Source organism: Zootoca vivipara, chromosome 17 (genome assembly GCF_963506605.1).
Source record: "Zootoca vivipara chromosome 17, rZooViv1.1, whole genome shotgun sequence".
NCBI lineage: Eukaryota > Metazoa > Chordata > Lepidosauria > Squamata > Lacertidae > Zootoca > Zootoca vivipara.
Window position 1 is genome coordinate 4,236,898 of NC_083292.1, and position 258,402 is coordinate 4,495,299.

Below are 258,402 nucleotides of genomic sequence, written 5' to 3' on the forward strand. Positions count from 1 at the left end.
ATGTAATTGTCTGAGCAGAGGATCGTGTGATGTGCTCCTTACCAGAGCTATGATGTCGATGACTGCTGGACAGATAACCGATTAATACGTTCCACAATGGCTATCAAGATTATACCTAGGAAGGAAACTAAGGCACAAAATGAACACTCAAGCCCTTCAAGATCCCATTAAGCGGGACTGCTTCCAAACGACTCTTAAGGACCATCTGCTTTCGGAGTTCCCTGCATTGAGGAACACTGGACCAACGTAAAAACTTCCATCATTGCAGCCTGTGAACAAACTATTGGATACCAAACCAAGAAACACCAGGAGTGGTTTGATGAGAATGACAGTGAGACTGAACACATTATTGACAAGAAAAAGGAAGGCCGTTCAGATCTGGAGGTTTTTAAGCAGATGTTGGATGGCCATCTGTCATGGATGCTTTAGCTGAGATTCCTGCATTGCAGGGGGTTGGACGGGATGGCCCTTGGGGTCCCTTCCAACTTTACAATTCTAAGATTCTATGAGATGGAGGCGACTGAAAACAGCTTCAGCATGGACTTGATGATCCTGGGGGATCCCTTCTATGAATTGACAAGATTACCAGCTGCAAAGGTGGGAGGAGGCGTGGCCTGATGATGCAGTCCCAGGAACGCCCCGCCCACTTCCGACCTTGTCCTGGAGAGTCTCGAAGCCGCCGCCGGCCGGTCCCGCTGCTTTCGCTCTCCTCCTTCGCAGCGAGGATCCTGCGCGCTGCTTTGGTCTGCAGGTAAGAGCCGCGCCTTCCTCTCGCTCCCTAGCTCGGCGTTGCAGGCAGGCGTGCAGCGGGTGGCCGGGTCCTTCCTCGCCTCCCTGGGGAGCTTCGGGAGGGGATGTGGCTCCTTTTCCTCCCGGTCCTGATCTCTCTCCCGCACCCAAAGCCCTGGGGTGGTCCCATCCCTGGAAACCTGCTTTCCATTTCATTCCACCCTCCTCTCCCCCTGACGCAAGTGCAAGGCAGCGCTTAATGCTACGCTGCCTTCGCAACCAGATACCAGAAACCGGCCTTTTCCTCCTCCGGGATTCGACTCCGAGCGTAGTCTGAGTAAGCAGAGCCGCAGCTGAGCCCTTCGAGCCCGGGGGCGAAGAGGACAGTTGGCCCAGGAGGACCAGGCAGGCTGGTCCGAGTTCAAGACATGCTGAAAGGTCTGGTGCTGCCTTGTTCCCCTTGTCGGACCATTGCTCCCAGTGATAGAGTTGAGAAATCTCACAGGGCAAGCAAGACCAGCCATGTCTACTCCGAGGAAAGCCCTATCTGAGTGTGTATTGCTTACCTTCCCAAAATGTGGCAAGTCAGCAGCCCGGCTGTGTTCCACGGAGCGGGACCCCAGACACTTGCCCTGAAGTCAGCAACACAGAATATTCCATAGCCTCTTACTCTCGCTGGCAGCAACTGACCCAGGCAGAAAGGGGCTTCTCCCAATGCTTGTTACCTGGGACCCTTAAACAAAATTAACACAGACGTTAGGGATTGAACCTGCCACGTATAGCAGACTCCTATTGTGCCATGGTTCCTTCCCTTAAATTGGATTTATATCTGCTTAAATTGAAGCTCTGTGGACATAATTGTTGTCTCTTGACCTCCCCTGACTTGCATGTTTATTGCGAGGATGAAGACGGGGATACTTTCATGCAGACTACAGTAAGCCCACAATTTAGGAGCATTTAACTCATGCACACCCAGCTTTATATGCATGACTTTTTTTTAAAAAAAGGGGGGAGCGGGGATATGGGGGAAATGACTTTGGCATTCCCACCTGCCATTGAACCCGGTGGGTTTTGACTATACCGGTATGTGATTTTGGCTTCAGGTGCAATCCCTGGAACATAAGTTGCAGGCTGTATGTTAGAGGTGAACATTTTGCTGTATTGCAAAGGTGGGAAAGAAACACCATTGATTTAGAGTCCAAAACTGGAACTTCCAGACGTGTGCAGAGTGATTTCACCTTTGCTGCTGGTACGTCACAGCTGCCCCCAGACATTTGGGAATAGGAATGCCAAAGTGCCTTTCATTTGCAAAATGACTGAGCGTTTGCAAAAAGACACAAGCAATATGAACTTTGGGGTCCCAGGTTTTAATAATCCTCCAGGGCAACCTACTTCACTGTTGGTCAGCTTCTGCCATCAGGAAGCTCTTTCTAATACTGAGTCTAAATCCCTTTTCTATATTTTGAATCCATTGGGTGCTGGTCTTGCCCTCTGCAGCACCAGAAACCAAAGTTGCTCCATCATCTATTCTATGGGACATCTGTGTGATTGAAGATGACCTCAAGTACCCAACCCCTTTCAGCCTTTTATCTGCAAGTCATTCACCACCTTTCTCCTCTAGAAAAGTATTTTTATTTTTCCATGGAGATGCTTACTCTGGCTGAGTTTCTCCCATCCTCTGTTATGTTTTGAATCCTTTTGCAAAGTGTTTGGCCCCTTAGCTGCCAGGGTGCTGCATAAAGGCCACAGGAAACTGCCTTATTAGCAACTCAGGGCAGGTTAATTTCCCATCTCCGCCATTTGACTGTCAGCTCCAATGACTCCCTCCTGGCACAGAGAGGGGTCTTCCACAATACCTGCTATTGGATCCTTTTATCTGGAGAAGCCAGGGATCGATTCTGGGAGTTTCTGCGTGAAAGGCAATGTGTTTTACTGAGCTAAGGACTGTCCCTAGCAGACTGTGGATAATCTTCTATATACGTACAGTATATAAAAATGTAAAGGGTCCATGTTTGGGACTTTCCACTTTTCTCGGAAACCGCTTGACCAATTGCATTCAAATTCGGACACAGTGTCCAGTACCAATACGCAAGTGCCAACATAACCTTAGATTCCACACGTGGCAAACTTTTGGCAGGTAAAAATGGAATTTTCTCAAAAAAACCAAACATAACGCCCTCCAGTGGACGTCAAAGGAACATACACCTCACCTGCTGCCATTGGCTGCATACTATCACAACAGAACATTCCAACCAACTGAATATGGGCGTTTAACAGAAAACAACACCAATGCGGGGGAACTGGCCAGGCCACAGGGGTTTGCGAGGGGGACAGGGTGGGGCCAATCACAGGGATGAGCCAGGGGGTGAGGGCAGGATAGGTCATGGGTTGGGACAGGGTGTGGCCAGTCACAGGGATGACCTGGGGGTGGGGGGGAGGGGGCAGAATAGGGCATAGGTCGGGACAGAGTTGAGGGAGTCACAGGGATGAGCCGGGGGGGAAGGGAACAGAATAGGTCATGGGTCGGGACAGGGTGGGGGGAGTCACAGGGATGAGCCACAGCAATGTGTGGCCGGGACAGCTAGTGCACATATATTTTCCAAACTGAGCAATGCCACAATAAAAATCAGACAACATTTAATTGCCTGTAAGGAGTATATTAAAAGGAGAGCAGCTCTAGCAGATGAGTGTTACCGGCAAATGGAGCTGGTAGAATCATTGGGCTTCATTAGGATTTTCTGCAGGAAGATCGTATTTGACTCTTTTCCCCCTGTAGATTTATCTTCAGTGGGATGACTTGGCAGATTCCTCTGGGTATTTAGCTGAGTTGATCAATGTTTATTATGCTGTTAACAAGCTTAATTGGTTGGACCAGAAGTTTGGTGAAAACATATTCTAGATCTAGTGAGCCTTTCCACCATAATTTGATGACAAACACATACACCCCAAATTTGTGTTTGTGTGTGTATAATCAAAGATTTTAAAACAGCTAAACCGTTTCCTGGTTTTGAAGCTGCAGTGATGGTAAAACATTGAGCAGATTAATAGTTGTCTGTTATGTAGATGTTAACAGCAAAGCAGCTCTGCTTTGGGGTGGGGGTGGCGCCATACTCATTCTTTTGTGTTTGAATAATTAGGATTTTATTCTTTTCAAGAAATTGGTGTAATTTTGATTATTTCATACGGTATGTTCCAAGATATGAGAGTCCAGATTCAGTCCTGGATTATATGATGGCAATAAGGTATTTCTGAGCATGTGTAGGGTTCTGCCCTTTACCACTAAGTAACTCATCCGGCCTTCAGACATTGAGGATAAGATGCTATCAAAGTGGTTATGGTAGGCTTCAAATTCTGAATAAGAGAATTTGCAAAACTGTAAACGTTTTGTGGATTGCACTATTTTTGTAAAATGATGGGTTTCAATAAGCCTTGTTTTTCTCTGTAAAAAGACTAAGGCCAGCAATAATAATAATAATAATAATAATAATAATAATAATAATAATAATATGCCTGAAATATGTGCCGTGTCATAAATAGCAGTCCTCAAGAGTTTACACTGCTGTGTGCATATGTGAGTGTGTTTTAGAATTCATTTTGTACCCCTTGAAGCATTACCCCCACCCTTCCTCATTTCTCCAGTCCTTGTATTTGACTAAAGAAGTTAAAATATATTGATGAGGGTTCTTGATTCTACAACCTGAGCAAAAAAATGGCAACATGACACCTCAAATATGCTGCCTAAAGGGCAACTGATCTGTTACGCTGAGAGAGACAAAGCTCAAGGGTGTGATGTTGGTAGGTTTTCTTCACTGCAGCTAAAATAAAAACGGATGTTTTTTGCAGGGGTGGAAGAGAGAAAGAAGCCCAGACATTCAGGAAACTTAATGGAGAGTCAAGAGATGGGTAATGGTCAGAGCAGCCTCCCCCAGCCTGGTACTCTCTCCAGGTGTTTTGCACTACAACCCTTATCAGCCTGAGCCAGCGCAGCTAATCAGGGATGGTGGGAGACATGGGCCAAAACATCTGGAGGGCACCAGCCAGGCAGGGGAAGGCTGGGATATAGTGCCAGGCAAATTCAGTCTAATCTCACAGGGGGGTTGTGAGGATAAAATTGGAAGGAGAGGATCATGTGTACCTTTGAATTCTGTGAAGGTAGGGTCAGATGCATATGTAATAAAAATATAACCCCTAGGTGATGCGGCCAACATCACACAGGGTGGGATCCTTCTGCTTACTAGCTGATAAGCAAGAAGAGTCCAATGTAGAAAAGCTGCCTGCAAAGCAGTCTCACACCCCACAGGACTGATCTCTCTGCTCGAAAGCTGTTCCGTGAAGACATTAGTCCTGGGGGGTATCAGGCGGGTGTCAGGAGTATGGGCAGGAGTCAGGCTCTGGGGCCTGTAGTGCTTTGCAGGACTGGGGCCTGCCTCAGCTTGTGCTGGAGAAGCAAGGAGTGGTCACTCAGGTGAGGCCACTTGATACCTCACTGCACCTGGTGGCAGGAGCTGGGAGGGATAAAAGCTCAGCATTTCCCTTCAGCTCTTTGCCACAGCAACGCTAACCCTGCCTGGTTGCCCCTGACCTCTTGCTCCTTGAACCCTTGCTGACGCCTTGCTCCTTGACTCCCAGACCTTCGCCTCTGCCTTGCTCCTTGACCCTGCGACTGCCTGCTGCTGGACCCTCAGCCCTGCACCTGTTCCTGCTTCTACATCACCATCTTGCCTCTGGTCCTGACATCCCCAGTCAGGGCTTCAACCGCCCGCCGACCGGACCGTGACAGTGGGAAGGTGAACCACGGCGCTGATCCTACCTTCACCTTGGAAGAGGCAGTGACCCCGCCTTTCTGCTTAGTTTTTCCACACTGCCTCTCTGTCCTGCCTGATGCCCTGATTGCCACAAGTTGCTCTGGCTCATTCAACCTGACTTGCAGTGACCTGTATCTGTGCATGCGCAAATCGCCTGAGACCTATTCGACTCAGGCCTTGGTCAAATCTGGTCCACAGCCCTAGTGTGTGCTAGTTAATTGATTGCTTAAATTTGCATATGGGTGAAAACAACCAGTCTGAAGTGAGAATCTTGCTCCTCCCCACTCCATTTTTGGATGATCTGTGCAGGTGGCATCTTAGAAGAGGCATTTGTTCCTAAGTGTGAGAGAAAAGAGGAAAGATCTGCTCTTTATTATTTATACCCCGCCCATCTGGCCGAGTTCCCCCAGCCACTCTGGGCTGCTTCCAACAAAATATCAAAATCCAGAAATCCATCAGACATTAAAAGCTTCCCTGAACAGGGCTGCCTTGAGATGCCTTCTAAAGGTCTGGTAGTTGTTGTTCTCTTTGACCTCTGGTGGGAGGGCATTCCACAGGGTGGGTGCCACTACCGAGAAGGCCCTCTGCGTCGTTCCCTGTAACTTGGCTTCTCGTAGCGAGGGAACCACCAGAAGACCCTCGGCGCTGGACCTCAGTGTCCGGGCAGAACGATGGGGGAGGAGATGCTCCTTCAGGTATACTGGACCGAGGCCATCCTTATTGATAAGGAGTTTGTCAACTAGAAAACTGGACAGTTTCATCTGTAATGTGAAGCTGCAAGGAGAGTGATTTGTGCATTTGGGTCATTCTCTTTTCATTGGAACAGCAACAGGCAGCAACATCTCTGTGGCCTGACTCACCCTAGAACATTTTTTAATTTATTGAATTCATTTGTAATTCACCTTTTCTCCAAGAAGTCTGGGTTGTGTGTGTCTAGAGCAGGCATCCCCAAACTTCGGCCTTCCAGATGTTTTGGACTACAATTCCCATCTCCCCTGACTACTGGTCTTGTTAGCTAGGGATCATGGAAGTTGTAGGCCAAAACATCTGGAGGGCCGCAGTTTGGGGGTGCCTGGTCTAGAGCAGTGGTTCTCAAAGAGTGTGGTGCGCCACACTGGTGTGGCAGGAGAGGGTGGCAAGTGTGGTGGGAATATTCAAGCACAATCAAAGAAACATTGAAACATTGCAATACAGTATAGTATAGCATAGCATAGCATTTTTTTTAAAAAAAAAGCAGAATATGGATAGATATCTTTTTCAAAATGAGAGCAAAAGCATCAAGTGGTGCTGAGGACACTCCTAGTTGTGATCCATAATTGCTCTCTGCATATGTGCCCAGAAACAGAGACCTGGAGAATAACTGGCTATTCTTCTAGAGTTCTCCATGACATATTGTTGTGAACAGGGATTTTCAACTCTGACAAATATGAAAGAACAGAAAAGAAAGAGGCTTCTTGGTGTTGATGAGGGGATGAGAGTTTCTTTATATCAAATTAGACCGTGTGTGTGTGTGTGTGTGTGTGTGTGTGTGTGTGTGTGCATGTATGAGAGAGAGATTACCCGGCAAAAACAAGTTCATACCTTTCATTATGTTTGTATACATAAAGTACATAGGTAAGAGGCTTGTTTATAATTGTATTTGGGGAATGATTCATGTTCTAATATAGCTACATTTTTCTATACTTTCTAGATGCCCCATGATCATATTATAAAGTTGATGTGTTCCACGTTATAAATCAAGTGCTTTTTGTTTTCCAGAGTATTTCTTATCAATAAAAAAATCGGTGCGGTGTGAGCTAATAGATTGGGCTGTGAAATGGTGCCTGGGCTAAGTCACCCAGAGATCCTGGATCTCCCCAGTCCTAGTCCAGCCCCCTAACCCAGAGATGGGGAGCCTATAGCCTTCCAGATGTTGTTGAACAACAACTTCCATCATACCTGATCATTGGCCACACTGGCTGGGACTGATGGGAGTTGGAGTCTAACAACATTCAGAGGGGCATCCTTGTTATGACCACTACAGCAGCATATCCCAGAATCCGGTGTGATGACACATATGGAGAGATTCTTCAGCACACTGGTCTTAAGTAGGAAGGAGTCCTTGAAGGTAGGATACTTGAGCGGGAAAGAATACTGCATCCATGTGTGCATTTTACCAGCAGGGGACACTGTTACATGCAGAAAATCCTCTGCCCACCCCCCTTTAGCACAACTGTGCTAAAATGTTGTGATTTAGGTGGGAGGAGGGTGTGTAGTGGCTGTTGTTTTGGAGACAAAAATGTCTAATTCAAAAGAGCTTAAGGAGGTTTTTTTGTGGGGTGAGTAGCATATTTTTTTGCAGGCCTTTAAAAAGGATGTTTAAAAAGGATGCAGCAAACACCAGGTGTATTATTGTTAGTATTATTGTTAGCCTCTTGGGCTTGCCAATCAGAAGGTCAGCGGTTCGAATCCATGCAACGGGGTGAGCTCCTGTTACTCTGTCTCGGCTTCTGATAATCTAGCAGTTTGAAACCACACTAGTGCAAGTAGATAAATAGGTACCACTGTGGCAGGAAGGTAAACGGCATTTCCATGCGCTCTGGCTTCTGTCATGGTGTCCCATTGCGCCAGAAGTGGTTTAGTCCTGCTGGCCACATGACCCGGAAAGCTGTCTATGGACAAACACTGGCTCCCTCAGCCTGAAAGTGAAATGAGTGCCGCAACCCCATAGTCAGGTTTGACTGGACTTAACCATCTAGGGGTCCTTTACCTTTACCTTACCTTAGCATGTATGTGGGTTTAGAGGAGGAGGGAGTGTAAAAGAGGGAGCCCCAATAAGCATGAATGAAAGAGAGAGGTGCAGTCTGACATTTCTGCTCTTATGATGCAGACTATACTTCTTTGTAGTCTTTTGGCCCCCTCCATACATAAAATCACATAATCCTTAAAAACACATAACCAATGACTAAAGAACAGCTGCCAATAGCTGCTGAAGAATATGTTGTTGTTTAGTCATTTAGTCGTGTCCGACTCTTCGTGACCCCATGGACCAGAGCACGCCAAGCACTCCTGTCTTCCACTGCCTCCCACAGTTTGGTCAAACTCATGTTGGTGGCTTCGAGAACACTGTCCAACCATCTCGTCCTCTGTCGTCCCCTTCTCCTTGTGCCCTCCATCTTTCCCAACATCAGGGTCTTTTCCAGGGAGTCTTAAGAATATACCGTACGTCTTAACCAGCTACCTAAAACTACAAAGAGATGGGGCCAGAGGCATGCCAGAGAAAAGGACCTTTCCTGCCCTCACCCCCTACTGTATATACTTTGTATACTTCTAAATACTTTGTTAAAACCACTTAGAAGCCTATTTGGGCATTCAGCAGCATGCAAATAAATATATACAGTAACTTAAATGCCTCTACCAGCTGAGGAGAACCTTTCATTAATCTGACAGAAGCATCCTGCTGTTTGTCCGCAAAAGCCCCTGCTGCCTTTTCAAAAATTGCCTTTTTCTGCAGCAGATTAGCACAGCTGCTCCCCCAAGAGTTATTCCAGCTGCCCACCGCCTCTCTCTTCTGTGCTCCTTCCTTCCATGCTGGAGTGTGGTTTCTAGTCTCTCTTATGCTAGTGATGAGGAGCCTGTGGCGGCCTTCCAGCAGGGCCAATGGGAGTTGTGAGTCCCAACAAGATCTGGAGGACCACTGGTTCCCTGTCGCTGTTGTATCGAAGGGGGACCCGTTTCAGGACAGGTGTTGCCACATTTTCCAGCAAAACGGCTCTCCATCTTGTTTAGTTTTTTAAATCTGCTCAGGAAGGAACCAACCCACTTTCCCGGTTCTATCTCCATGGCAACAGTCAGGAGGCCTGGAAGGGGAAAAGGTCTGTTATCCTGAGTTCTCCTCTCTTCAGTGTTCAAAAGTTTTAGGGTTTCTTGTAAGTAGATGGAAATGGCAGGACTTGGTCGCCAGGCAGGCATTTCAGCACATTTTGGCATTAAAAGTCTACCCAACTAGCACCCCCTGAAAGATAAGGGGAGCATCAGGTAACCTGGGTGAAGTGTTTGTTTCCGTTTAAAAAATTGAAAATGTTGACACCTAGCATTGATAAGAGAAGTTATTCACACCTGGTCTTTTACTGGCAGGTCCGGAGCAATGGCAGGGCCAGTGAGGGGTGGTCCCCTCCCCTGTTGATTTTCGCAATAGGTGGGAGCCTTGTCAAATCTCACCTGGCCAGAGTTGCTGCTTGCTTCTCTTCCACCGCTGGGGAAACGGCACCTGTGCCAGCCAAACTTAACAGAGCAGGATATTTTAGTGGGGTGGTGATGATTGGGATATTGAGTTATGCGGATATCTGCAATCCTTTTGAAAAAATGCTTATACAGTATGACTTTAAAAACCATAACTACCCCAGAGAGGAACTGTACCATTCCACATGTACTACTACTACTGATGATGATGATAATAATAATAATAATAAATAATAATAATAATAATAATAAAATTTTATTTATACCCTGCCCTTCCCAGTCAAAACCGGGCTCAGTGCGGCTGCCACAATAAAATTACAATAAGACATAAAAGAAAAAAAACTAATTAATTAAATACAGGTTAAGATACAATTTAAGATTTTCATTTTTTAAAATGCAGCCTCATTTTAAAATAGCCCAAATCAAAACCACAGGGAGGAAAACATAGGGGTCAGACTGGGTCCAGCCCAAAGGCCAGGCAGAACAGCTCCGTCTTGCAGGCCCTGCGGAAAGATGTCAAATCCCTCAGGGCCCTGGTTATTTTTATTGTGGACTGGAATGCTTTATCTGCTACAGAATTAATTGTTATTGGCAATAAAGGGGATGTTTATGATCTTTAATCCTTTTTTAAAATCTGTGCCCCTTCACTTATTACCGTAACATAGCCTGCTAACCATGAATTTATGCATCCCTGAAGAATTGTGAGGCAGCTGTACTAGGACAGGATAGTGAATCATGGGGAATGGGACGCAGGGGGTATTATTTTTGTGATTTGAAAACATTTACCTTGGTGTTTAAAAAACAACAACAACATTTAGCTTGGTAAGTCTCTGTTAGATGAAGAAGCACATAAACTACTTTCGGAAAAGCAACAAATTTTTATTTTACCTTTGAAAATGTCAGATAATGCTAAATAATAATAATAATAATAATAATAATAATAATAATAATAATAATAAGTAATATTAATAAATAATATAACTGCAAGTACTTGGCAATCATTTTTATGTAATTTTACACACACTTCACTTACCAAGCAAAACTAAATTATATTAATTTAACCAAAATATATTTCAAATTCCCAAGTCATGTAAAAACTTTTTAGAACCCCTCATTTTTGGAATTTGAAAGTTGAAAAATTCAGCATATCTTACTGTAACAGAACCTCTGCACACAGCCTGATCCCAAAGCATAACCTCTACTTCAGAGGATTGCAGAGATTGGTTTTCTGAGCCTCCCTTTTCTGGGAAGCCACTTTACTCTACCAGCAACTTGTGGAAAATGTGGACCTCCATCTGCTGTGTGTGTTGTGAGAAGAAACACAAAGCTCTTTTTCTTTTCTTTTTTCTTTTTAAATTCATCTTTATTCATTTTATACACATGAAAAAACAATACATTAACAAAATACAAAAAAGGGAAAAAAGAAAAAAACACAGGAAAAGAAAAAGACAAAAAAGAGGAATATATATATATATCTAATAATCTTGTAAAATCTTCATAACATTATAGACTTCCCCGGTTCCCCCCTCATTGACTCCCTATTTCAATTAATCATAAAGCAGTTTTCACATTAATTAAAATTTATTCTCTAATTATCACCATTCAATTTTATCTATAACCTCAATTTTTAAAAAAATATCCTTATATTCTATAAAACACGAAGCTCTTTTTCAGCCATGGAGTGGAATCCAAAGCATGTTTACTCAGATACAACTCATGTTGAGTCGATAAACTCACAGCGCAGTCCTAACCATGTCTCCTTAGAAATAAGGCCTATTGAACTCAAATAGGTTGTAGACATTTCCTAATCCACCACATTGCCATAAAGCAGTATCTTCTTCCCACAGTGGCTGGAGAGGGTGATACAGCCCGAAATCCCCCTGTGCCACCTTCCATTGTGCCTGCATGTTGTTTTCTCTCTTTCAGAAAGGGCTGGTCAAACATGTTTGCTTTGACCCTCGACTAGGAGGCTTTCTGTTCTTCCTTCCCCTTCCCAGCGGTCTCCAGCTGTTTCTCTGCCTCTACCTCACGCCAGGACCATCCGAATGATGCACGCCTGGAAAGCAGTGGTCGGCACTCTGGCCTTCACAGGCCTGGATGTGACGGTGACCACCTTGCTGTACAAACACAGCCGCAGTGGTGGCAGCCTCCTTCAGGATCTGAAGCACTTCAACATATTCAACTCCATGCTGGACATCTGGGGGGCCTGCCTGTACCGGAGTTGTGTGCTTTTGGGTGCTGCCATTGGGGTCGCGAGAAACACCAACTATGGTCCCAAGCGCTTGAAAGGATCCCGGATCTTTATCACACTTGTCTGCCTTGCGGTGGGGATTTACACCCTGGTCAAGCTGCTGCTCTACTCGGAGGTGAGGAAGACCATCAAAGACCCCTGGTTTTGGGGTTTGTTTGCCTGGACATACTTATCCCTTGCAGCCACCTTCTCCTTGTGGCAGATGCTTTCTTTGGTGAGACCTGCCAGGGAGACTCTGGGAGTAAATTCTGAATCTAGGACTGAAGCAGAAGAAATTGGGGATCCAAGTTTGCCTGGTGCCCAGGAAAAGAAAGAGGAGGCATCAGCAGCCACCATTTGTAAGCTGTTGTCTTACACCAAACCAGATGTTCACTTCCTTATAGTGGCCTTTTTCTTCCTCTTAGTGGCTGCTTTAGGTGAGTACATCCCTTGGTGAGACTATAGAAAGCTGTCTTATACGGAGTTGGATCATTGGCCCATCTACTTCATTGTTCAGGACACAGGTGGCGCTGTGGTTAAACCACATAGCCTAGGGCTCGCCAATCAGCAGGTCGGCGGTTCGAATCCCTGCGACAGGGTGAGCTCCCGTTGTTCAGTCCCAGCTCCTGCCAACCTAGCAGTTCAAAAGCACGTAGTGCCAGTAGAAAAATAGGTACCGCTTCGGCGGGAAGGTAAACGGTGTTTCCGTGCGCTGCTCTGGTTCGCCAGAAGCAGCTTAGTCATGCTGGGCACATGACCCGGAAGCTGTATGCCGGCTCCCTTGGCCAGTAAAGCGAGATGAGCGCCACGACCCCAGAGTCGTCCGCGACTGGACCTAATGGTCAAGGGTCCCTTTACCTTTACTTCATTGTTGTCTACACCATTGTTGTCTACATTGTTGTCTACATTCAGACTTCCACTTGTCCTGCCATTTTCCCCTCAGGAAACCCAATTTTACCGCTGAATTGTAGCAAATGCCAATTGGGTTTTCCATGGATTGAGGTTTACTCCGATTCAACCCGTTTGCTAAAGGGTGGGTTTTCCCAGGGAAAGTGGCGAAGCAAACAGAAGACTGCTTGTGCCCTTGCTTAGCAAGCGCAGGACAAGCGGAAAACCTCTCAGCCCCTTGCTTTCTAGGCATGGGACGAGCAGAAGTATGGATGAGCTCCAGGGGTGGGGAGCCTGAGGGCCGCATTCCCTCAGGGACAGACTTACAGAGGCAATGGACAGACTGCTAACTTTGTACAGTTGGCTATAGTTCAGCCACGTAAAAGTGAGAGATTCTGGTCCATACATTTTTCCAGTCCAGCAAGCAAGAGGCACTTTTGCAGTTCAAGAATAAATCCCAGCCAGGGAAAACAACCAGAGGAGGGAGTGTGGCCTGGGAGGAGTCCAAGGGCCAAATAGGGAGGTCTGGACTGGCAAAGGTTCTCCAGTGTTACTGACAGGGGACATGGCCATCTCTGCCTAGAGGTGCCAGGGATGCCAAGTGGTTTCTCTATCACTGAGTTATGGCCCTTCCCCTAATAATACTTTCCAGTTGTATATCCACTGCAGGCAGGTGGCTTCTTACTGTGTTTATATCCTCCTCCTCCAACGAGCTCAAGATACCGTGTGAAGCTGTTCCTGTTTTATCCTCCTAAGCCACACTGTGAGGATGAGGTTGGGCTGAGAGATTGTGACAGGCAGGCCCATGGGCACCCAGTGAGCTTCATGTCTTAGTTGAGGTCTGAACGCTTCTCTACCAGGTCCCCTGTCCAATGCTCTTGGCCAGGCATCCCCAAACTGCGGCCCTCCAGATGTTTTTGCCTACAGCTCCCATGATCCCTAGCAAACAGGACCAGTGGTCAGGGATGATGGGAACTGTAGTCCAAAACATCTGGAGGGCCGAAGTTTGGGGGTGCCTGCTCTTGGCCACAACATCACCCTGGCAGGTGCAAGTAAATGTCAGGGTTGTGGCAGCTCAGACCCAAAGCCCTTAGGGCTTTGCCCATCCTGTGTCCCTCTTGCAGGCCACATCCCTCACTGGCCTCATGATTGCATCCTCAAGTGTCGCTCTGTGTGGCTAGAAGGTGCCCTTGAACCACAATAATGCAATTTGCTTGCCTGGACAGTGGTTTGTGTGAACGTAAATCTCTGCTTTTTGTACAGTTGGAATTTTATATTTATAGTCTAAGGGTTTAATCATTATGTGTATACTGTTTAATTGCGAGCAAGACCCCTAAGCTGTTTACAAAGTAAACTTACAAAATAATCAGTACAAATAAAAGGGTGGGCTTCAACTGAATCCTGTTAGCGGAAGCACTGCTTCCACCTCTCCTCCCCCAGCACACCCTCTGTGCCCCCAAATTTGACTTTGGGGGGTTGGGAGAACCCCAACAAAAGCATGCAGGAGGAGGAGAGGGGGGGGGTTGCTCCGTCTTGCAAAGCGAAATGCTTGCCCTGATGGAATCACCTTAGCAAAACACTGAATTCCTCCCCAAGTTAAAACATTTTTTAAAAATATTAGCCTGCTATACAGAGGTAAGATTCAAATGTGCCACCCTTCCCACTTTTACCTTTGGTCGGACGCATCACAAGAATGCAGCCCCTCAAACGTTGCCTCTGTTTTAATGTGGCCCTTGGGCCCCTGCTGCTCTTCCTTTTCAGGGCTTGGGAAAGACAGCAAGGGGCCAAATGTGTTTGAAGATAACAACAGGGATTCTTGTCTTTAAATCCTTCTTGGGTTTTTGCCTTTAATCTGCCTTGTCATCCCCTCCAACAGGAGAGACATTCCTTCCATACTACACTGGCCGGGCCATTGATGGAATAGTTATCCAGAAGAGTATGGAGCAGTTCTCCACAGCGGTGGTCATCATGGCCCTTCTGGCCATAGGAAGGTAGCCTTACTTGAGTAGTTGGACCAAACTGGCATAACTGATCCACAGGCGGGCTGGGAAATCTTGCCATGTTTCAATGCTGCATAATGTGACGTAGTGGGGTTATCTTCCATATAGTTGGGGCCTGAGTATAGGAATCCATTCCCTGCTTCTTCTTCATCTTTTTAACTTGCAGAGAGGATCCTATTCCATTTAGTCCCATAATTCTTCTTCTTAAAAAGGAAATTCCTTTCTTAGCTGTGGTAACCATTTTGGTGCCCTGCAGATATTGTTGGGCTGCAACTTCCACCAACCCCAGTGGCAATGGCCAGTGGCCAAGGATGATGGAGGAAGTGACCCAATGGCACGTTGAGAGCATTGACTACGTTTGGTGTAGAGACTGAGGCACCCTGGGAAAGATGTTCACATAAGCCAGCAGCTCAGAAGACACTGATTTGCGTACCTTTAAAAATAAGGGTCCATATTCCACTTCCCTTTTCATTTTAACTCCTCTCACACACTCTGGATAGGAATCGCATGTTGCATGCATGTCTCTCAATGACTTTTTTTGCTGCCCATGGCTGCCATTTTGTGATCACACCCACAAAACATTTATCAATATATGAGTACCGGCACTTCATTTTTTAAAAAACCAAAATAATTCTACTGCACTGACCAGACTGGCTGGGGCTGAAGTCCAACAACATCTGTGAGCAAAATAAAAAAATTCCTTCAGTAGCACCTTAAAGCAGCGTTTCTCAACTGCTGTTCCGCGGCACACTAGTGTGCCGCGAGACGCTGGCTGACGTGCGGCGACGAGAAGGGCGATTTGCATTGTCACGTGCCTGGCGGCCGCCAATAACCAGCACTAACCCACCGGAAAGGAAGCCGGCCGGGTCACGACGCGGGGCGAGCGCAGCTCTCAACAGCCACCACCACGGGAGGGTGGTTAGACAAACTTAAAGAAGCTGGCTGGATGAGCTCAACCTGAAACTTGCTGAGCAAAGGATTGTGCTGGCAGAGAAATCAGCGGCTTGTGAAGCCTTATTACAGGAGATTGCAACCAACACAGCAATTGGCAAGTGTTTCTTACAGTCATAATTATATAGTCAATATAGGGCGGCACAGAGTTAAATTTTTTAACTTTTTTAATGGTGGTGTGCCTCGTGATTTTTTTCATGGAACAAGTGTGCCTTGGCCCAAAAAAGGTTGAGAAACACTGCCTTAAAGACCAACTAAGTTTTTATTTTGGTATGAGCTCATACCAAAATAAAAACTTAGTTGGTCTTTAAGGTGCTACTGAATGAATTTTTTTATTTTGCTTTGACTCAGACCAACATGGCTACCTACCGGTAACATCTGTAAGGACACAGCTGCCCTTCTCCTTCACAACTTGAAAGCTTTTATAACGAAACATCCACCATCTCTTGACCAAAATTTCATAGGGATTCCAGAAGGCAGAGGAAGCGGCTTCTAGGCCAGATCTAGACTGCTGGCTCACTCTAGATATTGAGCAAGTACAATGAAATGTTACTCTCGGGGTGGCCGTCAGAGTCTCTGAAGCACTTGGTGCTCCTGTGTCCCATGACAAGAGTGGCCAACGTGCCGCCCTCCAGATGTCGCTGGACCATGGCTGCCATCAGTCCCAGGTCAGGGTTGATGGGAATTGGAGCCAGCAACATCTGGAGGGCACCCACATTGGCTGGGCCTGTCCTCAGGTTCTGCCTTGGCTCCTTCCTCTTGCATGGTAGGACTGGGCTGAGGGTTCGTGTGTCGGTGTCTGTCTGTCCTATAACGTCTCTTATCTGCAATCAGTTCATTTGCCGCAGGTATCCGGGGCGGAGTCTTCACCCTCGTGTTTGCTAGGCTGAACATTCGGCTACGCAACAGTCTGTTCCGGTCGCTGGTCTCTCAGGAAATGAGTTTCTTTGATGAAAACCTTACCGGTGGGTTTCTTTTATCTGTGCTGTGAGATCTTTTCATGTCAGGAAATGGAGACATGTAGAATTACACAGCAGGGAATATCTCCAGTATAACTATTGGGGTGGGGGAGGCTTTAAACTGGGGGTCTGAAGGACGACCTCCCCCTGTGTCAGCTGTGAGGGAGATGGATGGAGGATTAAATCTGTAAATTTAAATTTAAACCTCCTGCCCCATGTATGTGGGAGAAATATGAGAGTAAACAGGCTATGGGAACCACTTGTGCACTTTTGCAGCTTATTGGAACTAGGAATTAGGCAATTACACATTTTATCCCTGTTTATTTGTAGTCTGCTGACCTCTCCTCTCCTTGTCCCCATTGCTGAGAATGAAAACACATATTTTAGTAAAAACAAAAAGGTTTACTTACATTTCAGTGCAGGCAGGAAATACACCACAGTAGTATGCAGGTTAAAACACTTCTTAGTTACAAAATACAAAATTACTTTTCTAAATGGAGTCTGGGTTCTGAGCAGAGCCAAGGCATGTATGTCTGCTCATATTGCTGGCTTGAAAGAAAGAGAGAGAGAGAGAGCGCACTCAGGCAAAAAAGACGTACGAAATATCTCCTTTGTTAGAAATTCCCACAAAAACATTAAGGAAGTGATCTCATACAGTCTTTTCTATATTGATTTAAGAACTCTATGACTGTCAGCCCCTCATGTGCCTGTCTGGTGGTAACAACAACAACAACAACAACAACAATTTATTATTTATACGCCGCCCGTCTGGCTGAGTTTCCCCAGCCACTCTGGGCGGCTTCCAACAGAACATTAAAATGCAATAATCTATTAAACATTGAAAGCTTCCCTAAACAGGGCTGCCTTCAGATGTCTTCTAAAAGTCTGGTAGTTGATTTTCTCTTTGACATCTGGTGGGAGGGTGTTCCACAGGGCATGTGCCACTACCGAGAAGGCCCTCTGTCTGGTTCCCTGTAGCTTGGCTTCTCGTAGTGAGATAATCATGCATTTGTGTTTTTTACTGGTAATCCCACAAGTTTGTGGGCATTATGCTCAGATGATCAAGCCTCCACTCCATATGGCCTCACTGGAGAGATTTTGACTGTGATAGCTGTGACTTAAAGGGAAGCAAGGCCTTTGTTTTGGAGTGACCAGAAACAAACACCTTCTCACTTCACTCTGAAACTATTTTAAGGCAGCAGCGCAAAACAGCATGGCCAGTGGTTAGGGATTATGGGAAATGTAGTTCAGCAACACCTGGAGGGCCACAAGCTCCACACCTTTCCCCTTTTACTTCAGCAGGCACTGGTTGAATTTAATAGGCTTTGGCATCTTTTAAAAATCATTCTTTTCTCTTTTGTACTGCAATTGTTTTTAAGTATTTTCCCCCCACACACACTTTGAACACCGGAAAAAAACAAATTATAAGTGTTTTATATAATCCACAAGGAAACAGCAATATTGATTGCTTATCAGTGCCACTTAATTGTGTCCAGAACAGACATTTAGTACTTGCAGCAACTCATTATTCCCATTTTACAGCCATCATTTTATCTGTACACCTCCTTTCCGTAGTTCAAACCATGCTCAGATTTACAACATGAAGGAAATGACATATTTGCAAACATCAAAAGTACCGGTAGTCATAATAAATGAATTAAAAAGCACACAAGCAAACTGAACAATTTTCACAGGAATCATTATAATAAGATCTAAAATAAAGATACAAAAATTAGAATCATAGAGTTGGAAGAGACCACAAGGGCCATCTAGTCCAACCCCCTGCCAAGCAGGAAACACCATCAAAGCATTCTTGGCATATGCCTGTCAAGCCTCTGCTTAAAGACCTCCAAAGAAGGAGACTCCAACACACTCCTTGGTAGCAATTAATTAATATTATTAATAACAACAACAACAAGACCTCCTATAAAATACCCCCAGCCCAAGAGTCTGTTTGGTGGCTCTGAGAATAGCAGCTACTTCCTGTTGATGTGAGGTTCCACAAATCTATACAATACCAGTGCAAAATTTTTGTTTCCCTCTCATCCTTGCAGAACTGTGGCTTAAGGAAGCTTCTCAGGCTGTTGAATAGAATTATAGAGTTGGAAGAGACCCTGAGGGTCATCTAGGCCAACAACCTGCAGTGCAGGAATCCTGCCCACAGCAGTCCCTAGGTGGCCTCAAACCACCAACCTTCTGGTTAACAGCCAGGCACACTGACTCATTGCATCACTGTTTCTCAATCAACCCCCTAGAGGAGGACCAGGGAACCTCAGCCCCTCTTGGAATCCACCCCCCCCCCAAGGCTACTCCCCTCCCAGACCCCCGCTTTGTAATCTGAGTGTTTTTGCCTGGCTGGGATCTAACATTGAACTCTGAAAATGCTCCTTGCTTGCCTGCATGAAATTAATGTGTGCATGCATAAAAACTAGCCTGCCATAAAGGTAAAGTTTACATTCAGGGGGGGGGGGGGACTTCCTTTTTTAGAGCTCCAGGAACAAGAAAAAAGGGAGGGTATCTATTTTTATGTACACATGTGTTCCTAGCTCTCCTACTCTATGGTAGTCCACAGCGTAAATAGAGCAGCTGGCCTCACTCTAAAAGTTAAGAAGATGCAAGGGAACTGAGGCTGATAGGAATGTGCTCAAAGACCCGTTGCTCAAGTGCTCAAGAATTTGAAATGCGTATTAATTTGAATGTTTTTCCAAAGAACCATAAGCCCCGCCCCCTCGCTGCGTTGAGAAGCTCATGATCTAAATCGAGGTGGTCCAACACGAGGCCTGACCCTGAGGCCTTTTCAGAAATCCTTGGCAACATTTGATGTCCACACACACCCTTGCACTGCCTTTCCAAAACCAGATAAGGCACTACTAGGCTTCTGGAAGGAGGCGCGAGGGCTCTGACAGGTCCTAGAGTTCTCTTTCCTCCTTCCCAAAGCCTATTTAGTGTTTTCCCAGCTTTGGGAAGGAGAGCTCCCAGACCCTGCCAGAGCTCGGTGCCTCCTTTCCCAAGCCTGCACCTTGCTTAGCCAGCTTAGGAAGGCAATGTGAGGGCTGGTGGGGATGTCAAATTTTGGGCTCGCTCACCCCTCCCAGTGCATAGGCAAGGCAGTGTGTGGCCCACGGATTCCGAGTCGAAGTATTCTTGCGGCCTACTTGGTATCAGAAGTTGAACCGCCCTGAACTAGGCGATGACGGTGTGAGAGAACAATGAAGAGAAGGAAGGAGCGGGATACGCATTGCTAATGGCACTGGCATGTGGAAATGCAGGTACACATGGCTAGGTTCCACTCTGGCTGAGGGTGGGGCCCAAGGGCTTCACGGCAGAACTGAGCTTCAAGTAGGATTTGATGGATGAAAGAAACATGACGCAACATGTAGGGATTGGGGAGAGGGCAGGTGGTAACAAGCGGGGTGAGCAGAGCCACTTAAGGAAGCCTGGAGAGCCCACTATGTATTTTTCCTGCTGCAGGCATCATGCTCTGCCGTATCTGGTGCTTTTTTCTGGGGGTACGCAGGGGTATGCATACCCCTAAACATTTTGTGAATCTTTGCAGTTTTGTCCATTTACTGTGTTTATTTTTCCTGATTTGAACTATAAAATGGTGATTTTCTTGAGTCACCCCTAAACAATTTTTTATGCATCACTTTTTTATGGATCAATTCCTTCATGGATCACTGCCTTGTTGTGGCGAAGGGGCTTGAATAACTAAGAGAAGCTATGAGCTATGCCGTGCAGGGCCACCCAAGACGGACAAGATCATAGCTGAGAGTTTAGACTAAATGTGATCCACCTGGAGAAGGAACTGGCAAGCCACTCCAGTATTTGGCCAAGAAAACTCCATGGACAAAGACAATAGGCATATAAAAGTTATGACGCTGGAAGATGAGCCCCTCAGGTCGGAAGGCGTCCAACATGCTACTGAGGAAGAGTGGAGGACGAGTACAAGTAGATTCAGAGCTGATGAAGCATCAGGGCCAAAGCCGAAAGGTCGCTCAGTTGTGGATATGCCTGGAAGCGAAAGGAAAGTCCAACGCTGTAAAGAAAAATATTGCATAGGAATCTGGAATGTAAGATCCATGTATAATGGTAAGCTGGATGTGGTCAAAAATGAGATGGCAAGAATAAATATTGACATCCTGGGCATCAGTGAACTAAAATGGACGGGAATAGGCGAATTCAGTTCGGATGACCATCATATCTACTACTGTGGGCAAGAATCCCATAGAAGAAATGGAGTGGCCCTCATAGTCAACAAAAGAGTGGCGAAAGCTGTACTGGGATGCAATCTCAAAAATGATAGAATGATCTTGATAACATCACAGTAATCCAAGTTTATGCACAAACTACCGGTGCTGAAGAAAGTGAAATTGATCAATTCTATGAAGACTTACAACACCTTCTGGAAATGACACCAAAGAACAGTGTTTCCCAACCAGTGTGCCTCCAGATGTTTTGGGACTACAACTCCCATCATCCCTAGCTAGCAAGACCAGTGGTCAGGAATGATGGGAGTTGTAGTCCCAAAACATCTGGAGGCACACTGGTTGGGAAACACTGCCAAAGAAGGATGTTCTTCTCATTATAGGGGATTGGAATGCTAAAGTAGGGAATCAAGAGATAGAAGGAAAGAACAACTGGCAAGTTTGGCCTTGGAGTTCAAAACGAAGCAGGGCAAAGGCTAATAGAGTTCTGTCAAGAGAACAAGCTGGTCATCACAAACACTCTTTTCCAACAACACAAGAGACGACTCTACACATGGACATCACCAGATGGGCAGCATCGAAATCAGATTGATTATATTCTCTGCAGCCAAAGATGGAGAAGCTCTATACAGTCAGCAAAAACAAGACCTGGAGCTGACTGTGGCTCAGATCACCAGCTTCTTATAGCAAAATTCCAGCTTAAACTGAAGAAAGTAGGAAAATCCACTGGGCTAGTAAGACACAATCTAAATCAAATCCCTTATGAATACACAGTGGAAGTGAGGAACAGGTTTAAGGATTTAGATTTGGTGGACAGAGTGCCTGAAGAACTATGGATGGAGGCTCGTAACATTATACAGGAGGCAACAACAAAAACCATCCAATGAAAAGGAAATCCGAGAAAGCAAAGTGGATGTCCAATGAGGCCTTACAAATAGCAGGGGAGAGAAGGCAAGCAAAATGTGAGGGAGATAGTGAAAGATACAGGAAATTGAATGCAGATTTCCAAAAAATAGCAAGGAGAGACAAGAGGGCCTTCTTAAACGAGCAATGCAAAGAAATAGAGGAAAACAACAGAATGGGAAAAACTAGAGATCTGTTCAAGAAAATTGGAGGTATGAAAGGAACATTTCGTACAAAGATTACCATAATAAAGGACAAAAGTGGAAAAGACCTAACAGAAGCAGGAGACAAAGAAGAGGTGGCAAGAATACACAGAGAAATTATACCAGAAAGATTTGGAGGTCTCGTACAACCCAGGTAGTGTGGTTGCTGACATTGAGCCAGACATCCTGGAGAGTGAAGTCAAATGGGCCTTAGAAAGCACTGCAAATAATAACGCCAGTGGAAGTGATGATATTCCAGCTGAACTATTTAAAATTTTAAAAGATGGTGCTGTTAAGGTGCTACACTCAATATGCCAGCAAGTTTGGAAAGCTCAGCTGTGGCCAGAGGATTGGAGAAGATCAGTCTACATCCCAATCCCAAAGAAGGGCAGTGTCAAAGAATGCTCCAACTACCACACAATTGTGCTCATTTCACACGCTAGCAAGGTTATGCTTAAAATTCTACAATGCAGACTTAAGCAGTATGTGGACCAAGAACTCCCAGAAGTGCAAGCTGGATTTCGAAGGGGCAGAGGAACCAGAGTCCAAATTGCAAACATGTGCTGGATTATGGAGAAAGCTAGAGAGTTCCAGAAAAACATCTACTTCTGCTTCATTGACTACGCAAAAGCATTTGACTGTGTCGACCACAGCAAACTATGGCAAGTTCTTAAAGAAATGGGAGTGCCTGATCATCTCATCTGTCTCCTGAGAAATCTCTATGTGGGACAAGAAGCTACAGTTAGAACTGGATATGAAATACCTGATTGGTTCAAAATTGGGAAAGGAGTATGAAAAGGCTGTATATTGTCTCCCTGCTTATTTAACTTATATGCAGAATTCATCATGCGAAAGGCTGGACTGGATGAATCCTAAGCCGGAATCAAGATTGCTGGAAGAAATATCAACAACTTTAGATATGCTGATGACACAACCTTGATAGCAGAAAGTGAGGAGGAATTAAATAACCTTTTAATGAGGGTGAAAGAAGAGAGAGCAAAATATGGTCTGAAGCTCAACATCAAAAAAAACCAAGATCATGGCCACTGGTCCCGTCACCTCCTGGCAAATATGAGAAGAAATGGAGGCAGTGAGAGATTTTACTTTCTTGGGTTCCATGATCACTGCAGATGGTGACAGCAGTCACGAAATTAAAAGATGCCTGCTTGTTGGGAGAAAAGCAATGACAAACCTAGACAGCATCTTAAAAAGCAGAGACATCACCTTGCCAACAAAGGTCCGTATAGTTAAAGCTATGGTTTTCCTAGTAGTGATGTATGGAAGTGAGATCATAAAGAAGGCCGATTGCTGAAGAATTGATGCTTTTGAATTATGGTGCTGGAGGAGACTCTTGAGAGTCCCATGGACTGCAAGAAGATCAAGCCTATCCATTCTGAAGGAAATCTGCCCTGAGTGCTCACTGGAAGGACAGATCCTGAAGCTGAGGCTCCAATACTTTGGCCACCTCATGAGAAGAGAAGACTCCCTGGAAAAGACCCTGATGCTGGGAAAGATTGAGGGCACAAGGAGAAGGGGACGACAGATGACGAGATGGTTGGACAATGTTCTCGAAGCTACAAACATGAGTTTGACCAAACTGTGGGAGGCAGTGCAAGACAGGAGTGCCTGGCGTGCTCTGGTCCATGTTGTCACGAAGAGTAAGACACGACTAAACAATAACAAACAATTTTTTAGAAGAAAAAAACACTGGCCGTATCAATGGATCAATGTATTGATCCAGCCAAATGCATCTTACAGCATTATAGCAGTCTGTAGAGGTACTCCAGTTGTGGTGGAGCACTTCCTTTGCATGCAAAAGGCTGCAGGTGGAATCCCCAGCAACTCCAGGTTAGGGCTGGAAGTCCCTGTCTGAAAACCTGGAGAGCCACTGCCAGTCTGTATTGACAATATATGCTGCATTGACAATAAACGAACTGATGTTCCTGCTTGAAGAGCTTCATATGTTCCTTGAAGCAATCTGAACATTGGCCTCTGGATGTAAATGCTCAAGGTGCAAATATGGGTTTGGAACAAACTCTTCTTTGCGATTTTGTCTAGGATCTAGCCACTCCCTCCTGCACACTATGCTGTATCAAAAACTACTTTTGGATCTCCTCTTGGTTTAAAAGGGATTTGCCTCATGACATAGAGGGGAGGTCACTGTTAAAGAAACACACACACTCACACACCACTTGCATAGATGCAACTAGCTGCACAGTTTTTTTGGATCCTGGCCTAAAGGGTTTTTGAGTTAAGGGTGTGTTTCAGCCTCTCTGTGGTCTGCCCTCTGTGTTGAGGGTTCTGGCAGCAAGCTTTTCTCTGACCAGACAGCACCACAATATTCTTGGCTCCTTGCCTTCCGGAGAAAGAGAGAGAGAGCGCTTGCTGAATTTCTCAGATCTGCAGCAGGAAGCAAATGATGAACTGGGGCTCAGTTAAAGGGCACAGAGGCCCTGTGTGTAACCATATTCATAGCACCTCTGCAAGTCAAAGAACCATTTAGGGAAGGGTTTATTGTAATCTTTGGTTGTACTTCTGTGTTGCAGATGCAGAAAAATGATTAGCACTTCCCAGTGAATCAGGGTATATTGAGAAACTGCACAATCACACACCTAGAATTATGCACTATGTCCCTTCCTCTTTGGTAGACACTCATCTCTCAACGGCGTAGGTTTCCTTCTTGGGAGTGGAGGTGGCCAGAACCTGACTTTAGCCCAATTAGTCAAGCACATCCCACTTTGGATGATCCATTTTTTTCCAAGTAAAGTAGGAATGCCCAGCCATTTTGGGGTCCAAGAGCCACATTCATCATTGGCCCGACTTCTGGGGGCCACATGCTAGAACCATACTCTTACACACACACACTCTTATATACTCACATGTACAGGACACACATGCGGGGTGTGAATGGGACAATTTGCATTCATACTGAATTCCCCCCCCCCACCTTTTTTGCTGCTGCCAAAATCAGTGTGAGAGCCAGAAATATTTCCTTGAGGGGCCAGATCAGTCAGCCTTTGTGAAAACAGTTTGGAGTGGGAGAAACCATTGGGTTTATTTTGTGAGAAACCCCCAGCTTGTAACTCTTGGTAGATTGCCTGAGAAGTGGTCCTATCCTAGCTAGACCACTGGCCCACTAGCTCAGTAATCTCCACTCTGACTGGCAGCAGCTCTCCAGAGTTTCAGACAAGGAAGTCTGTGCCTGGAGATGTCAGGGACTGAACTTGGGTCCTTCTGCATGCAAAGCAGATCCTCTAACACTGAACTACGGCCCCTTCCTCTGTGACCTTCATATGTGGCAATTTGTGGTCGTTGGCCCTGTACAAGGATGGCAGACCAGCTGGAACAGGCTCTGGTTTGGATTTCAGTCCAGACTGTAAGTGGGGTCAAGTTCTGTTTTCTGTTTCTTCTTTTAAAGAAAATGTAATTGATTGGCTGGGTTTTTATTGTTGTTGTTACAGCTATTGCTATTTGCTAATTTTATTGCTGTATTTCATAATTATTTATTGCATTTTGATTTGATCTTTTTTAAAAAAAAGAAAAGAAAATTGCTTTGCATGCTTGATACCCATAGAACATTTTTCAAATATTTCCCAGAATTGCACATTAGGACCTTAAACTGTAGCACTTTATTTTTTTTAATAATAATAATTAATAGAGAATGTGCATATTTCAACAAATAGGCAGAGTTCTCTCTGTGAGCAGAGAAACCCTATTTTGCCCCCTGCCCAGCACCCTCCAGCTCTACACACATTGCTTCTGTTCTCATTCTCTTTCTTTCTCTCTCAGGTGACATTATTTCCCGGCTGACGTCGGACACGACGATTGTGAGTGACCTGGTCTCGCAGAACATCAACATCTTCCTGCGCAATATGGTCAAGGCCACGGGGGTGATAGTTTTCATGTTCAGCCTCTCATGGCAGCTCTCCCTGGTAACCTTCATGGGATTCCCCATAATCATGCTCATGTCAGATCTTTACGGGAAGTACTACAAGGTTAGTGTTATCTGTAGCTTTTAAGCCTGACCCCAGAGCTCATTCTCAAAGCTTGTCTGTCTGTTTGCCTGTGGGAGTTCTGCTTTGGGGACACAGGCACATACTGTAGGAAGCTGCCCTTCTACCAAGTCAGGTCATTGCTCCGTCTACCTCAGGACACTGACTGGCATTGGCTCTCCAGGATTTCAGACAGGGGACATTGCCAGCCCCACCTAGAGATGCTAGGGATTGAACCTCAGACCTTTGGCATGCAAAGCAGATACTTTAACCACTGAGCTAACATCCTTTCCCACAGCAAATCTGGTGGGTCCTTAGCAATCTCCTGGCAGAGACTGTTCTGAGCAGTTTCTGAGAACTCTCCTACAGTGGTACCTCTACTTACGAATTTAATGCGTTCTGAATGCACATTCCTAAGTTGAAAAAACTTGTAAGTCGAATCCCATAGGAATGCATTGGGAGAAAAAATTCGTAAGTAGAAGCAACCCTATCTAAAAATTCGTAAGTAGGAAAAATCCTATCTAAACCACATCCAAGATGGCGGACGGAGCTCCATTCGTAAGTAGAAACATTCGTAAGTAGAGGTACCACTGTATTTTCACACACCATCTCTTGAGTGTCTCTCTCTCTCATATACTTTTTCTTCCATTTTTAACCACAAAAACTAATCATCAAAAGAAAAGAAAACATTAAAAAAAATAAATCTTCATGCTCATGCATTTTATCTTCTGAATTCAAAAAGGCTGATAGTGCACGGATTTCTGATTTTCTTCTCCAATATTGCACGTACAATTTCGGTCCTATATAGTCCAAGCCATGCACCTTGTTTTCATGGCTTCTGTAATACCAATGTAAAAAGGAGCTGCAGAGAAGCAACAGAGATGTACAGTGCTGCTGTTCATAAAATTCTGAAGGAGGAAGGCCTTGCAGAGGTCCCGTGGGGGTTTTTATTTTATTTCTTGGCCTTGGCAGTGCTGTTGTCCAGCTGCCTGCCTTGTCCTCGCTGTGGAACGGAATTGCAATCTCTCTTGCCAAAGCAAGTGGGGAAGAGGCATAAGGCAGCTGCAGGTCGTCTTACCTTCTCAGATGACTTGAAAAGAAATTAGAGCTGTCTCTAGAGAGGAAGTCCTAGGGCTGTGTCTTTGGGGCAGGGAGACTCACTTCCAAAGACTATACTGTACATACGTTATCTCTGTAGTAATGCTGTTGCATTTTCATGGCAGGCTCTCTCCCCCAGCCATCTCCTTTTAAAAGGAGGGCATAACAGCTAATACTTTGGCCACCTCATGAGAAGAGAAGAATCCTTGGAAAAGACCCTGATGTTGGGAAAGATTGAGGGCACTAGGAGAAGGGGATGACAGAGGACAAGATGGTTGGACAGTGTTCTTGAAGCTACGAACATGAGTTTGACCAAACTGCGGGAGGCAGTGCAAGACAGGAGTGCCTGGCGTGCTATGGTCCATGGGGTCACGAAGAGTCGGACACGACTAAACGACTAAACAACAACAACAACAGCTAAGTGTGTGTTGTAAGGTGATGATAACAATACTGGCCAACCCTCTCTAGGGTCCTCCATCCCCAATTCTCTGAGCTTCTCCCAGGACAGTAAGGATTCAAGAGACTGTGTATTGTTGTTGTTGTTGTTGTTGTTGTTGTTGTTGTTGTTGTTGTTGTTGTTGTTGTTGTTGTTATATCCCAGCCACTCAGGGCAGCCTCCAGCACACATGCATGTGAAGTACTGTACACTGAACTTTAAATAAACAAACATTGCGTGAATCCTAAAGGTTGCTGTTTAAAGATAGATTGTAAGCTCTCTAGAAAGCCACCCAACTTTTGATGCTGCCATCATCACTATTACTATTTCCCGCAAAAGCACATTCCCTATTTGTGGAAAACCTTTTGTATGCTTTCTTTTAAATCCGGGGCCATCTGTTTCATGGCAAGTTTCCACCCCTCCCCTCCTGCCTTGCCTGCAGGAGCTAGGATTGAGGGGGATTGTTCCCTTTCTCTTTTTTGCCAATTTGTTTTTATTGATTTTTGAAATTTTACCAAATCAGCCACAACTTAGTTAAAACAATTTTATACATTTCCCCCCAAAACTTGGTTTATTGCCACTCCATTTTGATGTGTCCTCTTGTTGCTGCTTTATTTTCCTAGTTGTTTCTGGTATAGGGGGATTGTTCTCTTCTTGCGTGTGATTTGTTCATTCTGCCTCTCCTCTCGCTGCCATAACTTGTAATACCAGTTGGGACATCTGTGCACCTGGCTAATCTTTTGTCCTTTGTGAGCTGGCTGACCTTGCCTGCTTACCTCTGTGTGAAGCCTTTGCTGCCTGAGGTCATCGGCTGCTGGATGGAGTGCTTAAGTCTGCAAATGTGCGTTTCCTGTTCTGCCTTGTCCTTCATGCTTCCCCAGCTTGGCTCCCACTGCAAATGGCCTGTCCCATGGAGCGCTACACAATCTCAGTGAGGCTCTGCAACACTGGAATCACTGAATGCCTGGCTCCCAGCCAACAGAAGCTTCTTGGCTCTCGTGCTGCAATATTAATACTACTCAGCGCTGAGGGGAAGAGGGGAGGGAGGGTGTGTTTTTGCTATATCCTGGTCTGTGGGATATGCATAGTTTATTGGCCTTTTGTTTTGGGGGGGGCTGTTAGGGATGGGGGAGAAATTTGCTTGCGGTTCAAGGACCTGCCCCCCGCGAGAAATAAAGACACAGTGACACATGGTATTAGAGTTAATGGGTAGAATAAGGCCACAACTTTATTGGTTAGAGCAGGGGTTCCCAACAAAATTTTCTCGAGGACCCCTCATTGAGCCGCTATTGTGACAAGGACTCCCATTAATTCCTAATCCTAAAATTAAAAAGTGAGAGCCAAATTAAGAGTCTTTTTATATTTTATATTTATACGTTTTTTACAGTTCTTCCTCTTCATCTGTAGGCCTTTGTCGTTTTAACGAACCACTTTTTAACCAACGGTCCATTTTTAACTACGCGAACTGTAGCTTCCGCGAAAAACAACGCTTTGTTTACAAACACTACTGTTTTGCAAAGAGGCAGCGCGCGCCAGGGAGGAGGGAGGGGAATGGAGAAGACAGGGTACCTGCGCAGTAGCGCACAAATGAAGCCGACGCGCGCAAAGCATCTTGGGCAGGTGAGCGTTAGTGGAATGCGCGCGCTGCCTCTTTGCAAAACAGTAGTGTTTGTAAAGCGCCACCTAACGGCATACAGCAGAACTACTGCCTCTATCTAATTCTAGTTTTGCGCTAGACTCTGCTCATGCAGGAAGCGGCCAAAACAAAAAATCTGTTATCATACGAAATATATTTAATATATTTTTTATTCTAATAGCATCTTGCGGACCCCTCTGGCATAGCTCGCAGACCCCTGGGGGTCCCCGGACCACCTGTTGGGAACCACTGGGTTGGAGCAAGTGAGAGGTATTGGCTTAGGCATTGGACTCGCTAGCAAGTGTGACTCCACCCCGCTCAGCGGGGGGGTCATATCAGGTTAACACCCCGAGGAAGGAGCCTGTTGATGCAAATACAACTGAAAGCTCCCCCTGGTGTCACCGGGGGTCGTGCCATGGCCCTAGCTACCAGCCGGGCGTCGGACGGGATCCACGACCGCCGGATCCCTTAAGGGGATACCCCTATAAGAGGAGGGTTGGATGATGGCCACAGCCAGTCCTCGAACACACCAGACAACTCCATATTCCAATGCGCCTACCGCCAAATACCGAAGAAGTTGTGACGAATTGCTATGCTTCGATGAGGAGCAGCAGCGAAAAGGGGCGATCTGGAGGCTGCCGCGCTCATTTGAAGCAGGTAACCCCGCCCACAGGCTGGCCCTATTGGCCAGCCAGGGCTCTGAGTGCGGCAGCAGGTATAGGTAGAGCAGGTATAGGTAGAGCCCCCCTGCTTGGTGCGTAGAGCGGGTCCCGCCTGCAAATTCCCCCCTCCCTGAAGAGGAGGGATCTTGTCTTTGTATCTTAATGAGAAACTACCTAATCTGCACTTCTCAAACCAATTCTAGTACCAGAACACAGCTAGCCTTTGGAATTTGCAGTTTCCACAATTTGGAGGTGCCTTAGTCCAACCAAACAATGTGCACAGAGATGCCTATGCATGGGGAAAGGGTGCATAAAAGTAAAAATAACCTAGAAAAAAATTCATTATCTTTGGGGAAATTGCTTGCCAAAATGTGTTTATTAGTCAAAACTGTATACAAAAATGTGTTTGTTAGGAGAAATTAGCACTAATCTGTCAATTTTCATGAGATTTCCCCCCCCCCCAATATCTGCTCCAAAAACAATTGCCAAAGAAATGGGGAGAACTCAATTTAAGCCTAGAAAAAATATAATCAAAAATAGAATTCATCCATCCATTCTGTGTGTGTGAATACAGATATATCAACATGTATTCATTCTCTCTCTCTCTCTCTCTCTCTCTCTCTCTCTCTCTCTCTCTCTATATATATATATATATATATATATATACTTTTTGTTCCATTTTTAACCACAAAACTAATCATTAAAAATAAAATATTAAAAAATCTAAACACTTTATAGTGTCTTCATGCTCATGAATTTTATCATCTGAATTCAAAAAGGCAGGTGGTGTGTGGATTCCTGATTTTGTTCTCTAGCATTGCATGTGCAATACCAACCCAAAAAGGAGCTGCAGAGAAGCGACAGAGATGTACAGTGCTGCTGCTCATACAATTCTGAAGGAGGAAGGCCTTGCAGAGGTCCCGTGGGGATTTTTATTTTATTTCTCGGCCTTGGTTGATTTACCTGCTGAGCAGATAACAACAGGGATGGGAAACCTGTGGCCTTCCAGATGTTTCTGGACTATACAACCTCTCATCCCTAACCATTGGCTACACTTGCTGATGGGTGTTTAAAATCTGGAGAGTACAAGGTTAGGAAAGATTGTCTTAAGATATGCTCTGCAGGCCCTGCTCTGGGTGCCTCTTTGTGACCCCGTGGACCAGAGCACGCCAGATGCTCCTGTCTTCCACTGCCTCCCGCAGTTTCGTCAGACTCATGTTGGTGGCTTCGAGACCACTGTCCAACCATCTCATCCTCTGTTGTCCCCTTCTCCTTGTGCCCTCCATCTTTCCCAGCATCAGGGTCTTTTCCAGGGAGTCTTCTCTTCTCATGAGGTGGCCAAAATACTGTAGCCTCAGCTTCAGGATCTGTCCTTCCAGTGAGCACTCAGGGCTGATTTCCTTCAGAATGGATAGGTTTGATCTTCTTGCAGTCCATGGGACTCTCAAGAGTCTCCTGCAGCAGCATAATTCAAAAGCATCAATTCTTTGGTGATCAGCCTTCTTTATGGTCCAGCTCTCACTTCCATACATCACTACTGGGAAAACCATAGCTTTAACTATACGGACCTTTGCCGGCAAGGTGAATCCTAAACCAGGATATTAACCTGTATAATTTGGTGTGTTCTTGTTGTTATGCCTGAATTCACTAGCCATGACTATGGTTGGTGCCAAACCTCAATATGGATTTATTGGTTTTCATTCTGATATTGTATTACCGTAGTTTTTTACGGTTTATATTAATAGGGTTGTAAGCGTCCTTGGAGGTTTTTTTTAGTAACCTGATGATGATGATGATGAGAAGAAGAAGAAAAAGAAAAAGAAGTAGTTTAGTTGCTGGGACTTGTTGGGGTCTCCCAAATTCTGAAAGTCTGGGAAACCCTGAAGTATGATCGTTCCATTTCTTGGTTATGGGACAGCCTGCCTCTCTTCCCTCCTTCTCTGTGCCCACCATTTAGAAACTCTCCAAAGAGGTCCAGAATGCTTTGGCAAAAGCAAACAACACTGCTGAGGAAACCATATCAGCCATGAAGACCGTCCGCAGCTTTGCCAATGAGGAAGTGGAGGCGAACGTCTATTCAGACAAACTGCAGCAAGTCTACAAACTCAACAAGAAAGAAGCCATGGCTTACACCTACTATGTGTGGTCCAGTGGGGTAGGTGGAAACTCTTTCCCACTGCTGCTTTGTAGCTCACTGTCTTCACCTTCATTGTCGTCATGTTTACCTGTCCCCTTATCATGGGTAGGTTCTGAGCAAACACCAAGAGCCTTATGGCATCTTAAAGACTGACAAATGTATCATGGCAGAAACTTTCAGCCACATCAGCAGATGCATGGTGATGATAATTGTTTCTGTTAAAAGTGTGTGTGTGAAGTTGCATGAGTCCCTGTCAGGGACAAAGGTGGGGTGCATATATCTATATGTATATCTATATCTATATCTATATCTATAATGATTATACAGTAATTCAGGCACGTCCAACAGGTAGATCGTGATCTACCAGTAGATCACTGGATGTCTGTGGTAGATCACTGGTAGATCACTGGCTCCCTCCAAAGAAGCTCAACAACTTTGTTTCCCCTAAAAATACTCAACATTTTAGCCCTTCACCCCCCCCCCCCAACAGGGCGTTCTTCCCACCTCAGAAAAGCTCAACAACTCTGACTTGAACCCCTAAAAAATGGGCCTTCCTCCTTCCTAAAAAATCTCAACAACTTTGACCTGAACCCCTAAAAACAGGGCTTTCCTCCTCCCTAAACAACTTTGACCTGAACACCCCAAAAGGGGGTAGATCACTGCCAGTGTTTAACTCTGTGAGTAGATCGCAGTCTCTTTGGAGTTGGCCACCCCTGCAGTAATTGTTTCATACAGAGAGAGTAGGGCTGGGCGATGTTAGATTTTCAACAGCGTGATGTATCACCAGCCAGACATTGCAGATTGGCAATATACCGTGATGTTGAAACAAGCTGCGTTGGCCCCAGCTGGCTAGACACAGGGTGAAGCTGTCGCAGCTCTCACCACCAGAACTGGAGCCCTTGAAGGCTAGGGCCAATGCAGCTGGCCCAGGCCACTGCTCAGCTGGGGGGGGGGGGCGGGAGGGCTCCCCCCACACCAGCTGAGCGATCCGATGCTGCTGAGGTGTCAGGGGTGCTCAGATGGGTGGGGCAGAGCCCCTACCTCACTGTTAGCTTGAGAAGCCAGCACTGGACTGGGGGCTCTGTTAAATGCTTGGCTGAAGGGAGTGGCAACCGGCCCCCCCCCCAGCCGAGCAGTTTAAAGATGCGGAGGGAGGAACAAGTCGTATCAGCACCTCGATGATGCAGGCTTGTTTCTCCTTCTGTGCCATATGGGGGCAGACCACGAAGTCGGTTTCACTCAGCGGTATATCGCTGGTGAAACTGCCGTGCTTGCAACTCCCTCTGCTAGCAGCACCCCCTGGATGAAGTTGCGCTGCTAGCAGAGGGACTCAGGCATGTGGCGGTTTCATCAGCGATGTACCACTGAGTGAAACCAACATTGTGGTCTTCTCCTCATACCAGTCCTGGGAAATATATCAATATATTGCCCAGGCCTAATATATATATAGAGAGAGAGTGTGTGTTACACGCCACCCCAATCCCCTTTCAGCAGTGCCAGAGGCTTCAGGGGTTCCAGGCCTGTGTTTCCTTTGGAAATAAGGCACAGCACAGTGTGTGGTATCTTCATGTTATTTGGTTTATTTACACACATATACAACCTGAAGCTAGATGAAGGGATTGTAGAGCATCCACACATTGTGTCCAGCCCGCCCTTCTCTGCTTGTCAAACCTCCCCAGAAATCCTAACTACTTTGGTCTCTGCCCACCAACACACAGCTGAGAAAGGGGCCCCTCTCCTTTTTGTCTGGCAGTCTTTGCTTTCTCTTTATGGTTTCCTTGATGGGCTGTCATGGGCACTGGTGGACAAAGGTGTGGGCGGGGGGCGGTTCGCCCCAGGTGCCATCCCGCGGGGTGACATTGCGGCTGCTCCTGCTCCCCGGGATGCTTGCCGCACACACGCGGGATGCTCAGCACTCACTGCGCACGCTGCTTGCCGCACCCCCTGACATGCGCCATGCCCCCGTGGACAGCGCACTACACCGCGCTCCCTGGGACATACGCCACTTGCTGCGTACTTCCCCCAACGCATGACATGCCCCCTGGGTCGCACGCCAGCCATGCCCCCGGATGTGGACAGCACCACTGGTCACGGCTGTTTGTATCTTAATGGCTTATTACACTCGGCTAGACCTGACAGGCTGGTTCATTAGCATAAACTACATCCAGCAGTGTTTGGCAGTTTAATCAAACTTAATTTTAACTTTTACTAAACCCAAGAATTATTGGTGCCTTACACCCACAAAACTCTGGCACAACACATAACAATATATATTTGTTGCATGATTATGACAATTAAGTGTTTATAAATATTTATATTTATGTTAGCAGATAATCTTGTGTGTGTGCATAAACGCCCCCTTGCTAACATAGGATAACATTTCATGCATCTGATAAGGTGGATTCTGGTCCATGAAATTTATTATTTTTATACTACTTCATTTATGAATCTCTTCTGATGAGGTGACTTACAATACAGTAAAATCATATACAGAACAGCTGCATATATAAAAGTGTGTGTGTGCGTGTGTATGAAAATTAGAACAATACCATACATAAAATCAATTCAAGTCCAGTGCAACTGAGAGTTAGGTATCAGTCTTGCTATATTTAAAAGGAAGACCAAACTCTGCTCTAGGGAGGAGGGAAATGCTGTTTTGTGATTTTGCAAGCACCAGGCTACAACTGCTGTGCGCAGCTGGTTCCTGCTACAAACTAGCCTGTCCCTGAGTTTGATCCTGGCCTGGATATTTATATATAGCACAGTGGATGTCTTCCTGCGATACTGTTGTACTCCCTGCATGTTTTGTTGCCAAAAGACCACTCATCCAGTCCCTATTCCTGCATTTAGCTGTTAATGAATCTGAATGTTTTACACGCTATCAGTTGTATACCAAACACATCACTAACTTCTCCTCTTCCTGGTACAGTGCATTTCTGCTCAGACCAATGCTGTGCCCACCGCCCTCTATCCCCTCACTGATTCAGTTTGTTCCTTGCCTTCATCTTCCCTACACCAGCCCAAACATGGTTGCCATTTAAGGTGAACCTCAGGAGATACTCTCTGTCTCCTGTTTTTGAATCTGGATTCTGTGCTCGGTTTCAGCTAACACTCCTCATTGTTCAAGTCAGCATTTTGTACTACGGAGGCCACCTGGTGATCACTGACCAGATGACCAGTGGGAACCTGATATCCTTCATTATTTATGAATTTGTCCTTGGAGACTGCATGGAGGTAAGTTTCACCCGTCTGAAAGCATCTGTGTCCCAGTCTTAAGAGAGCTAAAGTAACTGATCTCTGTGGAGTTTCTTTCTTATCAGGGTCTTCAGCAATCTCCCACAAACTGTGCTTGTTTTCCAGTCTTATGTGGGGCTCCAGCCTAGCCTGAGCTTCGGGTATATAGTTATATCTTCATAAATGTACTAGCAGATTTTCTATTCTACCACTGCTGTCAGAGGCAGTATGCCTCTCTGAATGCCAGTTGCTGCCAATTGAAAGTGGGGACAGTGCTGTTGAGATCAGGTCCTGCTTTCGAGCTTGCCGTAGGCATCTGGCTGGCTACTGTGAGAACAGGATGCTGAATTAGATGGGCCATATGTGCATTTGATGAAGAAGGATGCAACCAAATTTATTTATTTAATTTAAATTACAATTTAAAATGGATACTCTTGACCCACAACTCTTAGCATCCTCGACCATTGGCCATGGTGACTGGGGCTGATAAGATCTGAAGCCCAGCAACTACTTAGCTAGCTTCAAACATACACAAAATAATCATTTTTTAAAAGCACTATTGATTAAACATGACGGCTTAAGTACGTAAAAATAGCCCTGCTGAAGATCCTTAATAGTCCTGCTTCTCACAGTGGCTTCCATTGTGGAGGAGAGGGCGAGTGCCTCTCCATTGGTCTGCTAAAAGACCATCTCGTAAAACTTCCAAGTTAGATAAAAGGCGAAAGAAGGGAAGAAGGGTCCAGCACGAAAGTCCCAATGTTCAGGTGCCCTGAGCCACACATATCCTGGGCTGTCTTCACCCCCTAACAATGCCCATTAGTGAAGGCATGTCCAAAACTGAGTGAGGCAACTTGAGTAAATGCCAGCATTGGCCATGCCTTCCTGGCTTAACCACTTGGCACAGCTTTCTTTTAATTCTGAACGAACCTTCTTACAGCATGACGACTTATTTGCAAAACATATTTTCAAAAGCAGGAAATGTTCCCGATTTGTTCCTTCCTTGTTGTAAATTGAGAGGTTCTTAGAATTGTAATGTCCTCTACTTCTTTTATTTTTTATTTTAGTCTATTGGTTCAGTCTACAGTGGGCTGATGCAGGGTGTTGGAGCTGCCGAGAAAGTATTCGAGTTTATAGACCGCACGCCGACCATGGTACACGATGGCACTCTGGCCCCCGACCAGCTAGAAGGCAAAGTGGAGTTCAGGAATGTCACCTTTGCTTACCGCACTCGACCTGCAACCCAGGTCTTGCAGGTAAGCGTCTTGCGCCTGCCTTGTTGCTGCACATTTGGCTTTGGTGGCCATGGATAGCCAGTTTCTAATAGTTACTGTAAAGACTTTGGCAGTGGGAAGGGAAGATAAAATACACATATTATAAACAAATCAAAGAACTGCCATGGTCAGGGATGATGGGAGTTGTAGTCCAAAACATATGGCGAGCGGCAGGTTGGGGAAAGGCTGAAATAGCCCCTATTGGTCATGCAGAGACATCCTTTTGCTTTACAGAATGTCTCGTTCACGCTTCATCCTGGGAAAGTGACTGCGCTGGTGGGGCCCTCAGGCAGCGGGAAGAGTTCCTGTGTCAGCATCATGGAAAACTTCTACCCACTTGAAGATGGGGAGGTCCTGCTGGATGGACAGCCTATTAACATGTACGAGCACAAGTACCTGCACTCAGTGGTACGACTCGCTGGTAACCATATTCTAGCCCTTAAATGGCCCTGGGCAAGGCTGAGCCAATTCTGTTGAAGTGCAGGCTTGAGCTTCCTGAAAATATTACTTTGCTTTCAATAAGAGCAAGAAGGAGAGTTTCTAGTCCTTATGACTGTGAAAATAGGTTTGAAACCGCAGAAACCGAACAAGCTTTTGGAGGTAGTGTCCTTGCCTCTTCCCTACATTTTGCAAAACCGGAAGACATTATGAAAAATAAGATAATTTATATAGGTTGCAGAACTGATTAAATTGAATGAACCTGCTCAGAATCTCTCCCTCTTACCTTTCAAACATGAAAGGAATGTGTAGCTATTAGCCATTGAGCATCCCACTCTACAGTACCGTAGTGTTTGGTGAGAAAGTGCAGTGCAGGGGCTAATGACAGATATTTGCAAAAGGAAGTTATAAGAGGCTGTATTACTCACACAGGACAATGAAGCCATGTAATTAATGCTTGGAATTCACTCTGCTTAACAACGGATGCCTTCACAAGCAAGGATAGTCATTTAAGCTGACTCTCCTTCCTCCCTTCCCTCCCTCCTCCCTTTCTCTATGCAGATATCTCTGGTGAGCCAAGAGCCGGTCCTTTTCGCTCGATCTATTGCAGAAAATATCTCCTACGGCTTGGCCTCTGTCCCTTATGAGTCAGTCATTCATGCTGCCCAAAAGGCCAACGCCCACACGTTTATCACGGAATTACAGGATGGCTACCATACAGGTATTGAAATTCTGCTTATCTGTGTCTTCAAGAAATCAGCAGCTGAGCCCAGATTCATACTTACTTGGAAGTGGTGGTGATCTTGTGGGATGGAGGAGGAGATAAGTTCTCCTCTGCTTCTTGTGTGCACAGCTCCTAGACACCCTAAAACAAGTGTGTGCTCATGTATTTCCCCCCTCTCAAACTGTGTCATACACACATATACATATATTGGTCTTATATTTAAGCACTTGTTTAAAAACACTTACCTTTATTTAATCAAAAGCATAATTACATAGCATATTAATATAAAGAAACAATATAGTACAGTATAGAGGAAACAAGACATTCACACGAAAACTGAAATTACACACACAAAACAAATGAAAAAGGTTCAGGTTATATTTAAGCAGATTATATTTAAGCAAGGATATGCTGGAGAATCCTTGTGATTACTGACAAAGGGAATCAGTACTGATACAAGGCCTTCCCACTACCACAGTCATAAGAGTAGTGGGTAAGGGTTTGGTGTGTGTTTTTTTAATCCATCCCCTCACAGCAGATTAATATGTCCTGGTAAGGACAGAGATAGGGAAAGTCCAGCCCAATCTTGGCCCACCAGGGGTTCACGTTGACCTGTGAGGCCATTTCCCCTTAACCACACCACTTGTGACATCATGTGATAGGTGGGAGGACGAGGTTAAATCCTGCACTGGCTGTGCACCCTTGGTTTCAGCTGGAAACCGGCACACAGCCACAACAGTAGTATTTAGTGCACACGCATTGACGGATTAGTGGGGGTTAAACCCCACTCAAATTGGCAGGATTCCATGCAGACCCTTTTCTGAATGACTTGCCCTCACAATGATGTCAGATGCAAGGTGTTTTGAAATCCGAAAGTTGGAACTTTGAAGCACCTTGCAACAAAGAGTTTCCCCCTTCATTTAACAGGGGATTTGCAATGGAATCCCCTGTTAAATTAAGGGAAAAAACTTTATTTTAGCAATGCCTTGCAAGGTGCTTTGAAGTTCCAATTTTGGGACTTCAAACCTCTTGCACCTGATGTCACTGAGAGGGCAGCTGTACCCACCTGTCAAATTTGACCCACAAGGCTGATCCTGATAAGCATGTGGCTCATGAAGCAAAAAAAGTTCCCCACTCCTGCCTCACAGGAAGCCTATGAGGTCTGTCAGTTTTATTTTCACATTGCAGATGATGGAGGGGTGGGCTGAGAGTGAGAAAATGTGGCTTGCATAAGACCTCCCTGCTGACTTCTCAGCACATTTTAACCTAGGACTTCCTTGTCTGTCTTAGCCCTCCCTGCTACTTTAGATTTAATGCTGATTCCTCCCTTTCCTTTGAATCAACAGAAGCTGGTGAAAAGGGAACCCAGCTTTCTGGTGGTCAGAAGCAGAGAGTGGCTATTGCGAGAGCTTTAATCAGAAACCCACCAATCCTGATATTGGATGAAGCCACAAGTGCCCTGGATGCAGAGAGTGAACATGCGGTGAGCCTGATTGTTTGGAGGGAGTGTTCTTGTTCAGGCATAGCATTAGGGTGCCAATTATACAGTTGTAAGGGCTTGCCATACTGTGCTACCATGATGGACCCATGTTGCCCACTGTGGACTGGCAGCAGCTGTCCAGTAATTCAAGCTGAGGTCTTTCTCAGCCCTGCCTGATAATGCCAAGGACTGACCCTCAGGCCTTCTGTGCAACATCTGGTGGTTTGCTATTGAGCTATGGCCCCCCTCCTTAGAGGGAGGGAGGAATCAGGCTGCAAACATTGAGCCAGGGCAAATTCAAAGCAAAAAATACAGAGATATGGGAACCCGAGTATTGATGTGGTCTTCAGAGGCTTCAGTTTAAACTGGTTTTTTTAGATCGGCTTCCCTGCCTTGTCAACTGCAGGCTGCTGTTACTTGCCCCTGGCTGGCTATTTTCAAACCTGGTTTGTGTGTGTGTTGAGAGGGAGGAGTTTGGCGGTATTTTTGCTCTTTGTTTTAATTTACCTGTCATAAACCTCTGGGGCAGGTCTGTCTGGACATGTGCACAAGGAAATTGACACTTAAGAACCTCTTTCTATTGGCAGATCCAGCAAGCCATTTATGGGGATGTCCAGGGCCACACAGTGCTTGTCATAGCCCACAGACTGAGCACTGTGGAGAAGGCGCACAATATAATTGTTCTCGACAAGGGCTGTGTGGTACAGCAAGGGACACACAAGCAGCTCATGGAAGAAGGCGGCCTTTATTACAAGCTAGTGCAAAGACAGATTCTCGGCCATGAATCCGGCACGGGGGACAGCTGTCAGGATGGCAGCAGCTTGCCTGGCATCCGGAGAGAGTCTTCAAAGATGGGACTGGCTGAAGAGTTCAGAGTTTGATGTCATGTGTGCCGGGCTTGAAAATTTTGAACTGCACAGATGGGCTGTCACAGCTGAGCTCAGAGGTTGAAGCACTAAGGAATCCAATTGGCACCCCACTGGAAGATTCCACCTCTCCTCTTTAGCACAGCTTCACCAATGTTTTCTGTCCATTTACAGTGTTATGCACTAAATGTCCGGTGCACATGACTCCCAGCAGCCTGCTGATCTGAGAGGAGAACCAGTGGGCCAACAATTCCCACCACAGCCCCTGTATTTTCTTTCCCCACTGATACGCGTGCAAAATGTGCTGTTATTTATAAGCGGGTGTTTCTCTTAGGTGCATGTAATTGTATGGGAAGAAGGATGACCAGCGGAGGATCTCTGAGGGTGATTGTGTGGACTGGGAAGGGAAATGCTGCCTTGGGGCTAAGTCAGCAGTTGCTCTTTGGGATCACCCCAGTGCCTGTAGACACCCTTGCTAATGCCATGCCTCAAGTATGGCACCCTCATTAAAACAGACATTTTCTAGGGCCCTTGGCTCAGGTTTTGACCAGCTTACACCCAAAATTTGCAAACATGACTAGTGGTTCTAGATACCTCTGAGCTGAAGTGTGCAACTTAATATGGTGCCATATTCACATAGTGAATAATATGCATGGTGGCTTTTTAGAAGGAAGCATCCAGAATCATTCCTTTGAAAAGCCATGCTTTCAGTCCCCTAAGTGGCACTGCAGCAGGTGGGGATAAATGGTGAATTGTGTCCCTGGCCTATAAACAATTGCATATATGATAATAAACCCTGAGAGAGATTCTTCTTCCCTTGGTTAGCTTTTGATATTTGGAGGTGCACACTTTTAAAACACAAACAACTTAAATGGTTTAAATTTATGTTGGCACTTATCAGTTGTTGCATACTGTCAGTCTGTGCACCAACATTTGCAGCGAATAAGACAATCCTGTTTTCAAAACTTTGTTTTTGTGAGGGCAGTCAAGGCTTTTTCATTTGGTTTCAATGCATAAAGTCAGGCAGGAAACACACACAAAAAATTCCACTGGGAAAATTTCATATGTGAGTAAGAGCAGTGTACAATTCTTCTCCATTTGTTTCAGTGAGGTTTGCAGAAGAGACTTTCCCAATGGCTTGTCACCAGTTTTGTTTGGGGAATCCCAACAAGATCTTGTTCAAGGTGTGGGTTCTGCCAGCAATTCCAAATAACTGCTGGGGGCTGGGAACCATTTTTTACATTATTTAATTGTCAGTCATTGGCTGCCTGAATTATTCTGTTCACTTTGTTGTTTGGTGTTGTGTTTTGTTGTTGTTGTAGCAAAGCAAGGGGGCAAGGAGGAAATATGTTCTAGCTCCACTTTGCACTGCCTAATTTGACCAGGTCATTTTAAAGTTTCATAAATGATTTGGAAGAGCGCACAGGCATCCAAAAGTGTGCTTAAAGGGTCAGGTGGCAGGGTGGGAAATTACCAAAATAACTAGACTATGAATTGAGGATTGAGCAATTTTAAAAATCTTTCTCTTTCTCTCTCAAGTCTCTCCAGTTGCACTCAGTTGCAAAATAAGCTCAAGCACTTTAGCTCATTTAAATTCCTTTCTGATATTTTGATGCTGCTGTGTTTTTGGCAGGTTTTTTTGCTGTTGGCAAATTATATATAGTGATGTTTTACAAACACTTTACAAAATAAATAAAGACTACCTCTGACACTCAGCTTATTGAGAATCTTGAAGGATTGCTGTTTGCTGTGTTTTATTGGCATGGTTACCTCCACATGGGCAAGAGACTGGGCATTTGCCAAGCACACAAGACCAGCTATTCTCATTTTGCATGGAGCACTCACAAAGCTCAGTGAAACAGTGGGATAGAATTCCTGCATATTCTGCCTCAGGGAAAGGGAATCCCAGGGAGGGCCAGATGCTTGAGAGAACCCCTCTTCTCAATATATTAGAACCAGTATTCAGTGGCACACTTAGGTTATGCTAGTCTTTGGAATTAATCGTCTTATGGCAGACCTCCTTTTTCAATAGCAATTTGTATTTTACTTCAGAATGTGGTAAGCCTGCTATGATGCATTTGAGAGCCCTCCTCACTTTGCTTGGTGAGACCCTGGACCTCTGCCTCCAAAGTCCTGCAGTCTACCACTACCACTGATGGCAATTCTCACTCATGCTTTTCCAGTCACTCAAATAACAAAAGGGGACATTGTTCTTGATGGTGAAAAGTTCACCATATGTTTGGCTGCTTGGTGTGCATTTGGTCCATAGCTGCCAAGTCTCCCGTTTTTCGCGGGAAACCCCTGTATTTTAAACCGTTTCCCGCTGGCAGCCCGGATTGGAAAAAAATCCCATAAATCCCCCAGATTTCCTACCTGCCAGGGAGGCTCCATTTTGGGCGCTAGCGCCACCCAATTTCCGGTGCCCAGACCTGGGTAGCGCGGCACCGGAAGTCGCTTATATGCATGTCCGGACATGCGTAGAAGTTACTTCTGGTGCCACGCTACCCATGTCTGGGCACCAGAAATCGGGCGGCGCCGGCACCGGAAGTTGCTTCTATGCATGTCCTGGTTTAGGTTTTGCACATCTTGAGTTATGAGGGATGTTCTGTTTTTGTTTTTTGTACAGTAGCTTTCTTTTGCAAAGCAGAAAGCAAATGTACTCTAGGGCAACTTGAGCAGACTGTGTGGATTTAGCAACCCGCCTCAGGAGAGGGTTAAAAAGTTCCAAAGATTAGACTTGCAAATTAAATTCCCTCTGAATTTTCCAGTACAAACAGACTGTTGTGAAAGTGACTCATAGATCACAGATATACCCAACAAGTATGCTGAAGTCAACCTTGAAAGGATACCAGGTCAAGGGTGTGGGTGAGCATGCAGAGAGCACATTTACAAATAAATCAGGTCACATCACAGTTAAATACAAGTTGGCTGGATGCCAATTCTCCCTAATGAACAAATATCCTGTAATTATAATGGGTGGGGTATGTACTGCAAGGATGCTGTGTTTGCATACACGCAATGCACTTCTTGTAAGCGAAGATACGTATCAGCTTACGGATTCAACAGATAATGCCATAGGAATCCAAACTGCAAAAGGGAGAAAGATACAACTCAATTTTACTAAACAACAAATCAATCACAAGTTCCAGCTATATTTATCACCTTCAGTAAAGGAGGATGGTCAGTCCTTCTGATCTTCAGGTGGAAGAGAGACCTTCAGGTGGAAGGCTCCACTGATGAAACAGAAAGTCTGTCCTGAAATTGACCAATCAGGCAATATTTGTTGTAGGCCTTTGAGCCACATTGTCTTAATGAACACAAACAGAACTAACTGTGATAGTTCTTGCTTAGAAGTGTCCTTCTGCTAGCTGTGCCTCTTGTGCCATTTTCAGCAAACCCAGCAATCATTGTCCATGTGGTCCTGTAGTACTGAAGCCACATTGACCTAGTTTGCGTGCCACAGTATGTCACAGTAAATAGTTTGCCATGTTGAATGCACCCATTAGGGTTTTTCCACTTCTCCTCACTGATGCAGGAAAAAACCATAATGTCTGGCTTTAAATTACTTCTAAAACCAGAAGTCATGGTTTGTTTCATTTCCAACAAACCACAAGCTGTTCTTGGCTTACTGATTGTGTTTTACTGGGATGAAACAAACTATGATCCCTGGTTTTGGATGTAATGTGAAATCGGGATGTGATTTTGTTTCCTCAAGAAACGCAGGGAGAATGAAAGAGGTGAGATTGCATTAAACAATACACTTTGATTTACTGCGATGTGCAAATGGGGCTGCTCTGCACTTTAAGAGCTTTTGCTAAGCATTATGTGCAGTCAGACCCCATTTTCATGTTGTGTACATGCAGAGAGTGATGCCCAAACTAGACATGCAAAGTTTTACAAAGCAAGGGTTTGGAGATGACTGCTAAAGCAACAGAGGTGTGGGGAGCTAAACATTTATTCTCCCCATGCTCCTTTTCCACCCAAACCAATTTAAACTATTTCCCTCTCAATAGGACTCAATAACCAGAAAAAAGCACCCCATTAAAAATCAGCTACAAGAAAGCGGCATCAGAGGAAGAGTTGGTTAAAGAAGGGCTCAATTTTGGAGAAGGGCTGTAGCTCAGTGGGAGAGCATCTGATGCAGGAGGTCTCTGGTTTAATCCCAAGCATCTCCAGGTACAGCTAGGATATACTCCCTGTTTGAAACTCTGGAGAGCTGCTGCCAGACAGTAAAGAAAATACTGAGCTAGATGGACTGATGGGTCTCATTCTGTATAAGACAACTTCCTATGTTCCTTTCTTGTAGCTCTGCTGTGCTTTAAAGTTTATCCTCTCACCTATGCCCCAAATTATAACCAGTTTTCTGTGTCCCATAAACCTTAACTGGGGGAACTACTTGGAATCAAATCATATTTGCATGGATGCATCCTGGATTCTGTTTCTTGTTCACACTAAAGTGTTATATAGCATTTGGAAGTAGTTTCTATATTGGTATGAAGAACTTAGCATTTTTTTTGTCTGCTATGCATAGAATTTTTTTTAATTGAATAGCAATTCTCTTGTTTACCTTGTGTTGGTTTTTCCTCCGTCTCTAAATGCAACCCTCTTCCATGGTTTTTTTGTGTGTGTGTGTGAGCCAAGCATATTTAGTTATACAACTTATTTAGTTATACAACCAGGAAACCCTGGCTAAAATTGATCAGCTGTTCAATTGTTGACATATCTACAAGTGAATGCTCTCATAATCCTGTCCACACACAAATGATTCCCAGACAAACAAGAAACCACACCTTGCTTAAATAACACACAACATTTTCCACTCAAAGCCTGGTTCTTTAAGTTGTTCTGCAAACTGCTACTGGTAATATGAGATGAGAAATGTGTATGATACAGTTACGTTTCCTAAAGTAATAAATTTGAAGGCAAATATGCTCTTAGAAAGTCCATGTGTTTGCTGCAGCATGTACAATTTTACAAGCGCTATTCCCTCCTGTGTGAAGAGGGAATGCCTCTTCCAAGATGGCATCTGCTATATGCAGATTTCATTAGTTGCCTCCCCCTTACTGATGAATTTAAATTAACAAAATTAATGTGATGCCTTTTTAGTTCATTAAAAATGTTTAAAACCAATTCATCTGATAGATGGAAGTTTGCAGCCCTAAATTAGAATATAGCTGATCTAATAATCACTGGCCCCAATCCAACTAACGCTAGCTGTGACTACATCCTGTTGATTTTACCATGAAATTTACCGCTCCTGCTTTGCTCCTTTCTGCTAATGAGCAGGAGCAAAAATCTGCAACCTTTGGCTTAGGGTAGCATCCAAAACAGAGACTGTGATTTATTTTGTTCAAACAAGCCACAATTGGCAGGCTGAGAACAAACCTTGGCTTTGGATCCTAAAAGAAAAACAAATATTGCCTTCAGACTTGAATACATTGCATTGAATAATGTACAGAGGTCAAGGTGCAAGGCTGGCTTTACCACTAGGCAGGCAGTGTGAGCAAGCTGCTGGGCAAGGGGCAGGAAGGAGTGTTGGAGTATTGGAGAAAAGGTCCCGGTGTTCTCGTCCCTAAACTAGCCTGCTGCCTGCTCAGGTGCGCTGGAGGAAGCTGTTCCACCACCAGTACTGAAGTAAAATTAGATTGTGTACACACTATACATGTAAAGCACATTTGAAGCACATTCCCCCCCCCAAAGAACTCTTATCACAATAAAAGAAAGTCCACTATTATATTTTATTATAGAGGCACTTTAATTCTTCACATTGAGTTCCTTTGGTGTGATTAAAAGTAATTTTAATTTGGCTGCATTTCCATTCCTTTTTTTAACTAGAACTGGCACATGCAAGGGTGCTAAGTGATGCTCATGTTGTCATAGCAACAATGTGCTTTAAAAAAACCCATAATAAAGTCTGTGTGGTAGCAGCAGCAGCAGCGAAGATTTAATGCCAATCACTCATCAGCCCACACAAAGAAGGCGGGGGGGGGGGAGAAAAGCTTTTGATGGAGTTTGCCACAGGAAGTTCAGTTTATGTCATTGAACAGGTGGTTTCCCAGAGTTATGTAACTAAAATTAATGGCATATATCCAGATTTTACCCCACCCCACACTGATCATATGTAACAAAAGGTAAAAGAAGGGAGGCAAATTCTTATTGGTTGCAAACAGCTCTTATAAAAATGGGAGACGCAACAGGTCCTCTTTTTAGAGCTAGTCCCTTCTGAGTCATGTCTGATGCCCCCAACCCCTAGTTTAAAACAGCAATGAAAGATCAGCACAAGGTGGGAATTTAAGCAGCTGATCAGCAAGAAGTTGAGAGAAATAGCTGAAACAGCTGATCAGTAAGGTGTTGAAAAGCCACTGAAAGAGAAACCTTCAAGTTGTATGAAAAACAGATATATTATAAAGCTAATGAGAAAAACAAGTTTTATTTCAGATGGCATTCTATATTTTTACACTTTTCCTGCACGTTTGATTTCATTGAGAGTATTCATATAATTCCCAACTTTTCCTCAGCCACAAATGCAGATTGACCCCATTTTGTACAGCATAATACAGTATAGGCCTACATACAGTAATATTCCCTACTATGATAAACTAACAAAAACGATTCTTTCCGGAAACTTTCATTTTTAAATTTCAATAACGTTGCGTTTATAATTTGTTTATTTTTCAATCTGTTTCTCACTTTCGTTAGTCACCTGAAGCATCTTCAGATGGAAAAGAGGTAACTAAGATATATATAAAGAGCGAGGGGTTATATTTATATGCATAAATATAACATAATAATAAAAAACAGAAACACTCATAAATTTAAATATTGAATTGCAAACAAGGTTAAAAGAAAAGCGGTGCTACGGTAAAAGTTCTCTTCAGAGTGAGCGCCCGCGCACTTTTCCCGCCTCTTTTCCCTTTCCCCTCCCCCCCGCCACTCACGTGCCGCAACTCTGGCGACCGAGGCGGTGGGGGAGAGGAAAGGAGAAGGGAGTGACAGGTGACGTCACACTCCTCCCCCTCCCTCTGGCGTTGAGAGAAACCCGGAGGGAGGAGAGGAGACGAGGGAAGAGCGGCTGCAGCACTTCCGGTGGAGCGCCAGGCGGCGGCGGGAGGGGCAGGAACAGCCTCCGCCGCAGGAGTCGGGCGGGCGGGCAAGCGGAGTGGAGCGGAGATTTGGACTGAGGGAGGCGAGCGGCGAGGAGCGGAGTCCGGGCGAGTGCTGGCTTCGTCGCCTTCCTCTGCCCTCTCCTTCTCTCCCGCCATGGCGGTGGACGTGAGGCGGCTGGAGGGCCTGAGCCTTCACCAGCTGAACGAGCTGCTGGACGATGAGGAGCAGCTCCAGAGCATGGCCAGAGAGATGGAAGAGGTAGGGTGGTTTGCGGGGGGGGAGAGGGGGTGCCAGCCTTGTCACGTTGCCTTGGAAACCGGGTTAGGGGTGTCTGTCTCCCTTCCCTCGCCAGTAGATTAATTTAATTTAATTTAAAATTTACTCCCCCCCCTTCAACACCGGCGTTAAAATCTTAGGTGTTTACTTTAAGGGTGCGGTTGGTTTTCATTTCTGCTGGATCCCTGTAACTTCAGGCTTTAAGGTTTTACTCTGAATAAGTTTTTTTTTAGTTCTTTTTTAATAATATAAAAAACACACAACTTAGTGCAAAGTCGTCCAGAAAACTTTGTGATAGCGGGGCGGTGTGTAAATTCTGTAAGCAAATAATATAAGTTTGCAATATTGACGCGGAATGCTTACTATATTAGCCACGAGTTTGTTGGCACTTTAATATTTAGTGCTGGCGGTTGCTGCTGTTTACTATCCTTGTGATGTAAAGGTCCTAGTTGCTTCTCTGCTCAGAAGCCACTTAGGAAGTTCATTAAACAAAACCATACCAAGCAATCCTTGATGTTCTTCTGGGCTGTAGGCGTTTTTCGTTTGCTTTTGTTAACAGGAGGGGGAAGAAGGTATGTTTAATGTCGATAAAGCATAAACCTGTTTACAAAGCGAACAACGGAGTCCAAATGCTATTTAATATGCTTGCAGTTTGATCATGTATGTGTTTACTTGGAAACATACATGTTGGCTATGGGATTGACTCCCAAGGAAGGATCCATAGGCTTGCTGCTATGCTAGGCTAAGGTCCCCCCAACAACATAATCCAACAATAAATATATTGAGTTGCTCAGTGTTCTGTTTGTATTGACTCTGGTTGAGTCGCATCAAATTAAGTGGGGCTTACTCCCCTGTGTGTATTGTTCATACTAGTTTAGCCCAATGAAAAATTGATGGGGAGAGAAGGAAGATTATGCATATATGGCATCTGCAGTCACCTGCTCTTCATGTAGGTGGTGAAGGGACCTTAGTCTTAATTGTCCCCATTTCATAGAATCATAGAATTGTATGAAATCCCTTGCAATCTTTTGCTCAACGTGGGGCTTGAACCCATGACTGAGATTAAGAGTTTTATGTTCTACAACTGAACTTTTTTGTCTTTGTTGAAATCAGTGCTTAGGTGTTCTTTTTCCTGTCCAGCCCCATTGTGTTGTATGGTTTTAAGGATTGAGGTTAGGGGCAGATTGGGTAGAGACAAAGACAGATTAGGGCACCCTTCTCCATTTTAGATCTGCCTTTTCCCCTCTCAAACTATTTGCTGTTTTGCCATTGGGATGTGGGGGTGGTCATGAAACGTACAGGTAGCTAGCCTTCCTCATTGTCTTTCTCCAACCTTTAATGCTGAATTAATACTCCTCCTTTCCTGTTATTGAAATGTTTGGGACTGTGTGTTAAGATCTGGGCAATTTTTCTTTTAGGGGTTTCTTCAACTGTGTTGAGCTTTTCTCCCACCCCATTGCAAGATACAGTACTGTACTGCAAACTGTAAGGGACAGGTGTGTCCCTGTTTAGTGAATTCCATTTTCAGAATGACCCTTCCGCTTTAAGTATGACTAATCTCCTCACATGAGTTGGATCAGGCCTTGGAGCTGTCTTGCTAGTGCAAGATTAGAATCTATGGTATGTTTGATGGGTGAGAGGTGTCTGTCTATGAGTGACTGGTAGTGTCTATGAGTGACCGTGTTGGTCTGACGTAGTCGAAACATAATAAAAAAATTCCTTCCAGTAGCACCTTAGAGACCAACTAAGTTTCAAACTTAGTTGGTCTCTAAGGTGCTACTGGAAGGATTTTTTAAAATTTTTGTCTTTGAGTGATTAGGGAGCAGAGGAGAGAGTGGTTTAGAATTATGTGGTGTTGTGGAGGTAGGTGAGAGAGAAGCTGAGACTTTGCAGCTGCCTAGGCAACTGACTTCTGATACACGGAAATAAAATGGGAATTAAAACATACATGGAAGCTTGCCCTCCTCCACTGCCTGACACTGCCTTTAAACTCCTCATTTAGCTAATGAATTGACAAAGAAGTGTTCTCTCCTTCCTTCCCCTTTGTGGGTCTAATAAAAACTTTATAATGAGAGCTACCCCCCCCCCCGTCTGTGTTTTCCCCGTCTGTGTTTTCTTGTCTTGTAGAACCTGATTGGTTCTGAAAAAATAAAAGCACCCATTATGGCCTTCTGGAGTTGTAATGTATTTGAGATAAAGGGCACTATCTGAAAAGGAAGTACATATGGTAATTTTACCCTATGGGGTAGGCTTGAATTCATTGTTAATGTCAGCTAGCTTCAGTGACAGATAATAGTTCTCTCTTCTCTGCCCCCTCTTCTCCAGGAAGATTGAGAGAAAGGTAGAGAGAAGGTAAGATTCACAAGCCTCTTCCTTTTGACTCTTTCAATTCTGGCTAAATCATACCACCACACTCCAGTAATAATTGTAACTAAGGGGAACATCATGAGCCCTCTTTGATTCTCTATGAATTGAGTGCTAGACCCTCCCCATTTTGTCTAGGAACAAAAGCAGTTGTTCTTCATTGCTTTTTGAGTTGACTACATAACCAGCGTCCTGGACTTCCAAATTCAAGGAAATGCATTGAAGACATTTCTTCAGTTTAAGTTAATCTAGCTATTTGTCCTTTGTAAAAGCAAACTCCCTCGGAGATTAGAAAAACAGTTTATCTCTTTTCTCTTCCTATTAAATTTAGCAAATATAAGCTTTGCTAATTAACCAGATTCCACACCTTTCAGACACAAGTCTTCTCACTTTCTTTCCATTTGTTTTGCAGTTTTGAGGCTCATAAATGTAGTGTCAACTTTTTCCTCCCTCCCACCCACCCATTCCTCACTTAATTTGGTTTCTGGGATCTGGGTAATGTAGTCATTTGTCAAATAAAGGGCTTTTGAATCCTCAGAAATCTTTGCTGCTTCTCTCTGTGCTCTTTTGTTGTCTGGAATTTATAAATGGAGGGAGGATCTCTAGTTTCCAGTCACTCCTTGGTAACCACTAGTACAGAACCCAAAAGCCAGCCTATTGGGGGGGGGGGTGAGTGGGGAGGCCACAGGTCTGAAAAGTCATTGTGCTAAGCTATAGAAGTGCTCACTGTAACTAAGATTGTATCCAGCTTTTTGATAATACTCCTCTTGTTTTCAAGGCTATAAGGGAACTTGCAGTGGAATGAAACTAAGATCTGTTCGTAGTTCTCAGTTAAGGCAAACATGAAAAAAGCAAAGTGCCCAAGTGTTAAGAAGGTCTGCATAAGTTATGTATAAATTTATTTATCTGCTACCTCTTTAGGAGTAGCCACTACAAGGAGGCTTACATTTCATAAAGTCAGTAAAATATAAATAAAACAGCCATGTAGATTTCAGGAACAAAGAACCCCCTATACATTGTAAAGTTTAGATCTCTGCAGAGACTGAACTGGGTGAAGCAAACCTAGTTTTCAGAGGGCTGTGCCTTTGTACTGTAGCTTGATTACTCTACAATATTTTTGCATGACTGTTTTTGCATTGGTGGCGGAAGAAAATGATGCTTACAAAGTGTGGCAGAGGTGTAAGGTCCACCTGCAAATCAAGGCATCACTTCCTGCTCTGCAGATGCAGAGACTCCTGGGGTTAATATCATTTATCAAAATGAGAACCAAAGAGCCCCAGAATAAATGAAGGGTTGTGAAGAAAGTTGACTGTCAAATCAGACCCAGATATGAATTTTGCATTAACTCTTTATTGCCTATTGCTTTTATTTTATAAAAGTCTGAAATAAAAGTGTCGTAATTGCAAACTTGCTCTTCCTTTTGCACGTTGTGTCTATTCCTCATAGAATAGATGTAAATTATCCTCCGTTGCATGAGCTGTCTTCTTTAGTGAATCTGCTTGGGCTAATCCTCTTCCGTGTGTAACTTGTAACTTGTATGTTACATGTAACTTGATGTTTCTATGTGTTCTGGTCAAAAGAACCTTCCAAAATAGGTCCAGCACCAGTGTGATGTTCCCTAACCATGCTTAAGTGATCAGGCATGTTCTGCAAGTTCCCACCTCCCTTCCCTGCTGATTTATCCACTGTCCTTTTCTGCTTTCTGCAGTGTGAAGGCATATATCTGCCACAATGGTTTATTGATGCTTGTTTTTAATTTATTTTTGTTTGTCACTTGCTTGTAACTTTTTATGATTTTAGTGGTTTTGTTTTTATATTATTGTAAATGCTGATATATTTTAATGATAGAGAGGTATATAAGTGGTTTTTAAATAAATAAATAAAAGCAAATCGTAATAGAAATGGGAGTGAAATGCCTTAAGAAGCAAGTAGTGAAAAATCATAAGGAAATGCAAGCACTCAGGTGCTTCTTGTCTTGTATTGTCTGACATCTTAAAAAGATAATTTATTTTTTGGGGGAAGCAGGTAGTAGCTTTAGACAGAGTGGGCTAAAGTTTATTCAATAACTTGTTTATTTTCAAAGGCTAGCTTAATATAAGCTTGACTGTGTTCGCTTAGAAGTGAGCCCTACTGAGTTCAAGTAGGACTCACTCTCAAGTAAGTGTGCCTTAGCTAAGTGAGAAGTCATATGTGTTGCCTGATGCTCTTGCTTTGTATTGTAAGCTGGTAATGGTATTCTTCGATATACTAATGGTAAGCTGGTATTCCTCTATATACAGCAAAAGCATTCATTCTCTGAGTGTGGATCTTTGTACAGCCAAAACAGCACCATCCATGCACAGACGGAAGGGATTGGCAGGCTTTGGGCTATCTCAAGGTTTTCAGAACCACAAAATTTATTTAAGGGGGGAACTTAAAAAGAATATAGTGAGCACGTTCAGTGGTTATAGAATGCAGATGCCTGTCAGAGGGAGGAGGGAAACTAGAGGGCATTGTTGAAACAATAAACCCCGCAAAAGGGCATGGCTAACGAGTCCTGAGTAGAGGTGCCCTGTTTCCCCTATTTTAAGACATAGTCATAAAATAAGCCATAGCAGTATTTTTAAGCATTCAAGGAATATAATAAGCCATACCCCGAAAATAAGATATAGTGATAGGAGCAGCAGCAATGCTGGCCGCGGCAGGAGGAAAAGGAAAAAAATAAGACATCCCCTGAAAATAAGCCATAGTGTGTGTTTTTTGAGGAAAAATAAATATAAGACGGTGTCTTATTTTTGGAGAAACATGGTACTCTACAGTGCAACCTTTTCTTGCAAATCTCATTGGTTGTAACTTTCTTAACAGTCATTTTATGAATACCATTCACTCAGTGTTTAAGACTGGGCATGGAAAATATTTGATTAGTTTGCCTAGGAACCAACTTGAAATATTATGAATGTCAACCTTGCCTAGGTAGAGTAAATATAGATATTCTGAATTCCTAGATGCTAGCATTAGATTTTTAGGGGCATGAAAAGTGAAGCATCTGAGAAATGTCCAGCCTTGGGCAATACATCAGATGAAGCACAACTTTAATTTCCAGACCTTCTAACTTCTGAGGGAAAGCATTTCTGCAACCAAAGATGATAGTCAATTGTCCTTTGCACCATTGTAGTGGGAAATGTCCAGAACTAGTTACCATGGTTATCGTGGAACGTCTTCAGTACATTCATACCTCGGTTTAAGTACGCCTCGGTTTGAGTGTTTTCAGTTTAAGTACTCCGGGGACCTGTCTGGAATGGATTAATCCACTTTCCATTACTTTCAATGGGAAAGTTCACTTCAGGTTAAGTAGGCTTCAGGTTAAGTACAGACTTCTGGAACCAATTACACTCATACCTCGGGTTAAGTACGCTTCAGGTTGAGTACTCCATGGACCCGTCTGGAACAGATTAATCCACTTTCCATTACTTTCAATGGGAAAGTTTGCTTCAGGTTAAGTACGCTTCAGGTGAAGTACAGAGTTCCGGAACCAATTGTGTTTGTAAACCAAGGTATCACTGTAATAATTTTGTGTTAAAACAGCTTGTACCTCTTTTGATTTGCTGTTCTAAAGTGTGTGTCCAAAATGTCTCCTATTATGTCTTTTGCATAATAGGGCTGTAATGTTGCATCCTCAGGGAGGGCTGTGAAAGACTCTTGTCTGGAAGGTCGTTGCCTGTCTGCGTAGAAACTTTGGAGCTAGATGGACCAATTATTTGGCTCTGTATAAGGCAGGTTCCTTGTGGGGCACAGCTGAATATCTTTTTTAATTCTGTGAGCTGAATAAACTTGATGGGTTTTTTTGCTTTGTTGCTTAGCAAGCATCAGAGGTGCCATTTGGAGTGTTTGTGGGGTTGTGTGAGTTCTCAGCAAATGAATATGTGCATGTGAAATGAAATCAGTAGGTGTACTTCATGTGCAGCCTCTTTCTCAAGCTATACTAGTGGTAATGGAATTCAGAGTTTTGTGTGGAGGCGTTTGGATGATGTGGCTTTCTGTTGCTGAATTTTCCCTGTTCTCAGCAGCATCCAAGCTTTCCTCCGTTCCTTTGGTACAGTACTTCCACACTGATCTTGAGCTGTCATTCTTACTACTATCTTAAGATATTTAGACCTATGCTTAGCCGTTGAATCTGGAATGACTAGTCGTCCCCCCCACACGAGTACTCTGTGCTTACTAGTAGCTGTATTGTCACTATATTATTTTAGGTGACTAGTGAAAAAATGGATGCTTAAGAAGGTTTTTATCTGATGGGTGTTTTTTTTACTGGTATATCCTTGACTTAGTTTCATTGGATTTTGTTCTGGATTTTGTTAAGGGAGTTTGACTGTGGTCAATATTTGTTCATCATTCTTCCAATATTTTAATTATAATTGCTATATATTATTGTGTTCTTGACTGAATCCCTGAAAGATTTAGGGATGGTAAATTTGGTAGGGCACAAGGACAGTCCCTTGTATACTTGCAGACAGATGTCAAAAGAAGAAGAAACAAGTTAATGCCTGAAGTTCTTGACTCCATAGTACTGTTCCTCATCTCAACTATGAATGTGGTCATGTTCTCTTTTGCCAACATTAAATTAGGTTTTAAGGCTACTAATTAAACATGCCTATAACTACAGGCTTTCTCTTCTCTCTTGTGGTCACCAATTAGGAAAAGCCTATGTCTACAAGATATAAACTTATGTCACCCTGGCATAATAATACAGTCTCATTGCACAGTTTTAGTGAGATTATCCAGAATAGGACATTAGGGGCAGTTTGGGGTGATACTGCAAAGGCTTAGTTTTGTACCAGCACAAGGCAGTAATTGGGGGGGGGGAGCAATAAAACTGGGCATATGAAAGCATGCCCTTTGGCATCTTATTGTGGCGCAAGCTTTTGTGGTCTTGAACTAAATTTGCCAACTGATTTTTAAAATGTGTGCAGACGGGGTAATCTTTTGTGTATGTGTGTAATATCTCTTCAGGCATCAGAAGGAGTTGGCATTAGTCTATGAAAATTTAGGAAACAATCTGATGATCTTTGAGGGCACCACAAGGGTGGTAATAATAATAATTTTATTTATATCCCGCCCATCTGGCCGGGCCTCCCCAGCCAATCTGGGCGGCTTCCAACAGAAATATTAAAATATAATAATTATGTGTGTACCTGCAAACTTACGCAACAAACTCTCTGAAACGGGAGAGAATTCAGAGGAGGACCTGGGTAAAAAGTTTGCTAGGTGGCCCAAATGGAAGCTGCTGGATCTGTATTAAGCTTGAATGCTGGGAAAACCATATCCTGTTGTGGAGGGACGGGGGGGGGGGGATGTTAATCTGCTGCATCTGATGAAGTGGACTGTACTCTGTGAAAGCTTATAACTTTCTAGGCTTAAAGGTTTCCAGAGGATTCTTTGCTGTATATCTAATGATCAGTTGCATAAGTGTGAAACATTAGTGTACTCAGTGAAAAAATCCACTTCTCTTCTGTTAGATATACAGTGCAATCCTATGCTTAACCTACTCAGAATCAAGACCCACATGAGTGTTGGATTGCAATGATGCAGATATATATTTTGCTTTCTACTTTATCCTGGATTTTTCCAGCCAAGTGTTCTGAATATTGCTTTGAATTTCAGTTTTTTGCTGGGTTTGCCACTAATTTGAAGCTGTGTAATACATGTAAAATTGATTCCACATTTAAGTTTATGATGCGCTATTTATTCCTCAAGGTGAATATTTGTGTCTCAGAATCTTGCAAATGGGTTGGACTTTTGACAAACAATAGTCATGGTATTGATTGGATTCCTGCAGTTACATGAACCTACTCCAAATGATTCAAGTTAGGGGACAGGTGGAATTCCTGTGGAAGAATTCCTACTCCATATTTCTAGGAAGCTTTCTGGACTGACAGAGTGCTGTTTCAAACGGGCTTTTAGATAAAAACATACACCACCTTAAAATAACTTGGTACAATAGAATCTGAGCCGCCTGTCTTACGTAATAGGGCTTCTCCCTCTGCACTTTGTAAACAGAGGTCCCTTCCGTGTTATATAGAGAACAAAAAAATGACTGGGTTAGGGAGGGAAGAGGGATACCAGGATGTGCTCTGTTTGCAGTCAAGGCAAGGACACTATGGGTCATTAAATAGCAGCATTGCAGAAAATTGTCTTTTGATTCTTATGCAGTCCTGTTAGATCTCCAACCTTTACTGACTAGAAAACCTTTCAATGCTTTACCCACTAATTTTTAATTATATTTGTCCTGTTGAGGGCTGCATTCCCCCTAGGTTGATCTGGATCACATGTAGGCAGTGGGAGGGACCACCCCTTTATCTCTCTAAGGTTGCACTGTGGGGACAGTAGATTCTTCTTTGACTTAATTTCATGCAGGTAGAAGAAACCAGGGGGGGGGAACTCCCCTTGCAAGTAATAATTTCAGAGATCTGAAATTATTACTTGCAAGGGGAGTCCCCCCCTGGTTTCTTCTACCTGCATGAAATTAGGTCAAAGACTGCAGGTTCCGCACTCCTCTTGTGTGACCAGATGAAAAGGAAATGTACTCATAAGTAGTTCTTATGCAGTCAAGGAACTGTACCTACTGAAATTCCATCTTCTACCCAACTCCTGGATGTACAAAAACAGAACATGAAATGTTATTGACCCACCTTAGGTCAGGCATACCAGCAGAAGGTAAATGCACATACTGCGCACATACAAGCCCATCTGCTGCTCTCTATATACGTACACACCCAAATATGAGAATGGAAATGGGATTAGTGTCAGTACCTCAGCTGGACTTTACACTCTGGCTCTCTAAGTGCTTTGCTCCCATCCACAGTGATACAGGCAGGGCATCAGCAACCATTGCAAAACAGTAAGAGCCAACTGGGGTTTTCATGGCCCATATGCACCTGCAGTTTGAGTCTCTGTTGTGCCTGTGTTAACCTGTCTTGTCCACTTCAGCCTTCTTTCTGAACCAGTAGTTCAGTTTAAAAATTGAGCTTGTTGGATTTTGCACACTGCACCTTCCTATCTTTGATCCAAAGTAGTGTTTATATAATTAGAATCCAGTCTGCTTTGAAATCTGGTCTTGTTCTTATCTCAGGAGTTTGTTCTGTTTTCCTGCCTTGTTGGCAGGTTACAAGGAACTATTATTAGTACAAGGCTAGTTTGTTTCTGTTGGGCTGGCTTGCTTCCTTGACAGAAAGGTGTGCTTTTGAAGAATTTTACCTTTCCACCAAATACAGTCAAACCTCGGTTCTCGAACGGCTCCGTTTTCGAACGTTTCGGCTCCTGAACGCCAAAAATCCGAAAGTAAATGCTCGGGTTTTCAAACGTTTTTTGGAACCCAAATGTCCGACACGGCTTCCGCTTGAGTACAAGAAGCTCTTCCAACCAATTGGAAGACGTTCCTCGGTTGTCGAACATTTCAGAAGTTGAATGGTTTTCCAGAACAGATTACATTTGATAACCGAGGTTTGACTGTATTCCCTTTCTTATTGAATTACCCCTTTTCTTGTGCATGTGATGTTGCCTGTAGTTAGTTTCCAATTTGGCTTGAATCCAGATTGTTGCTTCTGGTGTGCTTAATCTTTCCCTCAGCTGTGATGTTATATGAATACAGTTATCAGAGTTCCAGCATAAAATTAATGGGACCATAAATGAGGAGAGTGTTCCCTCTTCTGTCTGGAAAGGTCCAGAGGGAATTTGCTTATGATACCATTTGGAAGTTTGATTTTGAATCCGTTGCATTGCTAATATTCCAAGGAGTCTTATCGATTCCCTTAACTTTCACTTCCATTTGCAAAGCAGGTGGTAAGTATTCTTAGCTAATCTGTGTAAATTGAACAATGTCAGCCTCTTTTTAAAAAACTGAATTTGAAATAGTTCCATTTCATTCCTTTTTTTTTGTCTTCACATTTTTAGTTGAATGTAAAGAAGTCCCCAGCCAACATTTTGTTGTAATTCCTTGAATCTCATCTATATATATATATAAATGTAAAAATCGTGAAAGTGCGTGTTCCACTTTTCTCCGTAACCGCTTGACCGATCGTCCTGAAATTTTGACACAACGATCCAGGCCACTCCCCGAGCGTTGTTGGAAAAGAAAATCCCTTAAATCTCACACCTAGGCAGATATAAACCTGGTTTTCCACCAAGTCAAACAGTGCCCTCAAGTGGCGTTATTCCCTCAGCTCCTCCTCCTAATCCCCTCCCTCACCATGGAGTCTACGCCACACCCACAAAATAATGATGTCATCAACCAAGCAACTGGAACCACCAAGGCGGCCATTACCAGACAACCCACAGAGTCAGGCCAGGGCCAAGGAATGGAGAGACAGGGCAGAGGCCTCGGGTCACATTTAAATACTAGCCCAAGCCAAGGCCTCGCCTCTACTATCCCAAATGGAGCCCTGGGTGGGAGGTGGGGGGAGGAGGAGCCCAAATAGGTCATGGGCTGACATAGGGTGGGGGGAGCAACTTCCAACAACCACCAAAACGGCAGCTGCATTAATAAATGCCTGGCAGCATTAGGCAGTCGTTCATCATTTCTCCTAACATGCACTTGGGGGCACAGCGAGGGGTTTTCGCTTTATAATTTAGTGGATGTTGTGTCACATGCGAGGCTCCAGCTGCCATTTTAAGTAAGGGCTTTATATACTACAACTGATTGCAAGCCTCTGCGTCTTTTTTTAAAAAAACAACCATGCACTTTCTCTCCCCAGTTTAAGTCCTCAGATATTTGCAGTGCCCAACTCCCCCCCCCCAATTTACAACCCCCTACCTTCCCCATGCCACTTCCTGGGTTTTTTTATGGAACTGAACAACTCGGGTTCTTCAGGCCTTTTTGCAGGGCCAGACAGAGGCCCGGGCCAGGTAGATAATGTGGCCCTGTTTTTAACCTTTTTTTTACTTTTTTCATTTTACTGATTGTGAATATGCTGACCGAGGCCCCCTTTGGATTTGGAGGCCCACGCCAAGTGACCCATATGACTCCCTCTCCTTCTGTCTGGGCCTGTCTGTTGCTACGGGGCTGTGGGGCTTCGCTATTTGGACCCCCCCGGTCGGGATTTTTAAAGTAGTTCTCTGGGTCCCAGGGCACATCATCACCCCCGATCCTTAATCTAAATATATAGAAATGTTCACGATGCGTGCGTAGGGGCCAATGTATGGAGATACAGGGGGGAGGGGACAACAGAGGGCTCAGACAAAAGTAAATACTGGGAAATGGAACCCAGAAACTGACAGTTCCTTCTCCAAGGGTGGGGGCCAATGTAGGAAGATACCGGGGTAGGGGCCGACACTCCCCAGGGGACAACCAAAACACAGGGATGAGCCAGGGAGGAGGGGCAGGATACGTCATGGATCGGGACAGGGGGGGTGATCACAGGAAAGAACCACAGCAACGCGTGGCCGGGTCAGCTAGTTCTTTATAAAAATGGATTTTGCTTCCTTTTATATACCATGTTAGACAATGAAATAGTCAGGTTTCCTTCTGTTAACATCTGAGGATGTGGACAGGCTGCTTGGATGAGTGAAACTGACCACCTGTCTCTTTGATCCTTGCCCATCCTGGCTCATAAAAGTGAGCTGGGAATGGCTGGGCAATGGGCTCCGTGGGGTAGTGAATGCCTCCCTCTGTGTGGGAGTCTTCCCACACCTGCTGAAAGAGGCAGTTATTAAACCACTTCTTAAAAAACCATCTTTGGACCCAGTCAATATGGCCAACTATCGCCCAGTCTCAAATCTTAAATTCTTGGACACTGTGATTGAGCAGGTGGTCACTGAACAACTCCAGGCATACCAATTGTGATTCAGGCCTCATCATGGGACTGAAACTGCCTTGGTCGCACTGGTTGATGATTTCTGGCGGGCCACACACCGAGGTGAAAGCTGTTTCCTGGTCCTGCTGGATCTCTCAGTGGCCTTGACACAATTAATCATGGCATCCTTATGGACCGTCTAGAGCAGGGGTCCCCAAACCTACCTGGCTTTGGGCCGGATGCCCACTGTGCCGATTGTGTGGTGGGCCGGAGGGTGGGGAAGCGCGCGGCTCTGCCTGCGCATGTGCAAATGCTATTTCTGGCACACTCCCGACCTGGAAAGCATCAGAAGTAGCGTGTGCGCATGTGCAGAAGCCACCTCCGACCCAGAAGTACACCGGAAATGACGTGTCTGCACAAGCTATTTCTGTTGCTTTTCCGGGTCGGAAGTCTGCAGCCGTGCCGCGCTGGTAAGAGCGGGCAGCGGGCGACAGGGGTCCCCGGGGGCTGCATAAAAGAGCCTCAGAGGCCGTATGTGGCACCTGGGCCGTAGTCTGGGGACCCCTGGGAGGAATTGGGGGCACTGTTATTTAGTGGTTCCACTCCTTCCTCCTAGACAGCATCTTAAAAAGCAGAGACATCACGTTGCCCACAAAGGTCCGTATAGTTAAAGCTATGGTTTTCCCAGTAGTGATGTATGGAAGTGAGAGCTGGACCATCAAGAAGGCTGATCACCGAAGAATTGATGCTTTTGAATTATGGTGCTGGAGACTATTGAGTCCCATGGACTGCAAGAAGATCAAACCTATCCATTCTTAAGGAAATCAGCCCTGAGTGCTCACTGGAAGGACAAATCATGAAGCTGAGGCTCCAGTCCTTTGGCCACCTCATGAGAAGAGAAGACTCCCTGGAAAAGACCCTGATGTTGGGAAAGATTGAGGGTACAAGGAGAAGGGGACAGCAGAGGACGAGATGGTTGGACAGTGTTCTCGAAGCTACCAACATGAGTCTGACCAAACTGCGGGAGGCAGTGCAAGACAGGAGTGCCTGGCGTGCTCTGGTCCATGGGGTCACGAAGAGTCGGACATGACTAAACAATAACAGAACTGGAGGCCCCGCGATTGTCTTTGAGTCCAGTATTGAACCACTTTGATCGGATACTTCCTGCCGATGTAGACAGATTCCTTCGAGCTGGAAGGCCCACCACTTACTCCCTTGACCCGTGCCTGTCCTGGTTGATTAGAGCATGTCCAGATGAGGTACGGGCCCCCCTGGGTGAGATCATCAACTTGTCCCTTGGCACAGGGACTTTCCCAGAGGAGTTGACGGAAGCAGTGGTGCGCCCGCTCTTGAAGAAAGCATCTCTAGATCCTTTAGATCTATCCAATTTTTGCCCGGGTTCGAATCTTCCGTACCTGGGTAAGATAATTGAGAGAGTGGTTGCCGAACAGCTTGGTAGGTTTCTGGATGAAACATCAGCTCTAGATCCATTTCAGTCTGGCTTTCGCCCTGGTCATGGGACCGAGTCGGCTCTGGTCGCCTTAACAGATGATCTCCGTAGACAGCTAGATCAAGGTGGGTCGGGACTGCTAATTCTTTTAGATTTGTCAGCAGCCTTCGATATGGTCAATCACGAACTTTTAGACCACCGCCTTGCCGACATGGGGATTCAGGGCACAGTCCAACGATGGCTGCACTCCTTTATCTCAGGTCGGGGACAGAGGGTGGCGCTAGGGAGGGAGTTGTCGCTGCGGCACTCCTTGGTGTGTGGAGTCCCGCAAGGTGCAATCCTTTCCCCGATGCTTTTTAATATCTTTATGCGCCCCCTGCCGGCGTTTTGGGCTGGGTTGTCATCAATATGCTGATGACACCCAGATCTATCTGTTGATGGGCCTTAGGTTGCCTACCCCTGGTCTTGAGTTTTCCAGACAGCTTAAGGCAAACACTTTGTACTTACAGGTTGTTTAAAATAAAATAAGACACAGGCACATTCTGCTAAAACTGGCTACTTGCTAGCTAGCTGCCTCCTAAAATGGAGCTGAGGCACTGTAAAATGGCAGGTAATGTCTCATTAATCAGATTCATCACATAACTTACTTTGTGTCCTTAAGTTGTTAAGCTGAGCATTTTTTCCTGCAAGCAGCAGCTAGTGATGTTGACAGGAGCTGGAAACTGCATAAATATAACGAGATTGGCTGGGACATGCAGGGATTGGGGCTATAAATTGCTGGGTTGGAGAGGAGCAGAGCTGGCATGGGGCAGATCTGCTTTTTTGACATGCTGTTCCACCACACTGTGTCTGAACTTGTAGGACGTGCTTGAAGTTGAGGATACAAAAAGTCTTTTAACTAGTATGAATTGCTTCCCCTGTTGCAGGTAGGAAAGGCTCATGAACTAAGCAACCCAATTGCTTTTTCATAATTGACTCTTATTTAGAATCTAGTAATGTAATAAAAAGGACAATTACATAATTCCCCTCTCCTTGCCTAACATCAGTCATTAGCTTGGTGGAGCTTATGGTAGTCATTAATGCATCACCTCTTTTTGGGGAGTGTATTCCTTGCTCATCAGTTTGAGGTCCCATCTGCACCATACATTCAAAGCAATATTTCACCACTTTCAAACAGTCATGGCATCCCTTAAAGAATCCTGGGAACTGTAGTTTGTTAAGAGTGCTGAGAGTTACTAGGAGACCCCTGTTCCCCTCACAATACTACAGTTTACCGAATTCCCTGGAAAGAGGGATTGATTGCTAAACCACTCTGGAACTACCAGTATCTTATGAGGGGAACAGGGAATCTCATAGCAACTCTTCTTTGCAGGAAGTCATGAACTGCCCCGAGGGTGGTATATAAACCCAGTGCTTTTTTTCCCCTTAAAAAATGTTTAGGGGTATTCTTATTTTGACTCAAGAAAATCACTATTTTATAGTTCAAATCGGAAGAAATAAATACAGTAAATGGATAAAAGTACAAAGATTCACAAAATGTTTATGGGTATCCGTCCCCCTGTGTCCCCCCCCCCAGAAAAAAGCACTGTATAAATCTAATAAATGTGTGGCTGCCTCTCATGTGAGGCCCTCTGGTGTCCTTGATAATTTTTTTACTTTGGCTGTGAGCCACTGTTGGTGTATTTGACACTCAGTGCACACTAACTGTTTTATTGTCTTAATTATTTTAAAATAATTTTTTTATATTTAATTTAATTATTAATTTAATTATTCTTAAAAAATAATTTTGGGAAATGTTATTTTTACTGTCTTGGAAAGCATTTTCTACCCTTCTTGATGTAACTGTGTTGGAGAAACCTAGTAAGCTTTAGTTACTGCTCCCATGTGACAGGAACACTCAGCTTTGTTAATTTATGGGGTGGAAAAGTAGTCCTATATTTGCTACATTTGCAAACCCATGTGTGCTACCAGTTGGGAGCACAGAGTTATTTATTGCTTCTAACAGAAATATTTAAGGTGATAATGCTAAGTTATACACGGGCTTCTGAAAGCTAAATGTCCAGAGTCAGCAGACATTAGCTTGGGTTTTTTGTATAATATAAAAGTTTTAGTTGGGAGTGAGTGAGTTAGTGTGTATAATGTCCTCTAGATATAAAAATAGATGGGAGAGATAGTAGGCAGATGAATTGGAAAGAATTATTAAGAGCAAGCCACATAAGAAGACTTAGTGAAGGGAATTGTGCAGTGAGCCATGTGAGAATAAACAATTTATATAAAGAAGAAATCCACTCTCTAAATCATGCACTTTCCATTTTTTTCTTAGCTTAAGTCAGAGGTTGGCAACCTAAGGTCCATGGGCCAAAAGCGGCCCATGAGGGTCACTTAACCGGCCCATGAGCTGCCCCTGAACTGAGCCGCCCGCTCGGCGAGTCCCTGCGCGCTGCGCTAAACTGGCACAGCGTGGTGTGGGGGCTCTCTTCTGCACCTCCAGAAATCGCTTCTTCGCAGGCGCCATTTTCGGCATCTGGGCATGTGCAGAAGCGATTTCAGGTGCCACGGACATGCAGAGACGCGATTTCCGGCCCATGGAGGATCTCTGCGGGAGCGATCCGGCCCCTGGCTTAAGTGGATCTTAAACTTCGGGTTTAAGGGATGTTGGTGGACTAGGCTTAATTAAACTCGGAATATCCCCCCCAAAAAACCCATTCAGGAGTGTCATCCGAAGAGTCTGGCTTGATGAGACCAATGGCCCACCTGACTAAGCATCTATTTCCCACAGTGCCTAAATAGCTGCTGTCCAGGACTTCCCAAGTCACCATCATGTGTCTTTCAGCAGCTATTAGCCCTTTCCTCTAGGAGGCCTATTAACAGGATAGGATTAGAAGGGTGTTTGGTATGATTCATTATGTGATTTAACATCTTGGGTGGTGTTGCAATTTGGTGTGTGATTAAAGGAGGCATGATTCAGCAGAGCACTGAGTGTACTGTTGCCACACACCCACCCCAGTCCTGTTCATATTAGTGACACAATTTTTAAATATGCATCATTTTGTGACACAGTAATTCAGTTTTACTAGCAAACCTGAGGTTAAACTAACCGCTTTCCAGCCCAGGGAGGAGCGCGGGAGCTTTTGTGAGACACATTTACACACTGCAGCTGACACGCTTACATGTTGCGACACCATTTGAAAAGATCTGAGGTACAGTAGATCACCAGGACAAGAAAGTAAAATCTGTGTGTAACACTGGGTTGTATCCAATGCTGGTGATTGGAATTGATGGATGTGACTAGCAGGCCCCATTAATTCCAGTGAGTTTACTATGAGTAAACTTAATTGGATGCAGTCCATTTTGTGCAAGGCTTGGTGGTACCTGACTTACTTAATGTTCTCCTTCCCTTCCCATATTTGTGTTACCTATCAGATTGTAATTCGTTGTTGTTGTTGTTTAGTCGTTTAGTCGTGTTCGACTCTTCGTGACCCCATGGTCCAGAGCACGCCAGGCACTCCTGTCTTGCACTGCCTCCCGCAGTTTGGTCAAACTCATGTTCGTAGCTTCGAGAACACTGTCCAACCATCTCGTCATCAGTTGTCCCCTTCTTCTTGTGCCCTCAATCTTTCCCAGCATCAGGGTCTTTTCCAGGGAGTCTTCTCTTCTCATGAGGTGGCCAAAGTATTGGAGCCTCAGCTTCACGATCTGTCCTTCCAGTGAGCACCCAGGGTTGATTTCCTTCAGAATGGAGAGGTTTGATCTTCTTCCAGTTCATGGGACTCTCAAGAGTCTCCTCCAGCACCATAATTCAGATTGTAATACAGTTTTTTTTAATTTTATGCTGCCTTGAATGACTGACAGAAATTGTGTGGGTGTGAGTGTACATTAAAATGTAGGAAGCATATATAGGCATTAGGCAACAAATGAAGATATCCAGTCTTTTTTGAGAGTAGCTTATGTGCATGCTAACTCCTGAATGCAATAAAGAGCTCTTTATCAGATTTGTATAATCAAGGAAACAGGACTTTGTCCTCCCTATCCCATTAGAAGAAACAGTATCCTGCTGTTCACTTCTGCTGAATGACCAAGTTCAGATCTTACAATTTCCCCTTTGATCTACAAATCTTATTAGAGATCTCATGGGAGATTCTGCCAAGCCAACTTTCCATGTAATGTTTGGTTTTCCAAGCCCCTCTCTTGTAAACCTATCTTCTCTCTCTGCCCTCCCTCATCCACTAGATTGAAATGGCAGGTTTATTTTTAGAGAGTTAGCATTTCTTGCTAGTCTGATTTGAGGCTGTACATGCAGGCTTTTTCAAGTGAGGCAGAAAATCCGATAGCAACACATCCTTTCCTCCTGCTAATTAACACCAGTTCTGTGTGCTTGCACTGGGCCCCCTCATTTTAATGCCTAATGCTGCCTAGGTCATAACCGCCTTTTGTAGCATCCAAATCCTGCCATCTCTTCTCCCTCCTTCCCTCACCGGAAGGGGAGGAACCAATGTTAGCTGGTCCCATATTTTCCTTTGCTGCAACTAGATAGTATACCTGCTAGTAGACAACTAGCATGTGGTGTTGACTACTATGTTTAGTCAGTAATAGAATCCTTAGAAATGTTGCCCATTTAACACTTTCTCTCTTTTGCAGGCGCAAAATGTCCAGCTTAGCAAGGACATGACTCTCGCCAGCAACCGCAGCCTGGCAGAAGGCAATCTCTTATATCAGCCCAAGCTGGATGCCCTGAAGGCTGCATTGACACAAAAATATCAAGAACTGCAGGTTATCTTTGAAGCATATCAAATAAAGAAAACAAAGTTAGGTAATGAACCCTTCTTTCTGCATATTCCTGTTTGAAGTGTCTGGCAGAATGGGCATGCAGTAGAACTCTCTGTGGCAAATCATATTTATCATTTCTAAGTTGGTTGGTGTAAATGCATACAGGGTGTTGCTGTCTAAGGGCCAGTAGAAATGTAAGTAGCTAAAGCTGCCACATTTATTCAGTTAGATCCAGGATGGCTGACTGGTGATTTCCCAGATGTTTTTGAACTGCAACTCCCATTAGGCTCAGCCAGCATGGCCAACATCTGGAGAACGGCACAATAGCCACCCCTGAGTTAGAGCACCCATTATTAGGGATATTTTTTATTTTTAGAATTGCTTTACTAAAATGTCTGAAGTTCAATATTTCATTTAGCAATTTTGCTTTGATTAATATCTCTTATCTCTTTTGTTCTGTTTAGACCGACAATCCAGCAATGCTTCCTTGGAGACCCTTCTAGCACTGCTTCAAACAGAAGGGGCTAAAATTGAAGAAGACACTGAGGTAAGTGAAAAGAGCCTAGGAGATCAAGTTGCCAACATGCCTCTGGCATTGGAGGACCTCTTGTCCCCTCTGGGTTCTCAATGCAATCTTGCAAGTTTACCACTTCTCCTAAAAGAGCTTGCAGAAAAATACAGATTACTTTAACAGCCCACCGATTTAAAGATTTCCCTGAGTATGACTGTTTTCACAGGACCGCTTGAGCAGTGGCTCAACTGGGAAGCAGGATTGGTGTCTCCATGATAGAGAGTTTTGCTGGAGCCCTTCTGAACCCAGCATTCAGTGCTGCAGCTTGACCTTGTAGAACTGGGCATGTGACATTATTCCTTCTCAGATTAAACCAGGGAAATGGGCATGAAAATCTAGCTGGGAGGACAGAGCAGCTTGTCAGGGCACTCACAGAAATTGTGTTACTGGCTCTGTTGGTGAGTTGAATTTTGGGCCCTGCTGGACAGTTCCTTCCACCTTCTTGGTCCACCACCAGCCTGTGTCTCAACAGCCTGTGATCTTAATGTAGTTCAGGAGGCCACATGCACTGCAGATCAGTGGTGTGGGGCACAACATTTGCCCCCCAAAAAAATTCACAGAAGATTTTCTGTTCCATAAATTCATTACTTACTATAAGTGGGTACTAATTGAAAATACTGTATTAAGTGAGCTTGATAGTTTCAAAGTTTTTAGCTTTGTTTTATTAAATGATAGTTAAATCATTCTGTAGGGTAGCAAAATTTTACTGGAAAAAAATGAATTGGAAAAATTTCCAGAGCCTACAGAACTACCACAGATGGCAGCCTCCTTGCTTTAAACTCCATCCTTGCTTTAAGCTGCTTAGGGTTGAAAACAAGCAAATTCCTTGGTCACTGCACTACAGAGTTAGTGCAGAGAGCCTGGCTGTATCAGTCACATTGTGCAAAGAAATAGCTGCATGTTTTCAAGGCTCTGTGTGTGGTGCACGTAACACAATTATGTAAGTTGGTCTAAATGCCAGGTTCTTGGCAGAAAAACAGTGCGGAATTTCTTCAGCAAATCATCTTGAGAATCTTATATTAAAAACAAAAAAGTACCGTGCTCTGGTAGTCATGGTTGCAAACATATGGACAGTGTCTAGAGGTTCAGATCAGAGAGGGAGTGGAGGAGGTGAGGGGCAGAAGCTAATTACCTTGTTCAATCCCAGGCTGTTTCCAATGCCTCCAAGTGCATCAGAAACCTTAAGAAAAGCTAGTACAGTGGTACCTCGCAAGACTTAATTTAATTCGTTCCACAGGTCAGTTCGTTTTACGAAAAATTCGTCTTGCGAATCGCGGTTTCCCATAGGAATGCATTGAAAATTAATGCGTTCCTATGGTCAAAAAAGCACAAAAATGCTGCCGACTCACCTGCCACGGCCGCTCCGGAAGTTTTTAAGGCTCTGGCGCCGCCGCTTTTGCCACCAAGGGCCGCCTGGCAAGCCCCGCTGCTGCTCCTGCCGGATCGCCAATGACTCCGAACTGGTGAGATACGGCGGGCAGCAGGTACGGCGGGAGGCAGGGAGGGAGGGCGCTTTCCCGGGAGGCTTGGTGGCGGCGCTCGCCCTCGGGCCGACCCGGGATCGGCCCCCCTCAATGCCGCAGCCGCCGCACACTTTCTCCTGCTCGCCCCCATGCGCTGCACTCGTCCTCGGGCCGACCCGGGATTGGCTGTTTCAGCGCCGCCGCCGAGGCGAGTAGGAGAAAGCGGGGCTGCCGCCTGTCTTCCCCGAGCCAAGGAGAAGGCAGGTGGCGAAAAGCTCCAGCAAGCAGCGCCCGCCACGCTTCGGCACCGGGGGACAGAGCCAAAGCGTGGCGGTGCGGGGGCTGTTGCCTCCTGCCTTCCCCTTGGCTCGGGGAAGGCAGGCTGTGAAAAGCCCTGGCAAGCAGCGCCCGCCGCACTTCGGCTCCGGGGGACGCTGCTTGCCGGGGCTTGTCGCCGCCTGCTTGGCAAGCCCCGGGGAACCAGCTGTAGTGCGGAAAGAAGGCAAAGGAAGATCAGCTGTCAGCTTCCCGCGCTGAAAGCTGATCTTCCTTTGCCCCCTTCCCACACTACATTCTATGGCCGCGCTTCACAAGACGAAGCGGCGGTCATAGAAAAGCTTGTCGTCTTGCGAGTCCCTTGTGCAACGCAAAACGCTTTCATCTTGTGAGTTTTGTGTTGTGCGAGGCATTTGTCTTGCGAGGTACCACTGTAGTAACTTCTGCAGGAAAGAAAATCACCTGAACATGAAAGAGGAGTGGGAGGAAAATAGTCGGCTTCAGACTATGCACTGATAGTCCACTGTCACTCATGGCTGTTCTCCTTTCTTCTAGCTCTTCACTGGGGAAAACATTCTCCTTTATTACTTTTATCGTTATTTATTAAATTTATATAATAAATTTCCACCTGAGAATCACAGGGAGATTTACAGTATCAACAGTAAGCATATACTCTCACAATATTCACACCGTCTGTGTAACTTGTTTCATGTGTCCAGTTTGGAGTAGGGAAAAGACACACAGAGTATTCTCTGGCATAATTCAGTGGGAGAACACCTGCCTTGCATGAAGAAGGTCCTAGGTTCAATCTCCCTGGTACCTCCAGGTGAGGCTGGGAGTCAATGTAGGGAGTATTGAGCTAGGTGAACTATTTGGCCGGCTATAAAGCAGCTTCATATGTGCCTGTATGCTTAAAATATCCATATTCCTATTAATATGTTCCCAGTTAGCATACCCCATGGCCTTTGCACAACTTGGCTGGCCATTTGGAAAATTATGTCACGGTACATTCCTGTCTCTAACAGACAGGGAAACACCAACTTAACCCCCCTAGCAAAAGGAACAGGGAGGTGATTATTGGATTTATAATGCTGCTTGGATGCAGACCTGTACTTTACTGCCTCTTAGCCTAACCTACCTCACAGGGTGGTTGTGGAGATAAATGAGGAAGAGGAGAACCATGCACACCACCTTAAGCTCCATGGAGGAAAAATGCTGGGATATAAGTGCAGTAAATGTTTTTAAAAGAACTGCTCAATGTTTCAGAGGCCTTGCTGATCTGTGGCAGAGCATCATGTTTTGCAGGTAATTGGTAGCAAGTTCAGTCCTGGTATCTGCAGTTAAGAATCTGGTATAGTGGGGCTGAGAGCAATTTCTGTCTTGAGACCTTGGGAAGTTCCTGCCAGTTACTGTGTAACAGTAGACCCTATCGAGCCACTGTCTGGCTTCCCAGGTAAAGGATCGAGCCTTGGCAGCACAGCTCATTGGTTGTGCTGCTGCAAGCTGAGAAAATTATATTCTCTCTCACTTTACATAGGGATGGGTCACCCGTGGACCTCCATATGACTATGGACTACAATTTCCATCATCCTTGACATTGGCCATACTAGCTGCAGCTGATAGGAGTTGGAGTCCAACCACATCTGGAGGCCCACAGGTTCTCCTTTCCTGTTTAGCACAAAGAGATGCAGTGATGAATGGAGCCTGATGTTTTTTGATTAGGGAAAATATTTCCACAGTATGTGCCTCCCCTAATGGTTTGTTTGTTTGTTTGTTTGTTTGTTGTTTGCAACAGAACATGGCTGAGAAATTTCTGGATGGTGAAGTTCCATTGGACACCTTCATTGATGAATATCAGAGCCAAAGGAAACTGGCTCATTTGCGACGTGTAAAGATAGAAAAACTCCAAGAGATGGTGCTGAAGGGACCAAGACTTCCCCTGGTGCCACCACAGCCAAGAGCCACTGAAACACCACCAGCAATTCAGACTTCAGAGGCAAATGCTACTCCCTCTGTTGTGCCTCGCCGCAATCCTCCACCGCCACCCCTGGCGCCCGGAGTCCTGGCAGGACGCTTCCCGACTCCGTTTACAGCAGCAATGAATGCGGGACCAACCCTCCCCTATTCAGGTGTCCCATACCCTCCACTCCCCCCTCGAACAGGAATTCCATCTACTACTCAAATGCTCCCTCCAGGCTATTCAGCTCCGTTTACCGCACAGTACCCACCAGCGTTGCCCCAAAGACCACCGCCTCGCCTCCCACCAAACCCTGGCTTTATCCTACAGTGAAGATGCCATCGTGCCCTGACTCTTGTGTTTGGTGCTGGACTTTTTACTCTTTATCTCCCAACAACTAAACCTAAGTAGTGGAAATCTCCAGACTTTGCACACAAGAAATCATAGCTGACAACCTGTGCATCAGTGCATCCTGCAAAACATCACCATGTTTTGTTTTGTTTTGTTTTAAATCAACAACTGCATAAAACACTTGCTTAGAAGGGTGGTGGGGCAGCCAAGCTGTAAATTTGATTGTTTGCATATTAAGTGGGAACTTGCATAGCTCTTAAAAGAGATTTCAAGTCAGTGTGGAATGACTGTGACTTCCCAAGGGATCATGTTTCTTTCTCTACTTGATTTGCGCATGAAGAACTTCAATCTATTTCTGCAAAACAAGCAAAACAAAAAACTCTGTTCTGATAATTTGAATGGTAGCTGTTGCATATACATTCTGACTATGAAAACACAGTAAAATGGACCAGCCAGCACCCCTGGTGACTCGGTGCTTGTGCTACACAAACTCTTTCTGAAAATAATTTTGTAGTTTGATGTTTGCTAACTGGGGCTTTAGCACCTAATGCAGGACAAGGTGCTTCTCGTGCTGAACTAATCCCATTCATTTCAGTGAGCTGATGCCAGTGTAAGTAGGTCCCTAAATTGCCTTTTTAAAATGTGTGGTAGGGATCAACTTTTTTTAAACATGATGACCTCCAGAAAGTCTCAGGATTAAAAAATTAAAAATAAGTAGTGAATGGACACGTTTTTCCTCTTGTTGGATCTTTGGACCAGATCCAAAATTTTATTTTTTGTTCCATTGGATACCTTCTGCAACCTCCCCATTCTGCTTGCTGTAACCCTTCTCTCTTCATCAGTCTGTCTCCCAAATTCCTTCATTGTGGCATGTAGGGTAGGGGGTCATCTTTAAAAGGCTTTTGGGCCTGTATTGTCTTTTTGCATTGTGGAGAGCAAATTCTGTCAAACACACTTTTGTGTGTCATGACTTCTGACTAATCTGATGGGCAGTTAGTTCTATCAGTTTATATTTTCATCACATCTTGGTCTTAAGCTAAAACTCCCACCTCAGTGGAGAACCTTAAATCTGTTTCGTATTGAGCCAGGAGAGAATTTTCTCTTCCCTCCACGCCCCTCTACTCTTCCAAACCTTTTGTTTCTGAAAATTGAAGACCTGCTTCCATTTACAAACTTTTCTAGACTGACTGCTGCTCTTGAATGAATCTTGGCTGTTAGTTTTTTGTATTTAATTAACTTTTGCAGTCATGTGACAGCTTCAGTGTATTGGAATTTCAGTCTTGCTTTAGTCCTTCTGGGGGGCTCACTCTTGCTATTAGATGGGTCTGACAGAACTCTGAATAACAGCTAAATATGCTAAATGCAGAGGGTGAAAGATCATAGAGGGATTAGCACACCAATTTCACATCATTGCTCATTGGTGTGTTTGATTGATCTCTCATTTTAATAAGTGTGGGTAGCTCTAAAATGAATAATGTTTCAAGAGGGATTGGAGAGGGACAATTGTTGTTGAGTTCAGTAGGAAATGGTTCTGAGCCTTAATTTTTGCAGGGGAATCATCCACATTCCAGGTCAAGATAACCTTGTTGATGACTGTCTTTGTATGCTCTTGCATTCTTCAGCATAAAACTAGCAGAAGCTTAGTAAGAAGCTGATGGAGAGGAAAAAAGAAAAATCTTTTGAGGTGTGATAGAGGTATAGGGTTGAATACACAGACAGTAGTAGTTAAGGCACAATGTAGTTAGAGCAGAGTAGCTACTTCCACTCTCAAATGTTTCTGTTACCAGTTTCTTGCAGGAGTAGTTTGTTCTATACGAGGCTGTGAAATTAGTTGAAGCAAAATGCAGATTAAATTGCTGCTGCTCTTTCTTTGTAGTCAGCAGGATTGCCTTGTATGCTATTGAATGGTCTATCTCAAGGTAGTTGGAATAAGTGTGATTTTCATAAAGGAAGCTCCTCCTCCAGTCTTGCTGCAGGTGTCCTGCCATAAGCATGAGCCATGGTTGAGTTTGTGTTGCATTCAGACCTGGGCTTAGAGCTTGCCAGGAGCAAGATTTGTAGCCAAGGCTTGTTCTCTGGTTTACTGCTTGTGGTTTGTCTGGGCAAAATAAACCACGAGCCCAGATTCAGATGCAGTGCAAAGTCATAGCATTATACCATCTTCCTCCATTTCCTCCCTCTTAACCGAGCTAGGAAAATAGACCGTGAGAATACTAGCTATGAACGCTGTTGAAGTGGATGAGCAAGACCCCCAAACTTGTGTGTGCAGTGTCCATGCACTAAAGAAAATTATATAGGCTGTAGAAGTAAGAAGAAACTTGACATTTACAGCTACAGCTACTTTAATTCCAAATTAAGTAAAGTGTGTGTGTGTGTGTGTGTGTGAGAGAGAGAGAGAGAGAGAGAGAGAGAGAAAATCTGCATTGGACTTCAATAATTTGTGGCAGGAAAACATGCTTCAAACTAATTTGGGGCATTGTGCATCTTGACTGTGAAGAACATGGAAGCGAAACAGTTGCCTTCCTTAAAGCTACTGCAGCGACACTGTTCATTTCTATCAGCTTTTCACAAAGCATGTATTTCTCACAGCTCAAGAGTGCAAGGAGGAAAGTGTGCACATCAATTAGCAACCTGCCTTAACTGTTTTACTGTGGAAGTCTCAAGCAGGCCTGCTGCTATTGCGTAATGCCCTTTAAAACATACTTTAAAAAACCCAAACCAAGCTGCAGTTGCCAATCTAGACCTCCTTATGCACCCTCCAGCTTTCTTTCTGCCACTCCCCCCCCCCGGTATGTCATCCTAGTCTGCAACTGGTGCCCTTTTTGTTAGGACAGGAGCTAATTTTTTGTCAGCTTTGCAAAACATAAAATGGCCATAAGAAACTTTATATTGTATCATATTTACATTCTTCTGATCTCTGCCCCTTTTGGGTAAGCTGGCTAAAAGAGCAAAATGCAAAAACTTTTCAGCCTGGAAGCCTCTTTCTTCAAGCCATAATCTTCTGTTGGAAGATAAAAGATGAAACATGGGAAATCCGTGTGCATTTGTGCCCGTCCTTGAACTGCCATTTTTTCTGTTAGAGGCCATTCACACTTGCCTTGGAACAGGATATCCTCTTCCCATCTGGCTGTGGGACTCTGAGGCTAATTCTGCCAGGACCAAGATTTTGGTAAATCTTGGGGAATTGTGAAATTCTAGCTTGATGTAGTAAAAATGGTTTCTAGGGTCTAATCAGATATGGGCTTTTAGTATTCCATGGATGACACAAGATCTCTTTTTTAAAAAAATGGTGACAAAAGTATACCTGTATTTGCTGAATTCTGTATCTATTATAATTTTATTTGGGCATGGTAACTTGAGTTTTGCCTTTTTCATTTTCATTTTCTGTGCTGCTTATTGTGTGTGGAATATGAACCTTCAGAGGTTGGTGAATTTGAAAAGTTGGTTCCTTTAATCATCTGTTCATAATTTTTCTTGTAAAGGATGCTTCTTGTGCACTCAGAATGCGCATGGGGGACTCCTGTGAGTCACTTCTGTGTCCTAAAAAATTAAGGGGACTGAATGAGTAAGACGCATGACTTAATCCTAGACAGAGCCATGAACTGAAACTTCTGAAACAGCCTTTGAATAATTGGTCTGTGTTTCAAATAAGTTGTCTGTTACTTGTTCAGATGAGTAATTTGAATGCCTTTTGGGGTGCCAGAGTGGCTTGTGAAGGCCATTCCATGGTTGTAACGCTACTTAAATTTGAAGATCTGATTAAAAATTCTCCCAGAAGTTCAGTCTTGGGTGAGTCTTTGAGCCAATCGTGTTACTCATTCAGCATGATGATAAGTCGTCCTTTTTCCAGCAACCAGAATACAAACACTGGAGCTAATATAGCCATCTTTTTCCTGCTGCTTCTGAGCTCATATTCGAGTGCCTAAGTGACAGGCAGACCTCTGTTTGCTGCTATAACTCTGTCAGTTGCCCCTCGAATTAGACACAATGTAAGTACCAATTATGTCTGCCCACCCCTTCAAAAATAGGTTTTGTTTAACAATAGAAATTGGTTGTTGGTATACTGTTGGCTATCTTTATTCCACCACCATCCTCAGCATTACATACTCAAAAGAAAAAACTTGAGGCAAATGTCTAAATTGAGGTAGAGATGTTGATCAATTGAGGCAGAGGCATCTTACGTTTAGATAGCGTGTGCTGGGCTGGTGGTAGAATTACTGGCATTCTCACAGATTCTCCAGGGTTAAACTGGTTGGTGTGACCTTAGCTGATAGCTTCAAATGTGAGCCATCAGTTAATAGTCTGGATGCTGCAAGAGCATCCTTTGTGCGCAACAGAGGAGGCCACAAGCCCACGTACAAATTTCACAAAACATATTTATATACTTTTTGACGTGTTTTTAGACAATGATTGTCCCTATCAAGAAAGAACCCCAAAGCCTGTTACTAGTTTTTAAAGAAATTTTGCCTTTTAAAGCAGCAACAATGTATTTTGCAATTGCTGGGCCGTTCAGGGTTTCCTCATGGAGAAGACAACCACACTACCAGCAACAAAAGTGGACTCTCTCCGTCTCCAGCAGCAGTGCATCATGGCTGATGTGTGCCTTAGGATCACGGTTTGTGACTTGCTGATAGAAGATACCTGCATCTCTTTCAGTTCAGTGGCCATTCAATTGTCTTTTTCTAAGGGCTCCTTTTTATGATGCAGGACTTTGAAAGTAAACACAAGGCAGTATCTGCAGTTTGCTTGTGGCGAGAAGTGTAGATTTGTGGTTGGCAACCGTTGTTACTAAACTGCTGCAATCGAGGAAAAGGTGGGAAGGGCTGATCCAGTATGATGATTCAAGCCTGCCAGAAGAACTTCTGTTTGTCTTAGATGTGGCAGTTAAAGGAGGATGCTGCAGGCAGCAGCCACCTGGGGCTGTGCAGGGGGAGGAGGGTGTTGCAGTTGTGGCTTAGGGGTTATTGGTTGGCTGGTGCTACAGTGGAACACTTGTCATTGTGTTCAAAATGGTGGTAGCAGGAAATGCAGTTGTTTATTGTGCAAGACATACTTTCAAATGTTTGTATCTGCATGAATTCTGGAGCGCAATATCTCTCGTTCCCTCTTGCTTGGTGGAAGTCCAAATGTTGTTCAGCAAAATGTTGGGGGATGAGCACAGAAAGGAAGCTGTCCTGTGAGGTCCTGTGAATGCAGTGCCTCGTACCAGACAACACTGTTGGACATTTCTTCTGATTAAGTGGGACCTGAGTGGAGATGAAACCAAAGGAGTCGGGTGCAAATGGATGAATGGTTTCTTCCCCAATACTTCATGAACCTCCTGCTTGCACCCTGAACCTGCACCCCACTTCCTTCTACTCTGTATTCATACAGAAGGAAGTATTGCATGTGGGGCTTGGCCACCAGCAACCAGTTGTGGGGCGACAAAGGTGAGAATGGCATTTGAATGGGAGGCACCCCACTGTGGGTGGGGCTTGTTGATCTGCAGGCCACCTTGTGAACAAGTGTTAAGAAAGCATTCCCCCTTTATAGACTTGATTCCAGTACAGTAGTGGCAAAAGATTTAGGAGCAGTCTGGTTATAACCTTGTTCAAAACACTTCGACATATGACTTCAAAATGCCTGCAAGTGGCAAATGTTCCCTGAAAACTTTACAAGCTTTTTTTTTTATAAACAAAAGCATTTGAAGCTCAGAAGTTTAAATAGTGTTAGAATATAAACTGTTTTAGTGTTCCATTTCAGATATTATTTTGCTGACCTTTGTGTAAAAAATTGCAAATGTGTTTTTGTTCATTATACCTGTATTGTGCAGCTAGTGATGTTTTTAAAACAAAAACAAAAAACCACCCATTGAACATACACTTTTGTGAGCTGAAGAAAGCCATACTCCCTTGGCAGGGTTGTGTGTGTGTGTTTTGGAGAGGGGATAGCCACTTTTTTATACACAACTGTCTTAATTGCCCTTTCTATAAGAGTATACACATGGAGGGATGTCTGCTGTAAAGGGGAATTTCACAGTGTACTTGCTTGACATTAGCCCATCCCTATTTCGAAATTTGTATATATTGTGGGGAAAGTATAAGTGGATTTTGCTGGATTAGCTTCATACATACAGTGGTAGCAGAATGCAGAAGGGTTGGGGGGGGTTAGTACGTAAGAAGAGTCAAACTTAGGATAGGTAACTAGTTTTACTAAGGGAGGCTGGCAGTGTATTTAAGTCAAATAAAGAAGCAGATGTGTCAGATGCTGCCAATTTGGTAATCCTCTGTAGTAGGCTATATTCTTGTTGCTTGTGCTTCAGAGGGAGGCTACTTGACACTTCTCCCAGAGTAAGCTAGTGTTAGGAAGAAGTGCAGCGTGTTACCTCTAACCCCTAAAGAAGCTACTGGATACTTTTAACTAAGCCCCTAGCAGAATCTCACTTCTGGAAGTAGGACTGTTCCTAATGTAACAAGTCTGTAAAAGTTTCCTTTGTGCTATACAACTGATGAGGATGTGGTCTCAAAACGAGTTTCAGTGTTGAAAACCGTTTGTTTTTCTTGTAGAATTTGCTGTTAACAATTTCAGGATTGCAGTGATTACCGAATAAAAAAAATGCTAGATTTCGTACAAATGTGTGTCACTGGCTTATGGGTATGTGTGTTCTCAAAATTACCTTTTTCAACTCTTACAGTCACGGGGGGGGGGGAGTACACCCTTTTTGAATTCTGTTGGTTTATATATGAGGACATAATAATTTTCCTTAGCAAGTTTTAATGGTAAAGGGACCCCTGACCATTAGGTCCAGTCGTGACCGACTCTGGGGTTGCGCGCTCATCTCGCGTTATTGGCTGAGGGAGCCGGCGTACAGCTTCCAGGTCATGTGGCCAGCATGACAAAGCTGCTTCTGGCAAACCAGACAGGCACAAGGAAACGCCGTTTACCTTCCCGCTGTAGCGGTACCTATTTATCTACTTGCACTTTGACGTGCTTTCAAACTGCTAGGTTGGCAGGAGCTGGGACCAAGCAACAGGAGCTCACCCCGTCGCAGGGATTAGAACCGCCAACCTTCTGATCGGCAAGCTCTAGGCTCTGCGGTTTAACCCACAGCGCCACCAGCATCCCTTAGCAAGTTTTAAGATTAAGTAAATACAATCTCAGATGAACAACAACACATGACACATTACACTGTTCCAATGATTTATTTAACAGAAATAAAGCCAAGTACACCTTAGGATTCAGTAGCTTGTAGAACCACCTTTAGCAGCAATAACCTGAACTAATCTTTTTCTGTATGACTTTTCAATCTCCCACATCATTGTGGAGTAATTTTGGCCCACTCTTCTTTACAATGTTGTTTCAGTTCTTTGAGGTTTGTTGGCATTTGTTTATGCACAGCTCTCTTAAGGTCCTGCCACAGCATTTCATTTGATTTGAGGTCTGGACTTCAACTGGGCCAATGCAACACCTTGATATGTAAAACCAGAGGATTCAAAGAGGGTGTACTTTCTTTTCCCCCATGAGTGTACATTGTGCAATTGCTGCTCAGTAAAGTACCACTTTGCTGCTTTGTTTTCCTCTCCCATTGACAAAGATTGAAAGAAGTGACTGAGCCACCTAGTTGACTGTCAAAAGGGAAATATATTACCTTGAAATATGTTAACTATGCAGATAACTGCTTCTGTGCTGAGGCTGGTTTGACTTTGTAAAAGAATACTGCACCACTTAATTTTGACAGCTACTACTGTTGGAACGTCAAGGCAAGAAATAACCCATTTGTTTTCTCAGACATTCACACAGCAATTTCAGTATCCTAACACACCACTTGTCTTATTTTATTGCTTATGTACAAGAATACCAGAAACCACTTGCTATTCAAAGTGTAAACAAATCAAGGCAGACTTCCAGCTATTTGCTTAAAATGTCGTTGTTTTTGCTAGTAGAAACAATTATTTTGTGGTACTAAAGTCATTTGCAGTTTGCATGTACAACGAGCACCCAAAATAATGGCCATGGTTCAGTTCCAATAGCAGAACTCTTGCTCTGGCTACAATTCTACTAGACATACTTGGCAAGAGCAATGTCCCAGTGAAGATACCTTTATATAGGGTCAGCCTGCAAGAACTGAACTTGGCAATTGTAAAGTACCTGCTCAGCAATATCATTATTGGTTTAAATGGAGAAGCCAAGCTGGACAACTTGGTAGAGAAGAGGCCGTATGTTGAAGCCACCCAGCTTCAAGGAGGTGGTACTGATTAATAGTTGTAAAAAAAAAAAAAGATCTAGAACAGGGGTCAGCAACCTTTTTCAGCCGTGGGCCGGTCCGCCGTCCCTCAGACCATGTGGTGGGCCGGAGTATATGGGGGAGGGGGGGGATGAACGAATTCCTATGCCCCACAAATAACCCAGAGATGCATTTTAAATAAAAGGACATATTCTGCTCATGTAAAAACACGCTGATTCACGGACTGTCTGCGGGCCGGATTGAGAAGGTGATTGGGCCACATCCGGCCCACGGCCTTAGGTTGCCTACCCCTGATCTAGAAAAATGTCAGGAAAAAGAACACTGAACAACGTTTCAGGCAATTAATCCATTTTAATAAGCTAAAGAGTCCTATTAAAATTTAGCATTTGGTTCAGTTCCCACCCCCTTAGCTTTCCTATAAGTTGCAAATCTTCCTGCTCCCCAACCCTATTAAATGTCAAACTCTACAACTGTTTCCATCAATAATTGTGAAAGGAGTTGGGTGGTTGTCATTTTTTACATTTTATTCCCTTAAACCAGTGTAGACTTTTTCTCTGCTTGTAGTGCCTATAGAAGTTGTACAGTAAATAAATCCTATTCCTTTTTAATACGTATACAAAAACTGACAGTCTAAAAAGATTATCCTTTTCAGAGTTTTCAACCTGGGGAGAACATTTTTCAGCCTGTAGCATAAACACTACAAAGAAATCCAAACAGCCGACTTAAAAGGGGGGGGGGATCACATTTCTTTAAAAAGGCTCCTGTAGTGCAGTTATAGGTACACCAACGTTTACTCAAAACAGCACAATATTCCTATTGCTTATAAATAACTGATGTCCACAAAGTAAACTTTCTCCCCTCGCCCTCCTCTTTCTTCCCATTTAGGATCTGTGTTCCACATAGGTAACTGGCAGCTTACCGTTGCTTTAAGAAAGCAGTCGTTCTAATACTACAGATCAGGTCAATCTATACAATTCAAAGGTACCTTTGCTTCTTTCTTAGTCAAGGAAGTAAGTTTTCAGTGTAAAGGCAATGCCAGACACAAGGCAACTGAGGATTTATCCAATCTGTATCTGTTTAAAACACAGACATTTTTAAATGGTGTTGGAATGTCTATAGTTCAGGGCCTTCCTGAGCAGCCCCCTCTCTGTTGAAAGGCAAACAGTCTTTGAGTCTTCCGCCCAGAAATCTGTTGCTTGGAGCCTGCAGGGAAACAGCAGGCAAGGCACAGTGCCTGAACCCCTCCAGGCAGCAGGAAGAAGAATCAAGCTGACTAGAAGCTGAATCCCACATGCCCTTTGCTCTGTTCCTGCTGTTGTTTTCTTCCTTCCCACGTTGAGTCGTTTGCCATTTACACCTTAGAAGTTGACAGCATGTGCATGGAACACACCATCCTCCTGAACCAGGTACAGAAAATGATAAAGATACGGATCATTACTACCTAACTAAAAGAAATTTTAATGCAATGAGATCTAATCAATACATTTGTGGCAACTGTTTTAAGACACACTCTGTTTTTAGATGATGCATGTCAGTTCTATGCTTGGGACTAGAGGGGATGCTTTTAAGATGGCATCTGCAAGATTATAAATGCTTTTAAGGCAAAATCTTGTGTCCAATTAAGTTAGGGATGTCTCAGTTAATAGAAAACAGTTCTGTTACCAGCCCTTAAGCTGATGCCCTCCAACAATCCAAAGGGCAGGAGTGATAGAGGTTGGAAAGGGTGTCCTATAAATGAAAACGAAGAAGCTCCCTCTAGCTTGTGACCCTTTCAGTAAGAGTAGCCCAGAGGATCATTCCAAAAGTCCAGCCTCTTGCCTCTTCCACCCCAGGAGGTTCACAGCCTTCTAATGCTTCTCTGTTGCCTCTAAACATGGAGGCACTATAGCCCAGGGGCATGAGGAATCTCTGGTGGTCTCCCAGCCTAAATGACTAGTGGAATGGCCAGGGATGGTGAGACCTGCAGTGCCACAAGTTGCCCACCCTTGCTGCAGCTTGTGAACGGCTGTGTTTTCTCATTCAGCAAATGGCAGTTATCTTGGGGCAGCAGATCGCAGAGATTAGGTGTGTGAAGAAATACTTTCCTGTATTGCTGATTTCGGTTTCACCGGAGTGACTCCAAATTTCTAGTATTACGGGAGAGGCAAGGCAGTTTTGTTTTAATCTACTACTGCAGCTTTGGTTGCCATTCTACAGACACTATTACGTGCTCCAGCATGTTCCTCAATGGGAAGATGCTCCAGTCTCCCATTAGCCACTGCAGTCCTCTTCTGCACCCTCCACAGTATTATGCCCACTGCCTGGGAATCACCATTTTTGTGGCAGGCAGAGTCTCCAAAGGATTCCTCAGAGGGGGAAGTCTCAATTTGGCTTCCCCATGTGAATCCCGTACAGCTGTGACAAACATGCACTTATCCTGGTAATGAATGATTCGCATAAGCTTGCTAGCCTCATAATGTTTTCTGGGCCTGACTGCTGTGAAAAGGCCATTGCTTTCTCCAACCATGCACACCCCTTGTTCTGCTGTTTAAAGTATACCGTACCTCACAGGCTGGCTTCAGGGACTGGAAAGGCTTCTGAGCAACTGGAGGCTTCTTTAAGGTACCTGGCTTGCGGGCAACTGTTGGTTTTCCCCCCTCTGCGGTCTCATAGTCAATACCAGCCAAGGCATAATGCTGCCTTCTCAGCTCGCCGAGACGAAGCCTCTCATTCTCCAGGGTCTTTTCCAATTCTAGCACTTTCACCTGCAACAAGCAACATTCTCTGTTGAGAAATATCAGAGACAACCCACTTCTTATGCAGCTGTTGAACATAGTCACTGTTGCTTAGTTCACATGTTATCCATGGATCACAGCTACTCCCATGGAACAGAGTGCGAGAATATTTCTAACTTGGCATCTCTACTCCCAGGTGGCCAAAGGGTCTCCCACTGCTGCCTTTTCTCCTCCTTATGCCTGGAAATGCATCCATGCAGCCCCACACCTCATTTTCTCAACTGCCTTGTCTTCCGTGGCATAACTGCTTAGGTTTGGAGAATAGGGCCTGGGGACCAAGTACCGTATTTTTCAGTCTATAAGATGCCCCCATGTATATTTTTGGGGTACTCAGATTTAAGAAAATGGGGGTATGCCCATGTATAAGACACCCCCTAATTTTTGACATTTTAAAGGAAAATTTTTAGTCTTATACACGGAAAAATATGGTATGTGTAGCCGATTGAAGACACACTGTTCTCATTTACCTCTACTGCTCCGTTGTCTGCCCTGTGATATTCACAGAGTCCACCCCTTGCTCAGCTTGTTCAACTGGTTTGGACCATGCGAAACTCTCATCACCCTCAGCCATGCTGGTTGCGGCTGATGGGAGTTGTAGTGCAAAACAGCTGGAGGACACCAGCTTTTGAAAGGCTAGTTGTGTCTCCAAGCTGTGCCAGCTGTAACTGACATGCTGAAGTCAAGCCACTGTGTTGTGGGGAAAGGTAAGGATTAGAGTAGACAGACAGACCCAAATAAGGGCTACTGGGCAAGGAGAGTCAGGTTCATTCTTAAAGGCTTGCTTTCAACTCACTCTCAGCCAACAAATCATGGCTTACATAACACCAGTATGAAACCTCAGTCTGCATGGCCTATTTAAAGACATCCCAATGACGACATCTCATCCCTCAGATGCTCAAGGGGCAGTTGGCTCTTGTGTGAGAGTCACTTTGGGAACTATTAACCCAGCTTCTATTTTATACTTCCCCAGGAATCTTCTCAACACTTCCCCTGTTTTTCCAAAGAACCCAAACAGCACCTGTGTCTCCATTTCCTCCATCTTAAGTTTGATTAAGGACATTCCAGAGAAGTCCATGGTCTCTGAAAGGAAGAGAAAAGCAAGTTTGTTGTAGAAACTACGTATGTTTTCAGCAGGGTGCATTTTTTAAAATTGAAAAGTTGCCACTTTCTGCTACCCTAAACCCAGCCCCTCACCAGTGTGTTTTTGCTGCAGTAGGAGTGTTGAGCAACTTAGTAAGTAGCAGGAAAGACTGGAAACATTCACCATTTTGAGCAATAAGAGCATTTGGGGGAAAGCCTTCTGCACTATTGCACCTTTTAGAAAAGCCTCTTTGCTGTTCAATAGAACATATTTGCCACCGACACTTCTAGTCCGATACATGAGGCAGTTCAATTAAGTTCTGCCTCCGGTCTTTTTACTAAGTATAACCTTTCAAAAAGATATTCCCATACAGGCAAAAGAACTCCTTCTATATTCATTAGCAGCGGCTCGTATTGTTATTGCCAAAGGATGGAAAGAAAAAGAAGCTCCAAAAATTATAGATTGGCAAAATAAACTTCAAGAGTTTGCCGAAATGGCACAGTTAACAAACAGTTTGAGAGGAAAGGTTAAAGAAGAATTTCTTTAAAAATGGGACAGGTACAAGAAATATGTTAGAAAATATACTGAGAACAAAATTTCTATGATAGCGTTTGAGTAAAAAAGGGAAAAAATCTGTCTGGATTTGCAGAAATTTGTTTCCTTAAGAAATAGGAGTGTCAAACGATATGTAAAAACAGAGATAGCATGGATTGAATATACACTCTGCGACAAAAAGAGGAGAGTATGCTGATGGAGATAACAGGAAGTCCAAAGATAAAATTTCTTTTCTTTTCTTTTCTTTTTCTCCTTTCCCTTTTTTTCTCTGGGAAAGGAGGATTAGAAATACGATACGAAAAATTGTAACAAACAAACATAAATGTATATGTATATGTATGTATATGTATACAAGCATGAAGAACAATGTTCAGGTTTGGTGGTGGGAAAAAATGAATAAATATCATTCAAAAAAACAACAACAATTAAGTTCTGCCTCCATCTCCCTGGAAGTTGCACATGGCACCGAGCATAAAACTTCACAGCTAGGCTAGGCAGGGGGGAACCCTCTCCTGATTAGCTTAGTACCGGTAGTTTCTTTTTGAGAACCACAGAAGACAAGATGGGCCACAGCAGAGGCCAACCAGATGCCTCTAGAGGAGAAGCCCACAAGCAGGTCAGGAGCACAGTCACCCTCTCCCACCTGTGTTCCCCAGGAACTCAAGAGGCACAAGGCCAGCCCCATATAGCCAGCATGACTAGTCTCTATGTACAGCCGCCTCCTCCTCCTTGGAATTGCCTAATCCCCTTTCGAAGCTACCTAGGTTGGTGGCCATCACCACATTTTGTAGAAGCAAATTCCACAGTTTGTTACACAAGTGTGCTGTGTAACATAACGCAACAAAAAACAAAGCCCCTATTAACTGCCCATGGAGTCAGTGTAGTTGAGCGATTAAAGCACTGGTCTCACTCCAGGGACACCCTCTTCTTACAGAGGTCATCCAGATACCTTTGGGAAGCCTGCAGGCAGGACCTGAAAGCTACAGCACCCTCCCCACTTGTGCTTCCCTGCTCCTATTTCTGAGAAGAGAGTCTCACTGTTCAATGGTGCCTTACTTCCTGGTAACTGCATTTTAAGACTGCAGCCTGAACGGGCCCAGGATAGTCAGTTGCTCAGCTTAACCTTAACAACTTAACAGAGTTGTTGTGTAGATAAATGAAGAGCAGCATGTACACCACCCTGAGTATGGGGTAATAATAATAGTAATAAATAATACAGTAATGGTGCTACTCTGTTAGCCTTTCATATTAGCCCTGTTCTCCTCATGTCACACTTTCCTTCTCATAATTTTGCAAGCACCAGAAAGGCTTTAAAAAAGCATTTTCAAGAACGCAAGCCTGCCGTTTTGCGCTTCGTTTCCCACCTCCATGCCCAGCTCCACTGCCATGCCCAGACCCCAGCAGCTCACCTTTGTCTTCAACCTGCTCTTGGCCCGACTTTGTGGAAGCCACGACGTTGGCGGCCATTTCATTGACTGTGCGCGAGCATTCCTGGAGCTTTCCCAGGTTTCTGCTGTGCTTCTCGGCTTTCACCTGCCATCATCAAGAATATTGCTTCTTTCAAATCTTTCGTCAAGTGTAGGGAAAACACGAGCAAAAAAAGTTCTGCTACTCCAACCTAAAGCTTTGAGCAGCAGCAGCTTGAAGCCAGTTCATTTCAAAACCAGGGCTGTGTACAGACTTGTTACAGTAAACCACTTGGAGGCAGAGCTCAGGATGCTGAAAAATCTCTGCTGTTTTATTTCCTAGTCTGCAGGTGAAGGACATAAGCCTTGTCCTGCTGCATCAGAGCAAAGGGCCATCTAGTCCCGCATCCTGGATGGAAATCCTTCAAGAGAAGTGAGCAAAGGCACTCCCTCAAAGTAGAGGTATTTAGCTGAGCACCGCCAGAGAGACAGGAAAGGAGCATGCCATTCCACAGTTGCTTTGAAATGGGGACGTCTCATAAGAAGAGTCTTGCTCAGGCGTTGGCAACGTTTTCCGGCCATGGGGCGGAGCATTCCCATGGACTATTGTCTGTGGGCCGGACATGCACAGAAGCAATTTCCGGCGCCATGCTTCCCATGTTCGGGGTGCCGGAAATGGCTTCTGTGCATGTCCGCAGCGTCGGAAATCACTTCTGTGGCTGCACAGACGCAATTTCCAGCATCCGCGCAGGCGCAGGCATTTCCGACGCCGCTCGGTGAGTCCCCACACCGTGCTGTGCCAGTTTAGCACAGCACACGGGGGACTTGCCGAGTGGGTGGCTCGGTGACCAGGCGGCTCGTGGGCCGCAGGTTGCCGATGTATGGTCTTGCTGGATCAGACCAAAGGCCCATTTTGTCCAGCATCTTATTCTCACAGCAGACAAGCAGGTGTCCATGGGAAGCCCACAGGACCTGAGTACAACAACTTTCCCCAGTTGCAATTCCTAGCACCTCAGATAGCCTTGTCCTCCTCTGTGAATCTGTTGAAACCAGTGAGGAGTGAAGGTGGGGGAGAGAACTCCCAGGGCCAACCTCTGATAACTGCAACCACTTTACAAAAGTAAAGAGGTGAAATAAGAGGATTGGCAGTGTGCTTTTCTCTGGGTTCAGGTTTGGGGCCTTGAGAATGAACCTAGGAAATGCAAAAAGCTTCAAATGAAGATGGTAGCAGAGGAAAATGGTCCCCTGAGGGAACCACGGTTGGGGAAGCTTGCAGCTTCCCACAGGCATCTGGCTGGCTGCTGTGAGAACAGGATGCGACATCAGATGGGCCATTGGCCTGATCCAGCAGGGGTCTTACGGTGTTCTTATGAGTTATAGCCGTTCAGCATATTTGTACCTGCAGCATGTAGTTGCTTCTGCAAGGGGCTCTGGAGCACACTAGAGCCTACTTTGGCAACAGAACCCTCACTCTACTCTCCTTTTCTCACTTGAGATTTCATTTGATGTTTTTGGTACAGTCCTAAGAGCAAAAAAGGTCTCCAGAATTCCCAGCCCAAGGCAAAGCATGTTGGTTCTGAGATGGGGCTGTAAGCATGTGAAATGCACCCAGTTCTGCAGAGTTAAGAGAGGAGTGCAGACTATTTTCCCTTCTGGGATGATTACCTTGGAGGCAGCTACAAGCTGAGCTGTGCTGGCTGCGATTTCGTGCGAACAGACAATCAGTTCCTCGTATTTGCCTGTGTGTAGGACAACTTTGTCCGCAGACTCTCTGAAGTGGGGAGCAAAAAGACACAGGATTAGCGAAGCTCTGCATTCCCTTGTGTTTCAATCAACAAAGCAAGTGGCTTGGAAAAGGAAACCCAAGCAGTTGAGATACGTACACAAGCTGTGTTGCTCCCCATCCCACGGCTTTAGAAGCAGAGATGAGTCCCTCGGTCCAACGGGAGTTCTTGGCATAAAACTCCTGCGTTGTTGCTGCCCCCTAGTGTTCAATGAGAGATAGGACACTGAGCTTTCACAACAAAGGCTGAGCTTCATTTGGTAAGCAAAACATGCTTCAAAATGGAAAAGGTGATGCAACTCTGCCTGGAAAACACACCCTCTGGTAGCTTCTGGGGTGGCAGGTGTGCTTACTGAAAGGACACAAATGGGTAAACAAAGCCACCTTATACTGGGGGCAAATGCAAGTGGTGGCAGGATGAAGTCCATCTAGCTCAGGGATTAGGAGGAACATGGTCTAGAACTCCCATCAGTCCCAGCCAGCACAGCCAATGGCCAGGGATGGTGGGAGTTGTAGTCCAGCAATGTCTGGAGAGCCACAGGCTCACAATTCCTGATGGAAATGGTTCCCCAAGCAGAGGCCCTGGTGGGATGCTTAATACAGGTCTGCAGCAAGAGTTGTTTTACTAACTCAAGAGAAGAGAAGGAAGACGTGGGGTCAGGGGAGTTTCTTCTCAGCATTCTTTATTCCAGAGCAGCCTTTTTCCAACCTTGGGTTCCCAAATGTTGTTGGACTACAATTCCCATCATCCCTGACCACTGGTGCTCCTAGTTAGGTATGATGGGAGTTGTAGTCCAACAACACCTGGGGACCCAAAGTTTGGGAAACCCTGCTCTACAGCAGGCATCCCCAAACTGCGGCCCTCCAGATGTTTTGGCCTGCAACTCCCATGATCCCTAGCTAACAGGACCAGTGGTTGGGGAAGATGGGAATTGTAGTCCAAAACATCTAGAGGGCCGAAGTTTGGGGATGCCTGCTCTAGAGCACGGATGGGGAACCTCTGGACCTCCAGGGATTGCTAGATTCCAACTTTTATCAGCCCCAGCCAACATAGCCAATGGTCAGGGATGCAATAAAAACAGGTTCTCTTTTAGAGAAGGAAGAGGCATTATCTGAATAGCATTTGATATAACTTTAAATGCTTCATAGAGGCCCCCCTTTACTTGGGAGTCTTCAATCTTAAGTAATGATGTGACACAAGGAGCTGGTACAGCCTACATTTCCAGGCTCCTCCCTGACAGATGTTCAGTGCTCCCCCCATACTTTTCATGCAAAGGAAGAATGTAAGGTTCGATTTGAACAGCCTCACCCTTCCACTTTCTACTATCTCCTTCTGTAAATGTGTAGATGTCATCACAAGAAGCCGGATTGCCTGAAAGAGACAAAAACAACAAACCACTCTGTTTAATAGAAGGATTTCCCTACGGCTTTAGGAATTCCAGTATAACAATAAAGACCCTCCCCTCCAGACACAGTACAATACTTCTGAAACGTCTCTTAGTGGCAATGCTAACCTGAAATAAAAGGTCATGCCGAATATCTAGAGATCTCGTTAACCATGCAGTGTTGAATACCCTCCCATGTATTCAGCTGGTAACAGCTGGGTTTTTCAACTACTTAACTGGGGCTTTAATTAATTACAAAGGCACTCACCTTCATCAAGTCTGTGCAAGAGTTCAAGATTCTGTGGGGATAAAAAGAAGATGCTTAACTCTCCCAAAGGATTAAGCCCGAAAATTTGAAAATAACATTTAAAATAATATTAAAAAATCTTTCAGTAGCACCTTAAAGACCAACTAAGTTTTTATTTTGGTATGAGCTTTCGTGTGCATGCACACTTCATCAGATGCAGTGTGCCTGCACACGAAAGCTCATGCCAAAATAAAAACTTAGTTGGTCTTTAAGGTGCTACTGAAGGAATTTTTTTATTTTGTTTCGACTCAGACCAACATGGCTACCTACCTGTAATTTTAAATAATGATAATTGCATTGTTGTTTGCATCTACACTACCAAGGGAAAACAGTTTTCCTTGTGTGGTTTCTCCCAAGAAACCTTGAAATTGATTCTCCGAGGGTGCACAATAAAAAGCATGGGGGTGGTTATTTCACTCTTCTCTTTGTTGGTGAATTGCTTCAATTCTTTCACCAGGCATCTTTACAATGCTGTTTGTGTTATTATATAAAAAGAGGTAAACAGCCAGTACTGCAGCACCATCTACTAGCAGAAGCTGGAACAGAGCAATGGCAGTTCACCCCATTACGCGGATTAGAACTGCTGACCTTACGATTGGCAAGCCCATGAGGCTCAGTGGTTTAGACCGCAGCACCACCTGCGTCCCTTTACCATCTAGTGACAAGAACACAACATTAGGACCCAAGAACACATTGAAGGGGAAAATAATCATGCACACCAACAGCGTCTCCTTCCTTAGTTATCTATGGCAAAGCCTCTTCAGTTCTCTGGAACTACACTATACTTATTACACACAAACAAAACAAAAGACAGGTGAGCTGAAGCATGGGAGAAGAGACCCTTCAGAAAAGTGGAATCGCCTCTACAGCACAGCAAGAGGATATTCAGTAGCAAAACAATCAGGAAAACTCATGCTTCAATTCAAACGCTGAGTGCTGGGGGTTCAGTCTGTGCCAACAATATTATGCAAATCCACATGCTCAAGGCAACAAACAGTGGATTATTGCTTTTTATCCTCACAACAACCCTGCAAGATTAGCAGCTTAGATCAGGAGAGATAACTACTTTCCCAAATATACCTTCCATATATACCTTCAGGGTGAGCTTCATGGCTGAAAAGTGATTTGAAATGTGATTGTATTGAAAACTCTTCGAAGAAATAAATACAGGTAGCAGATAAGAATGTAAGAACAGTCCTGCAGGATCAGGCCAAATGCCCATCATAGTCTTCCAGGCTTACAATATTGTTTTTGAGGCGAGATGACCATAACTGTATGTATGTATGTATGTATGTATGTATGTATGTATGTATGTATGATGATTATTATTACACTTAATATTTTCAAAATCTCCAAGTGGTATTCCAAGTGTGCTCTCTCCAGGTCCCTAGCAAAAGTCCCTTGTGGTCTCTTCCAACTCTATGATTCTATGAAAAGTCTTTCCTGTCTGCGTTACCAGAAATTATTTTTTACCTTGAAGTGTTTCAAATGAATAAGAAACGTAGCCCAAGTATAAACTACATCCTTGTGGATCTTTGATCCTGCCGACTCACCTTTCATTTACTTCTAATTTCACACCAGAACTCTCTATTCTGGCCTGATTCATCATTTCCTGCAGAAAAATCAAACAGAGCTTCATTCAGTCGGGCATCACCACAGGTCCGTAGTGAGTGTCTAATTGACAGAGGTCCTCCTGGTCCTTATAGCAGCCAGCAAGATGCTTCAAAGAAGCCGTTAAGCAGGACAATGATTCCGCCCTCCCCACCCCCACCCCTGCTGCCCTCCATTTAGCTATTGGGACTAATAGCCACTGGCAAGCTTCTTTCTTCACAAACATGCCCAATCACCTTTTAAAGCCACCGACCAACCACTACATGTTGTGGCAGCGAAGTCCACCTATTAATCCTTTATCTGGGTAGTTTACATTTATTTGTTTCATTTAGGTAGATTATATACTGCTTGACATGTCAAAGAAAATTGCTAAGCAGTTTACAGCATCCTAAAAATATCACAAATAACAAGTCAAACAGTTGTGTATTGAGTGGAGTTGGACTCTCCTTTTGCCACTCAAGTACTTCTTCACCCATATGATACCTGCCCATTTGATTAAGTTCAACCAGTGCTATTTTTCTAGAAAAAGAGGTTCTGAACTGAGTTCCGTCTGAAAAAAAGCCCTGAGTTCAACTTAACAGAGAGAGGCTCTAACTTGACTGCCCACAAGTGTTGTCAATTAGGGTGGTGGGGAGAAAGGACAGGGTCTTCTTGGTGCAGCGGAACTCCCTTCGGATCTACAAAAGGCCTTGAAGACATATTTGTTCAGTCTGCCTTCCTTTAATGTTTTTGTGCCACTGATTCTTGAATCTTGGTAGCTGCTTACTACAGTGGAACCTCGGGTTGCGGGCGTAATCTGTGACGGAGGCATGTCCGCAACCCACAGCATTCGTAACCGGCAGCGCTGCGTCTGCGCACACACGTGACACGATTTGATACTTCTGCGCATAGTGTGATTTAGCGTGTCTGCGCATGCGTGAGTGGTGAAACCCGGAAGTAACCCGTTCCGGTACTTCCGGGTTTCCTGTGATCCGCAAGCTGAAAACACGTAACCCGAAGCGTTTGTAACCCAAGGTACCACTGTTTTCTCTCTTTTTTTTACTACTCAAATGTATTTCAAGTGGATCTGCTTTAGTTGCACACTGCCTTCCCTAAAAGGTTGACTATTAATAAAACAACCAACCAAACCGGTTCATCTCACCTCTATTCTCCTGACCGCGTCTTCGATTGCAGCAGAGGTGGAGGCCATCTCTTTGTCAACCATGTCGCCAAGTTCTTCTTGCCGGATGTCTATGCTTTGGGGCCTCAATTCCTGGTCAAAAGAGAAAGAGAGTCCAGGAAGAAGTGTCTGGGCTGAACGATGGGGGTGGAGACGTTCCTTCAGGCTTATAGGGCTGAAGCTGTGTAGGGCTTGAAAGGTCAACACCAACACTTTGAATTGTGAAGAACCTGCAGCCCTCCAAGTTTTTTTGGATTCCAACTCCCCTTAGCCCCAGCCAGTATGGCCTATGGCCAAGGACAATGTAGTTGAACAACATATGGAGCGCTGCAGTTTCCCCACCCCAAGATTACACAGTTAGCTGCTCTTTTACTGAAAGAAACCATTAGTCAATGGATACAAATGATAAGGAAGGAGGTTCCAACTAAACATTAGGAATAAGTTCCAGACAGTGAGAGTCATTCAACAATGGAATGGACTCCCTTGGAAGGTGGTGGACTCTCCTTCACTGCAGGTTTTAAAGAGAGGTTGGGTGGCAATCTGCCAGAGATTCTTGTGATTCCTGCATTGCATGGGGTTGGACTAGGTGATCCCTGGGGACCCTTCCAACTGCCATGGCCAAGTTAAAGGTAAAGGGACCCCTGACCATTAGGTCCAGTCGTGACTGACTCTGGGGTTGCGCGCTCATCTCGCATTATTGGCCGAGGGAGCCAGCGTACAGCTTCCAGGTCATGTGACCAGCATGACAAAGCCGCTTCTGGCAAACCAGAGCAGCACATGGAAACGCCGTTTACCTTCCTGCTATAGCGGTTCCTATTTATCTACTTGCATTTTGACGTGCTTTCGAACTGCTAGGTTGGCAGGAGCTGGGACCAAGCAACGGGAGCTCACCCCATCACAGGGATTCGAACCGCCGACCTTCTGATCAGCAAGCCCTAGGCTCAGTGGTTTAACCACAGCGCCACCTGGGTCCCTATATGGCCAAGTTAGGGAAGTGTAAAAGTACACTAATAAGCATAAACTGTGAGATTACAGTGTTCCCCAATGGATTTCCCCACTCCATTCCTCATCTTTGTCTACCTGTCCCAGCTGAAGAAGTCCCTGCAGTATCTTCCTCACATCTGCCAGATCTGCTTGTCGGAGAGACTGTTTGTCTTTCAGCTTGCTCAGATAGTCCAGACTCTGCTGTCCACAGTCCCTGCAGGTTTCAGTCAATTCTGGCAAGAAGAAGAAAACAAAATAAAAATTACACACACACACACACACACACACACACACACACACACACACACGGGAAACTAGCAAAGACTGTGGGAAGCTCAGGAATAGGCTCATTTTTTAGCTTTCACTGGAGAAGCTACAAGAGAAGCATTTCAGAACAAATACGTGGAAGTCCTGAGGCTCAGGGAATGCTTTGGGAGTAACAGATATTGCAGGATTATGAGAGCTATGAGGATGTTGGCCTGATCTGTAATCTGGATAAGAGACCACTGCAAGCCCCAAGGAAGAGCAGAGTTCATTACACACATTTTTTAAGGGAATCCCTCAGAAATATGGATGTTATTCTTGCACAATGACCATGCTTGTGTCCCCTTATCCCCATAGTATTTCTAGGATTGTCACCCAATTACAGAAGCCTTCAGTGCTAAATTTATGAGTTTAGAGACTGATGAACATGCTCAAGTTTGCACACAGTAAACGCACCTCCTCTGTTTCCAGGGGCCACATGCCAGCAGTCGGCAAAAGTGGGCAAAGGAACAATGTGGGTTTTTTCCTTTGTATGGCAGGCTTGTTTCTACACATTCATGCCTCTCTTCATCCTCCCATCCAGGTATGCAAGAGGCATTCTCAAGGGCAAATTCCAGCCAAGCAAAAGTTGCCCCTCCCCTTTCAGAGGATTCATGAATGGATTGCAACATGTCTGGCTAACTCAAGAAGAAAAAGACCAGACAGCAAAGAGGCGCTTGAAGTCTCCTAGTCCTTACACACTGGGCTCCAACCATTTCTAAAAGCCTGGTTTCGCATTGAGGAAAATCGTGTGAAAAGAGTTGCATCGCTTCTGACTGCAGGGGTGAGGGGAAAAAGAACTTTTGCAAAATTTACTCACTGTCTGCATGATCTGTGGGCGCCAGGTGGGAAGTGGCACTGCCATTGACAATGGTGTCTGCAGTCAGGTGGGCAAACTGGGCCAGAGCACCAACCAATCCAGTGACATCTAAGAAACGAAGAGAAATAGCAGGGTGGAAATCCAGAAGTGGATCACAGGGATAACCCGTCTCATTTGAGATAAGCCAAGCAGTAAGTAAGTAAAACCTTTATTGGCATCAAACAAACTCGCATACAAAATAATAACAGATTAAAACTGTCACTGTGGCAAACGCTGTGCCAAGAGAGGGAAGGGAATAATCCGCCATCCGCTTTCACGACAATGGGGCTTCCGGCGACTCAGACGACTGCAGAGTACAACGCCGAGAAAATAGTAAATTAAGATATTGAGCCACCATCTCGGTGAGGACCGGGTCCTTCCCCAGCAAGAGGAACCGCAAGATTTCCCGCTCTGGTCTCCCTCTGGGAAGGCAGAGCCGGTCCAGGAACCGTTGACGAAGGTCGACGTAAAGGTTACAATGAAAAACCATATGTGGAAGGCTTTCCACCTGAGGGTCATGACACGGACAGATCCTCTCATCCTTCGCCCTGCCCGAGAATCTTCCCCACAGGAGGTTCGATGGATTTGCATTGAACCTGGCCAACGAAAATGCCCTTCTTTCTTGTGGGTTCAGTAGGAAGTCAAGATAGTTAGGTTTTGTTTCATGAGCCCACGGGAGGTGGAAAAGAAGGGGGGAACATGTTGTGCCTGCTGCCGCTATAAGATCCTGTCTCTCAATGTCCCACAACCTAGTAATGACTGTGGCTTTGGCAGATTGTAAGGACATTGAGCGGAGGAGTTCTATTGAAAGCCCCAGTTGCAGTACCTTCCTATTGAAGTGTTGCAGCCCTGGGGGGAGGAAGGTGTCCGAAAGCATTACCTGGAGGAAGGGATCTCTGTCAGAGTTGAGGCAGATTTTTAGCCAGAATATAAGGAATCTTGCCCAGGCGACAGATTCCACCTTGTGTTGAGCTCCCTCTAGACATAAAACTGCATATGGGACGCATCTTGGAACAGAGAAAATCTTGTAGAGAAAGGTTGATTGCACTTGCTCTACTGTCTGGGTGAACCCCGGGATCCAGATTGGAATGCCGTAGAGCAGTTGTGAAATGGTCTTGGCAATGAAGATCTTGAGCGCAGAAGGGATATGTGAGTTGCCCCTTGTTGTAAAAAATCGCGTAATTGCCTGCGTGGATATCTTACTGGCGTTCACCACCACGCCTCGATGTGGAGACCAGAGGAGCCTATGGTGATAGGTGATTCCTAGATAATTGAATTTAAAGACCTGCTGGATGGGTTTACCTCCAAAAACCCAGCTATAACTCGTGCGTGAGTTACCAAACACCAGGATTTTGCTTTTTTCAAAGTTCAAGCATAAGTTCATTTTGGCCATGTACTCAATGCAGGCAATTACCAGACGCTTTAGACCTATTCTGGTCCGCGAGAGCAAAACCATATCGTCCGCGTACAGGAGGATGGGAATGTTTATGGCCTGGAGTTTTGGAGTGTGGGCATCCACCTGCTTTAGTAATGGGGCTAGATCGTTGAGAAAAAGATTGAAAAGCGTAGGAGCAAGTACGCAGCCCTGTTTAACTCCTCTGTTGATACTGACTGGTGTTGTGATTTCATTCCCAGAATGGATTTTTATGCAGCAGGTGTTATTGGTATAAAGCTTTTTGATCAGGTAAAGAAGTCTGGGTTCTAAGCCCATAGCCTCCAATTTGGCCCAAAGCAACCTCCTGTCAATGGTATCAAATGCCGCTTGAATGTCCAGGAAGGCCACATGTAGATGTTCTTTATAGAATCGTGTGGATTTGGCGACTAGGTGAGACAGCACCATGCAGTTTCGTAGGGTCGATTTTCCTGGTCTGAACCCAGCCTGTTCAGGGCCTAAGATGTTATTGTCATCGAGCCAGGTAGTTAATCTGTTTAACAGATGCTTAGCATATAATTTCCCAATGTTAGAGAGAAGACTTATTGGCCGATAATTTGCTGGCAGCTTTTTGTCACCTTTTTTGAAAATAGGGATAATTATGGATTGTTGCCAGGAGCTGGGCATAATTCCTGAGCTATCGACCAACGTGAACAAATCAGCCAATATTGGAGCCCACCACTCCGGTTTAGTTTTAATCAGTTTAGATGGAATGGCGTCCGGGCCAGGGGCCTTCCCTACTTTCATCTGATCAATTAAATTTATGATTTCTGACATGGATACTGGAGGCCACTCATCTAGGAAAGAGAGAGTGTTCTGATCTTGCCTGTCCGGTGGGATGCAGTTGTCGAAAAATACTGACTTGAAATGATCTATCCATGTGCCCGATGGAATTGAGGTTAGCTGCTCATTCTGTGGCAGTGGGGGATCTGCTACGGCCTTCCAAAATTTTTTGTGATCTCTAGATTGTATGGCTGAGAGTAAAATTTCCCAGCTTTTCTGGATATGTCTTAACCGGCCGAGCTGGATGGACTCCCTTAGTTGTTGAGTTCTAGAAAAATAGATGTCAGGTAGGCGGGAACTGCCCGATTCTCTGGATTCTCTGTACAGTTTCCTGATTTCGGCTTTCATAGCTAAAGTCTCTTTGTCGGTCCAATCACCTGGGCTCCTTTTCTTAGGAGGCCTATGTGAGTGCGTGTGGGACAGTTCTGTTATTAAGATGTTAAGATGTCCCCAGAGTGACAGCATTCAACTAAGCACCACAAGAGGCGGCCAAGGAGCAGAGACCCTGAAGCTTTGTCCAGGTTAAATAAATGTAGGTTAACCTCAGTCCAGCTCTTCCCCCAGTTCTTCTTCTCCCTTCTAACCCCACTGTAGCTCTGAACTGTGGCCATCCCACAAGAACACCAGAAGAGTTCAGGGGCCAAAGTGCTCAAGATCACGATCTTTGTCAGTTGGTCCCATTTCATTTTATACACAAATACAGCAGCTCAGGAATATCAGGTTAAACAGGGCTATGCAAGTGTCTGGGTTCAATGTATTTTAATCTTCTGTTTTGAAATAACGATTTGTAATTGTTTCAATTCAGACCATGGGACCTGTAAGGGGGTGGGCTTACAGGGGACAGCCACCCCTCATCAAATCCAGCTCTTTGAATGGCTCTGACAACAGCGGAGGGACAGGAGACAGGAAGGAGGAAGTGAGCGGTGCGGGGCAGGGCTCAGGCAACACCCTGCCTACAGCAGGCATCCCCAAACTTTGGCCCTCCAGATGTTTTGGACTACAATTCCCATCTTCCCCGACCACTGGTCCTGTTAGCTAGGGATCATGGGAGTTGTAGGCCAAAACATCTGGAGGGCCGCAGTTTGGGGATGCCTGGCCTACAGCCTGTGATACCAGCAAGGAAGGAGGGGCCAGCAGAGAGTTCTAGCGGGAAAACAGCAGAGGGGCGTCCTTTCAAATTCACCCCGGAACTGAGGCGATCAGCGGCTCGCAAACGCAGGGGGAGGAGATTTGGGGTCCCCAAACTACTCTGCTGGGGGAGGAGCCGAAAAGCACCATTGGGAGAATCTGATAGTACTGAGTAGCCATGTTTTCATGAAGCTCTTGCACTGTAAACAACTTTCACAATAAAAGTATTAAAGACAAGATAGTTTGGAGTGTCATTGCTCCAGGGTAGCCAGCAACCTCCCTGACAGAACCCTTTGCAATTATAGACTACACATCCTCTTCCTCTTGATATGTTTTATTTTTTCACTCCGCAAATCACACAGCTGTTTCCTATACTTTACTGGCAATTGTGACAACTTAATGTTGTTGTTTTTAAAAAACTATTTTTCTCCCCTATGTAACTTGCTTGTTGTTATTAAAATTCAATGCAAAACATTTGAGAAGAAAAAAAGAATCAGAAGAACCTGGCAGCTAGTTCAGGCCAAAGGTCCAGCAACCTGGTTCTCACAGCGGCCAGCCAGGTGTCTCTGGGGAGCTCACCAAAAGGACTTGCGCACAACAGCACTTTCCCCACCTGCATTCCCCACCAACGGAATGCACAGGCTTAACACCTCCAAGACTGGATAACTCGTGAGCAGCAGGGCTTTGCAGCTGCAACTTTTGTTGACTCCATCCAAACCCATCCCACAGACCTACCCCACCACACACCCACAGGCTTCCTGCTGAGAACTTCTACCTAAAAGTGCAAGGATTAAAAATCAACCTGAAGCTTTACCACTTGGCAAAATGGTCCATGCAGTCACCAGGCATTTAGCTTTTCTTTTTTGATGAGGGGGTCAGTAGGGGGGGGGGGGAGAGAAGCATTTGAAGAAAAAACATTTGTGATGGCAGGAGAGGCACAATCTGCCTTTCCCAGCAACACCAGGCACCTACACTCCCACCCTGCCCCGCAAGAACTGCAGCGGCAAACCCAGCAACGTTTACCTGCTGGGTTGGACAGGTAGCGCCCATGTCCACTTTCCACAGCGTTCGCTGACTCCAGTGCTGCTTGTGCGCGGCTGACGAGGTAATCTGCAGAGAGAAAAGCAAGGTCAGAGAAGGAGACCTATGGGAAAACAAGATAAAATGGAATCTCGTGCAGGTGCCTTTTGTGCCTTGGAAGCAGGGCCAGCTCCAGGCTGCAGAAGCCTCAGCTGCCCAGGTTTCCTCTGTTAGGCTCCCTCTTACATCTCTGGATGGGGTTGGGAGGCTCAGCCCTGGTGGGATTCCTTGGCAGCGGCAGTGCTCCAAGACAGGCAGACAACCACGTCTGGGGCAGCTGCCATTTAAATGTTTCACAATGGCCTCAATGCAGCATCACTTGGGACATTGTGGGACATTGAAAAGGCAGCTCTCTCAGGCCTGGTTGCTAATTGGAGCATGGGGTGGGGGATGGATTTGAGGGGAGGGGGCTAGGACAGGCATCCCTGGGAGGCCCCTGTCCACTGCCTCAGGATTCTGCTTGAGAGGTTTACTTGAGGATTCCTGGGCTGTTACAAGGGACAGGAACTTGCTCTTCTTAAAAAATAGGTTAAGAAAAACAAAACAAAGCCAAGCCAAGCCACTGTCAGATTCATCCATGCCCTTGGACCTTTAGACCTACCTGGCGAACTGGTGCATCGGATGTGCAAAGGATCGTCCAGCTTGCCAACGGCGTCCTGAATGATGCTCTCGGCCTCCTTCACTGTCCCTTGCAGGATGCTGAACTGCTCCTCCAGGAGTTTCTGCTGCAGGTTCTGTTCCTGACCTTTCTGTGGGATTGGCCCAAAGTGTTTAAGTTAACAGTGCCCTCCTGGGACCCACATACTCACTGTTCTGTCATGATCCAGACTGGGCAAAGGAGAGGCCTACAGTGCTGCTAACTGGCTCCCTCTCTCCATTGCTCAGCCCGCTGTTTCCCTTGTCTTCCCACCCCAACCAGACAAAAGCTTTCCAAGGCTCAGTTGTGCCCAGTGCCTCTTGGGGTCTGGCAAGGAGGCTGAGGGCAGGTAGAGCCAGAGCCAATGGCGAGCAGAGCCAACGCATTCTAGTGTTGCCCCCGTCCTCATATTGACTTCTGAAATGGCAGTACTGGCCCTTCCAGACATCCTTGTTGCGCATTCATGATGGTTTGTGCTCATGATAATATAAGGGTGGTTATACACGACCACCCCATTTTCAATACTGTTCACACCTACAAAAGTTTCAGGGCAGACATCCTGCTTCATTTCCAATCAGTGCATGTCTTGTAACCTTCTGCAGAAATTCCTGTAACTTTTCATGCCACAAATGTTCCAGGGGTCCTTTTGCCTCACTTTTGTTGCCCTACAGTGCAGGAGTGCCCCTCAAGACAACAGTAATGCAGCCCCAAAGTAAAAGACTTCTGGGATAAGATTTATAATGAATTGAAGAAAATGTTTAAAAATACTTTTATTAAAAAACCAGAGGCCTTTTTGCTGGGAATTGTGGGGGAAGAAATACCAAAGAAAGATGTTACTGTTTTTTTGTATGCCACAACAGCAGCGAGAATGTTGATAGCACAGAAATGGAAGACCCAGGATACACCATCAGTGGAAGAATGGCAGGCGAAAATGTTGGACTATATGGAACTGGCTGATCTGACTGGGAGACTCCGTGACCAGGGGGAGAAGGCGGCGGAAGAAGAATGGTCGAGTTTTAAAGTCTATTTGAAGAAATATAGTATATTGATTGATTAATAAGATATGGATTTTGAATCACAGAAGAAGTTGTAGCGTAGATTAGGAATAAGGGAGAAAAGATAAGATGATAAATGTAAATAATGAATTAAGAATCAAGAATTAAGAATTTGAGAAATTACAGAAATGGTTTATGAGATAGAATTGCTAAACAGGATTAATAGTGAATCGCAGAAAATAAGGAGTTGAGGAAGCCATAGCACAATGATTAGGACAAATGTTAGGAATTGTGAAAGTTTGTGCGATTTTTATTTGTGTGTTTTTATTTGCATCTTTGTTGTTATTGTTTTGATTGTGTTAAATGTGTTGGAAAAAGAATAAAAAAATTCGGGGGGAAAAAGAGACAACAGTAATGCAGGAACACTGGGGAAGCACCACAGAATGGCTAATAAAGTGGAATGAAGTGTGGATGGTCCGGTATAAATTCACCACTAATGCTCTATTATTGTGTCAATGACATGTTTCAGAATACACTAGCAAAAAGCACCATTCTGGAGGAGCCCGGGGAGGAGGAAGCTGATAGCCAGGATAATCTCTGGGCTGGTGGGAGGTAAGCAGGCAGGAGAGGTCTGGCCAAGCACAGACTGAGTTGTCAGGGCAGCGTCCCACACACCCGATGGACCAGCCTCCACTTCGTTTCTCCCTTGAGTACCTTTTCCAAGAGCTTCCCTTGCAGCTCCTGAACTTCCTTTACTCTCTTCTCTGCTTCTTGGCTCAAGAGCAGCTCCTTCTCTTGGATCAGGCCCTTTGTCGAGATGAGCTCACAGTCCTTCTCAGTGACCACTTTCCTCAGCGTCTCCTTCTCGGCCTGGAGGGCTTCCAGTTGGGTATTGAGGTCTGAACCGGCCTGCATGGAGGACAAGGGACCTTTCTGGCTCACAGCTTCATCACCCAGCTCTCCCACCTCAGCTTGGCCCACCCTCTCAATCACCTCCCCCTGCTAATGTGGTTTTTCACATGCTCATTGTCCTCTTCATGAGGTAATTTAACCTAAGAGGCTCAAATAACTTGGGTGGGAAGGCTTAAGAAGAGTGTCCTCCACCTAAACCACATGACACTGCCAAGAGGCTTCACAGGAGAAGGATTTGAGTTACAAACCTCAACTTTTGGCGAGTTTGGGACTGTTTTAATCCCAGCTGCTGGTTATTATAAGAACCTTCCAACAATCTGGTGCTCCAAACAAACACCAGTTTGAGTTCCTCTTCCATCCCCACCCCTTTTTCTTTCTACATCATGGCTTTTTAGATTGTAAGCTTGTGTTATTTCCAGTGATTTCTAAGCTGCTCCATGAGCCTTTGCAGCTAAAGAGCAGCATATAAATGCTGTGAATAAAATGGGGAAAAAAACAATGAGCAATAAACAGTCTAGTATATGGGCACATCCAAAGCATGAGATGAGCTTCTCCAGAGAGTAGTGGAGAGGCTTCTTAGGGGAGGCACAACCGAAGCACCCTTAACATTGGGACAGGGCAAGATGGGCCACCTAAGGCAAAGGACTGTGCACAGCAGGGCAGCCAAGTGGAGAAAGATGCCTCATCACTTTTTGCAAGACAACCCACAGGAATACTCCCACTGCTCTTTTATGAGAGCTCCCAACTATTTTTTTTTTAATGCTGGCTTTTATTTTGCGTGGATGCTGTTTTAATCCGATTTATTTCAGGATTGAAATCCTACTTGACTATACCTACATGTGCTCAAGGCGGCATACAAAGATACAAAAGATACATGCAGTTAAACAAGCTAAAATAGAACCTTGAAACAGCAACAAACAAAAGCAATACTGTACACACTATATATAATTAATTTAATATTGTTGTCAGCTGACTTCAAAGTTTTCTAAAATGAAAGGTGTCTTATACATAAATCTAACTCACAATGCATGGAGTTCTTTTGAACTAAATCATACTCGGAGAGCAGACCCACTGAAATTCATGGATCCAAGTTAGTCATGCCCATTAACACCAATGGATCTACTCTGAGTATAGCTAACATGGGGTATAACCAATAAGGAGCTGTCCTGTATTAAAAAAAAGGTACCTCTCAGTGGCTGATACATCAGAGAACTCCTCAGTAGAGCCAAGCATCATGTGGGAAGGGGGCCCCACTGCAAGATTTTAACCCCCAGCCCCACAAACAACCCCAGCCTGCATACCTGCTTGGAACGGCTGAGCGACTGCTGAAGCTGAGCCAATTCCTCTTTCTTAGATTCCAGTTCTCTCTTCACCTGCTCCATCTGCAACATGTGATCTTCTAACTACACAGAGGGAATCAAAGAGAAAGTGCATCCTTGTAAACATGTGCAAACTTTTCAGATGCCTCTGGGCAAATCAAGGTGGTGTGTGGCTGGGTTCTTAACACCACTGCATTTTGCAATGCACCTAACTATGCCCTCCAATATCTTTTTTTAATGTTAACAAGGGGGGAGGAGCAGGAATCAGGGGCCTGGCACTATAAACCTGGGACTCAAGCTTGCTGAGCCATCCCTCAACGATGTCCCGAGCTGCACCAAGGCACCATACCATTAAAGCACATTCAACACACCCTGCTTCTCCCCAAAGACTCCTGAGACCTGTAGTTTACCTCTCACAGGCCTACAATCTCAGCACCCTTAACAAACTACAGTTCCCAGGATTCTTTGGGGGAAAGTCAGGTGCTTTAGATGTTTACTACCAAACATTATCTCAGGGGACATCTCAGCCCACCCATAGATCAAAACAGCTACTCAACAGTTTCTGAAAAGGGAGAGCCCTGCCCTGTTACAGGAGAAGAGAGATCAAAGCAGCAAACCTTCATTTCTGACTCCCGTTTGACTTGGTCCATCTGGAAGGCCAGCTGCTCCTTGACTAGGGCAACCTCCTCTTGGCTTTGTTGGGTAACTGTCAGCTGCTTGGCCGTGTCTGCATTCTTGGTATTAAAAAAACATCAAACATAACTTAAGTATCATTTTGAGATTGCAGGGGTAGTCTGTATGGTGCCGCCTGGGTCCCTTCTAATTCCTAGGGCCCTGGATCCAGCGAGTACCATTGTTAGTACAGTCATACCTTGGGGTTAAGTACGCTTCAGGTTGAGTACTTTCAATTTAAGTACTCCGTGGACCCGTCTGGAACGGATTAATCCACTTTCCATTACTTTCAATGGGAAAGTTCACTTCAGGTTAAGTACGCTTCAGGTTAAGTACAGACTTCCAGAACCAATTAAGTATTTAACCTGAGGTACCACTGTATAGGGACCCAGGTGGCGCTGTGGGTTAAACCACTGAGCCTAGGGCTTGCTGATCAGAAGGTCGGCGGTTCGAATCCCTGTGACGGGGTGAGCTCCCGTTGCTCGGTCCCAGCTCCTGCTCACCTAGCAGTTCGAAAGCACGTCAAAATGCAAGTAGATAAATAGGAACCACTACAGCAGGAAGGTAAACGGCGTTTCCATGTGCTGCTCTGGTTTGCCAGAAGTGGCTTTGTCATGCTGGCCACATGACCTGGAAGCTATACACCGGCTCCCTTGGCCAATAACACGAGATGAGTGCCACAACCCCAGAGTCGGTCACGACTGGACCTAATGGTCAGAGGTCCCTTTACCTTTACCTTTACCACTGTATAGCAAAATAAGTTGCTCTGAGAACAAATGGGTGGGCCACAGGATGGTAGTGAGAAAGACAAAGTTGTGTGTGAGAGCTGGGCTAGAAGCAGGCAGAAGCCAGAGACTTAGAGCCGTGCTTGACTACTGCTAGAACTGAAGGCTGTGACTAAGAGAGAAGCCAGCCCTTGTGGGTTGTGAATGCGGAGGTGCCCCTCCCATCTTCTCTTGCATGGCAAATACCCAATGGAACAGTGTGGGAAGTCGGCAGCCAGCCCTGTCATTACCTTTCTCAGGAGCTCTGCATGTGTGTTGATCAACTCGTTGTGCTTCTCCTTCAGCTTGGTGTAGCGGGTTTCTGTGGCGCTGGCCTTCTCTGGGGGAAAAAGGAAGGAGATTGTCATGAGCTGCATTCTCAGTCCAGCTACTGAACCTTGGAAGCCATGGTGGGCAACTAGCTGCCTAGAAGAGACTGTTCCAAGGAACAAGCATGACAGCAAATGAGTTGTGGGTCCTGCCTTACAGATGACTGCCAACAGCCATTCTTGCTTCCACAGGCTGCAGGACCATGAAGAAGTAATTTGTGTCATCAAAAACTGCTTCCCGCTGGTGTTGTGCTCGGGGTGGGTGCTTTTTATGCAGATAAGCAGTCAGCAACATTTTCCAGTTAAAGGGACACATTCCCTTCTGGGCAGCCTTCCAGTGGTGGCTGGGGCCACAGACAGCAGCAGGCAGAGGAACATATGTGAATCGCTACTTCTGTACAGTAGGCTAGCTTCTGCACACACTTGGACACCCCTCTCTATCCTCCATCCAGAGAAGGAAGAGGCAACATCAGAGTACAAGGTCCCATTCCATAACCTGGTAGAAACACTCAGGGTTTGAAGCAGGGCCAGTGAGGGGCATGGCCTGGGAAGAGAGGGCATGTGTGGGCCTTGGGGTAGTTCCAGGGGCCAGGCAGAGAAAATTGGAAGGCCATATATGGACCCCAGGCTTGAGGCTCCCCATCCCTGAGGTCTTACCTTCCAAGCCCCGGACTGCAGAATCCGGGACCGGAAGCCGTGTGACACTGGAAGTTGCGTCGACGTAACTTCCAGTGTCGCTTCGCCCTTCTATGGGTACCAAAAATGGCCGCCGCCGGCTTCGAAAGTCGCTTGTACGCATGTCAGGAAATGCGTCGACGCAACTTCCGGTGTTGCTCCGCCCATCTATGGGCACCAAAAATGGCCGCCGCCTCACGTCTATGCACTTCCGGACATGCGTAGATGCGACTTTTGAAGCCGGTGGCGACCATTTTTGGTGCCCATAGAAGGGCAAATCGGAAAGAAAAAAAATGGCCGCCAGCAGGAGAAAATAGCAGAGAAAAAATGGGAGACGAAGTGATACGGGGGACCACCGGGAAAAGGTAAGTAAAATCGGGGTTTTCCCGGAGAAAACGGGGTACTTGGCAGCTATGCCCTGAGGGAGACAGTGCCAAGTTCACATTCCTTAGCAGAATATATAGGGTTTACTTATTATTGCTGTTTGAAAAGCACAGGTCAACACACACAACCTGCTTTCCAAAGGCACCACCTACTTTCTGCTTCCAGGTAGAGCCCTCGACTCTTGTCTCCCTCCATCTTTGCCTTCTGCAGTCTTTCCAGCTCATCCCGGAGCTGCTCGTTGTCCACCAGGGCCTTCTGCTTCTGCTTCCGCTGCTCTTCCACCTCTGCCTCCAGGCTGTTAATCTGGGCCTTCAGCTGAGTGATGTATCTCTGAGCCTGAGGATTGCAGCAAAACACATACAAAGCAATGGCTATAATTATGACAGCTCCTGCAGGATCAGAAGCAGGATGCTCTTGTGCTCTTTGCTTTTGGGCTTCCCACATAGGCACCTTGCTGACCACTGTGGGAAGCAGCAAGAGTCAATGGGGTGCAATGGTAAGAATGTCGGCCTGGGACCAAATCCTTACATGGCCATAAAGCTCACTGGGTGCCAGTCACCAACTCTCTGCCGTATTATTCAAGGCAAGCAATGCTCATTTAGCACTTGACACACAAAATCTCACAAGTGCCTCTCCCTACTCCCTAGCAGTAAAAATATAAATAACTAGGTGGTTTTGCCATGTGTTGCTGTGGCTCAGTCTGTTAAATGGAGTCTCAGAGTCCCCCTTCAGACTCCCCTCACCTGTACTCCCAGGATGCACTTTCCTATGATTTGTGAGTCCTGGAACACATGGTTTTGGGGTTTTTACCTGGCCCAGGTGCAACACCTGTCCACGCAAATGGTATGGGCTTGCTTTCGTAGTCACATCTGACTTTGTGTCCAAATTTGAACGCAATCGGTCAAGCGGTTTCGTTGATCATTGGAGACACATCCCCAGTTTACATTTTTTTATATATAGATTATCAGTTTACTTCCTTTTCGTAGCACCCAAAGTAAGACATCTCACTTTGCCTAAACACACACACAAACAAACAAACAAACACAAACACACACACAAACAAACACACAGAGTACCCCATGTTACCTCAAGCTTAATCCTCTCCAGCTCTGCTCGAAGAAGATCAACTTCTTTCTTCAGGTTTTCAATTTGGAGATCCCTGAGGGTTAAAAGGTTTTAAAAACACAAGAATGCTCTGAGTTGATGTTGTACAGTGATGAAAAGCTATGAGCTTGAGGCCTCCGGGGCAAATCTCTCCTCTGCTGCAAAGGCTTCAGGGTCACATCAGAGCCTCTCCTTTTCTTTGTCTCAGCCTCAAACCACCCACCTCCTGCCAGCAATACTGGGATAACGAGTCTGTAACCAAAAAGTTGCAGTATGTAGTACCCCCATACTACAGTGAGGGGGGAAAGTATTTGATCCCCTGCTAAATTTGCCCACTTGCCCTCTGACGAAGAAATGACCAGTCCATAATTTTAATGGTAGGTTTATTGTAGCTGTGAGAGACAGGATAACAACAGGAAAACACCCAGAAACCCACAAGACAAAAGTCAGAGAGGCATGGAACATGTGGGCCACTCATTGCCTTGTCACAAGGGGGACGAGTGGGTGGGTAAGGCCAAAATCTGATGCCCCCCACCCCCGCCATCCTTGTGCTGTCTTCCCAAAGCTGGCTAAGTGAGGCACTGGGCTTTGGGGTCCCTCCCACCTCCTTCCCAAAGCTGGGAAAGTGCCAACTAGGCTTTGGGAAGGAGGAGGAAGGACTCTAGGACCCTGTCGGAACCCTCGTGCCTCCTCCCCTAAGTCCAGAGCCTCACGAGGGCTGGGGCTGGGGGCATCCACTGTTGCCAAGCACTGCCAAAACAGGCCTTGAGGGCCAGCTGCACATTGGACCACCCTGTTCTGAGGTACTCCATTTCATCTCGCCACCAACCTCCAACAGTCATTTTGCACCCACTGGCCAGGTTCAGTGGACTGCTCTGCCCCACATGCTGCCTAAAATTCCACAAACGTCTGCAAACCTCGGGTGCAAACCATCAAGGAAATATCTCTTCCTTGGGCAATGGGTTTTACTCTTTCGCTACATAAACAACAGCGCTGAGAGATACTAGTATATATATGATAATACTGATCTACTTTACAGGACTGTTAATGCACATACAACTTTTTCTGTTAAATAGTCTGAATGCTGCATAAATGCTAAACCTCATTATTAAGATGCCAGCTTAAACACACACACACACAGAGAGAGAGAGAGAGAGAGAGAGAGAGAGAGAGAGAGAGAGAGAGAGAGAGAGAGAGAGAGAGAGAGATTTTGCTGATAAACACCCTTACCTATCATCTCTTATTCCATTGGGTGGTCCAAAAGTCTGTTCAAATATATCAGACACATTCTGCTGAAACAAATATTAAAGAAGAGAAGAAGAAGAGTTTGGATTTGATATCCCGCTTTATCACTACCCGAAGGAGTCTCAAAGCGGCTAACATTCTCCTTTCCCTTCCTCCCCCACAACAAACACTCTGTGAGGTGAGTGAGGCTGAGAGACTTCAGAGAAGTGTGACTAGCCCAAGGTCACCCAACAGCTGCATGTGGAGGAGCGGAGACGCGAACCCGGTTCCCCAGATTACGAGTCTACCGCTCTTAACCACTACACCACACTGGCTCTCAAAAGACTGACAATGAAGGGGATGCTTCATGTTTATGGCTATATGGTATAAATGCTTTGAATTCCTAGGGAGATACAGTATTACATCATTTTATTTATCATGTATCTACAACTAAATAAAATGCACTATTGCACTTGGAACTGTTTCTGCAGCATGCCTGAGATCAATTTTGCTTCTGAATGCTCCCCTGTGTGGACGTCCTGAGATGTACTCGGGGCTGTCATACTGGATTCCAGCTCCACAGCTCTTACTGGGAAGCCCACATGACTATGCATTGCCTTCCATGAAAAGATGGCAAGCTGAAACACTCCTGGCCCGTGCGCAGCCCTCTGGGTTCTGCAGGGTTCCCAGACCTGCACCTCCTAGACTGGCCCTGGCAGCCCTTCCGGTTTGGCCTCCACATGTCATCACATAGTGAGCAAACATCAGCAACCAGGAAACAACTTACGAAAGCAAAGCTCCATTTGGAATACATTGCAATCACTGCCAAGAGTTTTATGTGTCCAATTTTTACAGCTTTGTAAATGAATTGCCCAAGCACAGTGGCCAAGTCTGTTTCCTGGCTTTATTCTCTTTCTTTCTTCTTTTTAAGCTTAGCCATCCTTTCAGTTTTGTAAGGCATTTACAAGTCAGCTAAGAATAGCATCTTAAAACCATTTAAAAACAAAACAAAACGAATAACTGCTATTTATAGGGAAGGGATGCCGCATGGTGGGAGGTTGAGCATCTTTTTTTCCCTATGCCCACAACACTTCATCCAATTCCTACTCTTTTTCAGATAATTTTTTTCTTAAAGCAAAATGGTGTGCTCCCACCCAACAAATGCACTAAAGGGGGGGGGGAGAGAATGGTCTTTTTCAGTTCCTACGGCCACATTCCCTCATAAGCAACTTCTAGTGGGGGCAGGGGCATTCTTTGGTAATCCTATATAATAAAGTCCCTGTGACTCTATGTCCAGTCCCTGTGTCCGCGCTAATGCGCATGTGCCCCACGGACACAGGGACTGGACGAAGAGGCGGGACGTACGCACACACACGCTCTCTCTCCCCCCCTCAACCCTCTGCCTCCCATTCCCCTGCGGCGGCGGATCAAGATGGTGGCATCGGGCTCCGAGGCCGCCGCGGCGGGAGCCCGGTCCGGCTTCCCCCGCTGCCGTGGGCTGCAGCCCCGGAGCCCAATGCCGCCATCTTGGTCCGCCTCCTCCTCCTCCTGACAACCCTACCTGGCCCGTGGGAGGAGCGGCGGGGCCGCGGCCTTCCCTCCCTTTCTGCGCTCGGCCGCGGGACACGACGGGAGAGCGCTTTGTTTAATTGCCCCTAGCGCCCGTTTTCTTAATGGGCTGAATGAGACTAGTCTTTCATAATATGGCTTCCTTGTACAATGAAAATTGTAGCGCCCCCCCCCCCAATGGATCTTCTCAATGTTGTACTCCCTTAGCTCAGCACCTTGTGTGGGGGGACCACCTGCACAGCCCTAAATCCAGTGCTAGTGGGGGTGCACCTAAAAGTGGTGGGTAGAGCTCACCACTCCAGAGACCCCCCTTAGCATTTCTCACCTGTTGCTCCACAGTTGGGGCTGTGCTGATCTCAATCAGGTTCTCTGGCTCTTCGTCCTCGGGGGCTTCTTCTTCTGGGATCACCACAACAGGCTTCACGTGCTCGGCCAGGGCTGATGCCCGCAGAAAGTTAGGTGGATTCTAATGGGAGGAGGAACAAAAGGAGTCAAGGCACATTTACAGTGCAGGTGAAACTAGATGGCACTGCAGACTACTTACTGCGGCTAGACTGAATGCCCTTGATTCGGCGGTTTTGAGGGGAAGATTTGGAGGAGTCCCATACGGTCAGAGAATGTGCCATTGTGCCTTGGGTGAGGTAAAATCCACAGAACATATTCTACTGAGTTGTCCCTTTTATAATGATTTAAGGCAATATCTTATAGCCCCGTATTTATCTCAGTTTAGTTCCCGACCAAGAGAACGGCAGGCAGCATATTTGCTAAACAAGCCCACTGAGAAAATAACCTTCTCGGTGGCTAAATTCCTCTTCCTGGCGCTCAAGTGTCGGAAACGTATAATCGAATGTCTTGATGTGGGTTATCTGTAGGAGGTTTAGTAGCGCGGTCATACCCCATTTATGTACCGTATCCCTCTGATGCCTGCAGTTTTATATTTTTATCTTTGTATTGAGAAATGTTTTTTGTTTCTGACTATCGGTCGAATAAAGTATATTGAATTGAAAATTGATGGCACCCTCATAAATGCAGCCTCACAAATACACACCCAGGGATTGGATTAGGCAGACAAGTGCTTTCTCCCTCTCCCTTTCTCCCTCTCTGCCCCCCTCTCACACACAGTGTATTTCTAGGGAAAACTGGCCAAATTTCAGGAAAAGCTTTACAAACTGTAGCAGGCAGGGGCATTGGCAGTGGGTGGCCTAGCCCCAGATTGTCAGGGTTGGGGAGCGGGAGGAGAAGGCAGAAGAGAGACTACCTCAGGCAGCCGTGGGATCTGGATGAGGCGCTTGAAATACAGCATGTCCGATGCTCTTTTGAAAAAGCTTTTGAGGCTACAGAGAGGAGAAAGGAAACAGAATTGTCAATACTGAGACCAACAGCAAGGTGGTCTGACTCTTAAGAATGCAAGAGGAATCCTGGTGGATGACACAGGGGACCATCTACTCCAGCTTGGTGGTTTCCACGACGGCCAACCAGAAGCTGTGTGCCCAAAAAACCCACAAGTAGGGGCGATATTTTCTGAAAATCTCAATGATGAGCTTAACCACAAAGATTTCCATTCCATCATATGTGATGTAGTTCAGCCCAGGCACAGATTGAAAAGCAGGCCACAAGTCATTACCTGGTTTTCACCAGAGAAGGATGTATATACGCTTCTTTTAAACTTACTTTTCCCTCCTATCTCTAAAATACCGGTAATGTTTTACAGGGCAGTCCCATGCATATTTATTTGTTTTTTTTAATTATTGCTTTTAAAATATGCTTTTAGCTGTAAGCTGCCTTGAGTCCTGTCAGGGGAAAAGGCGGATTACAGCTAAATACAAAAATAAATATAATTCTAATTATTCTATTACCTGCGGAACTGCTCGTGGAAACGGTCACGATGCCCTTGCAGTGTATCAGCTGGGAGACCTGAGGAAGACAAAAGAAAGGAACTTTGGTGTATGTCCAAGACTTCAATGGATCATTTGCCAAGAAAGCACACACAGGGGTTTGAGACCGAGAAAAGCACACCTGGCACCCAAGCAAGGCTTTCACAATCTGCTAGGAACATAGACCTTATGCATTGGTCTATCTAGCTCAGTACTGTCCACACTGACTGGCAGCAGCTCTCCAGGGTTTCAGTCAATGAATGTTCCCAGTTCTATGTGGATGTGCTGGAGTTTGGTCAAACTCATGTCCGTAGCTTCAAGAACACTGTCCAACCATCTTGTCCTCCGTCGTCCCCTTCTCCTTGTGCCCTCCATCTTTCCCAACATCAGGGTCTTTTCCAGGGAGTCTTCTCTTCTCATGAGGGGGCCAAAGTATTGGAGCCTCAGCTTCAGGATCTGTCCTTCCAGTGAGCGCTCAGGGCTGATTTCCTTCAGAATGGATAGGTTTGATCTTCTTGCAGTCCATGGGACTCTCAAGAGTCTCCTCCAGCACCATAATTGGAGATACCAGGGATTGAATCTGGGACCTTTTGCATGCAAAGCAAGCAATACTACTAAGCTTTGGTCCTTCTGTTTTCATCTTTAAACACATACAGTGAGTTGGATTCTATGATTCCCAGAAAGGAATGTGACCTTCTGGCTGCAAATCTTTTATTGCCTTTACTTTTTTATCTTTTCTAAAATGCTTTGAGAGTATTTTTAAACAATCAAGCAGTGTATAAATTTTATGAAATAAATAATATGGCTGCCCCCACCTGACTCAGAATAAGGCAGCGTCATATAAGCACTTAATGTCTGGCTGTTGGAACTCTTAAGGATGCAAATCCTTCACACAATCAAAATAAGCAGGTCTTCCCAGGCTTCAGTTTCTCCCTTGCTTGCCCTCTCTCTCTATGGCTTCAGCAAAATGAATGCAAATCTGGCCAAGTGTACACAAATATGCTTAAGAATCCCCCGGCTTTCCTTAACATAGGACTTGTGCAAAACTTATGACTATAGCTGTCCCACCAAAAAACCCATTTACTGCATAGGTAAAGGTACCCCTGACTATCAGGTCCAGTCGCAGACGACTCTGGGGTTGCGGCACTCATCTTGCTTTGCTGGCCAAGGGAGCCGGCATACAGCTTCCGGGTCATGTGGCCAGCATGACTAAGCCGCTTCTGGTGAACCAGAGCTGCGCATGGAAACGCTGTTTACCTCCTGCTGGAGCGGTACCTATTTATCTACTTGCATTTGACGTGCTTTCTACATGGACAGGAGCTGGGATCGAGCAATGAGAGCTCACCCAGTCACGGGGATTCGAACCGCCGACATTCTGATCGGCAAGCCCTAGGATTGTTCTTCCATAAACACGATTTTAACAATGGGTCCGTAAGTGACTGTTATTACACCATATGCTTTCATGAACTAGAGTCTATCTCATCGAATGCATGAAGTGTAATCCTTGGTTGCATTCACACATGCACACACAGTGATAAGGGATGAGGAGAGTCGTAAGGAGGTAAGGTCAGAGAAAAAAAATACAAAAATTACAGCGAGTGAGAATTCAATGAGAGGTAGAATGCAGTGGCAAGTGATAAAACAATCAAACTGGCAATGGGGAGTTAATTAACATCTGTAATGGAAAATGAAACCACTGTCTCTACTCAGCCGCAAATGAGTAAGAGTTTAACTTCTTTACAAATTGCAGTTTACCAGTTTTCTTGTTCAAGTATGGCCACCTTAAGAGCAGTGGCAACATCTTCTGGTAGACTGACACCTCCTCTAACTGGCTGGTGAATTTCTGAAGTCAGCCTCTTTCCCATCACCTGAGATTCTTTCTTTAACTGGGAGACACCAGAGACAGAACCAGAGAGAACAAACCTACATGCAACTGAGCCATGAACCCTTCCCCAAATGTCCCAGAACTGCACCTGAACCATGGTATGCTTCCATGCCCACACAAGAGCGACTTACAGGAATGGAGCTTGAACATCAGTTTCACAGTGTAATGGTAGAGGTGGCTGCAGTCTTGGATCACTTGAATGAGAGGAGCCAGCCGGCACTGAACTGCTGACATCTGGGAGACAGCCATGGAGGTGTTCAGCTGTCTGAAAACTGAAAGGAGGAAAGGAAAGTTCAAATACAGTCATACCTCGGTTTAAGTACGCTTCGGTTTGAGTACTTTAAGTACTCCACGGACCCGTCTGGAACGGATTAATCCACTTTCCATTACTTTCAATGGGAAAGTACGCTTCAGGTTAAGTGCAGACTTCCGGAACCAATTGTGTACTTAAACCGAGGTAAGACTGAGACGGTGCCTTTAATAACAACAAATACAGCTGCTGCTGCTGCTGCTGCTGCTGCTGCTGCTGCTGCTGGATTATTGGAAGGTCTCTGGATACCCGAGCATCTATGTGCATGTTCTTAGAATCATAGAATTGTATGTGTGCATGCTTATTTGTAAGTAGGTTTAAAAATTAAAATAGAGATTTAAAATACTATTTAGATGAACATTTTGGTTTCGACCTTCCTCAGCTGAACATCTCTTCGTCTGCTGTTTGGCTGTGCTGTTCTGTATCTCCAATCAATTACAGTAGTCCTAAACACAACTAAACAGCACAACAAACAAGTTGATAGTATATATACCTCTGTATGTGTGTGCCTGTGCATATTTAAATAAAACCAATGGCACATACACATGCTTATGTGCATAATATATAAAAATCAAACGGTAAGCTTAACTGAACTTTGCAGCTTATATAAAATGGTGCATGCTTCCACAACTGCTGTAACCAAGTCTAGAAAAACAGAGATGTAAATCTTCTAAATAAATAACCCTCCTTGTTCTGGGGCCGTATGCCTCCAATCGCCAGATGCCAGGGACAAAATACAGCAGTTGGCATCCTCCTTCGCACCCTGCAGCATGGTTGGATAACGTATTTGGCCAGTGGAGGCTGGTCTGTTACGGCAAAAAGAGCCCTATCAACATCAATCTGCACTTAGTCAGTGCTCACCTGCCTGCCTTCTTAGTTGCAAGCAGCTCAGGGGGTGACCTTGATAATATCAGCTTCCTCTTTAGTCTCGGTATTGCCCATGTAGAACTTGGCAGGGAGAAGGGTGGGGACCAAACTAGAATTTGTTGGCTCTGGTTCCTCCTGCTCCTGGCCTTCTGCTCCATCAGTCCCAAAGAGCACCAGTCACCACTTTATTTGGCAGATGGGGAGGGAAATTCATTGGGGGCTTTTGTTTGGAATCCAGCAGGGAGATTCCTAGTTTCTGAAATTGTTAACATCTGAGGTTATAAAAGGCATAGGACAACTGGCCTGTTAAAGGAACCAGTGTGCACCAGAGGACTGTGACTTCCCCGTGACTGAACTGGCAGCTTCAGCTCCTATCACCTTTGTTTACTCAGGTTGCTGCTGGGTAGGACCAAGCACAATCTTCCTAGAAAGCTTTATCATTAACTAGGAGCACACACAGCCTTGCCTGGCAACAGAAATAATATCAAACGACTGAGAGCAGCACAGTCATGACCTGCAACACCCCAAGGTAAGGCCCATTCAATGCTCTGCATTGAAACTCTGTGCTCAGAAATGCCACATGTGGAAGTCTGGAATGAGAGCATCAATGAGAACATCACTGACTTGGTTCCTGCGGAAGAAAGGCTTCATTATCATAGCTAATAGGTAGAAATAATGTGCCCTGATGGCTAGGAGGAGAGTAGTTTCTGAACCTGTGTGAACATAAATACTGTAGCTTCTGGGCCAACAGAGGGCACATCCACTCTTACCTTTGCTCTTTCCAGGCATGGTTCATTATTTAAAACTCCATGTCCAGGCACCTCCCCCCCCCCCGAGCTTTCCCTATGAAAACCCACTTTTTAAAACTCAATTGGAGCAAACGTTAAGCTGCGAAAACCTGAATTGACATTTGCTCCAATTCAACTTTAAAGAATGTTTTTTTGTGGGCAAAAAGAACATACACACACTTGGACACAAAGCGCTAAAGTCCAGACCTCTATCTAGAAAGAGCAAAGCAAAATGTTAGTGTGGGTAAGTCCTAAGTTGTACTTTGAGTGATAATAAATAATAATAATAATTTCTAAAGGAGTATTAACACGTTTGTTGGCTGGTCGCCACAAAGCAGCAAAGCCAAGGTGGGGCAGAGACCAGCGCTCTGCCTTTGTTTATTGAATAATTGAAGCGAAGCTGACAATGAAAGACGTCTGAGGGGTTTTGTAGGAGAGGGAGGGCTCCAAGAGTATGCATAATTTACACAGATTGCTGAATTCAGACTTTCTTTGTGCAGAATATGTAACTTTGGAATTACCTTGGCATCCACTAAAATATGCTAAGGGCTGCCAACCTATCAAAACAAAAATTACTAGTCTGTCTTGCTCCTCTACTTTTAGCAGCAGTTTGATCCACAAATAACACCTATGGCTGTGTTGTGGAAAGCTCTGACTCCCACTTTCTGCAGCTGCTGCTGCTGTTACAATCATAGGAGTAAGCCAGAACTTTTGAGTGGGGCCATTGTTGACAATCCTGGAGCACATGCAATTCTTTGAGCAGAGAGAGAAAGAAAGATGTAAACAAAGGAAGGAACTGAAGTCAGCTTACCTGATTCTGCCAGTTTGAGTTCGCAATCCATGTAATCAAACATCTCAACTGTGAGCTGAAAGCTACAAAGATTTTTTTTTAATAAGAGACATAAAACAAGGACCATCAACTGTCAAAATATCCTGCCATTAGCCTGCCTTTTCAGAAATTTTGTCTCCTCCAGGTGATTATAGAATCATAGTTGGAAGAGATCACAAGGGCCATCCAGTCCAAGCCCCTGCCAAGCAGGAAACACCATCAAAGCATTCCTGACAGATGGCTGTCAAGCCTCTGCTTAAAGACCTCCAAAGAAGGAGACTCCACCACACTCCTTGGGAGCAAATTCCACTGCAGAACAGCTCTTACTGTCAGGAAGTTCTTCCTAATGTTTAGGTGGAATCTTCTTTCTTGTAGTTTGAATCCATTGCTCCGTGTCCGCTTCTCTGGAGCAGCAGAAAACAACCTTTCACCCTCCTCTATATGACATCCTTTAATATATTTGAACATGGCTATCATATCACCCCTTAACCTTCTCATCTCCAGGCTAAACATACCCAGTTCCCTAAGCTGTTCCTCATAAGGCATTGTTTCCTCATAAGGCATTGTTTCCATAAGGCATTGTTTGATGATGGACTCCCATCAGCCTCAGCCAGCATGGCTGAGACACACAAACCTGACAATCCATGGTTTGCCTGTGCATTGGGGAAGACACAAAGTCACAGCTTGGAGTCTACACAATGGATAGAGCAAGCCATGGTTTGGCATTACATCTGAATCAACCCAGAGTGATCCCTGGATGTTGCCTACATTTCAGCTGGTAGGCATGGGGGAATCTCTGAAGCATCCCATGGCCAAGAAAACACAGTCCCATTCCTGGGCACCTAGACTAAAAGGGGAGTGTGAAATTCCAAGAGATAATATTAACTGGGCTGTCCCACAGCTGCAAGAAAGAGGCTTGCTCAACATTCTGGAAGCTGATTGAGAACATAGACAGATCTTGTTGAGTGCAAGACCAAAACTGTGCCTCTAGTTTTAATCCAGAAGAATGAGAATAACACAAAATTGTAATCTAGGTTTTGGAAGTTTAGGGAACACTGCTCTGGCAGGATCAGTTAATATCAGAACTAGGCAGCCAAGGAACTACTTGGGCTCCTATCCAAAGCATCTCTAATGAGGTACATTCACACTTGGGACACTCCATTTGTAACAAAGGCAGCCATTATGCTTTGTGGGAAGGTGGGGGACTGGGTGGGCCGGGGAAACTTACATGTTATTCACATCTGTTCCTGCAGCCTTTTCTAGCACTTCATCAGTCACTTCCAGGCCTGGGGGGAATTCGGGGTGCTTTGGGGGAGAAAAATAAGAATTGGCATTCATTCACTAGGAGATGGCTGCCTTGCCATAACCAAACCCAAAGAGAGACAGAGAGACACAGAAAGAGTGGTAGAGCATCTGCCTTGCATGCAGAGAGTCCCAGATTTAATCCCCGGCATCTCCAGGTGGGCCTGGAAGACGACACTGTCTGAAACCTTCAAGAGTCACAGCCAGTCGCTGTAGACCACGGGTGTCAAACACAAGGCCCGGGGGCCTAATCCGGCCCGCCAGACCTCGTCATGTGGCCTGCGTAGCCGCCGCCGACATTAACCGCTGACAGTAGTTCTGGAGCCTGCAATTGGCCGAGGGTCAAAACCGGGGGCGGGGCTGCAGGCGGAGGCCGGGGCGCTGGAGCCGCGCTGACGGCCTTGGCCAGGGAATTTCAATTTCGAATGAGGCTGAGGGAGACGGTGGCACAGCGGCCAGACGGGGAAGTGAGATGCAGGAGGAGGAGGAGGAAGCCCGCTGAGGAGGTAGGAAAGCCCTACAGGCGCCGCCAGCAAAGTTGGTGCCGGGACGGAGCAGGGCTGGATTTTTTTTTGGCAGGCTTTGCTGTTGTCTCCGAGAGCGAGTGACCAAACTTTGAGGGTGACCAAACTGCTGATGCGGCCCCCGATGAATTTGAGTTTGACACCCCTGCTGTAGACAATACTGTGCTAGATGAACCAAATGGTATGACTCACACACTTCTCTTTTATCCTGTTCTTTCCAGGCACGTTAGTGCCTTAAAGCGCCGTGTCTGAGCACCCTTTTCTCTTTTTCCGGAGCTTTCCCTTCAAAAGCCCATTCTTTAAAGCTGAGGTGCAACAAACAGCAATTCAAGTTTTCCCCAGATTGCCATTTGCTTCAATTCAATTTAAAGAGCAGGTTACTGCGCGGAAACCTCCAGAGTAAACGAAAAAGGCACTCAGACACAGCGCTTTAAAACGCACAGAGGAAAGGTAAGTGTAGACTATAAACCCTTAGTATAAGGCAGCTTTCCTTGTTTTGCCCACATGTCCCCAGTGCATTCACACGTTAGATTAATTCTCATGCCCAGAAAAATATTTTTTCTTGGCTATCTTAGATAGGATGAGGTTGTAAGAGTGGATAGTTCAGGGCTACATATTTAATTAAATTTTAAAAAATTATATACCACTTGATTGTAGTAAAACATCTATGCAGTTTACAATAAATATTTAAATTATAAATAAAAAGATGTTGAAATCAATTAAGAACATTTTACATTTTAAATTAATTACGGTAACATTAAAATAGATTAAAGCATGTTGACATCTACATGTCTGGATAGGATTAGGATAGGGTTCCTAAGCAAAAATAGTGAAAAAAATACAGCAAAGGCACCTGCCTGGTGTCAACAGGCAGGGAGTTCCAAAGTGCAGGTGCAGTCTTACTAAAATATTTTCTTACAACTGTGGAATATTATGTAGTTACCTGTAACATGAACTAAACAATGTGATTCAGCCAAAACTTTGAAAACACTGCATCTCTCCAGAAAGGTAATGGGATGGAGGCCAGAGCTAAGGTGCCATCTGGCAGGGCAATGGCTAGAAACTTTAAGTGGAATGCTGAGCAGAGCTAGGCTGCAGGATCTCAAGTTTACCAGATTTTCCGTACAGTCATACCTCGGGTTACAGACGCTTCAGGTTGCGTCTTTTCAGGTTGCGTCCCGTGCCGAACCCGGAAGTATGCAAACGGGTTACTTCCAGGTTTTGGTGCTCGCGCATGCGCAGAAGTGCTAAATCGCACTTTGGGCATGCGCAGAAGCGCTGAATTGCGACCCGCGTGTGTGCAGACGCGGCGCTGCGGGTTGTGAACACTGGGTTGCGAACGTGCCTCCTGCACGGATCACGTTTGCAACCTGAGCATCCACTGTACTAGTTACCTAACCCAACACAGTTTAGAGCCTCTCCAGACATCCTTTTCATTGAGCATTCAAGATGCACCTGAAGAAAAGATGCTTCATTTCTAAAGAACCGCATATCCTGTAATTTCCTGCTAAAGTTGTGCTACAGCCCCTCTGAACAGCAATAATGTGGTAGCATTGGGGAAGCATCACAGAACTACTAACAAAGCAAAATAAATCTGCTACTAATGCACTATTGTTCTGTCAATAACATGTTTGCCGAGTATGTCCACAATGAAACACCAGTCTGGAGGGACCCTAAGCACAATCCCAGCTGGGAGACAACCACAGTTTAAGGTAGGTTGGCATGCCTTTCAACCCTCGTAAGTCATTTCCTTGTGGAGGTCCACTGCAGACAGCTACAATAATCTTTCCTGCTTGACGAGAAGGAAAAACAGGCAGTGGGAGGGAACTCTCATAAGGCCCATGCTGGGATGCAGCTCTCGGGGTTGAAACTACAGTAGATGAGCCCCTACCCCTAAGTTGTCTTCCCACAAACTGGAGAGTAGCAACCCTACAGAAAAGACCACTGAGAAGAGAAGGTGTGCAGGAGCTGCATAAACAGAAATTACCTTTAGATGGAAGGAGATTTTGGTGAGCAAAAGTTTGGTATAAATGTTTACGAGCTGGCCGTATCGATCATGTAGGTGGCCCTAACAAAGAAAAATATATGTTTCATTAAAAGGGTGGGGGGCGGGGTTCCAGGTTTATTTGTTTATTTTTACATTTATATCCCATCTTTTCTCCAAGGTGCTCAAGGTTACTGCTGTCACAGTTCTCCCCACCCAACAACCACCTTGTGAGGTAGGTGAAGCTGAAAGATGGTGACTGGCCAAAGGTGACCCAGTGAGCTTTGTTGCTGTGTGACAACTTTGAACCCTGGTCTCCCAAGTTCTAATTCCAGCAATCCTAACCAAAACACCACATTGGCTCTCTAACTCCACTGGCTTAGATCAGCAATTGATAGCCTCAAGACAAAATCTTGGGATATGACATTTACCCCGCTCCCCTTGGAAACTTTAAAAGCCATGATAAGACTATAGATCAGCAGCATCTGGTCTTTGGAGAAAGATGGAAGGTAGCCTTGTGCCGCCCCACCCCCGCCAATTTCACACTTCCAGCTCAATATGACCCCCAACAGGGCAGACCAGGCATAGTTAGTTGCTGACCAGGGACCTTTGTTCTATATCCAGGATGACATTTGAAGAAAGTGTTCTCAATCCATTATAAAATTCAAAGTTGGAGCATCCAGCTGGAAGCACATTTCTGGAACTCACCCAGAGGTCTCCAGTTTCTCGGATGTTACTTCGATATCGCTGACAATCTTGAAGAACCTACAGAAGACAGTATGTGAAGAAAACTTAGGAGCACAAGAAAATTGGGCCACATCAGAAATTCAGGACTTGTTTTCCAAAGGGTATTATACTGACCCCTGTCTGTCCTTCCGCAGAAGGTCAACCAGGCTTAGTTAATTTATTTTTATTTTCTACAAGATTTATAGGACACTTAATAAAAAAATCTAAGCAGTTTACATGAAATGGAATATTCATTAAAAAAAATAGCAAAACAGTCTTTAAAATGGTAGATTTAATATTATCATCAAAATATAGGTAAAAATAAACAGATTTTGAAAATGAATGTACATGATAAAATTACATGTCTGAGTAGGCTAAACAAAAGCAAAAAGGTTTTAGCAGGCATTGGAAACACTACAGCAAAGGCACCTGCCTAATACCAATAGCCAACTGATAGGGTTAGAAAGATGTGGAATAGGAATTAGACTGTATAATACAACCTGGAGCAGGCATCCCCAAACTTCGGCCCTCCAGATGTTTTGGACTACAATTCCCATCATCCCTGACCACTGGTCCTGTTAGCTAGGGATCATGGGAGTTGTAGGCCAAAACATCTGGAGGGCCACAGTTTGGGGATGCCTGACCTAGAGGATGGAAAACTGCTTTAGGAACCACAAAGAATGTTTCTTTAGGTTTGAAACTGAGATTGACGCAGCAAAAATTAATGTTTCATGTATACTGAACTCTACAATCTCTTTGTAAGAAGGCAACACCTCATACAGATAGATGTTGGAGGTATAATGCAGAAAAGGTCTAACTGAGGCACATGATATGGACTTCTCCAATGACCTAGTCTTTAGCATCTAAAGTTGTTGTGTGTATCTATTTAGTGCTGGCAATATTCTTGATATTTGCAGATGCAAGTACTTTTAAATTATATTCCCAAAGTACAGGGACTAACAGCAGAACAACAAAAGAGGATTTTGTGAGCCTTTATGGACTTAAACTTTGAGCCTGAAGGATAAACACCCACTGTCTATTATGCATTGGTCTGGCTGCATCTGAACATATTGCCTAAAAGCACCCGCCTCATGTGGAATCCTGTTTGGACATCTGGAGGGCTGATCGTGACATACACAATTAAAGGTATATGTACTGATGGCTTGTGTGTGTGTGTGTGTGTGTGTGTGTGTGTGTGTGTGTTGTACTTTTCTCCCCTTCTCTTATTCTTTTGGCTTTTTTAAAACCTTTTTTGTTAAACTCGCTAAAAAAATTATTTAAACTAATTGCAATAAGGAACACATGATTAAATCTAGAAGCCAACAGGGGTGCAAGAGCTGCATAGTTTGATCAAAGCAACATATGAAAATATTTGCCACTGACATCTAGGCCTTTGACAACTTTAAGGGCAGTGACAAGTCAAAATAATTGACAGAGGTTGCAAAATCCAGCTTTGCTTGTCACACCATTGAGCTATTGGGGTGAATAATTTCTGGACATAGTTTCTGTTGTTTTCTCAATCACAGTGTACACACTGTCCCACCTAGAATGTCAGCTACATGTGCAGTTTCAAGAACAGTGGTACCTCGACTTACGAACAACTCGACAACCGAATTTTTCGACTTACGAATGGGGCAAATGGCCACACACTTAAGAATTTCTCAACATCCGAACGGAAACCACAGGTTTTTAGATGGGGTTGCTTCGACTTACGAATTTTTCCATTTCCAATGCATTCCTATGGGAAATCGCGTTTCCAATGGCGCTTTTCGACTTACGAATTTTCCGACCAACGAAGGTGCCTTCGGAACGGATTAAATTCGTAAGTCGAGGCACCACTGTACATTGCCTCTTCTCTTCTGTCAAAGGTCTTTTTCACACTGGCTGAATTGAAGGAGGCCAGCAAACTTACATTTGGATGCCCATCGCGGAGGACTTTGTGGAGAACGTGGCAAAACTTCCAACTGAGGATGGCGCTGCTGGGCAAAGGGAGACCAATTGCGTATGACCAAAAAGTAAATGCTCCTTTCTCATGATGAGTCCCCAGAATAATTCCTTCATGGGAGTCAAGGGCAGTTTGAAATTCAAGGTGTTTAAGGGGGCAGGGAGGAAGGACAACGAAACATGGCCTAAGAGACTTTCCCATCACCAACAATGGAAAAACAGCCGCAGAAGCACTTAGAAACATTTAAGCGTTGAAGGAAAGGTGGGGTATAAATGTAATAAATAAGTAGTATTTATCTTAATTTCTACCACAGCTTTTGAGTCACTGCTCTGAACATCACCAAATCAACAAAGGATTGTCTTCTAAATAAAGAACATCATAAGTAATCCTGTATGAAGCATATCACCAGTATTCACCAAACTTGTGATAGAAATGTGTTTGTTTTCAACACTTTTTATGGCGTAAAAAGGATAAAGGATTTGATTTTTAGCATTGTTGAGTTTTCCTCTTGCGATACACTCTTTGGTTTACCTTATCTTCTGATAAGTAAGTGGGGGGAAACTCACAGCAAATGGCAGCCAGAACACGAGGCATGACATATTATAGAGGAAGAGGAGGAAATGAGACACTGGTCTATTGTTTTTGGAAGTTACTCTGTAAACCACCAGACAGTATATTTGTTACTGAATGTGTACTTTATTAAATGTCTGCTTTAGTAAATTTGTACTTAAGTGTACTTAATGAAATTTAATACTTTATTAGTGTTATTATTAAATAGCACTAATAAAAAATTTAACTTAAGGAAGCCAAGCGAACAGGTGACATGGTAGGACAAAAGGATACTGCGGGCATGTTTCTCTTTGACTGGCGCTTCCAGAGTGTTGATTGCTTTGCTGATGCTCATAGCCTGGGAAGGGGAGAGAAAGCCAGTATTAAGAATAGCATTGATGTTTACATTTCTAGCTAATACAATAATAAGTTATATGGAATCTAATTATCAACTAGTAACAATGACAACAACATTATGACTAAGTGCACAACCCCACAGGATTCCTACATTTAAAATAGGTAAAGGTAAAGGGACCCCTGACCATTAGGTCCAGTCGTGACCGACTCTGGGGTTGCGCACTCATCTCGCATTATTGGCCGAGGGAGCCGGCGTATAGCTTCCAGGTCATGTGGCCAGCATGACAAAGACGCTTCTGGCAAACCAGAGCAGCACATGGAAATGCCGTTTACCTTCCCGCTGTAGCGGTTCCTATTTATCTACTTGCATTTTGATGTGCTTTCGAACTGCTAGGTTGGCAGGAGCTGGGACCGAGCAACGGGAGCTCACCCCGTCACAGGGATTCGAACCGCTGACCAGCAAGCCCTAGGCTCAGTGGTTTAACCACAGCGCCACCTGGGTCCCTTACATTTAAAATACAAATGTATAAATGGCTTTTTGGTGACTGTACTCACTGGTACAGAGTCCTGGCACCTTTCTTCGGCTGCGCATGCCAGCCATTTTGTGCTAGTACACAAGCCTCTTATCGATATACAAGTACAGTGGTACCTCTACTTACGAATTTAATGCGTTCCGAACACACATTTGTAAGTCGAAAAAAAATGTAAGTCGAATCCCATAGGAATGCATTGGGAGAAAAAATTCGTAAGTAGAAGCAACCCTATCTAAAAATTCGTAAGTAGAAAAAATCCTATCTAAACCGCATCCAAGATGGCGGACGGAGCTCCATTCATAAGTAGAGTTATTCGTAAGTAGAGGTACCACTGTACCGGGAGCTCATTTTTTACCACAAAAAGCACTGAATATATCAAAATTGTCAGTAAGCCACCCCAATAAATCAGGGGTGGGAAATGTAAGGTGTTTCCTGACTCCAACTCCTGTCAGCTCCAGGATAGCCAATATGCAAGGATGATGGGAGAGGTAGTCCAACAACATCAGAAATGAATTTTATGGCAATACTGTCACAGCTAGATGGGTAGGGATGGCCAATCTTCGAGTGAGGCTTATCTGCTGTTACTGATCATCCACCTGAGGTACGCCCAAGAATGTTCTGGGGAACCGAGTATTCCCCAAATGAGAGTGTGAAGCCCACTGACCTTGATAATCACACCACACTTCCCAGCATCCTGTTTCCAGCACTAGGCAGCAACTTATTGTACTTCTGTAAGCCCCTGAGCAAGGTTTGGAGACCAAAAGGTCCTTCTCCAGCTCTTGGATGACAACTTTCAACTGTAGCCCACTGATGAAAGAGAACACCCATACACACTATTTTCTGCTCTTCACTCTCACACTGTACCAATCTTAGTTTCTCATGTCAATGTTTCAAACAGTGCATTTTGAATCGAAATATTTATCCCGGCTGAACTGGAAAATCAGGCAACAGGCATGTTTGAGAAATCAACCCAAGGAATTACAAGAACAGATGGAGCTTTTTGATAAGACTTGGGGTGGGGGGGAGGCAGCACCATTCAGAATAGTTAAGCATGAATTCAATGGTCCTGTGCTCAAAATATTCCCATTTCTGAATTAGAAGGAAAAAATACACCCAAGCATATTTGCCATTCTGTCATAATGGTTAGCATGTTGGACTTGGACCCAAATTCAAATCTTAGCTCCATCACAAATCTCAATTTAAGTGACATTAGAGCCACTCACTCTCCTCCTTCTAAATTAATCCCACAGGGTTGCCAAAATAAAATGAGATATTCCCACATACATTGGTTATATCTCCCTGGGGGAAAGGGCAGGATACACAGGGCACACAAAAATAATTCTTCACACTGCAAAGGTTAACATAGGACTTTTTAAAAAAAAAACCTTATTTCAGTAAATTACATCCAGGGAAAATACCTCAGAGAAGAACAAATGTAATTCTTCCCTCTATTTTTTAAAAAAATAACCTTCTAGGCCTCATGCTTGCAGAGAAAAGTGTAATGCTCAAATTATACATGGACACAGAATCAAGGAGATGCATTGACTCTCAAAGGGTTGCAGTCTATATGAAACATTTGCATTTACAAGAATGAAAGCTGGCATCTACTCCTGGGTACTATTCACCCCCCAGCCTAAGATGCCTTTTGAGGGGGGAAAGGCAGGCAAGCTCATGTCCTGCTTGGCCACAGTAGAAAATGGGGTGCTGGACTCTAGATGCGCCTTTACGTCTGATCCAGCAGAGCTCCTTCTGTATTCTATTGTTGAGCAACACCAGAACATCTCTTTTAAAAATAAAAAAGGTTCTACTAGTCTCAAAACCCAGGGATCCAGGTGGCGCTGTGGGTTAAACCACTGAGCCTAGGGCTTGCTGATCAGAAGGTCGGCGGTTTGAATCCCTGTGACGGGGTGAGCTCCCATTGCTTGGTCCCAGCTCCTGCCAACCTAGCAGTTCGAAAGCACGTCAAAATGCAAGTAGATAAATAGGAACCGCTACAGTGGGAAGGTAAACGGCATTTCCGTGTGCTGCTCTGGTTTGCCAGAAGCGGCTTTGTCATGCTGGCCACATGACCTGGAAGCTATACGCCGGCTCCCTCGGCCAATAATGCGAGATGAGTGCGCAACCCCAGAGTCGGTCACGACTGGACCTAATGGTCAGGGGTCCCTTTACCTTTACCTTAGTCTCAAAACCACACACTTGGTGACAAGAGATGTGGCCACAATTCAGGAAACATTTCTAACAAAAGTCTGTGTACCAAAAATAATATTTCAAGCTGGTCTCATGGGGTGCATCCCCCAGTGAGACAGAATTAACACCCTAGCCATGTTCATCAGGGCAGATTTTTTTACCTAAACTGTCATTAAAACATCTACAGAAATCCCCTGCCTCTGGGAGTGGGGTGGGGATAAAACACTGAAAGGTAGCGCAAGCTATGTTCTCACAGCAAAATGAGATCTATGCCTGCACATTTTGCTTCTACATCTCTGGTTCTACAAATGCTATAAACTTTGGTTAAATGAAAGCAGAGGATTTTGAGATTATGTTCATCTGACATGTGGGACTGCTGCCCCCCCCCCACACCCGGACACACAAAATGTCTCACTCCATTCTAAGCACCACTCCAATTGACATTTTATTTATTCATGAAAACACTGAGATGAATTGAGAGATCATCCACAGGTGCCCTTTCTTTCTACCCCTTCAGGTATTAACAGGGTGACAATGAGCCAGGAAGCCTTTTCTGGGCTGGCACCCTCCACCTAAGGAACTCCCTACCTGAGAGATTCATATGGCTCTATCACCGCTTGAGTTTAGACCAAGAGAAGGTGACTGTTCCAACGTCACCCAGAAAGATAGCTAGCTGGGTGAGGATTTAAACCCAGATTTCTATGGACCACGTCCAAAACATTATCCCTGCATTAGGATAGTTTCCTATTAAGCTCTTTTTATTAAAAAAAAATGCAAAATCCTATTTTCTGCCTTAAGGACAGGACTCTGACAATGTTGTTGCAAAAACTCGAAGCAGCTGCAGCAGCCATCTTAAAACATTCATGAACCAATAACAAGACTGGAGTAACTGATACTACGGTAGAATATTCCTCCCCAGGGTCACTGTAACCTTAAAATTCAGTGTCAACAGTAGGACTACAGGAAAGACTAAAATGTTTGCAGTGGTGGTGTTAGTTTCGAAAAATGGTGCTAAGTAACAATGGGCCATGAAAGAGGTTTATACAGTAGAATTTATGCATGCTTTGGGTGGAAAGAATTTATTCTTTTTCTCTCTCATTACACTACAACTTGAGGTCATCTAAAGAAGCTGAATGGCATGGGATTTGGGGCAGCCATCTTCACGCAGCACGTGATTAATTTACAGAATTCACTGTCGGCACACATCCTTAGATATTTAAAAGGTGCAATTCAGCCATCAGATTTTGGATGAGCATTTATCTGAAAGCTCTCCAAAAACGATTGCCTTCTGTGGACGTTTCTCCGTCACTGGCAGGACTAGGCAGAGGGGCTCCCTTTCAATCGCTCCAGGCCTGACCTCGTTTCATACAGAAGTCCATTGTCGCACCAATTCATTTAGATTCCAAGAACTAGCCCTGCAGCTGAACTGTATAAATGAATGAAGATGTCTCTTTGGAGAGCTATATATGATTAATTGTCCTGTCTTCTTAACCTGCAACATTTCCACAGGTCAGTAGCAAAAAAAGCATTTATATATCCAATTCCTGACAGTCATCTTAGACATGGTCTTACACATTGTTAGTGCAAACTGCTATTCGTTGCTCTGGTTGTCAAGGCAGAGCGAGGGAGAGTGAATTCTTGGCTTGACTTGACATAAACTTCTGTCATGGCGCTCATTATTAATATCTTGTCTCTTAAGCAGAGTTAGAACAAGGTTTATGGGAAAACTTCTAGAACACTCTGTTTCCACATTCAGATGGAATTTGAATTCTTAGAAGTTTTACATACAATTATTTCCTGCGCCCGGGACCCAGGTGGCGCTGTGGGTTAAACCACTGAGCATAGGGCTTGCTGATCAGAAGGTCGGCGGTTCGAATCCCTGTGCCAGGGTGAGCTCCCGTTGCTCGGTCCCAGCTCCTGCCAACCTAGCAGTTCGAAAGCACGTCAAAATGCAAGTAGATAAATAGGAACTGCTACAGCGGGAAGGTAAACGGTGTTTACGTGTGCTGCTCTGGTTCGCCAGAAGTGGCTTTGTCATGCTGGCCACATGACCTGGAAGCTATACGCCGGCTCCCTCGGCCAATAATGCGAGATGAGCTCCGCAACCCCAGAGTCAGTCACGACTGGACCTAATGGTCAGGGGTCCCTTTACCCTTTTTATTTCCTGCGCCAGGTTGGTACTTCAACATTATTTATTGCCTTATGCCAGGGGTCCCCAGACTTACCGGCGTTTGGGCCGGTTCCCACCGCGCCGATCGCGCGGCGGGCCGGAGGACGGGGGAGCGCGCGCCTGTGCGGGCCGGCGGGCGGGGGAGTGCGGCACGCTTCCAGGGTGGAAAAAGCGCCGAAAATCCGTTGTGCGCATGCGTATGGGCCTCCCCCGACCAGGAAGTGCACCAGAAATGACCTCTTCCGGGTCGGGAGAGGCCCATACGCATGCGCACAAAGGATTTTCGGCGCTTTTTTCCCGACCCGGAAGAGTGCTGCCGCGCTGCGCGCCGTAAGAGCAGGCGGCGGGGGTCGTCGCGGGCCGGATTGGCAGGCCAATTGGGCCGCATCCGGCCCCCGGGCCGTAGTTTGGGACCCCTGCCTTATGCATCAATAATGATGAAAAGGTAAACAACTGTGAAGTGCAAATATTTAAATGTATATGCACCAACAACCTTTACATATACAGAGAGATTCAAAAATGTGTACAAAATGTGTACAAAATCTCATGCTTGAAGTCTTAAAAGTCCAGTATAAGAACGCATGGGAAGAGATAAGAACGCATGATACATCGTAGCACTTTATTATCGGACTTTATTATTGGACTTTATACTGTACTTTTAAGACTTCAAGCATGAGCTTTTGTACACATTTTTGAATCTCTTTGTATATGTGAAGGTTGTTGGTGCATATACATTTAAATATTTGCACTTCACGGTTGTTTACCTTTTCATTGTTTTGCTAACATTACCGTGTTGTCTGTTTGTTGCAGCTACTTTATGCATCAATAAGGCTGAACGCCAATGTTCACCCTTTCATACATTCAATAAATGTGATAGGGGACTTGTAGCAGCACCCCAACCGCCGCCACCTCTCTGCACCCATCTTTATCGTAAGGCTCTCCACATGATCAGAAATCCTGGAAAGGGAGGTTCCCCAATTGTGTGGAGAAAGCCCTGCAGTACACTCCTTCTCACAGGAATCCTGTTCATACCAGGCATGGGGAACCAGAACCAACTGTAGCCCCCAAAGTATCTTTATCTGGCCCCTTGGACTCTTCCCCCACTTCTCTGGCCATGCCTCTCACCAGCCCTGCTTCACACCCTCCATGACTGTTTCTGCCTGACTGGAATGTGTCCTTGAACAACAATAATGTCTCTTGCTTGCTTGGGTGGGTGGAGGACAAAGGGCGAGGAGGTCTTGTGTATGAACTGGCTGACTGAACAAAAGGCAAAATTCACACGGGCTGCTCTGCTCACTTTCGCCTCTGCCCCTCCCATCACTGGCAGGTGGCCCCTCAGAAGGTTGTCTAGAAGGGAATGTGGCCCTCAGGCTGAAAATATTGTCCCCCAATAGTTGCAAACCCAGACGTGTTCACCAAATGTAAGAATGGGGCAATGGGTGTAACATCAGCAGAGCCATCTGCGACATCAGCCTTTGCCCCAGCTGGGCCAGAATCCCTCTTCCACCATCTTAGGCCTAGAAAGGGCCAGCTACTTACGGAAATTTAAAAGGTAAAAGGACCCCTGACAGTTAAGTCCAGTCGCGAACAACTCTGGGGTTGTGGCGCTCATCTCGCTTTACTGGCCGAGGGAGCCGACCGTTTGTCCGCAAACAGTTTTTCCAGGTCATGTGGCCAGCATGACTAAGCTGCTCCTGGAAAAACCAGAGTAGCGCACAGAAACGCTGTTTACCTTCCCACCGGAGCGGTCCCTATTTATCTACTTGCAATTTGATGTGCTTTCAAACTGCTAGGTGGGCAGGAGCTGGGACCGAGCAACGGAAGCTCACCCCGTCGTGGGGATTCGAACTGCCGACCTTCTGATTGGCAAGCCCTAGGCTCAGTGGTTTAACCCACAGCACCACCCACGCCCCTGGGGAATTATAGTGACTGCGTATTTGTTTTATAAGGTACCCTTCTAGATTTGAGGTAGAAAATATGTAGAAAGCATTGCAAAACTTTGAACAATACTTGGAAAAGTTAACCATTTGTTTTCAAAACTTATATCATGCTTCCTTAATAATAAAAAATGCAAATAATAATAATAATAGTAAAACTCAGAAGAAAATCAAAGGCATGTAACACTGTAAAAACAAGAAGCAATTCATAAGCCAAACTACTGGCATAAAAATAAAGACCAACAATGGTTACAGGCATCTGAATTAAAACATCAACATACCAGGAATATTAAATCAATAAACTGGAATCTCCTCAAAGATTTGTGCAAGAGCGGGGAGGTAGAGATTAGTTTGACCATGTTAAATGACAGTGTTTTAACTGAGCCTCTTTAAAAAAAAAAATTATGCAAATTGAAGATAGGTTAGTCTCAGCCAACACAATGAAAAACCGAAACAGTATTTACACAGCCTATGATAAAAAAACACCTACAAGGGCAACTCCCCACCTCCAGATTTAGGGCAAAGTTATGATGGTTAATTTAAGCAAGCTCCTTCCGCCTTTGATCTCTGGCACCTTCTCATTAAGCTGTCATTTTACCAGGAACCCGATTCCAGAATCCAAAGTATTTCCTCAGCTAACCACTCCTCTACAATGTCACCACCACATCCTGCCTGTGACAGAGTTTTACCTAAGCAAGGTGGGCCTAGCACACATAAAACTCTCTCTCTCTCTCATTTCTATGTGATATTAAATTCTTAACAAGGCACTCTGCTAAGAAATTACGCTTTAAAGAGGCTAGCGAGGTTGCCATCTTTGTGCAACTCAAAGCAGTTGGCACAACCTCTTAAGCAGGGTCAACTTCAATGGGCCCTTAAAAAAATAACAACAGAGTAACAGAATTTAATAGGACATGGTAACCACCTGCCAATCTCAAGGGCTCATCCACACTTCCACATGTCCCGTGAGTGATTTTCTGCTTGTCCCATTCTTTCTTGGCATGGGTCCCCTGGGGAAACACACTCTGCAACACTGAATCTTCAGTAAACCTGGTTGGCCTTTGCTCTGAGAGGTAAGGAGCGGGGCAAGTGGAAGTCTGGATGAGCCCTCAAGCACTGGCAGAGAAATCTGCTGGTCTACCAACAACCATCCCAACCCAGGCAAGTCTAGAGGAAGCAAGCAATGGGTGCCAGTCCCTTGAAGATTGCACACTCTGCCAAATTGGCATCTTCTGGGTTGAAGCGCCACACCTGTGTGTTATGGTCCTCACAAGGTGCCCAGTATTCAAGCAGCTGGACAATATTTTTAAAATATTGTTTCAGTTGTTCTGAAGCATGGGTGAACCTTTTTGGCATGGAAAGCCAGGTCATTATCTGGCCCCACCCCACACAGGTAAACTCTGACAGGTGGGTGAATCGACCCACCTTCAATCACCTGGCATCATTAAGCTGCCAGATGGTTGGCAGGTAGGTTATCCTGCCCACCTATCAAAGTCCCTTAGTTGGGTCTTTCCAAGCAGAGCACTGGGCCATAACTGTCAAGTTCTCCCTTTTTTTAAGGTAAATTCCCTTATGCTGAATAGGCTTCCTTGCGAGAAAAGGGAAAACTTGACAGCTATGCACTGGGCACAGGGCTAGCAAAACTGCTTTCTTCAGGGATCAGCTACATGATGAAGTTCCCCATGCAGAACTGGGTCACGCAGGCAACCCGGTAGGGTTAGCTCACTGCCTATCAGCCAATAAATAAAACATAAACTCTGCTGTGGCTGAGTTTCTTCTGCTCCTCTCTTTCAAAATTGTATATTCATATTCTTTCATATCCTGTTACACTGATTATAAATTGGGTTTGTTTGTTTTTAAAATATTACCCACCCTGGACTTTGCGGTGAAGAGCATGTCAGAAATACCTTAAATAAAATTTTATCCATTTATTTTTGGAGCTTTTTATAAGGTTAGGTTTTTCATTTTAATACTCTGGTGAGCCACTCTGGGAATGGTCGCACTCTGGGAAAGGTGGGATATAAATCTTTAAAATAAATAAAACAAAACAGGGATAACATTGCTGATAGGATAGGGCAGCTGTAAATGTTTGCAGAGCACTTTGAAGAATGAGAGAGTGCTGTAGAAATGCTATTTTTAAAATGAATTTTCAGTATCAAGTTCTCTTTCATGGACTTCCCAGTTCACCCAGGCAGGACACCTGACCTTCACTCCTTTTCAGCAATATATGTAAATATGTCACTCACAGATACCAGCAGAGTGAAATTGGGTGACTGAAGGAGATGACCCAAGATGGTGTTAATTAGCATTCACCGCCCACAGAAACTGAAATTATAGAACACTGAAATTCAATCCAGGACAAATCCACCAGACCATTTAGTCATTAGTCACTTTCCTCATAAATGTGACCCAAAGCAACTTACACAATAAAGCATGAAAACCAGCTGCAACAAACACAACCAATAAAACTTTAAAGATCTATACAAGCTACAGCAACTAACAAAAACCCCGAAATTCAGGGTCAGTTCACCCCTGTTGCAATGCAGCCATAAAACTCACTGGGGGGACTAGTCATGGTCTCTCAGCCATGTGGGGGCTGAGTGGGGAGAACCATGCACACAATCTTGAGCAGGCATTCCCAAACTGCGGCCCTCCAGATGTTTTGGCCTACAACTCCCATGATCCCTAGCTAAGAGGACAAGTGGTCAGGGATGATGGGAATTGTAGTCCAAAACATCTGGAGGGCCAAAGTTTGGGGATGCCCAATCTTGAGAGAAAGGTAGGATATAAATGTAGGAATTATAACAGGAAACTATCACAGTCTGCCTTCATAAAGATTCTGGAGACATCAAGATGGCCGACATCTGGACACAGAAGTTCTGGATTCAACAAATATTTGGAACCCTTTTAGCAGCATATACTGTGTGTGGAAGAGTGACCTGGTTAATTTTGGGGGAGGAACCACACAGCTCATTTGTAGGACACATGCAGTGACAACCCTGCCCTGTGGAACTCCCTGCCAATAGAGGTTCAATAGGAACTGTTTCTGCCTTCTTTCAGGCGCCTTCTGAAAACTGCACTGTTTAGGCAGGCCTTCACAATGTGAATTTTTCTTTAAATCAAGCAGTATCTATTGGTATTTTTATGTTTTATATTTACCGTACAGTATTTAATCGTATTTTATATACGTATTGTAAGCCATCTTGTAATACAAGTATTTTATGAAAGAGAGAATTATAAATTTTCAAATAAGTACATAATTCAATCAATCTCTTTGTTACAGTCAATTATCAGTGTTAAAAATAAATATAATAAATATAATAAAAAATACTGTATAATAAATAAAAAATAAATACTGTATATAAGTACCATGCTTGGCACTGGAGGAAGTAAATGCTAATTTATTTATTTTTTAACAGCCCACTAAAAATCTATATAAAATAGGAAGCAAAGAATCCTATGCATTGCAGTTTTGTCATTCTGTTAGGGACCTCTCAATACCTTCAGAATCCTACAGTTGGCAGTGCTCTGCATTGTGATCCAAGCTGCAAGTCAGTTATAGGGCACACAAATGCAAGCAGATAGCCTTGGAAAAATAAGAACCGTCCACACCTGTGATCTTTTCCCACCTCGGAGAAAGATGTACCAGATTTGTTGCCTAGTGAGTGGCAGCTGTTGAACCACACAGCAGCAGGTGACATAATGCAAGCCAGGGGAAGTAGATGACCCAAAAACACAAGGCGAGTCTGGACCGCACTCCCTCTTAATTGATCCAGCAGCATGCTTGCCATTCCACCACTTGCAAACCTATGGACCTATATACTATATTCTATATTCTCAGGTCAATCTTCAGCATTTCCAGGTAGGGATGGAAATCTCCATGGCCTCTCTACTGCATCAGTTGGGGAACCGCAGCACAGACCCTCCAAGTGCCCCTATTTTCCAGGGGTGTCCCTGACTCAGAGAATCTGTCCTGGTTTCTGATTTGATCCCAGAATGTCCCACTTTTTCTTAGTGTGTCGCTATTTTCATTGGATAGGATAGATCAAACCTATCCATTCTAAAGGAAATCAGCCCTGAGTGCTCACTGGAAGGACAGATCGTGAAGCTGAGGCTCCAATACTTTGGCCACCTCATGAGAAGAGAAGACTCCCTGGAAAGGACCCTGATGTTGGGAAAGATTGAGGGCACAAGGAGAAGGGGACGACAGAGGATGAGATGGTTGGACAGTGTTCTCGAAGCTACGAACATGAGTTTGACCAAACTGCGGGAGGCAGTGCAAGACAGGAGTGCCTGGCGTGCTATGGTCCATGGGGTCACGAAGAGTCGGACACGACTAAACAACAACAACATTTTCATTGGAGAAATGTTGGAGGGGATAACAGCATAAACAAGTACTGAACTAGATGGACCAGTGGGCAAAAGGCAGCTTTCTCTGCTCCTGTGCATCTATGCTCCCAAAATACAGCTGCATTGCCTGCCCTCCATAGCACTTGACTCTGTCTGTTCATAGAAGGCCATAAGCTAAGGCTTACTGTGCAGAAATGAATTGCACCCACTTCATTCCTCCCTGCTTGTGTTGGGACAAAACCAACCATAATCACTGGCCTTGTGTTCCCTTGAAATCAGGGGTTGTGGTTTGTTTTACTCCCCCCAAAACATTATCTATAGCCACCTGCTGTTTGTTTGAGAACAAGCAAACAGGTTCAAGGTTCTTGTGATATCCATCTTGTGGCCCACATTCTTCCAGTGAAGATTCAGGAGGCAAAGCCTGCTTTTGACTTTCAGCTGCTCTTGAAGACCTCTTTACACCAACAGGTCTTTGTAGCCATTTAATTTTCAATTTATTAAATTAGCTACTCAGTTTATTGTCTGCATTGTTTTTAATGGTGTCTTATGTTTTAATGTTGCACACCACTCTACTTTATGGTATGGTTGCAGTACAAAAATACTTTTATAAATAAAAGGACACTCCCTGGTTGGGACAGAACACAACACCAGGGATAAGGATTTCAGTTTGCAATGTAAAGTGCGATCCAATGCAATTTGCATTTTTCAAAACAAATGAGAGAACTGGAACACAACCATGCTTCAAAATTTTCAAACTTCAGCAAGGCTATTCCTCAGCCAAGCGATGTGCACAGAAGTGCATATTACTGAGGCGAAGTGTGGAAAAAAAATGCATATATTTGTTTAAAAAGCATACAAAACTGCATTACATTGGGGAAATTTGCTCTGCAAAAATGTGATTTTAGGAGAAATTCACCCTAAAACGCTGGTGAATACTTCTTTCTCTTTTTTTATGGCAAACTGACGTGGAAATGTGGAGAACTGAACTTAATATTGGAAAAATGACGAAGCGAAAGAAGCCAAAATAGAGAGATTTGCCCATCCTAGCAGGCATCATCACGGCTTGTTTCCTCCCAGTGTGAGTGCAGAAAAGACACAGTCCACTTTAGGTGTGTTCACAGCAAACCATTAATGTGTGAACTGGGCCATTAAGAAGGCAACACCCTAGGTATATAGGCTATGCAGAGACACACCAGTAAACTTCCTCGCTGAGTGGGTAATTCTTAAAAAAACACTCCCAGCACAGAGACTAGATAGACTAATGTAGATGCTTCTGTGGAAGGTCCTGCAGTCAGCTGAGGGGGTGTAAGGCAACGTCCCTCTGCAAAGACACACACATGCATGATCCATCATGTTCTCTGTGTAATAAGCAGCATCTGGCAAGCATTTATATTGACCCCTTAAGCTATAGGAGTGAACAGTTTGAAGCTTGATTTAGCACCAAAGAAAAACAGCCCACCCCACCCACATCTTTCCAGACAGATTACAGCATCAGTTTAAAAACCCCACCACCATGTGGCTGGTGACTCAGTTAAAACTAGGCCCTCAGCCACTAACTACCAAGATAGGTCATCGGCCCAGAACAAGGATCTTGAATGGAGATGCTGTCCCCTTATGCACGCACCGTCACCTTTAAAATTGGACCCCACATGCATCTCTACTTTCGTTCACGATTGTTAAAGCGCACACACAAACTGCCTTGCGCATTACAGTGGAACCTCGGTTTATGAAAACCTCGGTTTACGAATTTTCGGTTTACGAACGCCGCGGACCCATCTGGAACGGATTAATTCACTTTCCATTACTTTCAATGGGAAAGTTCGCTTAAGTTTATGAACGCTTCAGTTTATGAACAGACTTCCGGAACCAATTACACCCATGCTTCGGGTTAAGTACGCTTCAGGTTGAGTACTCCGCGGACCCGTCTGGAACAGATTAATCCACTTTCCATTACTTTCAATGGGAAAGTTTGCTTCAGTTTATGAACGCTTCAGTTTATGAACAGACTTCCGGAACCAATTGTGTTCATAAACCGAGGTACCACTGTATTTTCTTTGACCCTTCCCTTCTTCACATCTATCTTGTCCAGACAATAAATATTCCTGGAGGAGTTTGATCTGCAGCTATTCTGTAGTAAATTTTGAAATTAAACTTACACCAGTGTTTTGCTTTTTTTAAAAAAGTAAACTTAAGATCCGTTAACAAACACGTCCTGCTTCAACAACTAGGCCAGGATAGGCTCCCACAAAGTAAATATGAAAGTATCAAGAGCACCTCACCCCATAGACACCTACTAATATGAGGTAGACACAGAGAAAACTGAAAATCAAGGACATTTTTAGCCTCTCGCTCTGTCCATCAGCAGGAGCATGTGACTCCTCCATAGACCCCCCCTCCCTGGATTGTGGCCTCTAAGAGGGGGGGAAAGGTGCCAGACCCCTTTTACAATATGGTGTGATCCTGAAAAGGCCTCAGTTTTGTGTTAAATTCCATTACATTGAGTAAATGTGCCAGGAGTGTAACTAAGGTGGTTCAACTGCGACACAACCTAGACTGGGCACAAATTGTGCACAGAGTATGCAAATACACTGATCGTTATTACAATAAAGTTACGCTTTGTTTGCTGCTTAGTATCTTTAATGACACAGGTGGCGCTGCGGGTTAAACCACTGAGCCTAGGACTTGCTGATCAGAAGGTCGGCGGCTCGAATCCCTGTGACAGGGTGAGCTCCCGTTGCTCGGTCCCAGCTCCTGCCAACCTAGCAGTTCGAAAGCACGTCAAAATGCAAGTAGATAAATAGGAACCGCTACAGCGGGAAGGTAAACGGCGTTTCCATGTACTGCTCTGGTTTGCCAGAAGCGGCTTTGTCATGCTGGCCACATGACCTGGAAGCTATACGTCGGCTCCCTCGGCCAATAATGCGAGATGAGCGCGCAACCCCAGAGTCGGTCACGACTGGACCTAATGGTCAGGGGTCCCTTTACCTTTACCTTTATCTTTAATGAACAGGTTTCCATGACAGCTAGACCAGAGGCTCAGCAAGGGCAGCATGCAAGGCAGAGTAGCATTGTGCTTATTGTCCCTGCCACCTAACACAGCCAGGCCTTTCCAGCCTTTGAAATACTATTTGGAGAAGCGATGAAAATTAGAGGCACACACCTCTGGATAGTAGGAGGTAATGGTTTTTCATTTGTACAACATCTGAAAAGGAGCACCCTCAAATTTTTAAACTGGCTCCGCATGCTAGGTTTCTCAGTGAGGGAGGAGTGGAAGGAATACAGTAGGGAAAGATATACAAAGAGCCCTGGTGGATCAGATCACAATTAAGCACTTCTTCACGCAGCACATAGTTAATCTACGGAACTACCTCCCACAGGAGGTAGTAGTGGCCACCACCCTAGATGGCTTTAAAAGAATAAGGGACACAGTTACAGCTATGGTTTTCTATTCTTCTTTTATTTATCTGTACATCTTTTTACAGCTGTATTTTCAAAAACCAATAAAAAAATATATTATAAAAGAAGATTAGGCAAATTCAGGGCTATTGATTGCTAACAGCCAAGGTGGCTATGTTCCGCAATTGGAGGCTGAACTGCTTCTGAAAACCAGTTGCTCAAAATCACAGGAGGATTCTTATGCTTGAATCCTGCTTACAGGTTTCCTACAGGCATCTGGTGGGCCACTGGCCTGATCCAGCAGGCTCTCCTTATGTAGGTTTAGCTAGCTCCATCCCTGTTTTCCTACAGTCACCAATCAGATGCTGCCTGGGAGCCCGTAAGCAGGGCACAAAATCACAGCCCTCTCCTGCTGTGGCTTCTTGGCAACTGGCATTCCCTGGCATACAGCCTCCAAAAACAAACAGAGCAGGCAACCCTTCCCTGTGTAGACAAATTGCTCCTTACAGCACCGCAGGTCACCCCAAAAGCTCACTTCGAAAGCCCCCGGCTGAAGGCATACAAGGCAAGTAGAAAACACAAAAGGGGCACTTATATCCAACTCAAATAAAATCCAAATGAAGGGAGCCAGCATGGTGCAGTGGAGGAGTGTTGGATTAGGACAGGCATGCCCAAACTTTGGTCCTCCAGATGTTTTGGACTACAATTCCCATCTTCCCCGACTACTAGTCCTGTTAGCTAGGGATCATGGGAGTTGTAGGCCAAAACATCTGGAGGGCCACAGTTTGGGGATGTCTGGATTAGGACCTGGGGGGGCCAGGGTTCAAATTGCCACTCAGACAAGCCATGGAGCTCACAGGGTGACACTCTCCCTCTCTCCCTCTCTCTCTCCCTCTCACGCGCTCTCTCTGTGTGTGTGTGTATATATATACACCTAAATTACCTTTCAGTGTTGTTGTGAGAATACAATGCTGAGGGGAAGAACCATGTACCGTATATAGCTCCTTGGAGGAGAGGTGGGATATAAATGTGAAACCAAAAAAAGTATTTGCTGGAGAATGTAAATATGACATCGAATCTAATGTGCACCTTAATTTTCGCAACGTAATTTGGCAAAAAAGAAAGAAAGAAAGAAAGAAAGGTGAGCATTAGATTCAAGTAAATACGGTAAATAGGATCTGGGCATTAGCTTCCTCATTTGGATAACGATTTGTCCCTTCTTAAGCTTTGCATTATCAAAGCTAACAGACGCTTCTTCCTCCAAGAACACAATCCAGACCAGGGGTCAGCAACCTTTTTCAGCCGTCCCTGACGTGGTGGGCTGGAATATATTTTGAAAAATATATACGGTATGAACGAATTCCTATGCCCCACAGAGATGCATTTTAATAAAATAAAAGGACACATTCTACTCATGTAAAAACATGCTGATTCCCGGACCGTTTGTGGGCCGGATTGAGAAGGCGATTGGGCCGCATCCGGCCCACGGGCCTTAGGTTGCCTACCCCTGATCCAGACGCTTGGCCAGTTCTTTAGCAATGTGTTACCCAGGTCTCAGCATCTTGTGCCAGCCCCACTCTCCTTGCCAACCGGCAACAGCTTCCGGGATGCCAATGTGTCCACCCACCCTGCTCTCCCAAGCCAACCCAGGGAAAGGAAGTGACTCAGAAACAGCTCGGAACCACAGTGGTGATGCAGTCACGAAGCAAGGATGTAATTGCTTTGTTTTCAAAACTAAACTGGTATTTCTGGTTCGCAGGTGGCAAACGCATTTAGCCTTCCTGATTGCAAATAAAAGAAAACGATACTTCCTTCAACGTGACCTCATTTCCCTTCTGATCACCAACTCAAAGTTCAACAGAAAGAATGAGGGTGTAATAATAAGTCTGTTTTGGTTTGCTGTTTTAAAAAATTTTCCCCAAGTGCCATTCAAACTTTTCCAAGCAGATCCACACCATACCTTTAAAGCCTGGACAGCTCAGTTGGTTAGAGCACAGTGCCAATAATGCCAAGATTGCAGGTTCGATCCCCGTCTGGGACAGCTGTATATTCCTGCATTGCAGGGGGTTGGACTAGAATCAGGCATAGGCAACCTTGGCTCTCCAGATGTTTTGGAACCACAACTCCCATGATCCCTAGCTAACAGGGTCAGTGGTCATGGATCATGGGAGTTGTAGTTCCTCAGGGTCCTTTCCAACTCTACAATTCTATGATTCTAACTCTATAATCCTGGGATCTGTCATTTGCTAAGGGTGCTGAGAACTGTATCTGTGAGGTGGTAAACTATAGTTCCCATATCTTGGGGTGTGCTGCCTTTAAATGTATGGTGTGGATCTGCCCAAAGCCAGACCAGGCCTCATCACAGCTATCTGCCAGCCTGAGCTTCTACAAGTTGCCTAATGCTAGTTCTGGTCGCTTGTCCATCTAGTTGCCTGCTGTCTAATTCTCATGCCAATGGCTCTCCCAAGAGGGACCCTTTCTCAGAACTGGATATCCTTTTACCTAGAGACAGCAGGGATGGAACAGGGACCTTTCCATGCAATGCTTGTCCTCAGCAGCTGAGCTGCAGCCCCAAACGCAGGAGGGGGAACGCGAGACACTCCAGCTCTTGTTGAACTTAAACTTGGCTCAGCAATCTTGCAAGGCTACCCACAAGAGTTGGCAAGGCTCTCCCTGGTGCTCCCTTTTGCGAATCTATCTGCTGAAGAGAAATCTGATTGTTGTAGTTCTCACTTTCATCAGCTTTATGGCTACTGGGGGGTGTATTAACTGGCCTGTTGGTGTGTTTAAGGTTTCATTTTTCTGGATGCATTTTAACTGAATCAACAATAATTGGTCATTACTGAACTGTTCATTTGGTGTTGTAAATTGTATTATAATTTTAATTGTGTGTATTGTGGTTGTTGTGGCATTCTTTTGTTCTGTTATTCCATTGTAAACTGCTCCGAGTGTAAACTTGTAGAAAATGTGGTCAACTTTAGCCAGCATGGCCAATGGTCAGCATCTGGATCCCCACTTCTGGTTTAAAAAGTCAATTTGTGTCTCCCCCCCACCCACCGAACACTTAGCCTTCCTGCCCTTAAAACAGGTGCAATTAAGACCGACTCGACCTGCAATTATGGAAAACCTAGTTGTGTATGCACACTAAGCGACAGGGGCCGGGGGTTAGGGGAACCAATGAGCAATGCTTAGCTCATACCGTAGGTACCATTTCCAAATAACAAAACATTGCGCAACGTTTGCGGAGTGAGGAGCTTGCAAAGAGTACAGAGGTTAACTCACGTGCTGAGTTACATTCTTCAGCAGCTGCGAGTTCTAGTCTTCAGCAGGTTGTACTAGTTACAAGCACCGGAAGCTGCCTCAAACTGAGTCAGACCATTAGTCCATTGGGGCCCAATACTGTCTGCTGTGACTGGCAGAGTCTCCACGGTGACTCTGGCACACAGCAGCCACCCCATCTAGGCTGAATTTGTGGTTTTTTAAATTATTATTATAACTTTTCTGCAGGTTTGCCATTCCAACACTAAACCAGCTAACGTAAAAACCACGAGAATCCCAGATTTCAGTATGAATCAATGAAAGGCTATAGTCCTCATGGTCACAAAGGGGAGAAACAGCAACAGAGATGCATAAGGGAGCAAACAGGTTTGTTTCTAGCTTAGGCTTTCCAAATAATGTTACTGGTGTGACAAAAATAATTGCTTGGGCCAGTTTTGGTTTGAGTTGAAAGCTATGGAACCAGCCAGAGGACCTTCTTGGTCGTGGTGCCCTCCCTGTGGAACGCCCTCACACTAGATGTCGAGGAGATAAGTAACTATACAACTTTTAGAAGACATCTGAAGGCAACCCTTTATCCGGAAATTTTTAATGTTTGATGTTTTATTATGTTTTTATATGTGTTGGAAGCTGTGTTGGGAAACCCAGCCAGGTGGGCAGGGTAGTATTAGTATTATTACAGACCCAACAGGCTCCCCCAAAATGGGTGCACCCACAGCAGCCACAGTAATTATTGAAAGGTTGTCAGTGGCCAACAAGAGGAAATGCAGCTTCACGATGTGCTTGGTCACCATTTCCTGCGCTTGCTGCAGTTCACCTCTGAATTTGGCATAAAGATATAAGGAGAGAGTTCCTCCACCTGTCTAGAATACACTCCTGTCATCAAAATGGCAGCTTTCAAATGGGAATAGGAAGTGAGAGCTGTCCCTCTCTACTCACTTGTCCGCTGTCTGCTGAAGAGGCAGTGGATCATAGAATGTCAGATTAGGACCCGGCAGACCAGGGTTCAAATCCCTGCTTAAGACGTGACACAAACTAGGTAAAATTGTGCCAGACACTAGCTCTCAGCCTAACCCACCTCACAGGGTTGTTGTGAGGATGACATTGGGAGAGGAGGATGAAATGTACACCACCTTGAGCTTGGGAAAAAGGTAGGATATAAATGGAATGAAAAATGGGCCACATACCAAAACAATGTATTAAACGTGTTTCTGTGCGACTGACCACAGCAAAGACTTGTGGGGGTGTTCTTAAGAATTTAAACTAGGACTGTTTAATTTGACTTTGTGCCATATGCCAACCTACCTATTTTGGAAAGATTTCCTTTATCTTTTGGAGCAGAAAAAAATGGATTCTATGAATTATTTAAAACATTTTTAAAAACCAAACTTTTACAAGGGTGAGAATAGAATGATTCAGTCATGGACTTAGAAATGAGTATTGGTCAGAGAGCTGACAAATCCCTTTTGTTCACAAGATACACTATGCTGGTGGTGGTTGACTGGAGGAGGGCAAATGTTGTCCCTATTTTCAAAAAGGGGGAAAGAGAGGACCCAAACAATTACCGCCCAGTCAGCCTGACATCAATACCAGGAAAGATTCTAGAGCAGATCATTAAGCAAACGGTCATGGTCTGTGACCACCTAGAAAGGAACGCTGTGATCACTAAAAGTCAGCATGGGTTTCTGAAAAATAAGTCATGTCAGACTAATCTGATCTCATTTTTTGACAGAATTACAAGCCTGGTAGATGAAGGGAACGCTGTGGATGTAGCCTATCTTGATTTCAGCAAGACCTTTGACAAGGTGCCCCATGATATTCTTGTAAAGAAGATGGTAAAATGCGGGCTGGACAATGCTACCATTCAGTGGATTTGTAACTGGCTTACTGACCGAACCCAAAGGGTGCTCATCAATGGCTCCTCCTCATCCTGGAGAGTAGTGACTAGTGGGGTGCCACAGGGTTCTGTCTTGGGCCCAGTCTTATTCAACATCTTTATAAACGACTTGGATGATGGGCTTGAGGGCATCCTGAGCAAGTTTGCAGACGACACCAAATTGGGAGGGGTGGCTAATACCCCAGAGGACAGGATCACACTTCAAAATGACCTTAATAGATTAGACAACTGGGCCAAAGCAAACAAGATGAATTTTAACAAGGAGAAATGTAAGGTAATACACTTGGGCAAAAAAAATGAAAGGCACAAATACAGGATGGGTGACACCTGGCTTGAGAGCAGTACATGTGAAAAGGACCTAGGAGTCTTGGTAGACCACAGACTTGACATGAGTCAGCAGTGTGATGCAGCAGCTAAAAAAGCCAATGCAATTCTGGGCTGCATCAATAGGAGTATAGCATCTAGATCTAGGGAAGTAATAGTACCACTGTATTCTGCTCTGGTCAGACCTCACCTGGAGTACTGTGTCCAGTTCTGGGCACCACAGTTCAAGAAGGATACTGACAAGCTGGAACGTGTCCAGAAGAGGGCAACCAAAATGGTCAAAGGCCTGGAAACGATGCCTTATGAGGAATGGCTTAGGGAGCTGGGTATGTTTAGCCTGGAGAAGAGAAGGTTAAGGGGTGATATGATAGCCCTGTTCAAATATATGAAAGGATGTCATATGGAGGAGGAAGAAAGATTGTTTTCTGCTGCTCCAGAGAAGCGGACACGGAGCAATGGATTCAAACTTCAAGAAAGAAGATTCCACCTAAACATTAGGAAGAACTTCCTGACAGTAAGAGCTGTTCGGCAGTGGAATTTGCTACCAAGGAGTGTGGTGGAGTCTCCTTCTTTGGAGGTCTTTAAGCAGAGGCTTGACAGGCATATGTCAAGAATGCTTTGATGGTGTTTCCTGCTTGGCAGGGGGTTGGACTGGATGGCCCTTGTGGTCTCTTCCAACTCTATGATTCTATGATTCTATGGTTAGACCACGTCCCCTCAAATTTGCCAGTAACTTGTGCTCCACCTCTGATGTTGCCACCAGCTTCTCCTCTCTCAGGAACTAAGAGACTGGCAAGCTGTCCCTGTTCCATGGCAGGTATTTTGCTAGCCATGGAGGATGAGCTCACAGGTAAGGGATCTTACATGTAAACCCTACTAGCCAAAGCAGCCTACCAGTTCAGTCATCAGTTTTCTCCACACTTCTTCTGGCCCTGGAATGAGAGGCAGCAGCACTCATAGGAACAAATCTGCTCCTGGGATTCCCAGTGCTTGCATGCTCCGTTTTAAGTTATTTGCTCAGTTTATATCCTGCTCCATCTCAAAAGCTGGAGTGCATTTAAGAAATTGTGCATTTTGCCGGGGAGGCCAAGGTCAGCAGCAGAGTACATACTCTGCATGCAAAAGACCCAGGTTCAACCTGTGGCATCTCTAAATATGGCCGGGAAAGATTCTCCTCTTATGACCTAGAGAACGGATCAGATCTTTATCTCCTCCCCTCTCAGGCTAACTTTGACAGGTGTACAGGACCAATCATCTATCAGTCTTCTGATCTCATAAAGGCATCAAATGACTATCCTGTTACCCAAGGTGGCCCATGGAGAGTAGGGGGGATAGTGACCGAGAAGGATTGACCTCTCTGCCCATAAGATGACAATGAGCAGAAAGTTCAATCCTGCTTTCTGCTCAGTTTGAGTACACAGGAAACTTCAAACAGGATTGAAATACAGTGGTACCTCGGGTTACAAACGCTTCAGGTTACAGACTCTGCTAACCCAGAAATAGTACCTCGGGTTAAGAACTTTGCTTCAGGATGAGAACAGAAATCATGCTCCAGCGGCGTGGCGGCAGCAGGAGGCCCCATTAGCTAAAGTGGTGCTTCAGGTTAAGAACAGTTTCAGGTTAAGAACGGACCTCCAGAATGAATTAAGTTCTTAACCTGAGGTGACACTGTACCTGTGCATTGGCTGGTGCACAGGGAGCTGTTGTTATTATACTGTACATTTATTTATACTCTAGCTTTTTCAACATGGCTTATGGATAAAAGTCCATCAGGAAGCCACCATTCATTTTAATAGGACCTTATCCAGGAATGCTTCCAGCCAGATTGTGCCTGAAGCTTATAAACTGCCGATTACTCTTACATCCATAAAATCCACACAACATCTTTTAATATGCTGCTGGGACAAAAGCAGCTGAGACTTCCTCATCTCTAGCCAGGGTTATGAACTGCAATAGCAGTCAGGTCAGTGGGAGGGCTGGGATTTGCCTGAGTTGTGCTTTGGGTGTGTGGCAAACAAACCGCCATCTCAGCATTCTTTGCAGCCAGGGCTGCTGTTTCTGTAACCTTCAGAGAGGGCTTTCTCTGCCGGGAGAGATTCCACTTCTTTTCTCCCTTCTTAGCACATTGCCATAAAACTTTCTAATCCCTTCTCCGCAAACACTGGAGGCATGTTTGTAGTAGGAGATAAACTGGGTTGGGATGAAAGAGATTGTCCACTCTATCACAACTCCCAAATCTTCTCCTCTCTTCAAAACTGGAGGGGATCAGGCAGACAAGGCTGGGTAGTTATTCCAAGGGAGACAAGGAGGGTGGGACAATCTCTCCATTTAGATTTCTCTAAATTTCTCATGCTTCCTGTCTTGAGATTCAGTTCTCCACATTTTTACATCAGTTTGCAAACATACATATTTTTAAATCCTCAGGAGAAAATTGCTGATGAATTTTCATAACATGCACGTTTTGGTATGCCTTTTCTCCTAATACAGTATACTGCATGCTTGTACAGTAAGTTATTATCAGTGATTTATGTTTGTTGGTGAAATTGTGTCCTAGTATATGCATTTTGGTACACATTCTTTGGGTGCAGAGCAGCACTGAAAAATTCAGAGAAGAGCAGATTTTGAAAGGTGCCTGCATTTCAGCTCCGGTATCGTTTTGAAAACAGCATATAAGGTAGGTTCACGTTTAAATGAGAAGTGAATCAGATCCCTCTTCCCTACTTCCAAGTGAAGGTATTTAAGGAAACAGTTATCAATTGGCAACACATATCCCCCTCTGCCCACTGCTTCCATTACTCAAATCTAGCAACTACCTTGGACCTCAGTTAATAAACCCCACAGGCAGAAGATCTTCCTAGAGGACCCTAACCTTCCACACTCACAAGGGTATTTTAAAATGCTAATTGTAACAGATGAATAAATCCAGATTTGCTCAGCAGGGATGGATTTGTTTTAAGAAGCAATTAAGCACAGAATACTTGATCCTCATGACCAGGCGTCCCCAAACTGCGGCCCTCCAGATGTTTTGGCCTACAACTCCCATCATCCCTAGCTAACAGGACCAGTGGTCGGGGAAGATGGAAATTGTAGTCCAAAACATCTGGAGGGCTGCAGTTTGGGGATGCCTGGTGTACCTACTTGTGCAAAATGCACAATTTCTTAAATGCACTTGAGCAGGCATCCCCAAACTGCGGCCCTCCAGATGTTTTGGCCTACAACTCCCATGATCCCTAGCTAACAGGACCAGTGGTCGGGAAAGATGGGAATTGTAGTCCAAAACATCTGGAGGGGCGAAGTTTGGGGATGCCTGCTCATGACCCTCTGCAGGCCGTTCCCCTTGCACAGCCCCCTATATTCATTTTTGACAACTAAAGATGGGAGTTTCAAGGAAGATTTCACACACACACACTTCCTGACATTTGCCCACACTATTTCTCCTCGAGACCCAGAAACACACACTGAATTCCCCCCCTCCCACAAACACACACATGTACAGGCACAGAGTCAACACAGGCTGTTCACGGAGTACCTGTGGCGTACAGGTGCGCTGCAGTGAAAAATTGCTGGGCTGTCAAAGCACCCTCCCCGTCCTTCCCAGGTTTTCCAAAATACCTTGAGGCAAAAAACACAGCATATTTCACACCCAGAAAGCACTGGTTTTCCCTGCCTGGAAATGGACGTAAATTACTTTCCTCGAAGGTCAGTCGCTGTAAGTTTAAGAAGACACATTGGAGCATCACAGAAAGCTGCAGAATGGCTCTGGAGACCCTATAACCCTCCAGACATTGTTAGACTCCAGTTCCCATCAGCCTCTGCCAGGCCCAGCAGGGCCAATATAGCAAGGAATGATGGGAGTTGGAGTCCCTACCTCCTGCTTCCAAAAGTTTCTAAGGAGGAAATAAAAGTGTTTCGACTCTGCTGTGAGAAAAGGTGGGGCAGAGCTCAACAGCCCCTCAGCCTTTGCTTTCTGCACCCTCAAAACTGCTTCCAGTCCCAGATGCTTGTCCTGCTGCCAGGGCTGAAACAACGGTCCATTTCTGTACATGGAACTGAGAGTTCAAGAGGGGGAGAGAGAAAGTATCGCCATCTTGCCTAGTGCCTTGAGCCTGTTGCTTTGAGATGTGTGCCGTCCGCCTCAAAGGGTCCCTCCTTCATTCTACGTGTTTGGGGAAAGGCTGTCTTGGGTGAAGGCAAGGGACTCTGCACATGATCAGAGGCACTCCACTGTACTTTTATTTCACACCTGTTTCCTTAAAGTTGGGGCATGGGGAAAGATCTAGACCAGCAGAAAAGGCTCCAGATGGGTAAGCAGGCTCATTGTGGCATGGTAATACGGAAAAGATATGGCATGTTGGAAGCTTTTGTGGAGTACGGGTCATTTCATCAGGCTGCACAAACTTCTGCCTCAATAAATACATTCCTCTTCAAGACTGCACAGCTAACTAATGAAACATTATTGATTTGTTTGTTTTTCAAAAAAACTAAGCAACTTCTGCCTGTGATAGAAACAGGACCAGATGTTTGTCTCTGGGAAAAGCCACACACACAAAAGTGTACACAGGATAAGCACAGGATCAGCCCTACAAACCCTGAAACAATAGACAAATTCTCGTTACCCAAACCATATATAAATGCATATTATTTATCCCGGTAGGATATATGTAAGAACATACACACGTCCACAAACACATGCAAAATTCAGTTACAGGGTAAAAGAGAGAGTGCACATTTCGGATCTATACATGCACAGAACATCAAAACGGCCATACAGGGCAATGGAAGAAGCCACACAGACAGGGATTCAGGCCCCAGATATTATTTTCATTGTCAGGCTCTGTCAGAAGAAACACCAGCATTTCTGAACATGTGCAGAGTGCCTTGTTTCCCACTGAAACAAACACTAGTCACACACCCAGTCAGAATCAGGTGAAGGGAATTCTGGTTCACGGGGTGTAGCTTGTAGGAACCCCAGAACGTCCCCTAAAGTTGAGAAGCTACAGTCCGGCCTCAAACATGATAGCCCAGGAATGTCAAAGACAAATGTACAGGCTGAAGCTATTGGCAATATCCCCAGACACACACAAAAACAGGCCAGGCCAGAGGCAAAGTACTACAAATGGAGGGAAAGTCACAACTCAAGTTTGTGTTTGTTCCACTCACCATCCCCCTTTAAAAAAGAAAAAGTGTCGTTCTTGGAAATTATAAATCTAGCCTCCCACCTCAAACCATCAGGGTTGCATGTCCTGGATGATACACACACAGATAAGACAAACGCAGAACCGATTAACACATTTCTGCGCAAGGGGACACCCCAGTCCTCAGCAGAGGAAGACACACACCAGTGCTTTTCTGCCACAAGAGACTCAATCTCAGGGTCATGGGTTCAAGCCCCACGTTGGGCAAAAGACTCCTGCATCGCAACGGGTTGGACTAGATGACCCTTGTGGTTCCTTCCAACTCCAAGGTTCTACGATTGAACTATTCTATGTTTCAAAAAGCAGGCGCGCTGAGGTGGATGACAATCACAAACCTACATTTGGGGATCATGATAGACAGCCTCTTGCTCCCTCTCCGAAACTCCTGTCTGCAAATATCATTCAATCCCCAATACATTCTTTAGAGAGCACCCTTTATGTATACCCAAAACACATGCTGTTCCAACTATTACCTCCTCAGTCTTTTTTTAATGTGTGTGTTTGTTAATTTTAAAGTTTCAAAAACTCACAGTCATGCAGAACAACAATGAATGCCCCTCAATTTTTATTTTGCCTCCTCAGAAGCACATCAAAGACATGTGAAAATTGCTCTCCTTTCTCCTCCTTGTAACCATGAGGGCTACAGCATTATTGTTATTAATTATCTTTGTATGTTTCAATGAATAGCCTCTCAATTTTCCTTTTGCCACATCAGAAGAAAAAATAATTTTCTTGCCATCCTCCCAGGATGTGGGACAGTTGTTTCTCTTTCCTCTATCACGAGAACCGCAACCTTATTAATAATTTTAAATGAAATCTGGGATTCTGGTAATTCTTAGGATTACCTCCCTGCTCCCTTCCTTCTCTCTTACCGAGTTCTGATCAAGGTGATTCCCCCCACCCCCACCCCGCACGCGATGCCTTTCTCTTGCCCCCTCCCTTCCCAGCTTCTGTGCATGTTTCAAATCCTGGACATAGTCGTATCAAATCGACCTCAAATTCTATAGAGACACCCTCCGCAGTGCACTGATCTTCTCCACTCTCCCCCCCACACACACACACAACCATACAGGGTCTGTTCAATATTTGAGAAGCAGGGGTGTTTCCTATTGACAAGACCCCACCCCACCCCCGCTAAGGAAGAAGTCGTGTGTGTCAAGTGAAAGGATTCATTTCACTGGGTGGCGGCGGGAGGGGGGCAGCCGCGCAGGAACCAGGATCCTACACAGGGTCAAGTGGGGGAGGGGAGAGAGAAAGATGCATGCAGCGGGGGGTGTCTCTCGCTCTTTTCTCGCCCCCCACTAAAATAGCATGCATGCGCTGTCTCTCTCACACACAAACACACGCTCCAGCACCTCGTTTTCAATGCAACCTCCAGGTCTGCCATGCAGTTACACCCCCCCAGTACATAAACACGACCCCCACCCGGCCACCCACCCACCCAAAAAACAGCCCCCGGAAATCCCTTGCCTGGTTCTTGTCAAACTGCTCCCTCTCCGCCTCCAGGCTGTGCCCCCCTCGGCGGCTGAGCACCCGCGCGGGCACGTTCTTGATGGTGTTCATGTTGCAAGGCGGACGCGCCCGGCAGGAAGCGCGACCCTCGTCGGCCCGGGGCTGGCAGCTGCTCTCCGCGGCTCCGCTCCGCTTCCTTCCTTCCTTGCTTGCTCGCTTCGCCCGCGAGAGCAGCAGCAGCAGCAGCAGCAACCCCGGATCCGCCTGCGAGACTCAGCAGGATTATTCCCGGGGTCGGGAATGCCAAGGCGCACTCGCACCAGGGCGCCCCCAGCGGGCGTGCCGGAGAACTGCCGCCGCCGCTGCTCCGCCTCTTCCCTTCCTCCCTCCTCTAGGCGCTCCTTCTGGCCCAAGAGCAGCAGCTGGCCATTCACAAGGCGAAGCGGGCCACGCCCCCGTGCCAAGCGGCAGCCAATCCGCGCCCTCCCCTCGCTTCCGCGCCCCCCTGGGTTGCGATGCGTGCAGGAGGCTCGTTCGTCCCTGGGCCGGCGCAGCAGCGCCTCGTAGGAAGCTGCCTCATTGCAAAGGAAGCTGGCCAAACCTGGTTCGCAGGTTTCTTCGTTGAGGCAAGGTGGGGCGGCTGCCTCTGGCGGCAGGATCCTGGGGCAATAGATCCGGCCCGGGCTGCAAGGAACGCGGTGCATGTAGATCTTTATACCCACCCGCTCCTGTTCTCGTGGTTTTTGAAAGTTTATATACCGGTATATATACAGTATATTCATTAAAGTTTATGTATATATTCATTAAAGTTGTGACCATTTCTAACCCAGATCATTGTCTGCTTGAGATTAGTTACAGGTAGGTAGCCGTGTTGGTCTGAGTCGAAACAAAATTAAAAAAATTCCTTCAGTAGCATTTTGGTATGAGCTTTCGTGTGCATGCACACTTCATCAGATTCAGTATCTGATGAAGTGTGTATGCACACGAAAGCTCATACCAAAATAAAAACTTAGTTGGTCTTTAAGGTGCTACTGAAGGAATTTTTTTTTATTTTGATGAGCAGAGTTCTGGAGATTATTAATACATTTTACATTTAGCCACTGCCTGGGTCAGGATGGGAGGGGGGTGCATAGCTGCCAAGTTTTCCCTTTTCTCGCGAGGAAGCCTATTCAGCATAATGGAATTTCCCTTGAAAAAAGGGAGAACTTGGCAGCTATGGGGGTGGCGGCACTGCAACTGGGCCTGCAATAAACTACCTACGGTAACTAACTAACTTTGTGCTGAGTTCCCCCAGCTTTTTTTTCCAGGGGGGAAAAACACCGCCTGTTCCCAATGTAGATCCTCAATCCCCCTACTTTTCAGGTGGGGTAGGGTGGAGGTGTCATGTTGTGGTTTGCCTCAGGTGTCAAAATTCTAGCCCTTATGGATCTGAGTAAAGGCAATAAGCAAACACGGAAGTAGGAACATGCCTTCTACCAAAAATCTTAACTTTGAACCTTTTGGTCCACACTGACTGGCAACAAGGTTCTAGATGCAACTCAAATAAAATATACATTTGCAATGAGTTTTAACTGTAAGCCACAGCTTTGGTCCACAGTTGAGCTACAACATTGTTACATTTTGGCTTTTTTCTTTGAGGGGCCAACCTCTTTGAGGGGCCAACCTTTTTTCTTTGAGGGGAGGTGAAGTGTGTGCATGTGTGCTTTGTTTGGTCTGAATCACCCTCAAGTCAGTTTAATGGGGTGATCTGAGGAAAGGGGGATTTTCTCCATTCACTTTCAATATCTCTCCCTCTCCCCCCTCCCCCATCTCTAATATATATGCCAATAAGTATAATTAACACAAAGAAAAAAGTTCTACAGTAGTTACAAGTAGGTAGCCGTGTTGGTCTGCCGTAGTCGAAACAAAATAAAAAAAATCCTTCCATTAGCACCTTAGAGACCAACTAAGTTTGTCATTGGTATGAGCTTTCGTGTGCATGCACACTTGGTATCTGAAGAAGTGTGCATGCACACGAAAGCTCATACCAGTGACAAACTTAGTTGGTCTCTAAGGTGCTACTGGAAGGAATATTTTGTTTTGACAAAGAAAGAGTGGATCAAATGAATGAAAAACCAAATACAACTCAAATTTTCCATACCATTCATGGGCGTAGGCAGGGGGGCAGGAGGGGGCAGCTGCCCCCCCCCCGAAGCAAAAAATAATAATGTATTTTACAGACCATAACCAGCACTTTTCCCCTCCAAAAACTGAAGTGGAAAGGGCTTTGCTTTAGCAAGAACAGCTCAGTCTCCGCTTGCTGGGGGACGGGACGAGAACACAGCTGTAACAAAAACACATCAAATAAATAAAGCAAAGTGGCTGCCGGTAGTTAAGCAGTTAAGACAATGGAGAGGATGTCCCCAGGCAAGATGTGATAGCTCACCACTTCACCCTATTGTTCTTCAGTGGGAGTTGTTAATGAGCATTCAGGGATCGCATTAAGAGTTCTATTGGCAATTTAATGAGGGTGCAGAGGTTTCAATTTGACTAAGGTGGCTCTGCAAGGCTAAAAGGAAGTGAATAAGAAAAGGGGGGCTGTAGCTTTGATAGACACAGTGATGTTTATAAAAGCAGTGGTGTTCCAGTCTGCCCCTCCTCCTGCATCTGTATACTGTAAATCAGGGGTGGCCACCTCCCAAGAGACTCTGATCTACTCACAGAGTTAAAAACTGGGAGTGATCTACCCCCTTTGGGGGGGTTCAGGTCAAAGCTGTTGAGTTTTTTTTAAGGAAGGGAAGCCCTGTTTTGGGGGGTTTATGTCAAACTTGTTGAGCTTCTTTTAGGAGGGAGGGAGGCCCATTTTTGTTTAGGGCTTCAGGTCATACTTCAGCTTTTTTTAGGGAGGAGGAAAATTTTGGGTGAGGTTTTTTTAGGGGTGCCAGTGACCTACCAGTGATCTACCACAGACATCTAGTGATCTACTGGTAGATCACAATCTACCTGTTGGACGTGCCTGCTGTAAATCAAGCAGAGAGAAAGCTGCTTACAAGGCTCCTGTACAGGCGTACCGGTGTCTTCCTCTTGCTGCAGAGTTCCAGCGTCACCCAGAGGCACCCACAAATATGAGTTATCCCTCTCTCTACTTCTTCCTTCCTTCCCCCCCTCTTCCATCCTCAATAAAATACGGGGGGGGCAGATAAGCCCCACATAGAAAGCCCATCAACATGGGGGGGTGACTCTTTCAAATACTGTACGGTATTTACCAGTAATTTTTTTTTGGGGGGGAGAGAGGCACCTAGGCCTCTAGGAGTTGGCTGCTATGCCTAGGAGTAGGACAATTCAAGAAAGCAGAATGATGCATATGCTATGGTAATATATCAATAGAATCATAGAATTGTAGTCGGAAGGGACTACAACCCCCTGCAATGCAGGAATTTTTTCCTAAGGTGGGGCTTGAACCCACGACATGGTTGAAATATTATCCTGATATGCAGCAACGCCTCGGAGCCATCGTGACTGCGGCCGTGCCTTGCCTCGCCCTCGCCCGCCCTGCCACCCCCTCTCGCCTGCCCGACCCTCTCGTCCTCTCCAGCCAAGCAGGGTAGCCGCCGGCGCTGCCAGTCCCAGAAGCACAAGGTGGCCGCCGCCACCGCTGCCACGATGTGGCCGGCCCGCTGGCCCTGTAGCCCCGCCCACATTCCCACTTCGTGGCCCCTCCCCTCCCATGCCTTGGCCCCGCCCCTGAACGACCATGGCTCCCCCCCCCCAGTTTTGATCCTGGGTATGGATATGGCCCTTAGGGATTCTTATTCTGAACAATCTTTGCCAGATGAGAGGGAAAATCCAGCCAAGGGGGAAATGTATCACACACACACACACACACACACACACACACACACACACGCCTATACAAGTGGTGGTTGTTACGGTTCTTCTTCTCCGGCCATCGCTTGTAGCTCACATCATGTTTACATGTTCGATGTTCCAAGTAGCACGTTGAAATGATTGTTAATGATGAAGGCTTGATGTTGTTGGAGTTTGCTAAGGCCAGTGCTAGCTTGGAAGATTTTATTTCTACCCTTACAGAATTTAGGCTTGCATGGGGAATCTTACGAAGCCAAAAGGGATATATTCTCTGGTAGTTCTGATATAGAATCTGGTAAGGATTCTAAAGTTACTTCTGTAGTGCTGGGATGTGGAATCTGTGCCCTCTGCATCTTGTTCTACTCCCAATCCATTATGCTTCATAGAAAGCGATTCACAAATGAAATGAATTAATACAGGGGTCAGCAAACATTTGCAGCTGGGGGCCGGTCCACTGTCCCTCAGACCTTGTGGGGGGGCCGGACTATATTTTGAAAAAAATTATATGAATGAATTCCTATGCCCCACAAATAACCCAGAGATGCATTGTAAATAAAAGGACACATTCTACTCATGTAAAAACATGCTGATTCCCGAACTGTCCACGGGCCGGATTTAGAAGGCGATTGGGCCGCATCCGGCCCCCGGGCCTTAGTTTGGGGACCCCTGAATTAATAAATAATAGCACCCACCCCTGGAATCTGACCTGGAAAGGATCAGGGGAAGATTGGGTCAGGTAGGACCAAGGAAGGAAGGAAGGGACTCCTCCCCATGGGGTCAAGAGCTTCAAAGCAGACCAGCCCCCTTCAGAAAGAAAGGCTCTCAGGGATTATTCTGCATCCCTTCCCTTTTTATAGGAAGAGACCCTACTGGGTCCCCACATTTAAATTCTTGTCTGGTCTCCTTGCTGGCCTAACTTGGCCAGTTAGAACTGGCGTTGCTACATGTATGTTGTATTTTATGCTGTTTTTAAGTCGTTTTTAATCAATGTTTTACATTTGTTGTTAGCCACCCTGAGTCCAGTTTCTAAATCCAGAAGGGTGGAGTACATAGCTGCCAAGTTATCCCTTTTTTACAGGGATTTTCCCTTATGCTGAATAGGCTTCCTCGCGAGAAAAGTGAAAACTTGGCAGCTATGGTGGAGTATAAATGAAATATTATTATTATTATTATTATTATTATTATTATTATTATTATCCTTGTGGGCAGTGTTTTATTTCTAAAAATAAGTAGAGGGGTACTCTCATTTTCCTACTCATATTGAAATATGGCCCCTCAATGAGGCCAAACCTAGATTCACAAAATGCTTAGGGGTATATGTGTCCCGCCCAGGGAAAGAAAAAAAAAACACTGCTTGTTGAACAATGACAGTATTCCCCTTCACTTTTTCCTGGCAAATCGGACTGAACTGGGGAGACAGGCTACCTTTTCAAAGAAAAATGAGAAATTCCTGGCTAGAGAGAAAGGGGTGGGTGGTGGGTGGGAATGCTTGTGCCCCTTCCTTTGCCTTCTCCCACCAACCCTGTGATCACTGTGTGTTTGTGTGTGTGCACGCACACACACACTCATGCACAACCTCAATAAAGCCAGGCAGTCCCCAATCAATAAAGTGCATTTATTGTGCATTTATTCAAAATCCATTTAAAAATATTTGTTTTTATTCCATGCTATTCCAGTTCTCTTTCTTCTTTTCACCAATCGGCGAAATCCTGCCTCTGCCTTCAATCAGCTCGAGACCGAGGCACGTGGAGTTACACAGGAGTAGATCATATATCCTAAGGAACGGGAAAACCCAAAATTCCATGAGATCCCTTGAGGCAAAATAATGTTAACAATTTTCAGATCTCTCTCTGTCCCCTGCCCTGCCCTGTCTTTTGCCAAAACAAAGGTAGCCACCCTGTGCCCAGACAGCAAGACCCCCCTCTCTCTCGGCCTCCCTGAGGTGGTCCAAAGGAAACAAGAGCAAGGCATAAGGCCCCAGCTTGGCTGCAGAAGGAGGTCTACAAAATGCCATCCAACCATCTTAGGGACTCCACTCTGCATCTGTGTAGAGTTTACTCTGGAGCCTTTTCTTCTCCTGAAGCCATCCCATGAGGCAGCAGAGGTTTAGAATCAGAGTTCTCCTCCATGGGCTCCCATCTGGGGGGATGAGCCCCATCACGCCCTCACTTCCCTCTACAGCTTCCTCTGGATCTCATCCGCTCAATCTGCCGGAGTCTGTCTTCTGACACAGGGGAAAGTCCCTCACTCACTGAGGGTTTGAGACCCATTGGTTACCCTCCCCTGGTCCCCTGGCCTCTTCTCCCTCTGACTGCTCATCCTTCTGCCCCCACTGCTCCCTGGGCTCTGAGACGTCTTCCCTTCCTGGTTCTCCAACTGCTTCCTCCCACCATTCCTCTGTGCCCAACCAGTCCATGACATCGTTCCACCCATTGACCTCTGTCCCCAGAAGGCAGCTTCCCCCTACCTGATCTGGTCCCACAGCCACTGCTTCCCTTCTGCCCCCATGAAAGTATGGAAAAGGAGGTCCTGCCGCCATCTTTCTGTCACCTGCAAGAGAAAAAAGGTAAGCAGGATGCCAGGAGTGCCTGCTTCTCTCACAGATGAAACAGGGCATCTCTAACTACAGGTGGGCTTTTGAGAAAGTCTTACCTGCTGAGTTCATTTGTATGTTGGCCTCTCTCTGGTGTCCGCACTGCCTATAAATCTTCAATTATTATATCATCTGGATGGAAGAGAATGAAAATGAAAATGAGATTTTCCCACAGGCCTTTCCCCCCCCCCCCATCCTTCAGTCAGGGGCCCAGGTTGGAAAAGTAGCTGGAGTCAGTCCGGACGCTGTCCTCCCAGGCCAGGTGGGAAAGACCTGCCAGGCAGGGAGCAGGTCCTGCCAGACTCCCAGCAGGAAGACCTCAGAGGTGGGTCTTGGGCAAATAAGGGACAAGGTAGTTTGCTGTCTCCAAGGTGTGGGGCTCACCTTCTTCCGGCTTCTGTCGGAAACAGGCCAGGTCCGGCCGAACTACCGTCATCTGCAGAGGAAAGAAAAATCAGGATCAGTTGGGAGCAAGAGAGCACAGAAGCAGCGCCAAGCCAGGAAGGACGGGTCTCCCTCTGTCTTGGGCCCAATCCCTTGTTCCAGAGGACCTCCCTGGGCCCTGCAGCCTCCTGGGCAGAGGTGGAAGGGCAGCCTCTGGCCTCACCCTGGCCCCCAGGGACACACACCACATCATCTGCATTAAAGGTCACTCAGGGATGTGCTATTGGAGAGATGGAAGCAAACACAGGAAGGAATAGAAGAAGGCGAGCTACTTACTCGGAGGTGGGGAAATTTTCGGGCAACGGCCAGCAGCAATGAAATGCTGCTGGCCGCTAGTTTTTGAGCCTCCCCACTTTCCCCCAGGGCGTATCCTCGCAGGTCCTGCAGGAGGGAAGAGCGTCTCAGAGTCAGGGGCCAGTCTGGGCCAAAGCGGCCCTCACTGCCCCCACCACAGAGTCCCTGGCACTTCTGGACCATGAGAGTTTGCCAGCTTTGGTCTTGGACCAAATTGAGGGCCAAACAGGCTCTGTGCCCCAGAAATGGGTAAGGGATGGGGGGGGGACAACCCTAAAACCACCCCTGATGCCATCGGGACACTTACGCTTAAAAGTTGCAGGAGGGTGCCCGCATTGGGGGCTTCCATTAGGAGACTTCCTAGGAGGAGACGGAAGTGGCGCTTCAGCTCCTGCGGGAAAAGAGAGAAGAGAGTTTGAATTTTGGTGAAATATGATGAAGAAGAAAGAGCCATGCAAAGGGAATTTGAGACAAAGGACATACCTCTCTTTCCTCCTCCTTTTCTGGGCCCTGAATAACTGCCTCCATGGTCCTATGGAGGATCGCACTGATCATGTCACAGCTGAATTTGGGCCTCATGGTACTGCAGAGATGAAAGCGAGAGGGTTAGACGCTTCCTCTGAGTCTCCCTTGGAGTTCTGCCCCCCACCCACCCTCCATCCCAAAGACCCCACTCACCTGAGCTGGAGGAGGGCCTCCAAGGCAAGGGCCAGGGTCAGGGGGCGATCCCTGAAGTGCTCCAAGGGCCCCAAGATGTCCTGGAAGAGAACAGAGGAGGAAAATCAGCTCTTTCCGGGGCCTCCAGAGGACAGCTCCCACCCCAAACACCAGGCTTGGCTTTCCAGCGGACCCTAAGCCGGCAGGGTCCTCCTCTCCGCAGATGCACAACCCCTTCCCTAAAGGCCCTCCTTCCCCCCCACCTCCCCGCGGGGGTCCCTCACACCACCCCTCACTCACCAAAATGGCTTTGGCCGTCTCCTGCTTGGAGCACTTCAGGGTTCGCAGCCCCCTGAGCTCAGCTGCCTGGCAGCTCTGGATGACCCCGAGGATGTAGAATTGCTCATCCTCGAGCAGCTGAAATGCAAAAGTCAGACTGTCAGTTCCTTGTGAGGGGAGGGCTTCTCTGCATCTGAAAGTGCAGAGTGGGGGGCAGGTCTGAGGGATCCAGTCCCTGTACTTCTTTTCTGCAATACTCACCCCTGGGGAAGGGATGTGGAACCGCAGAACTGCAAAAAGAAGGACATGCGAACAGGTGAGTCTGTCCCTCAGCCCCTGGCAGGGCTATTCCAAGAGTTTTCTCCTGGATTCCAAGTCCTACTACAGAGGTGGGACATCCCCAGGCCTTGGGGGCCAATCCTGGCCTCTTTTCCCCAGAATGTGGCTCCCCAGGGAAGGTGCCCCTCCTGCTGGCAATTGCCCCCCAGCCATGCCCCCCAGCCCAGCCCCCTGCTTCATTCATTGGACTCCACAAAATGGGTTGGCCTCTGGCGGGAGGGGGTTCCAGCCACTGGCCCAATGGACCTTGGGTCGGATTCAGCCACCTGGCTCTTTCCATCTTTTGACTAGCTCCCCCCCCCAATGCCGATTCCTGCCCTCCTCTGTCCAAAAAAGGAGGGCCACTTGCTCACCTGGCGCCACGGGCTGCTCTGGGCCTTGCTGGGGGGCCACCCTGCGGCAGCGCCGAAACAGGCGCCTTAAGCACCTGATCCTAGAAGAGATGAGCAGAGAGAGAGACTCAGACGCCGGCAGCCCTAATTCTTGGGGGGTGTTTGTGTGTGAGGAGGGGTGTCTGGAGAAGACAGGGAACCACCACCGAATGGGCAGAACAGGCACCATATCCCCCTCCAACTGCAGCCCAAATCAACACCTTCACTTCTGCAAATGTCCCCACAAAACACATCATCCTGACACAGTCCTTTCCTTTTTCCATTCCAAAGGCTCCCGTAAATAAGGGTAGAGCATTTGCCCTAACGAAGGCTGAGCCTTTTGCTCACAAGGCGCTCAACCAATCTGCTCAGCCTATCCAAGTAACTGTCCAATAGCGACCAAGGAGCGCCGCCAAACAGCGCCCCCAGCACAAAGCACACAGGCACTGCAACTGCCGACCAGCCGTGGCCTCTGCTCTACAAATAGGAATTCCCACTGGGAAAAGGGAAAAGCCAGAACCAGCCATGAAAACCGTTCTTGGTCCATTGAAACTAGTCTTTGGCGTTTCAGTCTAGGCTCTTGTACTACCAATCCAGCTGTAGGCTTCTGAAACATGAACCACTTATAAACGCCATCTCCAACGCCTTGAAAGATTCCATCAATGGTGTCTCTGAAAAATGTGACATATCTCTTGGGAAGGCAGGCAAACTAATACTAGTTTCCTGGAAGAAGCAAAGATCCCCAGTATTGAAGCAATGTTTCTTCAACACCAACTTCGTTGGACTGGTCATGTGGTTCAGATGCCTGATTATCATCTTCCCAAGCAACTACTCTATTCCAAACTTAAAAATGGAAAGCGTAATGCTGGTGGTCAACAAAAGAGGTTCAAAGACACTCTCAAGGCCAATCTAAAAAATGTTGCATAAACACCAATGGCTGTGAAACACTGGCCTGCGAGGGCTCCAGTAGGAGAACAGCTTTTACCAAAGGTGTTATGGGCTTTGAAGACGCATGAACTCAGAATGCAAGGGAGAAACGAGCGAAGAGGAAGGCACGCTTGGCAAACCCTCACTGTGATCAACTCCCGCCCAGAAAACTATGTCCCCACTGTGGAAGGACATGTGGATCCAGAATTGGCCTCCACAGTCACTTACAGACTCACGGTTCAAACTCACTGTTCATGGAAGTCAATCTTACCCAGCTATGAGTGACAAGAAGAAGAAGAAGAAGAAGAAGAAGAAGAAGAAGAAGAAGAAGAAGAAGAAGAAGAAGAAGAAGAAGAAGAAGAAGAAGAAGAAGAAGAAGAAATCTTGCCTACTCTTGCAGCGGGAAAACCTTCAAATATTCATATAAAAGCAATCACACATCGGATTGACACTGTTCCAATGCTGTTCTGCTCAGAAGGAAGATGGCTACCAGAGGAGGCACTTGGGATATGGCTAGGAGCAGCCACCATCCCTGAAGCATGAGACCACGTACACAGCAACCCTTCTGCCTGGGTGATAATCACTGCCCTCCTGGTCTCTGAGTGCCAGACAGGTAGCCATCTGAAAGACAAGAGTGGATCCAACCTCCATGGAATGGGGACTTGGCCAGGACAATAGTGGGTATTCAACTTGTCTAGGAAACAGGAACATATCTATATCTATCTATCTATCTATCTATCTATCTATCTATCTATCTTCCTTTGTTTTACTTAATGGGTGTAAGGTAGAGGTCAAGGGAGGGACAGGGACAAAACTGATACCCAGGTATCCGCCAGAAAAAATGTGATGTATGTAGGATGTTTTATTAAAAGGTGGTGTGGGTAAAATGGGCTTCTTTCTGCTTCTTCCATGTTGAAAGTCCTGTTGCAACAGTTCATTGAATAAAGACCAGGCCTCACCAGAGAGCCAAGGCTGTGCAGGGGACCCCACGACACATCCCCACCCCCCGGAGATTAAGAGAAAGGAAAGGAATGCTACTTACAGCCTGCCCATTTCGTCGACGAAAAGATCCCACCCTCCTCACTAAAGTAACTAACTATCTAAAATGCCCACCCAAGCCTAAATCTGACCCCTACCCCAACCCCTGCCCTAAGTCTACACCTAACCCCCGTCCTAACCCTACACTTAGCCCTAACTACTCTATGTACAAAATATATACAAACTCTGCACAGATGTGCAGAAAAGACAAAAAACAAAGAACAAAAATAATATAATAAAGAACAAAATAAAATAAAATAAAATAAAAGTGTTAAAAGAAAAGAAAAGAAAAATAAATGAAATAAAAGTAAGAAATAAAATAACAGTAAAAAATAAAATCAAAATTAAAATAAGAAACCGGAAAAATAACAACAAACCAAACTCCTCTCCTCTCCTATTCGCCACCAATCACCACCAACTGCCACTAACTCCTCTCTCTCTACTCGCCTCACTACAAACCCACAATGGCCGCCTGCAAGTCAGTGGCTTTTAAAGGAGAAGCAAGAGAGTCACAAAGGAGGGCGGGTCCTTGTCACCATGGCAACCCCCCCCCCCCAGGAACTGGCCCCTCCTGAGTGGTGATGCTCCTCTGTCAGAATTCGGAGGCACCTGCTGTTCCGCCTGAGCTGGGCTGCATCTTCATTTCACATCCAGAGGGCCTTCTCGGTGGTGGCGCCTGCCCTGTGGAACGCCCTCCCATCAGATGTCAAAGAGAAAAACAGCTACCAGATTTTTAGAAGACATCTGAAGGCAACCCTGTTTAGGGAGGCTTTTAATGTTTAATTGCTTTATTTCATTTTTTTGTTGTAAGCCGCCCAAAGTGGCTGGGGAAACCCAGCCAGGTGGGCGGGGTATAAATAATAAATTATTATTATTATTGTTATTATTATTATTATTATCCTTCTTCCTGCAGCCCCATTCCCCAAGGGAATGGCCCCTCCCCTCCCATGCCTTGGCCCCACCCCTGAACGACCATGGCTTGCCCCCCCCCCCCAGTTTTGATCCTGGCTACGCCCCTGATACCATTTAACTTTTTTTAAACGTTTGCTTTTCAGTCATCAATGGTTTTAAAATATTTTTGATTAATAGCTTTTTTAAAATTTCTTTTCTTTTTTTACTTTCTTTTTTTAATAGTTTACAGGTGTTTTATTTCTTTCTTGTTAACATTAATGAGGCTCCACCAAATACATTCAATGCAAATAGAAAGAACAGGGGGATGAAACATCTCTGCCAAAAGAGACAACACAGAGACTTGAGGCATCTTAAAGCCTCAGCAGCCGACCATGATGGTTAAAAGGAAATTTCAAACTGAGGCAGTGTCCTTTCCTCTCTTTCCATTAAAGAGGCTCTGCATACCAATGCTTCTTTCTTTTTCTTATATCCAAACTTTTCCTCCAAGGAGCTCAAGGTGGCATATATAGTTTTCCCTGTCCCCATCTTATCTGCACAGAAACGTGAGGTGTGTTAGGCTGAGAGACAGTAACAGGCCTCCTGAGCTTCATGGCTCCCAGGTCCCATGTCCAACACTCTAACCACTACACCCTACTGCTTCTCATCGGCAACAGCACCAATGCACAAAAGGGAGGTATCAGTAGACTTGGAAGACCCCCAATATTTGCAGTAGCCACCTGCAAAATGGAAACATTACTTGAGCAAGAAAAATTGGGTATGTATAATTTTTCTTATCTATTTTATTTCATATTGCTGTGGGTGCTGATGTTCTGGTTCTTATATTTAATTTTTAAGGGTTGTATCTGATGGAGTCTTTGCCTATACACAGGGGTGGAAAATCCATGACGCTTTATATCAGTGATGGCGAACCTATGACACACGTGTCAGACGTGACACGCAGAGCCCTCACTGCTGGCACGCATTCACGCTGTTGTTGTTGTTTCACACACACACCCATTTGTTCTCCCACTCTTCCTCACACTACAGCTTGTCTCCGCTGTTAAAACCCGGATCCTTTGTTGTTGTTGCTGGTAGCCAGAGATTGGTTTTTTAACCCTTTCTGTGCTGTTTTTCTGGTGCTTTGGCAGACTATGATTGGGTGTAACAGCCTTCTTTTTTAACCCGCTCTGTGCTGGGTTAGTTCCAGCGAAGGTATTATTCATCATTTATTCCTGTTCTCTTTCCCCCCAAAAAGTGCAGCAGCTTTGGGGCATCCCCCCCCAAAAAGCAACTTTTGCACCCCCCAAAAAACCTCCAAAACTTTGGTCAGCAGCTCCCCCAAAAAAGCTCAACAACTTTGTGATAAATAAGGGTTTTTTGGTTAGGTTAGGTTAAATAATTAGTTTTTGGTTTATTAAATACAGTTATATATTACAATTATACATTTTTATTATTTAAACTATAAATATCACAAAATTATGGGTTTTTTCTCTCTCGAAGTGACACACCACCCGGGTTATGCTCGGTTTTTTGGCGAATTTTGACACACCAAGCACAAAAGGTTGCCCATCACTCCTTTATATGCTGAACTATATCTCTCATAATCCCAGAATGTTGGTCATTGGGGCCAGGACTTGGAATGAAGAGTTTGGCTGAACCAAAGTTCTCTAAACTAGTTCAAACATCTCTGAACTACACCTGAAATTAGTTCCCATAATTTCCAAGTAAACTAATGGTAAATTAAGTTCAGTCTGGGGTAGAACTTGGAACATTTTTTAATTCATCTTCAGGGGACCTGGACTCTTGGCTTTCATTTAAGAAAAAGTAAAGTAAACTGGACATCTATAAAGAAAGTAACACAGCAAAACAAGGATGCAATGTCTTACAATCTGCATAAAATAGGTATCTCAATGGCTATTTGCTAGAATGACAAACCCAAACCTCCATGTTCAGGGGTAATATATCTCTGAATATCTGGTGCTGGGGGCAAACAAGCGAAGACTGTTGTCTTTATCTGTGGACTTCCACCATGGGGAACAAGGTGCTGGACAAAATGAAACTTTATAGGAACCGCTACAGCGGGAAGGTAAACGGCATTTCCATGTGCTGCTCTGGTTTGCCAGAAGCGGCTTTGTCATGCTGGCCACATGACCTGGAAGCTATATGCCGGCTCCCTCGGCCAATAATGCGAGATGAGCGCGCAACCCGAGTCGGTCACGACTGGACCTAATGGTCAGGGGTCCCTTTACCTTTACCTTTAAAGTAAACTGGACATCTATAAAGAAAGTAACACAGCAAAACAAGGATGCAATGTCTTACAATCTGCATAAAATAGGTATCTCAATGGCTATTTGCTAGAATGACAAACCCAAACCTCCATGTTCAGGGGTAATATATCTCTGAATATCTGGTGCTGGGGGCAAACAAGCGAAGACTGTTGTCTTTATCTGTGGACTTCCACCATGGGGAACAAGGTGCTGGACAAAATGAAACTTTAATCATTTGATAGTATCTGCTTATGTTAAAGACTGGTACAACTCTGTGGGTGTATTAATTTTAGAAAACCAGTTTACATGCCTACAGGTGTCAGTTTAATTTACCGTAATTGAATGTAGTTAATGACCTAAAGTTTTTTTTTTCCATTCCAGTTGAAGAAGAGCCTAGTGATATTCAGAAGCTTGCAATGTGCATGCACTAAGAAGATATTATTTGATTTAATGGCTCTATCAGACCTCCAGCGCATGAGGCCAGAAGGCAAAATTAATAGCCTGCATTGTTATTTTAAAAGTTAGTCTGCCTGCCACCCGTTAATGGCACTAAAAAACCGCTTAAGTGACTTTTTAAATACAGCCAAATTCTCTTACTTGGACCTTACTGGTTAAGCTCCTTGACCATTTTAATGTGGGGCTTGCAAACTGTAGCTTGACAGTCACAGTCAAAATATTAATTAATTAAACAATGTTAAAAACCACCTAGAACTTAAATCATTACCAAATCAAACAAGTTTAGGATTTGGCTGCAAATAGATATCACATAATTTACCTGCCTGGCCCTGCCCTTCCTAAAGGTGGGTTGCACACACACAAATGTTGGTTGCTCGACAATATTAGAGGCAGAACTTTATTATCCAATCAAGCTCAATGGACTCTCATTCAACACATTCATAGAATCATAGAGTTGGAAGAGACCACAAGGGCCATCCAGTCCAACCCCATGCGAAGCAGGAAACACCATCAAAGCATTCCTGACATATGGCTGTCAAGCATCTGCTTAAAGACCTCCAAAGAAGGAGACTCTATCAACTCTTTGGCAGCAAATTCCACTGTCAAACAGCTCTTACTGTCAGGAAGTTCTTCCTAATGTTTAGGTGGAATCTTCTTTCTTGTAGCTTGAATCCATTGCTCCGTGTCCGCTTCTCTGGAGCAGCAGAAAACAACATTTCACCCCTCTTCCATATGACATCCTTTTATATATTTGAACATAGCTATCATATCACCCCTTAACCTTCTCTTCTCCAGACTAAACATACCCAGCTCCCTAAGCCGTTCCTCATAAGGCATTGTTTCCAGGCCTTTGACCATTTTGATTGCCCTCCTCTGGACACGTTCCAGCTTGTCAGTATCCTTCTTGAACTGTGGTGCCCAGAACTGGACACAGTACTCCAGGTGAGGTCTGACCAGAGCAGAATACAGTGGTATTTTTTTTTAATACCATTCAGCTGCAGCTGCCAATTAATGAGAGTGTGTACACTTGTGAAGGTGAAGTTTGCCTTTGTCAGAATACCCATGTAGAACCTTTGTGCCTTGTGTGTTTTCGCCTGCTGTAAATGTGTCCTTGAATTCTGATAATGACTCTCATTTGTCTGCACGGGAGGCTGGAGAAGGGTGTAGGACTGTGCAGACACTAGCCTAGTGTACAAAGGTAAAAAAAATTGCATTTGTTGCCCCACCCACTTTTACCTCTGGCCCCACCCATCACTGGAATGCAACTCCTTCTGGATGGAAGCCAAGGGGACGGGTGTCCTCAAGGATTTTTATGGGGGTGGGGAAGAGCAGGCAAATTTCTGACAACAATGTCACACAGAACATGGACGCAAGGTTGTTTTCCGCTGCTCCAGAGGGCAGGACTTGAACCAATCAGGCCCGGCCCACTCATGAGACAAGGTGGGGCAATTGCCTCGGGCAGCAGGATCCACCTGGGATCCCAATCTCAATCTCCCCCCGCCCCTTGTTCCTGATGCAGACCTTTCTTCACCCTTTCTTCCCTAGCAGCGAGTGGGTACCCAAATGCCTTGGGCTGCTGGCCCTGAAACCAATGGATTCCAATTGTAAAAAAAGGATATTCCAACTAAACATTAGGAATCACTTTCTGAGCGCAGGAGCTGTTTGACCATGGAACACATAACTTCAGGTGGTGGACTCTCCTTTCTTTGAGGCAGGGGTCAGCAAACGTTTTCAGCAGGGGGCCAGTCCACTATCCCTCAGACCTTGTGGGGGGCCGGACTATATTTTGAAAAAAATATATGAATGAATTCCTATGCCCCACAAATAACCCAGAGATGCATTTTAAATAAAAGGACACATTCTACTCATGTAAAAACACGCTGATTCCTGGACCGTCCACAGGCCGGATTTAGAAAGTGACTGGGCCTGATCCGGCTCCTGGGCCATAGTTTGCCTACCCATGCTTTGAGGTTTCCACACACTAGAATGTGGCTGCCTCAATAAAAGAAAAAAGCAGCAAATCTGGGGGTTGTGGTTCATTTGGGGTAGGGGCGGCTCCCCCCCCCCCCCATGAACGCCTACAGGCCTAAGAGCTACCGGTAGTACTGGCACTATCGCTCCTTTCTTGTTCTCTCCTCTGCTCCCTGCACCACACTGCCAATTTAAAGAAAATTAATAAGAGATACAAACACACACAACTTGATGGTATGTTTGTGAACTTTAACAGATGCCATAGGATGAAATGCAAATGAAAAATTCACCTGCTGCTGAAGGTGTTCCCTTGTTGATCTCCATTTGTAGATGGGGAGGGTGCAGCTTTTAAGATTTCATTAATTACATTCTCACCTCACTTTTGTGACCTGTAAGAGGTCCTGAAATCATTATAATAAACTGTTAAAAGTGTTTGATCATGTCACTGCCCAGCTATTTCTGGCCAAAAGAACAGCAGTAATTCCAGACATAATCCCACCTACGGTAACTACACTTTCTCCATCAAGCTTTCCAAGATGGGGGTGGGAAACCAGTCCCAAATATTCCAGCAAAGTACTGTATTTCTCATCGAGAATGAATGCTAGAATGGTAGTTAGTGGCCTTTCAAGTTTGAATTTACCTTGTAAGACTGTCTGCCCCTACAGAGATCTGTAGGATCACTTAGCTAATCCAGTGAAATTGTACTCATGGCACTGCAAACCTACAGAATACTATAGGGCGGTGTTATGGAAATCACTGGGGGGGGGCACATCTTTATTATAAATATTATGCATAAATGTATCCTTTCGACTTGACAGCTCAGGGAAGTTACCTAGTTTTAAAAATCATATAAAATCAACTCCAGTTTTCCCCATTCCAACACTATTTTGTCCTTGAAAAGGGACTCCAGGAAGTGCCCAGAGGCACTTTGCTGAGCTGATTTTTGGCCTTACCTAATCCATAATCAGGTCCACCCAGGTGATAAACAATGCAAAGCCAGGACCTTATTGTTCTTTTTCTCTGGATACTCAAGAAGTTCCTCCTGGTACATATCACACATTTACTTTTGCCCTGAACCATTGTTGTTGTTTAGTCGTTTAGTCGTGTCCGACTCTTCGTGACCCCATGGACCATAGCATGGTGCTGGATAAATAGTAGCAGTGACAGCAAAGCCCATTTCAACAGGCTGTACATTTTGCCCAAATCTTGATATTATGACTGTTTATTACTTTTTGCTTAGCTGTTAAAAGAAAAGGCTATTCTGCTTTTCCTTACAGGTAGGTAGCCGTGTTGGTCTGAGTCGAAGCAAAATAAAAAATTCCTTCAGTAGCACCTTAGTTGGTCTTTAAGGTGCTACTGAAGCAATTTTTTTATTCTGCTTTTCCTTGCTTCCCTTTGCTAATGCAATTGCTAACACTGGAGCTTTAATCACCAGCTTCGGTCTGCTGCAGAAACGATTGAATATATTTGATCCAGCTCTGTTCTACCACTCTATTCCACCGCCTTCTTGTGTCTTGACCCTCTAATTAAACACAAGACAGGGAGCAGAGGAAGCCTACACACCCAAGCTGAAGGCAGGCAGGAATTAATGGGAGCTTTGTTTTCCTCGAATAACAGTAGAGAATGTGAACACAAGGCAGGCAGTCTTACCCTCATTTACTGCCTTTCCCAAAACCCGCCCTCATTCTAAGCCAGCTGAAGCCATCGCAGGACACATTTGAGACACCTCTGACAAATGTTTGAAAGCAAACTCACGCAAAGTCCACACAAAAATGACAGTGTGAGCCGCAGGTAGGGACGAAGTCGAAGAGTTTTTGTTTTTCTCAGTCTCTTAATTCTCCAGTCTTTTCAGTACTCAACATTTCTATTATCAGTTTGCAAAAAAAAGAGGCCCTCTTGAAAATTTACCAGCCTTTCAGTGCATATTTTTTTCTAATATACACATTTCTGCAAGCAGTTTCCCCTAATAAAATGTTCTTTTGTGTTCTTTTCGTGAATGTAGACATTCCCCTACCATAAATGTGATTCACAGATGGTATTTAACTCCGAGTAGGCTTGCTAAGATTTACAAGACAGAATCAGATAAGTGCTGGAAGTATAAAGAGGTGGAGGGAACATTCATTCATATGTGGTGGACATGTAAAAAGGTAAGAGTATTGGGAAATGATTATTAATTGAAAAAAATGTTTAAAACTACTTCCCCCAAAAAATCAAGTCCTTTCTGTTGGGGATAATTCAGTCTGAAATTCCCAAGTGTCAGAAAAGGTTATTTATGTATGCAACAACTGCGGCCCATGTTTTATTAGCCCAAAAATGGAAAATGAGCAAGGTCCCAACCAAAGAAGATTGGCAACTTAAGTTGACAGAATATGCACAACTTGCAGACTTAACATATAGAACAAGAGAACAAGAAGAACATATGTTTAAAGAAGACTGGAAAACGTTTATTGAATACTGTATATGGAAAATAATTGTGTACAGCTGAAAGCGCTGGCAGCATTAAGATAAATTCAACAGTGTAAATAATTTTGATGGATGTAATAATGGAAAACCAATTGGTATAGTTTTTGTAAAATATGCAGGGATATAAGATATGCAAAGTGAACCATGGAAAGAGAAGAAGGGAAGTCACTAATATCGTATGTAAAATGTTTATCTGAAATAGTAATACAGGAAATTTAATAAAAATCATATTAAAAGAAGCAGCAGCAAACATGCATAATCCGGCAAGAGGTTCCCTTGAGCAAAACCCATTGAAGTCTACAGGTCAGTCATGTCGGTTTCAGTGGAGCTTTGTGTAGGGTTGCCATATTTCAAAAAGCTTTTTTTTTTAGGAAACCCCCTAAATTGCTGTTGAACCTTTTACAAAAACACAATTTTTTCAATTGACTTGCCTAAGATCCAGGACAAAGTACTGCCTTTTGGAAATTCCCCCCAGACGTCAATGCCGCCTTTGAAATCCCAGCAATGTCCAGGAAAATCTGGATATACGGCAGCCCTAGCTTTGTGTCAGAGAACTTCCTCCTGGATTGTGGCTAAAATATTTCCTCCACATTGTGGATGACATACTGTACATATAAAATGTATTCCAACAACTTTATAAAGCGTTCCTTTGTTACTATTTAATTGTTACACCCACACCAAACACTTAAAACACAACGAAGGACCTGTAGTTTCACATTCCCTGAGCTATAATTCCAGGCACCCTCAACATACTATAGTTCCTGGGATTCTTTGAGAGAAGCTATGTGTGTTAAATGTCCTTTAAATGTATGATGTGGATGTGACCTTAGTTAGAAATACTTCATATAAGGGAGGAAAGATTTTGGCGTTAAAAACACTGAGCATAAATGAACGCTTTAGTCATACGGTAAATGGAAAATTTCTGTACAAAAACAAGGAAAAGCCACAAACACATATTTATTTCTTTTCTTAAAATCACCTATTAATGACCAGTTACATATTTAAATAACCTTCCAAAAATATACTAGCAGTTAATCTGAGCATATGAAGTCGTTTTTATTCATTCAGCATAATTCTAGTTTTTTAAAATAAAAATTAGGGAATGAATCCCAGCGTTTTGTCACAGGTCTTTGGCACTTGAGAGGTTTTCAGAGATTTAAATGAACTGAGGTGTAGTGACTGTCCACTGAGTTTAACACACCATGATTATCTTTGTCTTCGAAAGAAAGGGTGCCTTTCTTTGCTCTTGTGGACAAAACATGGGAGACACCTGCTTTGAAAAGAGAAGGAAAATTTTGAAGAAGCAAAACACGCTGAAACTCCACACTGTAATTCAGTTGCAGGTTATGCAGTTTTATGACAGCAAATGGAAAAACACAGCTAGTTAGACCCTCAGTGATGCCTGGAGGTTTTTGTTGTTTGCTTTAAAGGTGTATTTACTTCGTGGCATGAACTCTGTGCCACAAAGCTGCCTTTGTGTCACTGCCGGAAACTTTCATTTCCAGTGCTCCGCAAACAGCTGGCAGATCAGGAGTTTCCATGTTGACAAAGATATTTTTCCTTCACGGCCGACATCAGGTTCATCTGCATTTACAAGCCATGAGGCATGCCAGGGATGCCAAGGGCTCCAATGTAACATATTTCTAATTTCTTTCACATTTGTCTAAACTCCTTTCCAACACATTTACATTTGCACATTTATAAAATGGTTCACAACCAAAAGCTGCTTAAACAGTGTACGATAAGAATAAATAAAATAAAAAGACAAAAGATTACTGACTCAATAAACTAAAAGCAATAGAACCATTGGCAGACCTACTTGCAGTGACCGCTCCTCAGGGAGCAAGGCCAAACCTAAGAACAGTGAACAAACTGGACAAGACAATGTTCAGGGGTTTTTAAAAACTGGCCACATCTTTATTGATTCCCAATGTAGGTAGGATTTGGCTTAGGCATTGGGTGTATAGCGCTCTCAGACCCTGGTGGAGAACTGAGGAATGACAGGGTCGAGCCTAAGATTAATGAGTCAACTGCAAGACTCTACGGGTGGCACTCCCAAGCCGCTGAAGGCCCATCAGCTGTACGCCTCGGCTTTTCGACAGAGACTTCCAACTAGACCCCTCTAACAGGGTACCCAGTGAACACACCTCTTTTGAGGTTGGAGTGACGCACCACCCGCTGCCTGATGTTAGACTAAAGGATTCCACCCAATGCCTTATCTGGTCTTCAACTGACTACAGTCCCGAGGTCAGGTGCAGTAGACATTTATCAGCTGGGGGCAGACCAGACCAAAGCCTGCTCCACACTAGTCTGCTCTTAAGCTCGGCCCACCTGTCCTGGCCAGATTTTAGTCGGTAAGTGATTCCAGAGGGCTGCAACTGCATCACTAAAAGTCTGTTTTCTAGTGCACACTAGGTGGACCCTGGAGGCATGCAGTACTCTTGGTAGTGCTCCATTGGAGAAGTGCAGTTAGGTTAATATGGCTAAAATTACTTAAATCTTGGGCGCAAGTGCTGTATGCACACTGGAACCTGATTCCCAATCTCTGCTGAAAGGAAATCCTGCCACTGTCATGACATTTAAGTGCCCACAGATCACACTAATAAAATTCAGAGGGTTTGGCAGCCCAGGAGCAACATAATACTGCTGCTGCTGTGGTTTTGGGCAACCTAAGGGCAAACTCCCACAACATACATTGAAAGCACACCTAATGCACATGACTTTCCCCAAAGCATCCTGGGGTTGTTAATGGTGCAGAAAATTGTGGCTCTGTGCAGAGGAGACTTCAGTTCAGGAACTCTTAGTGCTTTAGATGTGTGCTAGATGTGCCCTAAATGTATGCTGTGGCAACCAACACGCATTACTCTCTGCATATCACATCTTCACCTGCAAATACTCAAAAAACAAATAACTTGTTATGAGTAGGGAACGTATGTATAAAACATAAAAGGCAATTTAGAGATAACTTTGACACAACAGTTTTTCACACAAAATGTGCTGCTTTGCAATTGCACTTGGAACTTTATACCAGCAGGTGTTCATATACATTTTTACTGTGCTCTTCAGCTCTGTGTTGCGCAAAGTCAACAAATATGGAGAGGAAATGCAGAACGACTGACCTGAGGTCATAAAGAAAAAAGGGAGAGCTTCATCTCGCTTTCCTCTGCGGTTGGCAATCGCCCTTTGCAAAGGGATTCGCTATACTCCCCCGCCTGTCAAAGGACATTAACAGATCTGTATTACATCCTTAAGAAAATAACTATGAAAAAGAAATGTGTGGTTGCAGGGCATAAGGAAGGTTAGAAACTACTCATAAATACCTTTGTTTTGCAATGTGCAATTGGGAGAGAGAGAGAGAGAGAGAGAGAGAGAGAGAGAGAGAGAGAGAGATCTGTTCTAAGTTAATTCTCTTGTGGAAAGCCAGAAATTACCATATGAAGGCTGTTGTTGGGACTGCAGCCAGGGCTGGCACCAAGCAGGTTGCTGAGCTCCAGGTCTGCTACCATCTGGCGGGACTCTGCCAGCAGCCGCTGCAACTTGCTGGTGGGTGAGCAAGAATCCTAGGATGAACCAGAACAAAATGTGTTAAGGAAGACCTGGAACCAGAGACACAAGGTGGGTTTGAACACAGATCATTGGGAAGGAATGCACTGAGACAGCCTAACTTTGGAATATCTCTACATGCCTCCAGGGCTGCCGGCAGATACTCTGGAAGCAGGCAGCAATGGGAAGCAGCATTAAGATGATCAAGAACCTTGTGGCAGGCTTGGACCTTCCTTTTCTTTGGCAATCACTCATAGCCGAGCAAGATTGTCTTATTCTACCTTTGCTCCTGACGTAGATCTTCACTCACCTCTTATTCCCTGGTTGAGGAGGTGCTGTTTTGTGGTTCACCTCAGGTGCCCAGATGACTTGGGCCAGCCCTGGACCAAGCTTAGCAATGCAGCGGCGTAGCCTGGCTGCCCAGGGTGGCAAATGCGAAGGCACCCGCATTTGTGAAGATCTACGCACAGGAGGCATGCGCCGTGGCGGCACGGCAAACCCCACGAGGAAGCCGCAGAGTGAGGCAGTCTCGCTTGCATCGGGGCTTCTTCTCCATGGCGGCGGCCGCATCACGTGGCAGCGGCGGCCGTCGAAGGTGGTCAGCCCCGCCCAGCCTGCTGCCCCCCCCCAGCCTGCTGCCTGGGGCGGCCCCCCCTCCACTCACTCCTATTACTATGCCACTGTAGCAATGAAACCTAAGGTTCCGAGTTCCAGATTCAGGGCAAGATGGGGACTGTAACCCAAAAATTATTAATTGCATTGTAGATGGTGTAGCTCAGGCATCCCCAAACTGCGGCCCTCCAGATGTTATGGCCTACAACTCCCATGATCCCTAGCTAACAGGACCAGTGGTTGGGGAAGATGGGAATTGTAGTCCAAAACATCTGGAGGGCTGCAGTTTGGGGATGCCTGGTGTAGCTACTTAGTAGTCACATGCCCACATCCTTGTGCCCCAGACCCAGGAAAATGCCCGAGGATGGAGCTCTGGCAAAGGTTAGTGAGGAGCTAGAGGTGGGAATGGGCAGCTGTGAGACTTCTGCACATGTGATAAATGGGATAATTGTGGCCACCAACAGATGGCTGCAGATCAAGAGTGCTACAATAGCCAGGGATGACGCAACAAAATATGCTGCCTTACAAAACCAGACACTCACTTTGTGGATGGTGAGATGGCAGCATCCGTTGGCTGCCTGGATGTCTGTTAAGCTCATGAACTCCGAAGGCAGCTCTCCTTCTAACAACTTATTGTCTCCCTTGCTCCCGCTTGTCCTTTGGGTGGATGTCAGACAGGGAGCACCCAAGTCCGAAAAATGCAGGTCCACATCATGGTCACTGTGAATATTAAAAATAATACTTTTAAAAAGTCATCTTCAGCACACAATGTAAGGAAAATGTATAAATATGAGAGTTTAAAAGGCCACAGATTGTGTAGTTAGCCAAAGGCCTGGGAGCAAATAAATGTAACAGAGCCTTCGTCTTGCCAGGATTCAAGCTCAGCTTATTTTCCTTCATCCCTCCCAGCACTGTGTCCTGGTCCCACACAGCCTCTCCTGATTCAGATGTTATGCAGAAACAAAGCTGAGTGTCATCAGCATACTGATAGCACCTTGTCCCAAATTCCCAGTGACTGCCCCTGGCAGTTTCATACAGTCCAGGCACATCCAACTCCCAAGAGACTGTGATCTACTCCCAATATTTTAAAAAATGGCAATGATCTACCCATTGTCATTGGAGAGTGTGGGGGGCGGGGCGGGTGGATTGCCCAGAGTTATTGAGCTTTTTTGGGGGTAGGATTGTCCAGGGCTCTTCAGCTTTTGTTAATTTTCGGTAAATTTTATTTAATCCTACAATCGATAAGGGTCCCACGATATACCAGGATCAGCCGAGGATCTACCAGGAGATCACAATCTACTGGTTGGACATGCCTGATATAGTCTAATTCAGGTGTCGGCAAGGTTATCTGGCCATGGGCCGGATTATTCCCACAGACTGGGCCGGCAGGGCGCAGAGAGACGCCGGAAATGGCGTCTGCGCATGTCCGCAGCGCCGGAAATCGCTTCTGCAGCTGTGCAAAGACCAGAAATCACGCCTGCGCAGAAGCGAGTTCCGGCGTCTGGGCATGCGCAGACGTGATTTCCGGCATCTGCGCAGGCGCAATTTCCGGCACCGCTCTGCAAGTCCCCGCGCCACGCTGTGCTGGTTTAGCGCAACGCAGGGGGGACTTGCCGAGCAGGCGGCTCGGTTCACGGGTGGCCCGTGGGCCGGATAAACAGCCGAGTACCAGAACAGCTTGGCCACAATAAGGAAATTTTGCCCATGGTATGACTATTCTCCAGTTTCCCATTTTGGCGCTCTGGCACCCTATCTGCATAACCTAGCAATTCTAAAACATAGACGTGCTTTTACTCTCGCAAGATTGAATGTATTGCCCTCGGTTGTACTTGAGGGACGATTCCAACAGATTCCACAGGAAAAACAATTATGTCCCTGTGGAGATGGCAGTACCGAATTGATGACGCATGTCTTTCTGGCTTGCACTCTTTATAAGTACATGAGGAATTAGATTATCACCCCTCTTTTATTGTCCATTCCAGGTTGCCAAGCCACTGCCACACTGTCCTTTCTCTTGGCAGTTCAAGATGAGCAGGTGACAGCAAAGGTTGCAAGGTTTTTAGCTGGGGCAATTAGAATAAGACCCACTACTTGACTATTGATTCAAAACCCTAAAATATATTTTATATAATTGACTTTTTATTTGTATTTCTATTCTTTGTATACCGTATTGTTGTTTGATTGCTATGGCCGATGGCTGACGGAAATAAACATTCATTCATTCAGCTTCATATAGACATTGAATAGCACTGAGGATAAAACAGTGCCCTGTGGCACCCCATTGCATAACCCTGAGGGGGCCAGAAAGGGACAAGATGCCTGCTTCTCTCTCTCTCTCTCTCTCTCTCTCTCTCTCTCTCTCTCTCTCTCTCACACACACACACACACACTTGGTGAGCGAGCTGAAACATGAAGAATGGCAGTAGTTGCAGGATATGGGTGCTATTCAACTAAGTTTTACTCAGAGCAGATCCACTGAAATAAAGGAACCTAACTCAGGCATGCTGATTTAATTCACAACATTTATATACCGCTTGACTGTAATAAAACCTTGAAGCAGTTTACAAAAAGAACAAAATCAGTAAAAAACAACAACAGTTCATTATTTCAATGGGCCTACTCTGAGTAACACTTAGTGGACCTTGTTTCAAATAATGGCCAATGGGGTCCCTGCCCCCAAGATGTTGCTTGACTGCAACTTCCAGTCCCTGACCTTTATCCATGCTGGTGGAGCTGCTGGGTGCTGGGGCCTAACAGCATTCAGTGGGACCCAGGTCTGCCCCTGCAACTGTGCAAGGGGAATGGCCAGACTCACCCATGTGTACAAACCAGTTCTGCTGTTGGGTCATGTGGTGAAAGGCGATTACAAGCAATGTGAAGTCTCAGGTCTTTTTATGGGCTTTGGGAGAAAGTGAAGAGATTTATTTACAGCTGGTGTACTAAGCTAGAGGGGACTGTGTACAAATTCCAAGGTGAGCTAGATGGGGCTGCTCCAGATCCACATTCCATTTTTTAAGGCATGCGCCCTTGAAAGCAGCTGTGTGGCTGATGCTGCTCTGGCCAGCCCCAGGCCCTTTGCACAGCCTGATTCTCTCCCCCACCCCCGCAAAAAGGTAGCCAGCAGAAGCTCACACATATCAAAAGTGCAAACTGAACTGTGTGAAGGTTAAAATTACAGGCCATGTTTGCAATGGGTTTGTTATAAGATTGCTCAAATCACAGGGTGGTGATTTTGCCCCTTTAGTTTCTGGTCAAGGGTGGCAGGAGTTGAGTAAAACAGGGGGAGGGGGGGAGGTCCCAGAATGAGGCTTGTGGATTTCATCTAGGACTCTCTCCCCTCCACCCAGTCCCCCAGTAATTAGAGTAACGCTTTATAACAGAGAGGACCAGAGGAGCTGGGGACTTTAGCTGGAGGCACTATTCTGCTGAGCAAGCAGGGACAAAGACTCAGGCAGCTCAGATACAGACCAAGATTGGCTGAACGGAAGCTTTGTGCTGCCTGTCAAGTTTAATATGATTAAAACAGCCTTTGTCCATGTCTAGCAGACTAGCCAGGTAGCCACCTGCCTGCCTGTTTGTTTCCTTTTCTTTTTTGCTCTAAGACATGGGTAGGCAAACTAAGGCCCGGGGGCCAGATCCGGCGCAATCGCCTTCTCAATCCGGCCCACGGACAGTCCGGGAATCAGTGTGTTTTTACATGAGTAGAATGTGCCCTTCTATTTAAAATGCATCTCTGGGTTATTTGTGGGGCCTGCCTGGTGTTCTTACATGAGTAGAATGTGTGGTTTTATTTAAAATGCATCTCTGGGTTATTTGTGGGCATAGGAATTTGTTCACCCCCCCAATATAGTCTGCCCCCCCACCATAGTCTGAGGGACAGTGGACCGGCCCCCTGCTGGAAAAGTTTGCTGACCCCCTGCTCTAAACAGTCTGATGAAGACTAGCGGGCTGGTTTATTAAAAGATTGTTCATAGGTTTTTCATTTAGAGTAGGGACAATCATAGCTAACAAGAGAATGGACTAATTTTGTAGGCAATTAGCAAAATACTGAACCTTTTCGACTTGCCGCTTCTAATCGCAGCCTGAGGACCGTTGGGAAAAGCTCCATGCCATGAACCTGCTTCTCCCTTCACAGGCTTGAAAATCTGCATCCACCGCTGGTCACTTACAGGCTGGTACAGTGTGACTTTGTTTATGGAGCTGCGGGAGCAGTACCCTGATTCCAGTCCTTTAAATGGACTAGGAGACTTGCTAGGACTCAGCCCACCTGTGCCCATCTCCTTATCCTTACAATCCTCACTGGATTTGTCTGACAGCTTCAACACATGACTCTGGCAGTTTGCGGGATCGGTGTGGCAATTTAGTTCAAGCCAATGCTCATGAATTGGTAAAGATGACACATAGCTTTGCTCTGGTGCCCGGGCCACTTCCCTGCCTTCTGCCTTCCACATGCTGTCTGACTGGGAGGTAGGTCTGCTGTCTGTCTCCCCAGAACTCAAGGAACCACTCTGATCCAGCTCTTCCCTATGCATAGTTCTTTGCCCATAAAACAGCCCTTCCTGAAACTGATCCAAGCTTGCTGGCTGTCTCTCCTCAGGGCCCTTTTGCTGCCTATTCTCGGCTCTGTGTGCTTCGCAGATATTTTTTGAACTACAGCTGGGAGAATGCACGAACCGGGTGTGTATCTTCTGATGGGCTTCGCTACACACTGTGTCTTTGTTGCCGCTGCTTCCAGGATCTGACAAAACTATCTCTGTGCTATAAAGGGCACAATAAGGAACTCGCATTATCAAGACTGCATTTAGCAACTCAAGCCTATACATTATCTGATCTGTACACACTACGTCCACCCAAGGGTGTGTCATTCCTGTTTCAGACATCCAGGATCTTCCAGCCCTTTAGGATTTGCCCCATTTGGCTTCTACTGTTGCTTTACAATCAATTTAAAGGGAACTGGGAGTTGCGGTTACTGCTAAATACATAATCAAATAACTGCTTTATTTTGGATCTGTAAAGGGACAACCTCTATCTGTTTCTCTGCTGTGGCATGCCTATTTAGCCTGCAAGAGTTTCCTCTTCAGATTGACATCAACTCTACAGGACTTAGCAGAAACATCTGTCCCCATCTTTTAGTTTAAACTGAGCCCAAGGGAAAATCCTTGTAATGTCATCAGTTAGCCCTAATTAAAGTTGTTATTTTACTGTCCTGAACTACATGCTGTGAGACAGCTTAGCAACCTGGTGGCTCTCAATACAGGCAATTTAGGAGAACAGAGTCTTTCTAACATGGCACAGCTGGGGAACCCCGATTTAGACTTTTGGCTGTGCAGCTTCCATTGCTGGTCTTTTCAAGGCTGCTCCAAGTTGTGTGTCGAACCAAGAGCAGGAGCATAGTCAGCTGTCAAGTGATCACGCTCCAAGAATGGAGCAGAAGGCAGCATTTCAACAAATACTCCCACCCCTGTTAGCTGTACAGTACTATGGTTGGTATGGTGCATTTCTAGGGGTTTCCTCTTAACGAGTGTCGATGAATTAGTGTTTAAATAGGCTCTATGCAGGGCTGGAAGAACCAGGGTTGGGATTTTGAAATGTTTTCCTAACCCTGCCTCTGTGCAACATGCAAGTCCCCTTTAAAAGCAACCTTCTCTCCAGAAAGCCATTTGCCACTTTTACCTGGCCTCGTGTGCCTGTGTCTTATGTTTCTGCTTTGTTTCCTGGGAACTCTCCAAGTTGAAATTCAGAAACTGCAGATCTCGTTGCTGCTTCACATAGATCTGAAGGCAGACAACCAAACAACCAACAAACCTCAGAAGAGCAAGCAGTTCACTTTGATACATTATTTTTGCCCTGTTTTTCTCTTCACAGACACCCAAAGCAAGAAATTTAAAATAAAAACAATAATAATGAGGGCGTTCCAGATAGCGTTCGTAGAAATTTTAAATGGTTTGTTTTTAAGATTTCAGAGAACTGTATCGGAAATACCTCCCACTCCAATTTTTCCATATTCAGTACATGCTCCTATAACAATAGTAAAGATTTGTGTAAAAAATAAAAGAGAAATTTCTTTTTGTTTTCATAGAGAATACAAGACTAAAAGAAAAGAAAACAAAATTCCTCTGTACATGTAAAAAGTAGTGCTCCAATTTTAGTTATTTAAGTATCCCACTCTGTTTCGAGGATCTCCGGAATGGTTCTGGCCATTCTTAGCCTCCATCAGGTCAGGCTGAAGCATGGTGACTGGACCACAGTTTCCCAATAAGATTCATAGCTATACCATGGCCTGGACTATCTAGCTACTTTATTGTTCTCTCAGAGCAGCATACAGATCATTAACACCATGTACAAATTAACTATACCAAGCTGTCTCTCTCCATTTTTATTTAACCACAAGCATTTGGAAATATCCTCCAGTGCATTTGAATTTAAAATATTTTAATATATTTCACTGGAGATGCTTTAGAGACATTCATAATCTCTGTTTAGTTCACATATTCCAAGACTGAGCCCCAGTATCAAAAACAGGTTCTTCAAACAAGTTATTGCAACAGCCAATTCTGTTCACCTTTGATTTTGTTATGTTCCTCGTTGCGACATAAAAGGACAAAAACAAGTGCAATCCCCTCCCCCACCCACCACCCAGAAACTGGAGTCAAACCTGTCGCAAACTGCTAAGTTCTGTATCAGTTCGCAGTTGTTTAGATTTAGCAGAATGAAGCAGCTGGTCTTTTCTGTTTGCTCTCTCAGCTGTTAGGAGAGAGGGGTTGAAGGGTTGGTTATTTTCCACAACAAAGAATTGCACAGAGAAACTATAAATAAGCAATAGTCATAAAGAAAATGAACGCTAATTTAGCTAACATTCTCATTTTTTATATACAGGGATTGCTTTAGAATCAGTTACTTAGGGCAGTGTTTCCCAACCTTGTGCCTCCAGATGTTTTGGGACTACAACTCCCATCATCCCTAGCTAGCAAGACCAGTGGTCAGGAATGATGGGAATTGTAGTCCAAAAACAGCTGGAGGCACAAGGTTGGGAAATACTGACTTAGGGGAGTGATTTCCCCTCTTGTGAAGCAGGGATGGGGACTCTGTGGCTCTCCAGATGTTGTTGTACTACAACTCCCATCATTCCTGACCCCTGGTCATGCAGGTTGAAGGGAGTTGGAGTCCACCCGCATCCGATCAAAGGTTGGAGGGAATGGTTCCACTCCATATGGGAACAAAGCAACTAGTCCTGATTTCTGGATGGGTAATTTTGATCAACAGCTGATACCTAAAAAAAGAATACAGGCAAAGTATCCAACACCATAATTGCTAAATCAGAGGCAGATGGACTGTAGGCTCTCTTCAAAAGCTAAGGTCCAAACATTAATTTTTGTCTACTCACCAATAAGCATCAATTCATTGTTCAAATAACTGTTTTCTTGTTTGAGGCGTATGATTTCCTCCCTCTGCTCATTGTTTTCTTTTGTTTTCTCACTGAGGTCACCTATAAACCAAAAAGAGAGAGTGTTGCTGAGATGAAATATCTTCTAAAGACAGTTCACATCTATTTAAATTATCATAAGCATGAGGTGATAAACACTAAAATTTTGTACATTATTACCACCAAAATTGTACATTAACTATAACTGGCTCATTCATTGCAGGGTATCTGAAGGACAGCAGGCTACCATAATAGCTTGTACACACATTAAGGTTTTCTGCTCTGGCTACCCCACCGTCAGAAGTGAGGGGGTCGTGACCAGACTCTGGGCCTTTTCTGTGGTCAAACACTCATTGGGAACATCTGTCAAGAACCCATGATATTATCATTCAGGACACCAAAATAATAATAATAAATGCCTGAACTTTGGATGGCACTCAAATTTCCAGCTAATCTGCTGTCTTATTTTGCTTCTACATCTATTGTTTCTTTTGTTGTGATGGATTGTATGTATACAATTAGCTATTTGCAAAAGGCTTGTTGAAAGCTGCCCTGGGGACAACATTGGTGGAAAGATGGGGTACAAATTTTAAATAAAATAAATGTATGTTAACTTGCAGTCTGATTATAGAAAATAGCATATACTTTTTTTGGAGGGGGTCTTTTGCTTCTGATGCATTCCAACAAGAAGGAATGGGGGAAAGTTATTAAATGCTTCCCTTTCCTTTTCTGCTCTTTAAATTCTAAGTTCCCATATATTCAATATCTGAAAAAGGCACCTACATATTGAGTTTAGGGGAAAACTGCAAATTTACTTAAATCTGAAGGCAGGCGATAAATGAACAGAAAATTCTCTGATTGATGGATAGCCTGCTTCATTTGGCTGGAGCAAATGCAAACGGGAACACTGTCCTTCTCCAACTCAAGATTTTAGATTATGAATATCAAATTCTAACCATGGTTTACCTTTTAATTTGCTTGTTTCCAACATAAGTTCCTTCAGCCTGAGTTTAAAATCCTGCTTTTCCCTATTGACGCTTGACTCCTCCATCTTTGCTGCACGCAGAGCATTTTCTAATTTTTTAAATTTACATGTAAATTCAGTAATATGATTCGTTGCTTCAAGTATGTCATTATCCTAACCAAAACAAAAACAAAAACAATTTGGTCCATTGTTTTGCCTTGTTTGCTGCCATCTGTGCCTCTTTCATTTTATATGTTGAATGCTGAAAGTCATTAGTCTCATTTCAAAAACTAGCTCAGAGCTTGGTAGTGTTCATCTGATTGAATGAACTCTATCACATTTTATTTATTTAACAGATTTGTAACCTGCTTTTTGGCCAGAGTCCCCAAAATTGGCTCATAACCTTCACAAAACAGAACTGTTCCATTAAAAATCTTTTGCTTCTAAAATTAAAACAATGGAAGAAATAGATCTATGAATGAAGATATTAGGGGAGGAATGGGGAGACCAGAAGAGAACAGGTTGGGGGGGGGGGACACAATTTAAAATACTGGACTCAAAAACAAAACAAAGAATTAAAAAAACTCCCAAAGGAGAACATTTACAGCACAAATTGCTGGTTTCCCCCCAAGCTCAGTGGAAGAACATTGCTTTGCATGCCGAAGGTCCCAGGTTGGAACCCCAGCATTTGCATGTAGGGCCAGGAGAGACTTCCGTCTGAAATCCCCGAAGATAGCAGACCTGTGAGCAGAACCAAGCCTTTCACCAAATCCCTACAAAGAAACTTAAAATCTTGTATTGGGAGTGGGGATTTCATGTCGTTCCGCTGAACACCTCCCTCTCCTCCAGGGTGTTCTTACCTCCCTTTTCTCCATGTAGAGCCCCATAATTGAAAGTAACCTCCTACTAGCAGGGGTGGGAAACCAGCTTAAAAATCAGTTTGGATAGAGAACTGCAGACAGTGGGTGGCGATGGGACAGGTTCTACTCCCTGCTACTGGTGCTGCATTTTAAATCCCAGTCGTCTTCCCCTGCTCTATAAGGAAATCAGCAGCATCTGGTTTGGGCCCTGTCCTTGTCTTATTTAAGTGTACCCAGAAACAGGGGTGCTCCTAACATACAGGTAAAATTACCTTTAACTTTAACATAGTAAGCAGTTCCTGCTCTCTGGCTTGCAGCTGTCCTACTTTATTGGACAGCTCCATCACTGAGCAATTGAGGGTTTGATTTTTCTCCTAGGAAACAGAAAAGAAAGGGGAAAGTGTTGACAGTGAAATCTAAATCTTGTGCCCTGTGTGGCCTTCCCAGCCCTATTGCACCACAAGCAGAAAGCTACCCTAGCAGTCCACATCCTTGATCAGCCCGTGTATGGATGACTTAAGAAGAGCCACCATACTGCAAATTCAGCACACTGGTGTGAGCACAGCATCTTGGCTCACAACATCTGATGGGAGAAAAACAAATACATTTCCTTCTTTTGAGTTTGTACCATAGTTAATGCATGTGTTACTTTAGACCACACAAGGGCACTCTTTGTCTAGTGATCTAGCCACCACGTTTGTAGCTTCTTTGTCAAAGATCACTCCTAAAAGTTAAGCCATTTTGTTCTCCCTCCCAACCTGTTTAGATGACGCCTGCTGTTTCTCTCTCTCATCATTATTCATCCTGCAAATAGTTTCTGCATAAATAAAGCCTTTGAACTCCAGAAACTGTAAGTGATTATTACAATCAAATTCACCCAAGCTGCAAGGTCTGCTAACAACAACTCCAAACTGTTCAATGTGAACTAGTTCTTAATTCTCCCCCTCACTTCCCATTCTTCCTATCCACCTACTGTAACCTGTATCTGCTCTTCCCATTTCACCTTATTAGCACACTAACCTAGAACTGAAATGGAATATCCTTGGCCAGATCTCCCAAAGTATTGTCCTTTAGCTAAAAGCAGCCGCAGGGCCCGAGAGTTTGGAAATCTACTCCCCTCCTCCCTAAAGCTGGCATGAGCCACAAAGGAGAAAACATCTGTCTTCAGCCAAATATATAAACTGAGATATGTCAGCCATAGAAAATGTCAGGCCTAGTCAGGGCCAGCAGTGGGAACTTCTGGACACCTTCCAAGGCCTAAGATCATGTATGGGGTGCACTGCTGATCTCTGGAGCCTCCTGGTCCTCCTCCTCCTCCTATCTGCTGATCTACCTTCTTCAAACATCTTGAGCAAGAAGGAACAGTACCACTATAGACTTTATCCCAGACATCCCCAAACTCGGCCCTCCAGATGTTTAGGACTACAATTCCCATCATCCCTGACCACTGACCTGCTAGCTAGGGATGATGGGAGTTGTAGTCCCAAAACATCTGGAGGGCCAAGTTTGGGGGTGCCTGCTTTATCCTCTCCTATGGGAGCTGGGGTGGTGCAATGATAGTGAGGGTGAGGAAGGGAGGCATGCTGAGATCATCTTGCTGAATGAAGGGACCACCCACAAAACACCTGGGAGCAGCACTAGGCCAAGTTTGTCCCTTACTCAGAGTTACATTCAAATGTACCCAAAGCATTCAGAATCTAGCCACAAACTAAAGCTTACCTCAAGGGCCTGGCAGTGAAGTGATGTGTCAGAGGCTTTCCGAGAGAGTTCCTGGAGCTTCTGCTGAGTATTCTCAAGTGTTATCTTGCGGTCGTTTTGCTGGGATTCAAGGTACTTTAGCCTTCTAGTAAGTGTGCTAATCATCTCATTTCTCTTGTGCAGCTCATCTGAGGAATAAATGACAGGTACTGTTTCTGGGAAAGCAACTGAGGGCAACAATGCAAACACAAACCTTCCTTAAACTAAGCTGAGGTTTAAAATGTTAAAAAAAGGCAGAGAGAGGTACAGATATTTTAATTCAATAAAGAAATGTCTACCTAGGAGTCATCCTAAAACGTTTTTCGTTCTCCTAGATCTTTTTACCTGCCATGTTTTTCCCCTTTTAAATTCCACAATTTGGGAGTTTGGATGGAATTCTTAGCACATCTTTGGGATTTTATTTGAAGGTTTTACATACAGGTGTTAGGCATATAAAAATTAATACAACACAAAAACATGAAGCTCTTTTTGAACAGCATCCATCTTATGTGATCTCGGTCCTTTTAGGAAACTACTGGCATTTTGCTATTGTTACAGCATCACTTACGAAAGGTTCTACATGTTTCCTGCCATTCACAACATTCTAGCATTTCCATGGTGCTTCAGTTCAAATAAAATCTCCATTCTGTAGCCAGCCAGCACCTGTGGGGCCAGCCAAATAGATTCTCCAAGCTCCTGGCCTGCAGCATCTTTAAAGTTCCAACAAACATCTTAGGGCGTATATGAGAAGAGGTGCGCATCATATGCTTTAATTGGGTTATTACCTTTTATTTACAGTAATGTCTTTTGTCTTTAACCTAGAGCACAATCATAATGTAACAGCTAAGGGACTGAATTTATCAAGCTGCCTTATAGAGATCCAGGCAATTAATCCCATCTTCTCTACTGCTTTCTACTTTGGACCGGCAGTGGCCAAGCAGATGATCAGGTACAGGCAGACATTTCCCCTCTTCTGGGATATTATTTGATCCTTTCAACTGGAGATGCCAGTGACTGAACCTGGGGATTTCTACGTGTGAAATGTGCTCTGCCACTGAGCCATGCCCACTGCCATGAAGCTGAGGACAGAGCTGTAAACCAGGAAATCACAGTTCAAAAAAACCTAACCAGTGCCCTCAAGTTGCTGTCAGGCTCAGTTCTCCCATCTGCAAAATGGGCACAATACTCTTACTACTGCACAGGCTGAATTCCTCAGCCTGTGGTCTGCATGGCACTCACTCTCCAATTTGCTGCACCGTTCTGCCAGCGTCAGTATTTTTTGACGATCATCATCCCAAGCCAGCAGCTGCCTCTGGTGCACTGCAACCATATCATTGAGCTCCTTATCACGATCTTTCAGCTCCACAATTAGCAGCTGAAGTTCTTTCCTCTGCTTCTGAATGGTACTGCTCTCCAGCTCAGAGGTTGTATTCTACAAGAGGAAGGGGGGAGGAAACAGTCCCACCTACATCACATCACAAATTAGGTAGCTGTTACAGAAGTATGCAGTCCGAAATACGAAGCATTTATTAAGAGTGCTGAGGCTTTTTTCTATTCCATTAAAAGCTTGCCACTGTTTCATTGAAAACTCAGACATGTGCACTCCGATGAGATGCCTATCAAATTGAGTGTTTTTAAAAAGGATTTAAAGTAGTTCATGGAAAATAAATCTATCAATAGTGACTAACCACAGTAGCTACGTTCTACGTCTACTGGAAGCTGCAGGAGGGGAGAGTTATGTTGCACTCAGGTCCTGCTTGTGGTCTTCTCACAAGCACCTGTTTGGTCACTGCAAAAACAGGATGCTGACCAGATGGGCCAGTGGCCTAATACAGCAAGCAGTTACGAACATATAAGCACCACAGACCTTTCCTAAACTCTAGAAACAAAAAAAGATAATACACATCTAGGTCCATCAGTCTTTGGTGCTTAGTGAAATGTGAGGTATTAAATACTGCTTTCAGATTTAACTTGGTTTTGTTACCTGCTGTGGAGTGGAGAGAGGCAAAGATGATTCCATAAGGACTGTGCTGGGGTCAGGACTGTAACAGGTACAATTGTTGCAGAAGTGGTGTGGACAATTTCTAACTGTAGTTCAGCTCTCCCAGAACAATGAAGAACCCTATTCTTGTGCACTGCAATTCAGCAATTCAGAGCGTAACTGCCATAACAGAGATTGAGTGGGGATACATCAAAAAGTGTTGTTGAAACAACTTATAGTAAGTTTATAGTAAGAGGCCACCTCACATTACGGAAAATTTAAATTACTCAGGAGGAAGGAGACACTGAATTGTATTGAATGTTTGCTGAAATTGTTTGTTGTTGCCTTATTATACACTAATTTGTTTTAATATAGTTATATCAATTTTAACATTTGCTCATTTTAATGTGTGTTTTTTTGTTATAGGCCACATCCAAAATTCAGACATGAAACACCTAATTAGCATTCTAAAACACAGTTAAAAGCGTATAAAAGCAGGTTACAGTGAAAGACATTCTGAATGCAGTGTGTGTGTATGTATAACCAAATTCATGCACATAATACATATATTCCCACCTAAACAGTGTGCACCACCCTGAGTTTTTATCTGAAGGGGCATAGCAGAAATTTTCAAGTAAATCGATTATATACAGGGACATGTGAGATGAAAAGTGGGAGGTGGCTTAAAAAGATAGACAGGCACACCACTCAACTACTCTGTAAAGAATGAAAGCATACTCTCTCTCTCACTCTCCTCCTTCTTTCTTTCTTTCTTTCTTCTTTCCTCCTCCCACTCCCCCACATTGCCTACAACAACAAAATGTCTCAAATGGGACTGTAACTGACCTGTATGGAAGATTCTACGATTTGAAAGCAGAGACACTGAATGTACTTTTGTTACTTATGGAAATCTTTTGATAAAAAGACGTATTTTAAAAAGACAGGCAGGAGCAGAGGAAATATTAAGTACACGCTTTTGTCTCCTGAGGATTTCAGGAAGGCCCCGGGAGATTTAAAGTATCCCCCCCCCAGCCAACGAATCCTGGGCAATGCGGTTTGCTGAGGGTGCTGGGAATTGCAGCACCGTGAGGGGGATGAATTACCGATCCCAGGATACGGGGGGGGGGAGAGAGAGAGAGGAGGAGGAAGGAATAACGTGCTCTAAAGGTGCGCGCGAAACAGTGCGCGGCCTCTGGATACCGGGGGGGGGGCGCAGAGAGTTCAGAGCACCCAAGGGAGTCGGGGTCATCCCAGAAAGTGGGTGCGGAGCGGGGGAGGGAGTCAGGCCGGGGTGGGGTTGCGGGAGACCGACCCCACCCCCACCCCAACTTTAGAAAACTAAGGGGGCGAGCGTGGGGGGGGGCGTCTCTCTCTCTCTCATTGAGGGAAAGGGAAATGGCGGCGGGCGAAGTTGCCGCTTACCCGCCTCCGGCGTCCCCCGCCAGGGGGGAAAGAAAGGGGGACGGAGCTGCCTCGGAGCTTCCCTTTCTCCTCCTCGCTCCGCCTCCAACGGCTGCTTTGCCCACAGACCCGCAACAGCCGCACTTTAATCCGCCTTCCAGGGTGGCTTTTTGCTGCTTTTTTTCTTTTTAAATAATATTTATTCATTTTATAAAACTGGAAAAATGCACAGTACAAAAACATAAAACACAGAATATAACACACATAAAACACATAACACATAAAACACAGAAACATAACACAGAATACAAAATATCAAAAAAGAAAAAAAGAATTCATATTCATCATTCCTCTATTTTAACATTTTTTACTTCCTCGTATCCCCCCTGGGATTCCTTGTATCTCATCCTTAGTAATTTCTATATCATAATTCCAATCATTTTATCTTAACAATCATTTCGTTTCTTACTTAACGCTACTTAAATTCCATTATACAATAATATCTTAACCCATCCTTCCTCTACAACCTCTATATACTTCTAAAACTATATTAAACATTTCCAATATTACAATTATTTCTTATATACGCTTTAATTTTCTTCTACCGACTCTTCTCCCTGATCACAGTGTCTCCCGGTCAGCTCGGCCAGTTCCATAAATTCAATCATCTTCATTTGCCATCCATCCACTGTTGGTAGGGTCTTCTCTCTTCCAGTTTTTAGCTAGTAAAATTCTTGCTGCTGTTGTGGCATACAGAAAAAATGTAGTATCCTTTTTGGGGATTTCCTCTCTGACTATTCCAAGTAAAAAGGCTTCTAGTTTTTTTAACAAAAGTGTTTTTCAGCCCTTTTTTCATTTCATTATAAATCTTATCCCAGTGCTTTGCTTCTGTTTCCTTACTCCGGTTTCTTTAATGCTGAGTGGTCACCGCCGCACAGACGATTATTATCATTACGATTATCGTCGATAAAAATTGTGTGCTGCCCTGTATCCAAAGATCACAGGGCGGTCCGCAACATCAAGATACCAAAATAGAAGAAAAACAAACCCACAACCCCCTTCCAGCAAACACATTCCTTCATAAGCCTGAGACCTGGTGGGAGAGAAACATGCCACCAACGGGGAGCCACCACAGGAAAGGATGGCTCACCCTCCAGACCCCTCATAGAGGAGGCACAGCAAGAAAAGCCCCATTGTAGGGTTTCCCAAACTTGGGTTCCCAGCTGTTCTTGGACTACAACTCCCATCATCCCTAGCTAGCAGGAGCCATGGGCAGCGATGATGGGAATTGTAGTCCAACAGCAGCTGGAGACCCCAAGTTTGGGAAATGATTGCAGGGTCTACGTTGGATCATATGGGGAGAGACAGTCCTGGAGACCCAGATCTTCTTATTTGCCACTGAATGCCAGGTGCTGAGCCACATAGCTTGGGATAGTCATGCCCTGCTTGCTGACTTCTTGTAACTGGTCGGCCACTATAACAACAGGATGGCCTGGCCTGATCCAGCTGCAGAGCTCTTATTATGTTTGTTTCCCACAGTTTTATCCTGGACTAGAATCTCCTCTTCCGCCACAGCTGTTTTAGCACCAGAGCACATTGGATTGCATTGTACTCCTGTTTAATTAGTACGGTAAGAACAAAACAAAGCCCTGGCGGATGCAGTCAAGAGCCCATCTAGGCCAGCAGACTGTTCTTGCAGTGGCCAACCACAGGCCCATGGGAAGCCCACTTTGGAGTCCCAGTAACTAGTATTCAGAGCATGCTTATGAATACCAGTTGCTGTAAAACACAGAAGTGGAGCATCCTGTCACACTCAGGCCCTGCTTCCCATGGGCATCTAGTTGGGCACTGTGAGGAAAGGATGCTGGCATAGATGGGCTCTTGGCTGCATCTGCCAGGGCTCTTGTTTTCAGAGGCAGGCTGCCTCCGCAAGCAGAGGTAGAACATAATCTGGAGTGACTATTGCAAACTAGAATTTTGCTTCCTCCTCCCCCAAAATATGCTTTAGCTGTTTACAGAGAATCAGATTTTATCCCTAACAGCCAAGCCCTTGAATGTTAAAACATGCATTTATTCCATATTTTTTCTCCAAATTAAATCAAAATGACTGCTACAGGTCAGAATCCACACTTTGTCCATAAGCACAAATACAAATTCACACCAGATTCTACATATTTTTAAACAGGAGTGGGAAACCTGTGGCCCATCAGATGATGCTAGAATCAAACTTCCATCAGGCTTGGCTAACATGGCCAACGGTCAAGAATGATTGGAACTGTAGCCTAACATCCAGAGGACCACAGTTTTCCTATCCCTGTGTTAAAATCATCCCAGGTAGAGCACACCCCTTTCCACTATACAGGCCTACTTCTTTCCTAACAAACATGTCTTAACCAAACGGATTTATCCCACTTTTGTTTAGAACTGCATTCTTTAAACAGGTAATGGTAGCATAGCAGCTCTCTTCCCAAATAGCTCAAGACAGAGAGCAAATAGCTACATTTTTCACCAGACTGGTGGAAAGTGTGATAATAGAACTGATCTGTGAATTGTGCTTGTCCAAGGCAATACACAGTTCAGGTATTACTGTACTATTATGAGAATGAAATGAAACATAAGAGATTAACAACATCTATATATTAAAATGTTGTTTCCAACATAATCCTTTGTTTGACCAGCTTTTGGTCACAGCGTAGGATACGAACTTTCAGTTCATACACAACTCTTTATCAGACCAAATGTACGGAGAATTCTCTGCAGGGTGGGTAAATATGGCATACTGAAAGACTGCAGCTGTACGCTTTAAGCAGCTGTAAACACAATCATTAAGCACATCCATGTATTATAGTAAACAACAACACCAGAAAGCACCCAAAAGTTCCACTGCAAGAAAAATCCAAAATGAAAGACACCAAAAACATATAGTGTGGTACCTCAGTTTTCAGACATCTCCTTTGCCAAATGTTTCGGTTTTGGACTGCCGAAAACCCGGAAGTAAATGCTTCCGTTTTCGACAGTGCCTCAGAAGTCAAAGGGTTTCCCAGGGGGGGCTTCTGGGGTGGGGGGGACGGGGAGGGGGGAGGGATCAAATTGGAAAAAGAATCACTTCCCTGCCTCTTTCCATCCTCTGGGACTCTTCTTGGCAGGAGGGGTTCTGGGGGACGGGGGAGGGAGGGGGTGAGAAATGGGAATAAAGGAGAAATTATTAAAGAATATGGATAGTATATTAATATAAGATTGGAAAGATTAAAAATAGAATGAGGAATATGATAAGAAAACTGTTAAATATGATTCAAAAATGAAAATCAGATAGAGGGGAGATCGGGGAAGCCCACATAAAAACAATGTTTATGAAAAATGATTAGCTAATAATTTTTTTTTTTCCTTTTTCCTTTTTCTTCCTATTTTTTCCTTTTTCTTTTTTTCTCTCGTTTTTTTTCTTTTTTGCTCTTCTTTTTTGAGTGCGTATTAAGATTGGATAGATGGTTGGATGGATACCCACTTGCGTCTCTCCTGCAAACCTGGAGCCTCTTTGTGGCGGGGTGGGGGGGTTCCTGGGGTGGGAGGGAGGAGTGGGGAGAAATTTAATCATAAAATGAACTACTGTCGACTGCCCGTTTTTCAGGGGATCCTCTTGTGGGAGGAGAGGGCTCTTGGAGGGTGGACAAAAGTAGGTGGAAAATATGTTATGTTTGCTTATGTATGTTCTTTTTACTATGCAAAAATCAATAAAATATTATTTAAAAAAAGAAGTCAAAGGGTTTCCATTGCGTGTATCTGTTGTTTTTCACAATTTTCTCTATTGAATTGGCAGGCTGCCCTTTGCATCTCGGTTTTTGAATGTTTCAGAAGTTGAACTGTCTTCCGGAATGGATTACAGTACGTTCGAAAACCAAGAACAGGGATGCAATAGTGCTTATTTGGCATAATTCATTTTCCTTCTACTAGCTGTGGACAGAAATGAAGGGGTAAGCATGGTTGTTGTGGTTGTTGTTGTTGTTTAGTCATTTAGTCGTGTCCGACTCTTCGTGACCCCATGGACCAGCATGGTACGAAACCCCAATTCATATACTGCTGGAAGCCCTCCTCAGGTCTGCAAACCTCTCAAAATTACCTATTTTCAAAAGCCATGGGATGTCAATAGTTATGGAGAACTCCAAATCTTGCTCAATATCCTGTGGCAGGATAGATGGTCTAAAGGTATTACCCTACTGTGGCATGGATTTTTGATTTGCTAGCCAATGTAGTAAGTCCTCACCACTACCCATTCCCTAAACCAACACAGATCTGTCAAGATGATTTTTGAACCTATGTTCAAAAGTTCCTCTCCATAGCCATGAAGGCCAGAATGTTTCTGGTGACGGTGCAGATGCAAAACGCCAAGGACCTTGAAGGCAAACTCTGCACCTACAAATCCCAGAAGGAACTGGGTTAGCCTCTTGCAGCACAGACACAAAAAGAGAGTGCTTTGCAGCATCTCAAAGACAAAAACCAGATTTAAAATCTACTTTAAATACCTAGTAGATTGAGCCTTGAGAGAATACGTCAGTATTTCTGAGGGACTGAGAATTGTGTTAGGGAAAAAAGGAAACGCTTACTTGGTGAGGAACAATAACTTCTTTATTTAAGTCTCTACTTAGGCATGAGTGTCTCACTTCCCCCAGGTTTAAACTTTGGCAAAAATCACAAACAGAAAATAAGCAGCCAATACAGAACAGTGAAAATGCCAACAGTAATAAGGGTGCCCCTTTAACAGTTCTGCTGTCAGGCGAACACACGTAGAAGCCTTGCTTTGGCTACGTTGACTAGAACTCGGTGTTTGTTAGAAGGCAGTGTTTTTTTTTATTCTTTTAAAAAAACAGCATCACTTCTTTACTTCTCCTAGATCTTCAATGCTATCATCATCAACCTGCAAGATACAAAATTCTGTTATCAAAAACACAAAAAGCAACTAAAATCAGTATAAAAAAGGTAAAGGGGACCCCTGACCATTAGGTCCAGTCGTGACCGACTCTGGGGCTGCGCGCTTAGCTCGCATTATTGGCCGAGGGAGCCAGCGTATAGCTTCCAGGTCATGTGGCCAGCCTGACAAAGCTGCTTCTGGCAAACCAGAGCAGCACATGGAAAAGCCATTTACCTTCCCGCTGTAGCGGATCCTATTTATCTACTTGCATTTTGACGTGCTTTCGCACTGCTAGGTTGGCAGGAGCTGGGACCAAGCAACGGGAGCTCACCCCGTTGCGGGGATTCGAACCGCCGACCTTCTGATCAGGAAGCCCTAGGCTCTGTGGTTTAACCCACAGTGCCACCCGTGTCCCTATAAAATCAGTATAAAACCCAACAAATGAGAAATTGGTGCAAATGCTAAAGCACCCAATGGATTGTAATTAAAAAGGCCTAAGGTAAGAAGGTCAGCTGGTGCTCAAAAGACCACAGTGGAGGCACCTGGCAAGCCTCTCTGGGGCCATACACAAAGAAGTTGCAGCACCTTGCTTTTGAGCCGGGGTGGGAAGCCTCTTCAGCCCAGCAGGCTGGAAACAGAGCTCCCTCACCATTGCTTTATCCCCTGTCGTCATTTTCCCATTGCGGCACAGCTTGAGTTCCAAGCACCACTGACTGGAAGTGACTTCCAAGCCCTGCTTGGATTGGCTACACAGCAGAGCTTCCTGTCAGAAACTCTGGAGTGTTGCCCATCTAGGAACATGCATGGCCACAACTATGCTGCAAAAAATTATGGTGGTTCCACACCCAAAGAATCCTGAAAGTAGGATTTCCATATGTCTGGAATTTCCCGGACATAGCCAGAATACTGCAGTCAGAAGCCGTGCCTGGGCGAAAACCGCTTAAAATGTTTGGGGAAATCTGGTCGTATGGCAACCCATGTCAGCAGCGCTGTTTTTGGTGATTTCCCTTTAAACAAGCTCAAAAACGTGAACCTTTTTTTTTGCAACTTTTTGTGTCTGGATTTTCACTTTTTGAAATATGGCAACCCTGCTGAAAGTGTCATGCATAGTTATTAGTCCTCATGAGCTCTAAATCTGTAGTTAGCCACCAACTCCTCTCACCAACTCTTACTCTTTTTCCTCTCACAGATACCTGACAATGTTGCCTGAAGTGTCAAGGTGGTGCAAAACTTAAAAGTTCACAACAACCAGAAGTTCAATAGGATGCAACTGGATAAGGAAGGAAATACATGGGGAGAGAAATTATTTACCTCAGGCCACTTTTCCTGGATGACATCAATGATGTCGTCTGTAAAGTCCCCCTGAATGATTATTTCATCCTCTCCTGTTACTGAGGCACCGCAGGAGAATTTCTGAGCAAAGAACCTTTGTGCTTCCTTAAGGTCTATTTCTGTTTGGAGTAGAAAAGAACACAAATAAAACAATGCTGATTTCATCTTTGTTTCTTCTAAGAACAGAAAAACAGTCTGCTGTATCAGGACAGTGGTCCATCTAGTCCAGCATCCTGTCCTCCCAGTGGCCAAACAAACAAATCCCTCTTCTGGGAAACCCACAAGCAAGACCACCTCTCTGCTCCTGCTGTTGCCAGCAACATAGCTCACTGACTGCGTTATCCTCCATTATTTTGTCTAATCCTCTTCTAAAGCCATCACTACCTCCTGGGGTAGCAAGTTCCATTGTTTAACTATGCTCTGCATGAAAAAAGTTGTTTAAATGTCACAGATACCTCCATGCGAACAAGGCCCTTTCTTGACTCACCAAAGGTTGCAAGACCACACACTCTTGTGACGTATTTCTTCTTTGCTCTAGGAATTTTCGCTATCGTAACTTTTTGTGGTACCGTCTTCTTCTTCTGTTTTATCTGACCTCTTCCACCTAGGAACAGAATTGAACATCATTGATAATCACCGCAGAACTCACACTTTGCTCTTCAGACTACAGAAACACAAGCGTCAGGGATTGGTTGGGTTTTTTAGTTTCCTATCCCTCCACCAGCACTGCTGTTCACCACCCCAACACAAAATAGCCGAGACCCAGCTACTCTTTTAATAAATCATCACCTAGTTAGACCAAGAATTCCTAAGATGAACCTCAGGCCTTTGGGGTGGGGGGAGGTGAATGCAGCCCTCCAGATCTCTTCATCTGACCCTCGGAAATATCACAGAATTGGAGAGATGGAAGGGACCCCAAGGGTCCAAACCCCTGAAATGCAGGAATCTCAATTACCAAATCCTTGACAGATGGGCATCCAAGAGCTGTTTAAAAATCTCCATTGATGGAGAGTCCCACCACCTTCCCAGGTAGACTGTTCCACTGCTGAACAGCCCTTACCATCAGGAAGTTCTTCAGAATGCTTGGTCAGAATCTCTTTGCTTGTAACCTGGTCACTGGTTCGTGTCCTACCCTCCAGAGCAGCAGAAAACAAACTTGCTCTATTTCCCATGTGACAGCCCTTCAGACATTTGAAGGCAGCTATCTTCTCCAGGCTAAACACACCAAAACTTATTTTCCCCCAGGCCACTCACTCTTTCCCCAGGCATGTCTCTTTAAAGTTGTGATAATTTGACTTTCATGTGGCTTGAATGTAGCCTACCCTAAGGAGGTTAAGAGCCACACCTTTTGCACGACCCCCACTTGCCTCTAGCCCCACCCATTTCTGCCCCCCCTCCACCCTGCCCACTATTAGCATGCAGACCCTGGAAGGTTATTTATTTATTGTATTTATATCCCACCTTTCCCCCCCAAGGAGTTGAAGGTGGTGTACATAGGTCTCCTCCCCCACATTTTATTCTCACAACAACCCTGTGAGGTAGGTTAGGCCAGGAGTGATTGACTACCCCAAGGTCACCCGATGAGTTTCTTAGCCAAGTGGATATTCAAACCCTGGTCTCACAGGTGCTAGTCTGACACTCTTAACAACTACACCACCCTGGCTGTGTCCATGAGGGAAATGATGCTCTCAGGCTGAAAAATATTCCCTGCCCCTGGTTTAGACCTTGCCTCTCTTTTGCTTTTTTTTCTCTTCCTCTTCACCCACTGTTCCTTGTCCTTCTCCAACACCAGATTCTTGTCTAGGAGAATTTTCTGTATTAAGATAAAATGGCATTATTAATTAATTGAGCTTGGGGGAGAAAAGAAACTGAGTGCAAAGTGACTTTGCAAATAATGGTTACTTCAGCAAAACACACACACACACATACACATTCCCACAACAGTGGAACATCAACAGTGACCATCTTGGCTGTGAGTCCTGGACGACCTGCTCCTTCCCTTACAGGCCTTTTCCCGCCTGGCCTGGGAAGGCAGGTCCCTGACTGACTCCAGCTATAAAAGCTGAGGTGGCTGAACAGAATCTTGGGCTGGGGTGTTGTTTAGTGGGGGAAGAGTTGCTGCCGTTAATTTTTTGTAACTTTATCTTGTATCTTATTATTTATGTGAACATTCTTCAGTTTGATCATGTTCTTTTTGATGACTTGTTTATTGCTTATGACTACTTTTGTTATGTTTGTAGCTATGAAGTTTTTACATACAGGCAACTCCCATTCTGTGTGTGTTCAAAGAATGTGCAACTGTGCACATGCACACTGTCGCAAACCCAGAAGTTGCAGGAAAAGTGGGTATAATGGGGTGGAATGGGTTACGCACGCTCTGCAGACACAACTGTGACCCGGAATGTAACCCCCATGTAAAACGGGGGTTGCCTATATGTTGTAAACTGCCTTCCATTTTAACTTTGGAAAGGTGGCATACAAATAAAATGATGAATTTACTCCCCAGTAAGCATCTGCCATAATAATAATAATAATAATTTATTATTTATACCCCGCCCATCTGGCCGGGTTCCCCCAGCCACTCTGGGCGGCTTCCAACAAAACAGAAATTCTAAAATACAGAAATCCATCAAACATTAAAATACAGAAATCCATCAAACATTAAAAGCTTCCCTAAACAGGGCTGCCTTGAGATGCCTTCTAAAGGTCTGGTAATTGTTGTTCTCTTTGACCTCTAGTGGGAGGGCATTCCACAGGGTGGGTGCCACTACCGAGAAGGCCCTCTGCCTGGTTCCCTGTAACTTGGCTTCTCGTAGTGAGGGAACCGCCAGAAGGCCCTCGGAGCTGGACCTCAGTGTCCGGGCAGAACGATGGGGGTGGAGACGCTCCTTCAGGTATACCGGACCATAGAGAGGAAGACTACCTCTTCTCGAGAAATTGAAGAGAAATTTGGGATAGTGTAACACAGCTTTCATGGAACACATTCCAGATTCATGCTGACCTGTTGTAGCAAAAACAAGAGTCCTGGGCTACCTTCAAAACTAAATAATTAAGTAAGACACGAGCTCTTGTAGATAATCTGTTTAAGCCTTGGTCCAGGTTAGTTGTGCTTAGCAGACCTTCTGTGTCTGCCGCTAATCCAGGCAGAGGGTTGTATCAGCAAATCCAGGAGTAATAACAGTTATGTCCAGAGTGAAAGGGAATATGAAGTTTGGGAATAAGCTGTTAGTTACTACTAATGAGATGTAGCCCACTGAGGGTTTCTGACTCCCAATGTTGTATCAATAGCCAAAATAAAATAGCCATCCTACTGGTGGGTGGGGGTGGAATCATACCATGAAATGTGGAATGCTGGAAGGGAAGTGGGGCAAGCCTTGACCAACCTGGCACCCTTCAGATATTGTTGGACTACAACTCCCATCAGCCTTGCTCAGCATGCAGTAGTCCACCAACATCCGAAGAGCACCTGGTTGGCAAAGGTTCCATCACTGAATGATTGTGTGGAAGGGCTGGATTCAGCTCAGTTCTGGTATTCAGAACATATTCCTGTGGTCATAATTCTTCAGCCCCAAGTATACATATTTTCCACCTGGTTCTGCTTGGCGGATCCTCAGAGTTCTAGTAAAAGAAAGCATAGACCCCACAAGCCCCCCCCCACACACACACACTAGGGATACTATCCTGGAAGAATTTTGTGCAGTTATGCTCAGTTCTAATTACAGGTAGTATAATTACAGAGAGTTTACACGTAAAGACGCAAATCCTGCTCCTTTTTATAGCTCTAGCAAAATTTCCCTTGATTTTATCCTCTCTTGAGCATCTGAACCTTTTTCATTGCCCTATAATATCACACTGAAAACAGTACAGAGATCTTCTTACCTACAGTAAGTTTTGCAAACTCATTTGGAAAATTTTTCTCTAGCCATTGCCTACATTTTGCCACATCTGGCATGTATTCGCAATACTGGGGGAAAAGCACAGAGAATAAGTTTGTTAGTTGAGGGAACCCCTCCACAGACACACACACACATTTTCACAAGGTATAATAGTAGTGTTCATGACAGTGTCCCTGTACAATAAGGGCTGACCAATACCCTGGGTCCAGCATATATTAATAATAATAATAAAATTATAATAAATTTTTATTTATACCCCACCCTCCCCAATCAGGGCGGCTCACACCAATAAAATTACAATAAAACATAAAAAGCAATTAATTAAACTACAGATTAAAATACACTATTAAAATTTAAAATGCAGCCTCATTTTGAGTAGTCAAATTCAAGCCATGAGGGAGGAAAAACGCAGGGGTCAGACTAAGTCCAATCCTGAGGCCAAGCGGAACAGCTCTGTCTTGCAGGCCCTGCAGAAAGATGACAAATCCCGCAGGGCCCTGGTCTCCTGTGAAAGAGCGTTCCACCAAGTTGAGGCCAATACTGAAAAGGCCCTGGCCCTAGTGGAGGCCAATCTAGCCACCTTATGGCTCGGGATCTCCAGAGTATTGTTGTTTGTGGACCTTAAGGTCCTCCGCGGGGCATACCAGGAGAGGCGGTCCCGTAGGTACAAGGAATTAAGGAATGCCTCTCCCCCTCCTGAGCACCATCAAAGAAGTTCTGCTCCTGATGCCAATTCCCCACCCCACCAGCAGGGGTAAGAGCCTTTACAGCATGCGTGGTGAACCTTTGGTCCTCCAGATGTTGCTGAACTACAACTCCCATGGACCATAGCAAGCATGGCCAATGGCCAGGGATGGTAAGGGTTGTAGTTAGACCACATCTGGGGGACTAGAAGGTTCCCCACACCTGCTTTACAGTAATGCCCGCAGCTCTGTGGAATTCCCTACCTGGCATAACTCAAACTCGCTCAATCTGGAAATATGATATGTTATCCTTGTAAAATTCAATATATATATATAGTTAAAAGGCTTTCGTGCAGGGAGGGAAAGATAAAAAACAGGGGTGGGGAACCTCCAGGAGCAGGTCTAATTAAGTCCAGCAAAACATGCCCACCTCTCCTTGCACCTGACAGCACTGTGTCTACAGTCATACTTTGGGTTGCGTCCGCGGCGGGTTGCGTTTTTCCATGTTACAAACGTCATGGACCCAGAAGTGTTTACTTCTGGGTTTCACCGCGCGCGCATGCACAGAAACGTTCTGAGTGCTTCACATGGACTTTTGGCACTCCAGAACGGATGAGGTCTGCAACCCAAGGTACCACTGTATTGTAATTATTCCCTTTCTTTTTGCCACTGCTTACTACCAAAATCAGTAAAGTCTTGGACCGCCCAGAATATCTAAAGGGGGGTGGGGAAGCTGTGGCCCACTACATATTTGTTAGACTCCAACTCCTATCAGCCACAGCAAGCATGGCCAGTGGTCAAGGATGATAGGAGTTGTATTCCAGCAACCACTTAAGGGCGTCATGTTGAAGAATGCTGAAAGATGCAAGGGGCTGATATACTGTCAAGAACATCAGACGAGCCTGGCACATACTGCAGGCAATTGCCTCATTCCACTGCTCGCATAGGTAGACCAGGCCTAAATTAATCAAAAACAAGGCAACTCACCTCTGTTGGCAATGAGCAGACTGTGGAAAGAAAAGAGAAGGGAGTTTTTTTCTCTTCATTTTCTCTGCAGTTTTCATATTTAAAAAAATAACATTTAAGACAAACACTTCTAAATACTATTGATTCCTACTAAGAGGAATTATCCAATGAAAAATGGAGGAGGGGCTGCAGCTTAGCAGAAGAACACCTGCTATGCATGTAGAAGGTCCCAAGTTCAATCCACAGCATCTGCAGGTAGGGCTAGCAGGGTCTCCTCTTGTCTGAATGCCTAGAGAGCTGCTTCCAGGAAGTGTAAACTAGATGGGCCAATGGACTGACTTGGTATATTACAGCTTCCTATGTTACTCATTTTACACTGCAGGTTAAGTTGACAAAATGATGCCACGGACTTCTTCCAAAGCTACAGCAAAGGACCAAAGAAATAAGAGAGTCCAGGGCAGCAAACAACAAAGCAGTAAAAACAATAACCATTAAAATAAAATAGATACTTGTTTAAAACAATCAGCAGCATACCCACCCTCACACAACTACTAACTTCAAGGTTGCAGGGAAGAGGATATTTCAGTGATCAAATGCCTGGGTGAACAGGAATGTTTTAAAATTCCTCTTGAAAGTTCATAATGAGGAAGATAGAAGCACCTCATTCCACAAATTCTATTCTTTTATCTCCCCCCCCCCCTTGTTGGTTTGTGTTTTTACGTAATTCGTTTATTGGGTATTTGATATTAATCTTTGTAGATCTTTTCTCATGCTTTAATAAAATATATATTTTGGGGGGGGGGGAGAGAGATGGGAGAGGATAATCCCAAGGCTTTGGTGCAGCCAGTCCTCACTATGCTAAATCACAATTTTGTCAAATGTGCAAAGTTCATAATTGAGTACAAATCAGGGAGTACAAATCGCTGATCAAATGTACAGAAGCCACAGTGAAAAAATAGCTAGGCTCTCAAGTGTCAAAAGACTCCTTTCTGTTTTTTAAATAAACAACAACTTGCCCTCTTTTGTAAACTATCCTGGGCTGTTATTATTTACAGTAACAATTTGGTTAGCACTTGCCTCCACAGTAGAGAACTCGGAGAGGATAGTCTGCGTCTGGCCTTGCGTTGCACCTTTGGTCTCCTTTACAATCAAGAAGTGCAGACTCGGGTGCATCCATTGCCATATCACAAGTCTAGGAATCACACAAGCAGAGGAGCTCAGCACATATTTCAACCTTAGAAACCAACGCAAAGCATGGCCAGCAACTGGCATGGCACTGCCATCCTGGCCTCCCTCGAGAGGAAGGGCAGGATATAAATTTAATTAATGTAATAGCCAACAACAGGCTGCTCAAAACCAAAGGTGTGGTAAGAGACGGCTGCTTTACTCTGCAATCCTATATACAGGATTTGGGCCTGAAAAGAGAAGGTGAAGGGAGAAGGTATTGAGCAATGACAGCATAGATGTAAGTGTGTGAGACAAAGTGACTGCTACTACCATAGATCACCAGGAAGCAAAGCACAGATGTGGGAATGGGGAGATGGATCTGAATTTTTGGGGGCAGATACAGTAGAGAAAGCCAAAGGACTCACATTTGTGTGTCTAAGGCAGGGGTCAGCAACCTTTTTCAGCTGTGGGCCAGTCCACTGTCCCTCAGACCTTGTGGTGGGCCAGACTATATTGGGGGGGGGGAATGAATGAATTCCTATGCCTCATAAATAACCCAGAGATGCATTTTAAATAAAATTACACATTCTACTCATGTAAAAACACGCTGATTCCCGGACCGTCTGTGGGCCACGGGTGTGGGGTTGTTACAGTATGAGGGAGCTCGGGCCAGGATCTAGGTCAGGAGCCAGCAAACTTTTTCAGCAGGGGGCCGATCCACTGTCCCTCAGACCTTGTGGAGGTCCGGACTATATTTTTTTGGGGGGAGGAGAATGAACGAATTCCTATGCCCCACAAATAACCCAGAGGTGCATTTTAAATAAAAAACACATTCTACTCATGTAAAAACATGCTGATTCTCGGACCGTCCGCGGACCAGATTTAGAAGGCAATTGGGCTGGATCTGGCCTCTGGGCTTAGTTTGCCTACCCATGATCTGGGGTGTGTGTTTGCTAGGTTTTTAATTTGTTTATTTATAAAAAGTTTTATATACCACTTTTCACAGCGTACTAAAGCAGAATAGAGTATGATAACAATTTTCCAAACTGCATTACAACAAATCAAGTCATAGAAGAAAGAAATCACACAATAAACACAGTGAACAGAGCAAATGTGCCACAATGGGGCGCAGGAGGGAGAATTAGCAGTATATAAACTTTCTATAAGTAAATACATATGATACAACTATGATACTTTTCCTCTTTCCTCTCCATTCCTTTTTCTTTTTGCATTATGTCTTTTAGGGATTCCCTCAGAAAGGAAAAGCAGGATATCTGTATAAGCAAGCAATGAACACTGTGGGCCTGCAAACAGGGACTGTTTTGTCTTTTACTATCCCTACAGGAAGCTTACGACTCTTAAATTAAAGTCTAAATCTAGGCAAACAACTGGCTGAGCCAGAGTAAGGCTGCAGTCCTAAATCCTTACCTGGGAGTAAGCCCCATTGAATTCAACAGGATTCACTTCTGAGCAGATGCCACAAGGCTTACAGCATTAAGTCGTTCTGTAAGGTCATTTGTTTGTTTGTTTGTTTGTTTGTTTGTTTAATAAAATTTATACAGGGTCACAAAGAGTCGGACACGACTAAATGACTAAACAACAACAACAATACATGGCTTGATTGTTAAACACCACAAAGTGGTTTACAGAAAGATGAAACAACAAAAATGTGAAAATTTCACAACCATATTTTAAAACATACGAAGGTTAAAAATACAGACCAAAATCACCTCAACTTTCTATAAATCTGGGTAAAGGTAAAGGTAAAGGGACCCCTGACCATTAGGTCCAGTCGTGACCGACTCTGGGGTTGCGGCGCTCATCTCGTGTTATTGGCCGAGGGAGCCAGCGTACAGCTTCCAGGTCATGTGGCCAGCATGACAAAGCCACTTCTGGCAAACCAGAGCAGCACATGGAAACGCCATTTACCTTCCCACTGTAGTGGTACCTATTTATCTACTTGCACTTTGACATGCTTTTGAACTGCTAGGTTGGCAGGAGCAGGGACTGAGCAATGGGAGCTCACCCTGTTGTGGGGATTCAAACCGCCGACCTTCTGATCGGCAAGCCCTAGGCTCTGTGGTTTAACCCACAGCGCCACCCGCATCCCACATCTGGGTAGGCTTGTCTAAAGAAGAATTTTTTCAGCAGATACCAAAAAGAGTACACTGAGCACCTGCTTGATCTCAATAGGCATGGAGTTCCAAAGTTCTTACAAAAGTGGAAGAGGTATTATTGGCACCTTCAGTGATGCCAATTCCACCAAGCAAAGCGGTTTTAATTTAAGATTCTTGTTGACTGGTGTTTTTTTTATGCTAGGTTCCATTTCATTCCTCTATCGCTTCTGCCCACCTCCCCTCTCTCACACTGAGCTCATCAGGAATTGATTGGGGTTGGGGCCAATTCTCAACAGCCACCTGCTGGGGTTTGGGAGGCTGGCACTGGAACAGTTGGCCAGGGTGGGTGGGGGGGCGCACCCAGCACCCAGCCCTGAATGCTAGGCACCAGCAGAACCATTTTTGCGGGTGGGGGGTCACGATTCAGGCAGGGCTGCAAGTGCCAACTTTTGGGGGGGGGGTGGAGAAGAGGAAGGAAGATGCCAGGGAGGGGCTGGGCAGGGCATGGTGGGAAGGAGCCGTGCCAGCCTCAGGGCTGGGCAGCAGCAGAAGTTTGCCCACCAAGTGCCAAGGAGGAGCCAGCGGGGTGGGGTGCGTCTCTTACCCGAGGGGGGATCCTCAGCCGGGGTCTGGGGGGAGGAAGGGGGCGGTGGTTCCTCCTCCTGCCGTTCCCACCCTCCTGAGTGGCACATGCAGCAGCAACAGCAGCAAGCAGCAGAATCAGGTAGGGGCAGGGAGATATCGCGAGAGCCGCCCGCTTCTCGCGAGGTTCCTTCCGGAGAGTCGCCCGGGCTGGCGATGACTCTCGTTCTAGGAGCGGCTCCGCCTTCGCTACGAATGCGCGAAATGGGCCGACCCGACCGCCGTACTCACGCGGAGCCTTCCCTCCCCCCGCCCACCTTCGGCGGCGCTGCGGTGGTTCAAACCTCGCATTGTCTTAATGGGCTTTATTTTATCTATTGTGGGTAAAATGTTCTCTGTTGAAAGGAACTTTAACTTTGGTTAAAATGTTTTATGTTGCAGGGAACGATATTATTGGTTTATGATATTTCATGTTGAAAGGAACTTTAAGTTTGGTTTAAAATGTTATACAGTATGTTGAAATTAACTTCTATTATTTTTGGTTAGTATTATATTATTATTATTTAATGAATTTATATACCGCCCTATACCCGCAGGTTTCAGGGCGGTTCAAAATCAGTGTATAAAAACCACAAAATACATACAAAATAAAAACAACCCAACATCCACCCCCCCATTTTAAAAGGGTATAGGATGTCAGTCAAATCAACCAAAGGCCTGGTTGAAAAGGAACGTTTAACATGTTACATGGTTAACACGTTTTATGTTGAAATGAACCTTAATTATTATTATTTATTAAATTTCTTTATGACCCTCCATCTGAAAACTGTGGAGCAGTTTACAATATAAAAACAAAAACACAACAAACAAAAACAGTAACAGACACACACCCCATTAATACCTTTTCCTGGCCTTATCTTCTTTGTCTCCCACTTGTAGCTAAGAGTTTTGCTGAAAATGTTCTGGAGGATGCACTGTTGGGTAGGTTGCTAACAAACAAAACAAAAAAATATTTTATCTTTTGTTGGGCGCTAAAATATTATTTGTTCCATTGCTTACTTGATGTACTGCTTTCCTATTACTGACTCAAAAATGACAAATATCTGCACTGCTGCAGACATTTTTTTATTCTGCACCTACATATTATTTATATATATATATATATATATATATATATTCAAATAATCTTTAATTTTATAGGGTTTCTTTTAATTATGCTAAAGGTTTTAACCCGTTTTTTTTAACCAATAATGTTATATTTATTGAAAGCCGCTTGCAAGGTTTTATCACACTCAGGAAAATACGTAAAATAAATAATTTAGTTTTTTAATATATACATATAATTGTGGGCAGATCGTGAAGCTGAGGCTCCAATACTTTGGCCACCTCATGAGAAGAGAAGAATCCTTGGAAAAGACCCTGATGTTGGGAAAGATTGAGGGCACTAGGAGAAGGGGACGACAGAGGACGAGATGGTTGGACAGTGTTCTCGAAGCTACAAACATGAGTTTGACCAAACTGCGGGAGGCAGTGCAAGACAGGAGTGCCTGGCGTGCTATGGTCCATGGGGTCACGAAGAGTCGGACACGACTAAACGACTAAACAACAACAATAATTGTGGGCACCTTAAAAAGCCTATGGATTCATTTGAGGTTGAATCCTGACAATACAGAAGTAGTGCTTTTGGGGGATAGGAGGCGGGTTGGTGTGGAGGATTCCCTGGTCCTGAATGGGGTAAAAGTGCCCCCGAAGGACCAGGTGCGCAGCCTGGGAGTCATTTTGGACTCACAGATGTCCATGGAGACACAGGTCAATTCTGTGTCCAGGGCAGCTGTCTACCAGCTCCATCTGGTGTGCCAACTGAGACCCTACCTGCCTGCAGACTGTCGCCCCATGCTCTAGTTATCTCTTGCTTGGATTACTGCAATGCACTCTATGTGGGGCTACCTTTGAAGGTGACCCAGAAACTACAACTAATCCAGAATGCGGCAGCTAGGCTGGTGAGTGGGAGCGGCCGCCGAGACCACATAACACTGCTCTTGAAAGACCTACATTGGCTCCCAGTACGTTTCCGAGCACAATTCAAAGTGTTGGTGCTGACCTTTAAAGCCCTAAATGGCCTCAATCCAGTATATCTGAAGGAACGTCCCACCTCCATCATTCTACCCAGACACTGAGGTCCAGCGCCAAGGGCCTTCTGGCGGTTCCCTCGTTGCGAGAAGCCAAGTTGCAGGGAACTAGGCAGAGGGCCTTCTCGGTGGTGGCGCCTGCCCTGTGGAACGCCCTCCCATCAGATGTCAAAGAGAAAAACATCTACCAGACTTTTACAAGACATCTGAAGGCAGCTCTGTTTAGAAAAGCTTTTAATGTTTAACAGACCATTGTATTTTAATATTTTGTTGGAAGCCGCCCAGAGTGGCTGGGGAACATAGCTGCCAAGTTATCCCTTTTTTTAAAGGGATTTTCCCTTATGCTGAATAGGCTTCCTCGCAAGAAAAGGGAAAACTTGGCAGCTATGCTGGGGAAACCCAGCCAAATGGGCGGGGGGAAAGAATTTTTTTTTAACCCTGTGGCATTTGGATTTCTGTGCTCTGTATATGCCCTGCTGAACACGTTCATACATATGTATCTAATTCAACTCTAAATATGTGTCAAGTTCGATGAAACTTAGTTCCAGGTAAGTGGATGCAGGATTGCAGCCCAATATAGCAATCCTATACAGTCAGCAAAAACAAGACCTGGAGCTGACTGTAACTCAGATCATCAGCTTCTTATAGCAAAATTCCAGCTTAAACTGAAGAAAGTAGGAAAAACCACTGGGCCAGTAAGATACAATCTGAATCAAATCCCTTATGAATACACAGTGGAAGTGAGGAACAGGTTTAAGGATTTAGATTTGGTGGACAGAGTGCCTGAAGAACTATGGATGGAGGCTCGTAACATTATACAGGAGGCAGCAATGAAAACCATCCCAAGGAAAAGGAAATGCAAGAAAGCAAAATGGCTGTCCAACGAGGCCTTACAAATAGCGGAGGAGAGGAGGCAAGCAAAATGCAAGGGAGATAGGGAAAGATACAGGAAACTGAATGCAGATTTCCAAAAAACAGCAAGGAGAGACAAGAGGGTCTTCTTAAATGAGCAATGCAAAGAAATAGAGGAAAACAATAGAATGGGGAAAACCAGAGATCTGTTCAAGAAAATTGGAGATATGAAAGGAACATTTCGTACAAAGATTACCATAATCAAGGACAAAAGTGGTAAGGACCTAACAGAAGCAGAAGACATCAAGAAGAGGTGGCAAGAATACACAGAGGAATTATACCAGAAAGACATGGAGGTTTCGTACACCCCAGGTAGTGTGGTTGCTGACCTTGAGCCAGACATCTTGGAGAGTGAAGTCAAATGGGCCTTAGAAAGCACTGCTAATAACAAGGCCAGTGGAAGTGATGATATTCCAGCTGAACTATTTAAAATTTTAAAAGATGATGCTGTTAAGGTGCTACACCCAATATGCCAACAAGTTTGGAAAACTCAGCAATGGCCAGAGGATTGGAGAAGATCAGTCTACATCCCAATTCCAAAGAAGGGCAGTGCCAAAGAATGCTCCAACTACCGCACAATTGCGCTCATTTCACACGCTAGCAAGGTTATGCTTAAAATTCTACAAGGCAGGCTTAGGCAGTATGTGGACCGAGAACTCCCAGAAGTGCAAGCTGGATTTCGAAAGGGCAGAGGAACCAGAGACCAAATAGCAAACATGCGCTGGATTATGTAGAAAGCTAGAGAGTTCCAGAAAAACGTCTACTTCTGCTTCATTGACTATGCAAAAGCCTTTGACTGTGTCGACCACAGCAAACTATGGCAAGTTCTTAATGAAATGGGAGTGCCTGATCACCTCATCTGTCTCCTGAGAAATCTCTATGTGGGACAAGAAGCTACAGTTAGAACTGGATATGGAACAACTGAGTGGTTCAAAATTGGGAAAGGAGTACGACAAGGTTGTATATTGTCTCCCTGCTTATTTAACTTATATGCAGAATTCATCATGCGAAAGGCTGGACTAGATGAATCCCAAGCCGGAATTAAGATTGCCGGAAGAAATATCAACAACCTCAGATATGCAGATGACACAACCTTGATGGCAGAAAGCGAGGAGGAATTAAAGAACCTTTTAATGAGGGTGAAAGAGGAGAGCGCAAATTATGGTCTGAAGCTCAACATCAAAAAAACCAAGATCATGGCCACTGGTCCCATCACCTCCTGGCAAATAGAAGGGGAAGAAATGGAGGCAGTGAGAGATTTTACCTTCTTGGGCTCCTTGATCACTGCAGATGGTGACAGCAGTCACGAAATTAAAAGACGCCTGCTTCTTGGGAGAAAAGCAATGACAAACCTAGACAGCATCTTAAAAAGCAGAGACATCACCTTGCCGACAAAGGTCCGTATAGTTAAATCTATGGTTTTCCCAGTAGTGATGTATGGAAGTGAGAGCTGGACCATAAAGAAGGCTGATCGCCGAAGAATTGATGCTTTTGAATTATGGTGCTGGAGGAGACTCTTGAGAGTCCCATGGACTGCAAGAAGATCAAACCTATCCATTCTTAGGGAAATCAGCCCTGAGTGCTCCCTGGAAGGACAGATCGTGAAGCTGAGGCTCCAATACTTTGGCCACCTCATGAGAAGAGAAGAATCCTTGGAAAAGACCCTGATGTTGGGAAAGATTGAGGGCACTAGGAGAAGGGGACGTCAGAGGACAAGATGGTTGGACAGTGTTCTCGAAGCTACCAACATGAGTTTGACCAAACTGCGGGAGGCAGTGGAAGACAGGAGTGCCTGGCGTGCTATGGTCCATGGGGTCACGAAGAGTCGGACACGACTAAACGACTAAACAACAACATAGCAATCCTATGATGTACCCTATGAGGGACACGGGTGGTGCTGTGGGTTAAACCACAGAGCCCTAGGACTTGCCAATCAGAGGGTCGGCGGTTCGAATCCCCGAGACAGGGTGAGTTCCTGTTGCTTGGTCCCTGCTCCTGCCAACCTAGCAGTTCGAAAGCACGAAAGCGGGGAAGGTAAACGGCGTTTCCATGTGCTTTGGTTCGCCAGAAGCGGCTTTGTCACGCTGGCCACATGACCTGGAAGCTGTACGTCGGCTCCCTCAGCCAATAATGCGAGATGAGCGCCGCAACCCCTGAGTTGGTCATGACTGGACCTAATGGTCAGGGGTCCCTTTACCCTTTACCTTTATGATGTGCCCTGACCCTAGGAGTAAGTGCAGATGAACTCTGTGGGGCTTTACAGGACTTTTTTTTTTAAAAAAAAAAGTTAAGATACACGTGTGTGTGTGTATTTCTAAAACCATCATGAGTTTGGTTTTATCACAGAAAGTAAAAAAATATATTTTACTTAATCAGAAAGCCCTATTAAGGACTGGAGCCTCATTTGCCCACAAAAAACAATAACCCCAAAAAAACCACCACATTTCCAACCCTCCGGGGCCAAGGCATGGAAATAAAACCCAGCCCCGTCCCCTCTTCAACACTCCAGAAGAGTGGCGGCTCTTCAGTTACTAAACCTGCCGAAAGGCTCCAAGTTTGACTTGCTGCGGTTGGGCCTTGGGGCCTGCCGTACCTGCGGAAGTGACGTTGGGACCATAGAGCCGGGTGACGCGAGGATAGGACGTTGAAGTGCGTGCGCGCTACGGATGGCCCGTTGGGACAAAGTAGTGGCGCTCGGTCTTTTCCTGGAGCTGAGCTCGGAAGGAGGCAGAGATGCCTCGCTATGCGCAGCTGGTTATGGGTCCTGCGGGGAGTGGGAAGGTGAGTGCGGGCGGAGGCGTTGTGAATACTCTGGCCTTGACTCGAGCGCTGCAAAGGGGCTTCTGAAAGAGATGCTGCAGCATTAAATTATTCTCTCCAGCTACCAAAAATTGCCGTCCTAACTATGCACACCAACGCAGTTTATAACTGATGTCTTCCTTCTTAAAAGCTTATTCTTCTTTTTCTGCTCGTTTTACCCCTCGTTAATCGATTTTTGAATTGTTAATTAAATAACAATATTGAAGCTAACGAGAAGCTAACAAAACAGCCGCCGAAAAGGGAATACAGAGCTTGGCAAATAAAGTCTGTGTTGGCTCACCCAATCTAATAAAGTCACCGTTCCAAAAAGTTGCATGTACAATATTGATGGCAGACAAATACTACTTTCAATCGATTTTACCAAAGTAAAAGCTTCTTAGTATACTTTAGTTTTTAAGTGCTGCTTATTCCGGAGCCTGCTGCTGCTCTTAAGATGTTTTGGACCACAACTCCCATTGGCTGGGGTTGGCAGTAAAAATACAAAAAGCAACAGTGCAGTGAAAAGAGCAGCAAAAAAAAGGGATAAAACTGAATGAAAGGGGGGGGGACACAGTGATATCATTGCCTATAAAAAAATAATGCCTAGAATCTTTTCTTTTAAAGTCCAAACTTGGTGTTAAAAAGATAGCCAAAGGCAATCCAAACTGGTGGAAAGAATTCCATAAATGGCGTGGCAGCACTGAGGAGGTCTTCTCCACAGTTCGCACCCACCTGGCCTCACATGGCAGAGACACACAGATGAGGCCTTGGATGATCTTGTCACATGGACAGGCTGTTCCTTCAGAGCTTTTCAGAATACCTATTTTCTCTGTAAAAATTAATAAGCATGGTGGTTTTCATAAAATTTAAACAAAATCCCTGTAAAACCACCTGATCATGCCTATTAGGGACCCAGACAGATTGTGCTCAATGTTATTTGATGGAAAGCAAATGACTAATGGGTCATAATTTGTTGCCCCATGTTCCAAAGGAGACTGTCGGCAGAGATGTCTCAATTATCTCCTCTCCTCAGATGTTGGATTCCTGCCCACTGATAGAAACTCTCCTGGTGGCTTTTGCTAGTTTGTTAATGCTCTGATTTTTTAAAAAAATTCCAGAGCACTTACTGTTCCACCATGGTCCAGCACTGCGAAGAACTGAATCGCTCGGTCCAGGTAGTGAACCTTGATCCCGCTGCGGAACACTTTGACTATGATGTCATGGCAGGTAAGGCCAAGGCTTGAAGCATTTGGGGATGCAGCAGGTCATGGATGCTTTAGTTGAGATTCCTGCATTGCAGGGGGTTGAACTAGATGGCCCTTGGGGCCCCTTCCAACTCCATGGTTCTATGATAAGAAGAGGCTTGCTGAATTCTGTTCTCACAGGATGAGTACAACAACAGCCTCCCACTTAAGTTCCCCAACAACTGGTATTTTCTGCAATGCCCTTCCCTGCACACAGACCACACACATGGGAATGTCCTGCATCTTCCACCTCCCACATGTTGCAACTACTCAGCACCCTTTTCACTTTTTCTGCCCAATTATGAAGCCACCATCCCCCTCTTATTCTACAGTCCTTCTAATACTCTCGCTTTCATCTTCACCTCCTTGCCTCCTTTTTTCACAACTCCCTTTTGCACACATCCCCATTTTCACCTTCAGCCCCTTTTTCCTCCCTCCTGCTGCTTCCTTATCTGAATTCCCACTTGTACACAGACCACTACCATTTCCATGCTGCCAACTCTCTCCTATTCTGCAGCCCCTTTTGCAAACAACTATCTGACTTTTAGAAGACATCTGAAGGCAGCCCTCTTTAGGGAAGTTTTTAAGGATTGATGTTTTTATTATATTTTAGATCTGTTGTAAGCTGTGTATAAATAATAAAAATTTTAAGGGACGGACACTGACATATTCCTCTTCATTTCTCCTAATGCCCCCTTGTTGCTCCTTCACAGCACTCCAAATGCCCCCTTAACCCCATCCACTCCAACATGCCTCCTCCCCAATTCCTTCTCTTCAGCTTTCTTCCCCGTCTACAGAGCCCTAAAACACACTCTCTAACACACACACACACACCTTCCTCCCTACCTCCCACATGCCCCTTATTCTGCCAAATGCCACATTTTCCTTCACCCACTTCCACCTTCCCTTTCCCCCATTCCTCCTTTCTCTTCACCAGCTGACTAAAACTGTCATGCACAGAGAAACCCTTCTCCCAAGTCATTTACTACAGACATGAGGCGGCTCCTCCTCCTTTTCCTGCCCCTTTGTATTTTTATTTGTAAGAAGCCTTGAGTTCTGGTCCAGGGAAAAGGCAGGATGTAAAAATATATAATGCACACACGAGAGACAGAGAGAGTGTGTGTAATCAAGCAAAACTGTTCCCCCCCCTTTTTTTGTTTTTGTTTCAGATATCCGGGAATTAATTGAAGTGGACGATGTCATGGAAGATGATTCTCTAAGATTTGGCCCCAATGGTGGCTTAGTATTTTGCATGGAATACTTTGCAAGCAACTTTGACTGGCTGGAAGGATGTCTTGGCCATGTGGAAGACGATTATATACTCTTTGATTGCCCAGGTGAGCAAAGAATTTTAAAATAACAAAGGGAAACCAAAGCTTAGTACAGTTGTGGGGGGAGCCTTAGTACACACACTGTGGGGAGGGAACCACTGCTTTGCAGTAGAGCCTTTGGGACCCCCTCCAGGCCCTGCTTCCTTTCACTAGCACAACCCCTCCCTCAGCTCTGTTCTGCACCCTCCTTAGCTGGAATCTGGCCTTGAATTGTTATCATTCCGCTTGCTTGCCTGAACGAAAAAAGATCTGGTGTGGGGCCAGGTGTAGGGGCTTTAGAAACCCAGTTTGGCTTTTTTGTGGTTAAAATGTCACCTGCTCTATAAGGGTAAAAGTCATGCCTTTTGCTCTGACTCTGGGACCCACTTGCTTTCACCTTTCTCTTTAAACCACTGTCATTTTTGTCTATTTCTGTTTTCAGTTCTTAATTATATATTGTTGTTTTATTGGTCTCAAATAGGTTGGCTGTTAAAAAAAAGGAAGAAGCTTAGCTACCTTGAACCTTTTATGGAAGGGCAGGGTGCAAGTCCATGAAAACAAATGCATTTCTTAAAAGTTGTGACCCCTTCCTCAGGTCAGATTGAGCTCTACACGCACCTGCCAGTGATGAAGCAACTTGTCGAACAGCTTCAGCAGTGGGAGTTCCGCGTCTGTGGCGTTTTTCTCGTTGATTCTCAGTTTATGGTAGAATCCTTTAAGGTAACTTATAATTCTGCCCACCCCCAACAAGTGACAAATCGTGCTCCCCCCTTTTTTCTTTTTCTTTTTAGGGTCTTAACACAATTTGGCATCTAAATATGAGGCAAATTAAGCTGCTGTATTAACCACCTGGCTGCTTGCTTTTTTTGTATTGCTGTAGCAACTGGATTTATGGACAATGGCAGGCTTAAGACCGTGCGCTAGTTAAAGTAGAGCCCCAATCTCCATGCCCCCCCTCCCACCACTGGGCCAGTGCTACAAAAAGTCTCGCTGCACCATTCGGACACCAGTTGATGAGAACATAAATAAGAGCAATGCAACTGGTTTTGCCCCAAGGCCTATCCTTTTCCCACAGTAGCTCACCGGGTGCCTATGGGAAGCAAGCCTGCGAGCAGAACCTGAGTGCAGTAGCCCTCTTCTCCATATGTGATTCCCAGCAACTAGAATCATAGAGTTGGAAGAGGGGACCCTGAGAATCATCTAGCCCAACACCCTGGAATATGCAGCTGCCCAAATGGGGATCGAACCTGCAACCTTGGTGTTATCAGCACCACACTCTAACCAACTGAGCTATCCCGCCTCTGGTGGACATAGTACATAGCCTTATCTTCCGTGAATTTGCCTAACCCCATTTTAAAGCTGATAGCCATCCCTTCCACTTTTGGGGAGTGAATGCCATAGTGTAACTGTGTGAACAATTACCTTATTTTGTATCTCCTAAATATTCCAGCATTGAGCTTCATTTGGTTCTGGTGTTATGGGAAAGTGTGGAACTTTTCTCTATCAGCTTTCTCCACATCATGTATAAGTCAGATGGGCAGGGAACAAATAATAACACCATTATTATTATTATTATTATTATTATTATTATTATCATTATTATTATTACTCACAGGGGAGTTGCTCCATCCCCTTGATCAGGGGTCAGCAAACTTTTTCAGCAGGGGGCACCGCGGTCCACTGTCCCTCAGACCTTGTGGGGGCCAGACTATATTTTTTGGGGGGAAAATATGAACGAATTCCTATGCCCCACAAATAACCCAGAGATGCTTTTTAAATAAAAGGACACATTCTAGTCATGTAAAAACATCAGGCAGGCCCCACAAATAACCCAGAGGTGCATTTTAAATAAAAGGACATGTTCTACTCATGTAAAAACAAGCTGATTCCCGGACCGTCCGTCGGCCAGATTTAGAAGGCGATTGGGCCGCATCTGGCCCCCGGGCCTTAGTTTGGGGACCCCTGCCCTTGATCATTTTGTTTGCCCTCTTCTTCACCCTTTCCAGCTCTACAATATCCCTGCCTTCATCTATCCCTTGCGACCTCCAGGTGCCACCTAAAGACGGCCACTTCACCCTGCTGAATGGCTGGCCTGAGACACCCCTGCAAGCAGCAGTTAGACAGGTGGCATTTTGGGAATAGGCCACCTTCACATCTCTTCTCAAATTCCGTTCGTTTTTGTGTGTTTCCCTCTTGCTAGTTTATTTCCGGAGCCATGGCTGCCCTGAGTGCAATGATATCGTTAGAGATTCCCCAAGTCAATGTCATGACAAAGATGGACTTGCTGAGCAAGAAGGCCAAAGCAGAAATTGAAAAGTAAGCATGTGGAAATGAAGGCTTTTTGCTTCAACGTTGTGGGGCTGGATCTCATGTATAATTATTTAGGTAAATTACACACTGCCTCATATTTCAAAGAAAATCTCTCAGTGGTTTGTAACATCCTAAAAATGTCAGAAATAAAAGTCAAATACCAAAATACAGGGTAAAAATGAAATTTTGCAGCAGCATAGATATCAGTTATATAAAATAGCAATATAAAATGAAACAAATAAGATATGGGGAACACAGAAACAACTAACAGATCCAGAATACCACAGAGACAACCACCCCTCAAATACAGAAAACTCTTGTTTGTAGGTAGCAGCAGCAGCACATTCAATTCTGCCACAATCTCAAAGCCTGCTTTCAGGTCTTCACTGGGGTCTCGCTCTGGATCCCTTGTCATGCTCTGGACGAAATCCTGGCATGAGGCTCAGGCTGCCCTATTTACCACATGTTTGGCAGAAAAGCTAAGTGTTTAAGGTGACTCTTAAGTGGAAAAAAATAATGGTTAAGTGAAGCAATAATAAAAAGGCAAAAGGAATGAGATGAGCAGGAGAGAAAAAAAGTACTGCATTTTTCCATGTATTAGACTAGGTTTCCCCCCTAAAAATAATGTCCAAAATTTGGGGGTGTCTTATAAAGGGGGGGCCATCCCCCCTTTTCTGTAAAACGGAGTCCCCAAAAATAGGGGTCGTCTTATGCATGGGCGCGTCTTATAGATGGCAAAATACAGCAATTCCCATCCTTCTTTGTATATAGCGACGTTTGTATAATTGAGACCTATCTGGGAAGGAAGGGACTGAGTGGCAGTTTCCAGCCCTGAGCAAGTTCAATTCTTGGCATCTCCCAGTCAGGCTGGGAATGGTCCGTGCCTGAAACCCTAGATAGACACTGCCAGTCAGTGTAGACAGTGCTAAGGTAGATGTACCAATGAGCCTGTCTTAGCATATGACAGCATATTCCTAACCTGTCACTACCAACTCCCATCAGCTCCACCTTCCAGAACTGTCCAGGAGAAAGTCAGCCACACTAAAAGACTTGAGTTCAGCTTTCAATGAAGGAAGGAAAATGCAATAATGGAAGGGAGGGGTGAAGATGTTCACCACCCCTAAAATAAAAATGAATTTTTAAAAAAGTCTATTGTGGTTTGGAAGAGCAGAAAGGGCTAATTTCTTGCCCTTCAGATGTAGTTGGACTAACTCCAGCTAACATAGCCGGTGGTTGGGAATGATGGGAGTTGGAGTCCAACGGCATCCAGAGGGCAACACGTTAGCCCCCTGGAGATATAGAACATATTTGTACATGTGGTGGAGATCTGACATCTGGTGCCACTAACAAAACCTCCAGGGTTGGGTTCTTAGCCCTGTGACAGCTTGCAGTGGTTTGTGTACCTGATTCTTGTGCACAATTATTTGTGAGGGGAAACAGCCCTGGATTGCCGCTTAGGGCAGGGACGAACTTCTGGCATCTACTTACATGTTTGTTTGTTTACTAGAATGCCAAGATCTGCTGAAGCAGAGCCATTTGTCAAAGATGTACAGTTGGAATTCAAGCAGATTGCTTGTGGTATCAGAACCGAGCTGAGCTCGCAGCCCCATCTCACACCCATTCACACCAATCCACACTTGACTAGCACTCTTCATTTCAGCTGCCTGATTTAGGTGGTGAAAGTTGTTCTGTTAGCTGCTGGGAGTTGTAAACGCTTTCTGATTAACTGCTGATTATCACCCAGAGATCTACCAATAGCTCTCCATCTACTTCTTCCCCTGTGTCAGGGAACACACACTGAAATTTTGGGGTGCGGAGTAACTAGTATAAGGTGCAGCTAATGGACAGTTAGTACGAAGATCTTCTCAAACTGCTGTGTTTTTTAACTTTTCAACCAACACCTTCCAGGTATCTGGACCCTGACATGTATTCTACACTGGAAGATTCTACAGATTTGTTCAAAAGCAAACGGTTTAAGAAGCTAACTCAGGCTATCTGTGGTTTGGTAAGTTGTTGTGTTTTAAGATCCAGCAGTGGAGTTTAGTACAGTTATAGCTCTGCAGTTGATACCTTAAAATTGCCACCTGCAATAACCCAATGCAGTGGCTTCTAGATGTTTTTTCTAGTTCTTCCTTTGCAGCTCTGGCTTTAATTTAAGCCACAGCTACAATGGAAGATTCCTTTTCCACAATTTTCCTGTTTCATCCACACCAAGAAACTGTGGTTAACTCCCAGCTTCAGAACAAGCCAGGATCATAAACTGTGGTTTGAAATTGGTTTGAGATCCGGTCTTGTTGCATAGCCAATAACCACAGTGTCCTGGTTTTGGTAAAACAGGAAACCGTGGCTAATTGGAGACTTCTGCAACAGATGCAGGTGCGGTGCAAAGGGAGGAGAGAAGAAGGTGGACATGCAAACACTGTTCGGGTTTTTGCTAAATTAGTAGCGTGAGAAACCATCAGATTGCTTCTTCACACAATCAACTCCAGGACAAGCAATTAACACTGGGCAGAAAGCCAAGGTCTACTTCTGCCTTAGTAACTGCCTCTCATTGGTTGATATCAGCACTGAGACCTGTTATCAGAGAAAGCTAGCACAGTACGTGGTGTGGTGAGTGTGGTCAGTGTAGGAGGAGAGGTGCTGTATCGGTTGAGAGAGAGACAGAGAGGAAAGGATTTATTTTTCTTTGTTTTGAATTCTAAAGCTGTACATAGAAACTCTTGATTTTCTTTATTTTAATAAATCCTGTATATAGTTTTACTCTGCATCCAGACATCTAGTCATTTAAGTTACCGCCAGAAGCTTCCGGAAAAACCTGCGCAAACTCTGCTGTGTTCAGGCTGAAGTTACACCTGACACTTAAAAACACTAAGAAACACAAAGGTCATTCACAACCTGGCTTGATTCACAATACAGTTGTCAGGCCATTGCCTATCAAAGCAGACTGTATCAGCATTAGTTGCCTCTCCCACTTGTAAAACACTCTAAGGGCTAAGTGTTTTGCTTGTTAACTGTTGCTGTTTGAAGCCGTTGCCACTCACTCTCTTTACATCTGTTTATTACCTCTTTTTTAGATTGACGACTACAGCATGGTCCGTTTTTTGCCATTTGATCGCTCCGATGAGGAAAGCATTAATATTGTACTGCAGCACATAGACTTCTCCATTCAATATGGGGAGGATCTGGAGTTCAAAGAGCCAAAGGTAAAAAGTTCCAAGGTCCTCCTGCAACATTAGTTAGGCTTCAGCCAGTCTTGAACATTAAGGCCACAAATTTGCCCTTAACCATTGTGACTAGCAGCCATTGATATGATCGCTCTCCAGTACAGTGGTACCTCGGGTTACAGATGCTTCAGGTTACAGACTCCACCAACCCAGAAATAGTACCTCGGGTTAAGAACTTTGCTTCAGGATGAGAACAGAACAACAGCGGGAGGCCCCATTAGCTGCAGTGGTACCTCAGGTTAAGAACTGTTTCAGGTTAAGAACGGACCTCTAGAACTAATTAAGTTCTTAACCCGAGGTACCACTGGCCATTTTCATCTTCATAAAGGGGCTGCTGGAGGGGTGAACTTGTGTCAGCCTGAAAAGGGTTAGCTGCTGTTCGGTTGGGGGGGGGTTAACCTGAATAATGTTTGCCCCCTAAAAAGCACAGTCCCATGCATGAAATGCCGTTTTGTTCAGTGGAGTTTATTCCCAGGTATGCATGTATAGCAGGGGTCGGCAAGCTTTTCTTGCCTTGGGTCGGTGTCTCCAGCGACGATCGCTATTTCTAGTGCTCCTCCAACCTGGAAGTGGGTCACTGCACCAGTAAGAGCGGGCAGGGGTTGCTGCGGGCCGGATAAACAAGGATCTTGGGTCTTATCCGGCCCCCGGGCCATACATGGTGACCCCTGATGTATAGGGTTGCCATGAAAGAAAGCTGACCCAAATTGTGGGTGTTGCATCTTATTTTGGGGCCCCTTCAGGATGTTCTCCATCTTCTTTAAATCTTGTCAAAGGGTGAGAGAGACAAAAGAAGAGACAACCTATCACCATTTTCAGGTAGAAATATTTACTCTGGTGTCCTCACTGTGGATTATGGACCATAAGAATTTGTGTGTGTGTGTGTGTTGGGGTTGTTATTTTCATAAGGAAAAATAAAGATTTGTGTGTGTGTTTTTCCCCCCAACAGGAAAATGAGGAAGATAAATCATCTGCTTTTGATGAATACTTCCAAGATCAAGTGGACGAATGAAGATTTAAGGATTTGTTTTGTAAAAAGAAAAAGGACTCTTCAGATATTTTCTATGAATTGTATTTTGAAAACCACAAACTGCTTGATAAATCCTGGGCAGCAATTGAAGTAGGGGCATTTCCCCCCACTGCAAAGTGTTTTAATATGTGTATGTGTGTGTAATACATTAAGTGTATATAATGCCACTTCACACAGTTGTATTATTTGTAGAAATTACTAGGCAAAGAAGGGGCATCATGAGAAATAAATTATTGACACTCTGCATTTCATGTTTGCTTTCTGAGCTACAAAAAAGATGGAGCATTTTCATTTTAGCCTTGTAACCATTGATGGTGGTATTTACTTAAGCAACCGGAGCAAATATGTACAAATAAATTGGGAGTGTGTTTAATCTGAACTGAACTGCGGTGTTGTGGTCCTGCTGCTCAGCACATCTTTCTGTGCTTTGTGAAGGACAGCAGCTTTAACAAAAGAATTCTCATGTATTTTCAGGTCATTTCCTCCTCAAAAAAAAGACAGAACTTTCCCTCTCCTTAAAGGTAAAGGTAAAGGGACCCCTGACCATTAGGTCCAGTTGTGACGGACTCTAGGGTTGCAGCGCTCATCTCACATTATTGGCCGAGGGAGCCAATGTACAGCTTCCAGGTAATGTGGCCAGCATAAAGCCGCTTCTGGCGAACCAGAGCAGCACACAGAAACGCTGTTTACCTTCCTGCTGTAACTACCTATTTATCTACTTGCACTTTGATGTGCTTTTGAACTGCTAGGTTGGCAGGAGCTGGGACTGAGCAACGGGAGCTCACCCTGTCGCAGGAATTCGAACCGCTGACCGTCTGATTGGCAAGCCCTAGACTCTGTGGTTTTAACCCACAGCACCACCTGTGTCTCTGTTTAGTCTCGAGTAAAACAGGGGTGGAGGAAACTTGTTGCCCTACAAATGATGTTGGACTCCAACTCCCATCATCTCCTGCCCTTTGGTCATCCTGGCTGGGGTTCATGGGGGTGGAATCCAGCAACATCTGGGGGACCACAGATTTTCCATGCCTGCACTAAAAGTTATTTCCCACAATTCAGCAGCATTAACTATCTTTTTGCTTCTTCTGCATGCCTGGAAAGCAGGAATATGTTGTTGCATCCTAAGCTATCTGGTGCATGCCTAACTAGGCATAAATTCCATTGCACTCCATGGGGCTTCCTTTTGAGTAGACCCAGCGGGCTGCATTCTTAAAATCAATAAAGAGGTCAGTGTAAAGTAGTATCTTAGGCTGGACTCTGGAACAGGAAGGGCTGGGCTCAGATACGTCAGAAATGCTTCAGTGGCCTTCAATAAGCCCCACTTTGCTAACCTCAAGGCACCTCCTTCCCCACTTATTGATGGGTGGGGAATAATAACAGTGCCCTACAATGTCAGGGTGGCCATGCTATAACGTCATGATGTTGCATGGTGTCAATCTGCTTCAGATTCAGGGTCACTGGATATATGGAGAGACCTTCCCCAGTTCAGGTGATGGTGGGTCTCAAAGATGCTTTCAGATCTTAATGAGGAGACAGGTTCATGTGAGAGGAGCTGGTCCTTTGGAAGGGGAGCCTGTGACCCTCTCTATCCTACTGTTGGCCATGCTGGCTGGGGCTGACGCAAGCCCAACAACATCTGGAAGACCACAGCCTCCTTGACCTTGCTTTAGATATCATGGGTCTAAGCTACGGTTACCAGACGTCCCTGTTTCCCCGGGACAGTGCCCAGATTCGCGAATAAGTCCCCGAAAAAATTCCATCCCCATAATGTCCCCCTGGGTTTCATCTAATGCCCCCGGGAAACACAGCAATGGCAGGCTCAGTAGCCCTGAGCAGTTGGCTCTGGCTGGCATCAGGAGCTGCTCGGAAGTCACCATATGATGGTGGTGCAAGGCTCAAAGATTCAGCTTCCGGGCTGCCTCCGCCTTCCCTGACCCCAGCAACTAAGCTGTGAAAGGAGGCTTCACGCTGCCTATCTGAGCAGCCTCCCAACTCAAACTTGCCTGCAAGCAGGATGGGGCAGTGATCTCTCAGGCAAAGGGAAGCCTTGCTTGCCAGCTGAAGGATCCCTGCCCCCTCCTGCTTGCACACAAGTAGGAATGGGATTGGGGCTGCTCCGATGGGAAGGGAGACATCATGCTGCCTGAGCCTCACCACCACTGCCGCTCTCGGCCCTCCGCCTTCCATGCCTGACCCACCACGCACCGCTTCCCCACCACCACCGAAGAACCAACAACTCAGGCACTGCCCAGGCTCATGGAGATAGAAGCCCCAGAGGAAGGGGAAATGTGGCGGTTGAGGTCAAGGCAGCGGCCGCCCCTCTGCCACCACCATCGCTGCATGAACGTGTAGTATTTATTTATTTAAAGCAGGGGTCAGCACTCGGCAACCTTTTTCAGTCGTGGGCCGGTCCACCGTCCCTCAGTCCATGTGGTGGGCCGGACTATATTTTTTTTGGGGGGGGGGGATGAACGAATTTCTATGCCCCACAAATAACCCAGAGATGCATTTTAAATAAAAGCACACATTCTACTCATGTAAAAGCAAGCTGATTCCCGGACTGTCCGTGGGCTGGATTGAGAAGGTGATTGGGCCGCATCCGGCCCACGAGCCTTAGGTTGCCTATCCCTGATTTAAAGTATCCCCAGATTCATTGAAAAAAAAATCTGGTAATCTTAGTCTCAGCAAGCAACCCCTTGTATGCAAGCTTCATTCAACTTGGTGGGACTTCCTTCTGAGTAGACCTGCACTGCCAGACCCCCATTCACACATCCTCTTGCTCTCCACCACCAGCCCACATTCTCTGCTAGATTCCTTGCTCCTTCCCTCCTGATGGACAAGATCCGTGCATGTTTAATTCAAATACAGTAAATATGAAGAGAGCCAGCCCTACCATTAGACAAGAGTGAGCTGGCAGGTGTTGGGAGTCACCCCAAACTTGTACAGCCTCAGGTGTGATGAAGGATGCTATCCTTTCAAAATCATTGAAATAACATCCAGCCACCAGTCTAGTTGGCTTCTGTACAAGGAATGGGGAGGACCAGCCCTGGCTATAAGAAGTGTTTTGGTGTCAAGCATGGTGTGTAGAGCAGGGGTATCTGGTTTAGGGTCCCTACTCAGCAGTGAAGCTCAGGAGGTAGTGTCAACCTGGCCTACCTTGCAGGGGTCTTGTGAGGAGAAAATTAAGTAATATCACATACACTCCCCAAAATTACTTAGAAAAAAGGGTATGATGCCAATATGAGAGATCAGGCGTCAATCGTGGGCTGTCCCTGGTTGATTCTGGTTGATTACATGATCGCCAGCAATTGCCCCCCCCCCAAAAAAAAACTGGCTCACCCCTCTCAAATAAAGAACAGCTCTGGTCAATCCAATGGGTAGATCACTGCCAGTTTATTTATAGTGGGTGTAAATCGCAGTCTCTTGGAAGTTGGGACACTCCTGTGATACGGTAGATAAAGAGGGACTAAGACCTGCTTCCTCATGCTCTGGCTCTCTATGCCTCCTCAGAACTGTACGCATTAAATCCTATTTGCATTGTTGTAATGTACAGTTTTCTGTGTTGTTAAAGAAGAAGAAGAAGAAAGAAAGAAACAGCAAATATAGATGGAAGCTTCTGTGGGAAAAGCAAATGTGGAGCCTGACCTGCATGCACATTTACTCAGAAGTAAGCACCAGAAGACTTACACATTACTTAGTCCTGAAGCTTCAGTCCTAAACTGGGTTTTTTCAGAAGCAAGCTTAATTTAGTTCAATGAGATTCAAATGAGGTGGTTGCATTTTTTAATTCTTGTATTATTGTCAATCATTAACAACCGGAGTAAGCTGCTTGTAATTCAATAGGAATTAACTGCTGCTGCCCCCTGCTGGCTCTCCGAGTCCACTGGCGCTGTCTTTGCATTCATTGCCTGCCTCTCACTTCCTGCCTGGGTGGAGCAGGAAGGGCTTTGCATTTTGCAAGATTTCGCAGCCTTGCTCGCTGGAAGGGCCCCTCACACCTCTCCTCCCTGGGTCGCTTTGCATCGCTGCGCCCCCAACTATGCCGGTAAGGGGAAAAGATCCGCGTCCCTTTTAGAACTGCAGCTGCTCCACTTGCCTAAAACAGCATTTATTTATTCTTTTAAATGTTAGTTCATAGGAATTAAAAAAAAAAACAGGAACTATGGGCGTAAGATGCTGGGCCCGGGGAGAGATGGAAGGCGGTTTGTTGATTTATTCCTGTGATCCAGAACGTGCGCAAGGAAGCTGGGGTGTATTTTTTAGCACCCTCCCCTTCCCACCCAGGGTATAGATCCATTTGGGTATCTAATTTCTGGGTCTCTGCGCCCGGATTAGCCTTGTGTTGTGAATTGCTAGCGATGTCAGGGGAAAGAAGAACTTCCTTATATGGCCAGCGGGTTTTTCTTTTCTATATAAAAAAAAAGCATCCTCTCTGCGGTGGATGATTTGCACTGCAACTGCAAACATCCTTGTTGAAAAATAAGGGATGTGTTTTTGATGTGCACCAAATAATTACACTTGGCAGCAGTAAATTCGCAGGGCAAAGGAAACGTCAGTTGCACTTCCTTTTTTAAAAAAAGTTGCTATTTGAAAAACATTGACCCAAATACAACTTTTGATTTGATACCTGTAGTCCTGTGTGCTGGAGGTTACTAAAAGGACGCTAGGCTGATTCCATGATCCAACCCTGGTTTGCTGGGTCCCCTGTGAATCAATACCGTTTATCACATTTCTTGGGGTTTAAAAGACTGGCGTTTAGAAGACATCTGTAGGCAGCCCTGTATCTGGAAGTTTTTGTTTGATGTTTTATTATGTTTTTATATATGTTGTAAGCTGCCCATAGTGGCTTCTTCTCATTATTATTTATTTAAACTGTGCTCATTTGCCCCAAATGACCTACATCAACCAGAACAGCAGGTACTTTGAACACCTTACGTTTCACTCAAGACCAGGTGTGGGGACAACCTTTGGGTCCTCCAGATGTTGCTGAGCTACAACTCCCATCAGACCCAGAAAGTGTGGCATATTGCCAAGGATGATGGGAGTTGTAGCTCAGCAACATCTGGAGGACCCAAAGGTTGTCCCCACATGCTTTATAGACACATTGACTTCTTTATTATGTGGGTTGGTCCTGCCTAGCAGCAGAGGTTGGACTTGTTGACCTTCTCACCCAGGGGTGGGAAACCTGACTCTGGGCCTCCAGATGTTGTAAGACTCCAACTTCCATCATCCCCAATTATTAGTTTTGTAGACTGTGGCGCTGTGGGCTAAACCACTGAGCCTAGGGCTTGCTGATAAATGAGGAAGCATCTTTTTCAGGTCTCTGAGTGCAATACACTTTTTCTATATTGTACACTTCAACCAGGGATGCTGTGGGCTAAACCACTGAGCCTAGGGCTTGCCGATCAGAAGGTCGGCGGTTCGAATCCCCACGACGGGGTGAGCTCCCGTTGCTTGGTCCCAGCTCCTGCCAACCTAGCAGTTCGAAAGCACATCAAAATGCAAGTAGATAAATAGGAACCGCTATAGCGGGAAGGTAAACGGCGTTTCCATGTGCTGCTCTGGTTTGCCAGAAGCGGCTTTGTCATGCTGGCCACATGACCTGGAAGCTATACGCCGGCTCCCTCGGCCAATAATGCAAGATGAGCGTGCAACCCCAGAGTCGGTCACGACTGGACCTAATGGTCAGGGGTCCCTTTACCTTTACCTTTAGACTGACACTAAACCTCTGCTGCTGGCTTTGCGGGATATCTTTGGGGGAAGCAAAGGCTAAGGAGTAAGTAAACCCTACATGAATCCTGAGTGGAGTCCCAAAGTGGAGCCAAGCTGGTGCCAAATGTCTTGCTCTGCTTTCCTTTGGACCACATCAGTGAGGCTGAGAGAGTCTTGTTGTCTGGGCAGCCCAATAACTCCATGCACACTGCCCAGGCTTGCGCCCCAGGGAGGTCACATTGGTGCTGCTAATGTAGCAATTTGACTTCACCCCCTGGAGGGGCACTCCGTTGTCTCGAGATGCCGGCAAGAAGGCTGAGACTAATCAGAGTTGGAGCCCAAGGATGTCTGGAGAGCCATGGTTTATCTATTCCACTAAGCAACTGAGCAATTTGAGGGAGTGAAGCCCATCCCAGAACAGGGGTAGCCCTTGGAATATTTTGGACTAGCAGGCCCGTTAGCATCAGCTGGTTTAGCCAATGCCGATGGGAGTTGTAGGCTACAACATTGAGGGTCCCACACTGGCTACCCACTGGCATGGAGCAAGAATAATATAATAATTCCAATTGTAGAGTTGGAAGGCACCCCGAGGGTCATCTAGACCAACCCCCTGCAATGCAGGAATTTCGGCACATGGTCTCCTATCCAATTTGAAACCATAGCGGACCCTGCTTAGCTTTGCAAACATGCTAGCAGTTTTATTGCTGCACCACAAGGAGGAGAATGCTTAGGTGGTTGTTACTTAAAAAGTTGCTTTATATTGAGTCAGATCATTGGTCCATCTGTATTGTCTACACTGGGGAGAGACAGTCCTCAGGCCCCTCTCCATAGCCCTCAGGATTATTCTCAGGCCACACCCCTCACTGGACCTCCTTCATCCTCTCCTTGCGTGCATTTCCTTGGCTGAAAAGTGCCTGACTTTAACGGAGGATGGAGAAACGTGTGGGTGGGTAGAAGAACTCTCTGACTTATGTGTGGCTAAAATGAAGCCTGCCACACACAGGAAGGAGTGTGTGACTCTGACTCTTCTGTACATTTTTGGGACAGCATAGAAACAGCTTTTTCTGTGTGCCTGTGGCTTTTTGTTACTGATGATCCCTTCTCTTCCCTCTTACAGGCTTACCATTCTACTCTTATGGACCCAGACACCAAACTGATTGGGAACATGGCGTTGTTGCCTATCAAGAGTCAGTTCAAAGGACCGGCACCCAGGGAAAGTAAGTTCACAGCAGGCCTCAAAAGAGTGTTTTCTGCAACACAGAAGGGCTGTCCCTCAGTGGTAGAGCATCTGCCTTGTACACAGAAGGTCCCAGGTTCAATCCTTCAGTAGGACTGGAAGGGTTTCCCTGCCTGAAACTCTGGAGAGCTGTTGCCAGTCAGTACAGAAAATACTAAGCTAGATGGACCTTTGTATAAGGCAGCTTTCTATGTTGGGATCCTGAAGCAGTTTATTATTTGTACCCTGCCCATCTGACAGAGTTACCCCAGCCACTCTGGGTTGTTGGGGAACTACACTTCCCAGGATTCTTGGGGGGAAGCCATGACTGCTTAAAGTGGCATGGTACTGCTTTAAATGTACACTGCAAATTGGGTCTAGGGGGAAAAAAGCCTACCGTATATTCTGGCGTATAAGACGACTTTTGAACCCAGGAAAATCTTATATGCCAGGTATAAGATCTGCCATCGCTGCATACGGTGGGGGGAGCTCAAAAACGGCCACGGCCGCATCCCCACCGTATGCGGCGACCGTGTAAGCGGCTGCCGCTTTCTTTCCTTGCAGGAAGAGGGGAGGTGCGGGGCTTTTTATGTCAAGCAACATATTTGGAAAAGCAGCACCATTAATGAGGTTTAGGGTGTGTGTCAAAGTGTTCTGTGTAGGCATGCATTTCACATGGGTAGTTCCTGAGCTCTGTATTCTACCTAACCTTATGTGTGTTATTTAAAGCACTAGACACTGAAGCTGCAATCCTTTAAGATGCACCCTTAGCTGGGAGTAAGTCCAATTGAACTTGGTGGGGCTTACTTTTGCATTGTCAATCAGATATCTTCAGGAGTCAGCTTGCATTTCTTGGGATGCCTTGTTTTCTATAATATTCCAAGTAACATCTGTCTTCTTTCTCTTTCTTGGTAGCAAAAGATACAGACATCATAGATGAAGCCATTTACTACTTCAAAGCAAATGTCTTCTTTAAAAATTATGAAATCAAGGTAAGGAGGGTGGAAAAACCTGCTTTAAAATGCTTGCTGTGCATTCCAGAGGGCAAGGGACTTGTTTTCAGAAACATTGGATTGTGTCTACTTGGAGTTGACCCATTGAAATTAATGGACATGGCTAACTTAAAGGTAAAGGGACCCCTGACCATTAGGTCCAGTCGTGACCGACTCTGGGGTTGCGACGCTCATCTCGCGTTATTGCCCGAGGGAGCCGATGTACAGCTTCCAGGTCATGTGGCCAGCATGACAAAGCCGCTTCTGGAGAACCAAAGCAGCGCACGGAAACGCCATTTACTTTCCCGATGGAGCGGTACCTATTTATCTACTTGCACTTTGACGTGCTTTTGAACTGCTAACTTAGATCCATCAATTTCAGTGATTCTACTCTGAGTAGAACTTAAATGGACACAACCCACAGAAAATAAATACAGACATAAGAGCGACTTAGGTACCCAAAAACAAAACAAAAGGGATCAGTTGCTCCTGCTATTAGAACAGCCCTGCTGGACGGTTCCCCTTATCTAGGGCCTCTTTTCTCAAAATCGGTCAGCCAGAAGGTTCCAGCAAGCCCCCAATAAGGGATGAAGGCAGTTCCCCCTGTTGACTGCAAAGGTTGACTGCTTCTGGATAGGGAGGCTCCATTTTGCATCCTGGCTAATAGTTGCTAATAAACCTGTCCCCCGTTGTCCGATCCCCTTTTAAAGTCTTTTAAAATATTGATGCATTGATCATGTATTGAACAAAGACATTCCCAATGATTTTCAATCAGCTCTAGTATTATAGAAGAGGAACAGGGTGTGTGTGTGTCGAATACTCCCCATGTATGACGTTCACACAATGAGTGGCAATGCTTACAAGGCCAAATGCTTATGGTCTACTTGTTTGCATCCCCTTACTCCCACTTTATCTGTTTCATCTGCTTTCATATTGCTGTTTTATTGGCTCTAGGCTGCATTTTTAGTAACTAATTTTTTATATTAAAAAAGGTTGTATGCTGCTTACAGATTTTAAATAAACAAATAGAGACTACGGCGCCCTCTTAACACAACCAGGAGGTGCCAGTTGGTTTGGGAAAACTAAGAGTGCAGAAAGAGATTAAGAGAAGAGATATTAAGTATTCCCAGGAAATGACTTGGATTTATTTTTATTTTTAGAATGAGGCCGACAGAACTTTGATCTACATAACACTCTACATTACGGAGTGCTTGAAAAAGCTGCAGAAGGTAACAGCATTGAAAAGGGCACTGGCCTTGTCTGCCTCCATGAACTTTGTGTCTGGGTAATGAGTCAGGATGTTGCTCTCATTCCCGGGAAGCACCGGTGGGGAGAATGCCTCTGGGCCCCCAGCCTGCTTGTGAGCTTCCCAGGAGTAAATGGTTGGCCACAGTGAGAACAGAATACTGCTTTCAGACCCAGCCAGGGGGGTGTTCCTTTTGTGCTGAGAGCTGGTTGTTGCTTTCAAGCCAAAGGGAATAAAACTTTTAAAAACAAGAAAATATAAATGTATTATTTTCCCATGTCTGCCCTTTTTGGGGGTGGGGTTGAAAATCAAAATAAATTTGTAACCATTCTTAGGGATCACACACACACACACACACACACACACAGAGAGAGAGAGAGAGAGAGAGAGAGAGAGAGAGAGAGAGAGAGAGTCTGTATGTATAATTATTTATTATGTAGAAATCCTAGCCACAAGAAATGCTGATCACCACAGTAGAGCAGGCATCCCCAAACTCAGCCCTTCAGATGTTTTCAGACTACAACTTCCATCATCCCTGACTACTGGTCCTGTTAGCTAGGGATGATGGGAGTTGTAGTCCCAAAACATCTGGAGGGCTGAGTTTGGGGATGCCTGCTGTAGAGTTTTAGCTCTTAAGGCTGTGACCCCAATGCAGATACTGCAGAGCAAGTCCCTTTGAACACAGCAGGACTTGCTTCTGAGTAAAGACACATAGGATCCTGCTGTAATACTGCCAGTTGTGTGTTGCTTGTACATTACGTTTTGTGTTGTCTTAAGTGGCTCGTGCTTCCTTGTGCTCTCTTTTCCTCCAGTGTAATTCCAAAGGCCAGGGTGAAAAAGAAATGTATACATTAGGAATAACAAATTTCCCCATGCCTGGAGAGCCAGGATTTCCACTGAACGCTCTCTATGCCAGACCTAGCAGCAAACAGGAAGAAGGTAAGGGCAAGGTAACAATGTGGATTTCAGGCTTGAATTGGTGGATTTAATCCATTTACAGCTCAATCTTAAACATGCTCATTCATCAGCATTACTCAATTAAAGGGCGCTTAACTCTGGATTAAGGGTGTACAGTATAGGATTGGATCCTTCCTCTCACTGCATTTAGAGTAGGGTGCAAAGCAGCCTCTGCCCCCATTTCTCCACAACTTCATTTTCAGTGTAGCATTTCCCCAAGCTTCTACTCTTTCAATCTTGCGAACCTACAACTTGATTTAGAGGTCTGGATGTGCCTGTGCCCCATGCCGTCTGATGGAAAGAGCAGCTCTGCCTGGGCAACAGAATGTGCAGGTGGGCTTTCTCCATCAGATCGGGCAGACATTTCATGGCGGCTTGCTGCATGTGAACAGGCATCACTTTCCTAGTAACCAGAGGCTTCAGGTGTTAACTTAGTCCAGCCGAGAACATCCCAGCTTGTTTTGTAGGGAGATTTCAAAGAGAGGGGCAAAGCCAGCTTCAGCTGCAGGCTGACTGCCGAAACCACCTTTTGGGAGGTGGCGTAGCAAAACTAGTTGCAGGGTAAAAAATTTCCTTCAGTAGCACCTTAAAGACCAACTAAGTTTTTATTTTGGTATGAGCTTTCGTGTGCATGCACACTTCTTCAGATACATTTGAAACAGAAGGTTCAGACCCTTATGTATATACAGAGGGTGGTGGGGGTGGGAATGGGTGATGGGCTGATGGGAGTGGTAAACCTGTAGATGGCTGTTAACGACTGCTGCTGACTGCAATTGGTCCTGCGGGGAAAAAGCAAGGGCTGAGGCACTAAAGAAAGCTTGATCATGCATAATGAGATAAGAATCCAATGTCTTTGTTCATCCCAGGTGGCTCCATGGTTGTAACTAGTTTCAGGGTGTTGAAAGTATTAGTTGGGAAAGCAGGAGACCATGAGGCTGTTTAGTATGAGAATGGGAGAAAATCATTTATTGTTTTTATTGTACTCGTTGTGCGTATATACGGTATTTAATGTGTTTATATCTACTCTAAACTTTTGAGAGATAAATGGAAATATTAAATTTTTTTTTTAATTCATCGAAACTGTGTGACTGAATGGGAGCTATAATATGATCTGGCCTTGGTTGTGAAGTGTATGTCTTTCTTTTCAGAGATTATGAGGGCCTACTTGCAGCAGCTGAGGCAAGAAACCGGCCTGAGGCTTTGTGAAAAGGTCTTTGATCCTCAGAGTGACAAACCAAGCAAGGTCAGATATTGATCTCCTCTATGACCTGGCTCTATTTAAGCTAGGAGTGGATCACCTGTGGTGGTGGTGGGGGACTCCCTTCAGTCCCAGCCTAGTTAGCCATCCTTGGTTTAAGTCTCAGTACACTACTGACAGGGACCCAGGTGGCGCTGTGGGATAAACCACAGAGTCTAGGGCTTGCTGATCAGAAGGTCGGCAGTTCGAATCCCTGCAACGGGGTGAGATCCCGTTGCTCGGTCCCAGCTCCTGCCCACCTAGCAGTTCGAAAGCACATCAAAGTGCAAGTTTGGGGACCGCTCCGGCGGGAAGGTAAACGGCGTTTCCGTGCGCTGCTCTGGTTCACCAGAAGCAGCTTTGTCATGCTGGCCACATGACCCGGAAGCTGTCTGCGGACAAACGCCGGCTCCCTCGGCCTATAGAGCGAGATGAGCGCCGCAACCCCAGAGTCGGACACGACTGGACCTGATGGTCAGGGGCCCCTTTACCTTTACCTTTACACTACTGACAGAGCAGAAGTGCTTCCTTTCTGTCAGGCCTGTCAACCAATGGCCTTCCAGATGTTGGACTAGAGCCCATCATCCCTGATCACTGGCCACCACACTGGCTCAGGCTGATGGGAGATAAAGTCCAATACCTTCTGAGTGCCACAGGTTCCCCACCTCTGCCTTATTTTTGGGGGGTATTTTTAGAAGGACCAGCAGGGTTTGGCAAATAATGCATATATTTAAACAAAAATCTAAATATCAGTTGTGTACATCCATGGCAATGCCCTCAAGGTATTGGATTCCCAACTCCCCTGCCTCAGCAAGCGTTGTCACTGGTCAGGGATGATAGTTGCAATGCAAGGACATCTGGAGAGCCCCAGGCTGGGGCAGGCTGTTTTGTGGCATTTTACCTTAAGCCAATTGGGTAGGGTGTGGTATATTACAAAATAAATACAGAGAGTCTATCGGCAATCAGGGTTTTGTTTTGTATGACTATCTTTTTACCTTAGCTAGAGCAGAACCATACTTGATTGCAGACCCAGGATGGCTGCCAAACAGAAGCCACAAAAGTCTCTTGTGGGAGATCAGAGGGGAATGTGGCACACAGCTTCAGTTTTTTGCAGCAGCCTCATGCCTGCCATCAAGTCTAGTTGTACATGGGGCTGCTTCAGTTCAGAAAGCAGCCAGGTTGCTGATCGGTACAAGGCAGTTTGAGCGTATCTTGGTCCAACTGTACTGGCTGCCAATTAGTTTCTGGGCCCAATTCCAAGTGCTGGTTTTGACCTATAAAGCCTTAAGTGGCTCAAGACCACAACACCTCAAGGACTGCCTCTCCCCACCTGAACAACCTTGGACCCTGTGATCAGCATCTGAGGCCCTTCTTTGTGTGCCTCCTCCAGGAGAGGTCTGGAAGGTAGCAAAATCAGAACGGGCCTTTTCTGTGGTGGCTCCCTGTTTATGGGACGCTTGCCTGGCACCTTCATCACATATCTTTAGGTGTCAGGCAAAAACATTCCTTTTCTCCCAGGCCTTTGGCTTATTAAACAATCTATGGCCTTTTAAACTATGGAGGGGGTTATTATTCTGTATATTATTATGTTAAGTATGCCTGTGTTTTAAAACTAAACTGCCCTGTGATCCTCAGGTGAAGGGCAGTATAGAAATTTATTATTATTATTATTATTATTTATTTTGTGAAGTAATTTACAAAACATTGTGAAGTAAAAGCACAGATAATACGAACCCACAGTATGATGTGATATCATCTCACTGAGATGTTTCACCAGCCAATCCTGGTGTGATGATGTCATGTCACATCATGAATTTTGTTAGACGTTAATGAGAGATCGGGGAGTGCAGGGATGTACCACTGCGATATCTTTGAAGACAAGTTGCAGGGTGGAAACTTGAGTGTATTTCCACTTCTTCGCTCCATTTTCACACCTCTTCTTCTTTTCCCTTTGTCTCCTAGTGGTGGATGTGTTTTGTGAAAAGGCAGTTCATGAACAAGAGCCTGTCAGGACCAGGGCAGTGAAGAGAGGCCCGCGGCTGTCTCGCCAAAGCACTTTGCTGCCAGATGTATAAAATTTTGCCTCTGTTTTAATATATGTTTTCTACTGGGAGAGAGAATAAGCCCTTCTGTGGGAGAAAGATACCCGCCGGTGGATGAAAAGGTGGAGCTAAAATCATGTGCAAACCTTGCTGAGCTTGGAGCTTGATGACGATGAGGAATAAAATGTCGTTTCCAGCATCATTTTGGCTGTTCTTGTGTCTTTGACAAAAATGGGTGAGGAACCTTTAGGCCACGGGTCAACTGTGGCCCTCTAAGCCTTTTTGTCTGGCCCTTAAGATTCTCCTCACTGGTCTGCTCTGTATTTTTTATTACTTTTGCGTGGCTGGAGTATGGCCATCAACTATGATACACCTCTGGCTTTTATGTAGCTACTTTACAAAAGTAAAAGCCACGTCCTCTGCTTTGTCCTGCCTGCTGCTTTCATATTGTTCCCTTAAGGTAAAGGTCAAGGGACCCCTGACCATTAGGTTCAGTCGTGACCGACTCTGGGGTTGCGCGCTCATCTCACATTATTGGCCGAGGGAGCTGGCGTATAGCTTCCAGGTCATGTGGCCAGCATGACAAAGCCACTTCTGGCGAACCAGAGCAGCACACGGAAACGCCGTTTACCTTCCCGCTGTAGCGGTTCCTATTTATCTACTTGCATTTTGACGTGCTTTCGAACTGCTAGGTTGGCAGGAGCTGGGACCAAGCAACGGGAGCTCACCCCGTCACAGGGATTCGAACCGCTGACCTTCTGATCAGCAAGCCCTAGGCTCAGTGGTTTAACCAGCGCCACCTGGGTCCCTATTGTTCCCTTTAAGGTTCCCTAAAAGAGAATGCGACTCTCGGGCTGCAAAAGGTTCTCCACCCCTACCCCTTTCAGACTGTTCTGGAGTACCTTGGAGACCGAAGCTTATTGGGGAGGTTCTCAGTTGGAAGATCAGCAGCAACAAACAGGTTTCCTTGAAAGACAGTTTCTTTCCCAGCACTATGGATCTCCCAGCACAGCTGGAGCACATGCTCAGTTTGGCTGTGAGCTTGGCTGCAAAGACCACACACCAGTGAACTGTATGACCAAGAATACATCCCAGGATCTTTTGGGTTCTATGGGAGACAGGCTGGCCCATCCCAGATGCTTATCTCAGTTGGCAGATTGGGAGGAGCAGCAAATTCAGGACACCCACCCCAGTGCACACCACCTGTGTGTCAGAATGAGTGTGGCTGCTTGTTTGTTGCTGTCACGCTGCTTGGACTTCCATTGCTGGCAGTTTTGTGGCCAGGCGAAGCCACACAAGCCGTGTGACAGCTTCTCCGCAATGCCTGCAGTAAGTTGCAGCAGGGTACAGAGGATCCCTTATCCCTTGGGTGGTAAAATGGCTTGGGGCAGCCCTGGAGACAGGCTGGGGGTTATTAAACATACCAGCAAGTGCGGGCAAAGGATTCTCTTCTTGCTTAGGAAGAGCAAGCTAAATTTACTTCAGGGGTTGCCTAACTTCAGCAAGCGGGCATTTTTAGAAATCCATGAGAGTGAATGCCAGTCCCATAATGGCTGTTATAGGGGGGGGGATATGGCATAACACAATGGCAGCTGCAGGGTGTGTGGCATAATGCAAGATGGCTGCCATATCTAAAAGAGCAGAAAAAGAAAAAGAAAAATCTGCTGTGGGCATCCTCTGTCCTCTCACGCACCACAGATTTTTTAGGGGATATTTATGGAAACATGCTGTGGCTGCCCAGCTAGTAACCCCTGACTTAACTCATAACAACATAAAATTTGGAATAAGTCGAATAGCTTTTCAGACCAGTTTGTTGTTAGACAAGACAATAAATCGGCTAGAGCCAGCAAGGTGCAGTGACTAGTGTCTGACTAGGACCCGGGAGAGACCAAGGTTTAATTCCCCACTAGGCAGTGAAGTTCACAGAGTGACCTTGGGCCAGTTACAGACCCTCAGCCTGGCCTGCCTCCCAGAGTTGTTGTGAGGATAAAATGGGAAAAGAGAAGTATGCGTGCCAGCTTGAGCTCTTTGGGTATAAATATAATGAAATCCTGCAACAAAGCTAAGCAATGCAGGACACATTTCTACCCCAGAAATGTGCCTCCATAATCAAATATATTTAAATGATGCTAGACTAGATGGGACCTTTGGTCTGATCCAGCAGGGCTCTGATGTTTACTCTTGAGGAACCCACCTCACAAGAGGCTTTGTCTGAGGCAATTTTTAACTTTTCAACACTTAAATTTGTGCAGCTTTTTACCTTACTGTTCATTGTTTTATATTAACATCTCCCCTTATTAATGTTCTGCAGTTCTATTTTAGCAGTGACAGTCCTATTGTTGTATCAAAATCAAATTAAAGGTGAGCAGGGTTTGACCTCCACCAATGGCATTCCTATTTTATATTGAAATGTGGGTAAAATCTGCCAAAGAGGTTTGTGCCAAGCTGAGGCATAGATTGGGGTACCTAACGCGCATGCTGGAGAGACCTCCTGGAGAGTGAAGTCAAATGGGCCTTAGAAAGCACTGCTAATAACAAGGTCAGTGGAAGTGATATTCCAGCTGAACTATTTAAAATTTAAAAAGATGATGCTGTTAAGGTGCTACACTCAATATGCCAGCAAGTTTGGAAAACTCAGCAGTGGCCAGAGGATTGGAGAAGATCAGTCTACATCCCAACCCCAAAGAAGGGCAGTGCCAAAGAATGCTCCAATTACCACACAATTGTGCTCATTTCACACGCAAGCAAGGTTATGCTTAAAATTCTACAAGGCAGGCTTAAGCAGTATGTGGACCGAGAACTCCCAGAAGTGCAAGCTGGATTTTGAAGAGGCAGAGGAACCAGAGACCAAATTGCAAACATGCGCTGGATTATGGAGAAAGCTAGAGAGCTCCAGAAAAACATATACTTCTGCTTCATTGACTACGCAAAAGCATTTGACTGTGTCGACCACAGCAAACTATGGCAAGTTCGTAAAGAAATGGGAGTGCCTGATCATCTCATCTGTCTCCTGAGAAATCTCTATGTGGGACAAGAAGCTACAGTTAGAACTGGGCATGGAATAACTGATTGGTTCAAAATTGGGGAAGGAGTATGACAAGGCTGTATATTGTCTCCTTGCTTATTTGACTTATATGCAGAATTCATCATGCGAAAGGCTGGACTAGATGAATCCCAAACTGGAATTAAGATTGCCGGAAGAAATATCAACAACTTCAGATATGCTGATGACACAACCTTGATGGAAGAAAGTGAGGAGGAATTAAAGAACCTTTTAATGAGGGTGAAAGAGGAGAGCGCAAAATATGGTCTGAAGCTCAACATCAAAAAAACTAAGATCATGGCCACTGGTCCCATCACCTCCTGGCAAATAGAAGGGGAAGAAATGGAGGCAGTGAGAGATTTTACTTTCCTGGGTTCCATGATCTCTGCAGATGGTGACAGTAGTCCCGAAATTAAAAGACGCCTGCTTATTGGGAGAAAAGCAATGACAAACCTAGACAGCATCTTAAAAAGCAGAGACATCACCTTGCCGACAAAGGTCCGTATAGTTAAAGCTATGGTTTTCCCAGTAGTGATGTATGGAAGTGAGAGCTGGACCATAAAGAAGGCTGATCGCCGAAGAATTGATGCTTTTGAGTTATGGTGCTGGACTGCAAGAAGATCAAACCTATCCATTCTGAAGGAAATCAGCCTTGAGTGCTCACTGGAAGGACAGATCCTGAAGTTGAGGCTCCAATACTTTGGCCACCTCATGAGAAGAGAAGACTCCCTGGAAAAGACTCCATAGCTGCCAAGTTTTCCCTTTTCTCGCGAGGAAGCCTATTCAGCATAAGGGAAAATCCCTTTAAAAAAGGGATAACTTGGCAGCTATGGCTCAGACTCTGATGTTGGGAAAGATGGAGGGCACTAGGAGAAGGGGACGACAGAGGACGAGATGGTTGGACAGTGTTCTCGAAGCTACAAACATGAGTCTGACCAAACTGCGGCAGTAAGTAGAAGACAGGAGTGCCTGGCGTGCTCTGCTCCATGGGCTCACGAAGAGTCGGACACGACTAAACAACAACGCGCATGCTCAGATATTTTCTCGCTCGCTCCCTCCCTGGGCTGCCTGTGGCTTTGGAGGTATAGCAGTGGCGCCTAACGCGCATGTTCAGGCCTATCTTTCGCCGCCCGCTCCCTAGTCTAATGGTCTTAGTTAGAGGAGGGTGCCTACACTAATGCCTCATTTCTTTATGTTTCTTATCGCGCTTTTCTGCGTTAACAAGAATATACAACATATCTTTTTTAAAAAAGCGCATATGGAGACCAGAGGCAGGGCTGCGGCTCTTGTGGTGAATAACTGGGTAATATCCTACGCAGGCGAACGTCCCGGGCAGCCCTTACCCCCACCGCGGTCGGGCTGGCGCTTTGTGCAATGGCGTTTTCTGCGCGGCTGTCATGGCTGCCTTTTCCGCGAGGACCCCTCGCAGAGGCGCCATTTTAGAGTTCCTGAGGCGGCCCGCATCTTTCCCTGTAGCCGAGTTCGTAGCTGCCTCAGCCTCCTCCTCCTCCTCTTTCGCCCTTCTCTCGGCTCGCCCGCGGCGATGAGCGTGGTAGATCATGTGCGGGAGATGGCGGCCGCCGGGCTCCACTCCAACGTGCGGCTCCTCAGTGGGCTTCTGCTCACCATGAGCGGCAACAACCCGTGAGTTGGGGGCGGCCCGAGGAGGGAGGGAGGCGGCGGCGGCGCCGCGACTGCAGCCTCCACAAAGGGCTCGTTTCCCTCGCGCGTCCCCGTCCTCGAACTCCCCTCCCCCCCGACCGAGCAGCGCCATCCTGCTCCTCCTTTGTTCCTTCGCTTCCCTCCGCCATCACGACAACCCTGCGAGGTTGGGCGAAAGCTCGCATGACTTGAGATTTCGACAAGGAAGGGCCGGAGCCTCCTGTCGCCTTTTAAATGTGACATTCAAGGCCACCCTCGTCTCAAACCCGGGACTCTGCTTTCTTTTGTAAACCGCCCTTCCTTCACCTGTAGATCTCAGGGCAGTTCGCCACATAAAAATACGAGATAAAAGAAAAACACAAAATACATAACAAGAACAAAAACCAACCACGCTGACTTCGTTGTTTTTAACCCATGTGCAGTTGCACCCATTCTGTGCCCCTGCCTTAGAGTTTCGCTTTCCCCCCTTCTTTTGTTATAATTGTTAACAATAGATTGTTGGTTGGCAATGGGATCCATCTTCCTGTGAGACAATGGAAGAGTTTTCCTTCGGGAGTGAAGTCAAATCCTTAATAATAATAATAATAATAAAGCAGCCCAGTGAGGTAAGCTGGGGCTGTGCTGAGAGTGTGATGTGGGGAACCTGTGGCTCCCCAAATGTCGACTGGGCCCCCAACTCCCAACATTTTGACGTGATGAAGTGAAGAAAAAGAGAGGGGGGAGCCTTGCAGCATCTTCATCACCGTTCTTTTTGCATGCTGCCCTTCCCATAGTTAAAACCGCGCTCAAGATTTACATAACTGCAAAAATATAACAGGAAAGTAGGCATGAGCAGTAAATTAAAACCATCTTGGTAAGTACGCAGCAAAATTTAAGCAGCCCCCACATAAGTCACAATGAGATCTTTATGGTAAACACACACAAACACAAACACACCAGTGTTAGCAAAAAAAGCACATTGGAAATTAAATTGCAAAGTCTCAAGGGCTACAGGCTCTCTGGCCCTGGCCTGAGGTCACCCAGTGAGCGGCATGACCAAGTGGGATTTGAACCCAGGTCTCCCTAGCCCTGGAGTCTGTGTAATGAATGGCAGCAATCAGTGCCACATGTTTTGCAGGAAATACGATCTGCCTGCAGACACTGTGTTTCTGCTTTTAGTAGTGATGGTTTTGTTTGCCTAGTAGGCAAAACAACCACTCTGAAAAGGAGAGTTCAGCTCCATCCTACTAACCCTGTTTACTTGGGAGTAAGCCCTATTGAATTCCATAGGATTGCACTCTTAAAAGGACTCCATAGAATCTTCATGGATGGTAGCTTTTTCTTTTCTTTTTCAGTTGTTTGGCCCCATTTTCCCTCTTCCATCTTTTTTTATAGTGTTTATTTATTTCATAAAAATTATGACGTCATTGTAAAAAAAAACCTCAAAGTGGCTTACAGAAGACAAAACAATAAAATCAAGAAAAATTCACAACCAGACTTAAAAGCATACAAGGGTTAAAATACTAAAACAGATTAAAATTGCCGCAACTTTCTAAGCATCTGGGTAGGCTTGTCTAAACAGGAATAATAGCAGGCGCCACAAAGCGAACAGTGAAGGCTCCTGCTTGATTTCAATAGGCAGGGAGTTCCAAAGTGCAGGTGCTGCCATACTAAACAACCACAGTTGGAAGAATAGGTATTATGTGGCACCTGCAGTAGTGCCAATTCTGATACCTGATGACTGCTGATAATACTTCATGCAGCTAATTAAGAGGACTACGCTAAATCTGTTCAGGCTGCAGTTTGTTGCACACTTCCGGAACACAGTAGTAAATCCCAGTAAACATCCATAGGCCTGCGCTGCATGTATTTAAACAGGTTTTTTTTTCATCTTTACATTAACTAAGCACAAATGAATGTGTATTCTCAAAAGATAAAACTCATTTAATCAACCTGCTTAGAATTTAAGGTGCTTACAAGACTTTTTGGCTTTTGTTGAAATAACTGACATGCTTGCTACACCTACCCATACTGATTTAAAAGCCTAGAGGGCGCTGGTACTTTGGGTTAAGAATTAGACCATCAAAAACATAATTTCCCTACTGTGGGTTATTGGTAGTTCCAATACATTTGAACGCCTGTGGCGTGTGTGAAATGGCAAGCTGTGCACTGCATGGTGTCTCAATGTACATGTGCTTCACCCTTCTCTCCAGGATTTACCCTTCACCCTTCTCTCCTCTCCAGGATTTAAGTACAAGAGACCTTGGAAATTAGTTGAACCCTATAGAATACTAGTACAGTGGTACCTTGCAAGATGAATGCCTCACGCGACAAAAAACTCGCAAGATGAAAGTGTTTTGCGATGTTTTTGGTGACTCGCAAGACGAAGTTTTCTATGGCTGCAGTGTTTTTTTGGTTGGTTCGTTGGTTGGCTTTTGCCGCGGCAAAGCGCGCTTCGCAAGACGAAATTATCGCAAGACGAAGCAACTCACGGAATGAATTACTTTCGTCTTGAGAGGCACCACTGTATATTTTAAAAAGGCATCTTCAGCATCAGTGCAAAAGGCACCAACAGGGACACTTGGCTAAGGGACACACATCTCCTTTCCATTTATCTTCACAAGAATTCTGTAGAGTACGTTAGGCTCAGAGAGCGGAGAGGGTGTGGCTGGTTTACCCATGGTCATCCAATGAACTTCACAGTAGACAGGCAGTCAATTTGGGTATCCATAGCAGTGGCCAGAGGAGAAATGGCCGCTCGGAGGAGTGCAAAGAAAAGAAATGCCATGGTGCATTTGCGGCATCACAACTGAATGCTAATGCTAGTACTACTAATAAACTATCTGCCCCAACTGCCAACAAAACATCTCTCCCGCATCTGTCTCTACAGCCACAGCAGGCACTGCAACCTTCCAGCAGCTTGACTTCACCCCCAAAGGCTCACTCCTGCATTGTCTCCTGAGACAGATGGATGCCAACTAAGCATGATAGCATTTATGTGATGCTTTATCAAAGCTCTTTATAGTCATTATCTCAGTAAATTTTTAAAAAGTTTTATAAGTACAGTGGTACCTTGGTTTAAGAACAGCTTAGTTTATGAACAACTTGGCGTAATTCTGCAAACCCAGAAGTAGGACCCAGAAGTTTGTGAACTTTGCCTTGGAATAAGAACATGTTTCTCTTCCTGTTGAGTGTGTTCCGTTTGTAAATTGAGTCCCCTGCTGCTATGGGAAAGCATGCCTTGGTTTAAGAACGCTTTGGTTTAAGAATGGACTTCAGAACGGATTAAGTTCGTAAACCAAGGTGCCACTGTAGTTCCCTCACTATTTGTAATACTAATAGTACTACTAATAAACTACCCTGTTGCCTTCAGATGAAGGGTGGTATAGAAATTTAATAAATGTTGGAAGAGGTGTCTTGAAATAATAGTTTGCTTAAGATCACTTGGTAAGTTCATAGTTTCCTGAATGGCAGATAAAGTTTATCAACTCCTTCAAAAATAGATTTTGGGGATGCTTAATGCTGTCATTGTAGGATAGCATTGCATAGTCAGAAAATGGAATTGACTGGTGGTTTCTAAATACAGACACGTTTCTGTTTATTGTTTTCACCTTTCAATAGTTCAGGGATGTTTGATCCAGGATTTCCTCATGTGGTCAGCTAACACTGGTTTGTCTTGTGTTTCTTACAGTGAGTTATTTTCTCCATCGCAGAAGTATCAGCTCCTTGTATATCACGCAGATTCTCTCTTCCATGACAAGGAATATAGAAATGCTGTCAGCAAGTATACAATGGCTTTGCAGCAGAAGAAAGCACTGAGTAAAACTTCAAAAGTGAGACCCTCAACTGGAAATGCTGCATCTGCTCCTCAGAGCCAGGTGTTCATAGCTTAAATTCTGATTATAGCTTGGTGCCTCAGTGCAAGATTCTTGCATTCAGTGTTTGTTATACATGGCAAAAGATTGTTATCTGAATTCATTTATATCTGAAAAGTTTTTTCTTATGTGAGTTCTGGGAGAAATTAAATATAAAATTGAATGTGGTTTAACACTTGCATTGAATAGACAGAATAGGGGTGGCAGAGACTTGGAAGCCTAAGAAATATGTTATGGCCTTGTAGTTTTCCTTCATAATGTATGTGGAAAGTATCCCAGCCTTGGAGTAAACTCCTGAAAAGTAAAGATTACCTCTGACAACCCCTAGCACGTAGGGTTTTTCCTAGATATTGACTATCCTCTCCATATATCGGGGCAGGGAACTTGTGGCCCTATATATGTTACTGGACCACTGTTGTATTTTGTATGTTGTCTTTTTAGTGCCTGCCTTCTGAAATTGAAGTGAAGTACAAAATGGCGGAATGCTATACAATGCTGAAGCAAGACAAAGATGCTATTGCTATACTTGATGGAATCCCTTCAAGACAGAGAACCCCAAAGGTAGTACTTTCCTAGCTAAGTTATGCTGCTTGGGAGCCTTTGGCTGAGATATGGATACAATTTATAGGGTTGTAACCAGTGCTGTTCCTACTCAATAAATCCATTGACATCAATGTGCAAAATGTTATGTCTTATGTCAACATTAAAACATTATCTCATCATTGGATTTCTGTGGGTTGCAGATTAACATGATGCTGGCAAATTTGTACAAGAAGGCAGGTCAGGAACGCTCTTCTGTGACAAGTTACAAAGAAGTGCTGAGGCAGTGCCCACTAGCCCTTGATGCCATCCTAGGTAGCCACTTTTCTTCCCATCAATTATTATTGTTGAAAATTGTGATTGAGACATGTTGGTATATCTGAACAGACTTAGCATGGGCAGCTGAACAAAATATGAATTAGTGCAGTCCGCCATTGGCCTCCTCATGAGTTATGACATTAAAGGGGTGCTTGTTATGGCTGCATGTATTGTGTCTTAGAAGACGTAAGGGCTGGGAGAGGCAGTAACAATAGCATCTTTCTGATCTGAGGGAAGAGTGGCACTAGAGATGGCAAGACCGTTGGTGTGGATAAGTTTTACAAAATGCACCTGTCTGCAGGACTTGATCACTAGTCCAGCAGTAGGGAACCTATGACTCTTCAAATGTTGTTGGTCTTCAGTTCTCCTCATCGCTTACCAATGGCCATGTTGGATGGGACTTATAGGAGTTCTAGTCCAGCACTGCTCGAAACTCCCATTGTTCTAGGTGTTTTTTGCAACATGGAATTTCATTAGCCTGAGCAGTTTCTGAGCTCTGGGTGCAGTACTGCCGTAAGATTTGAAATTAAAACTGCAGAGTGGAAGGAAAGGAGGACCTTTTTCTGCCTCCCCACTTCCAGCTACTCTCTGAAGACTGGAGAAGAGATCCTCTTAAGAATATTAGGGGGGTGGGCAAGGGAAGGACTAGATCTTGTGAAAAATGAACAAAATATTTTAGTTTTAGTTCATTCACTTTCAGATTTGTATTCTTGTTATTAAAAAAGCTTGCCTAGGCATTCCGTTGCTGCACCCATAGCCTCGGTTTAAGGTGCCGTTCAGCTCCTAGCTTTCGTATCTCAGTTTCTAACACTGATCCAGCAACTTTTGGAGGATCACTGGTTCTCCAGTCTTGGGTCAATTATTGGTGGTCACAACAGCTGTTGCTTCTCATTTAGGCTTGCTGTCGCTCTCAGTGAAAGGTGCAGAAGTCGCTTCCATGACAATGAATGTGATCCAGAGTGTCCCAAACCTGGACTGGCTCTCAGTATGGATCAAGGCATATGCATTTGTGCACACAGGTGATAATACCAGAGCAATCAACACCATCTGGTAAGAATCTAGAACAAACGCAAACGAGCTTTCTCAAAGAACCTCTAGCCTGGTATCTTCTAAGATGTACTACTTGGGTATTGAGGGCTACTTGCCCTTTGCAGCAAGACAATTACAATGCTAAGTGTTTTGAATGCTTAACAGCTTGTGGAATTTAAATCCCACATATATGTGTCTTTTAAAACAGGGATGGGGAACCTGTGGTCAACTATTAGTCATGCTGTTGAGGTGCCACAGCCGCTGATCCTGCCCTGCCCCCCTCCCTGAAGCCAGAATTGCACGGCTGCTGCAGCCCCTCCCCTCCCACCATGGGCGAAGAAGTCTATACCCCTTGGGCACCAAGCTGACCTAGAAACAAGTTGATTGTGGTTGCATTCTTAATATTGTTAGAGGAGTGTGTGCGGCCCAAGTATTATTTGGAGATGTTCCACTGTGAAAGAAAGCAAAGCTTTCTCTTACTGACTTTATTTGTATCATGTCCTTCCTTTTAATCCTCTCTGGGTGGAAGATGCTCTGATTCTAGACATGCTGTAGGGGAGAAAGATATATTGTGACATGTAGATATGTTTGTCTTAAGGAAATGTACCTTTTTCAATAAAATAGAATAAAAATGCTCCAAGAGGTTCCAATATATTGATCTTATCTTTCAATTTGTTCTTCCCACAAAAGCTCGCTGGAGAAAAAGTCACTACTGAGGGACAATGTGGATATACTAGGGAGCCTAGCTGATCTTTATTTCAGAGCGGGTGACAATAAGAATGCAATTCTAAAATTTGAGCAGGCGCAAATGTTGGATCCTTATTTGATAAAAGGTAAGTCTCTAGAAAATATGGAGAGCTTGTTAGAATAATTTGTATTCTGTATTCAACTTTTATAGTGCAATCCTATGCATGTCTATTCAGAAAAACATCCTACTGAATTCCCATGTAGGTATTTGTAGTACTGCAACCTTTACTATATTTTTAATGGAGCAAAAAATTCTCACTAGTTTATTTTTTGTTGGTAAGGTTGAAAGAAAAACTAGTGCTAATGAGGCACTTCCTTCTGTCCTTACATTTGCTGTAACTAAAATCAGAAATTGTTAAACCTCAAAAACACTTGTATTTGGTTGAAGACACATTTATATTGTTTACAGCTGATGCAACAACAGCATTATGTCAACAAAATACATTTGTGGTTAATGGTACAAAAATAAAAGATGTTATATTTCAAATTTGTGTTGAGCAAATTCCCAGCCAGTGGGATCCCTTTGAATGGCAGGTCTTCTGTTTGTTTCCCCCACAAATTGTACATGTGGATCACCATGGAGCTCCAAATAATGTGGAAAATACGTAACAACTGATTAAAACTGGAGCAACCAGTTTTATGGGAAATATTTTTGAATCTTCATTTTGAATTTATGCTAGTGGATACGTGTATAGAATAGAAGTTGAGAAAACATTTGGATCTAAGCACTGTTCCTGCCTTTTAGGTGAAAGATGTGAACAGTCTTGTCCTCTAGGTTTTCTTGATCTTTTTTCCTTCATAGCTTTTGTGTGTATGTGTCCAACTCTTTCATGCTTTGTCTTTAGGGATGGATGTCTATGGCTACTTGTTAGCCCGCGAGGGTCGCCTGGAGGATGTGGAGAATCTTGGCTGCCGGCTCTTCAATATTTCTGACCAGCATGCTGAGCCGTGGGTGGTATCGGGGTAATGGGCTGATTCTTGCTCCTGTTTGGCTTTTATGTTGAACTTTCTGAAGGCAGAATCTACCCTATTAATGAGGAGAGTCAGATGGTCTCCCAAGTAATCTCGGGTTTATTGCTAATGGCTTAGTGTCAGGCAGCAAAATCTTGACTGACTTGGAGTTGGGAGTCTGTGGGAGTTTGACCAAATCTTTGTGTAAGATATCCTGGAGTCTCCCTTACTGTCGTAATATTGAAATGCCACTGTCAAAGCACCTCTTGCTATTCTTGAAATTCTAAGAGGTGTTGGATCCAAAAATATCCAAGGCCACTCTGCTGAAATAAAATTCTCCTTCAGGGAGCTAATAGCCTTTGATATATTTTGTAAACTGCCTTCTCAGTAACACTGCTAAAGGCAGATTACAAAAATTACAAAACGTACTTAAGATCTTCCCTTTAAAAAACATTTTATTGTGGTTGTCTAGAGTAGAAATTTATTGTCTACAGTAGAAATTTATTAATGTGTTTCATTACTTTGGAGGCATCACTAAAAAGTAGGTAACATTTCAGAATGCTGAAGCTAAAATTACATTTCCTGAACACATTTGTGTGTGTGTGTGTGTGTGAGAGAGAGAGAGAGAGAGAGAGAGAGAGAGAGAGAGAGACTGAGACTATATTCCACCCCCCCCCCCATCATCAAAAGTAATTGAAATAGAAGGTTGTAGGTGTTGGGGATGCTGTGGGTCTATAACAGAATAGCCCAGTGTTTCTCAACCAGTGTGCCTCCAGATGTTTTGGGACTACAACTCCCATCATTCCTGACCACTGGTCTTGCTAGCTAGGGATGATGGGAGTTGTAGTCCCAAAACATCTGGAGGCACACTGGTTGAGAAACACTGGAATAGCCCATCCTACTTTGGCAAGATGTCCTGCCCACATGCTTTAATACAATGGCAATGCTGCTGTGGCTGAAAAACTATCTGCTCGTCCTCCCGAGCATGTTAACCACAATTCCCTCTTCTTTCTGCAGGTGTCATAGCTTCTACAGCAAGCGCTATTCCCGTGCCCTGTATTTAGGAGCCAAAGCCATTCAGCTTAATAGCAATAGTGTGCAGGCTTTGCTGCTGAAAGGCGCTGCTCTTCGGAACATGGGGAGAGTGCAAGAGGCAATCATCCACTTCCGTGAAGCGATACGGCTTGCCCCTTGCAGGCTGGACTGCTACGAAGGCAAGTAAAAAGGACATGCTTCTCCAAACAGGAGTTGTTAAAACCCTGTAGGCCCACATATGACTGTCACCACTGAGATGTCATTCTGACATGCCAAGACCCCACCTTAAAGTTGTGAACTGTCAGCCTACTGAATTCTGTGACCATTGTTTAGATGAGCGCTGGTTTTGGGAAAAGCCAAATCTTCTCTCAAATGACTTTTACCTCTAACCCTCAGGCCTCATTGAATGCTACTTAGCATCCAATGGTCTTCGTGAAGCCACAGTCATGGCTAACAATGTCTACAAAACCCTGGGAGCCAACGCACAGACACTTACCCTCCTGGCAACTGTTTGTCTGGAAGATCCTGTTGCACAGGAGAAAGCAAAGACATTGCTGGACAAAGCACTGACACAGCGCCCTGATTACATCAAAGCGGTGGTAAAGAAGGCAGAACTTCTCAGTAAGTCTTTGCCCCTCCTCTTTTCTTGTGTGCAATTCTTATTCAGCATGAATAGAGATGTATGCAGATGCAACTCCCACCAAGTCTTGAAGGTGGTGGAAGGCAGCAATTTTCACCCAAATCTCTCTATAGCCATATTCTGACTTACAGCACCCTCTCACTCCTGTTGTGGACTACCAACTGAAAATGCCCATGTTGAATTACTCATTACATTTTGAGCTTTCCATTTTGGCACGAAGTCATGTGAATTGGGATGCAGGGTTTTGTCATTTTCTATAAATTGGTATTTTTTAGCGTGTCTCTTTAAAATTCAAAGTGTTTGCAAATCCATAGGTCATTAGGTGGTGTCAGGGAGGTTGCTGGCTGCCCTCGAGCAACGACACTCCAAACCATCTTGTCTTTAAGACTTTTATTGTGAATGCTATTTACAGTGCAAGAGCTTCAAGAAAACATGTCTACTCAGTATCATCAGATTCTCCCCATGGCGCTTTTCGGCTCCTCCCCCAGCAGAGTAGTTTGGGGACCCCAAATCTCCGCCCCCTGCATTTGCGAGCCGCTGATCGCCTCAGTTCCGGGGTGAATTTGAAAGGATGCCCCTCTGCTAGAACTCTCTGCTGGCCCCTCCTCCCTTGCTGGTATCATAGGCTGTAGACAGTGCTCTTGGATACTGCCTGAGCCCTGCCCTGCCCTGCCCTGCTCCGCTCACTTCCTCCTTGTCTCCTGCCCCTCTGCTGTTGTCAGAGCCATTCAAAGAACTGGATTTGATGAGGGGTGGCTGTTCCCTGTAAGCCCACCCCCTTACAGGTGGTTTGTAAAATTTCTTAAATGCAACTACAGTGGTGCTTCGCTTAACAAATGCCCTGCTTAACGAAATTTCCGCTTAACGAAAGGTTTTTTCTAGTGGTTGCTTCGCTAGACGAATTCGTTTTACAAAAAATTCGTCTAGCGAATCGCGGTTTCCCATAGGAATGCATTGAAATTCAATAAATGCGTTCCTATGGGCAATTTTTTAAAAATAAAATAAAATAATCAATGCATTCCTATGGGATTTGCTAGACGAATTTTTCGTTATAAGAAAAGACCCGTGGAACGAATTAAATTCGTCTAGCGAGGCACCACTGTACCTTCTAAGAATAGCCATTCTTCCTTCTCTGTCACAGAAGAAAGGTGATGGCGATGGCAACTTCTTGTATATGTCACAGGAAAACACAATCTCCACATCCTCTGAAAGACACTGTTACCCCTCTGAAAACCTTACTGCGAAAAATGTGTATATGCATGCATAACTGTAGAAATTGTTTTAGTTTGCTGGGTGCATAGGCTTTTGTGTTTTTTCTTATTTTTATCTTGTTGTGCAAGATAAAAAAGCAAGATCAGCTTTTGGCTGTGAGGCAATCTATGAATCTGCAAATTAAAATAAAGCCTCATACACTTAGTTATTATTTCTTTTTTTGGATGATAGCCTCAACATAAATAGCTTGAAATAAGCCTTCTTATTGACAGGCCGAGAACAGAAATATGAAGACGGAATAGCTTTGTTGAGGAATGCCCTTGCCAACCAGAGTGATTGCATTCTCCATCGAATGTTAGGGGACTTCCTTGTGGCTGTCAATGAGTATCAGGAAGCCATGGACCAGTACAGTATTGCTCTAAGGTAAGTTTCTGGAAAATCTTGTTGTGATGGCCATGAGTTGAAAGAGGGTTGTAGGCGTTTTATCTGTGGGTTGCTGGTAGATGTCACTGAGCTAAAGAGAGATGTGCATGAGCTAGCTGCCTGCCCTGCTCTTGCTACTGCTCCCTGACTCCAGGATGTCTTTCTCTTACTTTCTGTTCCCCCAGTTTGGATCCCAATGATCAAAAGTCACTGGAGGGAATGCAGAAAATGGAAAAAGAGGAAAGTCCAACGGATGCCACCCAGGAGGAAGATGTGGATGACATGGAAGGGAGTGGAGAGGAAGGGGACCTAGAAGGCAGTGACAGTGAGGCAGCCCAGTGGGCGGATCAAGAACAGTGGTTTGGTATGCAGTGAAATCGCCTTCCTGGGACCATAGCCCTTGATGATTGACGCCCAATAAGACATTCTTCTCCCTGGAATGAAGAATTGTGTGCTGCTGCAAGAACTGGACTGAGGCAAGATCCAAGCAGCCCCTTCTGTCCCTTTTTTGTTTCTGTGTTATGCTCTCAGTGCTCCTTATTTCATGGTGAAGTCTGAGCAACTTGAGTGCTGGAGAGGCATTCGTGCCAAGCAGCAATTTTGAGTTCTTATTTCTAAAATTAGAAGCTTTCAAATGATATAAAGCATTTCTCAAACATTTGTTAATGACTAAAACGATGTCAGAATCATGTTGTAAACTAATTATGCTTGATCCCCAGTGGTGCATAAATGTAGGCTGCTTTTATATCCTTTCACAAAAGAGGCTTTATTCGCAAAGCCTGTACAGTGTCTTTAGATACACAAACTCCTCCAGAAAGCTGCTGGAGTCTCACACACGGGCAGTAAATTTCTTTCCAGCCTCCCCAGTGTTTTTTGTGGAGGCTATTTAGCATGCACACTCTAAAATAGAAGCATGCTGCTTCATGCTCCTAACTGATGAGCAATTCTATAGCTGATGAATCTATATACACAAGAAATTGTGGCCTGTGAAATAGTTGGTTATTTTCACATTCTGTGCTAACGTGCCACCCCTTTTAAGCCTCTGTAAGGATATTAGAGAAAGTGAAATGGAGCAGCGTTGAGGAAATTACAGCCAGTGAAAGGTTCTTAAGGTTACTTCTTACTGGGTAATACCAATTAGCAATATCTAAACCACATAATCCTTTCCTGCATACATGACTATTAAAAGCAGCCTTGCTAACATACTGTGCTTCTGAATTTGATTTGGCTGCATTAAATAACTTCCTCAAAGCACAGTCCAGCAGCAGCTTCTATTGGGTGCCCCATCTGCACAAGACCACAGTGCTGTGTTCTCTGTTAAGTAATTTTTTAAAATGATGTGGCCTTCCCTTTCACAAGGGTGGCTAGCCTGCAGCCCTCCAGATGTTGCACTCTCAACTCCTATCTGTAATTGACTCCATTAGCTTGAAGCAGATGAAAGAGCCATAGTTCCCCACCCTCCTCTTTTGAATCACAGAAGAATTTAAAAGGCCCAATGTAGCTAGATGTGTCTTGATCATCTGCTGAAAACTCTACTAATACTACCAAAGATCAGGATGGAACAGTAAGTTGCCTTCAAGGAAACATGAAGGTAATGAATTAGTGGCTGTTGATACTGTTATATGGTTCTTGTGAATGGAGACAACATTACCTGTACAGAAACATTCTTAAACTCAGGATGACAGAGGCGCAGTGATACAAAGAGATACTTGAGTTCAGATAAGGGGATAGTGCTGGTACAATGGAATTGTATTGTTTTCTCTTTAAACAGAAGAAGCACCACTCTCCCCCCTTTCCACAAACTGTTTTGGAAATTGGAGGACAATGTCTAAAATCACCCTTTGGTTCACACAGTTGGTTCATGAGTCCAGGCCCAGTAGATAAATGAAAGGGAACAATGGCTTGTCAAAATCAATTTGTGGCTAAGATGAGATTTGAATTAGGGCCTTTCCCTGTTTGTGATGCCACTCCAGCTCTTGTAATCACCCACCACCAGTAAAACCAGGCACACAATTTGCTAGACAAGCTGCTGATTTTCAATGTTTGGACATTCTTATTTTCTGGGGGGGGGGGAACTATCTTAATTGGAACATGTAAATTAGTTCTCCATTGTTATTTATGTAGTACCATTACATTACAGTGGTTCATAAAACTCATAAACAAGGAAGAAGAGTACCCTATTCCCTGGCCTGTGATTTTAAAAATGGTTTCACTTATGAACTACTTCCAATGAGGCATCGCACAGTAAAACAAAAAACATACTTTAAAACAGTTGCACATGTAAAAACTGTTCTTTAAAATTAACTGTATATAATATGAAATGAAAACAGTTTAAAACAAGAATAGCACATAATTCAAATCAATTCGGATCCAATGCTGATGAAGAGCTCCAGCTAGACATTTTGCTGGTTGAAATTTTGCTAGTGGTGTAATGAATATACATGCAAATGCAGTAAGTTCTGTGCCACCCTTTACACATCTCATAATGTCAATCTTTATAAAAGGGAAAGGAGAATGAGGAAGACAGCCTTTTGGAAGGAGACATTTAAGAAAAATGGTGCATAAAAGGGACTGCTGAGAGGTCCTGGGGAGAGTGGAATTCAGCTAGTGGGACTGCTGCTAGTGAAGAATGACCAGGGTAGGGTTCCTGCTCCCATCATAGTCGTGTAGAAGAGGGAATATGCACTTCCTGCCTTGTACTCTGGCCTCTTTCATCTCACCTGCAGGAGACCATGCCTGTGGCCTGACTAGGTGACACCAGATGATTGTCAGGCAGACTAAGCCCACTCACATGAAAGAAGGCCTTCCAGTACTGATCTTTAAGTGCCTTGACAGCCAGCCTAGGAACCACACTGCAAAGTCATAGGTCGGTGTCAGGCCGCCTAAGCTGCTGTCTGTGCAACTTGAGTTCCCACTGCCGGTGTTTGAAGCGGAGTACACAAGGCATTAGCCACAATTCATCTGTATCCCATGGTTTCGTGAGAACTGCTGCTGATGTGTTTTCCTTCAAACCAGCCTCCCTCTGGTCTGAAAACACAAGCTGTAGTTAAGCTGGCGTGTGCATTTTATACAACCACTGCACAGTGCAATGGTAGTGTGGCATAGTGGTTAGAGTGTCAGGCTAGGACCTGGAGCCCAGGCTTTGAATCCTCACTCAAACTCACTTGAGTGACCTTGGGCCAGATGCTGCCTCTCAGCCTAACCTACCTCACAGGGTAGTGGTTGTGGGTGAGAACTACGTAAGCAACATTGAGCTCCTTAGAGAAAATGGTGGGATATAAATGCAATAAATAAATACATTTAATTGGCGTTCAGGGCTAGAGGTTGCTGGCATGGAAAAACACAGCACAGGTCATGTGCACCACCCCTGACTTCCTCTCAGGTGCACAACACTGCTAAAAAGAGACCTGAAATGCTGCTGGAGGGGCAATGGTTAATGTGTCTTGCGCCTGCTCTTAGAACAAATGATATTAATTGAATTGCAGGCAGCTGGGCTTTCTCCATGGAGCTGGGTTTGGATCTTTGATTTCTGCAAGCCTTTTAGAACTAACAGGTGAGGCTAAAAGGCTAAAAGAAGTCTCCCTTGTGGCTAATATTCCTGAAAAACAATACAATACTGGTGTGTGGTTTGCACCGTTGATAATGTCTCTAGACTAGCTGCCTCCAGAGCTGCTAATGATGGATTTAATAGCTTTTTAATGCTCTACACGGAAGGAGCATTGGAAATTTCACTGCAGCTGGTGACGGATGTTTATATCATGAAATCCATCATTAAAATTACTGCCAGCCTTCCCCGCTCCCTCCAGCATAGCAGCAGAAAGGGCCTTAATGGACTTGCAAAGGCACTTTCCCTTGTTGCAGAATCAGTGGCTTTCTAAATCTTTCCTTAAGGCTCCAAGGTGGACATCTGCCCCAGGACTGTATGAGCACTGCCACGTCAAAAGAAGCAACAGCTTCCCAAAACCAAAGCCAGATAGCTGATAAAAAAACCAAAATCAAACACCTACTGATGACAAATGTATATATTCCCTCAGCAAGGAATTGTGAATCCTTGGGTGTGTTTATTGGAACCTTAAAGATAAACCCCCTTATATAAGATAGGGGCGGAAAACCTGTCTAGGACCAAATGCTCCCCTACAAGTTCTCTCCCAAGGCCCACACCTTCTCTCTTGGGGCCCCGCTGCTAACCTTCACCGGGTGCCTTTGCCTGTAATGTTATTGTCCTGTTTTCATTTTATTGCTTGAGCTCAGAGAAGCAGCGGGTAGAATGATGGGACTTAATTTCAACAGATTTTGGTGTCGCACAGGGTGCCACTGGAGTTGGAGATGACAAGCTGGAACGTGTCCAGAAGAGGGCAACCAAAATGGTCAAAGGCCTGAAAACGATGCCTTATGAGGAACGGCTTAGGGAACTGGGTATGTTTAGCCTGGAGAAGAGAAGGTTAAGGGGTGATATGATAGCCATGTTCAAATATATAAAAGGATGTCATATAGAGGAGGGAGAAAGGTTGTTTTCTGCTGCTCCAGAGAAGCGGACACAGAGCAATGGATTCAAACTACAAGAAAGAAGATTCCACCTAAGCATTAGGAAGAACTTCCTGACAGTAAGAGATGTTCGGCAGTGGAATTTGCTACCAAGGAGTGTGGTGGAGTCTCCTTCTTTGGAGGTCTTTAAGCAGAGGCTTGAGAGACATATGTCAATAATGCTTTGATGGTGTTTCCTGCTTGACAGGGGGTTGGACTGGATGGCCCTCGTGGTCTCTTCCAACTCTATGATTCTAAGGTTCGCCACTGAACCTGGGACAGGTAAATGGAACAAATTGTGAATGTACACAACTGCGGTCACTTTAAATCTAAATAATAAATGAATCAGGTACAAGGAGTTATTCAAAAGGATTAATGTTTGAAAAATGCATTTATACCCAGCATTTCTGTTATACAAATCACCAGGAAATAAGGCATGTAGCTCGGTAACAGAGCACAGGCTTTATTTGTACAAGGTCCCAGGTTCAATCTCTGGCTGATAGGGCAGCTGCCCTTACTAAACTCCTGCCTGAAACCCTGGAGAGCTGCTGTTGGCATTCTCTTAAAAAAAAGCTCCACCCCAGGGGCCGGCAGGGGTTGCAATGCCGCTGTCTCACAGGGTTGTTGTGAAGATAAAACAGGGATGGGGATAACAGCATATGCTGCCTTATGCTCCTTGGTGGAAAGTTGGGATATAAATGTGATGAATAATTATGATGGGATGATGTTGGGACTTGCAGTTTGCTGAATAAATAGAAAAGCTAAGATGCGGTTCACAACAATTAGGCATTATATTATTCTAGCACTCTGGTTTTGTTTTATTTTTTAAGTGATAGCATGCGTGCGAGTGTGCGTGTGCACGCACACGCTTTAAAGAGTGAAAAACCACTGAAATGCTTGAAATGACATTAATGAAAAAATATAGCCACTTCTGTTATGTAATTTGATGTTTAATTACAGGTAGGTAGCCGTGTTGGTCTGACACAGTCAAAACAAAAATTTAAAAAATCCTTCCAGTAGCACCTTAGTTGGTCTCTTAAGGTGCTACTGGAAGGATTTTTTTGTGATGTTTAATTGTTATGTTATTTACATGTATTGAATTGTTATAATATAAAATAGATAGGGGGAAAACATTCCCCAACTTCAAAATTCTTTCTGCCACCTACAATTACAGGTAAGTACGCATCTTCTTTCCTATTACTTCCTGATTAACAGCTGGTAAACTGTGGGCCAGACTCCGGAAAAATTGAATAGAAAGTAAGAGAGGAGGAGGAGGGAGGAGGAGAACCGGTTAGATTTCTAAGAGTTTACCAGAGAACAGAAAGTACTATTGCATCAAAGCCAGCTTGGCTAGCAGACAGAGGCAAGCAACCCACAGTTTGCTTTCAGGAGTTTGGAACATTTCCCAGCTGGGATCCCAGGCTTAGGAAGAGTTTAGCAGCTGGCAGGAATTGGATGATTCTATTGGCAGCCAATCCAGAAACCTGGCACTGATAGAGGCTGTGCAAAAGCCCGGATCAGGTTGAGGATTTAGTTTCATGGAGTTTTTAAAAATGCTATCGCCTCAATGAGCTATTTATTTTCATCCCGACATAACCAACCGCCCCATTTGTCAATCAACAGACAGAACTTTCTTGACTATACTGTCCATGTGCCCAGTTTCATAATAAAGAACTTACATGCAGCTGTTCTTGCTCCACATTTGTGGTACTCCCTTACTTTCTAAAGGACTGTCCAAGTCAAATAAAAAATAAAAAATGGAGAGGCATACAATTTACTTTTCAGACCGGCATTTAGAACTCTAAAGTCGATTCTGAGCATAAAAACAGTATAACCAGGTGTTTATAGGATACAATGTGTGTGTTTTACCTGTTATTTAAAAAGCCCTGGGGAATGGGCCACCTAGAAATTGACCTAAGTAATTTATTAGGTTCTTATGTACAGAGATTGGCTGGGAATATCCACTGAGGATGTTGTGCTGGAAACAGCGGTAGCTGGTGTATGTTAGAATCAAGAGGGCAGAAGGCAGGCAACCCAAATGTTGGTGGAGCCAGAGCCAATGAGAGGCAGAGTCAACTATGCACACCTTGCAGCTTGGATAAATTGGATTGAAAAGATCACTTACAGTTTCTGGAGGTCAAAGGCTTTATTCATGCAGGAACTATTTACAGGACAAGTGACAGGCCAGGCCCACTGGTGAGGCAAGGTGAGGCGCCCGCCTTGAGCAGAGGAAGCAAGGTGAGGTGCCTCCCACTGCCATGCTCCCCACTGCCTGTAGTGGCACCAGTTTCTGGACAGATCTTTCAATATCTAGCTGCCACTGCAACCTTTAGTGCTTCGCAACTGATTCCGCGCAGCACAGTTAAGACAGGTATGGTGGCAGTGAAGGGTGATGATAGCGGAGGGCATCAGCATGTTCCCATTTCACTTCAAGTGGTGAAACAGAATGTGCTGCCCCTGCTAAGTGAAGACAAGAGAAAGAATATAGTAGAAGAGAACAATACACAAAATGGCTCAGCCTTTTAGGGGTGGAGTTAATTTAGAGAGGCTACAAGCAAGTGCTGGCTAAAATCCAGGAGAGCCATCATAAACATTCTGGCTGTAAAAGTCTAGGATCCAATATTAGGCCTTGCCTGAGGCAGGAGCCTGTTCCGCTACTGTGATGACCATTTCAATTTATTCACACAAGGTGTGAAGTATCTAGATTGGGAGCCTATATATTAAATAATTCCTGCTGTGTGGTTTCTTCTAAGCATACTGTCCAAAAGGTTGCCATGGTATTCTCTCTGAAATAAAAATTTAAATCCAAGGAAGAGGAGAGAGAGATGAAGCTATTTGCAATTAAGAATTAGCATCATCCCAATGACATCTAAAATTGATCCCTTTCCATGGAACAACAATACCATAATAAGGAAAACTGCAAGTCAAGGTGGTGTGGGGGACAGTGTTAAACATTTCTATACCTCTCTGGCTACTGAATTGCAAAACACCAACTTAACTTTGCAGTATGTTTAGAGGAGGGAATGTTTTGGGAACGCTTTATTCCTACTCCATATCCATTTGCTGCTCTCTCTGCCAAGGATTATCCTTGACAATGCCAACAATGGTGAAAATCACCTCGGTTTTATTTAGCTTACTTCTTAACTGCAAGGGCCAGGAAGATTTGATCCTTTAACCCCTAACTGTCATAATTGGCAGCAATTAAAAGGACAATAAAATTACAAAATGCAGTTGGCTGTATGTGCAAAACTATGCACATTGAGGCAAAAATAAAAATGACGTATATGTCAATGGGGGTCTGAGCAGGCAGGTTCTCATTGAGCACAAAAGGGATTGTGGGGTCAGGGTAGGCAGGTCAATAAAAATGTTGAGTCAGTGTGTGGCAGCTGTGGAAAAAGGCAAATTCCTTGCCATGGATCATTAGGAAAGGGATAAAAAACGCAGCTGCCAATGTTGCGATGCCACAACAAATGCAATCACCTTTGAAATACTATACTGTATACAGATCTGGTCGCTGCACCTCAAAAAGGATATTTCAGAACTGGGGAAGGTAGAAAAGGGTATATAAAATGGCTGAAGGTCTGAAGCAAATATCCTATGGTGAAACAGTGTGGAGATAAAATCACTAGGAAGCTGATTGCAAGGATTAGACCAGGGATGTCAAACTCAAATTCATCGGGGGCCGCATCAGCAGTTTGGTCACCCTCAAAGGGCCGGTTGTGTCTGTAGGACTATGCGTCCACTCTTTATTATCATAAATTATTGTCACTGCATTCAATTATTACTGTTTTTTGTAATAATGTAAGCTCATTCCCGCCCCCACGCGGATCACATTCCTGCGTCGTGGCGCGTGTGTGGGAGGGGATGTAAACGAGGGAAATTTGAACAAAAGGTGGGGATCGACGGCTCAACTAAACCTTCGGCAGGAAGGAGAAAGCCACTGCTGGGATTAAAAACCTGCAGATGGAAAGAGGGCTTCCCTCTCCCGCCCTGCGCACACCCAAACCACACGCAGGATGCCACACGCTGCAACCCACCCCATGCTTTGGAGAGGGGCAGGAACATGCGGTGCAGCGCCAACTCCCTGCTTTGCTTTTACATCCTCCCTCCTCAGCGCCAGAGTCCCTTCCCCTCGCGCTGAGGGAGGGCAGCGGATTTCCCGAGGAGGAAGGCGGCGGCAGCCCCAGCGGACGTGCATCTCCGCCTCAGAGCTGCTCTTCCCCCCACCCGCACTGTTGTCGTCTTCGCCGCCGCCTCTCCCTACTGGGACTGCAGGCAGAGGAGGCTTGAAAACCTCCCCCCCCCAAAAAAAATTCCCCTCCCACCTACTCAAACCGCGAGGCGACTCCATCTGGAGCCCTACATCACGAGGGGCTGAGAGGAGGCGGCGGCAGAGCAGGAAGAGCAGGAACCCGTGCCGTCGCCGTCGCCCGGGGAGCAGCTCCGCCGGAACTGAGAAGCCAAAGGGTGGCTCGGGGGTGGGGGGCAGAGCAAAAGCCAGGCACCCTCCCGAGTGTCTATGAGGAGAAAACGGGGGAAGAGGGAAGAGAAACCCGGCTCCATCAAGAGAGCGGCTGTTGCGCTTCGCCTACTTCCCCCTCAGGCTCACTCCGCGTCCCTTTCGCCTGCTCGCTCGCCCACCTCCCGGATGCAGCCGAGGAGAGGAAGGGAAGCGGCGGGCGGCGGCTCCCCAGTGCCGCCTCACTCGCTCTTGGAGACAACAGCAAAGCCCGCCAAAAAAAAATCCAGCGCTGCTCCGTCCCGGCACCAACTTTGCCGGTGGCGCCTGTAGGGCTTTCCTACCTCCTCGGCGGGCTTCCTCCTCCTCCTCCTGCATCTCACTTCCCCGTCTGGCCGCTGTGCCACCGCCTCCCTCAGCCTCATTCGAAATTGAAATTCACTGGCCAAGGCCGTCAGCGCGGCTCCAGCGCCCCGGCCTCCGCCTGCAGCCCCGCCCCCGGTTTTGACCCTCGGCCAATCGCAGGCTCCAGAACTACTGTCAGTGGCTAATGGTGGCGGCGGCTACGCGGGCCACATGACGAGGTCTGGCGGGCCGGATTAGGCCCCCGGGCCTTGTGTTTGACACCCGTGGATTAGACAATATATGTGTGAATTGCTTTGAATAGTCTGGTATGCCTTATATATTCTACGTGGGGGTTATTGCTTTTGTTTGTTAGTGTGTTATGTATTTTTGTGTTTAATATTGTAAACTGCCCTGTGAACCTTGGGTGAAGGAGGGTATAGAACAGTGATGGACAACCTTTTGAGCTTGGTGTGTCAAAATTCACCAAAAAACCGAGCATAACTCGGATGGTGTGTCACTTCGAGAAAAAAACCATAATTTCGTGATATTTATAGTTTGAATAACAAAAATGTGTAATTGTAATATATAACTGTAATTAATAAACCAAAAACTAATTATTTAACCAAACCAAACCAAAAAACCTTATTTACCACAAAGTGCCCAGAGTTGTTGAGCTTTTTTGGGGGGGCTGCTAACCAAAGTTTTGGAGGTTTTTTGGGGGGGTGCAAAAGTTGCTTTGCATTTTGGGGGGGATGCCCCAAAGCTGCTGCGCTTTTTTGGGGGGAAAGAGAACAGAAATAAATGACGAATAATACCTTCGCTGGAACTAACACGCAGCACCGACATAGTCTGCCAAAGCACCAGAAAAAAAACAGCACAGAAAGGGTTAAAAACAATCTCTGGCTACCAGCAACAACAGCAGCAAAAAAAGGATCCGGGTTTTAACAGCGGAGACAAACTGTAGGAGGAGCGGGAGAACAAATGGGGGGAGGACCAACAACAGTGTGAATGGGCCGATGGGGAGCGTGCCAGCAGTGAGGGCTCTGCGTGTCACGTCTGACATGCGTATCATAGGTTCGCCATGACTGGTATAGAAAGTTAATAAAGAAGCATAATACAACTTGTGCAAGGAAGCCAGTAAAATGTGGGTTTAACAAGGTAACTGCTAGGTGGATTTGCAGCTGGTTGACTGGACCCAAAGAGTGCCTGTCTTTATCCTGCTCTTCCCCTCCTTGAAATGCTGCATTTTTCCTCCCTACTGTCCAGAGCCTTGGCCTGTGGGACTACCAGCTGATCCATTAGGGGCATATTCGCTTGCACACCACCCAGAGGAAGACTGTGTGTCAGTGACTGGCCAAAGCTAGCTCTCTTGGTGGGAAGGGGGATGGGTTTGCCCTTTGAAGAGGAATCAAAGTGGGGAGGGGCTGTGGCTTAATGGAGAGTTGACGAGAGGGAGCTAGGTGGACCAAGGGAAGGGAAGCCAGGAAACAATGCCATACTATCTATCTTAGGCCAGTGTGTGCTGCTCTTCACGGACCTGGTGCTGCTTCTGAAGCAGAAGGGGGGAGCGCCTGCTTCTGGAATGCCACAGGGAAGGGGCACAGAGCTCCTCCTTCAGCCCCATCCTCCCTCTGAATTAGGTCCTCATCTGTCCCACGGCCACAGGCTAGAAGGGAAGCCACACAACCATGTTCCTCATTTTTTAAAGGTGCAAAGCTGCACAGGCCAAACCTGCTGTGTGGATGTTTATTCAATCTTGTCTCTCTTCTCTGCTCATTGCCATACCTGGGCCCACACTGTGTGTGTGTGTGTGTGTGTGTGTGCGCGCGCGCGCGTGTCATTATTAACTACCTGTCTTGCACTCGCAGCGGTCCCAGCCTAGGTCAGGTTACAGCAATGAAATTAGTTTGAAACAATCTACTGGCACAGAAATGGGATGCATAGTTTATGAAACACCTTAAGGGTCAACAGTATCTCAGAGTAGTGTTGGAACCCCCTGGAGAAAGATGGAGAGCCACTCAACTCCTCTCTTTTAGAACGTCTCTCTGTCTCTCTGTCTCCCCCCCCCCATTTCCTGGCAAGTGGCTGGAGGATCTGGAGAGAGTCACAAAGAACACCTGCAGGCACATCGAACAGCTCTTACTGTCAGGAAGTTCTTCCTAATGTTTAGGTGGAATCTTCTTTCTTGTAGTTTGAATCCATTGCTCCGTGTCCGCTTCTCTGGAGCAGCAGAAAACAACATTTCTCCCTCCTCTATATGGCATCCTTTAATATATTTGAACATGGCTATCATATCACCCCTTAACCTTCTCTTCTTCAGGCTAAACATACCCAGCTCCCTAAGCCATTCCTCATAAGGCATCGTTTCCAGGCCTTTGACCATTCTGGTTGCCCTCTTCTGGACATGTTCCAGCTTGTCAGTATCCTTCTTGAACTGTGGTGCCCAGAACTGGACACAGTACTCCAGGTGACGTCTGACCAGAGCGGAATACAGTGGTACTATTACTTCCCTTGATCTAGATGCTATACTCCTATTGATGCAGCCCAGAATTGCATTGGCTTTTTTAGCTGCTGCATCACACTGTTGACTCCTATGTAGTTATAAGAGGAAAAAGTGTTGCCTTGGCATTGCTAGGGAATTGTGCGCAAATAAGGCCACAAACTTAAAAGTGTGGAGAGCTAGGAAGGAAATCCCACTGGAACTGATGTTACAGATCCAAAGCAGCAGCACCCAAGATCTTGGGCCTGTGTTAAGTGGCATTCTCTTTCCTTTGAATGACATGTGCCCAGGCCATATCACAAATGTGTTTTGAAGTACTCTTCAACTTCAGAGGGCGTTTCCTGTGCAACGTGCCGTTCTAATAAGCCCTATTCAAAAGCTTCCTCCTTTGGTTCTTTGGATCCCAGCCAGTGCAATGTGCTTTTATTCCTGAGAGCCAGCCAATCCACACATTAATGCAAACATAGAATGAAAAGCAGAATGCTGGACTCTCCCACCTGAGCCTGTGGTTGGCATTTCATAGCTCTGAATATTATCCCGTGTAAAAAAAAAGTTCCCTAAAATGGGAACTGGGCTTGACTTAAGAAGAAAAGCACCCTCTCATAGAACAGTGATGGCCAAACTTGGCCCTCTAACTGTTTGGGGACTACAACTCTCATCATCCCTAGCTAACAGGACCAGTGGTCAAGAATGATGGGAAATGTAGTCCCAAAGCAGCTGTAGGGCCAAGTTTGGCCATCACTGTCATCAGGCACGGTGCTAGGGCTTTTTGCGCCCTAGGCTAAATCACCTTCTGGCGCTGCGTCCCCTTCATAGGCGGGAGGGCGCTGAGCTCTCATTTCGGCTCTCGCGCCTCCCGCCTATGGAGGGGACGCTGTGACCTTCTCAGCGGCCGCGGCAGCAACAGCACCCATAGCTGAAGGCTTCAGCTATGGGCGCTGCCGCCGCCACCGCTCGCTCATTGCTCCCGGCGCTGGCGGCAGTGCGGCCGGCCGGCGGGCAGGCTCGACAGCGCCCCTCCATTTCGGCGCCCTAGGCCAAGGCCTAGTTTGCCTAAATGGAGGTGCCGGCCCTGACTGTCATAGAGGATAGAGCTCTCAGTGCCTCCCAGCCACAATGGCTACATGCCACCTACAGGATCAGAGGCAGACTGGCTCCAAAGGGTGGGAATCTCAGGTGGGGAGAGTCCTGTTCCACTCAGGCCCTGCTGGCCGGTTTCCCACTGTGGAACCTGGTTGGCCACTGAGAGAA

At 45.1% G+C, this 258,402-nt stretch overlaps 8 protein-coding genes and 1 long non-coding RNA gene across 17 annotated transcripts; 6 read left to right on the forward strand and 3 right to left on the reverse strand.

Moving 5' to 3' along the window:
* The first annotated feature begins 348 nt into the window (after window positions 1–348).
* On the forward strand, window positions 349–42,232 carry ABCB9 (ATP binding cassette subfamily B member 9). 2 transcript variants are annotated; one of them, XM_035099079.2, is made up of 12 exons: window positions 349–751; window positions 11,682–12,422; window positions 14,750–14,864; window positions 16,659–16,789; window positions 25,884–26,089; window positions 31,876–32,073; window positions 35,161–35,289; window positions 36,354–36,542; window positions 36,795–36,968; window positions 37,560–37,719; window positions 39,069–39,205; window positions 39,790–42,232. In XM_035099079.2, the coding sequence occupies exons 2-12, from the start codon at window positions 11,801–11,803 to the stop codon at window positions 40,081–40,083; spliced, it is 2,355 nt and encodes a 784-aa protein (XP_034954970.1). In that variant the 5' UTR covers window positions 349–751; window positions 11,682–11,800; the 3' UTR covers window positions 40,084–42,232. The 2 variants fall into 2 exon arrangements, with proteins under 2 accessions (XP_034954970.1, XP_060125337.1); XM_060269354.1 differs by lacking the exon at window positions 349–751 and having other exon boundaries at window positions 10,784–12,422.
* A 4,954-nt stretch (window positions 42,233–47,186) lies between these two features.
* Window positions 47,187–76,499, forward strand: VPS37B (VPS37B subunit of ESCRT-I). Its single transcript, XM_035098229.2, has 4 exons — window positions 47,187–47,433; window positions 65,671–65,842; window positions 66,264–66,346; window positions 69,905–76,499. Exons 1-4 carry the CDS (start codon window positions 47,329–47,331, stop codon window positions 70,397–70,399), a joined length of 855 nt encoding a protein of 284 aa, XP_034954120.1. The 5' UTR covers window positions 47,187–47,328; the 3' UTR covers window positions 70,400–76,499.
* Window positions 76,500–78,305: 1,806 nt separating this feature from the next.
* Window positions 78,306–148,868, reverse strand: HIP1R (huntingtin interacting protein 1 related). Of its 2 annotated transcripts, none has more exons than XM_035097656.2 (32): window positions 148,528–148,868; window positions 121,733–121,796; window positions 120,857–120,999; window positions 118,927–118,983; window positions 118,222–118,302; window positions 115,637–115,713; window positions 114,391–114,452; window positions 111,746–111,886; window positions 109,712–109,769; window positions 109,114–109,189; window positions 108,181–108,321; window positions 106,293–106,351; window positions 105,045–105,117; window positions 104,111–104,294; window positions 102,822–102,910; window positions 101,752–101,868; window positions 101,117–101,218; window positions 99,618–99,812; window positions 97,873–98,020; window positions 97,215–97,301; window positions 92,810–92,917; window positions 91,783–91,919; window positions 90,685–90,795; window positions 89,486–89,544; window positions 87,894–87,924; window positions 87,550–87,612; window positions 86,341–86,441; window positions 86,123–86,228; window positions 84,461–84,584; window positions 82,434–82,495; window positions 81,185–81,385; window positions 78,306–80,038 (listed from the first exon to the last, which is right to left on the reverse strand). In XM_035097656.2, exons 1-32 carry the CDS (start codon window positions 148,618–148,620, stop codon window positions 80,000–80,002), a joined length of 3,189 nt encoding a protein of 1,062 aa, XP_034953547.1. In that variant the 5' UTR covers window positions 148,621–148,868; the 3' UTR covers window positions 78,306–79,999. The 2 variants fall into 2 exon arrangements, with proteins under 2 accessions (XP_034953547.1, XP_034953546.1); XM_035097655.2 differs by having other exon boundaries at window positions 106,293–106,354.
* On the forward strand, window positions 117,214–120,940 carry LOC118075611 (uncharacterized). Its single transcript, XR_004691409.2, has 4 exons — window positions 117,214–117,946; window positions 118,400–118,453; window positions 119,893–120,090; window positions 120,813–120,940. It is a non-coding gene; the product is annotated as an uncharacterized LOC118075611 (long non-coding RNA).
* An 18,233-nt stretch (window positions 148,869–167,101) lies between the features above and the next one.
* Window positions 167,102–185,977, reverse strand: CCDC62 (coiled-coil domain containing 62). Of its 6 annotated transcripts, none has more exons than XM_060269328.1 (15): window positions 185,888–185,967; window positions 185,312–185,376; window positions 184,469–184,619; window positions 183,724–183,916; window positions 182,467–182,633; window positions 181,020–181,121; window positions 179,890–180,061; window positions 178,885–178,986; window positions 178,156–178,244; window positions 177,174–177,274; window positions 175,554–176,258; window positions 172,043–172,220; window positions 170,777–170,905; window positions 170,465–170,557; window positions 167,102–168,615 (listed from the first exon to the last, which is right to left on the reverse strand). In XM_060269328.1, exons 3-14 carry the CDS (start codon window positions 184,502–184,504, stop codon window positions 170,471–170,473), a joined length of 2,061 nt encoding a protein of 686 aa, XP_060125311.1. In that variant the 5' UTR covers window positions 184,505–184,619; window positions 185,312–185,376; window positions 185,888–185,967; the 3' UTR covers window positions 167,102–168,615; window positions 170,465–170,470. The 6 variants fall into 6 exon arrangements, with proteins under 6 accessions (XP_060125311.1, XP_034954280.2, XP_034954281.2 ...); XM_035098389.2 differs by having other exon boundaries at window positions 184,469–184,645; XM_035098390.2 differs by lacking the exon at window positions 185,312–185,376 and having other exon boundaries at window positions 184,469–184,645; window positions 185,888–185,977.
* A 4,701-nt stretch (window positions 185,978–190,678) lies between these two features.
* DENR (density regulated re-initiation and release factor) lies at window positions 190,679–201,713 on the reverse strand. The gene is made up of 8 exons (XM_035098397.2): window positions 201,535–201,713; window positions 198,724–198,838; window positions 197,668–197,687; window positions 195,981–196,065; window positions 193,831–193,914; window positions 192,589–192,705; window positions 192,081–192,220; window positions 190,679–190,775 (listed from the first exon to the last, which is right to left on the reverse strand). Exons 2-8 carry the CDS (start codon window positions 198,827–198,829, stop codon window positions 190,731–190,733), a joined length of 597 nt encoding a protein of 198 aa, XP_034954288.1. The 5' UTR covers window positions 198,830–198,838; window positions 201,535–201,713; the 3' UTR covers window positions 190,679–190,730.
* Window positions 201,714–207,188: 5,475 nt separating this feature from the next.
* GPN3 (GPN-loop GTPase 3) lies at window positions 207,189–216,877 on the forward strand. Its single transcript, XM_035098115.2, has 8 exons — window positions 207,189–207,334; window positions 208,471–208,579; window positions 209,766–209,933; window positions 210,502–210,626; window positions 212,107–212,222; window positions 214,125–214,221; window positions 215,291–215,419; window positions 216,390–216,877. Exons 1-8 carry the CDS (start codon window positions 207,287–207,289, stop codon window positions 216,450–216,452), a joined length of 855 nt encoding a protein of 284 aa, XP_034954006.1. The 5' UTR covers window positions 207,189–207,286; the 3' UTR covers window positions 216,453–216,877.
* A 3,508-nt stretch (window positions 216,878–220,385) lies between these two features.
* ARPC3 (actin related protein 2/3 complex subunit 3) lies at window positions 220,386–230,071 on the forward strand. The gene is made up of 7 exons (XM_035098114.2): window positions 220,386–220,512; window positions 223,297–223,396; window positions 224,311–224,387; window positions 225,548–225,616; window positions 226,446–226,572; window positions 227,739–227,833; window positions 229,790–230,071. Exons 1-7 carry the CDS (start codon window positions 220,507–220,509, stop codon window positions 229,850–229,852), a joined length of 537 nt encoding a protein of 178 aa, XP_034954005.1. The 5' UTR covers window positions 220,386–220,506; the 3' UTR covers window positions 229,853–230,071.
* A 4,255-nt stretch (window positions 230,072–234,326) lies between these two features.
* Window positions 234,327–249,686, forward strand: ANAPC7 (anaphase promoting complex subunit 7). 2 transcript variants are annotated; one of them, XM_060269884.1, is made up of 11 exons: window positions 234,327–234,556; window positions 238,245–238,386; window positions 238,870–238,989; window positions 239,172–239,283; window positions 240,183–240,336; window positions 241,006–241,148; window positions 241,908–242,025; window positions 243,031–243,227; window positions 243,445–243,669; window positions 245,173–245,323; window positions 245,509–249,686. In XM_060269884.1, the coding sequence occupies exons 1-11, from the start codon at window positions 234,456–234,458 to the stop codon at window positions 245,696–245,698; spliced, it is 1,653 nt and encodes a 550-aa protein (XP_060125867.1). In that variant the 5' UTR covers window positions 234,327–234,455; the 3' UTR covers window positions 245,699–249,686. The 2 variants fall into 2 exon arrangements, with proteins under 2 accessions (XP_060125867.1, XP_034954004.1); XM_035098113.2 differs by having other exon boundaries at window positions 234,328–234,556; window positions 238,245–238,431; window positions 245,509–249,683.
* Window positions 249,687–258,402: the final 8,716 nt, after the last annotated feature.

Bases quoted from the DNA above. Each gene is read 5' to 3' on its own strand.
- ABCB9 (XM_035099079.2), top strand. From the start codon at position 11,801: ATGATGCACGCCTGGAAAGCAGTGGTCGGCACTCTGGCCTTCACAGGC. The intron at 12,423-14,749 runs GTGAGTACATCC...CCCCTCCAACAG, and splicing joins CCTCTTAGTGGCTGCTTTAG to GAGAGACATTCCTTCCATAC. The intron at 36,969-37,559 runs GTACGACTCGCT...TTCTCTATGCAG, and splicing joins ACAAGTACCTGCACTCAGTG to ATATCTCTGGTGAGCCAAGA.
- CCDC62 (XM_035098390.2), bottom strand. From the start codon at position 184,504: ATGGAATCATCTTTGCCTCTCTCCACTCCACAGCAG. The intron at 181,122-182,466 runs GTAAGCTTTAGT...TCTGTTTCCTAG, and splicing joins TTCACTGCCAGGCCCTTGAG to GAGAAAAATCAAACCCTCAA. The intron at 178,987-179,889 runs GTAAACCATGGT...TTTGGTTTATAG, and splicing joins GGAAACAAGCAAATTAAAAG to GTGACCTCAGTGAGAAAACA.
- ARPC3 (XM_035098114.2), top strand. The intron at 223,397-224,310 runs GTAAGTTCACAG...CTTTCTTGGTAG, and splicing joins AGGACCGGCACCCAGGGAAA to CAAAAGATACAGACATCATA. The intron at 227,834-229,789 runs GTCAGATATTGA...TTTGTCTCCTAG, and splicing joins AGAGTGACAAACCAAGCAAG to TGGTGGATGTGTTTTGTGAA.
- VPS37B (XM_035098229.2), top strand. From the start codon at position 47,329: ATGGCGGTGGACGTGAGGCGGCTGGAGGGCCTGAGCCTTCACCAGCTG. The intron at 47,434-65,670 runs GTAGGGTGGTTT...TCTCTTTTGCAG, and splicing joins TGGCCAGAGAGATGGAAGAG to GCGCAAAATGTCCAGCTTAG. The intron at 66,347-69,904 runs GTAAGTGAAAAG...TGTTTGCAACAG, and splicing joins AAATTGAAGAAGACACTGAG to AACATGGCTGAGAAATTTCT.
- DENR (XM_035098397.2), bottom strand. From the start codon at position 198,829: ATGGCAATGGATGCACCCGAGTCTGCACTTCTTGATTGTAAAGGAGAC. The intron at 197,688-198,723 runs GCAAGTGCTAAC...TTCTTTCCACAG, and splicing joins CCGAGTTCTCTACTGTGGAG to TCTGCTCATTGCCAACAGAG. The intron at 193,915-195,980 runs GTAAGAAGATCT...ATCTTAATACAG, and splicing joins GTTTGCAAAACTTACTGTAG to AAAATTCTCCTAGACAAGAA.
- HIP1R (XM_035097655.2), bottom strand. From the start codon at position 148,620: ATGAACACCATCAAGAACGTGCCCGCGCGGGTGCTCAGCCGCCGAGGG. The intron at 114,453-115,636 runs GTAAGTTTCCCC...AAATCTTTGTAG, and splicing joins GGAACAGATGTGAATAACAT to CTTTCAGCTCACAGTTGAGA. The intron at 90,796-91,782 runs GTAGACAAAGAT...TCTTTTGACCAG, and splicing joins GACTTCTTCAGCTGGGACAG to GAATTGAGGCCCCAAAGCAT.
- GPN3 (XM_035098115.2), top strand. From the start codon at position 207,287: ATGCCTCGCTATGCGCAGCTGGTTATGGGTCCTGCGGGGAGTGGGAAG. The intron at 209,934-210,501 runs GTGAGCAAAGAA...CCCCTTCCTCAG, and splicing joins TATACTCTTTGATTGCCCAG to GTCAGATTGAGCTCTACACG. The intron at 210,627-212,106 runs GTAACTTATAAT...CCCTCTTGCTAG, and splicing joins TTATGGTAGAATCCTTTAAG to TTTATTTCCGGAGCCATGGC.
- ANAPC7 (XM_035098113.2), top strand. From the start codon at position 234,456: ATGAGCGTGGTAGATCATGTGCGGGAGATGGCGGCCGCCGGGCTCCAC. The intron at 238,432-238,869 runs GTGTTCATAGCT...TTGTCTTTTTAG, and splicing joins CATCTGCTCCTCAGAGCCAG to TGCCTGCCTTCTGAAATTGA. The intron at 242,026-243,030 runs GTAATGGGCTGA...TTCTTTCTGCAG, and splicing joins GAGCCGTGGGTGGTATCGGG to GTGTCATAGCTTCTACAGCA.